The 243,793-nt window shown below is 41.3% G+C and overlaps 10 protein-coding genes and 1 long non-coding RNA gene across 14 annotated transcripts; 3 read left to right on the top strand and 8 right to left on the bottom strand.

Moving 5' to 3' along the window:
- Positions 1 to 5,353: 5,353 nt before the first annotated feature.
- Positions 5,354 to 37,826, bottom strand: CDC5L (cell division cycle 5 like). Its single transcript, XM_085218367.1, has 16 exons — positions 37,649 to 37,826; positions 34,698 to 34,801; positions 33,813 to 33,974; positions 32,960 to 33,087; positions 32,049 to 32,148; positions 31,573 to 31,791; positions 30,004 to 30,148; positions 28,870 to 29,058; positions 27,214 to 27,362; positions 24,571 to 24,733; positions 23,042 to 23,206; positions 21,734 to 21,814; positions 21,177 to 21,422; positions 18,568 to 18,765; positions 7,007 to 7,219; positions 5,354 to 5,833 (listed from the first exon to the last, which is right to left on the bottom strand). The coding sequence occupies exons 1-16, from the start codon at positions 37,691 to 37,693 to the stop codon at positions 5,729 to 5,731; spliced, it is 2,412 nt and encodes an 803-aa protein (XP_085074493.1). The 5' UTR covers positions 37,694 to 37,826; the 3' UTR covers positions 5,354 to 5,728.
- Positions 37,827 to 38,258: 432 nt separating this feature from the next.
- LOC104910044 (uncharacterized) lies at positions 38,259 to 44,597 on the bottom strand. The gene is made up of 3 exons (XM_010708158.4): positions 44,450 to 44,597; positions 43,672 to 44,256; positions 38,259 to 42,798 (listed from the first exon to the last, which is right to left on the bottom strand). The coding sequence occupies exons 1-3, from the start codon at positions 44,493 to 44,495 to the stop codon at positions 40,226 to 40,228; spliced, it is 3,204 nt and encodes a 1,067-aa protein (XP_010706460.2). The 5' UTR covers positions 44,496 to 44,597; the 3' UTR covers positions 38,259 to 40,225.
- Positions 44,598 to 60,383: 15,786 nt separating this feature from the next.
- On the top strand, positions 60,384 to 67,352 carry LOC100549202 (opsin-5-like). Its single transcript, XM_031552655.2, has 4 exons — positions 60,384 to 60,718; positions 62,581 to 62,874; positions 63,409 to 63,740; positions 64,564 to 67,352. Exons 1-4 carry the CDS (start codon positions 60,643 to 60,645, stop codon positions 64,909 to 64,911), a joined length of 1,050 nt encoding a protein of 349 aa, XP_031408515.1. The 5' UTR covers positions 60,384 to 60,642; the 3' UTR covers positions 64,912 to 67,352.
- Positions 67,353 to 67,598: 246 nt separating this feature from the next.
- Positions 67,599 to 87,125, bottom strand: MMUT (methylmalonyl-CoA mutase). Of its 2 annotated transcripts, none has more exons than XM_003204648.5 (13): positions 87,030 to 87,125; positions 84,705 to 85,116; positions 82,782 to 83,149; positions 81,916 to 82,073; positions 81,022 to 81,193; positions 79,955 to 80,203; positions 77,994 to 78,105; positions 76,845 to 76,960; positions 76,336 to 76,451; positions 72,125 to 72,256; positions 69,868 to 70,015; positions 69,613 to 69,780; positions 67,599 to 68,367 (listed from the first exon to the last, which is right to left on the bottom strand). In XM_003204648.5, the coding sequence occupies exons 2-13, from the start codon at positions 85,081 to 85,083 to the stop codon at positions 68,239 to 68,241; spliced, it is 2,247 nt and encodes a 748-aa protein (XP_003204696.1). In that variant the 5' UTR covers positions 85,084 to 85,116; positions 87,030 to 87,125; the 3' UTR covers positions 67,599 to 68,238. The 2 variants fall into 2 exon arrangements, with proteins under 2 accessions (XP_003204696.1, XP_085074490.1); XM_085218364.1 differs by having other exon boundaries at positions 86,926 to 87,078.
- On the top strand, positions 87,099 to 94,442 carry CENPQ (centromere protein Q). Of its 2 annotated transcripts, none has more exons than XM_085218366.1 (9): positions 87,099 to 87,254; positions 87,732 to 87,887; positions 90,057 to 90,117; positions 90,480 to 90,594; positions 91,533 to 91,601; positions 91,983 to 92,112; positions 92,765 to 92,884; positions 93,120 to 93,197; positions 93,614 to 94,442. In XM_085218366.1, the coding sequence occupies exons 2-9, from the start codon at positions 87,735 to 87,737 to the stop codon at positions 93,740 to 93,742; spliced, it is 855 nt and encodes a 284-aa protein (XP_085074492.1). In that variant the 5' UTR covers positions 87,099 to 87,254; positions 87,732 to 87,734; the 3' UTR covers positions 93,743 to 94,442. The 2 variants fall into 2 exon arrangements, with proteins under 2 accessions (XP_085074492.1, XP_019468969.2); XM_019613424.3 differs by having other exon boundaries at positions 87,107 to 87,266.
- A 4,642-nt stretch (positions 94,443 to 99,084) lies between these two features.
- On the bottom strand, positions 99,085 to 107,147 carry LOC100548433 (cytochrome P450 2K6-like). Its single transcript, XM_003204644.5, has 9 exons — positions 106,791 to 107,147; positions 105,505 to 105,667; positions 105,025 to 105,174; positions 104,470 to 104,630; positions 103,306 to 103,479; positions 102,571 to 102,712; positions 101,567 to 101,751; positions 101,218 to 101,359; positions 99,085 to 99,510 (listed from the first exon to the last, which is right to left on the bottom strand). The coding sequence occupies exons 1-9, from the start codon at positions 106,974 to 106,976 to the stop codon at positions 99,323 to 99,325; spliced, it is 1,491 nt and encodes a 496-aa protein (XP_003204692.2). The 5' UTR covers positions 106,977 to 107,147; the 3' UTR covers positions 99,085 to 99,322.
- Positions 107,148 to 110,636: 3,489 nt separating this feature from the next.
- Positions 110,637 to 116,756, bottom strand: LOC100548279 (cytochrome P450 2K1-like). The gene is made up of 9 exons (XM_003204643.5): positions 116,413 to 116,756; positions 115,330 to 115,492; positions 115,016 to 115,165; positions 113,928 to 114,088; positions 113,098 to 113,271; positions 112,541 to 112,682; positions 112,195 to 112,379; positions 111,765 to 111,906; positions 110,637 to 111,468 (listed from the first exon to the last, which is right to left on the bottom strand). Exons 1-9 carry the CDS (start codon positions 116,590 to 116,592, stop codon positions 111,281 to 111,283), a joined length of 1,485 nt encoding a protein of 494 aa, XP_003204691.1. The 5' UTR covers positions 116,593 to 116,756; the 3' UTR covers positions 110,637 to 111,280.
- A 1,605-nt stretch (positions 116,757 to 118,361) lies between these two features.
- On the bottom strand, positions 118,362 to 134,581 carry RHAG (Rh associated glycoprotein). Its single transcript, XM_010708159.4, has 10 exons — positions 134,387 to 134,581; positions 129,750 to 129,936; positions 128,699 to 128,849; positions 128,400 to 128,547; positions 127,687 to 127,850; positions 127,033 to 127,170; positions 126,447 to 126,568; positions 125,406 to 125,491; positions 124,506 to 124,579; positions 118,362 to 120,112 (listed from the first exon to the last, which is right to left on the bottom strand). The coding sequence occupies exons 1-10, from the start codon at positions 134,490 to 134,492 to the stop codon at positions 120,035 to 120,037; spliced, it is 1,254 nt and encodes a 417-aa protein (XP_010706461.2). The 5' UTR covers positions 134,493 to 134,581; the 3' UTR covers positions 118,362 to 120,034.
- On the top strand, positions 118,864 to 141,790 carry LOC109366350 (uncharacterized). Of its 2 annotated transcripts, none has more exons than XR_002112659.2 (3): positions 118,864 to 118,974; positions 120,095 to 120,183; positions 141,352 to 141,790. It is a non-coding gene; the product is annotated as an uncharacterized LOC109366350 (long non-coding RNA). The 2 variants fall into 2 exon arrangements; XR_002112658.3 differs by lacking the exon at positions 141,352 to 141,790 and adding an exon at positions 120,483 to 120,717.
- A 7,676-nt stretch (positions 141,791 to 149,466) lies between these two features.
- LOC104910045 (serotriflin-like) lies at positions 149,467 to 156,962 on the bottom strand. The gene is made up of 7 exons (XM_085218451.1): positions 156,903 to 156,962; positions 153,641 to 153,865; positions 152,769 to 152,859; positions 152,128 to 152,273; positions 151,414 to 151,508; positions 150,643 to 150,731; positions 149,467 to 149,874 (listed from the first exon to the last, which is right to left on the bottom strand). Exons 1-7 carry the CDS (start codon positions 156,960 to 156,962, stop codon positions 149,747 to 149,749), a joined length of 834 nt encoding a protein of 277 aa, XP_085074577.1. The 3' UTR covers positions 149,467 to 149,746.
- A 33,298-nt stretch (positions 156,963 to 190,260) lies between these two features.
- Positions 190,261 to 201,114, bottom strand: LOC100548588 (cysteine-rich venom protein-like). Its single transcript, XM_010708162.4, has 8 exons — positions 200,979 to 201,114; positions 198,156 to 198,217; positions 195,908 to 196,027; positions 195,356 to 195,443; positions 193,426 to 193,571; positions 192,867 to 192,961; positions 191,961 to 192,049; positions 190,261 to 190,532 (listed from the first exon to the last, which is right to left on the bottom strand). Exons 2-8 carry the CDS (start codon positions 198,213 to 198,215, stop codon positions 190,405 to 190,407), a joined length of 726 nt encoding a protein of 241 aa, XP_010706464.1. The 5' UTR covers positions 198,216 to 198,217; positions 200,979 to 201,114; the 3' UTR covers positions 190,261 to 190,404.
- Between the last annotated feature and the right edge of the window lie 42,679 nt (positions 201,115 to 243,793).

The following is a 243,793-nucleotide window of genomic DNA, read 5'->3' as shown; positions in this document are numbered from 1 at the left end:
CAGATCAATTAACGCAGTCAGTCAACTTGTGCTTTAAGATCCAGCTACAGTGCTGGTCCCGCCCAAGCCCTAAGATAATTCATGAACACGAATAGATAAGAGAGAGACAGCTTTGAAATCAGTGCTTTACACGAGGGCTAGAGATGATCAAGATCAGTGCAACAATTAGTTAAAAAAAAACCCATAAGCTGAATGACTGCGCGGTGCCTTTCTGTCTGAGGTTCAGCCGGTGGATTCAGTCCCTTCAGTCAGAATTAGCCCTGGAAAAGCTTTTGTTGGCTGTGGAGTAGAGATGTAAGCCTAGCTGGATGGTTCAGCTTCACTCTGCCTCTGTGACTATTTGTCAGAAGAGGATCTTTTTCTTCTCCCGACAGAAAGGCTTATCCAGTGCAGATGGGAGGAGAGCGGAGGAAATCTCAGCATCACTGAAGCCAAATCTTCCCTTGACCTCACAGGGTCAAGATCTCACCTGAAGTGCACAACGTGCCTTAAAATGCTGCTGGAATGGTAATTACACAAAATGGACCCTGTGTTTCTTTTGAGGAGGATGGAAGGGAAGGAGAGAAATAGGAGAGGAAGAAGAGAGGAGTGCGCTGTGCTCTCTGGTTTGATGCTCAGGCATTGACCTGCAGCGCGTATTTGGCAAGGGATCTGATGTACAAGCTGCACAAATAAGAAAACAGTCTGTGTCTCCTCACGTCACAATTCATAAATGCTGTCAGTGTACATCAGTGATCTTAAAAGAAGTACTTCCATCTCCTTTGAGGAGGCCAAACGCATCGGGACCACCGTTGTAACATGGAAACCTGAAAGTGACCCGATGAGGCAGACCTGTCTAATCCAATATGCAAAAAATGTTTGATCTGGGAGATTTTTCTAACCTTGAAACTAAGGCATCTCATAATAAATTGCAGAGAAGACCAAGAAAACACATACCCCATTCCCTATCACCTGGGGAATAATCGAGAGCAGAGGGCCAGAGGAGATTCAGGTTGACTTTAGGTGGGGCACTATCCCTAGAGGTGTTCCAGAACCATGTAATGTGGTACTGAGAGACATGGTTTAGTGGGGAAATATTGGTGGTATGTGGACGTTTGGACTGGATGATCTTGAAGGTCTTTTCCAACTTTGGTGATTCTATGATTCAGTGCTTCAACACTGAGGCCCCTCTTTTTACTCCCTGCTACTCTCCATTGCTTCAAAGTCATGAAGTGCCTTATTCAACATGGGCCACATTGAGACCAGATACAATTTTTAACGTGATCAGACAATTGTATGCACTTCAGGGGAGCTACAGCGATGGGTTGGCTTACATCCACTTTAAGCACATGCTTTATGTCTTTTCCTGAGTCAGGGGCTGCTCTTGCTCCCATGGGAGTCAATGGGAGCACAAGACTTCCAGACAAGCAGAACCACGTCTTCCGTTGTTGGTAAGCAAAAAGACAAGCTGCAGCCCCAGAAAGGCAGCAAACACAAGTCTGGAACCAGTTATCGGGACACTTTGCTTTCAGATGAGTATCTGGCGATTTTTCAAAGTGCATTTCGCTGAACTAAGAGAGTGGGGGAAATGCTATTTAATACTTTGCTTTTAAAACCTGCTTGGGAGACAGGTGTTGCTTTGAATCCGCACTGTGGAAGACAACTGTACGTCGGATTCCTGAGATGGATGCGAGGCAGATGAAGTCCAGACCACAGTAATGTCATGTTCCCCAGCAGTATCGCTGTCCTGGGACACCAAAGGCAAGCCAAAGTTCACACACGGCTTGAAGGCACCACTAGCTAGTTTGCAGCCAAAGCAAAAAGATCCATCATGGGTTTTGACACCTTCTCTTTAGAAATCTGTGTTCAGGCCATGTTTGCAAAAAGCACCCCGTCTCCAGTATTTACCATCAGAGGCTCAGATACATTCATGTGCTAGAAGTGCCTAATTGTGGCTAAGTGCCTTGTATCAGCTTCTGGTCTCGGGGCACTGCAGACCCCACTTCAGTCTCTTTAGCCACACAACCGAGCGGCACAGCCTCTGGAAGAGGCAATTCTGCCCCATTTTCACAGCTGTTCGCACTTTCAACCTCAAAAGCTAGCCCAGCTTCTGGCTCTACAACAGATCGGACATCCAACTTGGAGCAATACAGTTTAAGGGCTGCTCCAATACTTGCAAACGAGGGCACAAAAGCAGAAGCAGCAACAGGCGAAGAGAAGATGCTGTTTGGTGGCACACAAACCCTCTGCTCCATGTAAGTGGGGAATTAATGCATCCGACCATTACCGGCTGCAGTGATTCATTACAAGGTTGATGCGGTGCTCGGTTCATTGGATGTTGGCCACGTTTTGGGAGCTGGCTCCAGCTCTGTGGGATTTCTCACAGAGAACCTCCTGCATGTTAGAAGCCTCCCCCTTTCTCCCAGCACATCTTTGGTTGTTATCAGGCATGCTAATTTATGCTGTCCTATTATCTTCCCCAGGTACCGGAGTCCGATTTCATTGGAAGCCCATCACAGTCTTATCAACCCCACCAACTTCAGAAGAGCTCCAGCTGCAGGACTGATCCAACATATAAACGCCAGGTCCTGTTCCAGGAAGGGAAGGAAATCATTGGCTGAAATTCCTTACAGACTTGCAGATATATCTCAGCATGCCGAATGGACACGGAAGGATTTCACAGGGAGAACATGGAATAATTCTCAAAATTAGACATACAACCACCACTCCGTCAGGTTCGCTGCAGTAGAGCAGTAACTGGTTTGTGCTGTTCCTGGTTATGTTTGCTATTGTTCTAGCTAGCTTCCAAAGCTTCAAATCAAAGCTTGTTTTTGAGGTGCGTTGGTTACTCTTCTGTCCATCAAACACCTGTGTGCAATAGAGGAATACTTTGGGATAGAAAATGGGCCTAAGCCCAAGACCTTATTGTTCTCCACAACTCCCCAAAAGGAGGTGGTGGTGAGGTGGGGGTTGGCCTCTTCACCCACATTACTAGTGATAGGGCAAGAGGGAATGGCCTGCAGTTGTGCCAAGAGAGCTTGGATTTTAGGAGTAATTTCTTTTCTGAAAGAGAGGTCAGTTGCTGGAATGGACTGCCCAGGGAGTGGTGAAGTCATTGTCCCTGGAGATGTTCAAGGAACATTTACATGCTGTACTGAGGGACACGGTTTTGTGGGGAAATATTGGTGGTAAGAGGATGGCTGGACTGGATTACCTCGAGGTCTTTTACAACCTTGGTGATTCTATGATTGCCTGCTGTTGGGACCATCAGTGCCTGCCAGCACCCAGCTTTGGTAGAACAAAATCTCCTAAGTGTTCCAATTTCAGCTGTCACACCAGCAATCCTTGACCTCAGATGTCTCCTGCTCCTGCTTGCACACCTCTATGGATCCAACGTGCACATGCACAAAACATCCCATGTGAATTCTGGCACTTCTTTCAGCAGAGCTCAGCAACGGCAGCAAAGCAGTGCCAGGCACTCAGGCCTAACTGCCTCAGACATCATCCCAAGCATCTGCCTGCATTATCTTCCCATAGCATTGGAATACTTCTGGAAAAACAGGCAGATGTAGTGCCATAGTCACACTTCAGCTTGAAATCACCTCCGCACCCCACCCTTCTCAATTTACCGTTAAGAACTATCTGCTAAGGCAGAATACCAAAATACCTCCCTAGTTCTGAAGCTGTCAAAAATATTAAAAAACATCAGAGGCTCTGTTGCAGCCTTAAAAAGAAAGAAATAATTGTAGCTGTGGTATTGGTAAACCTACAAGGGTTTTCTCTTAATACTTCTAGCTACCACACAACCACGAGATCTGTCATGATATGCATTTTTCCTTTTGGGTATAACCCATACAAGCTATCCCATATGCTAAAAGATTGATGTTTAATACCTTTTTCCAGATGTTGTCTGGGTTAGCTACATATTTAACACATATGCAGTCTATAATTGCATTAATATTTCAGACCCATGTCCAGGTGAGCAAGGCTGCCTCCATCACCTGCGCCCATCGGTGACCAACAGAGATCTGACAGGTTGCCTCTCAAACCTTCCTGACTGCTGGCTGATTGCTCTGGAGAGCATTTAAGCAGCTACACATCCCCAATCCTGCTGATATGTGCAGCTTGATATTTAACTGCTGAATTCAGTGCTGTTAATATACAGTTTTACCTTTTTTTCCTCCATGCATTTCCACCAACAATTGCTCCAAACACCCAACCTGTAAGAGCTGAATGGAAGATCAATCACTGAAGAGGTGGTGAACACCTCCAAAAAACAAACAAACAAAAAAAACGGAACAACCAGAACATGAAAGTAATCCTCTCATAAGATGACTGGCAAATGCTAACATTAAAAGCATTGAGAATAGCTGATAAAATTATTTAAATACTGACATCTAACTTCATAGATCTAACTTAAGGCATGTTCTCACTAAGCAGTACTTGGAAAAATTCTGGATTTGGAAAGACTGTCGCCACAAATAGAAAGATGCATTCACTCTTTTCAACAATCCCATCCTTACTATTCAGAAGAAAAAGCAGTAAGAAAATGAAACCCTGTTCTGAGATGTGGTCAGGAATCCATTGGGTTACTCCAACCCAAGCCAGGGCTGCTCTGGGCAACACAGCACACCAACTCACCCCCTCTCCAGAAGGAACACCAAGTACCACCATGGATCTCAGAAGAACTGTGGGCTCAGCACGTAGCTCCATAAAGCCCTGCATGATGATGTGCAAGGCTGAAGGTGAGCTATGGCACAGTATGAACACACCCATGCATTTAGTCACCAGAGCTGCTCAAGTTCTCACCACTGTACCTTTCACCAGCTCACGTTAACTCACACAACGTGCCTAAGGGTTGCTTGAAGATGAAGGCTGATCGTGGCTTGAAACAAAGGCCAGTTCTAAAAGCTGGACAGAATAAATAACTGATGGTGATCAGAGAGACAAGCAACAGGATGAAGTTAAACTGACTCGCATCACGAGCACTGAATGTTCTAACATTCTAACATAAAGGGGAATGTTTAGCTATATGCAGGAGAGAATCACAGAATGGCTTAGGCTGGAAGGGACCTTAAAGATTATCAAGCTCCAAACCCCCAGCTCAGGCTGCCCAAGGCCCATTCATGGCCCTGGGCACTTCCAGGGATGGGGCACCATAGCTCTGGGCAGCAGTGCCAGAACCTTACCACCCCGAAAACACTGTTTTATATAGACCAGAATAACCTTGCATGAGTCCTACCTGTTATAAGACAGTTTTTTTTGAGGGGAACGAAAAAAGTGGGGAAGAATGATAATTAATGATAATTTAATCTGTATCGTGACAGAGATCTGGGTTGGGGTGGATTTTGTTTTAGTCAAAAGACAAACATAATTATTTTTGACATTCCAGGTTTATTCAAAAGACATTACTCTGCAGGCATCTACCTTACAGATCTTAAGACTGATAAAACACCAGGAATAATGTGATGATCCTAGTAAATGAAGACATGGCTAAAATCATGATGTTCTTCTTTTAATGAAGTGTTGGAGATTTCAATCTTCTTTTTTTTTTTTTTTTTTTTTTTTTTAAATCCTTGACAAAGCCATTCATACCTACAGCATCAGAAATAGTCCAGTAATGGAAAAAAAGTGGATGAGATACAAACAGCAGACTATGCTTGCTTTCTGCAACTGATGGCAAAAGCTGCTGGAGAAGTATCTGCATACTTGAAAAACATTACATCAGTGATGAAAGGAATTTTGTGCTTTAATACTTTGACTGAAAAGTCTCTTTATCCAACATGAAATCAGCAAATCTCTGCTGGAGCTCCTTTTCTCTCTCCTGCTGTCGCTGCACATCTTCCTTCAGACACTGAAAGGAAAACAATCAATCAGTCACATGTCTGCAGATCTTTAGCAAAGGTTAGATTTCAGTTCCTTCTGAGGAAGCTGAGATACAAGAATACAAAATTACTTTAAAAACTACAGCACTTAACATTCTGGTCATCTTATTTCAGCATCCTGTTTTTGACAGCATCTGATATGAAATGCTTCAAAAAGGGAGGTTTCACATTAGGAACTTCCCTGTAAAAAACAGTTATCTACTATTCTCCTCTTCCATGAGTTTTTCAGAAACCTTTTTAGCCAACCTTCTTCAGTACTGCCTGCAGTACCTTCCTGCAGTAATGCCTTCCACATACCCTGTTCTGCTAATGCTGCAGTGGGTGAATGAGAGCTACTGCTGGTTCTGAAACTGCCAGCTACTAGCTCATTTTATATCCTTTCACTCTTGTATTTCTCTTTGAAGCTCCTCTTTCCTCCTCAAAGTCATACTGATTATTAGAACCAGCAAGGCAGGCTGGTATTACACAGGGGCAATGGTCAAGATCACAAATGACAGAGAGCCAGCAACAGGACTCAAGGCATAGAGCCTGAACACCGAGGACAGCTCAAAACTGAAACGGCACTACAGCTACTTAGCTTCTGAAACTGTGGCCATGTTAAAATTCAGTTCCAAAATGATGTTATGATATCAGTTTATAGAAGTCCATTTATCTGCAAATCCGACAACAACACAGTTTAAGAGAAGAATACAATCAAGGTTTAAAAAAAAAAAAAAAAAAGAATTTCACTATAAATTCGGGTTCACTGACTTTTAAGGTAATAGAAAGCTTTACACAACTTGCAGATCTACTCTTAAGTTCTAGCAGTAATTAAAAACAAAACAAGCCGAATTAAGACAGACACAGAACCTCTGCCGACATGCATAGCAGAAGATTAATAAAATAAACCACACGAGGAAATAAAATAAAAGCAAAGTTAAAGAACACGCTAGTAGATTGGTACCAGCTTGTAATATGTCACAGAATCTTTGATAGTGAAATGTGCAGCAGAGGAGCCTGGTAATAGGCAAAAGTATAATTTAAGAAGACCATTAAAAACTTGGTACAAACTCAGGCTGTGAACTTCAGAGTTTGCTCTGTAAAAACATCCTTCCCACAAAATGTCTGTGTTTGATCTAAGGCATCACATTGAGGAAACTCACCTCCAGTCTCCGTGGAATAGCAGCATCTTCATGTTTCTTCAGTTCCTCAAAAGTACGCAGCTCCAGGTGTGCCTGCTCTATTTGGTCCCACAAATCATTCAGCTGTTTGATGAGGCCCATTGCTCGAGACTGATAACCACCAAGCAAAATCTTCAGCTTCTTTTCCATCTTGGCAGCCCTCTTTGCTTCAGTTGTCATATGGCCTCTGTTTATCTGTCAGAATGAAATCAGGAATTGTTTTAATTATCCAGAAGTTTAAAAAAAAAAAAAAAAAAAGTCAAAATCTGCTGCACAGCATGGAGTTGGAGTTCTTTGATTTCTATTAACACATCATCCACTGCACATTTTACAACAATCTAGAAGAGATTTCCAGATTAAGATCTGTGCAGTGCAAGTAGGCTTTGAAGGAGTGATTACACGTTAGGAGTATAGCTTTACAGATAGGAATTGTTGCTGTTGTGAAATAGGCAGTCAAGAGATGTATATGACAGCTTGCTATGCCACCCCTCAGTCGCACAGATGTTCTGTGCCTCAGCAAAGGAAAATGGATGAAGAAATGTGGGGTTTTTTTTTTAGATTATATTCTTTATCTACACAAACAGCCACATGTTTCAATTTGTGAGCGTGTGGGTATGAGACTGCAAAGAGGTGAAGTTGGCTTTGGCTTAAAATAAAGTGACCTCACCTATCTATCAGATCTTCCATTCAGATTTACTGCAGCACTATAGTGTTGCAGTATTATTCCCTTCTATGCCATATTATAAGCTTGCTAACTCCTCAGTGGCCTCTCAAGTAACACTGCTTTTTACACAGGGTTTTTCCCTCATGGATCTCAGAGTGAGAACGTAAGATTATCTTCAGCTAGCAGACACTAAGATAGCACAATGAATCAGCTGCCTCAGGTGAGTGGCAAAAGCCAGAAGCAAAACCCCACAGTTTACAGGCCAATACCATACACAACAGATGTGACAACGTGATGAGATTAAAATGCAGTATCAAAACCAGAAAGCAATTGGTATCATGAAAGTGAAACTCCCCTTCCTGTACTGTCTGCTAACTGCAAGCTGGTGCATCCTGATTCAAAAGTCTTGGTTTCTCTAGAGGAGTTCAAGGTCCCTAAAGCCACAACCCAGTGATAATTCTGAGATTCTGCCACCTGGGATACAATGCAAAAATAAACAAGCATAATCACGTTAACATGTTATAAATGTTTCATTCTACATGGTACAAAAAAAGAAGCCTTTGTGTATTTTTCTGTGTGTACTCAGTTGGGCAAAACCAAAAGGGAGGCAAAGCATGAAATGGCCATCAGCAGTTTCTAAGTCTGGTAGAGAGCACCAAAGAAATTTTTAACAGATCTGCAAGTAACACAGGAATATAAAACCAAACAAAGTTTGGGAGAAGTGCAGCATTTCACACCTCTAAGCACAGGCATAGGGTTACTTGGCTACTTTCTTCCATGCTATCTCATTTAAGGAGAAAAAAAAAAAAAAAAAAAAAGCATGCTTCATAAAAATCAAATTAGGAGGAAGTTTTTCCCCCAGAGGGTGGTGAGGCAGTGGAACAGGTTGCCCAAGGAGGCTGTGGATGCCCCATCCCTGCAGGCATTCAAGGCCAGGCTGGATGTGGCTCTGGGCAGCCTGGGCTGCTGGTTGGCGACCTGCACACAGCAGGGGGTTGGGACTGGGTGAGCGCTGTGGGCCATTTCAAACCAGGCCATGCAACAAAACCTTGTGTAAAGGACTAACTCAACAAGAGGATTTTAGCCTCTCAAACTGTCATCAATTATATGAATTTCACCAACCTGTCCACAGCCCCACATTACTGAAGCACTTACAAAGGAGCCTGGGGATGGGGTAAGTCTTCATCCAGCTGCATGTTTCTTTCAAATGTCCTACTCCTTAACAATTTATTCAATTCTTTAAAACAGTTTTAATACGTGCTGTAGAGATATTAAAAAAAAAAAAAAAGTGAATGGTAATGGGAGAAAACTGTTAATGGGAGAGAGAAGGAGAAATGTGACCTTCTGAGCTGCCTAGCTTGCTCCTGGGGAGACAGATGCAGACTGCTACACTTTTCAGATTTTTGTTTGCAATGCAGTCTTACCGTATGCCCAAGGTGCTTTAAATATACAGAAAGGCGCCTCTTTTTCAATATTTACATAAATCTAGAGAAAATTAAATAAATAGATTAGGGATTTGTGAGGATACTCTCTGATGGAAAAGTATGAAAGCTGTAAATGTCTTCACTGGTAAATAATATGCTATTACAGCAACAACAAATACAGCTGTGTGGTAAATGAACTATTTGTCAATTACTGCTTCTTGGATGAGAAATGTGTGCTGAGAACTCCTGACATTTAGAGATCGTGGAATAGATGGATGCACAGGCAAACAGGATTTTATTTATAACAGAGGTCTAATGTAACACAGACCAACTGTCCCGTGTTGTTTCACAGCATTACAGATGATAGTGTGTGCTCAGAGTGACATGAAACTCCAATCAGAATGCCATTATCACAGAATGGCCTGGGTTGCAAAGGCCCACAGCGCTCATCCAGTCCCAACTCCTGCTGTGTGCAGGTCGCCAACCAGCAGCCCAGGCTGCCCAGAGCCACATCCAGCCTGGCCTTGAATGCCTGCAGGAATGGGGCATCCACAGCCTCCTTGGCAACCTGTTCCACTGCCTCACCACCCTCTGGGGGAAAATGCCATTATTCTCAAACAGGTAAAGAAAGACCATGGAGAAAACAACTTCTTTTTCTTTCTCCATTAAAAAAAACAAATACTAGTTCAAATCTAATGCTTGTTAAAATAGCAGACCTCAACCTACTTAAGAATTCTGAAGTTTTCAGGCACTGACTTAACATGGACTTAACATATCCAAGCTTATACTGGAGATAGATTCTTGCTTTTACCTACTGCAGCTCCTATTGCTGTTCAGCCCTCGTTATTCTGCTCAGCTCCTTGTCTATCTCAGACTATGACAGGCCTCACTGCTGCATTAAAAAAAAAAAAATCAAGTTTTTTAAACCAGAAATAACAGCCCTTTCTTCCTTCCCTGCTTATAGAGAGCAATACGAACACTCACCACCTCTCCTTCCCTCTCCCATCTACAAGATTTTAGGACCTACTACCAGAAGGTCAAAAGGAGGTCTCTGCTTTTGTAACAAATGCTATTTATGAAAAATTGCTGACTGCTGCATTAATGCCAATAACTGCATATAATTTTAGTTCAAGCTTCGTAAAATTTTAAGGCTCAGATACCAAGCAAAGAATTCCGAGCAGTTATGAAGAGGTGTGTTTAAACAGTAGTCTACATTATTTGCTTAAAGCTAAGAAATGGATTTCAGTAAAATCTGACAACCATTTCCCCCATGAGCCTAGCAGAAAATGTAAAGACACTGCAAAGATTTCTCCACTTACTTATTTATTTTGTACTGCTTCTTGGCCAGCTTCAGTTCCGTTGTCTATTGTGCCAGTTTCAGCAAAATGGGAATAGCACACACAGACATGGGTAAAACAATCCACCAGCTCAGGGGAAGTGCTGGGACTTACCCATCCCAAACCTCTCATGTAAGTGCCTTCCTCCATGCCTACCTACCTAGAGAATGGTGACCAGTTTCTGACACTGGACTACATAGGAGAGCACTCAGAACAACAGCAGTAATCATAGGCTTCTAAGAGCATCATCTAGAGAAGAGAGATTGACTGAAAAGCAATGTTTTTTCATCTAACAGGAAGAATTTCACACCATCCCAGGGCCAACGATGACTAAACACCAGTGAAGCCTTTATGCTCATTTAGGTGATCTGCCTGAACAAGCTTGCTGGTACCCTGAGAGCATGCTTTTATACAAGAACTCATTAACTGCCCTATGTCAAAACACTCTCATTTAATGACCATTTATCAAGATGATTTACTACTGCTATCAGCAGGCTGTTGTCTCTACCCACAGACAAAACCAATAACCCATGAGTAATGCCCATGTGAACTACGTTGTCAGAAATTATGCCTTGTCTTCAAGCACAGTACCATTAGTTGGTAAGCCCATGGAGTAAGATAGCATAGGGTAGATATAAAGAACAAGCAGAAACACAGCTACAAGAGCACAGCTTAAAAAGGAAATCAGGTAATGTCTTCTTACTAAGCTTTTCTGAAACCTTTCACCTCTGCCTAGAAGAAGAAATTGCAGTAAGATGACAGCCAGCAACTAGCTCAGGCTAACAGCTTTGATTATCTGTAAGCACCGAGTGGTTGCTGCTGTGTAGTAAGATAACACAACAAGCACAGCATTATTAACCTCAAGAAGGATCACTGCAAACTTCTCAGGCTGGTCCCTAACAGTCCTGTGAGTTAGTAGACCAAATTTCCCCAAACAACACGTAGGAAACCAATTGTTACAGATACAGGAAAGATTTCCCCATACTATGAGCAACTGGCAATAAAACTGCAACACACTTTAGAGAACTCTTTTTTTTCCTGTCCATTTCAGGTGTGTTAGCACAACCTGAACTGAAGAGGTGAAGTAAGCAAATGGAAAAAGGCTTTCTTCTACACAAAACCCAGCCCCCACGAAACATCATGACCTGAGAAGAATGGAAAGTCCAGGCTGGATGTGGCTCTGGGCAGCCTGGGCTGCTGGTTGGCGACCTGCACACAGCAGGGGGTTGGGACTGGATGAGCGCTGTGGGCCTTTGCAACTCAGGCCATTCTAAAATTCTAAGTTGACAGTATACTGAGTCCTTGGTTTCCCCCACCAATTACACTTACGGCCAGCAGCTCACCATATACCCAACTGCCATGAGCAGGAAGGAGAAAAGCAGACGGAGTTTTACTCAAATCCAGCTGTGCCCTGGGACTTCAGTGCTTACAGTAATGGTGTTGCTCAGGCACTCAGCCTTGGGTAACAGTCCTGTCCTTTTGTTCTTAAACATTTTTTCAGAGAGCAATGCAAATAGTTGATTTTATAGCAATTTTTTCATTATTAGCTTCTTACTTCTTGTGATCTTGCCTAAATATCTTCAATTTGATTTCAGATTGGACTGATATATTTTTGTTTCAGTATTGTCAACTTAGAATCACAGAACTGCCTGGGTTGCAAAGGCCCACAGCGCTCATCCAGTCCCAACCCCCTGCTGTGTGCAGGTCGCCAACCAGCAGCCCAGGCTGCCCAGAACCACATCCAGCCTGGCCTTGAATGCCTGCAGGGATGGGGCATCCACAGCCTCCTTGGGCAACCTGTTCCAGTGCCTCACCACCCTCTGGGGAAAAACTTCCTCCTCACATCCAACCTAAACCTCCCCTGGCTCACTTTAAAACCATTCCCCTTGTCCTATCACCACCCACCCCATAAACAGCCGTTCCTACTTCTGTTTATACAGTCCCTTACCTAAAGGATTTACCTATTTTTTATTTCAGACTTGTAAAAAGCAAAGATGCAAAGCTCCATGGAACAAGTAGTGAACTGAAAAGATTACTTTCCAGGTATTACAAGCACACTTAAGATTTAGCAGTTTTAGGAAGTGATTTTCAGACACAGGTCTGCAAGCGCCTCGCAAACAACTTTACAGAATTCCATAAAGCAGACATTAAATCCTGTTCCAGAGACAGAGGAACTGAAGGAGACATTAAGACCTAGTTTTGTTTCACTTATCTGAGATCCTCTAGGTGCCTCTGTAATCAAAAGAGAAAAGTAGAAGCCTCAAGAGGGAAATACAACTCCTAAGCAGGCAGAGTTGCTCTCAGGAGGTGCCTTGTCTCTCCACCAAAAACAAGGGATGCCTAAGGCAAGTGCAGTTTTGTTTTAGTTAGGAGGCTACAATGAAGTGTATTGAAGCTGAACTCATGGGACTTGCTTAAAAATAGGTAGTGAATACACACACGCTAGAGAGAAAATGTATTTCTGGCTAAATCAGTTATCTTCTCAGGCAGGGTGTTGTTTTTTTTACTCCAGACAGAAGTTTTCCTTGGCTACAGAAGAACTTTTATTTATTGCATCACAAGTTACGGACAGCAGCCTCATTACTGATCTCACAAATAATCCCAAATCCTGCAAGCGAAGATGTGATGCATCACATGCTAAGCTGACCTAAGAGCCAGCTGCTACAGAAAGGGGTCTGGTTCTTCATCTAAAAATAATTTATCTGCTGCCAGATCAAGGAACAAAATCAGATTAATGTGGAGTTGCAGGAACATTACTACAAGGTGAGAAATCATTACAGGGAGCTCCTGGAGACAATGCAGAGATGCTGCTGCTTTTCAGCATGAGCAGAAGCATGAGAGCATCCTATCTACAACACAGATTGCCATTCTGGTAAGGAATTAAAAGTGGTTTTAGTTAACAGTGTTTTCACACAGAGGTAAAGACAATTCTTAGTGGATCTGCTATCCATTTGTGTTAACCAAGAAAAAGAAGTGTAAACCCTACAAAACTGCAATGCTGCATGGACTTGTAATCTGATGTAATCAAGTGTAACGAGGACATTACTACCATGATGTTAATAAAAATACCTGAAAGCAGCAAAGCCAACATTATGAACTCTTCAAATAGAAAGTAACACCGGCAAACACATCTCATGTTCTGAATTACAAAGGGAAGCAATTAGCTTCAATAGATGCCTCTACTATTTCCTTTCTCTTGATAAGGTTCCTGGTTTAACACATAACCCAGGGTAGGAATAGTTTGCTTTGTAAGCGTGCTGCTTGGAAGAGAAGCAAATGCCAGGTGTTGCAGAGAACTGATATAGTGACTCAATGCCACTGTGCTTGAGAAAACTCCCATTTGGCAAGGACTAACCCTCCAGGATAGCCACCCTGGAACAAATACACCACAGTTGTGGAAGTAAATGCAAAGATCAGGAAATTCCACCTAGATTCAAGCAAAAACTAACTGTACCATTGACTCACAGTGAAACCAGGGGGATTAACCTGCATGGATACAAAACACTGTGACTCCAAAGTGTCCAAGTCGTACCCTCCTCACATTTACAGTGTCTAAAATACTCAAAGGAGACACAAAAAGAATTAGTAATATGTGGAAATATGTTCCAATATTCCAAGCTATATCTATCATTGTATTGTGCATTACTACAGATGATGCCTGGGCAAGATATCCAAGCAAACAGAAGCTCTCCAAAGTTGCTCTGCTTTGCTTCCTCAAATCCATCAGTAACAGCACTGATTTGTGTCCACATACACAAAGCTGCCACCACTAAATCACACAGGTAGCCAAACGAAACCAATTGGAGAAAAGACACCACTTGTCCACACCATCAATCCAGCCAGCAACCACTAAGCCATAAAGGCAGTGCTGGAAATGGCTGTCATTTTCCCACAGGGTGTTAGCAGTCCCACAGGGAAGCAGCACACAGTGACTGCACAACGTGCAGCTGGCTCCAGCACCTACCAGTGAGCAGTCATGGCTTTTTCCTACTCATCTCAGTGCAACAGGAAAGGGAAAAGGCAGCTTCAAGAGCTGACCAGTATCAGTTGTTGTTGCTGGCAGATCCTATTTCAGTTTATGGGCTCTCATAAGAAGACAGAGCACGAGCAAATACCTTGGGGTACTGAAAGCAGAACTGATAACCTTACTTTTCATTACATTTTTCTGATACTTCCCATTAAAATAATTACTTCAACCGATACTGCTTTCAGTTTTTCCTTGGAAAAACCTTAAGATGAAGGCAGGTTTTATCATTTCTGAGAAACAAGAAAAAAAAAAGCTGTGTTGATTTTTTTTTTTTTTTTTTTTTTTTTTTTAAATTTCCATCCTACACTCACTTGTTCATTGAACTACTACGCTTTCAATCTATTATTAACTAAAACAGGCCAGCTGGTAATCTATACTTTGAGAACTATACATCTATGTATCTCTCTTACGAGCTTTCTACATAGGTCAGGCAACAGAGCTGCACTGAACCACAGTCTGCATACACCTGTGGATTATATTTAACTCTGCAAAGTCCACCTGCACTCAACAAACACCAGTGAAAGGCAACCCAGTCCTATCCCTGCATCCCTGCACCTGCAGCCAGCCTAATTAGGGTGTGGTGAAGGCATGAACAAGCTTGCTCTCACTTCAGTTTCAGTGCACCAAGCAATTATATCCTTGTCTAGCAGAGCTCAAAGCTCCTGGCTGATCTGAAGATGTTAGCAAGACGTGGAGCTCGATGATCACAGCAACTGCTTTTGTTACCTGTCTCTTTCATGGAGTCCCACACGATGCTGATAAGCAAATGAAAGCTTGCTTCTTGACACAGCCTTCAGTCTGTGCAATACTAGCTAGCTGACCAGAGAACAACACACACTGACAGAATGAACAAATGCAGCAGGAGCTGAATAGATGATTTTTTTTGATCTCACCCTGCTTCGCTAGCCTTAATAGCGCTGGCAACCATTTATTCAAATACTGGGAGGATATAAACAGAGATGAACAGCATCAAGAAGCCCACACAGAAGTAACCAATGCAGACCTCAGAAATAATCTGCAGCATAAAGGCAGAGGGCCACACACTGAACAATGATGAGGAAACAAAATATTCAATAGCTACTCATTAAGCAAATACCATCCATCCTAAATGAGTCCGTGGAAAAAAAACTAGGCTGTAATCACAAAATTAAAGACTGTCTCATAATGTACATGCGTAGGGAAATCAAAGCTGCCAGAGTAAGGCTGCTTCTGCATTCCCTAACTTTGACTGTTTGACTTTGCAGCTTTAATAATCTACAGTAGTTTTGGGCATAGAATATCTGAATTTCCAAAGTATTTGTACACAGATTTGTTACAGCCCCCTGATTGCTAGTGGGATGCCAGCACAGCCCCCCCTGCCATGCAAGCTGGGTGCTGCTGTGCTTGCAAAGCTGTCAGGAAAATACAGCAAGAGGAGAGCACAGCAGGCAGCAGCATTACGTGGGACGGTTGTGCTCTCTGCTGGGCAAGCAGCAGCATGACAGGCACTCAGCACTAAGGCCAAGCTGCTCAAATACCCAGCTCCATGGAGATGAGACCCGCTTAGAGCCCAAACGGTGGGCCAACACTTGGGGAGTCTACACGTAGACTAAATCCTTGATCAACAGACATTACAAAACACACTCATTCTGCATTTCACGTGAATCAGGTGGAGATCACTCTCTCAGATGTAGTTTCCATGGTAGGAGGTGTTTGCAGCTGTTTACTTGTAGATACACTGATGTTAAATACAGGAAAACTTAAGAAAATGAACTTTCATTTTATCGTTGAAAAAAAAAAAATAGTCTCATGTTTGCATAATTTAAAGAATCTTTTAGGTTAAAATTGTATTCTGGAAATACTGCAAGTCTGAACACACGTGCAAAGAAGCCATTTAAAAACTAGCTTAACTTTTATCATAGAATCCTATCGTAGAGTGATTGAGTTGGAAGGGACCTCAAGGATCATGAAGCTCCAACCCCCCTTGCCATGCAGGGCCACCAACCTCCACATTTCACAGCAGCCCAGGCTGCCCAGGGCCCCATCCAACCTGGCCTTGATCACCTCCAGGGATGGACGGGGATCCACAGCCTCTCTGGGCAGCTGTTCCAGCACCTCACCACTCTCACAGCAAACAACTTCCCCACCTAAAGCTCCCTTCCTTTAACTTCAAACCATTTCCCCTTGTCCTGCTATTACCTACCCTTTCAAAGAATTGAGTTTTACCATGAAAGCTATCTATTTTTGCATTTCATAGAATCCTAGAATGCCCTGGGTTGCAAAGGCTCATAGTGCTCATCCAGTTCCAACCCCCTGCTATGTGCACCAACCAGCAGCCCAGGCTGCCCAGAGCCACATCCAGCCTGGCCTTGAATGCCTGCAGGGATGGGGCATCCACAGCCTCCTTGGGCATTTCGTATAGTTTGCGTAGGGGGCAAAGCAAATCACTGTCAAAAGGACCAAACCACTCTTTTCTAATGATCACAACATATCTCTGATTATTTCTTCCCCACACACACCCCTAACTGATAAAGCATGAGAAAGTGAGGGAGTCTGACAATTGCTGCTGGAACAAAAAACCATCCAGTATCAGAAAACACACAGCACAAGACTGCACAAAGTCAGGGCACACATGAAATCAACACACTGCTTCAAGTGTAAGTTGTCTGTAAGCTTTTCTTTTTCTCACACAGATCAGAATTCTGATATGATTAGATAGCAGAGTGAGAGTGTGACAGAGTAACCCTTGCAGCTGACTTTTTAAAACTGCTCTGTGAACCAGCCAACTGCACTCACACTGCATTTTACCTACAAGCAACATAATGACAGAGGCTGACAGAGCTCAGAACAGAGGATCTGAACAGGGCTGGAATGAAGATAAGAAAGTCAGATTGGCAAATGATCACAAGAAGCAGTCCATGGAGCAATTCAAACAAAGAGCAGCAATTCAGGAAAGGTAGAATTTGGCTCAATTCTAGGACATTTCATCAAATCTTAATGCTCATGACTGCTGTGTTTTGAATAAGTAAGTGTAAGCAAGTTGTCACTGGAGAATGCTGCAGTGTACAACTCAGAAAGCAGAAGAGTGGTCTCATTTCAACTCTTGGTCCCCTGGTCCCAGTACACTCCCATGGTACTAAAACTACATGCAGACACACTGGTGAGATGCTGCTATCTGACCTGTCAATTTGTACAAGCAGAAAATACTTGTTAAGGAAATGCACAACACCAAACTCAAAATTTGAGTTTAAAATACAAATATAGAAGCCTAGTTCTTTCTGATAAAAGGGAATAGAATCACAACTACTATTCTCCTTTTGGGGCATCACTGGAACCGGCTGAACCTTCATCTATGTAACAGGCAATGGGAAAATATTTGACAAAGATTTGTCAAGTCAATCAGAAAACAAATCTTGAGTTGAAATGATGAGAGAGGTTTTAGGACAGAGAAAGAGTTGTAAAGCATCTTTCCCTGAAATACCCCATACTGTCCACTACCAGAGACAAAGCACAAAACCAGAGACCTGGCATCCGATCTGCTAATTGCAGAGACTCAGTAAACTGCAAAGATGCCACCCTGAAATAACGAAGAGCAGAGCCTGACTTGCTCTCCAGTTGAGAATAAAATGGGTGACATCACAAAATCACAGGGAATGGAAGGGACCTCTGGAGATCACAAGTCCAACCTCCCTCTAAAGCAGTTCCTCACAGCAGGTTGCACAGGAAGCATTCAGGCAGGGTTTTGACTGTCACCAGAGACTCCACAGAATCACAGAATGGCCCGGGTTGGAAGGAACCTCAAGGATCACGAGTCTGCAACACCCTCCCCACAGGCAGGGCCACCAGCCTTCCCATTTCGTACTAGACAGGCTCTTCCCTTGTTCAGAGAACACCGTGCCAGGGAATACTGCAGAAATACTTTTAAAGAAAAGGACAGAAGGCAATGGAAACGCCTTAAAAACATCTCTGTAGTCACAAAGGGAATTCCCAACAACTGTTTTAAAGGAGTGCCATTGACAGACCTGAACGATGTGCAAATAAATAACATATAATGAGAATTAAACTAGAAAAGCAGGTGCAGAAGTGTGCAAACAGAAGAAAGTGACACTGACCTCAAGCCTCTTTTCAAGTGACTCTATCCTGTCCTTTTTGCTGGCCAAGTTAGCTCTTGTGTAGCGACTCTGTCCAGGCAGATACAACACTTGGCTGTAACATTCTTCCCAAACCTGGTTATAAGCTTCACTTGAGAGCTCTCCATGCCCCATTCCTTGCTTCACCACTTCCATTTCTTGTGCCAGTAGATCCTGTGCCTGTTGGAAATGATGAGAAATAAACTAATTATAAAACACAGGATACAAGAAAATTCCTTGGTGTTTTCAGTCCTTCAGTGTGCAATCCACAGGAGCAGTTTCTCTTTTCATACCAAAAGCTCACCACCAGGTTAAGCTAACTATGAAATCTAACACAGATGCGTGTATTACAAATGAAACCCAGGCTAGAAGGCTGCTCACAGCTCAACTATCCCTCATAATTTGGTCAAACCTGACATTGTTTTGCTGTAGCTAATGAAAGCTGTGCCACAATCAGATATTTCATCTTGCTGTAGAAAAACGTAGATAAAAGCAGAGACCCTGAGGGGTGGGAGAACTTCACAAGACAGAAGCAGCTGTTCTATGACACAAAAATCACTTTTCATTTCCTTTTGCTTGTCCCTCTTCAGACAGTATAGAAAATCAACACTAAGCATCGACAAAGAAAAGACTAACAAGCAGCATTCTGTTTGCTGAGAGTTACTAATGAGATACGAGCTTCCTCCTGACAGCAGCTCAGTTTACCAAGTACAATACAATCAACTGAAAAGATTCCTTTGCTCTCATAACTCCTACTTGTGACAAAGAATCTAACTATGTATGCACCCAACTCCTCTTGGTTTTATTTGTAATTAAAACTTAAACATCTCCGCTGATCTAGATTTCATAGAATCACAGAATGGCCAGGGTTGGAAGGGACCTCAAGCATCACGAAGCTCCAACTTCCCCAGCACAGGCAGGGCCACCAACCTCTACATTTCATAGCAGCCCAGGCTGCCCAGGGCCCCATCCAACCTGGCCTTGAACACCTCCAGGGATGGAGCATCACTGACAGTACCTCCATCTTTTTAACAGGATTTACCACAGCATCATTAATGCCTGTAGCACCAGCAGATCTCACAGGAAACAGACCTGTATTTTATAACTGCTAATTGCCCAGGAAGTACGTAATACCAGTAATGCAAGAGTAGATGATCCCAGGGATACTGGGAAAAGGAAAAATAATCACTTGTTCTGGATGGTCTGGTCAGATAAGACAGTACTACTCCAGCCACACCTGACAAAACTAAATCTTAGAAAAGTTTGCTTTGAATTATTTTACACTGTGACTACTTAGCTGGGAGAGCTAACAGTCCTACAGCTCCCAACACTGCTTGGCACCATGGCTAATCCTTCCCAAAAGAACATTACACATCAGGAAAAGGAAGGAGCATTTTATGAAGAGATTTTAATAGAAATATATTCTATAAACAACTGAGGGAAAATCTAAACAATCAATCCCCAGGTAAGAGCTCAGAAATAGGAAAATACTTGGTCTCAATTTGATTTTAGACAAAGGGGGGGGTGCCACACTAAATATTATGTAGTGGATGGGAACAGGGGTGCACAGGACTTCTGCCCATCAGGTAGGAGAAAAAAATTCTAGGGATTCTGAGGTTCCCAGACAAAAATTTCTTGACTACGCAACAGTCTCTAAGGGAAGTGATAGAAAACTAAATTCTTCTTGCATTCAAAACAAACCAGAGAAAGCACTCAGAGAGTGTTCCCAGTGAAACAATCTGACATTGGCAGGACAGTGAGATTCTTGATTTAGCTGTATTTTCCACTTTTAATTTCTCCTGCTAAGAAATTTTCGAGTGTAAGTTTTCATTTAACAGCAATTTGGAAGTACACACTGTTCAGTGTTTCTCATTTTAGGCTTGATTCATTAGTCAGATACAGTCAAGGAGATGGCTTTAAAAATCTGCTCATTTATCCATAAACTCACTTTAAAGTAATGAGATTTAGGTGCAGATATAACAGCTATTGTCAGAATGCAAGTCGCAGATAGCAGGAATCAGCATAAAACAGATGATTTGGTGGCATGTGATTTTACCTTTATTTTTATCATCACCCCTCTAAGCATTTGGTAAAAGGTTACTGGCTTAAGTATACATGTGAAGTTCTCTGAAAGATCTAACCATAGCACTGTGTGGCTAAACTGCCACTTGGCAGCAAATGCAACATCTGTAGCTGCTTCCATAAAAGAGCCAAACTGGAACCCCTGGCTCAGGATAATTTAGCTTGGAATTACAATGCAAAAGACAACAGAACACACAGACAGCCTCCTTGTTTCACCCAGTGGCAGCCTGCTCTGCTTATTCAGCACTCTAAGCAGGTATGCTTTTAAGATCAGTTGCCACAGCTCAGCAGGCTCTACTCCAGGACAGTATTGTTGGATCAAGCTTGAGAAGCATAACTGGGTAACTCTACTGCTCCATGTGGTAAGCAGGCTATCAGTGTCATATTTAGTCTGTACTTACAGATCACCCCACTCACCACAGGCTTGACTCCACCCTTCACTACAAGATTACAGGACTGTGACATAAAATGACCACAGGTCAGTGGTAATTAGGCTGTGCAATTCTCACCTTCTTGAGATCCTCTTTGGAGAACTTCTCATAAGGGTTTTGTTCCAAGTAAGCCATATGTTCTGCATTGTTGGTTCCAAATCCTGGGCCCTTCCCCTTCTTACCAGTAGGCTGTTCTCCAAATGGGTGGTGTAAAAGATCAAAATGAAGCATTGTAATCATCTCTTTCTTTATTAGCTCTTCACTTCTCTGCAAATCTGTTAGAGGTGGCTCTACATTCACGGGTCTCAATACTGTTTCATTAACCTGCATAAAAATAAACAGGTTCACAAACATTGCATGTTACATTCTATCTGAACAAGATTTTTTTTTCATCAGGTAAATCAAATAGAATTGGTGACAAAAACCCTTGCTGTATGACACAGAGCAACCAGAATCCAGTCATATTTTCAGCTGTGCATATGAAAAACCTCCTGATATTTTCACTGTGAAAAGCTGAGTTCAGCATACTAAAGAAAGGATTTTATTATTTCACTATGTACTAAAATGCATTTCCTCCTTCAACAATTAAAACCTTCTTTTTTTTTCCCTTAAAAATGAATGTTATTTTCACTTACTTCTGAGGGTCTTGGTAGATTTTTCTGAACAGCTTTGTGCATTCTCTTCAGTTCCTTGGCTCTCTCTGCATCTCGGAGAGCCTACACAGACATGCTAAAGGTTACTTCAGCTACTGCAATAAAATCAGATGCTTCTTACAAATATATGTGATAGAAACACCAATTGATTACTGCAGCAAAGATTCCATAAAGAACAAAGACCTCATGTTATGAACCCAAAGCCAAGCAAGAGCTCACACTGTGTGATGACATCATAATTAATATCCACTAATGTTAATGAGTAAGAAACTAAGAGGAAAGCAATCCTAACATGCCTTTTCAAGCCATCACATTTTCCTTCATCCCAAAAAGAGTTCTTTACCAATTTCTCAACATTAAGTTTTAATTCTACTGTAACTTTCCAGACAGGAAATCACAGAATCGTAGAATCCTTAGAGTTGGAAGGGACTTTTAAAGGTCTTCCAGTCCAAATGCCCTGCACTGCACAGGGACACCACAGCTACATCAGCTTGCCCAGGGCCTGATCCAGCCTTGCCCTGAAAGTCTCCAGGGATGAGGCATCCACCACATCTCTGGGCAACCTGTATCAATGCCTCACCACCCACACTGCAAAAGACTTCTTCCTCATTTCCAATCTAAATCTACCCTCTTTAAGCTTGAAATCTGCCATTAAGAGAGAGATTTTTAAGTCTGTAGCCAACACTCTCTGTCCCCCTCTCTGACATACACAGTATTTTTCCCTACGTTCCACTTTCTACATATAAAGGCTACACATAAAATGAAAATACTGGCTACAACAACAAGGATCTATTCACAATTTCTCTGTCTGGATAATCCTGTGGTAATCTCCTATAAGCTGTGACCCATTCACTGCACAGTTATCTCTGTACGTTCTACCAGCCTGCCTGAATTCGAATGTACCTCTTAGGACTTCCAAAGAATAACTTTTAACCTTGAGTATAACCTGACACTGAAAAAGCACTGTAATCACATGGTTAATTTTATGCATGTACCTCTGCTGAAAAATGTTTTTAATGATACGTTTTACCTTGAGGGAACAAAAAAAAGACTATCATAAAAGAAAAGGAGCACTACATAGCATTAACTGGTTAGGAAAACGATTCAGGGTGAAAACTGACTATGCCTGCATACGTGTGTTCACTCTGATGGCAGGGTAGAAAGCAAGCACATTTTACTCTCTTATTCTACATGTATGACTTCCACTAAACGTGTATGAAACTATGAGAAACATAAAAGAACCACGCTGTATTTTAAAGAAAAGGCACTCTCTGCATTACATATACCTACCTGCTTGCGGGCTTCTATATCAGCAGTATCTTCTACAAAGGCTTCATCTACTTCAGGTTCCTCAAGCTCTTTTTCTGCATTTTCAGGTAGAACGATCTCAAAGTCATTCTTTGGAGCAGGAAGGGCCATCAGCCCCAAACGAAGGTGTTCACGAGACTCTCTCTCCTGTTGGAACAGTGGTAAGATATGTTTCTGAATTCAGGCATTGATGAAGAGTATGGTAGAATTCCATTCATCTGCATCAAAGGACATTAACAACACACAAGTACTATACAAAGCTAATAAAACCTGAATTTTTGAGGTCTGACAAAAAGAGGCGTGTTACCAAACCAGGCTAGCCTACAAAACACTACCCAGAATGTATCCACATAAAAGCTCTCTGATGCTAAAAGCAACATAGAGGTTTCTTAAAGACAGCTTAACAGTATCTCCAAACAACCTGAAATACATTGAAGTAAAATAACAGCATGGAATCTTCACCTTCCAGCAGTGTCAGAACAAGTGTACAGATTCACAAAAATGCCTTTTAAGAAACTGAAAATAATGTGAAAATGCATTCCCACTGATGCATTTGTAAGCCTAACTTTCTTTTTTCCATTGCTGTTGATCCCAGCTTTGTGGATTGTTATACTGAAAGAAAATGGTAACAAACACCACCAGATCTGGAGGTTCATTGAGAACCCGAAGTCCCAGCATTCCTTCTAACAGTGAAAGGCTTTACTTCAAACAGGCTAAAACAGAACCAAAATACATACAGGGATATCAAATAAGCCTTGTTCTTCAAGCTATGATGAAACTCTGAGGTCTAGAAGTTATTTTAATGAGATGAACATACCAAATACTTGAGATGGATATTCTAAGCTACCCCAAAAAGAACAATCATCAATAGCTCTTGTGGGAGACATCCAAAGTTATGGTTAAGGCTGCACAATCAGCCACATGAAAAGAGTTCCCAAGGTGCCACCTGTTAATTAAAAGCTCTTTTTATACCAAGACTAATTGGCAGGGCACCTCTGGCAAAATCTGCAGGAATGGAAACATCTGTTGCCCAAGGCAAGAGTCTGGATGGCATTCAGATCACTGGACATCTCCAACCAAGTGCTACTAATGGCAAAAACTCTTCTAACTCAACGCTGTTAATGGGATAGATTAAAAGGTCCCGTAGGTGAGCTGGCAAGTGAGGATGATGAAGGAATTGAGGGCTGAGCATAACTGCAAGAAAACTGAATGTTTCTTTAAGGTACATTTCCTGCTCAGCTTCAAAGATTCAAGTAGTACTGAAACTTAACTACGTCTTCTTTGATGAATAATTCTGGAGTGCTTTCACAAGGTGCAAGTAAAGCTGTTTTAATCAGAAAAAAATCTGCTTTTTTAATGAATTATTGATGTTATGACAGTGCAAAGATTTGAGTTTACCAGGTGATGACCACAGGCAAGCAACAGAAATAACAGTTTATGTAAAATGAAGTCCTGTTTAGAAGACAGAAAATTAAAAACCTCTTAACAGAGCATTTAACTTCAATTCTTACCATCTGTTTTGCATAAGATGGGTCACTGTAATCTGCCATTCCCTCTTCTGGGTTGATGTTCAATTTATCACGCAGTGGAGTTCTACCAGGAGTTGTACCAGCCACAGGTTTAGGAGTCAGCCCTCCACGAGGAGTTAAGCCTTCCTGTCCTTGGGAAGGTGTTCTGGAGGAAGTGCAAATACAATTTTGTTTTGTTTTCCCCAAAGAACACAACTTTCCAATGTCTGAGCAGCACAAAAAGTTACACAACACAACTAATCAGTTCAATCTAGTTCTCTGTGTCTATGTCCACAAGGCAGTGAAAACTTAAGATGCAATTAGAAGAAAAATCTATTAAGGTGTAACCGAAGACCCGTTAAGCTGAAATCCAAACACATCATTGCATTAAGAGAAGTTCCAGGAACTACATCAACCCCCTATTGCAGCCACTGGGAAGAGATTATTCCTGTGGCTATCCTGTTTTAATTAGGATTTAAATGCTACCTCTCATTTCCCTGCCACCTGGGGCAAGTCATTCACTCTGAGCTCCTCTAGTGTAACAGCTGTCCCATCTTATAACATAACAAATTACTCTGAAAGTGCTGCTTCCCTTTCACTGCTAATTCAAGGATAACTGTATCACATTAATTACTTTTAAGCATACAAGGTTAGGAAAAATGAATTATGTCTTAAATTCCATGGGCCTTACTTGCTTCTCTTCTAGATTATTCCAATAACCTCCTACCTGAAAAATTACAGGATATACAGACATGGCCTTGGATAGTCACAAGTTTTCTTTGCCTACTTAGGATGAAATTTCACGTGGTGATGATAACAGTTTAAAAACAAAAATAAAATGTGATAAGGAGCTGTTAAAGAAGCAGAAAAAAACAATCTTCATGTTTTCAAATGGTGATAGGAGGATGGTTGGACTAGATGATCTTGTACGTCCTTTCCAACCTCGTGATTCACAATTCTATGAAATGAACGTTTCATATTATATATATATATATATACTTACTTGATTATGCTAGCAAAAAAAGCTTTATGCTAACTTTCCAGAAGAAACTATTTCTAGGTAAGTGGATTCTTTTTTAGCTGTCTCAGTTCCATCCACATTATAAGATTCAATGTTATAACATAATTCTTAGAACTAGGACCTGACAAAGTAAAATCTGATGGAGTGCACAACCTCTCAAGGTATTGGATTTTTACACTAACACTGAACTTTTATCAATAAGCCAAGCTGACACAAAGCTGTCATATTTACACGGGTAAACCTGAACTTCAGAAGCTGAAAAAACAAAGCAATACCCTCATACCTCAGAAAATGCAAATATTTTTAATATACAATGACCCCATACCTCAGAAAACACAAATATTTCTAATATACAATGACCCCATACCTCAGAAAATACAAATATTTCTAATACACAGTGACCCAAAAGAACATCCAGATCACCCCAGGACATTTCTAGTCATTCTACACCTCACTGACTCCAATAGATCATTCGTGTAAATTCATCAGAAGTACAGGGCTTTTGCATACAGCTTTTAACAAAACAAAACTGCTTTTGAAAAGCTGCCATAAAGGTCCCTTTTACTTCATTCTCTACTTCTACTGGCACGATACAAGTCAAAATAGAACTTAGGTTGAAAAATTTGACAGACAAAATGTACCAAGCATATTATTTTTTAGCTCTATGGTATTTGGCTCTTGTGGGATATATATTTATTCAGGACCCACTCTCAGAGTTAAACCAACAAGCCCACACTATTTAGATTGGCAATATAAGGAATATTTAATTTTGGATTTATATGGCTTATAAAATATTTACCCCAGCTTTTCAAAAATTCCAAATGGATTTGGCTAAGGGACCTCCCACCTTCAGCTCGGAACTAATACTTTGGAAAAGCTAGAATCCACATGTGGAATGACATGCCACCTTACTACTAATGCTCTGGTACTGCTCCAGTACAATTTATATTGCTGTAGAGTACAGAAGACCTCATCCTGAACCAAACCCGACTGAGTCTGGAGCAGCTCTCCTATGAAGAAAGGTTGAGGGAACTGGGCTTGTTCAGCTCGGAGAAGAGAAGGCTGCAGGGAGACCTCAGTGTGGCCTTCCAGTACTTGAAGGGAGCGGATAAACAGGAGGGGAACGGCTGTTTGTGAGGGTGGGTGGTGATAGGACAAGGGGAATGGTCTTAAACTGAGCCAGGGGAGGTTTAGGTTGGAACTGAGGAGGAAGTTTTTCCCCCAGAGGGTGGTGAGGCAGTGGAACAGGTTGCCCAAGGAGGCTGTGGATGCCCCATCCCTGCAGGCATTCAAGGCCAGGCTGGATGTGGCTCTGGGCAGCCTGGGCTGCTGGTTGGCGACCTGCACACAGCAGGGGGTTGGGACTGGATGAGCGCTGTGGGCCTTTGCAACCCAGGCCATTCTAGGATTCTGTGAGTTGCACACAGTAGAAATACCGATGAAGATAACATGACCGAGTTTGCAAAAAACAGAAAATGAAAAAGTTGTTCAATATATGCTTGAAACAAAAGAGAACTGAAATTTGTTTCGAAGTGCTGATCTGTTTCTTCACACAGACACCCGCTTCCCCACCCCATCAGATATGCGCTCAGCCAAGCACCCACTGGAAGAAGACTTTGCTTTACCTGAATGGTGTGGAAAGCACAGTATTTGGAGTCTGAACAACCTGCCTCTGCGGGGTTACACCTGAGAAGTCACTTTCATGCAGGGGGGTGTTAAGACCTCCTTTCAACGGTGTATCCACATTTGTGAGAGCCATAAGATTTTGTGCTTCCTGTAAACCACACAACACAGTATCTTACTGAGACTTTCAGGGTCACACTCTGCTATGCATGTTTAACAGATTCACTAGCAGTATGAATAACTGAAGTTATTTGAATATCAAATCAAGCTGTATAAAATGTTTAGCACTTCTATTACACCAGTATACTGGATATTAACAAACCATAATGTTCTGCAGAAAGGGATTTTAATTTTGGTTTGTTAGACTCCATAAATTTAAAAGATTCTCTAGTTATCTTAAAGATCCTGAAGATTCCACAAGAAATAACACACTGATACCCTGAAAATTCACATCAGTGAAGGCCTAATTGCACTTCCAAACTGCACTTCAAAGATAAGATATTTTTCCCCACCACTTCTAACTTTGCCTGTCACCATAAAGAGTGAAGGCACACCAAAAATAAGCTGAGGTAATAAAACTACTGCATGTAGCAGAAAATAGTTCACAGAATATTGCTAATCCATCTACTGAGTTTTGCAGTTGCATGATACTGCAACATAAGTCACGTCAGAGCTGTTCACCTGAAGGTGAACGAGGTCATTCCTAAAAGCATTGGCAGAGAGACTTAGAAGGTCACGTTCTGTATTGATGAGAACTCTTCTTTTTCTCCTACCATGAAACAATAACTGTTGAAGTACTGCCTGTTATCAGCACGTGTTTTTACTTTTTCAAGCTAACTGCAATTGTTTAATGGATCCAATTCCCCACATGCAACAAAACACTACCTGGTGCTTCTCACACATTCAGGCAATCAGTGTAATACAAATGTAATCTGCAGGTTGCAAAACCATGTTTTTGACAATCCTAATCTTAAATGTTTTTAAGCAAATAAAGTGCTAGGAAAATATTCTTGAATTGTTTCAATTAATTCTGGTTAACTCAAGGGAAAAAAAAAGTGAATACCAAAACTAAGTTGTAAAAAACATAAAGGAAATGGTTTAAAGGATGTGAACATCATGTCTATTTTTGATACTTGCTTACACAGAGAGAAATTACACAAGACACCAGGAAAATGGTTAATGGTTAACAGCTGTTTACGAGAGTGGATGGTGATAGGACAAGGGGGAATGGTTTTAAAGTGAGCCAGGGGAGGTTTAGGTTGGATGTGAGGAGGAAGTTTTTCATGCAGAGGGTGGTGAGGCAGTGGAACAGGTTGCCCAAGGAGGCTGTGGATGCCCCATCCCTGCAGGCATTCAAGGCCAGGCTGGATGTGGCTCTGGGCAGCCTGGGCTGCTGGTTGGCGACCTGCACACAGCAGGGGGTTGGGACTGGATGAGCGCTGTGGGCCTTTGCAACCCAGCTCATTCTGTGATTAGTGCTAAACATGGTAACAGCTGATCAGACAGGGGAAGATCTGCATCCATCCCTTTCATTGCATCCTGCAGAGTTTGTACCAGCTCAAACCCCATTAACACACATCTAAGGGATGCTTTGATGCTACTTTCCCTTTTTTTCAGCTGACCACTGCAAAAGTGTAACCCATGCATTTAAACTGTACCTGCAGGATCCTGTCTTGTGCTGCCGGAGTTTTGGGAGTCCTCAGAGCTATGCTGTTATTGGTCACACTATATTCAGACAGAAGAGTGCTGGAGGCTGAGTTTGTAATTCCAGATTCCTCAGCAGTCTGGCGTGCAATTTCACTTGCCTGGCCTACTTTAACAACTTCTTCAAGTTCTATATCAGATATCTTTAAAAGGAAAACAACAAAACAAAGCATTATCTTTAGAAAAACAAAATCCATATTGCATGGCAGGAGGTATTCCCCATTTGTTTTAATAGCACCCTCACACCATTACTTCCTTCCCAGATACGCATTGCATTAGTGCCACATGCATGCTGAAACCAGTTAAGAAAACAACATGTTTCTAAAATACCACTGTCACAAGGTACATCCCATCCCCCTGATGCAGAAGGCTCAAACACACAAGAATGAAATGTGTCTCCTTCAGATATTTCCCACCAACTCTACTGTCTTCCAGTAAAAAGAATATCTTAAGGCATAATAAGATAGATATGACTACAAGACTAATTTGACAAAACAGAAATTGTTGATTGGTTTAGCCTTTTAAGTGGTTTATTGAGCAATGTACTGTGTCCAGGTCTGGGGCCCCCAGTAAAAAAAGGCAGGGAGCTGTTGGAGAGGGTCCAGAGGAGAACCACAAAGATGATCAGGGGACTGGAGCACCTCCCCAGTGAAGACAGGCTGAAGGATCCGGGCTTGTTCAGCCAGGAGAAGAGAAGCTGCGGGGTGACCTCATTGCAGCCTGCAGTACCTAAAGGGAGCCTACAGACAGGAGGGGAATCAACTCTTGGAAAGGGGAGATAACAGCAGGACAAGGGGAAATAGTTTGAAGTTGAAGAAGGGAAGATTGAGGTTGGATGTCAGGGGGAAGTTGTTTGCTGTGAGAGTGGTGAGGTGCTGGAACAGCTGCCCAGAGAGGCTGTGGATGCCCCGTCCATCCCTGGAGGTGTTCAAGGCCAGGTTGGATGGGGCCCTGGGCAGCCTGGGCTGCTGTGAGATGTGGAGGTTGGTGGCCCTGCATGTGGTGGGGGGGGGTTGGAGCTTCATCATCCTTGAGGTCCCTTCCAACCCAAACCATTCTGTGATTCTATGATTCAATGCACTGTTTACCTGAGGTGCTGGAAGCACTAGTTTACTTCTTTTTTTTGTAAACTCTGACACCCCGCTGGTCTGCAGAATAGCTGAAGGCAAGTCTGATTCTTTTTTCCGTTTCATGTGTTGTTTGTCCTTTTTGCGCTCTCTTCCCTCCCTTTCGCTGTTATTACAGACAAAAGAAACATTTTAGAGCAGCTACAAAATAACACCAAAAACAACAAAGTTCTACTCTAACAAAATAGGCTGAAATGAAGCATGAGTCAGGAGGAATTAAATGATTTGTGTAGAAGTGATTAGATATGGTCTACAGAGCCTGCAGCAGAACCTCCAAGAAAGCAGCATAATGCTTCTACATTACAAAATTAGGCAGCAGGTGGGTGGTTGTTTCAGCTATCATCACCAAAGCAAGACAAAATGTCAGTGCAAGAGCCAAGATAGCTATAAAGTGGATGACAACAGTCCCTGTTCCTCCAGCAGCAGCTGAAGGAAGAACATTTCCTGTGGGACATGGGAACTATGTTTCCTTTAGTGCTTAATGAATACGGTATTTTTTTCCAAACATCAATAGATTCAGGCTGTGAAAGTGTAATTCAGTAATCCGTGGCAGTTGGAACTTCCTAACAGATCCACTGAACTAAGAACCATCCTGAAAGGGTTAATTACATCACAAGCTAAGAAGCCAAACTGTATGTAGTACTGAACCTATTCTCTCAGCACAAAGCTCTTGGTAAAAGTGACAAGGAATGTAATTGAACAATTAGATATGTGTCATATGGCTTCTGCTGAAGATGGGCATTTAATCACTCATTTGAGTGTTTTGGGGCTTGTGTTGGGAAGGCAGGGGAAGAAATGAAGATTTCAAGGAAATTCTACTTAAGATTATTACATCAAAATACTCAGATTGCATCAAAAGTAATACTGCAACAAACAGAAGTTAGTCCTGGGAGCAGTACTAATGTTTGGACTATGAGAAAGGACTCCAAATATTATGACACAGAATAAAAAGCACTTTAACAGACTCAAGGATTTCCATTTAAAGAGCACTGATGTGTGTAAAACTTCGATTTTTCCAGGCAAAAAGGTCAATCAGATATTTTAGAAAGGCAGAAGCAACTTGCACTATGTCTGTCCCGTGGAAAATACACCACCTACCCATGCAGTATTTCAGACACTTCCTGAAACTAACAAATTTAATTATTTATCGTTATTATTATTAAATTATTGCTTATATTTACTATTATTTAATTATATTATTATGACTTCTATTTATATGTTTATATATACACACGTGTCGATTACATCTGTATTCATATGCCTTTACTCATATATATAAGCAGATAAATGCTGTTTAAGTACTTGTTAATACATTTATTTTTTTATTTTGTTTGCATCTGATAAATATATATGCTTATATATACTAAATATTATGGTTGACAAATTATTTTTAAATACAAAAAAATACATATATACAAGCATATACACATATAGAGAAAAATAAACACACAAATGTATATACACGTGGTTTTTGTTTAACAGTTTGTTTTCCAACACACTGTTCCCTCCCAAAGCACAACACATACTTACGATCTTAATTCTCCATCCAGGTCCTGCTGACGTAGCTTTCTGAAATCTGCATCCAGAATCTGGTAGTTTTCCTCTGATGTATCATAAAAACCAGGTGCAGGCTTCTTTTCAAATGGGATTTCTGCATTGTAATCCACACCCCTTTTCTTTTTCCTTTTTTTCTGTATCTCAATCCCAGCAGCTCGAAGTTCTCGTCTTTTCTGGAGGGCAGCAAGCCGTCTAAACAGACAGTAATATTGTGTGATTTGTAGTGCCCATCTATAGGTGGCTCCTGGATCCAAAGATCTGGGACTTTTTAATCAATTGCTGCTATAAAAGGGCTGCATATATTTAGACAACAGGAATTAACTTGTCATAAGTAACTATCAAAATGTCCAGTTCTGCAAAGACTTAAGCCTGTGCCTGAATTTATACATTCCATATGCTCCAGAGTCCATGAAAGGAGTCCCAGTATCTAAAACTAAGCATATGCTTACCTAGCTTCTTCCAGCTGCTTCTCTCTTGCTTTTCTTTTAGCCTTTTTTCCTTGTGTATTAGCCAGACGAGCTCTAGCTTCAGAGAGCATTTCAAGTTCATCTGCAATAGCACAGATTAATAGCTATTAATTCTGCTCTTAAACACAGCAGTAATGAGAAAAAAAGTGCCATTAAGATTAGCAATCTTTAAGAGCTGAATGAATCAATGTTGTCACATGATTTCTGATCACTAAACTTTACTTTTCTCCAAGCTGCTCCAATATATTTTCTGAACATTCAGATGAAACAAAGTTTTCAAGTAAAAATGCCTACAGCTAAAAAGAAACTAATGCAGAAAATCAAAATATAGTTAGAAAGATGCAAATTGAACGCACCAATGAAATGAAGTAACTTCAATTGCAGCTAGATTCAGCAGCACTGTGTTGGTTAACTTGTTATGTTTGCATTCAGATCCAAGAGCACCACAGTATTGAACCTGTTCACCATTGGTGCATTCATGGAATTTTACCAATGTGCAGTTCTTAGTTCCTAACACTGTAAAGTGCCAGGAAAAAAAAGTTGTGTTGTGTTTTGCTTCAGTGGGGATGTAACAAGGATGTAAGGAAAAAGATGAATATACAGAAGGAAAAATGTCCCCCAACAGAGCATTTGTCAAAGTAAAAAAGTGCCAGTCAAGGTGACTAAAAGAAATGAGAAAGAAACCTACAAAGGAAGAGAAAATGAAACAAGTTTAACCAATTGGCCAGGCACATAATTCAGATAAAACCAAAAAGAAAGAGAAAAAATTGATTCCTCTGAAGGAATTAAAAATAAGACAAAAAAAACCACTTCCAGAGTACAGAATTTCTGTAAAAAGGAAAAGCAAAGAAACCAGACAGCTGTCAAAAACAGTAAGCAAATTCCTATCTTACCTTCATCCATATCAATAGGATCTGGCCTGGCTGGTTTGGTTTCTGGATTTGGATCAATTTCTCCAGGTTTAAGTTTCCGAGGATCATCAGCAGTTTCCTCCTCGTTGTCTCTCTGAGCAGCTTTGTCCCTAAAAATACATTGCATGCATGTTACAATGGGCTCTGTACTTCTGCAGGTGCATAACAGCCCTTTCTCAAACCTCCCCACAGACGGATCAAACCAGTAAGCCTGTATCATATATTACACTTATCATATAATTCATAATTGCAGAAAAGATTTGTGAACATGGTAAATTCAGATATTAAATTAGATGAGAAGAAAAAAACCATCATATTGTAATACAAGAATGAATATTATATAAAATATAACACTGACGAAGCTGACAGCAGAGAACTCAACCATCAGAATTAAAAAAGCTCACAAGGGAAAACAATTTTTCCTTCTCTTCTCACGGTCCAAAGAAACCCTCTGTAGCACACAGAAGTGATGGCAACACATTCAGCCATTACAACAGCCTGGGTTTTCTGCTGTTTGTTTTCCTCCTCTCTCTCACATACTCACTCATGCTTATCAGAAGGACAAACAACCACGTAAACCTGAAACTGAAGCTCAGAAAGTGTGTCAGCCTTGACAATACTCTACTCAAGCCCCTTCTCCTGAATTCCATGTGCTTCTTCTTTCATGTTAAGCACATCAACAATAAAGAAATGGTCCTTAGAGACTTGCTAGTGAAAGGACTCAGTTTACTACCAACCACCATTCTTTAGCATAAATGGAGAAGAGAATGATGCATCAATACAACAAATTGTGCAGATTTTCCTGTTGTGCATCTCTAGTAAAGCAGTAACTCACAGAAGAAACTCATAGTGCTCCAAACACTGTGCAGCTGTTCTCCCAATAATGGGGGCGATGGTTCTCCACTGGGTTGGCATTAGCTTGGCCAGGTGCAACAGCTTCTCTTCTTCTTCTCGTGACCACTCTGTCTTTTTGATGCTTGGGTCTAACCATTCGTACCTGTTGGGAAGTGAAAAACCATTAAGTGGGACAGTCCTCAAGTTATCCATCGATTTGTCTTGAACTCATTCACTGTAGTGTTTCCTCAAATCATCACAATGAGATTTCATAGAATCATAGAATGGCCTGGGTTTGAAAACCCTGCTATGTGCAGGGTCACCAACCAGCAGCCCAGGCTGCCCAGAGCCACATCCAGCCTGGCCTTGAATGCCTGCAGGGATGGGGCATCCACAGCCTCCTTGGGCAACCTGTTCCACTGCCTCACCACCCTCTGGGGGAAAAACTTCCTCCTCACATCCAACCTAAACCTCCCCCGTCTCAGTTTAAAACCATTCCCCTTGTCCTATCACCACCCACCCTCACAAACAGCCGTTCCCCCTCCTGTTTATCCGCTCCCTTCAAGCACTGAAGGCCACACTGAGGTCTCCCTGCAGCCTTCTCTCCTCCAAGCTGAACAAGCCCAGTTCCCTCAACCTTTCATCACAGGAGAGCTGCTCCAGCCCTCTGATCATCTTACTGCCCTCCTCTGGACCTGCTCCAAGAGCTCCACATCTTCCTTGTGTTATTACTTTCAATCAATAGGAACGTGTATTACTCACAATAAAAGTAATCAAACAATCTCCAAACTATTGTTTCTCTGCAGACATAAATTCATCTCCAGTTACTCCTAAATTGCCACTAATTATGAATCCAATTTTCCCAGTTGTGGAGTTCCTCACTTACCATCTGGCTTTGCACTGCTTTGCTGATTTCCGATGCAGTAAGGAAGCAATACGAGACCACTGGTTTTTGCCATATTTCATCACAGCTGCTTTCAGAATTTCATCCTTAGAACAAAAAGAATGAATGTTGTTATGAAGAATGACAACTGGCAAAATGGCAAGTTTGAGCTCAAGAAGACAAAGCAACGGGTTTCAGCTAATGGGCTGCCCAATTGGAACAGCATAGCATCACTCCTTCTTCTACACATTTTACTTCCCAGATACATGAGGATTTGCATTCCAGAGACCACTAAAATCAATAACAAGACAAGGGATGAAAAAGATGAGGGATGGTTACCGTGGTCTGCTTTACAAGTCTTCTGGAATGATTGATTTCAGTGCTCTCTTATGCAGTTTTTAAAGGCTCTGTACATCTTCCTTGAGTAACAGAGGTGAAGAGGTAGAGAGGTGTTTGGTAGTTTGGTAATGATAAAATAAAAATACATGCCTCTGGGAGGCTTCTTTTAAATAATACCATAATGTTACCTTTTTTTGGCATGGGTTAATTTAATTGCATATGGTGTTACAAAAACAAGGAACTTTGTCTACCTTGAAGTATATCACCTCAGGGAAAAAAAACAGAATAGGAGCCAGGCTGCCGACATGCAACAAATTGTGCACTGAGATCAGATTAAAAGCTACATATCTTATTAACTGTCTTTCAATCCGCCCATCAGCCCCTCTCTCCTTTTCCCTCAAATAAGCAGGTTCACAATTTCTGATAACCTCACGGGTCAGAAAGTGATACTTTAAATGCACCAAAGCTATTTGCACAGCCTTCTACATCACAGATGTTCCTCTTCTAAATCCTAACAAGCACTTGTAGTTGTGCTCAGAATCTGTTCAGCTGCACGGTGCAGATGCTACTCATCAGGGACAGATCCTCTGTCTAGCACAAACAGCTCTCAGAGCACAGTAGCACACAGCAGCTTTAAATCCAGACTATGATGAGCTCTGGTTTGAGCTCCTGCAGGAAACAATTCATATTATTTCTATTTAAAGAACAGCATTCCCAAACATCTCTAAATCCTTGGTTCCTGAATTTTCCCTTGTGTTATATGGCAGTGCAAAAGCCATACTGATTACAATAGTGGTGGGTTTTTTTGCAAATAACCAGCCATCTTTCTAAGGACATGACATCACCCTGTTCCACTTGGAGCATTTTTAATGCTGCACATATAACCACAATGTTAATTAAATACTACTAAAAATGTTATTTCATCTCTGGAGTGAAACAAAGTTCTATTTGACCTACTGCTGTTTCTTTTAACAATTCTAGATGACCACAAAAAGAGAGTAAAGCACCCTCTGCTGACCTCCAATTTAGAAACAATTAACAAGCTGCCATACACCTCAAGTGCTTAAAAGCACATCAAGTACATAATAGATTTATTTTCCACTGATTCTTCTCATTGCTTTCTGGAACCACATACGTATTTGATGTTTGCAGTATACTGTTGCAGAATTCTGGATTCTACAGTGTCAAGTACCTCCTTTTCCTATGAACATCTAATAACAAATTTTCACATCCATGAAATGTGCTATTGCTCTCTTTCTCACAACCATCTGCAGTTCTGAAAGCATGGCAAAAATGAGAGCAAGGGAGTTGTGTTTTGTTTGTTTTATTTTTCTGAAAGACATAGATTCTTATGAAAAACTGTGGGCTGCAGGTGATGAGCTCATAGCCATCTTCATTATTTTACAGAATCAACATGATTAAAGTTGGAAAAGATCTCAAAGATCATGAGGAGGAAGTTTTTCCCCCAGAGGGTGGTGAGGCAGTGGAACAGGTTGCCCAAGGAGGCTGTGGATGCCCCATCCCTGCAGGCATTCAAGGCCAGGCTGGATGTGGCTCTGGGCAGCCTGGGCTGCTGGTTGGCGACCTGCACACAGCAGGGGGTTGGGACTGGGTGAGTGCTGTGGGCCTTTGCAACCCAGGCCATTCTATGAGTCTATGACCATCTAATACAACAATCAACCCCAGTCAATCCACCTCTACCATACCGAGTAACTACGTCCCCAGTGCCACATAGAATCATATCACCTATCATATCACATCTATACATTTTTGAAAACTTCCAAAGAGAGTGACCCCACCACCTCCTGGGCAGCCCGTTCCAATGCCTCACCACTCTTTCAGAGAAGAAATTTTTCTTAATATCAAGCCTGAACTTCCTCTGGCACTACTTAAGGCTATTACCCCGATCCTCTCACTGTCTCCTGAAAGAAGAGGCCAGGCCTCACCTTGCTACACTGCCTTTCAAACAGCTGTAGAGAGTAACAAGGTCACAGAACCTTAGAATGGTCTGGGTTGAAAAGGACCACAATTCTCATCCAGTTCCAACCCCCTGCTATGTGCAGGGTTGCCAACCAGCAGACCAGGATGCCCAGAGCCACATCCAGCCAGGTTTTTGAATGTCTCCCCTGAGGCCTCATTTACACACCAGTAAGGGCTTTCAGGTCACAATCCCACCCCCTCCAACCACCTCCAGGGTGCAACAACTCTGCCTATGCACTATTAGGCCCGCTCCAGCCTGAGATGGACATCTGCAGATGCAATACAGCCCATACATGTCCCCCAGCTGCTGCTGAGGAGAAGGGTCTGGAGAACAAGATACATGAGGAGTGGCTGAGGCAACCGGCTCCGTTCCATAGCAGAGGAGGAGCTGAAGGGAGGCCTCGTAGCGGCTGCAGCTCCTTACAGGGAGCAGCGCTGAGCTCTGCTGACAGCGACAGTTAGGCCAGGTATGCAAGCAGGAAGCTGTGCCTCGAGCTGCCTACTGCGCATGCGCACCACCACCCCTCTGCCCACGCCTGCGCACCGCTGCCCAGCAGCCAGCCCCCCCCCCAACCCCCATACACACCACACACACACCAACCGCCGGGACCCCAACCGAGCGAACCGAGTCCTACCTCGGTGTTCCGCCACACACCGCCTTTAATCATAATCCGCGGCATCTTGGCGGCGAAGGGGATCGATTTCCTGCGGAGAAAAAGCGGCGATGGGAAAGGAACGCCGCTCGCTACGGCGGGGCCGGCCCACCCTCGCGCAAGCGCCGCTGGCACTGTGCGCAGGCGCAGAGCCGTGAGGGCGCGAGGGGGTGGGAGCGTGGTGCGTGCGCGTGCGCACTGCGCTGTGGAGGAGGTTCGGCGCTCTGCGCATGCGCCGCAGCCTCCTGAGGAGAGGCGCCTGAGGAGGCGGGTTGATCATTGCCCCGTCAGCAATTTATCCTATTTATGTGTCTTCAGTGCTGACTGCTGGCTCCTTAGGCTCAAACGCGCCCCTGTAGCACCCTAGCTTCCTGGGAATCACAGCTCGAGATTGGGCGGTATTGAGATCAAACTCCTGCTTGTTGCGGTATGCGATTGCCCATCGCATCCCACAGTTGTGTTTGCAGCAAAATAATAAACACTTTGATTCATCGTGTGATTTTGGACAGGCTCTGCTTTCTGTTAAAATGCTGCAACCACGAGAATACAGCCATTTCAGCTGTTCCCCCCTAAAACAAACGCACACACAAAACAAAGCAGACTATGTTTTTATTTTAAAAATGAGCACACTTTCGCCTCCAAATGTCTCTGAGGTGGAAGATACAGAATCATTTCTGCCCCAAGAATTACCTCAAATGTTACTTATTAGCAGCAACCATCTGCAATAATGATGTTTGACAATCTTAAGTTTCACCTGCAAATATCTTCTTGCTCCACCTGCAACTAAACAAAACTGCTCTGTACAAACTCTAAAAATTTGGATCCTTCATGTATGTACAACATACTTATAAAATGTTATTTTCTCCCAGATTTAGCTTTGCTAGCCTTACACATATGTGGGCTTCCAATTCCTGTTTCTTCTTCACATGTGTTCTTGCGATGCTTTCTTCACCTGACCAGAACCAAGGTAAAAAAAAACCTCCAAATCTGCACAACAGTGTTCCTGCTTCCCAGGAACGCCTCCATTTATCCCTAATAGGATATTGTTTCTCACAACTGTGTCAGCTGGTTGGCTCAGTCATTTTAAGATCTTCATTGTTCTCTCATTTCCAAAGAGTGCTCTCCAGCTTATAGTCAGAACATCAATCCATGCGATTCCATCCAACTCTGAAAAATTGTTTTCCTGCACTACCAGAAAGTTACTGCAAAATATTATCTGTGCTTATAAAGAAAATCTTAAGTTTGAGAACAATAATAAAAGCAATGGCAATTTCATGTTTAAATTCTCTAAATTAAGCTATAGGCTTATTCTGCTGTTTCATGGGATGAACTGTAACGTTAGGAAAAATGACCACCACTCCTTTGCAGCTTTCTTTTCTCACACAAGAGGGTAATAGTGCTTTCATAAATACCACTGAACATACGTTCGCTGCTGTCCAGTTTCAAGCACAACATCACTGTAAAACATGCAAATATTTGAAGTTTGAATCTTTATCATGCGATACAACTGTGGTTTGCCACAAGTGATCCCTTAGATGTATTCTAGATGCACAGCAAACCTTTTTAACAATCTAAGTTTTACTGTTAAAAGACTGGACCAGACAATCTTACAGGTCTTATCCAACCTTAAGGATTCTATGATAGCTTTTTCAATTTAAATTGTCAGCAAATACTTATATCAGCAGAAAGGATCTTCAAACAGAATGACAGTGTATTTTAAGAAACAGAGAGTACAGTAATTACTAGCCTGAGAAAAGACAAGGCGTTTCATACTAGAGTAACATTAGACATCTCCACGAAGTTTGTGAAGATTAACTTAAGGATTTTCAGTATCATAAAATATTTCATTATGGGAAACACTACTATTCCTGTGAAACTACTCAAAGAATTATCAGGAGCAACTACAGACACAATGAACTACCTAAAAAACATTTTACATTTATACATATACAGAAAATACTTTTGCAGCACACTTAACCAGTGATGACATTACTATTTTGTGAGACACAAACTTGTTCTCTTGTTAATTATTACAGGAGAACCTGACAGCAAGGAACACAACTTAGAGCAGATGGGTGTAAGCTTCAAATCATACTAACAATTCTTGACTGAAAAATGATTACTATACAATGCAGTGTGAACTTTTATCCCTCCTTTTAAACATTCCTGCAGTTAGACTTGTTTTTAAACATGAAAGTAAGTGGCATATAACCGTTTATGCTGATGAACATAGGCCAATTCATGATTCTGACCTTACAGAATAGCTTTTCAGCTACGCAGGTATGAAGAGGTGCTTCCAATGTCTTGAGCTCAGCTTTCACTAGAAATAAGTTCACAGCAAAACTGGAGCAAAGCAGAATTCTGAATTTCACTCTTGACCACAACACTGGCTTTGTCCACAAACAGCCACATTTCTAAGTACAGCAAGGAAATGTACAGAAATAAATAAATCTGGGACATGCAAAGCTCTCTAGAACTGAGCATTAGCTTGCAAATCCCAAGCTTACACTCTAAAATTATATTGCTACTTATGATTTTCTAAAAGCTTCTTAGTGGACATCACATTACACTTGCTGCACTTTTGTTCTTTTTCTTTTTATGCGTTTTTACATGCTTTTGGAAAGCACATTTATCTACTGCAGAAAAATCACACTTTCTGCAGTGAAACTTTACATGAGTCAGCAAGTGCCGCTTCAGGTGGCTGGACGTGCGGAAAGCAACACCACACTGCCCACACTTGAATGGCTTCTCCCCTGTGTGAATCCTCAGGTGCTGCTTGAAGTTTCCATTGTGAACTGTGATATAGCCACACTCTTCACACGTGTATGTTTTGACAGGCAGTGGCTTTTGTTCACAGAGAGAGCCAGTAGATGAGCTTTCGTTCGCGGCATGTGAAGCCAGATGCTGTTTTAAGGACAGCCATTTGTTTGTTGAATAGTCACACTTCCTGCACTTGAGATGCTCCGTATTGCAATGCAGGACTTGGTGCCGTTTCAAGTGACTGGAGGTACGAAACTCCTTTTGGCAAACACTGCAGCTGTAAGGTCTCTCACCTGTGTGAGTCCTTATGTGTAGTTTGAGGTTGCTTAAAATGTAAGTAGAGTACTCACACTCTGCACACTGATAGAATCGTGGCTCACTCTGTGCTAGCAAATCATCTTTGTCCCTCTTGGTATCTGTCTGTTCTCCATACATTTCTGAAGCAAACATTGAACAGACTCCACTGAAACTCTGTGAGGAGCCAAAATCCCTTTCTGGACACGTGCCTACCTGCATTTCACGATGCAACCCAAGATTCTCCAGATGGCTATCTGCATAGAAGTAATGGCTGAATTCATATTGATCATTTACATGAAGCAGCTTGTGTCTCTGCAAACGGTTTGAAGTTTTAAAAGTCTTATTGCATTCCTGACACACAAACTGTCCTTTATCAGTATGTATCTTAAGGTGCTGCTTAAAGTTGCTATGAATAGCAGTAGCATAATCACAGTGTTTACACTTGTACAGTTTGAACACAGACAAACTGGAAGGCCACATATCCTTGGACTTATAATATGCAGCACTGCTTTTAGTGCCTTCAGTTTGCAAATGAGAAGTCTCAGGACTGAAGAGAGAGTCTTCTTTGTAAACTACAGTGTTCACTTTGTATGAATCCTGAACTTCTGATCTACTCCCAAAAATAGGTGAAATATTCCTTAAGTGGCTGTTTTTGGTAAATGCCCTTCCGGGGCACATTTTCTTACTGTCCTGCACATCACCTGCCTGCACAAAGTCCATTTCAGAAGCTAGACACACTCCCCCAGTGAGACTATCATCTTCATTAGAAAGAGGTACAGGAACACAGCCCTTGGAATCACTTTCAATTTTGCATCCTTTGCTTTTAAGATATTCATTGCTCTGATTCATATAACCATTAGCACTCACCTTGAGCTGTTCATGGCATTTCTTATGAAAATTGAGATGACCTCTAGTATAAAAAAGTACGTTACATTCATCACACGTGTAATTCTTTGAAGGTCTCCGAGTTCTCTTTCTTCCACTTCCAAAGTTGACTTGGCATGTTTCTTCACTCACATGTAATCTTTTGTGTCTCTTTAACCCACGGATGCTTGTAAATGCTGATTGGCAGAACTCACAAGAATATGGTTTCGGCCTCGTGTGCATGTAGCTATGCCTAACCATGCTGGCAAAATACAGTGAAAAAAAGGTGCAGAACCTGCACTTGTATAGCTTATACCCAGCATGCCAGTACATGTGATTTAACATGTAAGATAAGGTAGGGCAAGAGTAATCACACTGAGGACACTGGTAAGGTGGTCTCTCTTTATGTGCCTTCATGTGATGAATAAAAATCCTAGGATTTGATGAATCAAAAAAGCAAAGTTTGCAGGAAAAAATAACTGGAACGCCCAGAGATGTAAAATCTCTTTCAATTTTGATGAAGTATTTCTCATATTTACTTTCTTTTTTCTTTCTTTCCGACTTTCTTTCTTCAGTTCTTTGCCTAACTCTTCTGGCACTCATTTTATTTTTCCTTTCCTTTTGCAACTTATTCATCTTATGAAGCTTAAGGTGGTTCTTCAGGTTGACAGAAAAGAAGAAGGTTTTTTTGCAAAAGCTGCATTTATGTATTTTTTTATTTTTATGAGCCGAATAAATGTGTCTCTTCAGAAGCGCAGAGCTTTTATATGCAGAACTACAAAATTTGCAATTTAAATTGATTTTATCATGCTTATTTGTAGAACGAGATGCTTTAGGAAGAGGTTTGATGCTCATGCTATTACTTAGCCATGCTAAATCTTCTTGCTGGCCTTGAATTTCATTTGGGCTTTCACGAGGAGAAATGATACGTTGCTGCCGACATCTTTTCTTAAAAACAGGTGTTAATGACTTAAAAATATGCTCTTCAGGAGTAGCTGATACTGCAGAAATAGAAGCGTTTATCTCCAGTTTCCCTACATCTTGCAATTCTTCTGAAGTAGAACATCTATGAATAAACTGATCGAAATCCAGTTCCGGTTCTTCTTTCAAACCATGCTGCAAAACATAACTCATAGTTTCATCTTCAGATTTGCTTCCCTTATTTGTTTCGCTGTTAGCTTCATTATTTCCGCTCTTCAAAGAATCAGCATCTACGGAGATAAAAGAAGATTTTTTTTTTTTTTTTTGCATGACATTTCCTAGAACAACCAAAATTCATAATTAATTGGTAGTAATAATGTAAAATAGCCTAATACACTCTTCCTTGCTCTTTATTCCCCTAAGAAAATGTTGTCTAACCTCCACTTCTTTTCTAACATCTCTCTCCACACTTCTCCTTCAATAACATTTACTGTTGTTTCAAGAAAAGTCCTACAATGAGCCTCCGTCTTTTCACTGTGCTTTTTCACTCAAAGCTCTGAATTTAACAGAACAACACCATGTTTTCACGGAACAGGTTTACGCCAGAATTCCTGTCAAAGCATTGAAGTGTGCTACAGAGCCACTCTTAAGGAGACATTCTGCTATCTGCTTTGTCTAAAGGGTAAGTACTCTTCCCTGTGCAAAAAAAAAAAAAAAAAAAAAAAAAAACAAAAAAAAACACCCATCTGTTCCCCAAGTTTTTGTTTTCAAATCTTCTCCCCTCTTTCAAAAACTGCAGAAAAACGAAGTGGTACCAATTCCTTTTGGTTTCAATGATTACCATATCAGTCTGGTAAGCATTATGCATACTCCAAAAAATATTTGCTTGAATGCCTGGAGGCATTCAAGACCAGGCTGGATGTGGCTCTAGGCAGCCTGGGCTGCTGGTTGGTGACCCTACACATAGCAGGGGGTTGGAATTAGATGAGTGTTGTGCTCCTTTTCAACCCGGGCCATTCTGTGATTCAGCTGCACACGAATTAAATCTATGTTGGAATGCTTAATCTATCATAAACTATTTTGCATTCTTCCTACACATTTTCCTACCTATTTCAAACTTGAAATTTACTTCAACTCTTGGACAACTCTTATTAACAAGTTACCTTCCACTTCAAGGGCTGTCCTCATCTCCTCGTGTACTTGTGGTTGCTTCTCTTGGCTTTCATCAGCAAGTTCTTCATCTCTGCATGCTTCTGGCAACACCAGCTGTCCACAGGTGTCAGTGGTCTCATCTTTACCCTCACTGTCAGCAGCAGAGAGGAGAGGAATCTTTGGAACGGCATCATTATCACTACACGCTTTCCTGCCATTCTCCTCACTCATCTCTGCCAGCTCTGTTTGACATGGCGACGTCAGCAAAGCAGCGCTGTGACTCTGTGCATCCTTGCTTATCCCACAGCTTATAGATAACTCTGAATTGTTATACGTGCTCTCAGGGATCCATTCTTCAAAGCACTCCACACTGCCGTTCTGGTTTATGGTCCCATTGTGTTCCTCCCAAATATTTAAACCTTTGCTACCACCTGATGACCTCACGCAGCCTTCAGACACGCAGCAGCTCCCAGCAGCCTCCTGCTGCTCCTCCCTCAGCTCTGGAAGCATCGCCAACCGCTCCTGAGCCTGGAGGAACTCCTCATCGCTCAGCACAAACACAGTGACCGGGAGAAGGATTTCGAAGAGCTCCGACTCTGAAGGCAGAAAAGAACGCCGCGTTAACGTTACTCCCCAAACACTCTTAGTAACCCAATCCCTTGAAACGAAAGAAGACGTAACGCAGCCCCCAAGCACGGCCGCCCCTTCCCCCCCAACCCGCAACGGCGCCCACAGAACGGCCGCCGCAGCGCGACTCGAGCCCTGCCGGCTCCTCAGCGGAGCACCTACCGTTAACCTTCTCCTCCAGCTTCGCCTGCTCCACCGACACCGCCATCCTCGGCCCGAACGCGACTAACCCCGCAACGTCAGCCAGAAACCTCCTCCGCACCGCCAGCGCGCCTGCGCGCTGGAACAACTTTCGGGGTGAAAGGTCACGGCTGCCGCCTTCTGATTGGACGGAGCGGGGGGAGTTGGGATCCCGACGTTGCGCTGCGCCCCTGTGAGGCGCTGAGCCCGGCTGGGTGTTCGCCCAACCACAGGGCGGCGGTTGGAGCCCCGTGTTCAGGCGTCGCGGCCATCTTTTTGTTTTCATCAATAAGCCTACCCGTCCCGCGAGACTGGGTCTAAAAGCTTCTTAATAATAATAATAATATAGTAACAATAAGCATACTAGTCCCTGGAAGGGTGTAAAAGCTTTGTAAAATCTCATCTCGTCCTTAGCAAGGCATCGAGCAGGGATTTAGCGATGGGATGAGGGGGATGGTTTTGAATTGGAGAGGGGCAGGTTGAGACTTGTTCTGTGCTGTGAGATGCTGCAGCAGCATGCCCTGTGAGGCTGCGGATGCCCCATGCCTCAAGGCATTCAAGGCCAGGCTGGATGGGGCTGTGAGCAACCTGGTCTAGAGGGAGGTGTCCCAGCCTATAGCAGGGGATTGGAACTGGGTCATCTTCAAGGTCCTTTCCAACACAAACCACTCTTATTCTATGATTGAAGTTAGCTGCGTCCCAGCCCAAACCAGTGCAGGTGTTGGCAGCTGTTGCACAGAGTGACAGGAGATTTTCTTCCTGCTTTGTTTGTCTGTTGGGAGAAAAAGCAGCAAGGGGAAGTAAATTGAGCTAAAAAGTAGATTAGTGATGCCACTAGGATGACCAGAGGGCTGGAGCGCCTCTCCTATGAGGAAAGGTGAGGGAACTGGGCTTGTTTGGCTTGGAGAAGAGAAGGCTGCGGGGAGACCTCATAGTGGCCTTCCAATATTTGAAGGGAGTGTATAAGTAGGAAGGGGTACAACTGTTTATGAGAGTGGAAAGAGATAGGACAAGGGGGACTGGTTTTAAACTGAGACAGGGGAGATTTAGATTGGATATGAGGAGGAAGTTTTTCCCGCAGAGGGTGGTGAGGCACTGGAACAGGTTGCCCAAGGAGGCTGTGGATGCCCCATCCCTGCAGGCATTCAAGGCCAGGCTGGATGTGGCTCTGGGCAGCCTGGGCTGCTGGTTGGCGACCTGCACACAGCAGGGAGTTGGGACTGGATGAGCATTTTCAACCCAGGCCATTCTTTGATTCTATGATTCTATATTTGCTCTGAAGAGATTGCTGTCAGTTGTTCTGATGAGCCTTCAGGCACTGCCAATCAACTCTCAGTCCCTTATAATAAGGTAATTAAGTAACAAATTTCTTATGTAAGGAGAGAAGAGTGTAACACGAAGGTTCCTCATGCCAAAACCATCTGAACATCCACGAGAGGGCTCTATGGCCCTCTCTGTGGGGCCATATGCTCTGTGGCTGTGCTCATGCTCAGATAAACGCTCTCTGCAGTGAGAGAATCAGAAATACATGAGAGCTTGCAAACAGCCCTGTCCCTGTTCAGCTAGTTCAGAGCATCGCTTGTGGAAAAGAAGGCAGATAAGATCTGGTTTTTAGATAGAAATGTAGGAAGCATACTTCACATCAGTTGTAATGATCACTGCAAGTAATATCCCACACATTTGTTGTTCCCTTACAAAGGTTTCTTTCAAAATATACAAAACCCAGATTTGAAAGAGAGAAATGCAGGAAATCCATTGTAACCACTCTGTCTTTTTGATGCTTGGATCTAATCATTTGTACCTGTTGAATAGTGAGAAACCATTGAGAGGCACAGTTCCAAGTTATCCTTTGATTTGTCTTGAACTAATTCACTGCAGTGTTTCCTCATATCATCGCAATGAGATTTCATAGAATCATGGAACCATAGTATGGCCTGGGTTGAAAAGGAGCACAATGCTCATCTAGTTTCAACCCCCTGCTGTGTGCAGGGTCACCAACCAGCAGACCTGGCTGCCCAGAGCCACATCCAGCCTGGCCTTGAATGCCTCCAGGGATGGGGCATCCATAACCTCCAAAACTATGCTACATATGGTTTATTTATGGAAAAGATTGTTTACGGACATTAGAATTGAAAACTGACCTGAAGATATGGTAATCAGAGCTTGATTTTTAAGCCACCTCACCCAAAAGGGAAAATGTTTTTGCTTTTGACTGGGTATTAATTGTTCAGCTGGTTCTTGACATGTTTTTTTGCATGTTGCAACAAAAGCTCTTCCAAACAGTTCCAGGGCACAGCTCAGGAGTCACTTCGCTCTGGAATTGTTCTCAGTGGGCACTTTATACTTAGTCACCTCTTTTTTCAAGGTGAAAAAAGTGAGTTTAAGTGGTATAAACTAAATCCATTCCATTGTTACATTACTGCATGGCCAAAGCAGGCTCCCAGATCTGTTTTATTGGTAACAACAACCTACCCTTCCCATAGGTTTATTCATAGAGTCATAGAATCACAGAGGTTGGAGAAGACCTCCAAGGTCATCCAGTCCAACCGTCCACCTACCACCAATATGCTTATCCAGTAACTCTGTTAGTAAATTAAACAGTACCGGGGCTTTTTTGCTCACTGGAAGCCTTTCAGCATGATCTGAGTGGTCGTGTCCATATTGTGAAATTCTCTTACCTTCCAAAATGGAGTGACCAGTCCTCAGCTGTCCATCCATCCATCCTTCTCTGCCAGGACACGCCGTCAGATTTAACTGTACCAGACACCAGCCCAGGCAGCAGAACTCAGTCTATCTATCATGTAAATAGTCAGCAAGGTGCTGGCCGGGCTTGGATCCAGGCAAAGTAAAAAACTCCTAAGCAATACCCTGACACATTTTGAAAGATGGCATCCACCAGGAGTGATTTCCTAGTACAGAGAGTAGAACGGGGAAACAAAAAATGATCAGAGAAGAGTCAATTCCTTAGTAAATCAGATGAATTATTTCAACCGTCAGTGAAGTTATCCAGAATCACAATTGCTATAGCATAAATTAAAACTAGGCCAGCCAGAACAGCATCCACCTTCTTTTCTCTTCTTTTGCCCATGCTTAGAATAATGTATTAATTACCTCCCCTATCTACCCTTCTATAAGTCTTTGTATAAACCTCGGGCTTATGGATAAAAAAGAAATATTCACCCTTAGTGTGTGATACAGCTGACCTTTACATGGCTGCATTAAAAGATAGCCAAACATACCTCCATAATTTCCTGAGAAGCTTCTATCTGCAAACTTAGCCCACTTGTCATTAAAAGCCAAAGCTTTCTGAGTTTGCAGTCTATTCTTTCTTCTTGTTTTTCTTCTGGCTTAGGTTATACTTATAATAATGGCAAAGTGCAGGAAGGAATTTTTATGTGATTCATAAATGCTCTCCCTCTGGATGCTGCAGAGCACTGTGTATGTCTTCAAGCAAACCTGGAATGGAAGGACAAAATATCACTTTGCTTTGTGTAAGTGACAGTTACACAGCATGTCAGAAGTTACTGAGTCTTTCACCAACTGGTGCGGGCTTCTTAATTGAGTAGAGTGATTACTGGAGTGACCTATCAGTCAAAAGACATTATGTTTGCAAAGGATACGTTGTAATTAAGCACAGATCAGAAGCCAGAAGCAAGCACTGCTTTAACAAATGCATTTCATGTAGTGCTGAACTGAAGGAGCTTTTCAAGGGAAGGTGCTAAGAAGAAACTTCTTTGGCCCTGAATTATCCCAAGGCACCACCTTGTGTCGCATCCCCAGAGACCATGGCAGAATGCCATAGGAAGACACTTTATTCTTCCCCTGGCATACAAAAGCAACACTTGTTTTTGTTTGTTTTTTTTTTTTTCCACGGGGTCATTTGCTGTGCCTGCATTTTAGCACGTCTTCCAGCAGCAGCACAGTTCACGCTGACACGCTTCTCCTGCAGTCACTGTTGTTCAGTCAGAAACAAAACAAAATGCCCTTCCATTAGGCAGGATTCTCATCAGAGAGATGTTACAAAGGAGAGATCTCATTTCAGAAACGGAGAAATGAAAGCACCAATGACTTTCCTACCTAAACAGAGAAACTGGAATACAGTCCTAAGCTCAGTGGGAATACAAATGGGAGTTAATGTTGTGTACTGACACAGATGATCCCACAGCCCATGCTATCTCCTTCCACCAGTTCTCTTACCTGATACTGCAGTACTGCTCTTCAGAACCCATGCCATTTTATAGTGCAAAAGAGCAAAATTCTGCTCACTGCCTCTCATTAAAATAGAAATGACTCTTTCAAAGTTTATGTATAGTTTTTAGGCAACATTCTGAGAGAAAAATTCATTTTCAGCCTACCTAAAAATCGAAACTGGGCTCACTTTTCAGCTGCCTGCCTTCATGCCTTAGCTGTAGTTCTTTAGAGAATTGCTGAGCACAAAAGTCTTGTTCCTACCCCAGAAAGAGCTGCATTTCTCTGATGGATGGTACAAGTCTGCACATCTCAGAGGAGTCTGTTCAGTTCACAAAGTGCTTTGAGATTTACACTATTATTGAAATGGCCATTGTTATTCTTGTTTTTATTAGCTGCTGACCATCAAGAGGATTTTGAAGACAAGTACCAAGTAAGAAGCTGGATTCCTGAGCAGAACTTTACATGAGGAGTCCATTATGTGTTTTGGGTAATTTTTTAGAATCTTTATGTTAATGTGTCTGGATTCATCCAAGAAACTTCTGATGGAATGGAATCAGATTGATACAACAAAGACTGGCACTTGTGGGACCAGTTTATAGCATTCACAGAATCACAGAATGGTTGGTACTGGAAGAGACCTCTGGAGACCATCTTATCCAATCTCCTGGTTAAGTTAAAGATAATGTGTGCTTCATCTTTGCAGGGATAACTTGAGTTTACTTGAGCCTGAAACTGAGCATTTCTGTTTCATGGCAAATGCAAAGTTTCACACTATATTTTTATTCTCAATATGAAAAAGTCTCCACGTGAATAAAAACCTTCCTATCCACATAGAAAAGTGTTGCTTTTAAAATATGTGTCTACAATGTATGTGTTCACATAGATGAGAAAATTCACTACAAAATGAAAATGTTATTTTTCTTCTTTTTATCTTTGTATTAATTCACTATCTTCTGACATAACACTTCTGCTGGCCCAGGATGTTGTTTATCTTACCACAGAGAGATGATACCCTGTCAAGATATGCTCCAGGCAAGGATAATCAATGGAATGGATAGTTTCCAATATTGTGGGTGAAATTCAGCTGCAGTTTCAGGGTATCTTCTTTAAATAGTGCCTACATGGGAGCTGCTCATTAAATTGCTGTTCTGGAGAGGGATTTTCTGCACCTAACAGAGCCTAAGGTGTAGTCCAAGTTACATCAAGTAGGCGCTTAGACTTAGCTGATTGTTTCCCACTTTCTACTGACTAGTTCTCCAGTAACTACAGTGGGAACCCAGACTATTTGTGTATATTTAGGTTTGAAGTAGATACCAAATTTCACTCTGTACTATTTGCCAGTGGGATGAGAACCTTCTGAGAGCAAAATAGTGGCAAGAACTTAAAGCCTCTTGGCCATTTAATATTATTATCTTTTGAGTATACCTGAGGCCATTTTAGGCTCATCATCCAGAACCTGAAACCCTGAGCAAGGTACATCGAATATTTTGTCAATGAGGAAACCTGACATACTTTTTTAAACCATTACAGAAAGCAAAGCCATGTAGTTCATTCAAGGCAACCCAGAATTGACTGAGATTAATTAAGGATGAAAACTACGTGGGCCTGTCTCCACTAAGATCTTATTTTGACTTAGCCATCTGATTTAGAGATGAAAACACATTTTTGAAGCTTGTCAATGAAGATGTTTGGAGTGAAATTCTTCAGACCACATGCGAGTGTCTAAATCTGAGAAAATTATCCCAGGCTCCCTTTATTGTCAATTGGAAGAAAAAGACATTTAGATTGTGAGTCATCTGACCTATTTTAGATGTCCATTTTGGAGTGATGAGTTGCAGATGAAATGCTGATTCTCTTCATTAAGTACCAAATGAGCAGAGGGGCAATTAGCTTAGATATAGATATCTAATGGGATGAGATGTACTCCTCCCACCCCCATTTCAGAGTACAATGAGGTTTTGCTTTGCCCTATCAGCAGCAAATAGCTTTATCACCCAACAAACCCGATAGCTACCCGGACCTGATGAACTCTGGTCCAAGACTAATCTGCATGGAGATTAGAACAGCCACTGGAACTGGAGATCCATCTCCTCTTGGGAATGATTCACAGCTTCCTGATGTCATTGGGAATCTTTCCATTCGCTTCAGTGGGCTTTGTAAACCTAAACTTTTGTTTAGGCATACATTAATTGAGTTTAAGATAACACCATTCTTCTGTTTTTTATTATTAGTGTTTTGCCACTCTCAAAGCAGAGCTGGCAAAGCAAAGTGAGTTACAGGCTAATACAGGGGCTCAGTCAACCATAAAGGCTGGGTAAATGTAGCCTGTTTATATATGTTAGCAAGATAATCCCTTCCTTTAGTGCACAGGTTCTGTCTTCTCTTATTTGGTGGATCTAGTTCACAGTCTTCATTATCATAGCCATCAGTATTTAATCCCTTTGTCCATCTAATCTGAAGCTACCACTGGTCTGTGGTTTACAAAGAGCAGCTTCCCCATCCAATCTGAGTGTTATCCACTTCGTCAGAGACCTAACAGACTGTTCAGTTGCCTCCTCAGAGAGGAGTAAATTAGGATGCCTAATTTAAACTGATTAGCTGGGATCTCTTATTATGATCTGTAAAGGTCAGGTCACCTCCAGCTGAATGGAGGTGGGATAATGTTTCATGGATGGTGCCTGACCGTGTTTTACTGGGTCTGTCTGCGATGGAGTCATAGAATCACAGAATCCCAGAACGGCCTGGGTTGCAAAGGCCCACAGCGCTCACCCAGTCCCAACCCCCTGCTGTGTGCAGGTCGCCAACCAGCAGCCCAGGCTGCCCAGAGCCACATCCAGCCTGGCCTTGAATGCCTGCAGGGATGGGGCATCCACAGCCTCTTGGGCAACCTGTTCCAGTGCCTCACCACCCTCTGGATGAAAAACTTCCTCCTCACATCCAACCTAAACCTCCCCTGGCTCAGTTTGAAACCATTCCCCCTTGTCCTATCACCACCCACCCTTGTAAACAGAATCAACATCCTCCACTTTACCCCCCATCTCATTTTGTTTCCCCACCTTGTCTACGTGTTCTTCTCTGCCAGACAGGCAGAGGTATTGCTTAGATAAAGAACTGATAAGAAGACCCATATTTTTGAACTGAGCCTGAAACATCATTAACCAATAATAAGTAACATAAAAGAAAATTGTAGATTTTGGGGCAAGTGAAAACTGTGGAGAGCAAATGTGAGGGTTTAAGTATTAGTTTTATTTTTGTGGCACTGTGGGTTCTTTTGCAATACTTTTACTCACCCCACTGCTCCAATCTTCCTTTTCAGTTTCTGGGAACAATTGCTCCATTGTGCTTGGAGAATGCCTGAGAGAACATGCTGTTGCCCACTGGCAGAGCCTTACAGGTACGCACCATTTTCTGTGGCAACAAAACAGCAACTTTTGTTCCTCTTGTTGTTCAGGTCACTGCAGTGACTTTCTCACTCATATTGGGATCATTCAAGTACGGATGACATCATTAGTCCTGATCATGTTTCTACAGGAAGAAATGGGTCATTGAACACCTTTGGGAAAATGATGACAAGGTCACACGGCTAAAATATTTGTCATTTGAAATAGCTAGCAGGACTCAGTGCTGCTGTGTGTCCTGAGGAGTTTCAGATTCTAGAAGAAGGGGAAACAAAGAGAATATACTCCAGTTTAAAAGCTTAACTCAATATATGAGATGCTTACATTCCAGTCTGTTTTTTGCTGTAGCTTTTTTCTTTTGCATAGAATAAGTATCTTAGGACAGGATCTAGTTCCAACATGGTTTGAATAAGACAAGCATTTGTACCTAAAGGGAGCCTATTAACAGGAGGGGAGTCAGCTCTTGGAAAGGGGAGATAACAGCAGGACAAGGGGAATGGTTGGAAGTTGAAGGAGGGCACATTTAGGTTGGATGTCAGAGGGAAGTTGTTTGCTGTGAGAGTGGTGAGGTGCTGGAACAGCTGCCCAGAGAGGCTGTGGATGCCCCGTCCATCCCTGGAGGTGTTCAAGGCCAGGTTGGATGGGGCCCTGGGCAGCCTGGGCTGCTGTGAGATGTGGAGGTTGGTGGCCCTGCATGGCACAGGGGGGTTGGAGCTTCTTGATCCTTGAGGTCCCTTCCAACCCAAACCATTCTGTGACTCACTGTCATATCAGCACTCGCAAACAGCATCTGACCTTATTCAGATTAGATGCATTCTCCATCCAGAGCTCCTCTCTTTCAGCACTGAGTCTAGTCAAGGTCTGGGAGATGAGTTTGGACACAATCTAAAACTTTTAAGTGGTTATGTTTAGCTGAAATAAATTCTGCTTCTAATGTTAAGGTTATCAAATCCAATTAAGGACACATGATGGACAGAGATTATAATGTGTTTAACAGGAGGCCAATAAATAAACCTTGTTTCTAATGTTAGGGTTACAAGTACGTGTGATAGACAGATGGTTATTTAAATATATTCCATTACAGGCAAAACCAAATTAATATTATCCTGTCAACTGCGCACACTAAAGTAACCACAAGTCAGGATCACAGAAACAGTAAGTAAAGAAAGTATCTTAATCATGGCTCGTTACTTACCTCGTGGATTGTGTGTTACAATTTTGAGGTCAGGGTTTTTTAAATAAATGATGGCCTAGAATTTTCCCTTTTGAAAGAATACAGAAATTCTCTCCTATTAAGGGAACAGGGTCTACAAACAAACAAACAAACAAACAAGTTTGCAATGCAGACTGAATAGAAAATGCTTCTGGGGAGGGATGTTCTGTGTATGTGCTAGTGATTTGATGGGTATAGACAAGAGGAAAGCTTTGTTGACATCCATAGCCTAATTTGGGGGCATGAGGCACGGAAGAATTTAATCAGTTGCCAAACAGCCAAGAGGAAGGCTGTGGCAAGGCAAGGAACTGAACCCAGTGCTCCCCAGGGCCCTCACCACAGGGCTGGTTTGGTTCCTTTTCCCAGGCTAGGTTCATCTCTGATTTTTCAGTGTAATTGAGTGCAGAAAGTACTCACAGTTGCTGCTGTTGTTTTTAAGCGTGGTCTACTACAGAATAATCTGAACCAGCCTCTTAAGAGTGAGGTAATATTTTTTCCAGCATACAGAACACGATTTAAAAAGCAGAGAAATATGGATCATGCCCATCTAGAAGTGCAACAGCAATGCCTAGCTTTGCTGAGACCTTTTCTTTCCTTTCTTGTTTTTCACTACAAAGTGGTCCTTGAAACATAATCAGATGGGCAACTCTATCAGCAAAGCACAACTGAGCTGTGGCTTCTTTCCCCACAGAAATACAGTCTGAAGGCTGAAAAAGAGACCTGAAGATGAGTTTGTAAATTTGATAAAGAGACCCAAAGAAACAGAGGGTGTTGAGGTGAAGCTTTGGGTGCTGTCCCTTGAACTCTCGCAGCCAAGCAATGTCAAGAGCTGGGGAAGTTGCCTTAGCAGTGGGATGCATCAACAAGCAACTGTGCTGCCCTTAACAGGGTCATTTTGAACGACCCTCTTGGTGCCACCACAGCTTGTTGTAGAGGTTTTGTCTTCCCCATTCCACCTAATCAGAATTTGTTATCATCGTTTCTCTCTGTTGTGTCTTTGTTTCTCAATCTTTCTGTCCTCTTTCTCTGTTAAACACGTTTCAGACTGAACAAGGATCCCATTCTTTTCCACTCGAGAGAAGCATCTCCACGATTTTCCACCTACAGTTTTCACTACAGCTTTTATGGGATTCAGTCTCAGCTATTTTCCTCTCTAAATAATAACTAGTAATCCCAGCACTTCTGAATTCCCAGTGTGGGTCCACTTAGAAATTACTAACAATAAAATTAGCCAAATCCTAATATGAAAGAAAATTGGCCTCCTCCTTAAAGCTATTGTTGTTGCATTACAATGGTGCTGAGAGGCACAAGCCAGTAGTGGCACTGCATTGCTTCCACACCCTGAGCAGAAATGGTAGGAGGTCAGTGAGACCTTGACTAATGCACAGTCCCAGGGGATAAATCAGAAGCAGAGAGAAGGAAATAACTTGATGACTGCCACACCATAGGCAATGGCAGGGTGGCAATAGCATGGCTGGTGCAGGACCTTCAAATTCATCTGTAGTGCCATGTAGTTGAGTTCCTGAGTGCACCCTCGAACCCCAGGTACACAACCATATGTCACATCCCAGTATCACAACCCTGGGCTTCTGTATTCCTGTCTTTGTAAAGAAAGAAGCAGATGACATAGAGGCAAGTACACCTTGGATCTTCAGTCCTGCTGACAGCATTTGTAAAAATTTGGGGGTAAGACTGTTTGTGAAGGTGGATAGTGATAGGGCAAGAGGGAATGGTTTTAAAGTGAGACAAGGGGAGGTTTAAGTTGGATCTGAGGAGGGAGTTTTTCATGCAGAGGGTGGTGAGGCAATGGAACAGGTTGCCCAAGGAGGCTGTGGATGCCCCATCCCTGCAGGCATTCAAGGCCAGGCTGGATGTGGCTCTGGGCAGCCTGGGCTGCTGGTTGGCGACCTGCACACAGCAGGGGGTTGGGACTGGATGAGCGCTGTGGGCCTTTGCAACCCAGGCCGTCTGGGATTCTGTGATTCTGTGATTCTGTGATTCTGTGATTCTATGATTCTATGAACCAGGCAGTGCCCAGAGGCAGCACAGGCTCAACATTAGCTTGCACTATTTGGGTAAATTTTATCAGTGTGCACTTTAGCTCATTTCCTGCAAGTAATCAGAATTACTTTGATCTCTCGTTTCTCAGTCTGGCAACCTTTCCTTTGACTGCCTTTATATAAATACAGCTAGCTCCCCTCAAAACAAATCCCTCTTTTCTCTCCTTCAGTGCAGAACACACTGCAAGAGCAGAATGCAATAAATGGACTCTACAAGGGGAAGCACTGGGCGGATTTTGTTGTCCTCATACCTATGTTGATAAGAGTCCTCTAGTGTTTGCCCTTCCATGTGATGCTCTGCCAGAAATCTCCATTTGTGGACATCAGCACCAGAGCCTGTTCTGTCCTGTGTCAGTTCTCCAGATGCTGTTCCTGCTATCAAAAATAGGGAAGAAAGAAAAGAAGGACTAGTTTCAGCTGTTCTTTTGGAGGGATGTGTGGTTCAGAACTTCCCCACAGAGCGGAGAGAAATTAATTCTGTCATTAAAAGGAAGAAAGAATGCACCAGGATTGTGCTTGACCATATGGTAAGGAGGCAAAGACTGGAATATTCCTGTCTTCAGGTCTTCTCAGAAGTCTGTTCTGAAAAATGTATAATTTCTTTCCAGGGTCTGATGGCACAAAGCAACTGTGAATGAATGAAGAACGGGACCAAAATGCAAAGGAAAATTGATGGAACCACCTCAGAGGAGCTTACTGCTGAAAACTATTCTCAATGAATTGTTGAAAGATTTCTAAGGCTGAAAGCTGGAGTCCCCTCATGATTATTTGTGCAATACCCAGCATAAGAGGACATGAACAAGGATTTGAAACTCTGAAAATTAGAGGGTTAGGGCTGTTCACACCACTATTAAACTGAGGTCTGAAGATACCCAGCATATTAAATCCAAGCAGGTTTGCATTACATCAAATTCCACGCTACAGGCAGTGCTATTCAGGCTTCTCTTTTCCTGACAGAAGTTTTCATTTTATGTTAGCACCTTTGGTGCCATTTCCTGCCCACTTGCAGTGTATTAGTGTCTGTCTTATCACACCTTGCACAGAAACAACTACAATATGCTTCACGCTGGCATGTTGAATTAACCTTTTCATCTCTCATTACCATCTTTCCCTTCTCACCTCCTGTGGTGTTTCTGCCTTGCCTTGTTTTTACAGTGCCTCTGAAATTAGTGCCTTTCACTTCAGATCTGGGAATTGTTCGAACTTCATTCTTATATCTGTCTAATTTAAAGTCTACTTTCTTAAATTGAGGGGAAGTTTCACTGAATAATTCTGAAATGTGAGCCTCCAGAATTGGGCCTGTCAAGACGGTAATGTTTGACTGTGCTTCAGCTGTAAACAGATAATTCAGATTGATGTGAAGTGCAGAAAGATAATACACTGTGTACAACTTGCTATTGTTGAACGACACATGAATAATGCTCTGGGTTTGGGATCAGTCAACTCTTCTGTTTTTAATCATTGATTTTCTTTCACCCATTTCATAACTGAATTGTTGATGTAGTCCTATCCCATGTGTTGCAAGGCTCAGGGTTTCACAATAAATGAAATGCCATCTAAACCAGCATGAAATATCCACACAGTGTAATCTAAGGTGCCCACAGAAGTTGGAAGAGGATGCAGCCAGTGGGGCCTCTGGGGAGCAATTAATTCTCAGCAAAAAGTTCTAATTCTGCCTCTGGTTTCTTTTTGCTTGCCTGTAGAAAATTCATAGTATGTTTCAGCAGTGAGGATGGATCATGCAATGAGTGGGAAAGCAGAAGGTCTGGCTTGGTTCAGGGATCCCTAAGCTGAGCCCTCCCCTTTGTTTTCACCAGGAAGGGCCAGAAAGGAAGGCTAGGTGAGCTGACCCTGTAATACAGGCAAAGAAACACTCCCAAGAATTTTCTTTATCAGAATTATAAGCAGCATTTGAGCACTGACCATCCTTTAAATCAAACAGTAACGTCCCGTCTGATGGCTGTACCTGGAGATTCCACCATTTCTCAGTTAAATGCTTCACCCAGGATGAGAGCAGAACCCGTACACAACCAAGGTCGCAATCTGTCCGCGTTCCCAGAATTAAAATTCATGTTGTCTTTGAAACTGGTGTTCTTACTGCTTATTGGGAATGATCCTGGGCCTGTTTGAGCTGCCTTGTTCCTTGGAATGGCTTTGGGCCTTGCAAGCTCATCCAGCCTAAAACCTAAAACTGTGAATTTAACAAGATGAACAGACAAATCCCAGCACCTCCATAGTGGTCTGGCATTGTTTAATTTACAGATGTTACAATTTTGTGTGCGCTACACTGAGTTAATTGGCAGAATGCTCACACCGCAAGGCACGTTTCTCAGACATCATATCTGTCTCTTTTTAGCTTCTTTGATAAAAGAACTTCATTTTATATCACTGTGTATACTTCCTTAGCCTTAGTCTTAACCAATACTTTCTTATACTCCAGGCTCAAGAAGCACTGCAGCAAACAGCCACATTCAGCTGCTAACCTGTCGCTGTCAGGCACTGGAATGGCTGCACAGGGAGGTGGTGGAGTCGCCGTCCCTGGCAGTGCTCAAGAGGCGTCTGGATGAGGAGCTGCGAGATCTGGTTTAGTGCTTGTGGTAGCGGTGGTGATGGGAGGGCGGTTGGTCTAGATGGTCTTTCAGGTCATTTCCAACCTTGTGATTCTGTGATTCTAAGGTTCTGCGTTTGATGGAGAACACCAGCACTGAGCCCCTAATAGATAGGTGCTTGATGTCTTGAGTTAGTGTCATTAATTATAAAACCCTATGAAACTTTGAATGAGACCACAGGAAAAGTTGCCTAGAGAGGAGTTCCACACAGATAGGAACCCAAGTTCCTCCCGTGTTTTCCTTACCTCTACCCATACGTTTTGCCTTTCCATCTTTACTGCAGCTCAGTTTCAACAGGAAGCTCACAACCTTTATGTCTTCTCTGTTGAGATCTTTCAGGCCAGCAATTTCTATCACTGCATTTGTTTCATGAGCTCTGGAGAAAAGCTGGTGGACTGTCCCATCTCCTTGCACTTATGTATGCCATGAATGCTTCCATTGTGCTTCTGCTGACTATGGACCAAGATGGGATGTGTTGGGGGATTTTTCAGAAGCACTTGAGCTGGCTCCATAAAAGCCAGCCCTAGTGGAGAAGTGGTTTATCATGGAAGAGTGGTGGAGGATGGGAACTGTTGGGCTGCAGCATTTGATGGAAAAACATTCCCTCTCCTCTCTCCTCCACTACATCTCACCTACGTCTATGTCCTGGCACCAGAACTGTTGAGGTAAAACATTGCTATGGGTCAACAAAACTACCTAAATCTTAGTAGTGCTCAGTTCCCTTTAAAAATAAGATTTCCTTCTGTTGCAGTGGAATTAGTGCTGAATTTTGTACCTAAATTCTCTGGTCAGCGCTGGGGAGACATTCAGTAATTCTGTTCACTGTCAAAATACAGTCAAAGGTTTTGGAGGAGGCCTCCGTTCAGAACCATACCAGAGATTCAGATAAGGTTTGTTTCCTCTCCCTTCAAATTTGCAGTTTAGATGCAGAGCAATCCAGCTTCAAACGGAGAGGAAGGCACCTCTGGTAGATGAAACACTCTTGTATTTGAGTCTCTAAATCTAGAGGTGGGAATTGCTTTCTCCATTGAATCGTAGAATCCTAGAATGGCCTGGGTTGCAAAGGCCCACAGCGCTCATCCAGTCCCAACCCCCTGCTGTGTGCAGGTCGCCAACCAGCAGCCCAGGCTGCCCAGAGCCACATCCAGCCTGGCCTTGAATGCCTGCAGGGATGGGGCATCCACAGCCTCCTTGGCAACCTGTTCCAGTGCCTCACCACCCTCTGCATGAAAAACTTCCTCCTCAGATCCAACCTAAACCTCCCCTGTCTCAGTTGAGAGGGCAATGGCTCAGCATTGAGGACTCAGAAGGCTGTGAAAGCTACAAAGTCCCGTATTGGATGTGTTGGATGCACCTGCTTGCTGAATTAAAGTCCCCAAAGTTTTCAGGGCAGGGATCCCTTGTGTGTGAATTCCAGACAGCTTTGGAAGGGGACGAGGACGGAGACATGCAGCAAACCCGTGCAACAGCATTTCCATGCATGGCCAGTTTTGCTTTCTGGTGAAACTTGGGACTTTTGGAGTCCCTGAGATTCCCAAGGATTTTGGAAGTTTCAGGTTGCTTGGGGATCTTATGGTTCCCTGTGTCTGGACAGAGTGAAATAGGCCAAGCAGAGCATGATGCTAATGCAGCTTAGCACATCCGTGAACTGGAATTAAATAATTGAGAATAGATCAGTTCTTTACTGCAGTGGCTGTGTGCTGCCCAGGTTGAAAGTCATGTTAATGACATTGCAACCACAGGTCTGTATACTGAGCACACCAAAATCCAGGCCTGCATTGTGCACTGATAGACACGCCTTATTTGGAGCCTGGAGCAAAACTCAGCAGCGTTTATACGGTGAGATCATTACAATAACTTTGGGCTCAGGTATTATAAGAAGAACGTAGATTTGGATGGGAGGTTTTGCTCTGGCTGCTTCCCCACTAACAACAGAAGAGTGTCACTGGGATGATGCAGCGCTCAGTTCTGCTGTTCTGCAGCTGTGCTTACTGCACAGAGCATCCTGCAGGTTTGCCCACCACAGTACCACAGAATGGCCAGGGTTGGAAGGGACCTCAAGGACCATGAATCTCCAATCCCCCCCCCCCCCGCAGGCAGGGCCACCAACCTCCACGTTTCATAGCAGAGCAGCCCTGTAAGCACTCTGCACGTCCTGCCTTTAGTGGTGCAGCTATGAGCCTTCAGAACCCTGCAGCAAACAGCTTTCCTCTCATAATTCCAGAGGCCCCCATCCCAGCCTCATGTTTCCCCTACACATCTGGTAAAGCAAAACCCCTCATCTGCCTTTCCCTGCGCTATCCTTCAGCCTGGATTTATTTCCCACGGCTGCTGATGGATGAATGACAATTGTTTTTGCTCAGCAATTGCACTTGGACGGGATGTGCATTGTGAAGCTGCTTGACAAGCCAAGCGGTGGGAGAGGAGGGGTGGGAGGGGAGATGTCTGCCAGGCGGGCGGGCGTGCAGTGCCAGTGGCTGCACTGAGCTTTCGCTGTGTCCACGGGGGGTGAGCCTTCCTCTCACCCCAGCCTTCTCCTCTGCCACACAAGAGAAGGAGAGAGCAGAAAGCAGAGGGTCCCCCGGCCCCGGCAGCACCCAGCTGCCTGGCCCACATCTGCAGCAGGCGAGCCACGAGGAAGAGCCCCTTTGTCACCACGGCCACTTCACTTTTAATTTAAAACCTTCACCTGCTTCCACAAGGGATGATGGAAGAGCAGTACATTTCCAAACTGCACCCAGTAGTGGACTATGGAGCTGGGGTCTTTCTTCTGATCGTAGGTGAGTTCTGCTTGCACAGCCTGTTTGCTCGAAGCTTGAGCAGAACGGGGCTGCCCCATCCTTTGCTTTCGTGACTAGCCAGCGCAGGTTTGCCTCTGTGGCATCACAAGTATTGAAAGTAAGCTGTCTGCCCCTTGCTGTGGGATCCCAACCCTGCACACTGCGGGAGGGGGCAGCCTGTCCTGCAGGGCTGAGAGGGGAGGGCAGCGTGGTGTGACCCTGGGAGGGTTTCCTTGTGGGTGAAGAGCAGCTGAGTTGCACGGACCAGGTGGTTTGTTTGTGTACAGCTGTTTATTTGCAGAGGAGCTGGACTGGGTTAGGCACGCAGTACCAGAAAGATCAGCATGTATTTTTGTGTGTCAAAAGGAAGGATTTTGGCAGCAGCACTGACATTAGGATTCCATATCTCATACCTCTCCTTGCACTGCTCTGCACCTGTCCCCTCAGTAGTGCTGACAGCAGAGAGTAGAATTCTTCATGAGAAAAATCAGTGTCTGCACAACAGTGAAAGAGTGAAACAGAATCCAAGCCGAGATGTCAGCTGCTTTCTCATGGAGAAGCAAATACAGAGCTCAAGTAATGGGATGGGGTAGCAATAAGGGAACTCCTTTGGCTCCTGCTTGCTGCTGTTGTGATATTGCTCTTGTGCCACTCTGCTATCATCTCACAGTGCTCCTATAGGGATCTATAGGCATCACTTCCAGCACTGTATCAGAGTCCTCTGTGCAGCTCAGGAACATCCCACGTACTGAGCAGTGAGCTACCAGAGCCTGACATGGCATTGTATTGTATTGTATTGAGCTTCACCAACACACGTCCTGTTGAAATCTTTCCTTTGATGTCTGTGCCCATGTGTGCATTTATGCCAGTGCATGTAGTTCAGTTTTGTTGCATGCCCCCTGATTTGTTTGCCTGTGAGCACTTGATGAATGTGTTGTATGTGAGCAAATGCGACCTTCCTGTTTCCGCTGCTGTGAGAGAACATGACAGAATCTTTTCATCATAGGATCATAGAATGGTTTTGGTTGGAAGGGACATTTAAGATGACCCAGTTCCAACCCCCTGCTATAGGCAGGGACACCTCCCTCTAGACCAGGTTGCTCACAGCCTCATCCAGCCTGGCCTTGAGTGCTTCCAGGGATGGGGCATCCACAGCCTCACTGGGCAACCTGTTCCAGTGTCTCACCACCCTCACTTTTCCTGTATCCTTCTTTCACTTCTGATTTCAGAGGACACCTTCTCAGGAAAGCCTTTGATCAAAACATTGCTCTGGTGCAGTGTTCACTTGTAAGAGAAGAGAAAATGAGTTGTTTAGCTGCGTGTACTTTTGACACTGTTGTCAAAAGCCCTATGGCATCACTTAATAATTATGTCCAACAGGTCCTTTTGCAAAGCAGGCTCTGCTCTCCAGTTTGTCTCTGGCAAAACAATTTCTTCTCATAGGAAGTAAGCAGGGGTATTACCAGAGAACAATGGAGGTGGATAGGTCCATTCTACTTGATGTTATGTTTTGCAAAGTACTCTAAGGGAACAGGTGTGGGCTACTTACATGAGATTGGATCCAGGGGTGAATAAGTGGAATGTAGTGCATGGAACAAGGAGAGGAGTAATGTGGATGTCTGGTGATGGGAAAGGGCAAGGTATAGCCTGCTATTCATATGACAGAATTTCTCCTCTTTGCTCTAGCAAGTCCTTAGCAGAACCACGGCCTGACTGACATCTGTCTTCTTCTACCCTTCAGCCCCAGTCTAACAACAGACATTTATCACATCCTTTGTGTAGTTGCATCTCATAGGCATGCTAAGCATTATTATATTATATTATAATAGGCATTATTGTCTGTGCTGGTTCCTCTCTTTCAGCCATCCTGACGATCCTTGGAAATTCTGCTGTCCTTGCTACAGCAGTGAAACGCTCTTCCCTCCTGAAGTCACCGGAGCTGCTTACAGTCAACCTGGCAGTAGCAGATATTGGGATGGCAATCAGCATGTACCCGCTGGCCATTGCATCTGCTTGGAACCACGCTTGGCTGGGAGGAGATGCGTCCTGCGTATACTATGCCCTGATGGGTTTCCTTTTTGGTGTCTGCAGCATGATGACGCTGTGTGCCATGGCTGTGATTCGATTCCTTGTTACCAATTCATCCAAATCTAACAGTAAGTCATTGCGTCTCTGGGAGCCTCATAATGATGCATTTGGGCCATTATGTTCAGGGAGGGGCTCTGCTGAACATGGAGTGCAGTATCAGATCAGTAACTGTCTCAACTTTAACTGCAATACCAAACCTCTACCATTCCTACCATCCCTCAACTAAAGGGATGTGGCTGAATTCCTTACTAAGCAGTGAGGCTTTTCACTTCTCAGTAATATCGATGAAACAACTTAGCTACTGGGAATGGAGATCCCAAATATTTGTTGCACCAGACTGTCTTATCTTTTCATTTCTCTGCAAGCAGAGGTTCTGAAACTTGAGTTGTGTGCTGGTGTTCCTGGTCTGGGATTACTTGATCCTGTATAGCAGCATGACTTAGCAAGCTTTAGGCTGGCACTGAGGGCTGCACTCATGGCTCACCCAACCCATGGATACCCCCAGCATATTTGCAGCCACCATCCTTATGCTGAAGAACTTGTTGCAAAAACTGTGTGGCTGAGGTGAGATCCACATAGATTTGCTGTCCTCTTTCTTGCAGGTAACAAAATCTCTAAGAATACTGTTCACATCCTGATTACTTTCATCTGGCTCTACTCCTTGCTCTGGGCCATTCTGCCCTTGGTTGGCTGGGGCTACTACGGCCCCGAGCCATTTGGCATCTCTTGTACAATAGCCTGGAGCAAGTTCCACAGCTCCTCCAATGGCTTTTCATTCATCCTGAGCATGTTCCTCCTGTGCACAGTCCTGCCTGCTCTGACCATCGTCGCCTGTTACTTGGGAATTGCGTGGAAGGTTCATAAAGCATACCAAGAAATCCAGAATATCAACAGAATTCCTCACGCAGCTAAACTGGAGAAGAAGCTGACGTTGGTGAGTTATCCCACTGAGGGGAAGGGTCTGCAGTAGCCAGGAGCTTGCAGGGAACTGCTCCTGCTCACGTGTGGTCTGCTCATGACCCTTTGTTGCGTTTGTCTAGCATTGGTGAAAGATGGAGATGTGGTTATGTCCCACCCATACTCTGACCCCATCAGGGGACTCCTGGAAACTGTCATTTCAGGAGGGTGGTCAGGATTATATGCCACAGGTACCGTGCAAGCTGTTTGTAGTCAGATACACCTGTGATTTTTTTTTGGACATAGAGATTTCCAGTTATGCTGGAGTAACTGACGAATCCATTCACAAGGTAGTTGGAGTGGAAGTCCTGTCTTGCCTAAGCGTTTTAAATGGACTGAGTGGCTGTTCTAGGTGAGAGCTATAGGGACGGCCCCTGTAGAAACAGGTGCTTTTTAAAGATAACGTTATTTTTCATGTAAGCACGATGCCACATTTCCTGCAGAAGAGCTTAGGCTCAAGCTTTCTGGAGGCACTCCTTTGATAAGCCGTGCTTTCTGGCTGGGCTGTTTCTCCCACAGCGTATTACAGTCAGAGTCGGGGGGGGGGATGAGAACAGGATAATCACAGAATCACAGAATTGTAGGGGTTGGAAGGGACCTCCAGAGACCAGCGAGTCCAATCCCCAACAGTCTCTTCATAGGAATCACAGTGTGCGTGTGCTAGGTGGGAGCAGCAATGTGTGCACTGCCCAGGATCACTTATTGCACAAGTAACAAGCTCACTGCTTCATGTATTTCACCCGAGCCCATGCCCACGTGCCCTGTGCAGGCAGAGGACTGAAGCCATGTCTCCCTTTCAGATGGCTGTGCTCATCTCAGTTGGTTTCCTGAGCGCGTGGACGCCGTACGCAGCAGCCAGCTTCTGGTCCATATTTAACTCCAGCGATTCCCTGCAGCCCATCGTCACGCTGCTGCCGTGTCTGTTTGCCAAGTCTTCAACCGCCTACAACCCTTTTATTTACTACATCTTCAGCAAAACTTTCCGTCATGAAATCAAACAGCTGCAGTGCTGCTGGGCTTGGCGAGTTCGTTTCTTCAGTACTGATAACTCTGCAGACAATTCTGTCTCGATGATGTGGAGTGGGAGAGATAACGCGCGTCTCTCCTCCAATGCAAAGGTGGAGAGCCAGGGAGCTGCAATGCACTGACATGCAGCAATGCCTGCAGAACAAACGTCAAGATTCTGACTCACTCGCGGATCCAAATAAGCAGGAATGCAGCATGCAGAGTTGTCACTGAATATCTTCTATCGAGTACTAAGTTGTAAGTACATATTTTTCAAACTGCTCCCAGTTACTGTTTTTAAAATGCACAACAACAACAACGCTATTTTTTTCAAGAATTTCCACCTTAGAGGAAATAGATTTATGTACTAAACAAGATCATCATCACCTTTGGTCGCACGAACATTCAGGGGAACAGCTCTAGTTAATTTTTTTATTTTTTTTTCCTGCTTGTAACTTTTTAATGCAACCTATCTGGGGACCCTTGGCTCTGTCAGTAACAGCCATCAGAGCAAAGAGCAGCCTGAACACAAAGCACTACCAGATAAGTACATCTGAGAAAGCAACTTTCCTGAATCACAGAATGGTTTGGGTTGGAAGGGACCTTGAAGCCCACCCAGTTCCAACTCCTTGCCATGGGCAGGGATACATCCCACAGACCAGGCTGCCCAAAGCCCCATCCAGCCTGGCTTTAGAGACAGAAAAACATAGAGGCAGCAAGAAATACCCATTGCCAGGAAAAGGTGATGAAGTGGTTGTTCTCTACATATCTGAAAGAGATCAACAAACTACACCCTTAGATGTGCTGCTCCTCAAATCACAAAGCATAGAAAGGAGTCAAGCAGCCTTGATCTGAAGAGGTTAGGTGGGAATGCAGCAGCCTTCTGTATATTTCAGACAGCAGGATGAGATCTGAAGGACCCTCTTGGCAAAGGGAATTGTGCTCTTAGGTTGTTGCTGGCTGATATCTCTTCTAACATGAACATTTGTTTCCTGGAGGAGATATGCTACGGCTGGGAACGGCATGCCAAAAGATGTTGCCAGGATTACTTGCCTGGCAGAGAGTAATCCTGCAGGTGCACTGAGATGCTGAGTTCCTCACTGGCTGGAGGGATCACCAGCAAAGACATTTCTGTATATTTGCAGAGCACCTGTCTGATTTGGCACAGTTGGCAGCCATTTACTACTACCAATGGGGCTGACAGCTCCATGTTAGCCTGTTAGCGAGCAGCTTTTTATAGCTGTGCTGTTCCAGCAGCAGAGAACATAGGGGAAAAGCATGTTCCATCTTAGCTTGCCATCCCATAAGAAATCCCTAATTAAGCAGGGAACTGATCCCTAGCTTGAAGAAAAGTCAGTTCACCTGAATATTTTCTCTCCTTAAAGGGCCTAATGCAAATAGTGCATGCTGGTAGAGAGAACCATTCCTTCCCTAGACTCATGATTTTATTTTTCAATCTTAATACAACAAGAGAGAATTGATATACGTTAGCAAGTCCTAATCTAGAGCTTTAAAGAGCCCTCCTTCAAGCATTGAAGGATTCCACTTGAAGTTTGTGGGAATTTAATTTACTGAACTCAAAAGGAACAAGATTTTGAAGATAATTAGAGTTTTAAAAAGCAAGGAATCTATACTGCAAACGTAGGTAGATGGCTGCTATTAGCAGTGAGCAGAGAAACCCTAAATAGGAAGAAAAGAATAAAAATAGCGTCATTATAACAAAGGATTTTTTTTCAGTTCCTTCTAGAGGGGAGGCAAAAATGGTGAGAGTTGAGGATCAATTTACCTAAGGAAAGCCTAGCTGTTAAATAAACAGCTACAGCAAGAACAATACTGGACAAGGGTACAGCATTAAGTGAGAATGATCACTGAAATGAACTTCACAAGTGGTGTCCGTCAGGGGTCAGTCTTGGGACCAGCGCTCTTCAACATCTTCATCAATGACAGACAATGTCATTAGTGCACCCTCAGCAAGTTTGCAGATGACACCAAGCTGAGACACTGGAGGGAAGGGAAGCCATCCAGAGGGACCTGGACAGGCTGGAGAAATTGCCCATATGAACCTAATGTGGTTCAGTAAGGCCAAGTGCAGGGTGCTGCAATTGGGTTGAGGCAATCCCAGGTGTTTACAGACTCGGATAAGAACCTTCTGAGAGCAGCCCTGCAGAGGACTGGGGGTCCTGGTGGACGAGGAGCTGGACATGAGCCAGCAGTGTGAGCTTGCAGCCCGGAAGGCCAACTGTGTTCTGGGCTCCATCAAAAGAGGGGTGGCCAGCAGGGACAGGGAGGTGATTGTCCCCCTCTACTCGGCTCTTGTGAGGCCCCATCTGCAGCACTGCGTCCAGGCCTGGGGCCCCCAGCACAGGAAGGACGTGGAGCTCCTGGAGCGGGTCCAGAGGAGGGCAATAATGAGATGGTCAGAGGGCTGGAGCAGCTCTCCTGTGAGGAAAGGTTGAGGGAACTGGGCTTGTTCAGCTCGGAGAAGAGAAGGCTGCAGGGAGACCTCATTGTGGCCTTCCAGTACTTGGAGGGAGCGGATAAACAGGAGGGGGAACGGCTGTTTGTGAGGGTGGGTGGTGATAGGACAAGGGGAATGGTTTTAAACTGAGCCAGGGGAGGTTTAGGTTGGATGTGAGGAGGAAGTTTTTCATGCAGAGGGTGGTGAGGCAGTGGAACAGGTTGCCCAAGGAGGCTGTGGATGCCCCATCCCTGCAGGCATTCAAGGCCAGGCTGGATGTGGCTCTGGGCAGCCTGGGCTGCTGGTTGGCGACCTGCACACAGCAGGGGGTTGGAATGAGACAATCATTGTGATCCTTTTCAACCCAGGCAATTCTTTGATTCTATGATTTATTTGAGAAAAAGTGAAGTATAGGAGCAATGATGTAGGCAAAAGGTGCACAGCTGCTCCTATATTGGTTACTGCCAGACACAACATTACTATCTTATTAAACAAACCATGAGCTTAGAAAAACTATGTTTTATCTACTTTCTTCTTTCTAAAGTGAACTGAGTCTGATTAACATTAACATCAAAGTGCTGCTTAAGTCAATCACATCTCTGCTGAACTTTAGTGATTTTGCCTGAAGACTCCAATGCCTGCCAAATACACAATTCCAAAATTCAAATGGTTATCTGTATGCAAAAGAGGTCAACCAGAGCTTGCACTGATATTTTATTTATCAGTATATCTAAAAAAGGAAAAAAAAAAACACAAAAACAACAGCAAACCCACCTACTGAATTCCCTTGATTCCTTGCATTAATAGTTACAGAGAGAAAATTTTCTTCTGGGTAAACACATAAATAATCCTCAAACAGAACAAGCAGAGAATTTACAACTTTCTTAGAAAGCACAAAGCACCAGGTCGTGGGGCACTGGAACCAAAGAAATGTGGCTGGCCGTCCTTCGCTGATGATTACATTCCAAAAGTGATTGATATAAGGCTGGTTGAGTAGTGTTGGATTTCAGCATTACATGGACTGCTGCCTCCTCTCCAGGCATTTCTCAATATCATCCAATACTTGCACAGCTGCTTTAGGAATACGAGTCCCTGGGCCAAACACATTGGTAACGCCAGCTTTATGTAGGAAATCATAATCCTGTCCAGAAAGAAATGTGAGATCTTTAATTAACAGTGCAACAGAAAATTGACCACTAACTCTACGTGCTGGCCCTCAGAAAATCTGCATCAACTCCCTGAGAGGCAACAGAGCATCAAGGGAAGTGGCAAAAAAAAAAAAACAGTAACTGGAGAAATAAAGAAATACCAAAAAGCATCTACAAGAAAGGTCTTATTTGTTTATCATCAGACTAATATAACATAAGTCAAATGAATGCGACCCTGAATAACCTAACCTAAATTTGATCTACCTTCCAATTTTGAAAATGCTGCTTTGAACAAGGGCTTGGAATAGGTGACTGGCTGCTAATGGTCCCTGCAATCTAAGTAACTCTGATGCTACAGTCAGCCTGAAATTCTGAAGTGACCAGAGAAGCAGTTGTCTGGTCTCTCTTACTTCTACGTGGGAATAGTCTACATGTCTTTCAGCTACAGGCTAGTAGTATATCCTACTGGACAGAACACAGTCTGTCTCTTAGACAAATCTTAGGAAAGTTGTTCATTTTAAAAGTCTGTCCTTCCTGAACTACGTACCTGACTGGTTAGAGAAGGAAAATGTCAGGGAAAAGGGAATTAAAATAAATTTGTATGCAAAATCGATCTGAATCTAGATTCTCTCTAGAATCTGTCTCTCTCTAAACAGAAGACTAACCTAGCCTGTTACAGCCAGGCAAATTCTGGATGAGCTAAAGAAAATTTTAGGAAAAAGACACAGATCTGACTGTGAGGGAATCCAGCAAGCTTAGGAGAAATAGTTAATGAGAGGGACTAAGTCTGATGACAGAGAACATGAGGAGCAGCTAACTAAAGAATGAGATGTGCACCCTACAGCTGCACTGATGAGCCATATCTCTTAGTCTCTGTGCCTCTTCAGAACCATTACTGAAAGTAATAAGTTCCCTTCAGATGGGAGCTAGCCTTTACCAGGATTATGCAAGGTACTGGTAATTGAAACTAACAGAACATGAAAACCACTTCCCCGAGGCTAGTCTCCTCACAGCAGAACTTAATATTCCATCCAACAAACAACGTAAGTTAAACCAGGACATGATGTACAGAAAGTTCTATCAACAAGACGTGACAGCACCCTGTGACCTTCCTGCAGATCTGTGCTGAACCTGGTGATGGCACCCGGCAGCCTTCAGTGCTTTATGTCACCTCTGACATTCAGATTATCTAAGAAATAGCTAAAACTAGCAAAGGTGGAGATGATACTGATGCATACCTGGGGTGGGATGACACCTCCACATATGACAAGAATGTCTGGGCGGCCAAGGGCATCGAGTTCTTTGATGAGTTCAGGCACAAGAGTTTTATGACCTGCTGCTAGCGTGCTCACACCAACACAGTGTACATCTGCATCAACAGCCTGCTGGGCCACTTCGCGAGGAGTCTGTATGGAAAGAGGATCACACACAACTAACAGCCCCAGCCTGGCTGCTGAAAGACATGGGATTGAACACTGCTGAGTCACTCATACCTGGAAGAGGGGACCTATGTCCACGTCAAAGCCAATGTCTGCAAATCCTGTAGCAATAACTTTAGCTCCTCTGTCGTGGCCATCTTGGCCCATCTTTGCAACCAGTATACGGGGCCTGCGCCCCTCGCGATCCATGAACTTGGTAACTCTGATTGAAAACATGAATGATATCACTCTTAGTCACTGAGATTCACCAGAAGCATTTCCACAAATTTAAAATAAAAGCACTAGCTGCAGCTGCAGCATAATTTCTGTACATCAAATAAAAAGATCTTCCAAGTCACCATTTGCTTATGTAGCTGGCACAGTTATTGTTTTATGATTACTAATCCATTTCTTGTATTTACTATTCAGAACAATAAAATATTCTTTTTTGAAGAAAACCACTACTTTTCTGCTTTGCATTGGCAAAAATACTGCTTTCTATGAGGATTGAATGAGCTGAATAACCACCAACTTAAACACAATTCTTAGATTTTAAGAATAATTATGAACATTGAGTTCAAAAAGTTGAAGCATGGCACAAGAAATGCTGTGCAGTAGCACATCACTGTGCAGGAGCACAGAAAAGGATTACTACATCTTCCATTCTGTGCGCTCAGTCCAGTGCCTCCCTTCTGTTTAGTGACAGTTCAGATGTCTGTTGAATTACAAGTGACTGTGTAACCACAACCTCCGAGGTTAACCTGTCACCTTACCTCTCATTATCCATATACTGCCAGTATCTATCCTGCAGCAGGAAGCAAAGACAACTGTTTCTCAGAAACATTGCTAAAAAGACTTTTTAATATTGCTTATCCTGTTCTCAGTGCTCTTTTAAATGATGGAGCTGTATGGACTTGGTGCATCTTGAAACCAAATGCTGACTTGACTGTGTTAGTCACTGTAGGAATCCACTGGTTTAGTTTGGGGAAAAGAATGACTCAAGACAAAGCATTTATCAGCACAGAATTAAACAGCATCACTAGATTGTGCTAGGAGAAGAAAATGCATCATGTAAGAGCAATAAATAAAACACTTGCACAGTTGAGAAGTGAATTATATCACAGAAGCTGAGAGAAGAAGATTAACCAATCTTCTACTTGAGGATCTAGAGGAGTTGGGCCTGCCTTCTCTGTTCCTAAGGACTGCTAAGAATATCAACCAAGTAGTATCTGCATTAATTTGTAAAGTCTTACAATTCTTCTCTGTATTGTTTTCTATTCCATATTCTTATTTTCTTATTACCCACAAGCTCAATCCCAACAGAAACAGTTTTTTGGTGCTCCAAGACTACCTAAGGCAGTACAACCCAAGGCTTGAGTTAAGAGAGGGGCAGGTGTGAAATTTCACTTTTGAAGGCCTGTGCAAAAGTGATTTGCAGCAAAGTTACTTTCAATACCACGTACACTAGCTGGTTCACACAAACTGTGACATAATGGCAGATACAAAAAAGAAACTGCTCCTTGATTCTCAAGGAATAGGTTCAGCTTCATGTAAAGGCTTAATTATAAATACTTAAATTCAAAAGAAACATTTGAAATAAGAGAAGACTGTGTAATCTGCCAGCACAATGACCTTTCAACCAGGCTAAACATCACCACTGTGAAGCCATCCATAAATTCCCTTTCAAGAGATCCCATAACTCTTTAGGGTATAAGACCCAAGAGAGCAGGGATGCATCAGCCCATATTACATCCCTGCCCACTGTAACAATTCAGTCTCTTCAGTCAGGAGAACAGCAGCAAAGGCAGAAGCTGCCAAAAGGCACAAATACTCACTGCTTTCACACATATTGCCATCTTCTGATGTTTTCTCCCTAGTGACATGACAAAGTAACAACCATAGACAGGAAATTTCAGGTTGATATCCAGGCAGATTTTAGCCTTATAATTTTAGGAACAGTAAAGAAAGAAGTCGCAGGGACAATTTTTGGGCAGCTCAAAACCAGGTTTTACAAATAGGAATAATTGGAAATATTTGTAGAGATTACTATCACACAGTCTTCAGGCAAAGCAAACCAGTGTATGGGGATTTAACCCTAAGACTACCACATCTGCTTCAACAAAATCCTCAAACCAGAAAACCATCTCAGTGCTAGTTCAATTTACTGTTGATTTTTGTCCTATCTCAGTTATTTTTTCTTATCCTGCTTACTGGCTTACAGGTATGGGAGTGCCCATGCAGGTGGTTTGTTATGGGGTGTGCTTTTTTAAGGCACAGTAGCACGTAAACCTAATGTCAGCCTGTGTTTGGCTTCCTGCAAAGCCCTCCTCACCTGTTGATAGCATGAAGGATTTCATCGCTCTCCCCAAACTCCTGTCGATAAGCTCCGCTCACCATTCGGTCACTGGCTTTATGCTCCCCAAACACTTTCTTCATTGCATCTGTTATTTCTCCAACGGTGCACCTAAGATACAGAAACAAAGTATTAATGCTATCAGGAGGCTTACATGGACACAGAATACAGAATTAACTGGCGGCAGCCCAACTATTTGCCTTGCTGCAGGAGCAAAATCAATTACACTCGCTTCCCTTGTGGCCCTGCAACTCTGGATGTCTGACTTGCATCTCGCTGGAACATGCAAGAATATTTTTAAGAAAATACTGTTCTGCTGATGTGAGAAGTGACTTTACATATGACAAGGCATCTGGGACTGTTACATGGCAAAATACTGCAGGAAATTAAATCAGGTTTTCTCAACTGGGAATTTTTTAATGCTCAGCTTGCAGGATTCTGCATTTGGACTCATATACTAAGAGTCAAAATATATATTAAGAAAATAAAAAAGAAAAAGAACACACACAAAAGCAGACTGCAACCTAACTCGTTTACTGGAATTTGTTTCTCTTGACCTTGCTGTTTATATTTTAGTACTTCTTATCTGCTTCTAGCATAGCAATTTTATTGACTGAGAAGCAGAAGAAGCTGGGAAAATCCATTTCCATGCAAGTGACAAGCTTTGTTTGCTATTTGAGACACCGTGCGTGCTAGAAATAATACACATTTTACTGCTATAGCACAATTGCCAGAAGCAAACCAGGCTGTGCTGCCTTCTCATACAAACAAATGAAACAACAGCTTCTGTTACGAAGCATTTAAAATCTTGAGCTTAATGGATTCCACTCTTCTGTGTAAAATCTCACATGCAGAACTGTCCCAGAAGGACAACGCTGTGTTCTCATAACAATTGAGCCTATAACCAAATACTGAGGAAAGAAGTCTACTCAGAAGGGAAAAAACAGCTCGTCTGTGGAGGAAGAGCAGTTCAGTTAGCAGCTGCATCACAACAAACTTCTTACTTGTGGTATGAAATGAAGTGGGAGCTGGCACCATATGCCAGCATGCCACCGAGCTCCTGATGGAACATATCATCAGTAATAATCAGTCAGTAAAAATATGTCATCTTTCAATAGGAAAATACTAAAATATTTGTACAAAGGAATGATTACAACTCGCTGTACACTTTGTCAGAGTGAAAGGAAGAAAAACAGTACTCTTATAGAACCCTTTGAAAGTGTGCTTGCAGATAGAGAGACCTCATCTGTTTGATTACTGCTAAGCATTTTTCAAACCTCTCGAATTCATATACGTTCGTATTACATTCACCTATAAGCTACTCTTAGGTGAAATGAGGTACTCTAAAGGTTTTAATACAAATCAAAGGACATTTGGTGCAAGTTCTTGTCCACATACTTTTACAAGAGGACGACCAAATGAATTGCAGTCAGGTTTCCTTTTGCTGTTTGCATTTCAAATAGGTTCTGTGTGATGCCTACCTTACACAGTCTGCCACACAGCCAATAGAACAGATGGATTTTTGCTGTATTAACTGGATCCTCTGTACATCTCAGAGAGGTATTTTACTTCCTGTGTCTATTGCTGCTCTGTCACTGGCTCATGTGCAGCATACTCAGCAAACATAACAGTAGTTATAATCCAAAGCTACATTAAGGCAGAAATAGCAAAAATTGTATCTTGAGCATGTAAGCAAGATCTCTAATGCATATGCCTGAAGGTGGTCTCTTATGCTGAGGTATCTCTCTTCAGGTTCCCCACTTTGTCTCGAAGATAGCAGCAAGCTGGACATGCAGTTTTTTACTCATGCTACAGACAAAGGCTTCATCTTTTTGTCATTTCCCCTCCCCCTTTACCTTCTGGAGTTATATTTTGAAAGTTCTCAGCTCTTACCCATTTTCTTCTTCAGCATAAGAAGGAGTCAAGTCTGGACTCCAGAAGATTATACACAAAAAAAGCAGCCAATGCCAAGTAATAGATGATTTATATTAGCTATAAGTTTATGGATGAACTGGACTTAGACTGGCACTCTCTTTGAATTTATTTTATTAGTAATGCAATAGAGAGCATTAGTCACAAAGCAACCTGTCCATGACTGCATCAGAACCCGCCGACATCTCTGTGTAAATCTTCATTTCACAGCACCTGTGGGATCTCAGAAAGCTTAGCAAGTACTACCTGTCTTACACTGGTTTGTGTTTTTCAGAATATCTACATAATCTTATTAATGTTACTGTTGTCTGCTATTAATTAAAAAAAAATAGAAAAAACAGACTGGATAAGCATTAAGTTAAGAGACTTCCTCAAGGCTGAACAGCAAGTCTGCAGCAGACTGATAAATAGGATCTGGAAATAGTGACTCCCTCTCAGAGTGCCAGACATCACAGACTGCAGCTTAACATAGATACAGATCCTCCATACACACTGGCAACTTCCTCCTGTGAAAACTCCCTAAATGCTTACTGTTGCAGAACATACTACTTTCTCTAGAAAATAACAAATCTTTTTCCTTCTCTTGTTTTGCAAAAGCAACGTGTAAATATAAGTATAGCTTATTCAGCTTTAAACCGAAGAGCAGTGCGTGCAAGCACACTTGTGCTCTGCTCTTCTGTTCCTTCCATGCACAAAAAGAAATGAAAGTTTCAAGAGATAAAGAAACAGACTGCCCTGAGTGTGCTCTCTTGAAAATCTCTTTGCATGTTGCCCTGTATAGAAGAACTCCTTGTTCACAAAACACATTATGCTCTTTTCTTTATAGAACCACAGAATGGTTTAGGTTGGAAGGGAGCTTTAAGATCACCAAGTTCCAACCACTCTGCTATAGGCAGAGACACCTCTCTCTAGTCCAGGTTGCTCAAAACTCCACGATCAGATGCCATAATAAAGTCATTCTGTGGTCACATCCCATACTTAGTCTACATGGCTTCAAGGCAGAGAGAAATTTTGTTTCACATTTGCAGCTTATAAAGTATTAATGCTTTTACAGATAATAAAAACAAGGTCACTAAGGAAAGAAACTAGTGGGTAATTTGTCAATTTTGGTACAGAAGACATGAATTCCTGGTAAATCCAACATTATCCTCCAGTGACCTCCACAATTCAAAGTCAGGTATAGGCAGACATGCTGCTGGATCAGAGCAGCATCATGCTGCATCAGTGCCACGACAAGCTGTGCATGGGAAAGCTTGTACAGAAATATATTCAAAGAGTGGCTGTTAGTGTTCAAAAAAAGAGAATGAAGAAATTTGAGAACAAGCAAGAGGGCATTCCAAATATGAGTGATTTTGGCTTGTTCATTTCTGAGGCATTTAGTTAGTTAAGGAACAGACAGGTATGTTGTATTCTACAGACTGATGTTTACTTTGAAGCAGGAAATAGTCTTAAAAGCACCTTAAGTGAAAAGAAAACAAACCAAAACACCCATCTTCCACTGGGCTCTAAAAGAAGCCTCACTGCTTCAAGAGGACCTTTTACACTGTTGTCTGCCTAAGGAAACATTCTCCTTCAATGATAAAAACATTTTCACACCAAGCTCTGGTGCAGGAAAAGATGAAGCAACAGTGCTAGGATTGTGCACATCCCTTTTCACATCTCAGACACTTTTCAAGCTCCCTGACCCATGAAATGGCAGGGTGGCAGAAAAAGGTAGTTATAGCTCAAAACTGCTAAGATTCTGAGCCTGAAACAACACAACTCCTGTGTACAACATTATTTCAGATGATATACTTTGTATTCCCATTGTTCCTCAGTAGAAATTCAACCATAGCTTTAAGAGACTGTAAAATGCAACAGTCTTACAATATCATATGCACAAGTCCTTGTTTACTTCCATCTCAAAAATAAAATCCAAAAGACCTTGAGACCAACCTCACTGACACCATACCCAAAAATAGTTGAAAGATGAATCACAGAATGATAGAATGGCCTGGGTTGGAAGGGACCTCAAGGATCATGAAGCTCCAACCCCCCACCACAGGCAGGGCCACCAACCTCCACATCTCACAGCAGCCCAGGCTGCCCAGGGCCCCATCCAACCTGGCCTTGAACACCTCCAGGGATGGACGGGGCATCCACAGCCTCTCTGGGCAGCTGTTCCAGCACCTCCCCACTCTCACAGCAAACAACTTCCCCCTGAAAATGAACAACCAGTTTTTAAATAGCAGCTGGATTTTCACCCTTATCCCTAATACCTTGAACGTGCTGCTTCCACTGCAAGAGCCAGGATATTGCCTTCACCTGTGGCTGCACACTGTGTTAGAGCATCAAGGCATCGCTGAGCTGCTGCGGGGTCTCTGCTAGCCTTCACCTGAAGTGCAAAAGAAAAAATATTCAGCCTGAGTAAGAAACGTGACGTGCTTTGAGTGCAAAACATGGCACAGCTATTTTCTGTCTCTGTTTCAGAAAATGTAAAGTTCTCAGTTTTGAAATTCATATCCTCATGAGACTATCTGAAAGGCAATGATTAATACCAAATGAACAACATTCAAACAAAAATGGCTTTGTTACTACTTTGTTTCCTAGGGGGTTTCCATCACTCTACTGAAACAAATGAACAGAAATCCAACTTCTCCACTAACAACTAGAGTGGATCCTAAGAGATTTAAGGGTCATGCTTTTGGGAAGCCACATTTTCTGTAATGTTTACTTAAGTTCTATCTGCAATTGTAACAGCCTTCATTTTTAAGAAGGTATTTCCCACCTTATTAATCTTCTCAATCTGCTTGTTACGGACTGAAGAATTATCAATAGCCAGAACTTCAACTGTCTCCTCTTTTTCTAGCTGATATTTGTTTACTCCAACAATTACTTCAGAACCTATTTCCAGTGGAAACACAAAAAATTTAGGATATGTGTGCAAACTAGTGTGAAAAGACACAATGTTTATATGACAAGAACATTTTAAGTAATAGAATACAGTGCTTTGCTTTATAACATTTCAAATACTTTAAGAAATATAGGAAGGATTTAAGTCTATTTCTATACTTATGAGATGATTATATGCATGAACATTCAACACAGTTAACACTGGGCAGAAAACAATTTGAAATAGAATATTTATCTTTCAGACTCATTTAGTAGTGAGTCACTAAGACACGTTTGCTATTTTCTTTTTGAGTTTACATAACTGATTCTTAAAGAACTCAACAAAAGGGCTTGTCCTCTACACTGCTTTGCATTTACTTTTTTGATTTTAGCAGACAAATAAGCGAAGTTCCCACTTAAGCCTGCTTTGTGTGTATTAGAATTATCATGTTCAAAACCTGCATTTCAGTTTTCAGCTGGCATGGATTTAGCAAGCATTTTATCTGCAGTGCTTCATAACGTTACTCCTCTTTTCAAAGCAGGATGAAGTAATCCATCTTGGGAGAGGAAACAGAATTGTATTGATTGTTCTTGACTGGTCAAGAGCCTGCTTCAAATTCACACTCAAAAAAGGTTCATGAACTTCTTTCCTGTTCAAGTTATCCCTGCAGACCAGAAAAACTGAATAGAGGTAATAAACATATATATACACACTCACACACATTTATTACACATATACATGTGTATAAATGTACATATTTGCACATACACACCTCCACAAACACACACTGTCTGTGATTATGTATCCATACATAAATAAAGAACTGCATCATCTCCTAATATGAAATGACTGCATTTTTCTGGTCTTCAGGACAAATCAACACCTCCCAAGGAAACTGAGCCACTTGGGCAGATGCATTCAACACTGCCATCTGCTGGCTGTCACAGTTTTACACTCAGGAGCAGCAGTTTAAATGTGCTACCTCAAAAAGAAAGCAGGAGAAAAAAAAAAAAAGTTCCCTTCTTTTGCCTTCTTGCTCCCTACCAGAGTCAATCCTGGCTTGCCTTCGGGCTGCACACTCTTCAATACGAAGTTTGGGAATTCCCTCAGCAACAGCTTTGGCCATTCCACCCATTTCTTCAATCTCCTCAATGAGCTGCGAAATGCAGAAGATTGAGAAAAAGAGGATTAGTAAGGTTCACAAAACAAGCTTTGCAGTTGCACAACCATCCAAATTCTAACTACATCCAAATATACAGTCCTGTTCTCCTACCTCTCTGTGTCTCTGACCATGGATTTTGGTATGTGTTACAAGAGATCTCAAAGGAGATCATTTTTATGGCCAAAACTCCATGAATTCAGTAACAGTGCAAGGCATGTTCAACCACAAATAGTTGTTGTCTCCCCTTCGTGAAGGACTAAAATTTGAGACGTTGATTCTGCACTGATTTTTGCCTGTCAGTTTAATGAACTAAAAAAAGCCAGGGCTATTTGTCAGATCCTGAAGACAAGTTCTATGTCATGGTCCAACTCTCACACAAAAGCCCATTCAACTCCAAAACACTGTGTTCAAACTACCTACAGAGAGTGGTCATCAGACCATGCTTGGCACTGTATGGAAGCATCTTGGTTAACACAGTCCTAAAAGACACCTGTCAGTGCATCCTACTGCACAGAGCAATCTGCATAGTGCCAGCATAGTGTTTGATCCTGTATTAGTTCATTAATTGATGTTGGGATTTTGCACTTTTGCTTAAAGGCAGAATTTACCTGTAGGCTAAACACAGAATGGCTTGGGTTGGGAGGAACCTTAAAGCCCATCTAGTCCAAACCCCTCTGCTGTAGACACCCACCAGATCAGGCTGCCCAGAGTCCCACCCAACCTGGCCTTGAATGCTGCCAGGGATGGGGCACCCACACTTTCCTGGGCAACCTCTGCTACTGCCTCATTGCCTTCTGAGTAAAAAATTACCTCCTAACATCTCATCTAAATCTCCCCTCTTTTAGTTTAAACCCATTCCACCTTGTCCTGTCACTATCTGCCCATGTAATAAGCTGGTCACCCTCCTGCTTATAAGCTCCCTACAAGTACTGGAAGGCTGCAATGAGGTTTCTCCCAGTCTTCACCAGGCTGAACACACCAAGCTTTGCCAACTTTTCTTCATAGGAGAGGTGCTCCAGCCCTCTAAGCATCTCTGTGGCCCTTCTCTGGATCCAATCCAACAGCTCCACATATAGGTGGATGGTTTTATTCAGGACTGCCACCAGTCAGGCTACTCTTGGGCTGCACCTCTGACGTGCAACTAATAATTGGCAAATGAAATATATTATTTGAAATAAAAAAAAAATAATCTGAATCAATAGAACAACAACAAAAAAAATTCTGCATCGGCCAAACAATTTTCTGCCTCCTTACCTGGCTATAAAACTTGCCTTCCAGTAACCTCTAGTTTCTAAATATGAAGCAGAGTAACACATGCACGAGTAGACATGAATCAAAGAATATTGTGAGTTCTAAAAAGATCAAGTCCAACTCCTGGCTCCACATAGGAGCATCCAAAAAAATCAGCCCACGTCTGAGAGTGTTGTCCAAACACTTCTGGAACTCCAGCAGGCTTGGTTCCATGACCACTGCCCTGGAGATCCTGTTCTGCATGTACCTAAGTAGGATGGTTTGATCATTTCTTCTTCAGACTCCTCATTTTTTTTTTTCTTTAACCTTACACAGAAAACACAGATTCTCTAAAATTAGGAGTCTTTAGAGGGCAAAATATTTTCATTATCTGTCCTACAATGAAATATTTCCTTTCTGAAGGTAGTCTGCTGAAATGCTGAATGCATCTCTCTAAACACTTTACTTTTGTAAAGTTCATCTAGAAAAAAAAAACATTGATGCTTAAGGGTTAAATAATTCCTTCCTAAGAAATTAGGTATGAAATAGTCATCTCTCAAAAATTCTATAGCTGCAATTTTCCTACAAACCATAAAGGAGAATGCAAACCAACCTTCAAAGCAGCCTCATAGACATCATTGGTGAGGCACTCCATCAGATAAGATCCCCCCCAGGGGTCTGCCACTTTTGGAATCCCTGACTCCTCCTGTATTATGATCTGTGTATTGCGAGCAATGCGAGCACTCTTCACTGTAGGCAAACCCAAAGCTTCATCAAATGAATTTGTATGCAAAGACTGGGTGCCTCCAAACACTGCAGCCATTGCTTCAATTGTAGTGCGAATAACATTGTTAAAGGGATCCTGGAAAGAAAAGGAAAGCTCTAAAGGTCAAAGCTTCTGCCACAGGGCTGAGGTATATTGATTTCACATACATTGCTGCACATAAATGAATGCAAGATTCCCAGTAGAAGAACTGTAATCATATCAAAAGCTGAAAAAATGGGAGACATCCAATGAAATTGATATATCGCTCAACAGTATTTCAGGCAAAGAGATTAATCAATAAAGCAAGCCAGAATTATTGATGTACAATTAAATTGGTCACAATAATAAAGCAAAGCTCAATTTGAGTTTTGTTACAATTGTAATTACAAAATATTGAGTTGTGTTACAAGTAATTAATTCAAAGTAGAGATGGTGGAAGAGGTGGGATCCCTCCACCCCAGAATCCCAAAGTCTTAGAACACATTTGGAGAACAGTTCAAGAGTCAAGATCCATTTTGGTGCCACATGTGCTCAGTAATTTCACTAATAATAGTATTACACAAAGGTAGGAGGCACTGTTGAAATTTGCTTGTAGCAAATTCATGGATACATCAATGGATGCAACAGATAATCTGGAGTATTACATACAAAAAGAAAGTCAATCCTACAAAATGCAAATTTAGCATTTAGGTTAAGATTTTTCTCTGCTTTCTTCAGACATTTCAATAGCTGCATTGTATGCAGAAACCTTCAGAGTAAAAGAATTATTATCATGATCCTCAGAGAGGGGTAACTGGGTACCCTGTGTCCTAAGACAGTGAAGAATCACTCAGTGCAGGTGCCTGTAACAGCCCTCTTTAAGAGATACACCATGAGAACATATTTTAATTAGGAAATAGAGTACAATTCCTAACCTGCTCAGTGAGTGACCAGCCTGAAGTCTGACAGTGAGCTCTCAGCAGCAGAGATTTGGGATCCTTGGGCTTGAACATTTTCTCTATCAAGTGAGCCCATAGCTTCCTCCCTGCTCGAAGCTTAGCTATTTCCATATAGAAGTTCATGCCAATTCCCCAGAAGAAGGAGAGTCTGTAATAAGAGGATAGGATAAAACGTTAAACCAATCTAAAAACTCCATTTCAGTAAAGACCTCCTATTAATTTAGTTTTACAGATTTACATGAGGTGATAGGAATATTTCTGGACGCTGCTGCCATTTGCTACAGAAGACACACATCTATGCCAATAAGCAGTCTTAACTTTGAAACAAGGCAACTGCAGGCAAACTGCCAGTGGTTATGGCTTCTGGAACTGCTAAGATGTGCTCTGGGTCTGATGTGGGGGAGCCCTGAGGGAAGAAGAGCTCCAGCACATCAGTAATGCAGACACTGACACTGCAATGTTGGGAAAAGATGCTGGACACGATGTACTGCGTGGCTATTGCTCACAAACTACTTATGAGCAGAAGTCATTCTGCAGTCCTAAAGCTACAACTCCATTAGAACCTCTTTCAACAACTGCTGAGAGACCCTCTTGCTGATTCAGAAATCAACTATTACAACAAGCCTGGGCAATGCTTGGGCTTGTAAATTAGTTTTATTCAGTCTGTTAAAACAGATGTAGTCTAAGTGGCTGCTGGACCAGCTAAGTATTCTTTTTGGTTTGTTTTTTTTTGTTACAAAGTTTCAAAGGTAGGGAAATATATTTGCAGTAAGAGCCTTGCAAATATTACTTGTACATGTAGAAATCCTGAAAAAGATTAAAATTAAACTCTAGGGACTTTACCCAAAATGAGTTTTGTATTTAGCTCACCTTGGTGCAAATTCATCAATGGTAAGGCCAGCTTTCAGTCCAGTTCTGCAGTATTCCAAGCCATCTGCTATAGTATAAGCTAATTCCAGAATGGCATCAGCTCCTGCCTCTTGCATATGGTATCCACTGATTGAGATGGAATTAAATTTTGGCATATACTGCAAAAATAAAAAAGTGCATTACAGCAGAAGGGAGGAGAAAACCTGAGTGTTGTGCTAACAGCACTCACAAATAACCCACTATTTGTAGATTGCAAACACAACATGCTAGCTGTTCTTTTCAGCTGTTTATTTCGCATACGTTCCCATGCTTTTACTACTTCTCACTATTTGTTGTGCTTAATTTATTATTTCTCATCATCACTCTCTTCCTCAAAGTGTCCCAACTCTCCTATGAAAACACAACTCAGCAAACAACTGGAAGAACTGAACTTCCAAGCATAAATCCAGAGTTTCACCCTTTTCTTTATCTGCTTTCTATGCTTTATTTCACTACACAAGGCCTTTAGATTTTCTACCTCCTTGCTCCTGCTAATAAGCTGGATAAATTAATAAGCTGAATAACGCTTATTAACTACGTGGCTTCTCCCTCTGCACAACAAAAAGCCTCTCTACTCCTTGTATCCAAGCTTCCTGCTATCTTTTCAGGCTTGTCTGAATTTGATTAGGCTTAATCCTAAAATTTATAAATGTTTGCAAACGATTTGAGACCTTAACTTGTCTTGATTTCTCTTCCCATCTTCTTCCACAACTGCATCTTTGTTCACTATGACAGGTCTTTCTGTTCTCTGCTTTGTTCTGCAAAGTCCCCTTATAAATAGTTAACCAGGTATAAAAATGAAGTAAATACACTTAAACACTGAATACCTTTGAGGTGTACTGGAAGATGTCAGCAATAATCCGCATTGATGGTTCTGGAGGGAAAATGTAAGTGTTTCGGACCATGAACTCCTTCAGTATGTCGTTCTGGATTGTCCCTGTCAGCTTGGCCTGAGGCACTCCCTGTTCTTCCCCAGTTACAATGAATGTTGCCAGCACAGGGATGACTGCTCCATTCATTGTCATAGAAACTGACATTTTCTCTAAAGGAATTCCATCAAAAAGGATTTTGGTGTCTTCTACCGTATCGATGGCAACTCCAGCCATTCCAACATCCCCTCGAACTCGTGGATTATCTGAATCATAGCCACGATGGGTGGCTAAATCGAAAGCAACAGACAATCCCTGTTGGCCAGCTAAGTGCAGAAAAGAAAGGAAAAAAAAAAAAGAAAAGAAAAAAAAAGATTCAGAAGTGTTAAACAGCTGCATTAGAACTGGATCTCAATTCTTTGAAAGGGTAGGTAACAGCAGGACAAGGGGAAATGGTTCTAAGTAGAAGGAGGGGAAATTTAGGTTGGATGTGAGGGGGAAGTTGTTTGCTGTGAGAGTGGTGAGGTGCTGGAACAGCTGCCCAGAGAGGCTGTGGATCCCCGTCCATCCCTGGAGGTGTTCAAGGCCAGGTTGGATGGGGCCCTGGGCAGCCTGGGCTGCTGTGAAATGTGGAGGTTGGTGGCCCTGCATGGCACAGGGGGGTTGGAGCTTCGTCATCCTTGAGGTCCCTTTCAACCCCAGCCATTCTATCATTCTGTGATTGATCTAATTTTATTCAGTTTATTTTCCACCACTCAGGTTTGTGCAGTAAACCCCTTTTTTGCTGCTTCCTGCTCAGATTTCTCTGAAGTCATCTAATACATGGTAATTTTCAACTTGAAAAGTTTAGTTAACCAAAAAATATTTAGTCTTTCCATTTCAGCCACATAATCAGCTCACTATGCTTAATGCATTACTGAGCCACAAATTATAAATGTGTATACACAGGTAGTATCAGGGTTTGCAAACAGAAATACTGCTTAGCTGGAAACATGAAAAGATATGAATCCAGCCCATTGCCATGGCTCAAATGACATATGCAGTGAGAGAAAATTGTCCATGCAGAGCAGGGAACCAGACAGTTAGAGCTCTTTGTTGCTCAGATGTGGAAGCAGTACCTGAAACTCTACAAATCCCAGACATCCATCAGCACTGCTGCTCCTGAAGAAACTACACTTCATTCCTTTGCCAATCAGCTTCTTTATCATCAGCAGAACTCTTAGCTGTCAGATATCAGCCTCTATTGCTCATCTAAAAACTAGGTGTTAGCCCTGAAGCACAGTGACAACTTTCAACTGTAAGAGAGAGTAGACTCAGAGACTTTTACAAGTGAAAATACCTAATACTGCTGCAAAACAAAACCCTGTGCAGAAATACTGGGGAAGCTGCTCTCAAGTAATGAAAACACCCATCTTTTATGAAGCTGGCCTTACTAGTACAACATGAATGACACAACACATATGTATTTATGTGAGTTTAAAACTGACAATATCAGATGGGAACCCAAAATGCCAGAATGAACTGATTTCAGAAACCTAACTGACCAAACTCAGATTTTTTTTGTCTCTACAAGCTACTACACGCTCACAAAATAAGAGTGAACGTTCCATGAACTCTCTACTCTTTGGACCCTGGGATGCTGCCAAATTTTGTCAGCATCAAGTCAGAGAAGCAACAGATAGCATTTAACGTGTTCATCTTCCCATCTCAATAGTAAAATGAAATAAAGAGAGTTTCAGAAATGATTCAGTACCATTGGGAAGAACCCGTCAGAAATTAAAACTCACAAGACTTCATAATCACATTTGCCATACAATTCTTCATGTGAATGCTTCCCATTGTTTAGCTTGGTGATGTCTTCTCCCAGCACAACTACCTTACCTTTAATGTTGTCCTTGTAGAACTTGTTGCTCTCCTCCACAGTGCTGAAGCCAGCATATTGGCGGATGGTCCACGGCCTGTATGTGTACATGGTTGGGTAGGGTCCTCGAGTGAAAGGTTTCACCCCTGGCAGCTCCTCAGGAAGCTCTTTTGTGTCCCTTTTGGAGTACAAGGGCTTGATGTCGATCCCCTCTGGGGTATGCCAAATTAAATCCTTTGGATTCTTGCCTTTCAGCTGCTTTTCAGCAAGGGCAGCCCATTCAGGGTGCAGTGGCTGACGGTGCAGTGAACGCCATGTGAGCCTGCAGGCTGGTAGCTGTGTTGGGCAGAAGCAACGGCAGGACTGCAGGCACAGAAGAACATCCTTGGCTCTTAGCATGTTTGATCCAATGAGTGGCCAGTATGGTGTGAGCTGAAGGGATTAAAACCACATATTTTACGTTATCATATAAATCTGACATGGGAGAATTTGTGCATGACAGTTCAAGCAATTTGCTAAAGCCAAAACAATTACTCAGGAATAAACAAAAGTGTATTATTCACTTGCTCATTTGACAGACATCCTCTTCTCTTCCCATTCAATCAGACAGTGCAAAGAAGAGTTAAGGACAAATCCTACATTTTCTTCTAGCAAGGGAAGACATTCCTGCAACTCATCTACAGCCACACATGAAACATATAGCTTATTTTGGCCCCTAGACAACACCATCATTAACCAGCCAGTGAAAGTCATAGCATCACAGAATCATGAAGGTTGGAAAAGACTCTATGATTATCGAGTCCAACCCATCACCACCACGCCCATTAAACCATGTCCCTATCTGACACATCTACATGGTACCTGAACACCTCAAGGGACAGTAACTCCACCACTTCCCTGTGCAGCCTCTTTCAATGTATTACCACTCTTCTGGAGAATAAATGTTTCCTAATATCCAACCTGAACCTCCCCTAGTGTAACTTGAGGCCACTAGCTCTTGTTCTATAGCTGTTACCTGGGAGCAGAGGCTGACACCCAGCTCAGCACAACCTCCCTTCAGCAAGTTGTAGAAAGCAATAAAGTCTCCCTTGAATCTCCCCTTCTCCAGACTGAACAATCCCAGCTCCCTCAGCCATTCCCGGTAACACCTACGCTCCAGATCCCTAACAGATCTGTTGCCCTTCTTTGAACACACTCCAGGGCCTCCATGTCTTTCTTGCAATGTGTGGCCCAAAACTGAACACAGTACTAAAGGTGCAGCCCCACCACAGGGGAGAATGAGATCTGAATCACAGAACCTCCCAAGTTGGAAGGGACCTCAAGGATCATGAAGTTCCAACCTCCTGCTGCATGCAGGGCCACTAACCTCCACATTTAATCCCAGTCCAGGCTGCCCAGGGCCCCATCCAACCTGGCCTTGAACACCTCTAGGGGTGGACGGGGCATCCACAGCCTCTCCGTGCAGCCTGTTCCAACAGCTCACCATTCAACACGAACCTCCTCATACCCAACACGAACCTCCTGTGTCTCTCCAGGTGGCCAGCAGGGAAAGGGAGGTGATTGTCCCCCTCTACTCTGCTCTTATGAGGCCCCATCTGGAATATTGCATCCAAGTGTGGAGTCTCGAGTACAGAAAAGACAGAGAGCTGTTGGAGAGGGTCCAGAGGAGCCACAAAGATGATCAGGGGACTGGAGCACCTCCCCTATGAAGACAGGCTGAGGGAGCTGGGCTTGTTCAGCCTGGAGAAGAGAAGCTGTGGGGTGACCTCAGTGCAGCATTTCAATACCTAAAGGGAGCCTACAAACAGGAGGGGAATCAACTCTTTGAAAGGGTAGATAACAGCAGGACAAGGGGAAATGGTTTGAAGTTAAAGGAAGGGAGCTTTAGGTTGGATGTGAGGGGGAAGTTGTTTGCTGTGAGAGTGGTGAGGTGCTGGAACAGCTGCCCAGAGAGGCTGTGGATGCCCCGTCCATCCCTGGAGGTGTTCAAGGCCAGGTTGGATGGGGCCCTGGGCAGCCTGGGCTGCTCTGAAATGTGGAGGTTGGTGGCCCTGCCTGTGGTGGGGGGTTGGAGCTTCATCATCCTTGAGGTCCCTTCCAACCCAACCGTTTTGTGATTCTGTGAAACTCCATTTCCTCACACACACCTACCCAGGCAGCAGACACCACAAAGCCCCGTTTGGTCCCACAGCCCGCCCTACACACACCCCCTCAGCGGCCAATAGGAGCGAGGACGCCGACTTGAGGCCTCCCTGAAGGCTCCCAGCCCTGTTCGGCGGGGAATGAGAGAACTGGAAGGATCGGGACAGCCCCCAAAACCACCCCGGTCCCCGCAGCCCCGCTACCTGCTGTCAGCCCCCTCACGGTACCCGCGCCTCTCGCAGCACTGCGCATGCGCGTCGAGAGGCAGTGCGCATGCGCGCATTCCCACCCTGTGCCCGCCCTTCTACGCGGAGGGCGGTGGCTGCTAATGTGCATGCGCTGGGTTGCGCGCGGGATACGGTTTGCTAACGGCTCTGCGGGCTGACGCGAATCGGTGGCGGTGGGAACGTTGAGCAGGCGGCGGGGTGGTGAGTCTTCGGGTAGGGTGAGGCGCTGGAGGGATTGGTGGATATTTGTGCTGTATTATCCGGCACGGGCTCGGGAAAGTGGGAGGGGGGTTTTGCAGTTAAAACCTACAGTTCCCAGCATGCTTTGCGCTCGGCGGGTGTATACAGTTGCTGCCCCGGGCTCCGGTGCATGCTGGGAGTTGTAGTCTGCGTGCTGGCTCAGAGGTGGCCATTCTCTCCTGTCTGGGAGTGGGAGGGCTGGTCTGGGCTGGTCTCCTTTCAGAGACAGAACGGGGGGCAGCGGGTGGTGGCTGGAGCAGAGGAAGCTCCATGTGGGCGTGAGGGAAAACCTCCTTACTATGAGGGTGACAGAGCACTGGAACACGCTGTGCCTCTTGGTTTTTACAGCCCTGTGCTCGTTGATGCATGGTTTGGGCTGTATGAAATTGAGTCGGTGGGTTTTTTGTGTTGTTTTTTCCTGTTCCGTGTGGCTTGCAGATCATGAAACGCCGCCGAGCATCTTCTGGTAAAAGGGGAGTGACTGCTGATGGGGGAACAGCAAAAAGACCCACTAAGTCACACAACCTGCAAGGACCTACCAGCCAGAAAAAGGGAACAGAGGGCAAAGGGAATAAACATCATCAGAAAAGAAAGGTAAATCATTATTTTTGGGTAAAGCAAGCTAGAAAAATAACCAAAGAAAGAAAGAGGGAGTTTTGCCTGCTTTTCTGGTGTCATTAATGATGAATCCTTCATTAAAGTTACTCCTCTTGAGAAAATGTCCTTACAGACATTGACCAAGGCCATGGGGTCCAACCTTTTGGCTGGACAACTAGGAATTGTCTTTGGCCACATATAAAATACGTAGGTTGCTCACAAAGCAATGTCTCATTTTTATTTCCATGGAAAGTATAATAGATAAAGTGAGCACAGTGCCACCATTTGATAGAGCAAATTCTTAGCTACAGAATGCTGTTTTTGAACATAACCACCACTATTAGCTATGCATTTTCACCAGTCATGAACAAGAGCCTTCATGCTACCCTCCTGAAATTCTGCACCAGAGGAGGTGACTTTCATTCTCTCCACAGCTGATATGCACCACCAACCCCCCACTATGCTCACATCCACTGGTTGGTCTCCATAAATCACAGAATCACAGAATGGCTTGGGTTGGAAGGGACCTCAAGGATCATGAAGCTCCAACCCCCCACCACAGGCAGGGCCACCAACCTCCACATTTCACAGCAGCCCAGGCTGCCCAGGGCCCCATCCAACCTGGCCTTGAACACCTCCAGGGATGGACGGGGCATCCACAGCCTCTCTGGGCAGCCTGTTCCGACACCTCACTGCTCTCATAGCAAACAACGTCCCCTTGACATCCAACTGAAATCTCCTCTCCGTCAATTTCAAACCATTTCCCCTTGTCCTGCTGTTATCACCCTTTCAAAGAGTTGATTCCCCTCCTGTTTGTAGGCTCCCTTTAGGTATTGAAATACTGCACTGAGGTCACCCCGCAGCCTTCTCTTCTCCAGGCTGAACAAGCCCAGCTCCCTCAGCCTGTCTTCATAGTGGAGGTTCTCCAGCCCTCTGATCATCTTTGTGGCTCTCCTCTGGACCTCTCCAACAGCTCTCTGTCTTTCTTGTTTTGTGGACTCCAGACCTGGACACAGTACTGCAGATAAATGTTCAGCAAGTGTTGATGAATATCTGTGGTGGCCATTTTTTCTGCATGGAGGAATTCAGCGACACACCTTTGCTTCATTTCCACTTCCATGTCAGATGCCATTCTGTCAGATTGTCTGTAATGTCTGTATGTGATGGGATATTGATAGTAAGGTTCAACCTCTACTGGCATCCCAGCAACATCTGCCTCTGATATCATGGGCCAACATAATAAAACAGGAGGCATTACTTTCAGAGCAACCCTTCTATGTACTGTAGTTGATGTGTATAAGCAACAATTTTTTTTATTTTCTTTTTTTTTTTTATATATATATTTTTATTCAAGCCTAGAACGAGAGAGAGCAACAAAATCGTAAAACCAAAGGGATGAATGCCCTGTTTTTGTGACATTAACACATCAGGCAGGTTTGATGGCAATGGCTGCCATTCCTAGTGAGCTCTCAAGATGTTTGTCACAGGTTTTCAGTGAAATTTTATTTTTCCTGTGCTTCATCCTTGAGAACAGTTGTTCACAAATGTATGTACTGCCAAAAAGTGTTGACATGAATAAGGCATGAGTGTGGGAACACCTCTTCCTGGAAAGACAGGGCTTAAAAAAAGTCTAACAAAGAGACATAATCTGATTTTTGAGTTGAATGTCTGATTGCAATCCCGTACAACCCATTTGAAAATCTGCAAATAATATATCAGTGTTAACTAAAGTGTAGTTGCAAATACCAAAAAATTGAACATCTCAATTGAAATCTTTTTCATCAATCTTGAAACCTGTTCTCAAATTCCTGTATCAGAATGGAAAGCACAGCCACATATCTTTCTCTGTTCACAGGAATGAGTTTAGCCAATGTATGAAAATGCAGAAAATAATTTGCCATCACTTGAGTTAGCGCAGCCCTAATTAGCCAAAAATATTGTGTATTTCATGAGCCATCCTTCAAACAGGAGCAACTGAGAAGAATGAGTTGCTTTCCTTAATCTGCCTGAGATGAATTAAAGTGTTATGGTTCAGAAAGCCTTTTTTTTTTAGTCAGGCACTGATGTGCTTTCACATTTGACAGCAGGTTTCTGGTAGTAAATAAGTGATTGCACAGAAAAGGATGTTTCAAAATCACAGCGTTTGTGATAAATATTTCTTTTCAGCACGTCACTCAGGCAGTCAGAAGGAAAGATGAGGAACATGAGGATTCTTCTTCCTCTCCAGGTCAGATTGTGTTCTTTTCTTATTTTTTGTCTCATATAAGTAACTGCCCTGTTGAAGTCATAGATGTTTACGGTATGTCATTGAAATAAGTTGGAGGGTTTTGTTTCTGAACAGTAACTGAATATTTGCAGTACAGTCTTAGTGTAGGAAGGAACCTGTTTCTATTTTGTGCTTGTTAAAGAACTTGTCACTTGCAACAAGTAAGCACCACATAACGTGGATGGATTTGATGTAACGTTTTTGAGAGATGGAAAAATGTGAACCATTACATCTTTGTCTGCGAGGTGAGTGAGCTGAGTCGTGAGGCTGTTGACCAAGATCGGGCAAACCATTTCTCTTCCTTTCTACCTTTGTGTTATCAGGAGAAAAAGGTCATTCAAAAAAGGTGAAGTTATCCAGTGCTAAGCTAGGATCATGGCAACCGCTCTCAGAGAGCAGCAGGAAGTTTCTGGAAAGTGTGATGGACTCAGGAATACTGTAAGTGCTGAATATCCTGGTGATTCTTTTCTGCTTCACAAGGAATAGACTGAGAATCATAATACTTCCTAGGTCAGGAAAGCTTTGGAGCTCTTCTGGATGATGTAGTTGGCAAGATGCATTTTACCTGGTATAGAATCATTTAGTTTTGAAAAGACCCATTATGGTCAAGGCCAAACATCGCCTATTTCTACCATGTCAACCACTAAGCCATATCCCTAAACACCCCATCCACATCTATTTAAGGGATCCAGGGCTGGATGCTCAACCACCTCCCTGGGCAGCATGTTCCAATGTCTAGCTGCCTTCTCCATGAAAAAATTTTTCCTAGTACCCAATCTAAACCTCCCATGATGCAACTTGAGTCTGTTTCCTTATATTTTATCATTTCTTACCTGAGAAAAGAGACCAACAACCACTTTGCTCCAACCTCCTTCCAGAAGGTTGAAGAAAGCAATGAGGTCTCCCTTCAGCCTTCTCTTTTCCAAACTGAACAACTCTTTTTCCCTCAGCCTCTCTTCATATATCTTCATCATATTCCTCACTCCTTCACCTGTCTCATTGCTATTCTCTGCACATGCTCAATCAAGGCAACTCAGTATTTTCCTTGCAGAAAGGGGTCCAAAACTATACACGGTACTTGAGATATGGTCTCATCTGTGCTGAATACAGAGGGACAGTCCCTAGTACTGTTGGACACTGTTTCTGATGAGAACTGGGACACCATTGGTCTTTTTGGCCACTGGGCTCACTGCTCACATTCATGTGGCTATTGACCAAAACCCTCCTCATGTCCTTTTCTGCCAGAAGATGTATGATGTAATACTTTGCCTGAAGCTGGGAATTTTCATCTAGAGAAGTTCTGACTGTTTTCACTTGTCTTGAAGTGTTCTTCATGTTTTCAGGCTTTCTGATAAAATTTTTGCCTTTCTTTCCAGATCTATTTTGTGCCAACAAAGTAAGGGAAAAGAAGATGTTCAGAAACACCTCAATTTGCTGAAAGAAAGGTAAGAAATTATAATTTTGGGTCTGGTCATCTGGTTTACTACTGTACATGCAGTAAAATGGCAGGCAAGAAGATCTACTCCATGACTTTCCCTGGTCCTGAGATCAAATTGACAGGCCTGTAGTTCTCCACATCCTCTTTTGTGCCCTTCTTGTAGACAAGCATCATATTTGCTAACCCACAATTAATGAATTTTAGAATTCCACTTTGGAAAATAATTTAAGACAGCTTTTCTTCCCATCTTGATCCTTTTACTTCACTGGCAGCAATTGTGCTAAACCATTTTATTTCTCCCTAGGGAAGTTATTAGTTAGTTTTCTTTTTATTTTGCAAAAAAAACCTCCTAACAAGTCTCTTTTTTTTCTTCTTTTTATAAATGAAGGGTGCTGAGAGTCTTCAAGGCTTTAAAGGTACCCTCAGGGAAGCTGAGCAACCTGAACAATGTCCTGAGGTTTCAAGTGGCACAGAAACAAATGCTTGAGATGAATGAAACAGCTTTGGTACAATTGCAGGTACGAAATGTGCAGAGGGGAAGGAAATAAGTTTGAAGCTCTTGCTAATCATAGAACGGCCTGGGTTGAAAAGGCCCACAGCGCTCATCCAGTTCCATCCCCTGCTGTGTGCAGGTCGCCAACCAGCAGCCCAGGCTGCCCAGAGCCACATCCAGCCTGGCCTTGAATGCCTGCAGGGATGGGGCATCCACAGCCTCCTTGGGCAACCTGTTCCACTGCCTCACCACCCTCTGGGGGAAAAACTTCCTCAGATCCAACCTAAACCTCCCCTGGCTCAGTTTAAAACCATTCCCCCTTGTCCTATCACTTTTCTTTATTATTAGAGGGGCTGCTGGCAATGCCTGTGCTGCTGTGAAGATGCAGTCTGCTGTTTCTCATTGTCACCCACCTTTGCTATAGAGTATCTTTTAGTTTGTGGGGCTTTTTCGGTTTCTTGACTGATGCTTTGGAGAAGAGACAGGAAACCCTCAGTGACTTGCAAAGTACTAGTGAAGATATTAAAGAATCTTTAAGTTCTATCGCTGTTCTGTTTTTTTTGTTTCTTTTTTTTCCTGTTCTTCAGGACAACGTGTGCAGGGATTTTTCTTAAATACAGAAGTCTTACCATCTCTAAAGTTGATGTTGTTCTGTTTTTGTTTGTATTTCATCTTAGGAAGAAATAAATGAAGCTGAGAAATCAGCAGAACACACAGAAGAAACTATACTGAGACTGCAGCATGACATCCAGGTGCTCAAGAGCCAGTTAGAGGAAGAGGAAAGAAAGGCCAGGAAGGTACTGACAGTAGGTCTTGCTGCATTACAGGAGAAACTGTTTTAAGAGCTAGCAGAGCCAAGCTGTTTTGCAGAGAACATTGTATAAGGAAGGCCTTTAGGGATGTACCTTTTCAGTTTTTCAACTTCAGTTGCAAAATTAAAAAAAACCAACTTATGTAATGACAGTTTATTTTCCTACTTGTGTGTCTGCTATTTGTTTGTACTTATTTGTTTTATTTATTTTTCCCTTCTAGCTGTTCCGGGAAGGTGACACTAAAGAACTTCACCTTCCAGAACTTCCCAAGTGCAGTTTACAGGCACCCACTTTGCAGGTGAGCATGGAGTATATTATCAGAGGCAATTTGATTAAGAGATGGAAGGCAACAGAAAGTTTGTTTATCACTTAACCAGTGCTAGAAAGGCCAATCTGGCAGAAAGATTTTTCTTTTTCTTTCTTTTTGTTCAGAACATATAACCGTGTTTTAAAAACAGAACAAAGTCCTTGAAAAAATGCCACTTAAAGGAGTATCTGCCATGTGTTTGGAACCCTATGGTTCCAGGGAGCTTGTAATCATTTCTGAAGCATATCTATGGATGGAAGGAAGTCTATCTCATTCTGTGCCTTTGAATCTCTATTATTTTTAGCTGTATCTAAATACAGCTAGACTGCATGAAAGTTTGATGGAGTGAAATTCCTTTTGGACTCAACGTAATCAGTTTTTTATTGCCTATTATTCTTTCTTTTCAGGAAGAAATTTTGATGGTAGAAAATCAGAAGGGTCTTTTAGAGGATATGAACACCATTCAGCAGTCAGCTGATATGAAGAATATGTTGACCTTCATGGAAAAGATCTATGAGAAGGTGGACTTTGTTTGAGAAACTTAAACATTTGGAGTCTTCTCTGAAACAAGATTTATGCCAGTGTGCTCTGTGGTACAGTGGAACACTGGTCATGGAAATGGCACTTTGTTCTTAATGGCTTTACTATTGTGCTGCTGAATATAATACAAGCTGTAGATTTGTATCTGCATTTTATTTTCTTGGACCTATTATGGCTTCTTCTAATGTTGAAATCTGTTGTCCCAGGAGAAGGGAGGGAGGAAGGTGGCACCTGTGTATCCTTAAGTAATTTCATACAGTAAAGTTACCTGTTGTATTTGGACTTTTTGTATTTTATCTGTAAATTGTTGAAAGCAGTGCTTCTTAAACTAACACTTATTTTGGGATTAAGTCCATCTTTGAACCTGAAATGAAGTACAAATATGCTTATCTCATAACTCAGTTGCAAGTCTCCTTATCAACTTTTTATTTAAAAGTAACTTAAAGAAGTCTCCTTGGCAGGAGATTAAAATTCCTGTTGAATTGGTAAAAATATGAATTTATATTTACATTTTCATATTCAGCACTTCTAAAAATACACTTGTATGTTGTTTATGCTCATGACTGGAGAAAGTGGGTAAGAAAACTATAGAGCAAATTTCTAAATTGCAAGTTGTGCTCGCCTCATTTCATTCACTGCCAGTTATTTTCCAGCTTTATAGAAAGAAAATGAAGTCAAACATCCATTTTTACATGTCCTTTCATCTCCTGTGTTTTTTTCAGGGTAGAGTTTCTATCATAAATGGTTGAGTTATTAAATAGTGCTTTCTCTAGCCAAACTGTCAGCTGGAACATAGTGCTCTTTACATTGACTTACCGCACAGATGCTTGTTCTGTTGCTTACAAGCTACTGATAGCCTTAATAAAACGTGAGATAATCATCTCATAATTTCTTCTCCTATGTTTAGGAGAAGGAAAACCAGGTTATAAATGTTTCTAAATACTTTGGATAACTCTGCTGAGGGTGTCACTTACTGACATAATTGTACATGGTTTATAAGATGCTGCAAATTTTAATGAGGGAAGTCTCTCCTTCATTTCCCTGATGCAGGAGAGGGGTCTCACAATAATAATAAAACTTGTAGAAGCTTTGCAGATCTATCCTTTCTGTCCTGTTTCCTGCTTTGGTTGCAGAATATCCCAAGTTGCTTCTGTAGCATCTGGAAGTAACTGAAACTTCAGTTTCACAAATATTAGCTTAGGTGGATGAGCTACAAGCCTCAGAATTGTTGAGATACAGCAAGAATATAAATCTGTATTCCATATCAGCTCTACCTTGTGCTCAAATGAAGCATCCTTCTGCATGCTCTGGCTAATAATATTTTAATGTTACTTCTACTGACTCTGCTTTATGGTGTAAGTTACCAAGTCCTGGTCAAAATGTCAATACATGTTAGTATTATTAAGGTCAACTGAGCACTGAACAAAAACTCAGGGCATAGGAGGAGGTGTCACCTGAGCTTATGGTTGGGACTGCATAGCTTAATTATTCTCTCTAACTTCGAATTTGTTATTACAATTTAGAACTATGAGAGAACAACTAAGTGTTCGGGTGGTCTGTCAGTGCAATGTCTATTTCTAATCTGAAAATACTTCCAGATGCAGAGTTACAAGAGCTGTCCTTACATAAATGTAGCTATAAACTCAAATACGAGTGTTGCCCTTCCATATAGTTATGTGTGTGCTGACACAGTGCTATGTGATGTAGAGCGTGGTGAGAAAATGCAAGTGGGAGCTTTAAAAAAAGGCAACTGTGATTGGAGAATGGAGTATTCTATTTCTTTTAATTTCTACGTTTGCTGAATGAGTACATGGAGCGGGGAGAACTTGGTCATAAGATGACAGAGGGGCCAGGATTGGAAGGGACCTCAAGGATGATGAAGCTCCAACCCCCCTGTGCCATGCAGGGCCACCAACCTCCACATTTCACAGCAGCCCAGGCTGCCCAGGGCCCCATCCAACCTGGCCTTGAACACCTCCAGGGATGGACGGGGATCCACAGCCTCTCTGGGCAGCTGTTCCAGCACCTCACCGCTCTCATAGCAAACAACTTCCCCCTGACATCCAACCTCAATCTTCCCTCCCTCAACTACAAACCATATCCCCTTGTCCTGCAGTTATCAACCCTTTCAAAGTGTTGATTCCCATTTGGTCAAATGAATGCTGAAAGATATTTTCTTAACTAAACACCAAGGTGTTGAGCAGTCTGAGCTTCAGCAATTTGCTTTGTTAACATACCTCCTCTCTGACTGGGGGGCAGGTTGCCTCTGTGTGTTGCTCAGTGCCACTGTTTTTCCATCCCTCAGTCTGCTGGCGACAGCTGTGTGAGTTGATTAGTGGTGGCAATTGGGATATACCAGCCTTCCCATCTGCCGTGAGCAGGTTTCTGGTAGTATATGCTTTTGTTTGGGAAAAATTCTCTTTGCAGTATCAATTCCATAAACTTTTTGTTTTGCTTTGTCAACAGATGAGTCAGGAAAAGCAAAAAGCATGCAGAGGTATCCTTCTCTTACTCTTGGTGAGGGGAAAATTCCCCTATGCGCTTCATGGTAATGGCTCAGCAAGCAGCAATGTTCTTTGCAACAGCAAAAGGCCAAAGGGTCCTGATGTGTCTGGGTGGCAGCCCTGAGCCATGAGTACTGCTCAGCTCCCACTCTGCCTGCTGGGGAGAGCAAAGTGTGAAGTGGGATTGAGCAGGGTTTACATTTGCTCTATTTCCACTTCCTGTTACCATTACCAGGAGGTGGGAGGCCTCTGCCAGCCGGGATTTGCAGGCAGTGTTTATGCAATATTTGAGTGAGAAAGCGCACTGCAAAAGCAGCAGATATTTGCCAGGGTTGTGTGCTGTGTTCACCAAGGTTTTATAGCTACAGAAAAATCAGGAATGATCTTGGATTTCTGGACTAAAGTCAACTTGGATTAAGATTTTTCCTGAGCAGTAATGTTGTGTCCCAAGTAAACAACTTAATTTCTTCTCTATCTGTGGTAGACATGTAGGATGCATCTATATTAATGAAACAAATGTACAGGGATGTAGTGTTGCAAGTCTTCCATCATTGCAGAGGATCAGTAGCTGCATTATAAATCCAAATGTCGTGTGGTGGAAGAAGATTTTGTGTTTCTTCTCAAGGTGAGATTTTTTTCAGACAGCTGTACCCAAAGTGTCCAATAGGTGAAGTACTGTCATAATTACAACCGTGTGCCCAGCAGGCATTGACTTATGTTATGTGAAAGTGCGCTCTCAGGAAAAAACAGTGTAATTGGATAATCTCCTAGTCCTTCAAGCACTGAGATCATGCTTTCAGTTATCTCATTACGCCTTCAGAATCTTCATTTGTAAGATAATTGCGGTATGGATAGGCTGGATAGCAGGGCTGAGGCTAACGGGATGAAGGTCAACAAGACCAAGGGCCAGGTTCTGAACTTTGGTCACGTCAAGCCTAGGCAACTCTACAGGTTTGGGGCAGAGTAGCTGGAAGAGTGTGGAAGAAACTGACCTGGGTTGTTAATTAATACTCAGCTGAATGTGAGCCAGCAGTGTGCCCGGGTTGCCAGAAAGGCCAAATGTCATCCTGGCTTGTATCAGAAATAGTGCAACCAGCAGGAGCAGGAGGTAATTGTCCTTCTGTACTCAGTCTGGTGAGGATGCACCTCAAGTGCTGTGTTCAGTTTTTAGCCCTTCACTAGAAGAAAACATGGAGGCCCTGGACCGTGTTCAGAGAAGGGCAACAAAGCTGCGAGGAATCTGAGAATAAGTCTTATGAGGAGTCACTGAGAACTACAGAGAAGTCATCTGAGCAGCCAGGGATTAGGTTAGGAAAGCTACAACCCAGGCAGAATTAAATTTAGCCAGGGTCATAAAGGCAAACAAGTAGTGGTGCCAACCTCATGAAGTTTCACAGGGCTAAGTGCAAGGTCCTGCATCAGGGCAATCCCAAGCACAGATTGAGGTTGGGCGGAGAATGGCTTGAGAGTAGCCTTGAGGAGAAGGATTTGGGGGTGTCAGTTGATGCAAGATTTCACATGAGCTAGCAATGTGCACTCACAGCCCGGAAGGCCAAACATGCCCTTGGTTGCATCAAAAGACCAGTAGATTGAGGGCAGTGATTCTGCCCCTCTGCTCTGTCCTTGTGAGACCCCACCTGGAGTACTGCATCCCCAACACAAGGAAGACATGGAGTTGTTGGAATGGCTGCGAAGATGATCAGAGGGCTGGAGCACCTCCCCTACGAGGACAGGCTGAGGGGGCTGGGGGCTCTTCAGCCTGGAGAAGAGAAGGCTCTGAGGAGACCATATAGTGGCCTTCCAGTATTTGAAGAGGGCCTACAGGAAAGCCGTGGAGGGACTTCTAATAGAGGTAGGTAGTAATAGAATGAGGGGAAATAGTTTTGAACTGAAAGAGGGTAAATTTAGACTAGATACTAGGAAGAAATTCTTTACTATGAGGGTGGTGAGACATTGGAACAGGTTGCCCATTAAGGCTGTGGATGCTCCCAGGCTGGAAGCACTCAAGGCCAGGCTGGATGGGGCTGTGAGCAACCTGGTCTAGAGGGAGGTGTCCCAGCCTATAGCAGGGCATTGGAACTGGGTAACCTTAAAGGTCCCTTCCAACTCAAACCGTTCTATGATTGTTTAATCTGTAGAAGAGGAGGCTTGGGGCAGATCTTACCACAATCCCTAGAACTCTGAAAGGAGGTTGTGGCAACGTGGGGTTTGGCCTCTGTTTCCATACAATTAATGGTAGGATGAGAAGGAATAGGTTCAAGTTGCACCAGGGGAGATTCAGGTTTGACGTTAGGAAAAATCCTCAGAAGAGTGGTCTGGTGCTGGAATGGTCTGCCCAGGTTGGTGGTGGGGTCACTGTCCCTGGAGGTGTTCGAGAAACGTTTAGATGTTGTACTAAGAGACATGGTTTAGCAGGGAAATAGTGGTATGTGGATGGTTGGACTGGATGATCTTGGAGGTCTTTTCTGACACTGATGGTTCTGTGATTTCTTGTTCCATTGGATTTCTTATATTACAGAGGTGTGTTTTATTTAAAGGCGAATATGTGGTAGAAAGGCAAACATCTAATTTGCTTGGTGTACTCTGAGGAAACAAGATAGCATCTTTCATTTTCTAAAGCTGTTCTCACGACTTTTGATACCTGTTCTATTGTCAAATCCTTTTTTGAACTTTGCCTTCTGTGGAACCTGCCCGGTATTTTCATGCACGTCAGTTAATGTTTACAATTCAGAGGCAGAAGAAGAAATAAAGTTTCTCTATTATTTAGCCCAGATTAGGTAATCAATTAGGTTGATCCATGAGTCATCAATATTTCTGGTCCACAAGAAGTCCCCTTTCACAGTAAATGGATTTTTTTTTTATTGTTTAGTTGTTTGTGGTAGTAAAGCTAATGGGAGGACAGTTTGACTAGATGACCTTGTAGATGCTTTCAAGCTTGTGATTCTAAATAAAAAATAAAATAAAAACATTTTGATTTAGGTGCACTGAAGACCTTCATTATGATGCAGTGTGGCGAATATTTTTCACCAAAGGAAACCATGAAAAAGCATCGAACTGATGCTGATTTGAGCCCTAAGAGCGTGCTACAGCACAGATTTTGTAGGGTTTGGGGACAACGTTAAATGAAATAGCAGGGCTGAGGTCCAGGTCTGAGGAGGAAACTCCAGGAGGAGGCTGGAAGGTGAACCTCTGCAGGAGGCTGGTGAAGAAGAGGAAGAGCTCCATTTTGGCAAGAGTCTCACCGGCACAGATCCTCCGTCCTGCAATGAAATGCAGAATGTGTGGGAACAGAATCAGCTGGAGCTGCTTCTTCAGTGGTTGGAAGATATGAAACATCTCTCAGCACCTTTTATTCTGAGGAAGTACAGTGATTTGAAATGCCATGTCCCAAATACGAACAAAGGACAAAGCAAGACTCAGAAGTACATGAGAGCATGAGAGAGATACTCGGTTATTTGGTCTTAATTATAATTATAGTAATTATAAAGTCACTTAGTGATTATTTTCTTTTCCTAAAGTGGGTTGGTTGCATGCTTGTATTTGGGGACACATGGAAATACAATCTAAATTTCTTAACTCCAGTTTTCAACAAAATATGTATTCTTTTCCAGTAGGGATTTATTTTTGGTTCCTGAGCCAACTGTGACTGGTTTTGTCCAGACTTTGGCAAGCTTAGCCTAATCACAGGCAATTTTTTACGTTACATTTTGACAGAAAAGACCTCAGAAAACTCACAAATGTTGGCTATGCCAGGACAGAGCTGTGAGAGGGTGGAGATAGTCTATGGAACACTTAACATAAGCCTCCTTTTAGAACTGTTGTGAGTGTAATTTTTTCTCAATCCTGGTCAAATTCAGCAGCTTCTAAACTTCTTAATAATAGTTCAAGTCCAGAATTAACAACGGTGTGAACTAAGATTTGATTTTAACTCCCCTGTTTGACAAAGAAGAAAATGAGACACTGTGGCATGGTTGTGCTATGAGCCAAGCCTTCCAGGGAATGCCCAGATCTCACATTTCCTGGATGTGATTTCAGTCGGGATGTTTAGACTCGAATCTGATAAGGAAGGTTAGTGAATTGGGAATATCAGACATTCTTTTACCAAAAAAAAAAAGGACTTTACCTTATATTGGATGTTAAGTATGATGAGAAAAAGCATATTCAAATATCACACAAAATATATACAAGACCTATAAAAAGTGCAGAGTATTGTGGAAATGTTAGCCAGAAATTGATTATAGGAACTTAACTGAACAATGACAGAGCCTGAAGAACAGGAGAAATGTCAGGAAAGGAGCATCACTGTGAGAGTAGGAATATCCTGTGCTTTGGAAAAGGATGCAGGTATGTAAGATGAGGTGATCGTCACTCTCTGTAGGAGACTCAATGGCAGCCTCTTTACATCCTTTGTTGTTAAAAGGAACTTAGTTATTAACATAATGTAACCCTTGTTTGTTGTCACAGGTTAAGAAGGCCTGATCAGTTGGGACTAATGAGGACTCTTGAGAAGGGACATTAAAAAGTTAAACTTGGTGCCCCAGGAAAAAATACAGAATCCACATTTCCTTCATGCTTTGTATATATAGGATGTATATGGCCACCAGAAGTGCAGCTGTGTATGGGAAGAGCTAGAGCCAAAGATTCACATGTTGTAGAGCAGAATGTGTTAGTAATGCAGAAACGTGTTATCTAAACATTCACGAAATTTGCTGAAAACCTCCTTCACATTTAAGAAGGCACTACCAGTTCTGTTTTGTAATGATTAAATACTGAGAAACTAATAACCAGAGGCTGAAAGAATTAGCAGACGTTTGTGAGCACTACCTATTATCAGAAATATATCCTGAGAAAGTTGTGAAATATAAGTTGGGCAATGGTCCCATGGAAAAGGCTGTATAGGGGCAAAGAACCACTGGTATGAGCAGGCTAAGATTGGTACAACGGCATTAAATAAAATGAGAAGGTACCTGCTGAAAATGGCATGAAAGCATCTTTCTTCACTAATTTTCCCTTGGAATCAAGAAAGTGCTCAGGATAGAACATGTCTGGTTTCTCCCACTGGGATTTGTCTCGCAGGACGGAGGTCAGCAAAGGGATGATGTAGGTTCCCTGCAAAATGAGACAGTGGAAGTATTCTGTGGCCAAATATTTCAGTGGAGGTAATGGCGATAAGATTTTACCATAAAGAAATCAGCCTGGACAAGGAAATTATTCTGACTGCCATTGTGTGGCTTCATAAAAGCATTCATGTACGTCACATTAACCGAGGTTGAGATCGGAGAAACGCTAAAAGAAGCAATCCCATACGCATCTCACCTTGGGAATGAAATAGTCTTTGAGAGTGACATCTTCAGCAGTCTCATGAGGCAAATCCAATGGCAGGATATTAGCAAACCGCTGAACTTCATGGATAACAGCATCTGTATACGGCATTTGAGTTCGATGCTCAATGCGAGGGGGGTTTGACCCAATCACTTGCTCTATTTCTTCTTGGACCTTTCCTGAGGAGAGAAACCAATGCAAGAAAGAGATAATGATTCATCCCTCAGACATACTGGATTGCACTGATGCAAAACTATGGAAGATCTTGAGTGAAAGCCATACACTGTGCCAAAATCTTTTAATAATGGGAGGTGAACAGAACTGCAGTGTCTGATAATTTCTTTGCCAATAAGAATAATTGAAGAAGACTCTTCAGTAGTTCATATTTTCCTTGTCAACTAAATATATGTGTAAAAGTGCGTATAAGTTCTGTTTTCCTATATATCCTTGCATTAAAATATTAATAATGGAACTAGTAAAATTACTTCTTTTTTAATTTCATATTCTCTGCTGGGTTCTGTTTTGTTTTCTGGAAGGTGGGAGGCAGCAGTTTCAGATCAGTTTGGCAGAGGTAGCAAAATGTCCCTCTCTGCAGATGTTGGGCAAAGAGCAGTTCCCTGGATCCTTGCAGGCATTTAAAGTGCAAGACTCTTCCACTGGTTATCCACGGGGTATTTCTGAAGGAAATCTGGAACAACTTCATCGCCCAATACAGGATAGCTCTGTGTGGTTTTCTTCTCTTTTTTCTTTTTTTTCTTTTTTTCCAATTATTGAGGTTTTACTGAGAAAAGAACTTGGCCCATATGAAAATTGTCAGTAATCTACAATGTAGACTGGCTAATGTGTCCTTTACTGGGTCTGAACCACAGGGTGTAGTCATACCTAGATAATAACTAACTGAAAATTTTGTCTTTTTTTAACAGATTCATTAACCATCATAGGTTCTGTTCAGTTCTTAATGTGCTGAATTCCAGAGCATCTGTCATAAAGCCACTTACTCTGAATTTCAGGATACTTTAGCATCAGCAGAAAGCTCCAGTTTAGTGTGGTGGAAATGGTCTCAACACCAGCAGTGAACAAGTTGCTCACCAAGCTTAGCAGGTTACCATTATGGAAATACCCATTGGTAGTGGATTTCTCCTGAAAGAAGTGAATGAGGTAGAAGGGTGAAAACTTAAAGCTTTCCATGGAAAATGGGATACAGACAGCTAAATACTCTATTTAATATAAAGGACAAAGAGCTTTGGGCTTATACCCAGGTAGCAGTGTTGACAAAGGTTTCATTTTGTGTAACCTCTGCCCATAAATGAGGCCAGCTTGAAAGAGAGTTGGTTTATCTATGTACAAGGTAACTAAGGTGCATCACAGCCATCAAATAAGGATCCCAGTAGAGCCCAGGGAGCTCTTTTGCTCTGTAATGCATTATGTTTTTGGAAGAGTCAGAAGGACTAGAACAGAGCATATGGAAAGGTGTAGCCTTGGTAAATGTACCCAACTAGAGTGGAGAAAAGCTAAAGAAAAAAATTTTTGCTGATTAAAAGGGGTCAGATCTGCAACAGAATAAAATATTCATTCATTCAGAATGAAATACCCATTCATACCCATTTATTCTTCAACCGTGTTTGATTGAAGATAAATTGCCAAAGAAAGCAAGCTATGGTTATTAGCACTCAAAGGAAATTGTGAAGGACTTCACAAAAGCATGAAAGTTTGAAGAAAAAAGATTCAGTTACCTCCTGCTGTTTAACAAGGAAAGCATCAATGAAACTTCTTTGATCATTCTTGTCCAGAGTTTTGAGATTTTCTAAAAAAGTAACTTTTACATAAGCATGGAATTCGTCTCTGTTTTTGAGAAGAGTCTTGTTGGCCCTCAGGAGGAATCCAAGGAATGGGAAGATGTTATACATCTACAAGAGTGAAAGATGCTAACATTTAGCTGCTGAAAGTCTAAATACATTTTACGGGAACAAATGAATAATATCATGACCCCTTTTCAGATACAAAGAACGGAGACTTCACATTAATATTTTGTTGTTTAGAAGATGACAGGACAAATTCATGGTAGAAAATCCCCCAACGACTAATAAATACAGTAAAAATTCAAGGAGTACTACAATTATTTCCCATGCATCTCAATCTGCGTCACCATACAAACACATACAGAGCATAATTACAAAATGAAAGGAAGAAACTGGTGTAAAAAACTGTATCTTGCCACTGTTGCAATGGTATAAACGGTGGTATGTTAACCCTTTCCCTCTGGAGAATGGAAGTTGAGTTGTGCAGACGTGTATGGTGATATCTATACCGCTGATTGCAAATGGTTTATCGCTCATTGAGCCATTTCCACATGCAAGTAGCATGGAAAAATATGTTCTGTATCAAGGCTTCTTATACAGGTAGACCATATCCTCCATAGCTTCTCCCTTTCCCATGTTCTGAGAGTGTACTGTATGGGCAGCTCACTGTATGTGTGTGAGCCATATTTTGGGGGACAGTTACCTCATAGAAAATTAAACTCACTATTGTATATTCCTTTATAATTTTACATTTTATTTTATTTTATTTTACTTTATTTTATTTCTCCCATCCACTTCATGTCAATACTCTGCAAACAGGAAATATCACAAAGGAAAAAGGAAGGAAGAAGGGAGAAGGCAATCTGATCTTTTCAGTCCGGATTTAACACTCATCTAACTACAATCTAAATTGTTATGACACTGAGGGTTTGGTTGTTGGCTTCATGATGACCTGATCGCCTCGTAAGCTTTGTTTTGTCCCCAAATGACTGTAAACTCTTTATCTCTCAGTATCTCAGTCTTTTTTGTTTAATACCCTCAATGGACCACCAGTTTGATTTCACTATAGAATAGCAACATAAAAATGTTTAACATTACCGTAACCAAAGGTTTCCCTGCAAGCCTCATGCTTTCATTGGTCAGATGTTGAAGTCTTATAAATCTGGAGTCTTTGTAGTCAAATCGTTTTCCAAGTAATATTGAAACAATAATGTTAGCAACTGCTGCGTTGATTATTTTACTAGCATCAAAGGGTTTTCCTACACAGTGTACAAAAGAACACATTGCATTGTGGGAAGAGACCATGTAAGTTCAACACTAATTATTACTATTTATTTATTTTTATTATTAGTGATTAGCGTTTATTGTCAGATAACAATACCAAATCAACAAAAAAGCCAGAGGAGCCAAATTAATCAAAATGATTTAGCTCAAAGTAAACAGCTGAAGAACTTGAGAAGGTTATGGTCAAGCCACAGGTGCCTGGGCTGGATGGGGCTGTGAGCAACCTGGTCTGGTGGGAGGCGTCTCATCCTACAGCAGGGAGGTTGGAACTAGATGAGCTTAAAGGTCCCTTCCAACCGAAAACATTCTATGATTCTACGATAATTTGAACAAAACCATAGAGATCTGATGAATGTCTCATCTACCCACCTTCTTGTGACCCGATGTTGTCTATCAGGTAGCCATACTCCTCCACAATGCGGTCCTCTATGGCTCTTTTTCCCATCCCAAAGTCCCGTAAGGTTGTGAGAGTAAATCTTCGCATCACTTTCCAGTTTTCACCGTGAGCAAAAACAATCCCTGACACAAAGAGGAGATTCCAAGGCAGTGGCAGATTTAGAGTAAGTAGTTTGCAGACAAATGACGTAAACAGCAATAGCAATAAGTTTGGAAACAGGTTAAATTCTGTCTGACTGAGGTAATAAATGTTTCCCTGAATTTGTTCAGACTTCAAGAAAAGAAAGAAAAACAAAATTTGGTTCAATATTTGAATAAATCCACTGAAGTCAATGAGGTTACGAATCCCTATTTCCAGAGCCTTATATTTTCTCTCATTCTAAGTGGTGTGACATCCTCTGCTTTTTAAGTAGGAAACAGTTTTTTGATTAGGAAAAAAGAAAGCCAACTTACCATTTCCTCTGGTTAGATCTTCAAAGATTGGGATTTTAGGTCTCTCTGCAAACGCATCTGCCTGGTTTATGAGAGCTTCCTTCACTGTCTCATACCCAGAGATCACTACTATTTTCCTTTGCCCCATCTGAACGCTGAAGACAGGACCATATTCTTTTGATAGCTGACAGAAGAAGATAATAGTGACTTACAACTTTTGCAGCCCATAGACAAATTCACCATTTTTTCAGTGCTGCTTGTTGACCTGCCTTGTCCATAAGTTACAAAAATGTTTTCCTAAGCAGTTTTGCCTAAGCTGGTACCTTTTAACTTGGTTTATTTTTGCTTAACACAATGTTCTTGGTTCTCCTGACAATATGAGGTGGTCTGCATGACTGAACTTCCTTTCTAGAGTGTTTGTACAGGGAATCTGAAGGTAAGCATTTAGCACTGGCAGTCAAAGCCATCAGCAGCCAATAAGCAAGTGCCAACACCTATACAAAATAGCAGCAGTGACATGCATCTGAATTAAGGGCAGTGCCCTGCGTGGGGGTATTGTCATGCCAGACTCTTGTAGCTGCAGCAGAATTTGATCTTTACAGAGGCTGTTCCTCACTAACAGCCTTCTGCCATTTGCAATGTTGGCGCTGAGGGTGAACATATTGTTTCCAGTTGTGTTTAAGCACAGAATATGTGTGAATTCTAAGCCTTGAGCTCTTCGAAGCAACTAAGCTCAAGCTGGGGGATCAGCCTTCTCTGATAGAATAGACACAGCAATTACAGCAAAGATATCGTGGTTCTGTTGACCTGAAAGGAGATGGAGCCTGCTTTTGCCAAACCAGTTAGGTTGCATGGGATATTTGCAAATTATTTTCCAAAACTGCATCTGAGTGTTCTTTCAACCTGTGGTGGTTGTGACATTCATGCAGACATGTAGGTACAAATATTTCACTTAAAATCATCACTAAGGAGATACTGCAATTGCAGTATCTGACAGAAATAAACCCTAGGAGGACATGACCAGGCTCATAGAAATCTTCTGACTGAAAGCCAGGTAGGCCCGGCAATAAAGTAAGACTTTCAATCTCTAGAAGGAAAGCAGAAGATTTGTTACTTTAGTTTGTTTAGATCTTTTCTGTGAGATAACATATCAAGTGAGGTAAGGGAAATTCTCTGACATCTTTGACTATGCAATTATGTGTGATTATGGGAAGAGTAGGATCATAGAATATCCTGAGGAATAGAATGGAATATCCTGGAAGTGATACACAGGGATCATTGAGTCCAGCATAAAAGATAATAGCTACCTGTAGATAAGTCCTGTAGGGTCTCTTCAAATCAAACAAATGAAGATTTCCAATGATGGGTAAGGCCCTTGGTCCTGGGGGAAAGTTCTTTCTCTGGTGGTTACTCCAGACACCTCCAATTTTCATAACGATCAAAAAAGTCAGGATGAACACTAAAGCCATGGTCGTGCAGTTGCTCCAGTCCATCTCTATTCAGCTGAGTGTTAGCCACAAAAGAGACAAGAGAAAATGCAAACTCTGGTTTTCTGTCTTCTTGGGAAAAAAAAAAAAAGGAAAAAATAAAATAAAATAAAATAAACACTAGTCCATAAACCTCTATTCCAGTTAAGGGTATTGCACTTGGTGACTAGTTTGTTCTCTTTCCCTTTGCCTGTTAATAAGTTACCAGTATGGTACAGACTCAGTTAAATATTTACCAAGCCTGTGTAATCGGGTGACCATCCATCGTTGTCCAGTAATGATAGTCCAGATGTCACGAATCTGGTGTTTGATATAAAAGTCATGAATTCTGCATGTCATTCAGCTTACTGATAGTTAGATTTTCACCCTTAGTACAAGCACAGCATTGTTACCCTAAGTGCTGAAATCAGAATGCCAACACCCAAGTATTTAATGCACAGAGATATTTTTGCTAAGTGCTTAGGCACTTAGTAACTTTGCTCTCATTGGATTGAATTTCAAATCACACAGTCATGGAATCATTGACAGTGACAGGGACCTCTGGAGGTCATCTGATCCAATCCCCTTCCTCATGCAGGAACACCTGGAACTACTTGCCCAGTATGATCTACAGAAGGCTCTTGAAGGCTCTCCAAAGAGGAGAGTCCACCAGCTTTTTGGGCAACCTGTGTGGTTAACAACATTTTATTGACGTGTATTGTTTATATATGATATAGAGCTTTGTCTTTGAGTTAGGCAATTAAACATCTACATTACCAGTGTGGAATAAGCAGACTCTTTAAATCTTAATTAACATAACTCTAGTATAGACCTGAATGATTCAAATGAGCTGAACTCTAGAGCTATCATTTTGTTGAGTGTAAGGGAGCCTCGCAAGGCAACTTCAGATATTCTTGCTTCTAAGCCCCATTGTCTGTGTCTTCATACATAAATCAATAACGATAGGAGCCAGAGCTTCTAAGCCATAACTTTGATGGTCAGATCATTCAAACAAGAAGCACTAAGCTCGATGATTCTATGATGCACTAAAGTGCTCTAAATCTCACTTAGCAATAAATTCTAGTTGGTAGAAAAGCAGCGCTGTTGAGCTAGGAATGCAAATACTATGTTTAAAGTACAACAAGAAGAGAGTGAGAACTCTCAGGACAAGAGGACAAAGGGAAATGGTTTTAAACTGAAAGATAGTAGATTTAGACTAGATATTAGGAAGAAATTCTTTACTGTGGGGGTAGTGAGACACTGGAATATGTTGTCCAGTGAAGCTGTGGATGCTCCCTTACTGGAAGCCCTCAAGGCCAGGCTGGATGGGGTCAGTGCTCAGTTACCTGGACAGTGATGTTTGGATCATTGAATCATGTAATCATGTAATTCTGTCTGGAAAGAACTTTGAGATCATTAAATTGAACCGTCAACCCATTACCATCGTGCCCACTAAGTCAGTGACACATTCACTCTTTTCTTGAACACCTCCAAGGATGGTGACTTCACCACCTCCCTGGGCAGCCCATTCCAATGCATTACCACTTTTTTGGAGAATACATTTTTCCAACCTGAAGTCCCCTGATGCAACAACTTGAGGCCGTGACCTCTTGTCCTATTGCTGTTACCTGGGAGAAGAGGCTGATCCCCACTTCAGAACAACCTCTTTTTGGGGAGTTGGAGAGAGCAATGACGTCTCCCCTGAGTCTCCTCTTCTTGAGGCTAAACAATCCAAGCTCCCTCAGCTGCTCCTCATAAGACTTGTGCTCCAGACCCCACAGCAGTTTCGTTGCCCTTCTCTGGACACGCTCCAGAGCCTCAATGTCGTTCCTGTAGTGAGGGTCCCTAAAGTGAACACAGCACTCAAGGTGCGGCCTCACCAGTGCTGAGTACGGGGGATGATCACCTTCTTGCTCTTACTGGCTGCACTATTTCTGATACAAGCAGGATGTCATTGGCCTTCTTGGCCACCTAACCACACTTCTCGCTCACGTTCAGCCAAACATCAACCTGTACCCCCAGATCCATTTCTTCCACTCAGTCATCCAGCCACTCTGCCCCAGTCCTGCAGCGTTGCCTGGGGTTGATGTGACCAAAGTTCTGGACCTGGAACTTTGTCTACTTGAACTTTATACAATTGAACTCAGCCCATCGATATGGTTTATCCAGGACCTTCTGAAATGCCTTCTTACCCCCAGGCAGGTCAACGCTTCCTCCTAACTTGGTGTCATTTGCAAGCTTATTGAGGGTGCACTCATGACCAGCTCTCAGCTGGATTTAACTCCAGGCACCACCACTCTCTGCACTCAGCACTCCAGGCAGTTCTTTACCCAGCAAAGAGTATAGTGTCAAAGCCATGAGCAACCACCTTCACCAGGAGAATGCTGTGGGAGACAGTGTCAAAGGCTTTACTAAAGTGTAGGTATGCTACGTCCACAATATTTTCACAGGGTACCTCTGCTGTTACAGTTCATACTCATTGCCTTTTGTCCTGGCATTGGACACCATCAAGCAGAGCCTGACTCCATCCTCTCTGTGATCTCCCTTCTAGTATCTATGGACACTAATAAGACTCTCTCCAGTATGCCCATGTCTCCCTGGTACTGGGGGTCCCAGAAATTGACACATCACACAGGCTATGACCTCACCAGCGATGGGAAGAGGAGCAAGTTTACCTCCTTTGACCTGTTGGTGATACCCTACCTAATGCAGCCTAGGATACAGTTAGCCTTGTTTGCTAGCCCTTCTTTCACTCAGAGGGTGGTGAGGCACTGGAACAGGTTGCCCAAGGAGGCTGTGGATGCCCCATCCCTGCAGGCATTCAAGGCCAGGCTGGATGTGGCTCTGGGCAGCCTGGGCTGCTGGTTGGCGACCTGCACATAGTAGGGGGTTGGAACTGGATGAGCATTGTGGGCCTTTGCAACCCAGGCCTTTTATGATTCTATGATGTGATTCTATAACAGCACTTTGCTGGTTCATGGGGAGCTTGGTGTCCATCAGGACCCCCAGGACCTTTTCTGTCAAGCTGCTTTTCAGCTGGATGATCCCCAGCATAGAGGGAGCGATTCATGGTCTTATTCTTCCCCTGGTGCAGGACTTTGCCCTTTTCCTTGTTGACCTTCTTGAGGTACTTGTCAGCTTATTTCTCCAGCCATTTGATATCCCTCTGGATGACAGCCAGATCCTCTGGTGTATCAGTCACTCCTCTTAATTTTGTGCCATCAGCAATTTTTCTGAGGTTACATTCTGCCCTTTCATCTATATCATGAATGAAGTCGTTCAAGAAGCCTGGGCACAGCATTGATCCTCTACGTCTTACTGGCCCCAAACCAGACTTGGCACCACTGCCCACCACCCTCTAGGGCTGTTTGTTCAGCCATTTGAAACGTACCTCACTATCTCCCCATCCAGCCCATTCTTTATCACTTCACTACGGACATCTTATGGCAAATGGTGTTAAAAGCTTTGCTTAAGTCCAAGAAGACTGGCTAGTTCTCAAATGTCATTTTGACTGAAGAGCTACAGCAGAGCTCTTTAATAAACAAGTTGGAAGGGCCCAAATTGTGCCATGGAAGCACTGGTTTGCCCACTTCCTACTGGAAGTACTGCCCTGATTTGTTCTCAACACGGAGCTTCCATTTCAGGTGCAAAACTGTTCAGTTTTGAAGAGAACAACATTAGTGACAGTCTGATTTGAAATGGAGAATTTATTGTTTTCCTCTTTTTTCTAATCTTTATTAATATATGTATTATTCCATAGAAAATTAAAATAATTTCAATTTCTAGATGGCGTGCAATCCTCTATGAGTCCTCTGTGTGACTGCACTGAAGTTCTGCATTAGCGAACATCTTACACTTCTCTCACGTTGAACTGTTCAGTTATGTTTCTATGTGTGTCTTTGCATACACTCAGGGCAATGGTATGGGGACAAAATGTGTAATGGGTCATTTTCACTGGGCAGCTTGAGTGCAGCTGTGCTGGAGGAGGAAGGTGAGAGTCCTTGTGTGTGTACGTGAGATCTGTGCAACATCCTGTCAGCTCTGGCCACAAGTCTGGCCCCAGACTCTTTTCTTGAGGGGAACATGCAGTGGTTTAGGGGTTGTCTCATCCATCCTCACAGGGACTATCAATTTGCTCATTCAATGAGTGGCAGAAGGTCAGGAGTGCCTCCTTTCAGAATGGTGGGTGATGCACCTCTTGCTATGAGTCAAGGTGTGCTTGGAAATCACCTACTAGATTCAGAAGTACCAGACTTCCCTGGTAGGAATAGAGGTGAACTAAGATATTTCATCCGAGTGTCCCAAGAAAAGAAGGCAGCTGGTAAAAATCCCTAGGAACGTGACACTGCACAGACCTCATGAGTTACTGGGGCAACGACAAACCTAGTGGTGGCAGAGAGATCCAGATCTGAGGGGGAAACTCCAGGAGGTGGCTGGAAGGTGAACCTCTGCAGAAGGCTGGTGAAGAAGAGGAAGAGCTCCATTTTGGCAAGAGTCTCACCGGCACAGATCCTCCGCCCTGCAATGAAATGCAGAATGGACTGTAAGAGTCAATGGGAGCTGTTTTTTTGCTTGTTTGTTTGTTTGTTTGTTTGTTTGTTTGTTTTTTCAGTTGTGAGGGGCTTTATGCTGTGTGGGAGTGAATTCAGAGTTTGAGTCCATGGGTAAAGCTGGGCTATTCAAGTTAGCAGATGTAGGTGGAAAGAAAAGGAGAGGTAACATCTGGGAAAAGTCTGGAATATGAGCTTCAGTGAGAAACAAGGAATCCCAGATGTACAATTCCCCTCAGAGCCCAAAGAGCAGAATAGAACATACCTGCTGAAAAAGGCATGAAAGCATCCTTCTTTACAAACTGCCCCTCCGAGTTGAGGAAATGCTCGGGGTAGAAGGAGCACGGTTTCTCCCACTGGGTTTTGTCTTGCAGGACAGAATTGAGCAAGGGGATGACATAGGTTCCCTGCAAACCAAGGTAGAGCAGTTATTGTGCTAAAAGTGGTGTTGTTGGGAGCGGTGGTGAACTCTGGAGCTGAAGAAATATAACATATTAACATATTAATGTATTAACGTATTAACGTATTAACATATTAACATATTAACATATTAACATATTAACAGGGTAGCTGCTGCTGAAGTAGCTGTGAGCACCTCAGAGTGAGTGAGCATCCCTGGATGCAAGACAGACTGGAAAGGAAGAGGTGTCATTCCAGAAAGAGAGGGAAGGAAAGAAGTGCTGCTGGTGTCTTACCTTGGGAATGAAATAGCCTTTGATAGTGACATCCATGGTAGTCTCATGAGGCAAGTTCAATGGCAGGATATTAGCAAACCTCTGAATTTCATGTACAACAGCATCTGTGTATGGCATTTTAGTTCGATGCTCGGTTCTTGGGGGGTTTGATCCGATCACTTGATCTATCTCTTCCTGGACTTTTTCTGAAAAGAGCACATGGATCATACACGCATTGTTCAAATCTCTCTTTCCCCTGCTAGGAATAATGGGATAAGGAGAACTCGCTTTTTATTCAGCTCTGCTTAGGTTCAGGGCAAGGTGACCTGATGAGAAGAAAGCCACTGAATGCCTAGTTTCCACTTACTCTGAATTTCAGGATATTTCATCATGAGCAGAAGGCCCCAGCGCAAAGTGGTGGCCGTCGTATCCATGCCAGCTGTAAACAGATTTCTCACGACCTCAGTTAAGTTTACATCATCGAAAAATTTATTGGCCTTTCCATTCTCCTGGAAAAATGAAACAATAATGTTATCAGCTGGTTAAATATTCAAGAAGTAATGTTTTCATTTTGGAAAACAGGGAAAGAAATTTATAGACAAATGTCAGGGAGGGATTAAAAGTGTAAAGGAGGAGGGAAGATTTGAGGGAATGCCTTCAGAATAAGCTGAGTCTTGAAATACTGAGTGCTTGGAGTGACTCTGCTGCCCAGAGGAACACACAGTCAAGTCAGCAAGGTTAATTTTAGTGTTAACAAGAATATTCCGAAGTATAGGGAGCAGTCACTGGGTTAACCCAAGTGATGAAGTCAAGCTCTGTACCCCCTGGGCCATGGAGCAGAGCATATCAAAGAATGAATGCATCCAGTGAAAAAACTTGAAAGAAAAGCAAGGTAATATGAGGAGGCTGCTGGCATTCAATTACCTCTTGCTGTCTGACAAGAAAAGCATCAATGAAGCTCCTTTGGTCATTTTTGTCCAGGACTTTGAGATACTTTGTGAAAGTATCCTTGATAAAATTGTTGACTTCTTTTAAATTCTCAAGAAAATGGTTTTTGTCCTTCAGGAAGAGTCCAAGGATGGGGAACATATTGTACAGCTGTAAGATGCACAGATGCAGAGGAAGAAAAAGCAGCTACTAAGTAGATGTACCACTATTCAACAGTGTATATCAACAAAAACCCATACAGAAAATATTATATAGCAATATTACCTTGACACAAAACACTCTTTACCTACTTCCTTCCCTGCCCAAGTAAGTAAAACTGATAAAATTTATTCTCACTAATATATAAATCACACTAGCTGATGGCCTAGAAATCCCATGTTTATGCGTATGTCTTGGACCAAATTTCCTACCTCTCCACTCTTAGATTTCTCATCCCTCCCTTTCCAACTTGGTTGGAGTTGGGTGTCTCAAGAGATGTTTACAATTTAAGAGACAGTTGCAGACAATTCCACAGTTTTGACACTGTTCTTTGTATGGGAGATAGGAAATAAAGGGCAACTTCTATCACCTGGGGACACTTTCCTTTTTTTTTGTGTAGCATGTTCTTCAATTCTTCTTCATGAAGTGAAGCTACACTGCCCAGACTAAGAGAAACCCATATGTAGTACCAATGGTCTGTTTCCTGCCACTTCAGGATGCATTTGTCATGTACAGATAGATGAATGTCAGTGACTGGGAGTAGATGCACTGTTATCACTCTGTGTTGTGCATGATTTTGAAGAGAATCATTCAAACATATCAGTTACCGACACTGATGGACTTCCAAAAAGCTGCATATTTTCATTCATCAGTGACACAAGTCTTTTGAATGTGGGGTCTTCATAGTCAAACCGCTTTCCAAGCAATATAGATACAATGACATTAGCAATAGCAGAATTCATCAGCTGAGTCATCTCAAGGGGCTTCCCTAGCAAAGGAAAAGATGATGCAAACAACACAGTCAGTGGTTATTGTAATCAATTAAAATATAACAATAGCGTGTAGAGCCTCATTGAAGTCTGGGAAATGATAGGTACAGAGTTGGCTTATAAGAAAGATGGAGGGAGATTTTTTAAAAGGAAATGTAGTGATAGGACAAGAAGTAGTGTTTTAAAATGAAAACAGGGTAGTGGATATGAAGAAGGGATTCTTCACAATGAGGATGATGAGGCAATGGAACAGGATGCCTGGAGAAGTTGTGGGTGCCCCATCTCTGGAGGAACTCAAGGCCAGGCTGGATGGGGGTTCTGAGCAACTTGATCTAGTGGAATGTTTCCCTGCATTTCCAAGGGAATTTGGACTAGATTGTCTTTAGAGGTTCCTTCCAACCCAAGCCACTCTATCATTCTGTGATTCCATTCTAAGTCCTACTGTTGGTAGCTAACCTAGTGACAAGTAATCCTGGATGATGCTGGAGAAATGTATAAATGAATCTTCTGTCTCCTACTGGAAGTTATTTTCCAGACATATGCCTCTATGGGCAATCAATTTTTCAGTCTTGATATGCACGACCTTGCAATCGCCTTCTACTATTCTCCTCAGTCAAAGTTTGTCATTTATGGAGGTGCTGTACATGGCATAATATGTCCTTTTCCTCAACTGTACTGTTTTGTATTAAGCTCTGTGTTTGACTTCCAGTACTTCAATAAAAGCTTTTCATTTACACACCAGGCAATTGCCAGGTAGAGACACAAGGAGACAGATACAACTCATGTGTACTCATCACAGCACTGACACTGGAGAATGATGTATTTCTGACAGAGGTCTGTATCTCTTCTTCCTTCATCCTTGGTATTCCTGAAAAGACTTTCTGAGAAAAGTCAGGTACATGCTACCAAATTAAGAATCTCCCTACCTTTCTGTGACTCAATTATGTCTGCCAGGTATCCATACTCTTCTACAACATGATCTTCTATGGCCTTCTTTCCCATCCCAAAGTCTCGTAATGTTGTAAGAGTAAATCTTCGCATCACTTTCCAGTTTTCTCCACGAGCAAATACAATTCCTGAAATGGAAAATTAAAACACATACATAACAATTTAAGCAAAGATTCTTCATGTATTCTGTGATGGTTTCACGCTGATGGACTGCTGAGGTTCATCATGCTTCTCTTTCACCTGCGCCTCTTGAAATGGACAGGGGTAGAAAATATGAGAACAGACCACTCACCTTTTCCTTTTCCTGTTTTTTCTATGATTGGTATTTTAGGTCTCCCAGCAAATGCATCTGCATGATTCACCAAAGCTTCCTTCACTGTGTCATATCCTGACAGCACCACCACTTTCCTCAGTCCCAGCTGAACTGTGAAGACTGGGCCATACGTTTCAGACAGCTAGTAGAAGGAAAAGAAAGAGGAAGAGGATGATGTTTGGCAAAGTGGAAGATACTTTGTTTTTCAGTAGGCTCAACACTTCTATTCCCACATGGCACTGGCTTTGCATTTGCTGTCCAAAATGTTGAGAATTTATGATGCAAGTATTGGAGCTGCATGAATTAAAAGAATCACAATAGGATCTGTAATCCTTAATTGGGAATTTGAATAACAGGTTTTCAGTGGGCCTAATTGTGTTCACTACATTGATTCTATCATTCATTGGAAATGCATAGCTAACCAAAATGAGATTGATTTCCAAGCTGGTAATACGTCAGTGCACAGGAGCGGCCAGAAACCCTTAGGTTTGCTGTTCATGGCTTTGAGGAATAGTTCAGCGAGGGTTGCCCAAAATCCTAAAAAATCTGACTGCTATATACTATTATCCCAAAAGTCCTGAGTTTCCTGCTACCAGGTATGAAAGAATAAGCAGTGAGGTTTTTTTCTAGTTTGCTCTGGGAAACCGGAAAGCTTTCTCTATCAAGAAAGAAGATCAAGAATTTGTTTGGTGCCAGTTTCCTGATGACTGAGTCCAGCAAACAGCTTTCAAAAAGCTCCGGTCTCCTTCCTAGTTGTTTCATCAGTCCCTGGTGACGTTTCTTTAAAAATGAGAGATCCTGGACCCCTCTCTTCTTGTTACCCTTGCCTGAAGAGTGCTAACATTTCCCCCGTTCCGCAGAATTAGGTCAGTTCTCTCGATAACGTAGTTGGAAGCCAATTCCTCTGCATTACCCAATATCATATAGTAGGAAGAGAAGTCACTGCAAAGAGTAATACTGTTGTGTTTGCAATTTCCATGCCTTGAGATCTTTGTATCCCTTTCAAGAGGTCAGTGACTGTCTTAGAGTGAGAGCTCTAAGCAAAGGAACAACAGAAGTTACCTGTAGCATTGTCTGGCCAAGTTTCTTTAGGTCCATCATGTGCAGATTTCCAATGACGGGTAAAGGCTGCGGTCCTGGGGGAAATTTCACTTGGCTCCTCCAGAAATGTTGTGTTTTCAAAATCAGCAGGAGAATTAGGATTAACAGTAAGCCCACAGGAACAAGGCTGGCCCAATCCATTGCCTTTCAGCAAAAGCTTAACTGAAGAGATGATAATTCAAGCAAGCTCCTACCTGAAGCTGTTTCAAGCAAAAATAGCACTTCTGCACCAAAAGGTGTAGAAGTTGAGGGATGAGTTTCAGTTCTCAGAAACGTTAGAAGTGACAACTCTCCTGCAATTTTACCCTCATAAAATACCTACTGGGCAGTACCAAAATGCACTAATTTTATGCTCTCCTGGTTACTGTTTAATGAGTTATCTGTCAGTTAGTGTTTTACATTGGTAGAGATGTCTGGGGGCATAACTGTAGCAAGGGCAACTCAAATTCTGCCTTGAACTTTGAGACTGAAACCAGTAGATCATACTGGAGACACTGGAAACTAGAGAAGTGTGTCTGCCAAAGAGATGCAAGGGTCATTCTTTTCATTTAAATGCTCCGTTCTTAGGCATTGCTGTCTCATCATATTCTTTAAAACTTTCCTCAGGCAACTTAACCCAAGGATCTCTACTTCTTATCATCATAAAATTACATTTACAACTTTTAATACTTCCACTAGTTCTAGTTCTCACTCCTATTTTCCCTCTTTGTCTCCAGTCTCATTCCACTTCCTTCATCCCTCTTCTTACCTATTTCTGTCCTTCCTCAGGTAGGTTAGACACCTAAATCCTTCTTGTCACTGCTGAGGTCAGTGAGCTCAGTTCTTGGAGGCCTTTACTCTGACACTATCTGATCTGCCTTTGTCCAGTTTGATGTCGATAGCCAAGGAAGAGATAAGACTGCAAAGTGAGAGACAAAACCTTGAGGTCCTAGAATAGACAGAAATCCCTTAGTCTCAACATCCAGTTTTGGTGTGTGTTCTGTAGCTCAGTGAATGGTGCATCCACGGCAGTAAAGCAAAGGTACCTGGGTTTCTAAGCTCAAGAGAGCCACAGCAAACTTTCTTTTAGAGGTAGGAGGAGGAAGAAGTTCCTACTTCAGCTGTGTTACTTACTTTTGTCATGCAACAGTTTCAAGAAGAATGACAGAAAGAAGAGCTTGTAGGATTATCTCTGGGTTGAAAGCCATGCTGGGGGATATGGATACTGAAGAAAGATGGCTGAAGCACAGTCAGTGGCTCACTGTCCTGATGTAGATCAGTGACACGTGGTGTCCTTCAGGGTTCAGTACTGGGACTGATGCTCCTCAATACCTTCATCAGTGACATCAACAGTGAGATAGAGTGCACTTTCAGCAGTTTGTGGATGATACCAAGCTGTGTGGTGCAGCCAACACACATATGGGATGGGATGGGATGCCATCCAGATAGGCTGAGCAGTGGGCCCAAGTGAACCTCATGAGGTTCAACTCTACCAAGTGCAAGGACTACACCTGGGTCCCATCAACCTCCATTAGCAGTACAAGCTTTGGGATGAATAGAGAGTACAGCCCTGCTGAAAATGACCTGGGGGCATTGGCAGTTGGCAGCAGGACATGAGCCAGTGATGTGCCCTTATAGCCCAAAAAGCCAACCGTATCCTGGGCTGCCTCAAAACAAGCATGGCCAGCAGGGCAAGAGAGCTGACCTGCAGTGAAACACTTGTACATGTTGCCCAGTGTTGTGGTGCATTCCCTATACCTGGAGACACCCAAGGTCAGGCTGCATGGGACTCTGAGCAATAGAGCTGTGAGTGTCCTTGTTTGCTGCAGGGGAGTGGGACAAGATGGCCTTTCAGGGTCCCTTCCCATTCCAATGATGCTGTGATTAAATAAACCTGGCTGGGAGCATGGAAGAGGATCTAGAGCAAGCCTGCTCTTTCACTGTTTGGCCCTGAGTCTGCTGCTACCATTTGGGTCACTGGAGTAAAGGCCAGGTCATTTTGTTTTCTTGGATGATGCCCCAGAAAATGTCTAAAGCTTATGTCCAACTGCGTGCTAAATGGTGTGTTTCTTCTGTACCTCTGCGAAGCAGGTAAAAAGGCACTGTGATCCTCATTCCATCCACACACAGATAAGATTTAATTATTAACAAGAGATAATACTGACTCTTAGGTTATGAAAAGAAATGGTGATTCTGAGATTTTTACTTACAGACGGTCAAGGGTTAGATCTGTGCAGAATTTCAGAACACGTACAGCATTTCCCTGCATACACAAGACTTGCCAGGCTATTGGAAGGATGCTGTGGGACTGGATTTGTCTCCAGAAATGCACTGGGAGAAGGAAATAAACCCCCACACTCCACTGTCCTTGCCTGCTCAGCCCTGCTGGTTCCTTCCATTAGGTCTCTGGCTTCTGCAGTGCCAGCAGGTGGTGAGTGAGCTGAGTAGTGTGGGTTTATTACAGATAAGGGTGGCGGCCTATGAATAGCTTTTCCTGCAGGATACATCCCCCCACTCATAACGGTGACATCAAGTTCAACACAGGTGACCTTTATTGACATTGTTGATGTTATGCTTTGCTTCTTCCATGCTAATTAAAGTTTGTTGGTTCTTTTTCCATCATCTTGATGTTTTCAGGGTTTAGGGGAACACATCCTAAATAGTTATCACCTCACTGCATCAAAATACGTATTTAATAAAATTATAAGCCATCTTACACAGTTTCCTAGGCTAACCTACGCTTCTAGGGCTCTTTTTTGTCAAAAAGAAACAAGGACTTTCCAGAAAACAGCTGGGTTAGGTGGGATAAATTTCCATAGAAGGGCCCATCTCTCTGTTCTAGTTTTTGAGGGAGCCTGAAGAGGTAATTCCTCATTTGACAACAGAGCTCAGGAAAGAGCAGGTGAGTGCCCGGTTTGCTACAGAAAGATTGAGAGAACTGGACAGCAAAAGCACAGAGTTTATTTTTTTTTCCATTTGTTTCAATGAGCAAAACATAACTCCTGAGGGGACCATTCTGGGGGATTTCCTCACAGTAAATAGTTATTATTCACTGAGGCATTTATTTGCAGTCAGCTCTCAGTGCAATTAACTCATGGTTACATGTGAATAAATGAGCTCCTGAATCCTCGGATAGGAATTTAGCTGTACCTTGTATCTTTATAAAGTTTTCTGAGGAAAAAATACTTGAGCAGAATAGGAATAATCCTCTGTGCTATTTTGTATTACAGTCTTCCCCTTCAATCTGATAACTAAGCCCTTGTCAGCATGGATTCATCGGGGGAAAGTCCTGACTTGGAAATTTCATTTCCTTCTATGATAAGCTCACCTGCATGGTTGATGGAGGGAAGGTTGGAGACAGAATCTTTATAGATTTTAGCGATCTTCATTCCAACAGAACAAACATGTTGGGAAGATCAAATTGGTTCTCCTGAGCCTGACATAATGACAATTTATGCTAAAATCAAACTTAAAAAAAAATATTACAGAAATATAACTACCTACAGCTTTTTCTGGAAGATATTTGTGGTTAGAAAAATTTTGGAGTGTTGGTTTTTAGCACTGGAAACAGAAAAGAGAATCATAAGGACATATATATGTTTTTCTACATGACAGCTTCAAATCTGCTGTGCTCATCATAGTTGTTGGAATTAATTTCGTACAGCTTCTCCTCTTCTGGAACCTGTCATGGAAATGAAAGAACAGTTCATTTGATGAGATAAAGATATCAGGAGACTGAAGCATACTGAGAAGGTAATTCTGTTTGCACATATTATGTGTCTATTTATTAATTGTGAGGAATTTACTGACACTAAAGGACCTTCAAGCGAGCAGACTAATTACTATTACCAATCAGCACAGGCTGTGAGTTAGTTCTTCATACTTGATTTTAAAATTTCATTCTCCTGTCAGTTTGTATCACTTTTATACGACAGGGCTATTCAGATTATTCAGAACTTGCTGAAAACCAGTGCTTATTGCTTTTCCAATGTCAAATAGCTTGCAGAACTGCCACTAACATTTTTTTTTTCTTTTTTTTCCTCTTTCCTGAGAGTCATACAGCTGATCATAGAATCACAGAGTCACAGGATAAAGAATCATAGAATGGCTTGGGTTGGAACAGACCTCAAAAATCATCCAGTTCCAGCCCTCTGCTATGGGCATAGTTGCCACCACTAAATCAGGCACCATCTCAGACTGCCCAGGGCCCCATCTAGCTGGCCTTGAGCACCTCCAGGGATGGGGCACCAATGATGTTTTGATTCACAACTTCCCATTGTACCACAAGCATTCTATAAGACAAATTGTTTGGTTTGTACTGGAGTTTAATTCATTAAAAGATTAATATAATCTCCTTGTCAGTTAACAACATTTTATTTACGTGTATTGTATATAAGATATAGAGCTTTATCTTTGAGGTAGGCAATTAAATATCCATGGTTACCAGAGTGGAATAAGCAGACTCCTTAATTTTAATTAGCATAATTCTAATATAGATCCGGAATGATTCAAATCAGTTGCACTCTAGAGCTATCATTTTGTTGAGCGTAAGGGAGCCTCGCAAGGCAACTTCAGATATTCTTGCTTCTAAGCCCCATTGTCTGTGTCTTCATACATAAATCAATAACGATAGGAGCCAGAGCTTCTAAGCCATAACTTTGATGGTCAGATCATTCAAACAAGAAGCACTAAGCTCGATGATTCTATGATGCACTAAAGTGCTCTAAATCTCACTTAGCAATAAATTCCAGTTCATGATAGAAAAGCAGCGCTGTTGAGCTAGGAATGCAAATACTATGTTTAAAGTACAACAAGAAGAGAGTGAGAACTCTCAGGACAAGAGGACAAAGGGAAATGGTTTTAAACTGAAAGATGGTAGATTTAGACTAGGTACTAGGAAGAAATTCTTTACTGTGGGGGTAGTGAGACACTGGAACATATTGCCCAGTGAAGCTGTGGATGCCCCCTCACTGGAAGCCCTCAAGGCCAGGCTGGATGGCGCTGTGAGCAACCTGGACTAGAGGGAGGTGTCCCTGCATATAGCAGAGAGTTGGAACTGGGTCATCTTTAAGGTTCATTCCATCCCAAACCATTACATGATTCTATGATTCTATGGATATAAAAACAATAGAATCACAGAACCATAGAATCTCTAAGGTTGGAAAATACCCACAGGATCACCCAGACCAACCATCCACCCATCACCAATAGTTCTCACTAAACCATTTCCCACAACACAGCGTCCAAACGTTCCTTGAACACTTCCAAGGTTGGTGACTCCACACCTCCCTGTGCAGCCCATTCCAGTACCTGACGACTCTTTCAGAGAAGCAGTATTTCCTAATGTCCAGCCTGAATCTCCCCTGGTGCAGCTTGGAGCCATTCCCTCTAGTTCTATCACTGTTACACGAGAGAAGAGGCCGACCTCCAGCTCACCCCAACCTCCCTTCAGGTAGTTATAGAGGGCAGTGAGGTCTCCCTTGAGCCTCCTCTTCTCCAGACTTCTTCAGCCACTCCTCATAAGCCCTGTGCTGCAGACCCCCCACAGCTTTGTCACCCTCCTTTGAACACATTCCAGGGCCTCAATGTCTTTCTTGCAGCGAGGGGCCCAAAACTGAACACAGTACTTGAGGTAGGGCCTCACCAGACAAGTGGGGGACAATCACTACCCTGTTCCTGCTGGCAACACCGTTCCTGATGCAAGCCAAGATCCCATTGGCCTTCTTGGCCACCTGGGCACACTGCTGGCTCATGTTTTGCTGGCATCAATCAATACTCCCAGGTCCATTTCCTCTACGCAGTCTTCCAGCCACTCATTCCCAAGCCTGTAGCATTGCCTGGTGTTGTTGTGGCCAAAGTGCAGGACTCGGCACTTGGTCTTGTGGAACCTCATCCCATGGGCTTCAGCCCCACTATCCAGCCTGTCCAGATCCCTCTGTAGGGCCTCGCTACCCCCAGGCAGATTGACACTTCCAGCCAACTTGGTGTCATCGGCAAACTTACTGAGGGTGCACTCAGTGCCCTCATCCAGGTCATCAGTAAAGATACTGATGAGGACAGGCCCCAGCACCGACCCCTGGCGAACACCATTCATGACCAGTCACCAGCTGGATGTAAATCCATTCACTACTTTCTGGGCCAGGCCTTCCAGCCAGTTCCTTACTTGTCCACGCCACTGGCTGCCAGCTTCTGCAGGAGAAGATGTGGGAGACAGTGTCAAAGCCTTGCTGAAGTCTAGGTAGACTACATCAACAGCCTTTTCCTCATGCACTAGACGGGTCACTAGATCATAGAAGGCGATCGGGTTGGTCAAGCAGGTTGCCCTTCGTGAACCCATGCTGGCTGGGCCTGATCCCCCGGTTGCCCTGCACATACCGCATGATCTCCCTCAAGACAATCTGCTCCATAACTTTCCCTGGCACTGATGTCAGGCTAACAGGCCTGTAGTTCCCCAGATCCTCCTTATGGCCCTTCTTGTAGATGGGAGTCACATTGGCAAGTCTCCAGTCTTTTGGGAGTCAGTCAACAAGGAGTGCTGATAGATGATGGAAATTGGCTCAGCTGTCACCTCCACCAGTTCCCTCAGCTCCCTCAGGTGAATCTCATCCAGCCCCATGGACTTGTGGCAGTCCAGCTGGACTAGTAGGTCTCTCACTGTGTCCTCCTGAACTGTGGGGGGTTTTGTCTGCTCCCCAGCAGAGACTACCAGGTCAGAGAGTGGAGGATCCCTGAGGATAACTGGTGTGACCTTTAAAGACAGATGTAAAGAAGGCATTCAGAACCTCTGCCTTTTCCCTTATCCTCACTGGTCACATTCCTAGCCTCATCCAGTAAAGAATGGAGATTCCTTTGTGGAAGGGAGGGATGCCATTCAGAGGGACCTCAACAGACTTGAAAGGTGGGCCCGGGTGAATCTAATGCAGTTGAACACAGAAAACTGAAAGGTTTTGCACTTGGGCCGGAGGAATCCCGGGCATTTATACAGACTGGAAGGAGCAGTCCTTGAGAGCAGCCCTGCAGAGAAGGACCTGGGGATCATGACGGATGAAAAACTGAACATGAGCCAGCAGTGTGCTCTTGCAGCTCAAAAAGCAAATGGTATCCTGGGCTCCATCAGCAGAGGGGTGGCCAGCAGGGACAGGGAGGTGATTGTCCCTCTCTACTCTGCTCTTATGAGGCCCCATCTGCAGCACTGTGTCCAGGTCTGGGGTCCCCAGTACAAAAAAGACAGGGAGCTGTTGGAGAGGGTCCAGAGGAGAGCCACGAAAAGATCAGGGGACTGGAGCACCTCTACTATGAAGACAGGCTGAGGGAGTTGGGCTTGTTCAGCCTGGAGAAAAGAAGGGTGTGGGGTGACCTCATTGCAGCCTTCAGTACCTAAAGGGAGCCTACAAACAGGAGGGGAGTCAGCTCTTGGAAAGGGGAGATAACAGCAGGACAAGGGGAAATGGTTGGAAGTTGAGGGAGGGCACATTTAGGTTGGATGTCAGAGGGAAGTTGTTTGCTGTGAGAGTGGTGAGGTGCTGGAACAGCTGCCCAGAGAGGCTGTGGATGCCCCGTCCATCCCTGGAGGTGTTCAAGGCCAGGTTGGATGGGGCCCTGGGCAGCCTGGGCTGCTGTGAAATGTGGAGGTTGGTGGCCCTGCCTGTGGCGGGGGGCTTGGAGCTTCTTGATCCTTGAGGTCCCTTCCAACCCAGGCCATTCTATGATTCTGTGAGATTCTTCTTGGTCCTCCTCTTACTACTACTGATATATTTGTAAAAGAGTTTCTTGTTCCTTTTTACTCCAGCGACCAGGTTGAGTTCAAGCTGGGTTTTTGCCTTTCCAATTTTCTCTCTGCAGATATAAAAAACTCCACTGAGGCCTCAATGTCTTGGCTCTATTTCTGCTTTTCATTCAAAGCATGACTATGTGGCCGGTCAAAAATAAATCCAGTAGGCTGTCGTGATAAATTCACAGCCTAAGACTGGGAAACGTGTTTGAAAGTTGACTGATGTGCGAAGCTCCGTGTGTTGTATCTCTTCTAACATGTTGAAAATATACTTCCTTTGTTTTATCAGTGGTTTGTATCTTACCTCCCAATAAGCAGAGTCATCAAAGCAGTTCTGGTCAGATACTTGTCCCCAGATGGGCAGCTTTAGAATAGCACCTGCAGACAAAAAGACCTCAGAAGTTGAAAAAAATTATGTCCAAAAATACATTCTTCAGATATGTCCTGGAATAGAATTATAAACTCAAGGTTAGAAAAGATCTCCAAGGTCATCCAGTCCAATTATCCACCTGCCACCAACATTTCCTCACTAAATCATATCCTTTAGTACAACTCTGGGACTAAGGCACCACTATCTAGTGATGGAGGAAATATGTTATAGTGATTTAGTTAACAATATTAAATTAAAAGAAATCACTAAAATATCTCAGCCCGCTCTTCTCCATATACAAAGCAGAAGAGATGGGAAGTATGGTTGAGATCCCAATGGATATGGGCCAGGCATGGCTCTCCTGTAAATCCTGTTTTGTATCTACCAGTCCACTAAGGATGTCTCAGACACCCTAGTGTAGAATGAGACATCTATATAAGAGTAACAGAATGACATGAAAACATGGGACACCTAATGGGTCATGAGCTAATCTCAAACTAGTTTCTGTTCAGCATTTTAAGTTTCTGAATCTAGAGCAGAACTTCAACTGGAGCAACAATTGTGGTTTTTATATACAAACCAGTACCTTTGAAGGTAAGATTCAGTAAGATGTCTAGCTGCTGTTTGAAGACTGGTTGAGAAACTGCCTTTTTCATATTCAAGGTTCTGCTAGCGTGCTATCATGACTTACTCATTTCTGTCTTTCCACTTTCTAGTTTTCTTGTGAAATTATTGATAGATTGAAATTCTCCATGAGCACATCTCTAACATCCTATATATTTCAACTGCTGTGTGCAGTTGTGAACTGCGTGTGCAAACTGTATGTGAACTGACCTGTCAATGCTCCACCAACCAGTGCAATTCCAATTGTGCTGCCCAAGGCAGCAGCCTGTTTGCCAGCAGTAAGTTCGACACCTTTCCTGAAACAGACAGAAAAACAAGTCAACACTAAAACCTATGAAAGTACAGAGTGAGGTTTGGTTTCACAACTTTATGTTTGCTCTCTGATGGACAGAATGACTTGTTGGAAAATAACCTTTCATTGCCATGGCTACTGCAGAAGCCATATGGGACTGCCTGTATTTTGGTTTTGTTTTGGATTATAGTTTAAAACAAGTTGTTTGAAAAGGTTACTAACATGTTCTCAGTCTTCATAAAATGTTCTCCGTTATCAAAAAGATTACGATTCCATCTTCTTGTGGTCTTCTTAAGAGAATGGAAATGGCCCATTTTGTTGATTGGTGGTTTTTTTGTAAGTCTTACTGTTGCCTGAGGTGTGATTGTAGAAGCAGGAGAATGACTTTTCTACTTCTGAAGGGTGATTTTATTTATTTTTTTGAAAACTGTTTACATTTTTATCTGATCTTTAAATGTGGAATAAGCTTTGCATATAAACCATGTTAACGGCAGGATACCAAGAACAGACCCATTTAAAATAGAATCATAGAATTATAGAATCATAGAATCATAGAATTGTTCAGGTTGGAAAAGACCTTAATGATCATCAAGTCCAACCACAACCCAACCATACTACCCTAACAACCGTCTGCTAAATAACATCCCTGAGTACCACATCCAAACAGTTTTTAAACACATCCAGGGATCGTGGCTCAACCACCTCCCTGGGCAGCCTATTCCAGTGCTCCAGTGTTTCAGAACACTGATCTGAAATCCAATCAAAGGTGAATTTCAAAGAATCACAGAACTGCAGGAGTTGGAAGGGACTTCTGGGAGTTGTCTAGTTCAACCCCTGTGAAAGCAGTTTCCTACAGTAGGTTTTCCGAAAATAAATCATAATTAGATCCAAGGAGAGTGAAAAATTAAAATAGACCTTCAGTAAAGGAAACTTCTTTCTCCTTTCTGAATATTACTTACTTAGTTTCAGATTGTACTGCAGTTACTATGATGCCAGCAATGCCTCCCAGTATTCCGGGTAAGCCATGTAAATTGTGGACTCCACACGTGTCTTGAATTTTCAGCTTGGATGCCAAAACAGGCTGAAATGAGGGGAAATATAAAGTTCATGGTGAGTTTAGTCTCCACTCTGTCAAGAACAATACGGAAAAGAAAGTAACAGAGAAGACCGAGAAATGATTTGACACTTTTCAGATATACAAAGCGTAGCCTTGGAATCAATTATTTTCCCTTTCACTGTGAAATTATACAAGGAGAGAAAATCAGGTGAGTACCTCTAATGCCACAGATGTCCAAGTTACCATCATAAATATAGCACTACAGAACACAGAATGTCAGCTATGTTCCCAGGGTTTTCAGCCACTGAAGTTATCTCATAAGAATATATTTTAATCACATGCATTTCAAAATAATAATTTGAAAATAATAGAGAACTTACTCCCTGTAGTTTATCAGTCAATTTCTTTCTATTAAAGAAAGCAAGCTCCAGTGAAGTTGGTGAAGCAGTATATGTAGGTGAGAGCAGAGGTAGGTCCTGGATACTTACAGTCAGGAAGCGGAACCCAAGGACAGAGATGATCCCAGCGATGTTCCCAATACCCATAGCAACAAAAGGGTGTATTGTCAGGTCAGCACAGGTACCCACTGCTACTCCTCCTGCCAGAGTGGCATTTTGAATGAGAACCTGCACAGTGTGCAAGCTGTTAGACATGGAACGGAGGTTTGTTTTGGGGCTGAATGACTTGTAAGGGATTTTTACGATGAAAATCAATCAGGAATTTAAAACGGAGTTCCCTGTTATGAGTTGAGGGTGCTGGTTCAAAGCAGTTCTAAGCCAGTTGACCTCTTTTGGGTATTGCAAAAGAAAAACTCAGGCAAGATCATCTTTTGAATAAGACCCAAATGTCCTTTTTAATGAACCAATGTCAGCAGGTTCTGCAGACGAGAGAGTGGAACCCTCTTGATAGTACCTAAGAGCTTCAGATGCAGTGATCCCATTGGGGAACCAAATTACATACATAAAGCAGGGTGAGTTGACTCAATATGTGCAATATGACATTGCAGCTTTCTGAAGCATAACAGCCCTAGTTGTGTCTGCAGTGTAGGGGTTCCAGCTAGCTCATGGACACTGGGAACCAATCTAATCATCTGTATTATAGGGGATTTCTTGATTTAGCAGAGGTAGTGGTAGGACTCTTACCATACTGAATTTGCCTCTTTCATCCAGCAGGCTGGAGAGGGCAAATGTTGTAACAGCACATGCTGCCAGGGCGTAGTAAGTGTTGATAATTATTTTAATCCTTTCATTTTCCTCTGCAATTGCAGAGTTAAAGCTGGGCCAAAAAAGCCAAAGGAACAGAGTACCTGGATGGGCAAAAGTCAAAACAAAATGAAAACGATTTGGTCAGAAGAGGTGTTTCACTGTGAAAGACCCAATACAACAGCACTAAGTCCAAGAAATGAGGAAGATGGTCAATGAAAACGTAAAATAACTAAAAATGCTGGAAGAAATAGCAGCCAATGCAGAAGCTTTTGACTCTGGCAGTTGGGATTTTGATGCATTCTGACAAATCTTACTGTAAGACTTTAACATATTGCAACACCTTGCCATGCCCCACACACCATTAGAGCTCACTATCACTGTGAAAATGCCAGAGCAGGATGCATTAGTGAGGGAATTCACATGTAAATCTTTGGTCATTTATTGATAGAACTGATAGCTTTCAATTATAAATTGATCTATGAATAGATCTCGTGGGCAGATGGATGAAAACCCAATTCAACACCCATGTGGTTTCTAACATTCAGTAGTGGGGAAGCATAATAATAGGTGATCATAAAAATGTATGGATGAAAGAGGGGTAGAAGACTCTTCATCTCTCAGTATTACTTTGCTGTGCTTCTTTTACTTACCAATCATGGCAAATATGTCTGAGTGATAGGTAGATTCCTCATTTTTATGCTTGTTTTTCAAGCCAGGACGATACAAGATGAACGTTACAGCCAAACCAAAATAGGCTCCAAAGGCATGGATGGTCATTGAGGCTCCAATATCTGTAGCCTGTATCAGGGACCCGAAATAGTAGCTCAGCATTTACACAACAAAGAAATGAGGATTTGATTTCCTGCATGACTGGAAACATTACACACTGAAAACGTGTTACAACAGGAAATTGTGAGAACAGGAAACAATTATTTGTAAATAGTTGTACCTTAAATATTTCCGTAACTAGATATTCATTTCCTGCAAAGACTGTGATCTCCAGAAACGTCAGGAGAAGCATTTGAGCAGGGTTGGTTTTCCCCAGGACTGCTCCAAATGAAATCAAAGCAGTTGCTGTGCTGAAGTCTGCATTTATCATGCTGAAGATGAGAAAACAAATGCAAGCAAACCAACAAGAAATGAGAGAGAAAATCAGCTTAATGGGAGCTGAAATAAAGATGTTTTCAAACTTGTTATGTCATTAAATGACAGAGCAGTAAATCTTCGAACAAAAAGTCACAAAGAATCTTCTTTTGTGGATAAAAATGACATCAGAATTTCCTAGTTGGGTTGTGTGGGCATCTTATAGAAGGCTGAGGAGAAAACGTGCAGAAATTGCCTCCTGCTCAGCTGTCTGAGATTGCAGTCAAAATTTGGAAGAGGTGTGTGTTGAAGATGTCTATCCCTATCCATTTGGGATGAGGTTTCTTTCAAAATCTTCTGCAAGTTTTCTTAGATAGCAGAACTGCATACATGGGAAACACTCAGAGACCCTGCTAGAAGCAAGATGGATCAATGGAGGAGAGATTAAAAGCACCTAGAGGCATTACTTGTGAAGTCCCTTCTTCTGAGGTTTGCTCCAAACCCCGTGTTTGCACAAATTATTCCTTCCTAAGCAGGAGAAAACCTCATGTGTGGATTGACAGACTGCTCAAGCCTTTCCTTTGTGACCCCCCTGTGCCATGGAAGAACACATCCCTCTGTGACTGCTGGGTGCAGGAGGGAGCTGCACTACTGCTGAAAATTCTCCTGTTTGCACAGCTCCAGAGATTCAAAGCAGTCTCTCTACACGGCTTATGTTCCACACGTAACTTGTCAGCTCAGATTTCATCCTGTATTCCCTTGACCCAGTGCAGCAGGTGCTGCCATTTGGGTGAAAGATAGAAAGATTGATAGCATTGTTCCATCAGAAGTTTGGAAAACTAATCTCACAGATTTTGTATTTTTATTCTGATATTTTAAGGGATAGAAGTTTCATTTCTGGAAAATTTCATACGTACCTTTTGATCTTAACAAAAATTTTCTCTCCTTCACCCCTGTGCAAAAATCCTTGCATTAGAGTGCCCCATTGAAGACCAAAGGCAGCAATGAGCATGTTGATACCAAGACTGGTGAATCCATATTTCTTCAGAAAGGTCATCAGGAAACCAAATCCAATAAATATCATCACATGGACGTCCTTAAAGTCTGAAAGAAGAAAATGTCTGAGTAGACAGCAACTCAGCCTATTAGCTGAGTTTTTGGAAAAAATTGGTTGTTTTTATAATTTATCATTATGCAAGGAACACTAGATCTCTATGTGAATAACATTAATACACCCATAGCTTTCATCTGGACCTGAAGATATGTGGAATAACACAGCTTCACGTCCTTGCATTAAATTTTTCTTTCCTTTGAAATAAAGGTTGTTACATCCATCATGTTCTGGCCAACTCCAAAAATGTGCAAGAAGTTGTTTTGAGAGTCTACTAGTTGGCATTGGGCAAAAGTATGCTTGTGATTCTTATCAAAGTGCTGTAAAACAGATTGAGTTCTTCAACTGCCTACTTTGAATTTAACAGTTTATATATGGCCTTAAATGTCTTAATGTTGCTAAGTAGCATAAACTTAGCCCTACTTCAAATATGATTCTTCTTTCAAACAGCAATATGGTTGTTGATCCATCTACTCCTTCTTTGAACTTTTTTTAAAAAAAATTTTAGAATTTTTAATAATTTTAATATAAACTAAATTTATCACCATAGAATCATAGAATGGCCTGGGTTGAAAAGAACCACAGTGCTCACCCAGTCCCAACCCCCTGCTGTGTGCAGGTAGCCAACCAGCAGCCCAGGCTGCCCAGAGCCACATCCAGCCTGGCCTTGAATGCCTGCAGGGATGGGGCATCCACAGCCTCCTTGGGCAACCTGTTCCACTGCCTCATCACAACGTGGATATTTTATATTTCAAAAAAGGTTAGTTAGTCTGAAGAATTTTATGCAGTTTAATGAACACTACATCCACAAGATTTGAACCCAGTAATTGTTTTGTCTATTTTTTTTTTTCTGTTAGTAAGAAGCTCAGCAGAGAAAAGCTCATTCTTTCCATTTTTATTTTGCTGATTCTTACATGTAAACACACAGAGACTTGAGACGTTGACCTGATTATTTCAATATTTGATTGAAGTTATATTCCACATTTAGGTGCTTTTGACATTCCTATTGTTTTGCTATATGTGTTTCTAGCTGGAGAGCCAAGGTCAGCCAGCGCCCTGCAGCCCCCACATCTGCTGCCATCTCACTCTTATTTAGCCAAAAGAGGGCCTAGAACTATAATAAGTTCCTGGAGAGTCTTAATAAACTCTGTTATATTTGTATTCCAGTCCTGAAATGCAAGCATGCCAGTAGTAACATTCTTTACAGTGTCTACACACATCTATCATTATTGTAGAAATGTGGTGGTTCTCAAACACCCCCAACCCTTCAGCTTCTTTTTTAGGCCAAACATTTTCAAATTTATTTCCTGACTTCAATAATCTGAAATTATTTTTGAGACTCCTGCAGTCCTTTGGGAACTCCCCATTTTCCTTCTTATTACTGTTTCCAGAACTACTTTTCAAACTCTCGTGTTGTACCTACTACTTGTTTTAAGGGATATAGAAACAGCTCTTCTGTTTGGGTTTCCACGCTTTTGATACTCTTGAATATCTTGTACTGCAGTGTTCAGTGAAAGTTAATATCTGCCATCGAGCTCAACGGATTTCCTTGCTTCAAAGTGCCTTGCAATGAATGGAAAATATATGGCAAGGGGCAATACAAACAATGCTAATACAATCTTCCTGATCTTACCAGCAGCATTTTTTTTAGTTTCCTTTTGAGTGCAGGGATGCAAACACAGCTTAACTTGCCTGTATCCCTATGCCAGAGAAAATTGGTAGGGAATGTTTAGGAAAAGAACCTTGTTAAAGTAAATCTTCTGAGTGGTGCTTCTCTGTATGAACCTCTGTAAAACTTCTTTCTTCTGTTTTTGAAATAATTTTCTATGAGGAACCATTAAAGTCTGTAGGATAGGATGAGGGGAAATGGCTTCTAATTTAGAGTAGATTTAGATTGGATATAAGGAAAAAGTCTTTCACTGAAAGTGGTGAAGAATTGGCACAGGGTGCCTAGAGATGTGCTATTCATCTTATTCATGTATTTAACATCTCATTCAACCTTACCTAGATTAGGAGACGTCTAAGTAACCTGACATTACACGTGAGCAAAAGAACAGGTTTCAAAATCACCTTGATGGAGGAACTTAATTTTTCCTGTACCCTTCTACAGGGTTTCTTTGTGCTCAGCTCTCACTTGAAGTGTACTATAAGGAACCTTATCCCAGTCCCAAATTTCACATGGAATTGATTTCACAAGCTGAGTGAAGACTTCCAACTGATCTAGTTCATTCCTTGTGCTCAAGCTACCTTTTGCACCTTCTGCTAAAGAACAGTAGGTCTAGAATGATTTGAAAAGAAGAAAGCAAAGGACTTTGAAATAATCCATTTCAGTAACTAGTTGTGTTTAACAGAATGTGGTACTTCTATTCTGTGAGGCAGGAAGAGTAATACTGGGAAAAATACTCCAGCAGATCCTGAACAAAGAAACTGCACGCGATTCTGCCAAGGCTGCCAAAGACCAACACACCAATTTCCCTGGAAGGTCTATGCATGATAGTGAGTCTTCATGCAAATATACTTAAACAGCTACGTGTATACTTAAACTGCAGCTTTGTTCTGCTGAAAGCAGTTGCCTTACAAACTTGAAGGGAAGGGTACAGACTATTTTTAGAAAGATGAATCATGGGTCTATGGCAATACATTGAATGCTAGTACTGAAGAAATTCCATAGGAGTACCTGTGAAATTATCTCAAACCCTTGTCTTCCCATTTTAGTGGCATAAAAGCAAAAGATGTCCATCCAAGTAACTCTGCTTGTAATAACTTCCTCCAGAAACAGAATGAAAAGCTTTTTTTGGAGAACAAATTCAGCTAAGCCCCCCTTATCTTAGTGCAAAACTGCAATTGTCTTCAGTGATTATTTTCATCATTCTAATGGATGAGTCCAAAACCACCAAAAATCTTGGATTTATGGTGCTGAGATATTTAAGGCATACAAATCAGGCCCTGCCCTGCAATTTTGAGGGGCAAGATGTAACTGGAAGATGTAACTAAACCTGTGAGCTACAGGTGAAGTTATCATCTCAGGGCTCCTTGGGGTAACATGGAAGGAGGTCTGAACCCATCAGTCTGGGAACTCAGGGAAAGTCTTGACTCAGGATATGTTCCAATTCACCTACACAACTGCCATTAACTGCCTGCCAGGTGCTTCTGCAAACTGGCCGTGTGCACTTTGCAGATAGGGATGTTTGAGAAGAAGAGGGTCTACAAGTGAAAATACAGGTGTTAGGACATTCTTCTTCTTTCCTTCCAGTTGTTTACCAAGGATTAGATTTACATACTCCTAGGTCAGCATCATAAAGTCCAACATCAAGGTGGTGGTGTTTTCTTCGTTTATGTCTATGTTAGTAAACTGAACAGCCCAGAGCTGTCCTCTGGCCAAAGGGCACATGGCATGGCTTGACTTGTGTCTAGACGTGCTCTTCCCTCCCAAAGCACCTTTCCCACCTGTGTTGCCTACCACGAACAACCTCTGCTTTTTACTATGCCTAGGAGGAGGTCAAAGTACTGCTCTACCTGAGCCAGAACCTTGCTAGTGGTTCTGCAGTGTGAACAACTTGGTACAGCATACAGATTACAGCACAGTCATACACTGCCTGTGCAGGAAGGCAGACAGAGGGGAGACAAGGCAAACTTTCTGTCATGTTTAAAGAATGAAAGAAGTTAGGCAATCCCTAATTTAATAGTTTGCATTTTAGATAGCACAGACATCTCCCTCCGGAAGACCCGAAGTTCAGCAAAAAGGTATCACAGAAGCGTAAATGGCCACTCAAGGCTGTTTAACTGCTACAATAAGCACAAGGATCTCAGGCACCTTTCTTCATTTTACTTGGCAAGGGGAACACCAAGAAAGTATAGGACAAATTAGTACCAGAACTGGCAGGTATGACATTCAGGAGAAAGCAATTTTCTGTTTTCTTGTAGGGACACTGCACCTTAATCTGAATCTGAAGGATGTACGACCTAGAAAACATCCTTCTGGCTTACTAAATTTTACCAGGATTCCCCAAACACTATTGTTCTGTGGCTATATTTGTTGTCGTTGTGTTGTTTTGGAGGACAGCCAGAGAAGAGTTAGGTGGAGAGGCATCTTAGGAAATGGCTGTATTATTAGTGCTGCAGTGTAGCGCTACTATATAGTTGCACAGCAATATAACATTACATATGTATATAGCAACATGTCACAGTGCCACAGTACAATTGTCTGAGATATTAAATTACTGTGCTGTAGCCTGGCTCAGGGTGGGCCAGAGATCATTTCCAGGATGTTCACAACCTGAATTCATCTTTGAAGTCTACTGATTTCACCCCTCAGAATATTCTTTGACCCAAGCTCTGCTTTTCTTTTCAAGCTATGTTTGTTGATCCCCTAAGTTATTCAGAAGTCTTGGTTAGGATTAGTTGAAAGCAATTCTAACTTCTGAGAATCTCAGCAGTACTTACACAGATACGAGTTGATGTTCTCAGTGTCATACTCCACAAATAGCCCAAACAAAACGATGAAGACCGCTTCGAGAAGAAGAGCGATGATCGAGAACTTGAACCTCATGTTGGTGTCAAGGGCTGAAGGCACTGCGGGAGAGCTAGAGGCTGCAAGGACCTGATAAAGGATGCTTGCCTTCAGCTGAGTTGCCTAGTTCTGTGGGTCTGGGTGATACAGCCAAAAAAAAAAAAACAGAGAGACAGGCAAACCAACCGTCACACCCACTATGGGAGGGAAACAGTATGGGCCAATATTGCCACCTCTATTTCCCAGGCTACTTCTGTGTATGAAATACTGGTTTAAATATTTCTCAGTTTGCAATACAAAGCAACTCCTTTAGCCACAGATACGTTTGGTGTATTCTTATTTTTAACTAAGAAGGTAGCCAAGAAGAAAATCTTACGTAGTCTGATTTGTTGCATGTGTTGCAGAACAGAGCTACAGTCAGTTGTGTTTCCTGTAGTCCATCTACTTCTCCAGGCTGTAGCTTTCATCTGAACAGTTCAAACATTTCTCATGAATGATCTCCTATTTCTTGATAAGAGGATAAGTTGGGAAAAGAGAAAACTGTGTTTCTATTTCATGGTAATGAAGTGTACTTGGTGAGGACACGAGTTCTCATTGTGATCTGCTGTTCTAAAATAAAACAATTCTGTTTCTCCAAAAGAAAGGAAAAAAGAATCTTCCTAGCTCTTATAACGTAAAGCTGTGTTTTTTCAACTTAAATTATTGCTTTTTGAATTTTCTTTGGCACAGACAATTAGAAATAATTCAGACACCAGATTTCTTAAATGGTTTTAAAAAGCTCAGCTTATCAACTTTCTCATGAATAAAGGAGCTAATTAAATTTCATTAAGATTATGAGAGCGTGGTCACTTATCCTTGAGATTCACACTGATTGTCAAACTTCGTATTGAACCTTAAATGTTTTGTGTTTGGGGGGTAAAATGTTTTATTGATGTGATACTGACTACTGGCTCTGCTCATTCCATATTTAGGCCAAAATTGTATGGAAAGAGACTTTGTTTCGGGAAAATATCTCCCAGAATAGAGATTAATTGACATACTTTGCAGCCTTCAGCTCATCAAACCATGTGATTGACCCCAGGTAGGCTTTAGGAATGGTGCCCTGCTCATTCTACTACCTGGACTACATTTTCTTGACAGAGCTGTAATAATCTTAACATAAAATTCCAGGCACTATTCAGCTTTCTAAGTAAAAGGCCACTATCTGGACAAAATTTAAGATTATCTCAGGCCTTTCTTCTTTAAGATGAGCCTGAAGCTTTGGGAATAAAGAAGAATGTAGCATTCTATCATGGAATCAAACTTCTGTGTGGCAAAGCTGCAGTGAGCACATGCACATTTTTCCTTTGTAGTGACTGTATATCATTTGAACAGCTCAAAGAAAGGAAGCAGAGCTTTGTTAAAGAGATACTGATCGCTCTTGCTGTGCCACAGGATAAGACAGCCAGCATTGCATGACTGTAAGGAGCTCTGAGCACCTTCATTTGCACAGAAAGTAATTAAACAAGAACAAAATCATGAATAAAGAGTTGTTTTTGTTTTTTTTTTTTTAAACCACGATTCAACTATGAATATCTCTTATTTTTCACTGCATTGTGTTCTTCCAACTGAATATATATGTGTGCAATCCTTCTGTTAATTTCTTTCAGGGATGCAGAGTGCAGAGTCTCCTAGTTGAAATATTGTTTGGAAAAGTACCTTTTAATAAGTGTTAAACATTTTATGTGGATCAAATTCATTTAAGCAGGATTTTCTGAGATTTTTGCTCTATATCTACAATTTAATGTAGGTACATAAACACACACGCTATAAATACCATAAAACATGCCAAAATTAATCTAGTTTCACTGCCTTAGTGGTTAATAGGAAATTATGTGCATCTCAAGAAGATGGTAAACCTCGTCACTTTTTATCAGCTGTCTTAGGAAATGATGCATAATGCTTTATAGGTATACATTTCTCTTCACTATTTACAATGAGAGACTGCATCAAGTAGTTCAGGCTTAGGCATCGAACTCCTAGAAACTTGACTCAGGATGGATAAGCCTGGGCTTTTCAGGTAAGAATTACAAGGACTTGAAAAATATATCACCAAGGCTGGATGATCTTTTAGGTCTTTTCCAACCTTGGTGATTCTATGATTCTATGATTCTATATTCTTGTTTGCTCAATTGTAGTCCACTGCAACCTGTGCAGTGGATGGAACAGGGATCTGTTATTTGAGAGTACAAACAAAAGCTGTGCTCTAGCACATATGTGTCAGATGTAGCAGTGTACCTGGAATATAAAATACGCAAGAATTTATTTTGCAAACTTTATGTTGACATCTTTGTAGGATGTATATAGCTTTCCCCATGATCTTCTTCCTTTGCTTTTGGCTATGTGTGAAAAGAAAGGGAAATTCAATGGCTTTCTCAGTGAGGTGAGCTGATGTCCAGCCAACACATATATATGGCACTCACAAGTCAATCACATATGATTAGGGACACTGAAGATAGTACATTCCAATAGTCACATACTCCAATATCTGTGTTTCATTGATTGTGTTCAGTAAATGGATCCTTACATCAGCACTTTATCTTTAGGAGGAAGCAGTGCTGATGACAGTGCTGATGGCTGTCTCTGTCATTCCCATCTTTGTCTTTGGTTGTCTTATTTCTGATATAGCCCTGACAGTTGATGGCAAACAGCCACCTACAAAAGCTCATTTCAAAGTCCAGAAGTCATTACATAACCATCTCACTGCTGCAGAGTGTAATCAAATTGTACATGTCCTGGACAAGATAGTCTTCAGCATCTAAAAAATTCCCTTGTGTCCCCCTATTAGCTTCAGCTCAATCACGACTGATTAAATAGAATGGAAGAATTGAGGGTGCTCTTTGATGAGCATTATGGCACATTTGGATCTATCAACTAACTGGTGTGTGTATTGTACCATGTATTCTTAAAATAGATTTTACATCCTACTTTTATGCCCTATGTAAAGATATGGTATTGGTAAGATATCACAGCCTTTATATAAATATGTGAAAAGTCTTCCAAACAATTCAAAACAAGAGATGAGGAGTAGTCTGAGTGATATCATTATGTAAAGAATGAGAAATACTCCAAAAGAATACCCTCAGACATCATCAACAGCGACATTCATCTGAACAGATATAAACCACAGATTTCTGTGTCTGATCTAACCAATAGTGCTTCTCTTTCAGAAATACAGAGAAGAGAGATAGGAACTTCCAAGAGCAATTGATTTCACCTTAAAAGAAAATATTTCAGACAGGCTAAGTAGACAATTTGGGCCCTTTTGATCATGTTTGATGGATAATTTAGGCATTACTCAGATTTGGCATGTCTCCTAGAAGGGATCCAACATAGTCTGCTGAACAGCCCGGCATCATTTACGACCCTGAATTCATCCCATTGAAGTCTGAACTACAAATATTCCTCTTCTGATTGTAAGAATTTACAGACTGTGTCTTGAGAGCATGCCAGCCTTCAAACTAGTTGAACTTTTTGAGAATATTAACATTTATCCCATATCTGTGGTGTCACAATAGAGTTACTTCATGAAACATTAACTTCTGCAATGTTTTGAATCAGCACAGTGGAACAGAATAGAACATCCTGAGTTGGAAGGGACCCAAATAGGATCACTGAGTCCTGCACTTGACACGTTCCATCTCAAGCTGAAAGCTCACCTCCATAAGTGAGCTTTGTCCACGAAGTTTAAGAAGCTTCATTCACTTCAAAGGGGAAAGTGACATTGAAGGTTTTTTTCCTGATTTCTTAGGTAATAACAGTATCTTTGCCTTCACCGGATCCATATCACTGTCATTGATTTTTTACATTCTGCTTTTACTACAAAAGCACTATGAAGAAGGACTAAAATAATAAGCAGAAGCTCTTGGTTGAGGAGTATCCTAATGCTACAGGAAAGGCATTTACAAGAGATAAAGGTGTTCCTGCTCCCTTAAAAAAGGGCCAGTTTGAGCTCCTTATAGCTTTATTATTATTTTTCACAAGGAGCAATGAGAAACAGAATAAAACTTTAAGTTTGAGATACTTTGTTGACTGAATTTAGATTGTGGATGCCCCATCCCTGCAGGCATTCAAGGCCAGGCTGGATGTGGCTCTGGGCAGCCTGGGCTGCTGGTTGGCGACCTGCACACAGCAGGGGGTTGGGATGGATGAGCGCTGTGGGTCTTTGCAACCCAGGCCAGTCTGGGATTCTATGATTCTATGATTCGATGATGTTTATAAAAAGTGTTCATGAGAAATCACACCTCTAATAGTCAGAGAGTCAAGGAAGTTATGGATTCTTCTGAATTCCCTTTTATCTGACAATCACACTGTGTGCAAAACAGTCTTCAGAACAGCCTCTGGCAAACCCTTCAATGTTTCTCAATCAGTTGAGAGTTGAGGTAGAACGTAAGTGGACTTTCAGCTCTGGGGAAAAGTCCTGATCAGCTTTGAAACTACACAATTTCTGTAATGCTGGTTTCCTTCATCATATTCACCCTTTCATGAAAGTAATACAAATTTTGTCAATCAGTTCCTTTCTTCACTGACAAATGTCTCAGCAAAGACAGCCTTTTCTAGACATGTGCAAGATGCTTTTCTGTGTTTATGCACAAATGTGGTGCATTGCTTTAACTGTTGATAAGATCAGCCTAGGTCCATCGGTTTGTACGTGAGTGTTTTCCTGTGAGGAATAATAGCAAATAAAACTGCTATTGAAAGTTAATGAGTCTACAGATGTATGAATTCAGCTAATTTAGCTTCAACAGTACATGCATTCGTCTGTTTGCCTTCATTACAATCTCTGTCTTGTGGCTGAAGAAATTTGGATTCCCATCCAGGTTTTTTACCTGTTTTCTGTGTTTTAAAGTTTTAAGGCTTCTATTCCACCATCGGGTCTGATTTGCATTTTGATGTTTGCTGAAAACAATATCAACTCATTTCACCTTTACAAATGCTCCTTTCTATTTACATTTGGTCCTTTATAGTTACAGTTCCTCTCAATACAGTGCTGTTCTACTCCTGCAAAGGTCCATACGTCCCAATTTGCTGTACAGAAAGGCTATATCACTGGGTGATGGCTTACAAGCAAATTTACGTGCTTTCTGTTTCAAGAAAAGGGTCTTTCCCACCTCTGCCCCTTCATTCTGCCCTCCCACTGAGAAGGTTAAGTACTTCTTTCTCCACTAAATCTTTACAGCACACAAATGGTAAAACAATCTCAAGTGAACTCCATAATGCAAAGCACACAGCAGTAATAGCAATGCATGCATGTTTCCAATGCAGGTAGAACAATCTGTAGATAAAAAATTCCTACAAGAAACTCACATACTGCTTACTTTTTTCCTGTGGACAACTAACTTCTCCTTCAGCTGCCTGAATATTAGGCAAATAGACTTCTTTGTTTGCAGCTTGAATGCTGACCAAATGCAAGGCATGATTTGTGACATACGTAATTAATTTATATGTCTGTTTTTTAGTTTCCAGGAAGTGGGCACTAAATCACTGAATATCCAGAAGTAGTCCTGTGCTATTGAACTGACAAGATGAATTTATTATTTCCTTTCAATGGGCCAAGCAATATTTCAGTGAACAGCAGCAGCCTAGCTTACTATTTAAAATAAAACATCTCATCTGGGCCAAGCAGGCACTGGAGGTACTCCAGTGAACTGAGAACACATTGCATATGGGTACAGCAGAAAACAATTGCAGTGGAAAAGTCCAGTCTCTGAAGTGTTCACACCAGTGTGTGGAAGAGACAAGGTTTTCATCCCACAGCTCATTAGATGCCACAGTCTTGCAGATCTTACTTACCAACTTTACAGATGCATCTGAAATAAATGCTTACCAGCACTAAATAAGTCTTACCAGGATGGATACTGGTTTGTTCAACAGATCTGCTTAGCTAGATCTGCAAGCACTGTTCATCACAATGAGTCTAGAGGAATAAACCCAGGAGGCAGGGCTAAACGTGGAACTGATACGGTGTGGCCTGAAGTGAACTGTGGCTCCCATGGGCAATTTTCTGTGTTTTTATCTGGATGATCTCCCTTTTCCTCATACTTCCCTTCCATGCCTTCACATTTTACCGGTTGCTCTCATTTTACTTTTCCATCCTCATTCTTCACCCATTTATTTTTCTTCTCTTGTCTTCTCTCCCCTTTTCTCATTTCTTTTTATGAGCTGATTTTCTTAGGAACACCCAGCACAACGGCTGCCTCCATGGCAAGATATTTATTGCGATTGCATTTTCTACCTCTTCCATCACCCAGCAGCTGCCTGTTTAGGAACACAGGGAGCTTTTAGTTCATTGAGGTGTCTTCCTGAGACGGTGGGGAGCTTATCAAAATATCCCCTCCAAAAATGTTTTGACTTCTATTTGTTAAGTTAAACTGTATATCCTTCATTCAGCTGGGAGACTGCTGCATATCTTTCCAGTTCTAATGCTTAGGAACAGATTTCTGCCCTAATTTTAATCATACAGTGTACATAACTATTTCTGGTGACAAAAACACCTGCTGACTCTACCAGTGCTTGCATTTTCTATGCCTTTCTGATATTTGTAGATAGCAATCATATTCCCTTTCAGTTTTTGCTTTTCTAATTAGGTTGGCTCCTTGATTTTCTCTGATATATTGCAGACTGTCTGTTTTCCTGAATATTTTATCTCTTCTTACAGTCTCAATTTCAGTTTAGTTAATGGAAAGTAATTAAAATTGTAACTAGGATTTCAAATCAATTCTCACCAGTATCTTGTGAGATAGAATTTGATCTTCTGTTTTCTGGAAATGCACGGAGAGTCCTAAGGTAACATTTCATTACATCACTTGGAGGGTTAGCAGTCATCTCACAGTTAATATTTCCAAGTTTTCCACTACAGAGTCTCTTCAAGCTGACAGCCTCAACAGTATCACAGAATCACAGAATCACGGGATGGCCTGGGTTGGAAGAGACCTCAAGGGTCACGAAGCTCTGTGGCAGAGGGAGGCATAGAAAATCACAGAAAATTGAGGATATGTCGAGCATCTACTGACTCCTTAATGGCTTGGAGTTTCTCCAGTATTCGTCATCCTGAAATTTCTGGACTATTCTCTCTTCTCTTTATTGACCACAAAAAAAAACTCCAGATTCAGTTGGTTAGAACATCCAATAATCTGAGGTTCAGGCCCTGGTTTATTCCAGGATCCTTCCCAAAGAAGACTCAAGAAGTTGGCACAAGGACTCCTGCTAGTTATTCTCCAGCTCCAGCGCCTTAATTGTAAATCTATCCTCAACTTACTGAGAGGAGAATGATAAGAGATGTCACAGCATCGATTTGTGTCTAGAGGTCTTCATTAGGATACCTGGTCAGGTCACTCTTGTGTTTTCTATGCCAACTACTATTCTTAAAATAGTAAGACTTATTCACTGAGAATGACAGTGAGAAGTTTGTGTGTATGTTTTATGAATAAAACATGTTCCATCTTTTTTATCAACAAAACATATAGTTCAGACCCACACATTTTATTGTCTCCAGTGGGCTTTGAAAAAATCTTTTCAGGCACTACTACTATGAGAACATCCTGAAGATATCCACACCATCCTATGCCTGTTATTTATAGCTAAATGCAAATATGTAATGAAATTAAAGAGATATCTTAATCAAGGTCTGCTTTAATTTCTCTTGGGAATGGGGATAGTTGAACAAGCAATGCACTAAACAGCACAAGTTCTGCCTGCAAACAAATCTCTCTCCATATAGCTGCCTGAGAAATAAAAAAGATTGAAGGACTCTGTTTCCTCCCCTGGGTAAGTAAAGTAGTAAATAAAATTCATTAACCTGTAGCAATAATTCTCCAGACAGTCACCAAGCCACAGAATTGCAGGAAAAGCCATCAGATAACCACACTGCTGAACAATGGTGTCTGCTTCAGACAGAAAAGAAAAAAAAGCCCCCAAAACAGCTGGGAGGAGACTCAGATCTGAATCTGATCTGGAAAGATCTACCAGTAAAATGCTTCCAGATTTACCAAACTTCCAGACATGGGGTGTTTCCCTCATTTCCTGCCATTATGTCAAATACCTAAATTTTGCCCTCTACCAATAAGAAGAAATCTGTACATTACCTTTCCAGAAGAATTGAGCTTATGCATACTGGCTGCTCCCAGATCCTTAGTACCTTATCAGATGAAGTTGACTTGCTCTGTCATACACTTTTGCCACAATCAGCTAGTAGTCTGTTACACTTATTGAGTGCATTTATGGCTACAGTCTTGTGTCATCAGACTCCTGTTGCCTTACTGGTCAAAATGGTGAAATAGATCTTGAGTTAGAGCTGGTGTACCCGTAGGTAAGAAGTCTACTCACACAGCAGAGGAGAAACTTGCCAAATCCCTCCTAGCTGGATATGTAACTCTTAGGGGCAAAAGAGTTCATTTGATAACATAGTTTTCCAAGATTGAAAAAGAATCTCTGAAGGATGCATTTTGCAATGTGCTGCTCTGCAGTAGAACTTCTGCCAGCAGAGAAATGCTGGAAGGTGACAATCCTTTATACCTCTGAGTTGACAAAAATACTCTCATAAATCATTCCTAATGTTTGAACAGGTGTACTCTTCACTGGGTAAAAAACTGACTGGAAGGCCTGGCCCAGAAAGTGGTGAATGGAGTTACATCCAGCTGGTGACCAGGTATGAATGATGTTCCCCAGGCGTCAGTGTCGGGGCTTGTCCTGTTTAATAGCTTTACTGATGACCTAGATGAAAAACTGAGTGCACCCTTCATAAGCTTGCAGATGGCAGCAAGTTGCCTGGAAGTGTCAATCTGCCTGGGGGTAGGAAGGCCCTACAGAGGGATCTGGAGAGGCTGATTGCTGAGCTGGATGAAGTTCAACAAGACAAAGTGCTGAGTCCTGCTCTTTGGCCACAGCAACCCTAGACAGGCAGGCTACAGGCTTGGGGAGAGTGGCTTTAAAGCTGCGTGATGGAAAAAGATCCAGGGGTGTTGGTTGACACTTGGCTGAACATGAGCCAGCAGGGTGCCCAGGTGGCCAAAAAGGCCAATGGCATCCTGGCTTGTATCAGAAAATGGAGCCTACACAGATTCTGACATTTTGTGCATTGGATTGCTCATCACTAAATGCAGGGAATAGTTAACAGAGCAATTTCGTTAATATATGCAAGACAATCTTCACATCCATTTAGCTTCTGAAAATTGCTTTTTCTGGAAGACTTCCCCTTGATGTCAAAGCACCTTCATTAGTCATAGGAAGTGATGGCTGCACTGCACTGACCCAAAGCATCCCGCTGAGCCCAGTGACCATCACTCCTACCTCCTTGTGCCCTGCGTCCCCTTGACCTGTGATATAATTCTACTGGAAGTGTGGCTACCGAGTGCAATATTCTAATCACCAGACCTTAGTGCTTCTCAGGCTCTTACTGTGCATTAATTAATGTTTTTCACCCCTGGCTGTGTCAGTTTATCTCTGTGTTGCAGTCAGTGAGATAGAAGCAGAGAGGTTAAAAGTCTTGCCTGCAGTCAGAAGGGCTGTCTGATACCTTTTTAATGAGGAAGTCCCATCTCCTGAATTTCACAGTTTAACTGTGACCCTTATACTTGGAGGAACCCGTCCTTGGCAGCCTGGTTGAGAAGAGCCAGGAGCAGCCCAGGGGTGGGAACCATCCTGATCCTGTCTTGGCTCTGGTGGCTTTGTGCTGCAAGGGCTTGAGGTTGTCATTGCCATTTTCTGTCCTGGATATTCTGACCAAATGGATTCCTAGTGGCTTGCCAAGGGAGTATGTATGTATGCACATGTGTGTGTGTCCTGATAGAGACTTAACCTGAATGTTGAGGTGAAGGCCCAAGTTGGGATAGAAACTCAGAGGAAATAATAAGTAGATCTGCTTGGAGTACGCAGTCAACAGGGGAAATTGTACATCCCTGGGAAATATATCCATACATCTTGTGTTCAAGAGGTGTCTGGAGTGTTCAAGTAGCATCGGATGAGGTGCTATGAGATATGGTTTAGTAGCGTAGTGGGTAGTAATGGTGATAGGAGGATGATTGGACTAGATGATTGATCTTGTAGGTCCTTTCCAACCTTGTGATTCTGTGATTCTTCGATTCTATGATTCTATGATCACTGTATGTGAATATACAATAGCACATTTTAGAATTCTGCCCTGTGTTGGCAACAGGTGAATGAACCTACAGAGGGCAGGTGGATATTATATCTTTGCATAGTTTTTTGAGCAAATTCTCCTTTTTTAGCCCTTTGCAGCTCTATTTGTAGTCCGTAAGATTCCCTGTATTCATTTACAGATTATCATCAGGTTACCTGATGATTTATTCCCATCAAGTGACCCATCTTGCAACACCAGAAACGTGTTTTTGATGGGACTGAAGGAATGATGCTGCTCTGGGGCATGTAGAGAGTTACCAAGCTGGAGTGGTGCACATTTTACCTGTGAGTGTCTAGCTAAAAGTTAATCATCCAGTGGAAACGTGTAATTTATGCTCTTTCTGGACAGTGGAAAGACAGTCTCTGGGATCTGTTTTTACCCAGTGATGTCAGTGAATTTGTGGATAGCATTTTGAGAAGAAAAACCCCCCAGACTTTCCAAACCTTGTTTTCCATTCAGTAGAAGGTCTTACCTTTAACTGCTCAAATCTGCTGCTATTATAGGTTTGATACATTAAGGGCATAAATGAGGTAAAGTTCATGGGATGGTTATTCTCTCTATCTGACTGATAAATAGAGAAAAATATTGAAAACTTAGGCTCTGGGCTCTCAGCAAGACTTTGGACACTGGAAGTGAAAGATCTTTCATTTTCCTTAGCTCTAAAGTTGATTCTCAGAGAAGGTAGATAACATGATGGCTGCAGGTGACTTATTTTAAATATCAAAAGTGTTCTTTCTTTACAAGCCATGAGACCATTAAATGTTCCTTCTTAGTTTTTGTTCAAAACTGTGCTTAATGTCTTTGCCACATAAGTGAGCTACTTAGGAGCTCTTACCCCATTCTCCACAGATAAGACTTTTGTATCATAGTAGCTGCTCTTATCATCTTTCAGCATATGTTCTTCTTGTGAGGATGTTTGGAGCTGAACAGAAACAGTAAGAAGCTCTTAGTGTTATTAGTTTCTCTGCTGAACTACATCTCAAAAGTATCAGAGTCCTGACTTCAGTAGATACTGAGAAACCTATGCTAGTACCAGAAAGGAAAAAACATTCACAACATTACTATAAAAATAAGTTTGTGAATATAGTCTGAGAAGGGAGAAAAGCAGGATTTGACTACAGCTCAGTTGTCATATTGTTTTTATTTCACTGAGAATCAGTCATAGAATCATAGACTCACCTGTCTATGGGAAACTGATTATTCACTATTTAGAAACATCTCAGCCTTCCTAGGGACATGAACAGCTAAGTGCCAGCCAGGGTCCCACACTCTCCTTGCAGCCTTGAGAAACAGGATAATCCAGGTAGCATTCCATCTCACCTGCTATTTTCCTCTCCCATGTCAGTAGGGAACCAAAATCTTTTGAAACTACCTATGAGAAGAAGGATAATGTCCATATGTCATTAGTAGCTCTGTAGGCTGCATGATGTCCATATGCCATTCAGCCCTGTAGGCTGTATGATGCCCCAGCTCAGCACTTTGTGGTGCAGGTGAGCTCTGCTGCCTTGCTCCAATGACACAGTTGGGTATTCAGAGCACAAAAACTCTCTTTGGGGAGAGAGCTCTCACAGAATTCTCTCATCATTAAATGATTGTTGAGTTAGAGGGAGAGGGATGGAAGAAATGATCAAGGCTGCTGGAACTAGCACTGATATATTGGAAATCCTTAATTTGCCTTAATTTGATAGAACAAATGGCTTTAACAGGAAAGTCATTTGGCCAACAGAGATACGATGAAACAGTGAAGGGGAATTAACCACTACCAAACTGATTTAATATGAAGTGATTATTTATTCATCAAGAGTTAATAATAAATGTTGTACAGATTATTGTTAAGAACAATTGGAGCAGGCTCAGAACTTCTGTTTCTAGTAAAAGCAGATCTTCCTACAGGTAGCAATGTGAAAACCTGATCGAGGTGAATGTCTGAGCATAGTTCACCCTCTTGTGTTCTGAACCAGAATTGCAGTCCTATCGAATGAATGATTTTTGCTGGTCTAAAATGGCGAGGGGATGTGGTAAGAGACGTCAGTCGTGCTCCGGGCTGGCGTATGTGACTCAGTACGTGAGGACACTGCAGTGCATCCTGCACAGAGCTGGGATGTTTTGTTTGCTCTGCAGAGGCTTGAGATTGTGTCAGGAGGAAAGTCATAGGGAAGGAGCCTCTTTCTTCAGAGAAGTGCTGTTTGCAGCTGTTTGCACATCTTATAATTTCTGTCAAAGTTTATATAAACTCTGTGTCTACCTTTTCATGAAAGTTAGAAAAATAATTCTGTGGGGGGGGGGGGAAATGTATTGGATATGAGGACAAACTCACTTTTCGTTTCATATTCATGTCGCTGGTGTAATTTAACCCAAGTGCTCAAAGGTTAAGAGGCAAAGCAGGAAAATAAACCTGAAAAATCACAGAATCATGGAATCACTCAGGTAGGAAAAGACCTTAAAGATTACCAAGTCCAACCACCACCTAAACATCCTACCCCAACTCTAACAACCCTCTGCTAAATCATGGCCCTGAGCACCACATCCAAATGGCTTTTAAACACATCCAGGGATGGTGACTCAGCCACCTCCCTGAGCAGCCCATTGCAGTGCTTAACAACCCTTTCTGTAAAGAAGTTGTTCCTGATACCCAACCTAAACTTATCCTGGCAAAACTTGAGGCCATTTCCCCTCATCCTGTCACCATGAGAAGAGACCAACCCCACTCTCGCTGTAAGCACCTTTCAGGTACTGGCAGAGAGCCATAAGGTCTCCCCTCAGCCTCCTTTTCCCCATACTGAACAGCTCCAGTTCCTTCAGTCTCTACTTGTAGGCCATATTCTCCAAGCCTTTCCCCAGCCTTGTTGCCCATCTTTGGACCTGCTCCAGCATCTCCATCTCCTTTCTGTATTGAGGTGCCAAAAACTGACCAAAGTGCTTGAGGTGAGGCCTGAGTACAGGGCAATATGACTTCCTTAGTCCTGCTCAGCACACCATTCCTGATCCAAGCCAGGATGCCATTGGCCTTCTTGGCCACCTGGGCACACTGCTGGCTCATCTTCAGCCAACTGTCCATCAGTACACCAAAGTCCCTTTCCATCAGGCAGCTTTCCAGCCAAAAAAAATGGATGAAGAGAAGGCAGTTCATTTGGCTATCATGAAAACAACCCATGAACAGGCTGTCCAGGGAGCTGTGGGTTCCCAGCCCAAGGCCGGGCTGGATGGGACGCTGGGATCCACTAGTTGGCAAGCCTGCCCATGGGACTGGAAGACCTTTGAGGTCCCTTCCACCTGAATCATTCTATGATTCTATGCCCTCTTTGAACTGCAGGAACGTCAGCAAGATCTGAGAGAGTCACATTGTTTTGATTCAGTGGTGTCAAATGCTCAGCAACTCTGCACACACAGAAACAAAAGACTAAAGACCTAACAGGTAGTAATACCATCCGCATCTTACGCAAGTAAATGCAAGATTAGAAGCAATACAAGAATGATCATGGCCCTAAGACCAAGTATAGCAGATCCAGCTAAACTCCCCCTTAGATGATACTTGATGGTCTGCGTGCAAATACAGGAAGGAGAAGACACATCCAAGGCCGTTAGCTGAATTTATTGGAAGAAGTCCTACAAGTGTGCTTTGATAGAAATTAGTGCTGTTACCTGGGCAGTTCTGGAGAAAATGCATTTGTCACTTCAATGTACAGATCATAGAATTATAAAATCACTGAGGTTGAGAAAGACCTCTAAGATTACCTAGTCCAACTGCCCACCTACCACCAATATTACCCACTGAACCATGTCCCTGTGTACTACATCTACCCTTTCCTTAAATACCTTCAAGGATGGTGCCTCCACACCTCCCTGGACAGTCTATTCTGATGTCTGACCACTTTTTCTGAGAAGAAATTTTTCCTAATATCTAGCCTGAACCCACCCTGGCTTAGCTTTAGGCCATCACCTCTCATCCTTTTAGTTACATGGGAGCTGATGCTGAGCCCACCTTGTCACAACTTCCTTTCAGGGAGTTGTAGAGTGCAATGAGGTCTGCCCTGAGCCTCCTCTTCTCCAACCTGAATAACGCCAGTTCCCTCAGCTGCTCGCCATAACACTTGTGCTCCAGACCCATCACAACTTCATTTCCCTTCTCTGCACGCTTCAGGGCCTCAATTTCTTTCCTGTAGTGAGGGGCCCAACACTGAGTGCAGAACTCAGTGTTTATGCTCACCAGTATAGGAGATGATCACAGCAGGTCCCTGCTCCTGCTGGCTGTGCTATTTCTGATACAATCCAGGATGCCTTTGGCCTTTTTGGCCACCTGGGTACACTGTTGGCTCATGTTCAGCCAAGTGGTGACCAACACCCCCACGTCCATCTCCTTCATTCAACTTTCCAGCCACTCTGTCCCAAGCCTTTATAACTGCTTGGGATTGTTGTGACCAAATACAGCACCTGGCACTTTGTCTTCTTGTATTTCAACCCATCAGCCTAAGCTCATAGATCCAACCTGTCCAGATCCCTTCGTAGGGCCTTCCAACCCTAGATGTGATTCTGTGTATCAGAAGATTTGTGTTTAGGTCACAATCAGTGTATGCCTCTTATCTTTTCTGTACAAAACAGTGCATGACTTTTGGCTCTGCTTTTCTTTTCCGGTTTCATCCTCACTTGCATGAAATATCACAGATCCTCGAAGTATCCATGAGAAATTCTCCAAACGAAAAAATTATAAACAACTTTTCTTGTTTGTGAATATACATTTATTTAGCCAGGAATATATTCCATTTATAATTGAAGAAAAGGTAACAGAAGAAAGTTAAGTGGAATTTAACATGTGTTTTCATGTTTTAAAAGTGCGTTTCCCATTAAAAGGATATGAATCAGTGGAACTTCCACCAAAAAAAAAACCAAAAACCACATTAATAGCTTAATCATGATTTTTATAAAGCCTAACATAACATCAGAGTCTATCTGAGCCACCAGATTAATTTGGAACTGAAACAATTATGTGATTTCATAAACAAGTTACATTCAGGTCAATCTGAGCTGAAACGCTGAGCATGAATGTTTTTTTCTTTCCAGTTCTACTCTTTCTTCGTACATAAGTTCCAAAGCAACTGCAATGACGTCCTCCAGGCATTTATACAATCTGAGTGGTGCACTTACAGGTAGCAGGACACTTTGTTTTCACCACTGAATGTTTACAGCCAAACAAGGTTTTCATATTTCTGCAGTTTGGAAATGCATCTCGATGTCTGCAAGGATTGGCTGAAATAGAACAGATAGAGAAAGGCCATGAAATGTATTAATTGAAAAACAGTGCTACAGTGATACTTCTGCATTTTACAAAGTGCTTTTTTTTTTTTTTTTCTTTTCTTTTTTCTTTTGCATTTGTTTTCTTGTCTATGCAGTCTTTGTACATTTGTTGGGGAATTATTGGCAGGCGGTTGGACTAGATGATCTTGGAGCTCTTTTCTGACCTTGGTATTCTACAGTTCCATGCTCAACTGTTAAAATTGCTTGAGTATACAAGCATATAAGAATACTTAGTAAGAATTGAATATACAAGAATAAAATTGCTTATAGAAGGGGAAGCAGACAGAAAACAGTTGAGTTGCTCCAGATGGGATTCTACAACAACCAGAGGCAGGTGGAGATCTTTATGTCCATAGGGACACACGTGAAAACTGACAATCCAGACATGCCCTTGGGTACAGATGCACATCGTGACACTGTGACCAAAGCTTCCCTGCAGAGGGCAGCAGAAGACCGTCAATCCAATCGTGCACATCTTGGCAGCAACGAATACCGTGGGTGAGGGGGTTGGAAGGGTCCCCTGGAGATCATCTGCTCCCAGACCCTGCTCACACCCTGTCAGTAGTTACTTAACCACTATTATGTTAGAGGAGGTAAATTAAGGGGCGGTTCTGTGACATCTTTCCTGCCAAAGGTTGCATGAAGGTAATAAAAGGTTAGGTATGGAGAGACATACTATAAAACAATGTTTGTTTTAAGGAGGAAAGTACGTGCACTTACTGCAAAGCCCTCTCTCACAGTGGCCGGGACAGTCTGCACATCTGGGTCCTTTCTTGTAAGGTGCAGCCACTTGCATGATGTTATTCCCTCTGAAATGATAAAGAAACGAACACCACGAGATCAAAGTGCAGCTCTGAGCCACTGACAGTTTACTTTTTTTATCACAGTGAAAGACAACAACAAGTTTTTGGGTAAAATGATAATCATAAATAGTCATGTTTGAGTTTGGGCTATTCGTAGAATACCAGATCTTTGTTTTTAAACAGCAGGCATTTAGGGAAAGAGAACTAATTGGCTTTTTGCCTTTGTACAGCATTACCAGTTTAAAAAATCTTACGTGCTTTCTTGTTCTGCTTTTCTAATGGCTTTCCAGCACATAAGGAAATTATCTTGGCAGCAACCTTCTGACAGGTGTTAGAGATTTGCTCTTTTCTTCTGTGAATATTTGTTTGCTGTTGGCTTTCACTTGTGTCTGACTATCTTCTTTGTGTTCAGAGTTACAGGATGACTTCTGCTTAATGCCTGACCCTTACACAGACTTTTCTTTCTTCATTCGTATGCTAATATTTCCCAACTCCCAGTTTCAACATGGATTACACTAAACATTTATATTCAACTTGATGTTAAAGCAGCAGTTCACATTGGCGTTTTCAAAATTCCAAGTGGCCAAAACAAACTGGAGGCATCTGATCCTACAAATGCTCAACGGACTGCAGGACTTTCTAAAACCATGTCTAGAACATCTCAAGAGAACCAAAAAGCAATACGTACGGAGGACAGTAGTGGCAAACATAGAAGTAGTTGTACTGGTTCCTTGGGCAGTAGGCAACTGCACACCCAACCTGGTAGCTGTTGTACCACACTAGCTGTAGAACAAAAAACAGCGAAGTCATGTCAGAAATTGTATTTCAAATGTATTTCACACTGTATTTCAAATCAGAAGATAGATTTATTCAGTTATTTATTCATTTCCACTCTCTGTTTGTTATGTTTGCAAGTTAGCTGTCAGGAGGAATAAATAGGAAAATGAATTAGTGATGTCTTCTGGTTTCCAAATGTTTTGGACACAATTTTGGCAGAATAATAGAAATTTCAACTTGAATGGTTTCATCATAGCTCTTTTCCTTTGACATTTCATTGTCCATATGTATATATTTTAATGTCTTTCCATTATTTACAAATCAAAAATATTGCATCATTATCATTTCTTTATTTATTTGTGTTGCTGCGTTATCATTAATGTTTTCTACAGGTTGCCTCTCTTCTGGGCAGCTCTCTTAGATATTGGTTCCATTGTCTCAGATGTAAATGAGAAAATATGTTAATTTTTTTCAGTCGTCTTTGGATGAGAGCATAAAAGAAAACAGTTTGATGGCACTGATTTTATTTTATTTTTCTTTTCCTGATAATAAACACCCCTCAGCAACCCTAATTGTACACGTGTGATTCTAGTGTATCACTGCAGTTCACTTTATTTCCCCATACCTGAGCGTAGTTCTTGACACTGGCGCTCTTCGTAGTTGCTCCAAAACCGTACTTGAAATTGGCAGCCTGACTGTGCCAGACTTTGATTGCATCAGCCCATGTTTTTGGTTGAGATGACAGCAAGATATTCTCACCGCAGGTGACACCTGAAGTAGAAGTATGTCTGTTTTATTACACAGGAGTGAAGAAAGTTGTAGGGTGGGAGGCATGACAGAGGGAATGGCGATTTTTTATGGCGTTAGCACTCCTGGAGGATAGTGCACTTGATCCTGGCAAGGCATGTTATTCTGATATCAGTGACCTTTCAGTCACAGATGGCTATTTGACTACAAAATGTGACACAAAAATATGTGTACTTAGTCAGACTTCTCTATCCTACTGACTTGTCTCCAGCAGGAACTGAGAGAGGATAGTTAAAGAAAGCTACAAGAACAGGCTCAGTTCGTAGCTTGCCCTCTCTCTTGGGCTCCAACAGTTTGTCTTTTGGGTCTTTCTCTGACAAAGATGACATTTTTGTGTTTAAAAATTCTCAAAAGATAAAAAGCAGATTAACATTTATCCTTATTTCTAGTTCACATGCAGATATGCTTTCTGCAAATCATCATTAACCCGTAAGTTTAGTCCCCATGTTCTTCACATACCATCAATAACTCTGTGCTGCACTGGGCTGATTTGCATTTCACATGTATTTGCCCATTTCAGAGCATTTTTGGCAGCTTTCTCGTTCCACATCTGAAAGACACAAAGGAAGGAACATTCAGGTCACAGAAAATTTGTGCAGTCCTTGAAGGAGAAGAAAAAAAGTTGTGTCTGAGTTGCTGGTGATTGTGGTTAGCAAACACAAGGCAAGAATCTGTGACTCACTGTGCTAGCCAGGTTAATACAGGTTTGACAGCAATAAATCGATGCGGTTGGGGCAAACCTGTGTTCATACCGTCTCCAAACAAATGACCCTAAGCATATGGACTTTTGCCAGGTTACTTGAGTTTTGTTAACTGCACAAATCACAGAATCGTTACAGTTGGAAAAGGCCTCTATCCAACCATTAACGCACTCCCACCATGTCCACTAACCATGTCAGTAAGTGCCACGTGCACCCTTTTCTTGAATCCCTCCAGGGACAGTGACTCTACCACTGCCCTGGGCAGCCTTTGCCAATGCAATACCACTCTTTCTGAAAAGAAATTTTTCCTAATATCCAACCTGAACCTCCCCTGGCACAATTGAAGGCCATTACTTCTTATCCTTATCAAATCAAGACTTGCTGGCTAAGAGAGAGTTTTCAGATAGCACCTGAGACCTTTGCAGTGATTTTACAAGTGCTTACAGCATCTTAGTTTGCAAACTTAGAGCATGAATTCAGTAGAAAGAAAGGGATATAATTTTGATTTTTTTCATCTCAATTCCAGAGTAACTTGCCTGTCCTCTCTATTCACTGAGTGTGGAGTGTTTAGAAGGATACAACATTCTGCTAATAATCTTGAAAGCAGCTTATTAGCTATCCTTCACTTACCATCTTCAGCATGTTCCTAGCTGTTGGAACTACAGATCTTCGTATTTCATTGTGTTGCTCAAGGATCATCTGCTTGTTTTTGAGATTCACAAGATCTTGTTGAAACAGTTTTTTGTTTTTTATCTGATAACCATTGTATTTCTGTGGGTTTTGGTAACGGGGTTTCCCTTGTTGGAATCCAATGTTAAAAGGGAAGTGCAGGTCCAGTTGGTTGCGGTGAAACACCTGGAAAAAAATAACAATGATGATTCTAATTCTCTGTTTTTTTATAAGCAAGACTGATTGAGAACTTGGAAATTCTCAGCTTTCTTTTATTGATTCTTCTATTCTTACATGTGCTTTTTTTTTTCCTCTCCTCTCCGTTTAAACTGCACTTTTCGTAAGAAGACATGATCCTAAATGAATATTGTAGATAGTAATTCTAACTTCAGATGTCTCCACATCAAATGTGGAGAAAGCTTGGCTCTGGAACCAAATGTCATGACTTACTTTAGCCTCTTGTATGCACTAAAAAAGTCCATGGCTCCTATCACTTTCAAGCTTTGGAAGTATGTGAAGCTGCATCAGATTTTAGGGCATTTTGCAGACCATCTTCTGAAATACTTAAGATCATCTGAAATGCCCCGAGAGCCTCGGACTTTCTTCCAAAACATACTGCTCTCTGTAAAGCCTGTAGTGCATCTTTTGAATGTCTCAGATACCCCGGAAAGTGCCAAACCAGTATTTCCACTGGAAGAGACCTACAACAATCGTCTAGTCCAACTTCAGGGTTAACCAAAAGTTGAAGGATAATATTGAGGATATTATTCAAATGCCTCTGGAACACTGACATAGGGCATGGGGCATCAACCACCTCATTAGGAGTCCTTACTCCAGGACTCCTAACCCTTACAGTAAAGAAACTGCTTCTAATGAAAGATGTGATCATCTTTCTTGGAAGACCTATTTCCTTTTTTTTTTTCCCCTTATCAAATGGATCTTGATAAATAGCTCATATCCGAATGTCTACTTAGTGGATATCTACACCTTAAAATATTAATCCTGTCGGAGAAATGATGACTGTATTTCTGACACTGAGATTAATTATTTTAGAGTATTATCAGTTCATCTGTTTTGTTTGGAATAAGTATTTTTAGAATTATTCTTGCAAAAAGAAAAATATTTAGATAGGCAGATGAAAAATTTTAATTCAAAAACCTCAGGAAAACAAGAATTCATCATTGTGGAAACAAAGAGCTTTATATGTGATAATATGTGCTAGCAATAATTTCAACTCTGTATTGTAAACTTCTAGAGATCACTCAACTGCATCAGCTATCTACACAATGTGATTAGATATAACTATTTTGCTTAGACTCACAGAATCATAGAATCACAAGGTTGGAAATGACCTCCAAGATCACTTAGTCCAACCGCCCTCCCATCACCACCGCTACCACAAGCACTGAACCATATCTCGCAGCTCCTCATCCAGATGCCTCTTGAGCACTGCCAGAGATGGCGACTCCACCACCTCCCTGTGCAGCCATTCCAGTGCCTGACCACTCTCTGAGAGAAAAAATTCTTCCTCATGTCTAACCTAAACCTCTTCTGCTACGACTTGCGGCCATTTCCTTGGGTCCTGCTTGTTGCCTGGGAGAAGAGGCCAAACCCCTCCTCATCACAACCTCCCCTCATGAAGTTGTAGAGTGCAATGAGGTCTCCCCTGAGCCTCCTCTTCTCCACACTGAATAATCCCAGCTCCCTCAGCCGCTCCTCATAAGACTTGTGCTCCAGACCCCTCACCAGTTTCGTTGCCCTTCTCTGGACACATTCCGGGGCCTCAATGTCTTTCCTGTAGTGAGGGGCCCAAAACTGAACACAGTACTTGAGGTGTGGCCTCACCAGAGCTGAGTACAAGGGGATGATCACCTCCCTGCTCCTGCTGGCCACATCATTTCTAATGCAGGCCAGGATGCTGTTGATCCTCTTGGCCACCCGGGCACACTGTCGACTCGTGTTCAGCTGAGCATCAACCAGCACCCCCAGGTCCCTTTTCTCTTCACAGTCATCCAGCCACTCATCCCCAAGCCTATAACACTGCATGGGCTTGTTGTGGCCGAAGTGCAGGACCTGGCACTAGGCCTTGTTGAACCTCATCCCATTCACCTCAGCCCAGCGACCCAGCTTGTCTAGATCCTTCTGAAGGGCCTCCCTACACTCAGGCAGATCAACACCACCTCCCAACTTGGTGACATTTGCAAACTTAATGAGGATACACTCAATCCCCTCATCTAGGTCATCAGTAAAGATATTAAACAAGATGGGCCCAGTACTGGCCCCTGGGCGACATCACTTGTAAGGGGTCACCAGGTGGACTTAACTCCATTAACCACTACCCATTGGGCATGGCCCTCTAGCCAGTTCCTTACCCAAAGAAGGGTAGACCTGTCCAGGCCAGGGCAGCCAGCTTCCCCAGGAGAATACTGTGAGAGACCATGTCAAAGGCTTTGCTGAAGTCTAGGTAGACTACATCAACAGCCTTTCCCTCATCTATCAGTCTGGTCACACAGTCATAGAAGACCAAGCATGACCTGCCTTTCATGAACCCGTGCTGGCTGGACTTGATCTTCTGGGTGCTACATATGTGCCATGTGGTCTCACCCAAGATGATTTGCTCCATAACTTTCCCTGGTACCGAGATCAGGCTGACAGGCCTGTAGTTTCCCAGATCCTCCTTATGGCCCTTCTTGTAGATGGGAGTCACATCAGCAAGCCTCCAATTCTCTGGGACCTCTCCAGACAACCAGGAGCACTGGTAGATGGCTGAGAGCGGCTCCCTCAGCACCCTAGGATGGAGCCCATCTGGTCCCATGGAATTGTGACAGTCCAGATTAGGCAGTCTATAACAGATCCCCACCAAGATGTCACCCCTGCAGGCCTTCCCCTGATCCTTATCCATAGGCACTCAACTTTATCATTCCCAACCCCAAGCTCTTCATCATCAAAACACTATTTAATATAAAGAGCCACACCACCACCCTTCCTTCCTTGTTTATCCCTTCTGAAGAGCTTGTAGCCATTCATCACAGCACTCCAGTCATGGGAGTGATCCCACCACATTTCAGTAATAGCAGCTAGGTCTGGGCTAGTCTGCCGACTTTAGCTGGCTTCAAAAAGCCCCCCAAAGAGCTTTTTGTTAGCCTTTTTTTTGCTTTAGATCCTTTCCCCAGTGCAGGCTTACCCTTCCTCGAGCTGGTCTGTTCAATAGGACAGGTCCTACCTGTCCATCAGTTTGGTGTATCAAAGCAGCCAGGCAAATGATTGCAGTGAGAGGACCCATTTCTATGGAGGAAAAGCAGGCAAAGAAACAACAAAAATCTGTTAATCTGTTGCACAAAGTTTTGTGGTGTTCTGTGGAATGTAAGCAGGATGAGAAAGCACTTCAATATGAAGCACGGCACATAAAAGATTATTTTAGTCATTACAAAATACAGTTGCATATACTGAGTCTGCACAAATGAGTATATGATGATGCATGGACACCACTGTCTCTTACAGAGAGAAGGCTCTGCCTTGTACTGAGACAGAGACCACCAGTACCAGAAAGCTGTGAGTTTCTTTTAAGAGAGAGATCAAACTCCTCTTGATTTCTTTACTCAATATATCCCAAATCTGTATTATTTCTTTATTCTTTGCCTCATTATATATAAAAAATAAAATTCATTAATGCGTACAGCAGGGTCATGGCAGTGTTCTGCCTAAGAAAGCATCGTCCATACTGAAAGGTGTTATTTTGGAGTGGAGCTTTGTTTCAGTGCATAAAGAGGTGCTTCTGTTTCTTTTCTGTTCCCTGTTTCTTTGTCAAGTCTGCAACATAATCATGCAATAAAATGGAAGTGTTCATTCCCATCTGAACAAAGGCATTAATAAAATATTCAGATAATGCACTTGGTTATTAGTTGAAAATACTCTTTATAGAAGGAAATAGCACAGTATGTAAATAGTCTAAAGATCGGTCATATTCATGGAATATTTATTCTACATGTCAGAAGGAAAGCAAATATTAAATATTTTTTTCCTATAGATGATGGAGAATAAATTATCTCTTTCTAAAGACTAAAGATGTGGCAAAATCCTGAATGAGAGTGACTTTGAGCTTAACAAGTTGTCCTAAAACAGACCGAAGCAAAGAAGGAAAAGAGAAGCAATGGAATTGGTTTAACATTATAAAACTTAGAGCAGGTCTCAGAAGAAATCCACAGTGTGAGCATTACAGGTCATTGGTAGAGATATAGCAAATCCTAGATGCCAAGGAAACCGTTGGGACAGCTGTTAAAACCATGAATATAAGGTGACAATATAAAAAATCCACCATTCAATCTGTGCTAGGTGATAGCTATAATAATGTGTTGATGCTAGGTGAGCTGAAAAAGTGAAGAAAGGCTGCAGAGGGCTTTTAGTTCTGGTAAGAACTGAAAGATGTGTCCATATTTCAAAGAATTAATTGCAGGTTAATGGGTCCTGGAAAAACATTTAGTTCTTCTTTCAGTTAGTGGAATAAGTAATTCTAGTTCCTAGAATGACGACTTGGAAGAGATGGCATTTACAATGTTATTAATATCCTGTTTATTGTTTAATATCTGAAACTGTCCGAATTTATGATGGGGTTTTCCTCTCATTTATGCTGGGTGTATGTTATTGAAGGCAGTGGATTTACTTGCTATTTAGTCCTCCATGTGTGAGTCTGATCTACATATGCAATGTCAGAAATTTCTTTTTATTATAGGAATAATAACGAAGAATAATGACAGCTGTACAGCAAGTACGTTAGTTTTCCTCCCAGATGCTTTTAGACATGGCACATCAAATTTCATCTTCAAGAGCAGCATTTAGGTCTCTAATGAGGCACAAACAGATCCATTTTTAATCCTCATTTGCAGTTCAATCTCTAAGCAAAATTCAGCCCTGGACAGTGAGTCTGGGAAGGACTGACTGGAATACTGGAATACATGAAGTCTTTCTTTGTGTTGAGACCACTTCAAGTTCACATTTTATGACTATTCCACATCAGTTTAAAGCATAGGAAAGACATTCCACTGGGACTGGACAGCACTCAATCACAGCACATAAATGTACCTTGTGATTTTTACATCTATCCAAGAGATCTTACTGCTTATTCACAGGAAATGTATGAACAAACATAAGGTGTGGGTCACTATATCAGAAAATGGCAATCAAGCCACTGTTAGAACAAGATAACCTTTTTTGAATTTTGCTTGGCTATACAGAGCTTCATTCTACCTATGGGGAAACAAAGCCAAAAAAGAAAAGGGACAGCACAATTACCTTTTCATGTGACATCACAGGGATAAGAGGTCTGAGTTCAGACCAATAGCTGCACACACTGTATTTTTTGCTGCGTGTCTCCACTCCCAAATGGATAACAACAAAAATGGCACCCCAGCAGTGCCATGCAGATATGAGTTTGAATCCAATGGGCTTCATAGTTACATTATGGTGGCCCTGTGACTAGGCTAAGAAACCTTATGAGTTTGATTCAGCCTATGAAAATACCCAGAGAACATGGTCTAGTAACTGAACATTCCTGATGGTAGATAGGTTGCAGAGAGATTGATCATGTATTTCAGTTCTGTACTCTGTCACAGGATACAAATCAGTAACACAACCTATCACACTACAGACTTCATGTCATTCAGGTATTTGTGTTCTCAGGCTTGCATAAGATAAAAGTCAGTTGCATGAAGTAGAGACAGGGCTCTCACTCATGTTAACAAAGAGTAAATTCTAAACTGGAGGGATATTTTTGTCTGCTGAGCTGTTGTCTGACTCTTTCTCAGTTACACATAGAAAGAAGATCTTTCTGTGACTCCAACAACAGGAAACACAAAACACGTCTAGCTTCAGAATTAAAGTAGATTAAAATACTGCTGCACTTCTTCAATTGTCAGATGTCAACCAAATCATAGAATCCTAGAATGGCCTGGGTTGAAAAGAACCACAGTGCTCATCCAGTCCCAACCCCCTGCTGTGTGCAGGTCACCAACCAGCAGCCCAGGCTGCCCAGAGCCACATCCAGCCTGGCCTTGAATGCCTGCAGGGATGGGGCATCCACAGCCTCCTTGGGCAACCTGTTCCACTGCCTCACCACCCTCTGGGGGAAAAACTTCCTCCTCATGTCCAACCTAAACCTCCCCTGTCTCGGGTTAAGACCATTCCCTCTTGTCCTATCACTATCCACTCTCATAAACATTCCTTGGAATAAATTTATTTGGCATTATTTTCAAAGTCAGAAGATGACCATTCCTAGATACAGTTACCCTCCTGTGTCAATAGTATTCAATCAAGGAAATCACTTCCGTGTTTATGAAAAGACAGATCACAGCATCTTGCTTTTAGGTACCTCTGTTTGAAACCTCTCTTCATTTAATGCAGCTTTGATCAAAATTAAGTTTGATCAAATTGTAAATAAATACAAATGTATTTTGTAACAGAATTTTCATTCTGCATTCAGAGGACACAATCAGCTTACTGAGTACTAGAAAATATAAAATATATTTTAAAATGGCATATACCTGAAAGTTTGGACAAGTACTAGACATCTCTAAATGGCAACATTTTGAAGGCACACCAAAGAATCACAGAATTGAAGGGACTCAAGAGATCATTGAGTCCAACCCCTCTGCTAAAGCAGTTCCCTACATTAGATTGCACAGGTCAGTGTCCAGAAGAGTCTCAAGTATCTCCATAGAAGGAGACTCCATCACCTCTCTGGGCAGCCGTGCCGGTGCTCTGCCATTCTGACAATCAAGAAGTTCTGCCTTGAAGAAATATCAGATGTACTGGTATTTCCCCATACTCCAGAGAAATACATTTTAAATAACAGTAATTAAATAGAAATGTATTTCTTGTTACTGACCACAATTCAGTGCAAAATGGGTTGATTTATTTGAAGAGTACCATTTGAACTAAAAGATGGTGATTTAGACTTCAGAGATTTCTCACCCAGACAAGTGGAAGCTGTGCTTTCTAAGCAGAAAATATAATACATTTTTTTGAAATTCTGCCTCTGTGATAAATACAAAGAGATATTTTCTTTTAATTACCAGGTCTGGTAAAACTTAGATATTAACTACACTAGCCTTCGTAACACAATGCCCAACTAATGCTGACCACATAACTGTGAATAACATTTCTAATACTGAAATTGAATTCTTTGTACATTACCTTTTTCTGGAGATACTTCTGTTGCTTGGGAAGAGTGGTGGAAGTTAGAGGCTCTCCTCACGCTAGGGCTGTATATATATACCCATTCCCTTTCTTTGTCAATATTTATTGCAGATAAATGACATCACCTTTGGGGCTGTGCATTTTAGAAGAAATAATTTTTCTTAAGGAAAGGCAACTGCAAATAAACCAATCCAACTGCGTTGTTCTTCTTTTTGTCTTTTTATTTTTATTTTTCTCATCTCCAGGGCAGGAAAAGAGAAGATAAAGGGCCTGTTCTTTTGCAACACAAAAACACCTGTAGACTGATAAACAGGCTGATGTGTTCACCAAACCAAAGCTCAACTTTAGAGATGCTGCTTTGCAATTCTCTGTTCTGATTCTGGCAAAAGGATGCCATAAATATTTTGAGGTAGAGACATAAGTCACATAAGACAATCACTTAGTGGCTATGCACAGAAAGATCAACACACTGGGAAAAGGTGCTATTTTCTTTAAGTAGCTTCTGAACTTTAGTTTAATATATAAAATATATATCGATTTAGTTCACCAAGGCCAATGGGCTGTGGCACAGGGAATTACTTATAGGCACCATAAAGACTGTGATTCCACGTACTGCTGGAGAGTAACCTACTTGCAAAATGGGTACAGGTGTGTACCTCTTCCCCCTTGCTTTGAAGAGATATTTGAATGCATGGCTTGTGCTTGATTTTCTTTTTCCTTCAGGGTAGCATTACTTAAATCACCCTTCATATCATCTTTTTTTCCACTGTCCTTAAAGTATTATCATTATGTCAACTTTGACAGCTCCTCAATGCTCATCTCTGCTCTGTTTAAATGCAACTTGCCTTGCTTCCTTCTGTGGTGCCTGTTGGCTTTTAGAAGTCATAAAGCATCTCCTCATTCTGCACACGTAGTTCCCTTCCTCATCCTTGCCTTTACTTCTGTGCCTCCTCACTGAGCAACATTCTGGTTGATGCTCAGCTGAGTTTACTGTTCATAGTACAACTGAATTTTGTTTCCTTATATCCTATTTTCTACAGAATTTCTGAAGTTGTTGATATTGCCAGCATTTTAATATTGGATTATAGCTCCTTTGCAACACAGCTGCTTTTCTTCTTTTTTTGTATAATGGGTAGAACTATGGGAAGTCATTAGCTCTCCTACATCCTTCAGTGTTCTCATAGAAGGGCAAGGGTGTTTTATCTCTGTGAAAGCTTTTCTTGTGATAACTTTGATGAGACTACAGTTATTACTGTAAGAAGCCCAGTAAAATACTTACTGCAATTATTAAGATTGCATCTCTCTATTGACTGTAAGGAGAGGCAGAATCTAGCAGTTCCACCTACTCAGTGTCTTGGGAGATTGTTTTGCCTTTTTCCCTTCTACCATATAGAAAATATTTATCTAAGTCTCACTGGAAGATTTAAAGTGAAAACACACATTTCCCTCTGAATCACTCCATCCAGTACACCCAGTAATTTTCATTAAATTGCTACAGTCACCTGAGCTTTATTTGTGTTGTTAAAATTAAATAATATTTTGCAAGTATTCCTTTAAAATGTACCACACCTGTTTAAATAATCAAATTCATTTATCTTATAAAGAATATCTGTCAGATATGTTACAAATCGTGGTCAATGGGTAAAAGAATTGGGAAGAAAACAGAGATTAATAAAACTGACATCCGGGTCAAAGGTACTGAGAGCAAGTCAGCACACCAGCTCCCTCTTACTTAAGTGGACTATCAGAAAGGGTGGAGTAATTTAATTTAAAAAAAAAAAAAAAAAAAAAGAAGAAGAAAATAAGAAAGGATTGATTTCAGAGTTTTCCACAAATATACAGGTGTACTCTTCACTGGGTAAGGAGCTGGCTGGAAGGCCGGGCCCAGAGGGTGGTGGTGAATGGAGTTACATGCAGTTGGCAACTGGTCATGAGTGATGTTCCACAGGCGTGAGAACTGGGGCCTGTCCTGCTTAATATCTTTATTGATGATCTGGATGAGGAAATTGAGTGCACACTCAGCAAGTTTACAGATGCCATCAAGCTGGCAGGAAGGTGTTGATCTTCCTGGGGGTAGAAATGCCCTACAGAGGGATCTGGACAGGCTGCATCAGTGGGTTGAGGCCAGTGGGAAAACAGAGAAGACAGTGTTCAAGAAGTGTACAGGTGTTGGGCCCTGAACTTTGGTCACACACAAAAGTGACCAAAGTGGCTCAGAGGAGGCCTTATCACTCTCTACAGCTCCCTGAAAGGAGGTTGTGGTGAGGTGGGGGTCGGCCTCTGCTCCTACATAACAGTGATAGGATGACAAGGGACGGCCTCAAGTTGTGCCAGGGGAGGGTCAGGTTGGATATTAGGAGGAATTTCTTCTCCAAAGGAATGCTAATGCATTGGCACAGGCTGTGCAGGGAGGTGGTGGAGTCATTGTCCCTGGACATGTTTGTGAAACAGGTAGATGTGGCACAGAGAGACATGGTTAGAGGGCATGGTGGGGATGGGTTGATGGTTGGACTAGATGGTCTTAGAGGTCTTTACAACTTTATTGATTCCATGATTCTATGTATATATTTTAAAAGTAGATAAATCTATGGAAAAATCTATGGAAAGTTAGTTTAAAATATAAACAAATTCATCTGGAGAGATTTGACTGTGGAAATTCTTCCAACCTTTAAGTAAATATGAACTATGAGAATCTGATCTGAGGTCAAGGGAAGGCAAAAATTCCAGTTTCTCCATTTTTTCAGTTCCCCTGAATTTAATGGCAGCAGAATCTTTGAAGGCCGTTGGATTACAGATTTGGAGATGCTGAGCATGGACAACTTGCATATTGAAAATTCTGACACCAGCACAATTCTAATACTGTTGCAACAATCTGGAGGAGCTGTGTATTCAGCATGCATTGAGAGCAGGTGCAACAACTCTACCCTTCCCATAGGAACACATGCTGTTATGCCTGCACTCAGCCTCAGGAGAGCAAAGACATTCTCCATGGCTTTTCTCTACCATTGTCAGTCCAAGCAGATGTACCAGTTAGATCAATGCCCACTACGGTACAACTGCTGTCTTTCATGGCTGAAATGTGCTTTCCCTTTACTAATGAAACATTTCAGGCACTATTGACCATAGGTGATTTTTCAGGTCCACTGCCAGAGGCAGACTCGTAGCATGACTTCTCATCACAGCTCACCTTCAGCTTACGTAGCTAATGACTTCAGCTGTAGATATCTTTGTCTGAAACAGGCTATACAAACAACAAACATTTCACATGAATGCATTTTTTGTTTCTACAGGCATTTGCTTGGAAAAGGTGTTTCTTTAACATGTCAGTACTGACGGTAATATGGGGCCTTTTGCCATGAATTCTTCAAAAATGTTCCAGCCTTAATCATAGAATCACAGAATGGCTTGAGTTGGAAGAAAGCTCAAAGATCATCTAGTTCCAACCTCCCTCCCATGGGTAGCCTTGCCAACCATTAGATCAAACTGCCCAGGAAACCATAAAACCTGGTCTTGAATATCTCCAGGGATGGGGTGCCCACCCTTTTCTGGGCAGCCTGTTCCAGTGCCTCACCACCATCTGAGTGAAGAATTTTTTCTAACATTTAACCTAAACTTCCGCTCTTTCAGTTTAAATCCATTCCCCCTTGTCCTATCACTACCCACCTGTTTAAAAAGTTGATCCTCCATTCTACTCATAAGCATTTTGATCTTCTCCTATACTTGACGCAGGAGTATAACAGAGATGCATTGCATAGCAGGAGGATTGGTCTTTGCATAACATTGTCCAATTGACAAAAACTGATTAACTTATGAAGACTGAAAAGCATGTTAAAATGTAGAAGAAAACAGGGAAATCTGATTCACAAATAGTGAGTCCTGCATGGTCTATTCCATTGGACTGGTCACAGTAAGCACATGGGAAATGTTCAGAGCAATGAAAAAGTTCATTAAAGATGCCCCATCTGAAGTGACATTACACCATGATGAAGAGTCATTTGAAAATGCTATTGCTGATTAATGACAATATTAATTGTAATAATGATTGAATTAACTACATCTGGCTATGGCCAAACTTGTTTGCGCAGCAGCTTTTCACCTTGTTTGTAACAGCAGAGAGGTTTTAACACCGTAAAGAGGGATGGTGCTTGATAAAGGCTGGATTGGACTCATGTTACCATGGGATGCATTACACACCCTGTCACTCAAGTGAGAAGGCTTTCTGCACACCTTGCTGAAACGGGGCCATTCCACAGTCTGACGAGCAGAAATCATAGGCATAGATGGAAAAGAGGGAAGAGGGAGTATTTAACTGCATGAAAAAGGCCCTGATAAAAAGAAAAAAAAAGCACTGTAATGGAAGCTATAGAGTTCTGGTTTCTATATCCTGTAATACCTTTGCCTTTTACAGAGATAGAAAATGTACACACAGTCCAGGAAGCAGAGTCTGGAACATTGACTTTTTGAATGCTATAATGAACTGTAGAAGAATAATTAGTAAAGAAATTGCTTCTTGGCTGAAACCAATACGTTTCTTTTACAAGTTTCTGATATTGGTAATTACCCACTTATTCACGCTAATGTCGAAGATATCTAAATACATATGCTTACGTTAGTGCTTTTCTGTAGTCAAGGTGGGGAAAAGCAAACACAGACATTTCTTAATAAGTTAATGAGTAGATTCTTTTGAAAGAAGTCATAGAAAATAATTGTGTCTAACTAAAAGAGGGCAAATATAATGTGGGAGTCTGCATCTGAGCTAGTTAACCCATCAGAGTGAAGGACCTCTTCTAGGTTCAGGCAGACCTAAATCTAAATGCAGTAGAATGGAACGTCCATGAAGATGTCCAAGGCACATTGCAGTGCTACACAGGACACAAGAAAGACCAGTTCCATTCCAAAGGGCATTTAGAGGCTTGGCAGGGTACTCAGAGGCACCACAACATTTTCTGGACTCCCAACTGGATTAAATGCCTCGTATGAATTTTAAGGGTTTCCTGGGAGAGCCTTATCTCATACTAAGATATGTAATTTTTGGCAAGCTTATTACATATCAGACTGTGGTCTTCATTAACCTGGATTCAGATGAAATTGCAGGTGAAAGGCAGATGAGATCAGTACCACTCAAAGTACTCATTTTCAATTGTGGGGACCACAGTTACTTTTATTTTTTGGCATATAATACCACCACTACAACCAAACGTGCCAATATTAGCCTTTAATAACCAGAACTCAGCTTACCAAAATCTGTACTGTAGTTGTCTTCATCTATACTCAATTCTCTTTGTCACTGGAGGAAAGCAGTCAGTGCTAAGATGTGCATTGCTTTGAATGCCTCACCTTAAAGCAGGACACAGAATTCAAGAATTAAAAACATATTTTATTTAACTAACAATTAAGGATATTTGGAGCAATTAGTTTGCATTACTGATATTTCAGTCTTGGAGAAGTGAATCTCATCTTGTACTCTTCTGCAATGGAGTGTAAAGAACTGGAGCTGTTTGTTACCTATGGAGAAGTTTAATTTGGATCAAACATCCCAAAATGAATCTGTACAGAGAAAAAGTCACATGAAAACCTGCCTTCAGCAGCCAGAAGATCTTTTAGAAGCACTATAAACAAATATTCATAGCTTCTGTTTTTGGATGACTGATGTCTCATGAACTGTGTATCCGCAAGTTCAACTTGACCAGAAAAATCATCTTCAGAGATTTGGGCCTGATGGCTTTGCTTCACCTACCATTCCAAAATCAAGTGCATTTATTGACTAGGGACAGTTTAAGGTGTCATCTTTGTCCCATATTCTGACTTTTGCAGTGTTTTATTGGTTTAAAAGCTGAAATGAACAACTTTCCATTTATTTTCCCACACTGGGACTCTACCCCTTCATCCAGGTTGCTGATGAAGGTCTTGAACAAGACCGAAATTCCTAAGTTTACCTATGAATGTGTTGTTGGAGGCAACTTCAAACACTGTGCTGAAGTCTAGGTACACAGCACCCACCGTTCTCCCTCCCCATCTACCCAATCTGTTTTATGACATGGAAGACAGCCAGCTCTTTGTCTCTCACAAGATATCTGCCCTGCCAGATGTACTATAGTCACCAAGTCATGTAACATAGTGTGAGACACTTCTATGTGGGCATCTTCAGCACTTCCAACAGTCAATGGGAAGAGGGAGAAGAGGGAAGAGACAGAGTGTGCAAGCCAACACCAATCCCTGTGACGTGAGAAATCAGGGCATTCATCCAGGAGGGATACGTGCTTCAGCATATTCAAGCAGAGCAGGGATCCATCCAAGTTTCCTACACAGTGGGTGAAGTAATTTATTTGCACAGGGAAGGAGATGGAAATCTAACTGTGCTGTGCACTTATCTGCATCTCTTCCTCTAAATATGTGGAAGTAAGCACATTAGTCCCAGGTCACTGGGGTGATTCAGTGTGAATTACACTTTTTTTCTAATTTATTAGAGGAAATGGGAAAGAAGAGGTTATCAATAGTTATCAATAATTAAATTCTACCACCATGTCTCTCTTTCAGCTGCAGGAAAAAAGCACCAAAATGTAGCAATTATTTTAAGCATCTTTCCAAGAAGAAAAAAAGAAGTCTTTTCCAATGTCTAGGCCTTAATTTTAAAACTGTCTGTCATAATCAGACTCTTCAGTAAATAGAAAGGCTGCTCCAAAAGTATTGCCTCCTATTTTATTTATGTTGGCCCACAACATCAGAGGCAGATGTTGGTGGGATGGCAGTAGAGGTTGAACCTTCCCACCAGTATCCCCTTCCATGTTGTTGCCTTGTGACAGATGGCAGCTGAGGAGCAGTCTGACAGAATGGCATCTGATGTGGAAATGGAAGAAAAAGGGTAGAACTGAATTCCACAACAAGGGGTGAATGAATGGTGCACAACAGCAGTGATAACAGCACTGGGTGCAGACTGCAATGAGTGCAGCATGCAGGCTGTTGTTCACAGCTGGTGACAATGCACAGCTAATGGTGGTGACTACCTTGAAAAATAATGTTTTGTAGCTGAGAATTTGCTCTATCCCATAGTGTTACTGTGCTCTTTGTGTCTGTTGTACTTTTCATGGAAATTAATAGGCAGCATTACTTTTGAAGTGACCTGTTTATTTCTGTGCTTCATTTAGGTTTTACAGAGTTCGGCACTGCTTTTAGCAGGTTGAGACACTGCATGATTACAGATCCTAAAGTCCTTTTTCAATAATGCTTCACATTCAGATTTCTCTTTGAGAATACTTTATTACAGCACATGCCTAGGCAGCTGTGGTGAGAGAGCTTTAAAAAATATTCACTGCAGCCTATGGGCCATCCAGCACTCTGTCTTGGATTATTATTATTATTACATTGCAGGTTGCAATTTTTTTTCTGATCATGTATTCATCTTGGTCTAGTTCCTTCTTCCTCATAAAAGGAGAATAAATAAATCCCTCTGTTCTCGTTGCTCAGTCTGTTTGCTTCTATTTTTCTTCTGAAATTTATCAATTCCACAAGCAACTTGAGTAGCTGGGGAAGGTCTCCATACCATGTGTGGCCAAACGTACCCTCACTAAAGGTCCCACTGCTGGAGGGGTTGTTGCTTAAAATGGAGAAATGAAGTTACTAGCATTATCACAGATGTAAATTTCCAGTAGAAAATAACTGCAGGCTTCAAGTACCTGAAGGAAATAAGTCACCTTGTTTACTGCGTTCATACAGTATTTTAAGATATCAAGCAAATTGCTTCGCCCAATGTAAGGTTAAGCTTGCACATCTCTCTTCTAAAAATTTGCACTAGGAATTTCCACAAAGTGCAGTATAGGTTTTACATTCTGAGTCATTTCTGTACTAATATTTACAGAGCAATATATGATAAACCTCTTTGGAATGTCAATATGCCAACTTAGGACTTGTAATAGCGAAAAGAATGAAATAACTAACTTATAGGTCTTATTAATAAGATGGTGGTTAATGCACCCCAGAATAAAACTTTTTTTTTTTTTTTTTTTTTTTTATCATTAATCCATTCTAAAACTTTAGGTTGTTTCCTACCATACTGTGTTCTGGCTTGTTATCATCCAGTTTGCATTTATCATAGAATCATAAAATCATAGAATCATAGAATCATAGAATCACAGAATCATAGAATGGCCTGGGTTGAAAAGGACCACAGTGCTCATCCAGTTCCAACCCCCTGCTATGTTCAGGGTCACCAACCAGCAGCCCAGGCTGCCCAGAGCCACATCCAGCCTGACCTTGAATGCCTCCATAGAGAGGATGTTTGTGTCCTTTGTTATTCTTTTGCTTCATCTTCTATCATCCCAGACAGCATTTCCAATTTATTATGCTCTTTTTAAATTCCAATCCTATCCTCTACACAATGTGGAACATAAACCAGCTTGGTGCCAGTGAAATTTTTAATAATTGGACTTCCTATTCAACTGTGCAAGTAAACAATGAAAACAGTGATTGCCTCCTGCAACAGGGGAGCCCTCGGGGCCCCTACCTGATATGAATTCTTCACATCAGTGTGAGATGCGAATTGAAACATTCCAAGTTTCAGCCAAGTGTGTCTTCTCTTCACAGACATTTTATCCAAACTGCATTTTCTTTCTTCATATGTGACAACATATAGGACAATGTCAGAAGTCTTATGAAAGATGAAGTGTGTCTTGTCCATTGCTTTCAGTTTACTCATCAATTATCCATTAGCTGACAGCTGGTACACTCCTCTTGGACTGGAAACATGAGATGTACCTGCTGCAAACTAATTAAGATGTTTATTGATTAGTGAAGATACCTTGAGGTAATAAGCAAAGCAACAAGTAATCAAAATCAGTAATCCAATTAACCAATAAAATCTACTACAATTAACCAGTCATCAAGCTACTAATATTAATTGACTGTTATATAACTATGCAAGTGATTATTCACAGCTGTGGAACTGTTAATTATGGATCTAATGAATCAGTTGGAGCAACTGTTAAATTACCGTTCTTTTGATACTGAGATGCAAGGACAAGGGGGAATGGTTTTAAACTGAGATAGGAGAGGTTTAGGTTGGACATGAGGAGGAAGTTTTTCCCCCAGAGGGTGGTGAGGCACTGGAACAGGTTGCCCAAGGAGGCTGTGGATGCCCCATCCCTGCAGGCATTCAAGGCCAGGCTGGATGTGGCTCTGGGCAGCCTGGGCTGCTGGTTGGCGACCTGCACACAGCAGGGGGTTGGGACTGGATGAGCACTGTGGTTCTTTTCAACCCAGGCCATTCTAGGATTCTATGATTCTATGCAATGCTATTCCCACTGCACTAAGTCTTCCAGGTGTTGGTCTTGCAGAATGCAGTGAGCTGCCTATAGGGGTTCTCTGCTGTGCTTGTGGACTCAGGTCCACTGCTTGGTGTTACCCAGGTCTGTAGATGTCTATTCTCTTACTGCTGTAAATTTACCGACAACTTTCTTTGATTTTCTTTTTATTTTCCATTTTTCTAAGTTTGGGACAATCTTTCTGTTCTTTTGGAACTATTTTTTTTTTTTTTCTTCCCTCAGGCTACTCTCAAAAAATACTTCTTCCCTAACTACAAGTTTTCATCAACTCCAGTTTTTTACTGTTCTCTTTCTGACATAATTCTGGTCCTAAATGTTTTTCCTGATAAGGTAGGTATGAGTGCCATTCCAACTCCTAACACCTCTAGATTTGTCCAGTTCTTACTGGTTGCACTTTACCATATACAGTCACTGGACGTAATTATTTTGCTTTAGCATTGTTTCTTCTGCATAACTCAAGTTGAACACAAGCAGCATTTTATCTCATGTGTGGGTAGGCTGCATACCAAGGCAGCAGGGTAACTGGTTTTTCACTCTTCTACTCTGTGCTCTTGTGGTTCCCTTTTAAGGACTTAGCTACTGTGAGGCCTCACCATCTGACAAGCCCTCTTGATGTCTGGCTGGAACTTTAACATGTAGAATGTGTTTTGTTCTCAAGAAAGCTTTTATAGCCTTATATACTATCCCTCCCAAAAATTTGATCCAGGATTTTTCCTTATATTGAAACAGAATGACATAGTCCAAAGTGATGATGATTCAAATGCTCCTTCTTTTCCCTTTTTAGGTTAAAGTTCTATATTCATTCTTCCCAAAAGTCTAAATCACCTTTGCAGTGGGGTGATTATCTCCATGAAGTTGGTCATTCATGGTTCAAAGATTGCTTGATTAGTACTGTGAGTATTGGTGGTGATTTTCTTCACATTTAAGTACCCCTATGCCATCTCACTGCAATCTTTAATCCTGCATTTGTCCCAACTTCTGTTGAAAGAAAGACAGTCTACATGGAAATTTACTGCATTTCTCCTAGGTCATTGGTAAAGATGTTGAGGGATCCCGTGATGGATGCCTGGAGGACACCACTTGTCTCTGGCCTCCACCTGGACATAGAACCACAACACCATGGCTGCAACCATCCAAACAATTCCTTATCCACTGAGTGGTGCACCCTTCAAACCTGTATCTTTACAATTTAGAAATAACAATGTTATGTGGGACTGCATCTAAGGCCTTGCAGCAGTCCAGGCAGATCATATCAGTTCCCTTCCTTTGTCTACTGATGAAGTCACCCACCTTATAAGGCCACCATATTGGTGAAGCTTGGTTCAGCCATGCTGGTCTCCTGCCTACTTCACTTTATTTCTTATACTAGGGGATGGAAAGCTCTTGGGCTTTCAGGAGGGAGTATGTTTGTCTTGCTTGTCCTTTGCTTTTCAAAAAGCAAATGCTTTGGATCAGTGAAGTACCACTCCCATGGGCCTAGAAAGTGTTTACCAGGAAACATTCTGTTTGTCAAAGCAATTTTTCTTTTACATTCTCTATTGTACAACTAGAGCACTTGTTTCATAAGAACACTTGTAGTGCCAAAAATTAAATTGCAAACTCTCTTCAGCTTATCAAATAAACAGTTAATGTATATTTACCTTAAAATCACGTCACCATCTGAAAGCCTAATTTTAAGAGTAAACTATGGCCGCTTTTCTCAAATTCTCTTCCAAAATCTTTCTTTATCTTTTAACCCTTACTTCTGTCAAAGGTGAAAACTGTTCAAGCAGGAGATACATAACTTTAAATCATCAAATAATTATTTATTGCTTGGTATGGCTTTTATTGCATGCAGTGGAGGCTAGGATTCAGCAAGCTTTTGGACTACCAGTAGTCCTATGACCCTGCAGAGTGTGCTGGTGCAGCAGGTATGGGGGAGATGAGCTGGTATATGGGGCTCCTTGGAGTGAATCCTCAGTGGTATGAGATGTCAATTTCCACCACTTCTGTGAACACTAATGGCTCTTATGACTCACCAAAAAGGTTCAGTGATTCCCAGCTAGTTTTTGGACTGCCTTTTTTTTTCTTTCCAGTTTATTTCTATGATTCATTTCCATGTGGGTGTTTTTCTTCTTGAATACTTATACAGAGCTCCTTCCTTGATAGAGCACCCTGCCCAAAAGTGTAACCAGCTGTGCCAGCGGTGGTGGACTCCCCTAGAAAGACTTAGTGAACTGCTTTCACTCTAAGCAGAGATTCTGCATGGATCATTCATGGTACCATGGGTGGAATGTAACCTCCAGATAACAGAGTGAAAGCCAGACTTCACTTCTCAGCCTGGAGCAGAGGCCATCTAATGCAGTGCTGAGTGTTTCCATTGCAAAGCAGATTCAGGTGCTAATTTTCCCAAGAGCATAGTATTATGTTGCCCTCTAATGGAGAGCAGCCATACCTTGAAGAGCAGAATTGCTGAGATGCTCTCTGAACACACAGCCCTGTCCCCTGAGCCCATAAGGATGACCATTCTGGGGATAAGCCAAGTAGGTGTCATTACAGAAGTAACCCCACTTCTTAGCAAGCCCAACCATAGAATCACCAAGGCTGGAAAAGACTTCCAAGATCATCCAGCCCAACTGTCCACTTACCATCAATATTTCCCCTAAACCACGTCCCTCAGCACAACATCTAAATGTTTCTTGAACACCTCCAGGGATGGTGACTCCACCACCTCCATGGGCAGCACATTTCAGATCCTGACTGCTCTTTTGGAGAAGAAACTTTTGGCAATATCCAACCTAAAGTGCCCTGCATCATATTTTTTCCTTATTTATGATTCTTTTCATTTTTCCCTTAAGGTCGATAAAAAAATGGTGAGGAATGAAGAGTAGTTTATACTTCACTTTCAAAATACTTGCTTAGATCAAGACTAGAACTGGAAGGAAATTTTCAAAGTCCAAATGCAAAATGCACCAACCTAAAGTATTTGCCTGAGATGGTTTTGTGTACATTGAATTTATCCTCTGAGGAAGTGGCTTTGGGAACCAGTTGAATATAACAACCTGCTTCACCTGCCCAGAGGTTGATTCTGCCTGACACTAAGAAACAATGGAACAACTTTAAACACATTACCATGTATTAAACAACATGGCACCAGGCATCCATTCATTACAGGTAATCAACTGTATGATCTTTTCTATGTCACTCTTTATCCACACAATCTTAGATAAATATGAGGATATGGTATTTAAGATTGTAACTGCAGAGGTGAAATTTAAAAAAAAACCTTGTGGGAGATGTGAGAATGGAAATCTCTGCCTGAAGTGAGGCTCAGTGCCAGAAGAAAAAGTGCTATCACAATGTATTTGTGGTTTGTTTTTTTTTTTTTAATAACTGATAGAAGATTGCTTTCATTTATGGAAGTTGAGTGAATATCACTAGTATTACACTGTGTTTGCTGATAATACACAGTTATCTTATTCTATACAAACAGCAACTGATTTATAGCTGGGTTGTAATCATCATGAAAACCATTGACTCATTTCTTCTGAATTTTCTTATCTGTTATTTTGGGTTATAGTATTCCCCTTAAACTGAACTTGCACTGAATGTATACTACCTGCAGTTTGTTGCTTATACTCATCTACTATTTATAATACCACCATACCAATTATTTGATAAAACACATAGATTCACTTCAAGAGAAAGGTTTCTTTCTTCCTGTCCTGCTCCTCCCATCTGAAAGGCTTGCACTGTCCTGACCATAGGGAAAACTCTGTTTTGAAGCAGTTTTAAACTGGAAAAGGGTAGATTTAGATTAGATGTTAGGAAGAAAATCTTTACTGTGAGAGTGGTGAGACACTGGAACAGGTTGCCCAGTGAAGCTGTGGATGCTTCCTCCATGGAAGTACTCAAGATTTGGTTGGATGGGGCTGCGAGCAACATGGCATAGTAGGGACTGTAGGAGTGGATTAGAAATGGAATATCTTAACGGTCCCTTCCAACCCAAACCGTTCTAGGATTCTATGATTCTGTGATTCTGTGATTCAGAGCCCTGAAGGTAAAAACAAACCTTTTCTTTTCTCTCCAAGCAGAGCACATATACATGAGCCTAATATCTTTTGAAGCCAGAAACTCTTGAAATCAGTCATTGTGCTTTTGCACGGAGAGGAAAGTGCTAGAGATTATCACAAGCACAACCCTCTTTTCTTGAACTTGACAGATAGGAAACAAGTTCCTGGTTCACTCTACATTGTTCTGTACTTTTCTAAACTCTGCTCGTGGCCATATCTCTCCCTCTGGGTGCAGAGAGCTCCATTGCAGAAGAAGTTGTTTACAATAAGGATGGTGAGGCACTGACACAGGTTGCCCAGAGAGGTGGTGATGCCCCATCCCTGCAGATAACCAAGGCTGGAAAGGACTCTGAGCACCTGATCAAGTCGTAGGTTTATTGCAGGGGAGCAGGTACAGATGGCTTCTCAGAGTCTTTTCCAATTCAATTGATTTTCTCATTGTCTGATTCTGCGATTTCATGTTTGGATAGGATATTCAAAGGGAGGTGCTATTTCTTTTACCGAGTTGAAGCCATTCTGGATACAGTAGCAGTGTATTTATTAACTATTTTGTGCTCTATGATATCACACATTGGAATATTTTGCTCTTCTATGGTAATGATGACTAAGACGGAGGGAAGGACCATCAAGATGCGTATCTCCTTGGCATGTCTAACCCAGACTTTTGACTACAGGTTTGGCAGCACAAATAGTTGATAGGATTGGGTCCCAATCCAGACAAATATTTAATTATACATGTAATTTTAAGGCCAGGTGGCTTTATGTTCAAGCCAAGGAATTCAGCGCCTTGGAGAACCAAACTTTGCACATGCTCTGTTAGCGTTAAATGTATGATTCTGATAGAAAGGTCAGAACAGAAAGATGAGAAAGTTGAGGTGGCAGAGGGATTTTCTGTTCTTATATCACTCTTGTTGAATGTGAGGAATTCATAGACCATCTCTCATCCCCAAACTGCCAGTAGCTGATATTCTTCTACCGGTGAGGTCTGAAAGTTGAGTGTGATTATATACAGACATACTTATACAGTGGAAAGGTACAGGAAAGACGTCCCTGACTGCAAGAATCATTTCTGTGGTGTGTTGGCAAGAAAGGGTGCTCTTCTGACAGTGCCTAACTCTCCCATACCTACAGAGAAAGTTTTGCTATCTAACACAGGGTTCCACTTCCTACAGTTCCCTCTAAATCCAGGGCATACCCTCCATATTCAGAGCAAAGGCTGTTACTCTGGGTTCCTGCTAAATCAGTTTAAATCCCAAATATACCAAGACAAAGTCTATCCCATTCTATCTTTTATTAAAGAAGGAAAATAGTGAAATCTAAACCAAGTTTTTATTTAAGAATAAAATAACCTCTGACCAGATGCACTTTTTAGTAAACTCTCTTCTTTCCACATAAAAATAACTACTGATGTTACTGAGAAGTGGTCTGAGCCCTAGGATTTCTTTTGGTTTATCAGCAAACTGCATCTTTTTGGAGCTGAGTAATGTGGTAATACTTAGTGACACAGACATTTCAACTTCTGATGTTCAGTTTTCCACCAGAGGGCACTCCTCTATTTTTAATGAAGGCAACTTTCTGAACAACACAGGCAGGTTTGCAGAGTTTGGTATGAATTGTATGATTCTAGCTGCAATGCAGCAAGCAGAAAAATGCAGGAAGAGCTGCACCTCATTGCACACCCGTCACTGCAACACATTATCTGCTACAACCCAGCTGGTTGTGCACAGTAAGCCTCCAGCATGGCACATGTGTTGAATTTGGGGAGGTAAAATAAATAGTCAATAGGATCATGCACCATGGATGTGGCTGGGATATGACAGAGCTTAGTCTGGCATTGGAGGGATCTGCATCTTTGTGAGCATGGAGAAAGGAAAGGAAGCCACGTTTCCATCAGGACTGCCTACTGGTTCTGTCTTAGTGTATGGAAAGACATGTTTTTATGAAAATTGTATCATCTGGGAAGTTGATGCAGTTTGGATTCAGCTTGGGTGCTTGAGAACTAATAGCAACATAAAACGAGAAGCAAGCAGCTGCACTGAAACTTGTAGGCAATGGAGAACCTGTTCGTTTAGCTGGACTTCATCCCTGTAAGGAAGTTTTAGCACTTACAGGCCTCTTTCTTTGACTCTTTTAAACGTTTTTAGAAAGATAGTATTGTATTTAAGGTAATGTACTTGGATGCACACAATCTAGGTATTTTGGTTTTTGATAGCCAAAGAGAACGCATAGTTTTTAGGGCTTCTACGTAGGGGTGCAGAAGGAATTTGTCAATGGCTTCAGGCTCAGGGAGGGTAGATTTAGGTTGGATATGAGGAAGAAGTCTTTTACAGAGGAAATATGTTGGCAAGAAGCAAAGGTTTATTTTATTTAAAATCTGTGCATACAAAACAAACAATTCCTGACAGGTGCTATCAAGAAGTTAATTCCTTAGGTTTAATTAAATATAATTTCATTCTATAGTTACTAAAATAGTTGGCAAAGGTAGTTTAAGAAGGAAATAAACCAAAATGTATACAAGCAGAGTCAGCAGAAATTGAAAGTATGACACAACAGCTGGCTTATGTGCTCTGCAGGTGACCCACCATATTTTCTCTCCTCTGGTTACTGTTAGGGGGTGTCTGAGGCTGGATGGTCAGCAAAGATAAATGACTACTGCCTTGATGTTGTTACGTGGATCAAGCCAGTGTTCTTGCTCTCTGTAGCATAACAGAGGTGGAGACAAGGTGAAAGGATCAAGATTTAGAGCCACATCTGGAAAAAAAAGGTCTAAAACTAAGAATAGATACAGTATTCACTCTTCACACTTTAAATGTAATCAGTTATTGAGCTGTAGTGCGTGGGAGTTCTCTGAAACATGAGAGGAATGTGACAGGCAGCAACAGATGTGTAAGGAAGAGGCAGTTGGACTCCCTATATCTGTAGGGCTTTTTAGGCATGATTCAACTGCTTTGTTTCATCTATGAATAGCAGCACAAAATTACACCTCTCCACTCATCCTTCAACTTCTTAGCTAACTCATAGTCCTGGTACGGACACATCACCCATTCCTGCCCTAGACCTCAATGCAGTCAAGTTGCAGATGTTGTTTCTCAGTTGCAAAGTCACACAACATCTGTCCGTGTGAATGAGCAACACTACACGTACCAATTTCGTGGAATCTCCAGGCATGCTGTGCAACAGCTATTTTGTCTTTGAGACATATATGTTGCATCCCTAGCATTGACTTTACGCACTTGTACACCTACTAAGCTGACTCACATAAGACACCTGCCAGGAGCAATGGCATGGAACATTTGCTCTACTCCAGTTGTCTTTCACATGAGAGATGTAATAACTTGTATGACAAAGAACTAAATTGTTCAAAATGAAGACTCCTAGTAACTGGTTTTAGCTGTATAAAATTAGTCCTCTGACCTGGTTGTCTGGTGAACTGATGCATATTCAGTGCATAATTCATTTGACCTGTTCTCAACAGGTTGCCCAAGGAGGCTGTGGATGCCCCATCCCTGGAGGCATTCAAGGCCAGGCTGGATGTGGCTCTGGGCAGCCTGGGCTGCTGGTTGGCGACCTGCACACAGCAGGGGGTTGGGACTGGATGAGCGCTGTGGGCCTTTGCAACCCAGGCCATTCTGTGATTCTATGATGATACAACAGGTAGAGAAATTATATTCTGGATGTCTTCTCTTGCTCTTCATTGAAAAAAGACAGAATTTAAGTGATACTGCTTAAACTAAATCTTATTTTGGTAAGTCAAAGAGAAGCAAATCCCATCTATAACGCCTCCACTTTTAAATTCCAGTACCAAATTGTACTGTGTTGTATTGCTCCTAGGGATTAACTGTTGGATTCTTCCTCTATTTGTGTTCAAAATGAATTTTCAGTATGAATTACAATCCTCTAATTCTCAGCTATCAGAAATGATTTCTGAGGCAGAAGATTATTTGGGAAGTTATATCATTTATATATAGCTTGGAGGCAATGTAAATAGACTTAAATCTTCAGTATGGGAATTACTGTTATTCAGTAGTGACCATCCGGGCATGATTAATACCTGTTGATTAAAGACAAATAAGTATATAGGTGGGCTATCTTTAGAGCAAGTCAATTAAGAGCTCTTCTGAAGAATAAGCTGTTGTCCACGAGTTATGAACAGTTTGTCCAGAAAACCTCAAACACGCTTAATTATCATGCACTGAAAATTTGTCGTCTAATCCGAAATTCACTGACCATTTCCAGATCACCAACTTCTCCTAGCTGTGTTCCATGCGATTTACATGAGATATACTTCATACTGCTCCAAGCAATTAAGACTGAACATGAATCTTCAAGGTGGCTTAAGCTGGACGTATGCCTGGACGACAGTCATACATATGCAACTGCGACTCGTTGTGTTAGCTTACATGCTTAGTGGTGTATGCAGGGTGAGGGTAACAATCCAAACTTGTGCACTACAGGGTTGTGCTTAGTTTTGTAGCCACATGAACTGGTGTTCAAATTATCTTTTGGATTTCAGAATCACTCTCTGGATCATTTCCAGATAGACTATTCTATGGTTCATCATACTGTGGTCTTTGTATACCTGGGTCATGTGTGTTCTACAGAGCCTGTTTGTTCTCTGGGGAATTTCAGAACAGGGATTTGAAAATTGATGAAGCAAGTTAGTGATTTGCCTTCTTACTGAGAAATGGATGAGCAGTAACCAGAATTAATAGGAATCTCTAGAGTCTAGCACTCTTGTCCCTCGTCCAAAGAAAGTCCAGGTTTTTCAAAATATGAGAAAGATTTTTTTTCATTGTCTGAAAGTGGGCTTATAACTATAGCTAAGGTAAGGGGCAAGTTACCCATGCAGGTAGCCTTAAGGATTTATTATAAGATCTCATGGAATAAGGCTTGGCTTGCAGATTAAAATACGTAAATATAAATGTCTATATGTGGGTATGATCTGAGTATCTAAGCTCCTAACCTAACCACTGAAGATTTCATCAATGCTGTCAGTAAAGACTCCTGAGCTTGTAGGTGTGCAGAATAAATAGAGCCAGGTGTGAATCCAATTGCTCCCTCAGAAACATCTAGTGCTGATTTGCATGGATTAGAGTGCTCTGCTGGCCTTGTGTTTTCCTGTATATCCTATACAGCACCCATCAGTCCCATGTATAAATCTTTGTCAACCCAGATTTTCACATAATAACGTCTTGTTTGAGAAACAGTATTGAATTGTTCTCCAAACTTAGTTATTGCTTTTCTTCTTCTCAGCAAAAGACCCTCAGTATGACTGAACTGTCTGCAGATGCTTAAAGTAATTCAAGACAGATCCCACTCCCCATATTGATGTTCCTGATGTTTTAATGTGTGAGCTCGTTTGCTGTGGTTGATGTAGATGTTGTGTTGTGCCTTTTGGCTTACAAGGTATCTTCAGTGCCCAGCATGTGCCCAGTCTTGCTTTGTGTTAACTGGTAATGGCCTGGATGGCAATGCTACGGCTCACTGGGTGGTGTGTTAACATAAATGGCTTTATTATTTGTTTTTGGTTCCTTAAATGCAGCAAAAAGGTAGCCCATCTATTGTGTAGCACCTCCTGGCAGGATAAGTGTCCTACTAACACCCTCTGACAACAAGACAGGTCCAATCCTACAGTTTGCTACGTGAACAAAAGCAGCTGGGGCTCCAGAGAGATGCTTTATGCAGAAGATGAGATCAGGCTCAGACACCGAGCTGCTTGGGGCAATGCATTATTAAATGCTATCTACTGATATGCTACTTTTGTAGGAGCCGATTAATGACATCCTACTTTATTATTCTCTATCTTTTATCTTCACCTTGTTTCACAGATGTAACTGGCAGTACACGGCAATAACCAAAGAGCCATGGCACTCATTAGGTTGTGGCTGCTCCTTACAAGCGCCATCAGGCATGCAATTCTGATTCACAGTTTCATTAACGATGCTGGTTAACATGTGTGTTGCTGTTCCAGCAGCACAGACAGCACGGTCTTGTCAGTCTTGAAGCATCTTCCACTCATCATTTTCTTTGACACAGTCCCATTGCTTAAGGCCCTGTTTTGTATTAGCTTCATGGTTATGATTAGAGGAGAGGGGTGATCTTCTCTAACAGAAAACTAACGAAGAAAATAAAAGAAATAGTTTTCTGTTGGGAATTACATTATCTTCTGTGCTATTAGCAGGCGTTAATCACAGAGTCATAGAAGCGTTTGAGTTGGAAGGGACCCCTAAAGGCCATCTGGTCCCACCCCCTGCAATGCAGAGCTCCATCAGGTGCTCAGACATGGGGATGCTTTCACTGAAGACAGTTAAGATCACCTTAGTTGCTGTCTCTAGAAACCAGATGTGAATTTAATGGGGAGGAATAAGAAGGGGTGGATAAGAAAGATGCAGCTCGTTATTAGTCCTGACCAGTACTGTGGTCATGAGAAGAGTCTACTGTATAATTGCATATCTGTACGGTCCCCATGAGGCTGTGCCTGATCCTGGGGGCAGCCCAGAGCTCTTGCACAGGCTACAAAAGTTATTTAGATCAGTGGTAAACAGCAGAACAGCTTTATGGAGGCTGATGGTATTGCTTGAGTTGTAAACCGGATAAAATACTTTCCAAAATCACCCCAAAACTCAGAAAAATTAGAGCTGCGTGGACTTCAATCATTAAAATAATAGCAGCAGGGATGCAATTTGAAGATAGCTTCTGCTATGTTATCAGTACTAATTTCATTACAAATCCAAAGCATAGCATTGTCTGAGCTACTATGAGGGAAATTAACCCTACCCAAGCCACAACAGGACAGGCCAGTGTAAACTGGGCAAGGGTGCAAATCTCTGCATAAATCTCACAATACCTCCCAGAGTCAGTCAGCCTCCTAGGAAGGAGCTAATTAAAACCTGTGTTTCATGCATTTTTTCTGGACATAAGCCTTTCTACATTTTTTTCTCATATATCAAATATGGAGCTGGGAAATGAAACTTTAAAAGTTCATGTCTGCCTGATTTCAGCAACTGAGAATGAGGGATTACACTTTTGTTGCTCTTTCACTTACACATTTATGCTTTTTAATATATTTCTAGGAGGCACTTAGCTTCTTCTGCTGTTCTTCAGGCACCATCTGTTGGCTGAGAAGGAGCTGCAGCTTTTGGTTTGCTTCTAACCCATGCAGTTCTTCTGAAATTTTCAAAGACCAGAAAGACCAAAAGAGAGTAGAGAGAAAAAAATCTCTTGAGTGTACTCCTTTTCCAAAAGTCATGTTGTGTAGCAAAACCTATAGGTCTGTAAAATACGACTTAAGAATTTTTATCTTGGAAGGAAAATGTATACCAACTGGAAGGAGCGGTCCTTGAGAGCAGCCCTGTGGAGAAGGACCTGGGGATCATGATGGATGAAAAGCATAACATGAGCCAGCAGTGTGCTCTTGCAGCTTGGAAAACAAATGGTATCCTGGGCTCCATCAGAAGAGGGGTGGCCAGCAGGGACAGGGAGGTGATTGTCCCTCTCTACTCTGCTCTTGTGAGACCCCATCTGCAGCACTGTGTCCAGGTCTGGAGCCCACAGTACAGGAAAGACAGGGAGCTGTTGGATAGGATCCAGAGGAGGGACACAAAGATGATCAAGGGGCTGCAGCACCTCCCCTGCGAAGACAGGCTGAGGGAGTTGGGCTTGTTCAGCCTGGAGAAGAGAAGCTGCGGGGTGACCTCAGTGCAGCCTGCAGGACCTAAAGGGAGCCTACAGACAGGAGGGGAGTCAGCTCTTGGAAAGGGGAGATAACAGCAGGACAAGGGGAATGGTTTGAAATTGAGGGAGGGCAGATTTCAGTTGGATGTGAGGGGGAAGTTGTTTGCTGTGAGAGTGGTGAGGTGCTGGAACAGCTGCCCAGAGAGGCTGTGGATCCCCGTCCATCCCTGGAGGTGTTCAAGGCCAGGTTGGATGGGGCCCTGGGCAGCCTGGGCTGCTGTGAAATGTGAAGGTTGGTGGCCCTGCCTGTGGTGGGGGGTTGGAGCTTCATGATCCTTGAGATTCCTTCCAACCCTGGCCATTCTGTGATTCTGTGAAATGCAGAGGCCCTAATCAGTGATAATAATGGTTGCCTGTCAGAACATATTATGGTTGACAATTAAAGGTCTTCACAACAAGCCATAGATATTGCAAAGCCAAAAGGATGCATGCAATAAAAGAAGCACAAAAAAGCCTAGTTACAAGAACTCAGTCATCCCAGTATGCACCAGAGTTTGCAACACCTAGATATCCACTGCTGTTCCTCCAATGTCCAATCTTTATCCATTTGTCGAGTAAAAAAAATAGTATAATATTCTTTTTCATTATATAGTAAAATATAGTATAAAATCTTTTTCATTATTTGTTTTGTTACCTTGTGTTTTCTACAGGGTAAGGACATGTACGTGAGCGATTACTGCAGAATACTCAATGTTCCAAGGCTGTTGCAATAGGTTTCCCCCTTATTTGCTCAGCTCTTTATTCATAGTGAGAAGTATTTGCATTCGTGCAGATTAGGTGTCATGAGAAACGGCTCTAGGAAAAAAAAAGCCTGAATGGAGAATGAGATTCTGTAATGTTTTCATCCATCTACCAGAACTGATATATCTAAACATTTCCATTTAAGTCTTTAAAGGATATTTGCTTTCCGTCAGATTACTTTAAACTTCCCTTTAAAGAGTCTCAGTGGTACTTCACTCTCTGTTCGTGTCATGATTTGCTATAGATCATGAAACTGATTTTTAGAATATGAGCCATATTGAATATGATGCTCTGATCCTTATGGAGTTGGTGTACTGAACCTCACACCAACTGAAGGGACAGTGGGAGGAGAGGAGGCTCCGAGGAGAGCTCACAGCAGCCTCCCAGTACCAAAAGGGGCCTAGAGGAAAGATGGGACACTTTTTCAGGACGTGCAGTAATAGGATGAGGGGTAACAGATTTAAACTAAAAGTAAGAAGATGTAAATTAGATATTAGATGTTACTCAGAGGTTGGATGTGAGCACAGTGAGAGTTTCAGCAGTGGTGACAGCAACAATGGGCCATCTCAGCTGGTACAGGCTTTTATGAGTGCTGTATGCAAGATCTTCCTTATTGCTGGTGAAAACCCACAGCTAATGGTGGTGGCTCTGTTGAAAAATAGTGTTTTGTATCTGAGAAATTGCTCTATCAAGTAGTGTTATTATGCTCTTTATATCTGTTGTAGCTTCCACGTAATTAAAAGGATGCATTACTTTCAGAGTGACCTATGTGAGTACAAAATACAGTGCTAATTATCTTGGAAATTTAGCAATGCAGCTAACTGAGGCAGAGCTCAATGGGGATAAGTGCCTAATTTGCATACCCTTACATGAAATCTTTGACTACATTATATTTAATAATAACATTTAACCAAAGAATAAAATTTTCTCTCTGAACTGAAACAGACTTCATGTGGAAACAAAATTCCCTTGTGTAGGTTTGAAGTTGTTAGCAAGAGCCCCCCGAATGAAGTGTGGCACATAGGTGGATGGAACTGGAGGAACACAAGCAGTCTAGGAAAACACAGTGAATTATTGCAATGTGACTCCATATGAGTGGGCCATTTCTATAGCTTCACTTACTTGTTTTCCTGTAGTGCTGAAGACTATGGGATTAAACATGCACCTTGTAAAGCTAAGAGCAGAGATGCCCTAGCCCAGGGGGAAGGCCAGCGTGTCCTTGTGCTGCCATGCTTTCTGCTTTCTCTGTGCTGGACCTCAGGTACTAACATCACTCGTGGTCCTTCCCTATGGGAAGAGTTTAATCCCTGTTTATGTCCATGGGAACAGCAGTGTTACATTTCCAGCCAACTTAGCTGTTTTGCATGGCTTCCTCTTTCTTAAGGTGGGAGGGAGGTAGTATGTGAAAGATCAGGAGGAGGTTGTCTGATGCATGGTAAAAGATGCTGAGTGAATTTTACTAACCAAGGACTGAGTGACAAAGGCTGTGAAGCTGGGATTCCTCTGAGAAGGGAATCAAAGCAGAATAAACCACTGCACTGCAAAATGGGATTGCAAAAGACCGCAATTAAGGTTAAGGTTCAGCTTCCTCTGATTTCCAAAGGGCTCTGAATGAGTAGAAATCCCAGATTACATCTGAAATCCCACCCATGAGCTCTGCATGAGTTCATACCATAGTTTAGCCATCCCTCTTCCACAAACCTCATTACTGTCTCTTTGCAGCCTTAGTTGTCCCAAAAATACTCGATGTTGAGTCTTACGGTGAATTGTGCTGAGGACCTGACTGTGATGCTGTGCTCCCCAAACCCAACCTGACCTTTATTTCCCATACCCCTGCTCCAGCAATAACCACCAGTGGTGATCATGTTGGCTGTATTTGGATCATAGTGGATTTTGGGGAAACATGACAACACATTAGCCAAAAGCTTATTTATAGTTATGTGCCCACTTTGCCACAGCACCAGTCAATGTCCAACTCAAACCAGTTTTGGATGAAAGCTCAACTCATGCCAAATTTACAAGCCACAGAATTCTGTAGTTGATATGCAAATACGACTATGGATCAGTCCTCTAACCCCATAAATAGTGAGTAGCCCCAAGAGCCCTTTGAGCTCTCCTGTATGACAGCAGGCTGCACAACAGGATCTCCCCTCAAATATGGATGTCTCTTGAGATTACATTTTCTTCAGAGATTCCTTATGTCTTGAGTGTAAGAGGTTCCTTGCTGCTACAGAACCTCCATGAGTGACTAAAGCTTGCTGAACTTAGGAAGCTTTGCTAAGATTATACCTTAAATTAATTGTACATATACAATACTTTGGATTTAAACCATTGACCAAGTCTGGGACTAGGAGTGGACTGGGCAGAACCTAGGCTTCTCACCTCTCTGTTTGAATGGGTGTACTCTCTGCACCTGGAGACTCAACAAGAGTTTCGTGGACTAATGTGTTTAACTCTGTACAGTAAAGAGTCAAGAGTAGCTTGCCATCTGGAATCTTGTTAAGTCGCTGCCTTGTTTATGACTAAGCTGTGTTACATCACTATTTTATATCAATAAATATACTGCTGGTTGAAGGGTATGAGCATAATGAGTGTAATCACGATGCTGACCCAACTTAAAAATTTGTTGATAAGGTATTTTTTACTGCAGACAAGCTCCTGAATTCTTAACTTCTCTAAACAGCTGATACAACAGAAATAGTAAAACTTAAGGAAAAAAATGACAGATTTTTTTTTTTTTATAGGCTGCAGCTACTAAACAACAAACTTAGTATATGATAGGCAGAATGATAAATGCATTGACATCAATGGGCAGCCCCTGCCACTTGTATCTGAAAGAAGTATGAGGCTTGAGAGATTTATCCTTATCATATTACAGCCAGTAGTGGTTTCTGGAGAGGCTGAGAAACATTTAAGGATCCTCACAAAAGGCCCTGGGAGCAGCATATATTTAGGACATTTCAGTAGCTCTCTGCCATGCCTTCAGAAGTCTGTAATTCTTGCCTCCGTCAAAACACAGAAGGTGTGGGAAGATTAAAACAAATCAGACCTTGATTCCTCTTAAATTGATCCAGGCCACTCCTTGCTTGGTCTTTGTTTGCAATTTGCATCTAATTTGGAGAAAATCACCTCTCCTAAGGCAGTGGGTAAGGAGCCTGGGAGCCACAGAGAGGGCTGTGGGTGCCAGGGCAGGATCTCAGGGAGCAATACACCACATTCTGCAGCTCTTCTGGGGCCAGCTGAGGTCACAGGAGATCTCTGATAGGAGCCTGAGTACACACCCATTGCTTTCTTTTATGGCTGTAAAATGATAAAATGCTAATTTACAGATGCGTGAAACTACCATTAGGTTGTTTCTGTTTTCTTTAAAGTTTTTTTTTTTTTATTGCATCTTCAGCATGCTGATGCCTCAGAGCAGATGGACACACAAGCACAGTCAGGAAATCTGCCTGAAAATGGCAAAGAAAGAGTTGGAGAAGCATTCATTATTAAGTTGTTTGGCGTTCATCGAAAAGCTTATCTCTGGCTAATTGTTACACAATTAAAAGGAAATTAATGAAGATTATCTCCTCATAGGTGTAAAAGGCGCCTGTCTACTCAGATAATTAAGCTTTTAAGTACAACAGTCCCAATTTTTTTTAGGACACTGAAATTCTACTGTAATTTTTTACGACATCTTTACTGTTGCAGAGCAGAACAAAAATCGGGCCAGTGCAGAACATGACTGTGGACAGTCTGGCACTAGATATAACACGGGATGTAGGAGATGATGACTCAGCCTCGGAGGAAATCTGTTTGATAAAATCAATTTTACGTATGGTGGGGTAAAAGGCAGACAAACACTACAGAGGGACAAATCAGAGAAGCATTGGGATGGGAATTGGCAATGGTACTGGGAAGTATTGGCAATGGGATGGGAAAAAAAAAAAAAAGAGGAATTTATTAGTCTTGTGTAAACTGATCATTCCAACTAATTTTTCTTGGTTTACAGAAGCACGTGAAAGAAATTTAAGCCAAATGTATGTATTCCTACCAAACGGCAGGCAAAAATGCATGAGAAATCAAAATATTTGCCTAATGTAGCGACCAAAATCAGAAGTTTGAGAATTAAAAATACAACTTCAGTATGGTATTATATTCCCAATCTTTGTAAACTCACTATAGCTTCCCTTTCTAATTAGCTAAACCAACTAGGTTTAACTGAGGATCAGAAGTTTTATCTACCATGCAATTTCAGCTACTTGTGAATGCACTTCAGAAAGTCAAGCTGTCCTTCCATTTAATGCATTAGATTTTCTTCAAGATCGTATTTGAATGCTGTGGTACGTGCCCTATTTTTGCCAATACATTCATGTATGCTTGCTTAGTATGATGTTGGTAGTCACTGTAGAGCCTACATGTCTTGGTTAATAACACGTTTAGTGTGAAAAAGAGGAGAAAGTTGATATATTTAGAATAGTGTGCAGGATGTTGAATTTCATTTGCATAATTTTGAAACATTAATGTTTGTGAATGGTATTATTCAATGACAATGTTCTTCTTGCATTGGGCATGTTTTTGCTTTTGTGATATATGCCAAACAGTGCTTTGCTGAAAGCTATCGGGCAAATTAAAAACATAGAACTCCCTCATCATACCTCAAGAAAGCATGGAAAGAAATGCCTTGAAGGGATTACACTGTCAGAACTCTCTTTTTAATGTTTTAGAATTTATGGGATTTGCTATTTTGCTGTACCTACAATATAAGATATAAGGTCCTTATATCAAGCCCACAGAACTGTAAATTTTCTAACTCTTCTAGAACCTCTGCAGTTTGTTCCTTGGAAATAACTAGATGGAAATAACTAAAAAGGTGCAGGGAAAATGAAGTATAAATTAAAATGTATTCACATAAAAATAGCCTTGTAAACAGGAAGTGTGGGATTAGGCTTATCATGTTGCTTAAAACACCTGACACATTTTGAAAGATGTAACTGATCTTACCAGTCCGCGGAGTGCACTGTAGATGTATTACGGACAGTATCATCCTACCTCCTGCTGCTTTATGGAAACTTAACTCCTTGTTGAAGGCATTACTTAAAAATAGGTGATCCTTCTTGCAGATAAATTGTTCAGGTGAATACACATTTTCTTTCATCTTTTTCACAGAGGACCGTTGCTATTTTAATGTATGCACAATACAGTTTCCTTGAATTTGGGAAAGAAACATTTCATTGTGCAGCCTGGGGAGATCCTAGGTGAGGGACAACCCTCAGTTCCATGAAGGATTTTTCAATCCCACCCCACTTTAAATGATTTTGACATTTCTGCATCCACACCCAACTTACAATTCTCAGAAGGCTACCCATGTTCTAAGGATATCCAGTAATAGCATACTGAATGATGCTTATTCAAAATGTGAATTTTCAGAATGGCCCATCCAGAGGAGTGCCGCATAAATAACCAAAAGGATGGAACATCTCCCTACGAGGACAGGCTGAGAGAGCTGGGGCTGCTCAGCCTGGAGAAGAGAAGGCTCCAAGATGACTCACGTGCTTATGATAAATGGGAATGTGTGCCATCAGCTCTGGACATGGCTGTTGTCAGTCTGTGAAGACACCCAGCTGCTCAGGTCTCGCTCTCAGCTTCTCATACAGGAGCATGATGGATGTGCACATTGAACAGCATGTGCTGTGTCTTACCTTCATCTTCTACCTGGCTCATGAAGGCCTTTGTGGATTTGACATCAGGAAAGCATCCACTAGCTTGAGTTCCTTCCTGAAGAAGAAGCTTTGATTGTTTTGGCATGATCAGCCTGGGACAAAGCCATGCTGGTATTTTACACTCTACTGATTACAAATTGGCTGGTAAAAGATTTACTTCACTATCTTCTTGAATATCTAAAGTATGTTTATCAACCTTTTGTTCCCTGCTTCACCACATGTGGAATTTGTGAGGGCTGATTTTTGCCTTACTGCCCTACTTTTGTTTCCTACTGTGAGCAACTGAGAAATCGTATATTGTTCTATGGATCACGATGGAAGGAAGTAGATTTCTACACACATTAGAGTGTAAATTGCCTTTTGTTGGAGTGGGGTGTAGCTGGTCTACCCATTTCCATGATTGCTACCCTGGATAAGCTAATGCATTGTCAGCATTCTTATGTGGATCTGTGCTAACAATTTGAGAGTGCAGGTAGTCATGTACAGTGCTCACACACATATCCCAGCATGGCTTAATTTCCTGGTAGAGGGATGCCCAGATAGGAAGAAGGGCAGAAGTGATGGAGATGAATGAGAAAAAAACAACGCACACACAAAAAAAGGCTGAACAACAAAACAATGAGCCCTTTGAATTGTGAAACCAGGCTTTTAAGTGTAAGCTCACCTTTCAGTGCTAGTAGGAATGCCACTGAAATTAATGAGTCAGAAATGGATACTGAAATTGGCACTGCAGCACGTGAGTCAGGAATGTATGCTGAAATTATTATTCTGAAGTCTTTGGGAATTGAAATCTCAATTATGAAAGCAGCCTCCTTACTAAGAGAGCACTGGAAGGAGAAACCACTGTAGGGTAAAACTAAAATAACATGTTGTCCTCTTGCTGGCTGCGCAGCAGAACATTTGCTTCTCAGAGGTAACAGAAGTGAGTACTGCATGTTATTTGTGCTGATGACTGTTCTCTCTGAAAGAGATTCTGAAGGAAAGCTGTTTGCCTGACTGCTGTTTTTACTGAGGAAATCTCCCTCCTCACCCGATCTGTTTCTGCTGATGTTGCTAAAGAATCAGACTCCTCAAAACGACATGTTGCTCAAGTCAGAAAGTTGGTGGAAGTGATGTTTTTCATGATAATAAGAAAGAATAAGAAGTAAAATGAATCGATGAGGAAGGAATGAACGCTGATAACTGAAATGCTAAAAGCAGTCATTCAAAAAAAAAAAAAAATTGGAACCATAACTACGTTTTCAAAAGCAAAATTTCCAACCACAAAATCCATTCTCCTTGGAAATTTATTTTTTTTTTGTGAATTAAATCATTTTCTCAGGCTATTTTTTTTTTTTTTTTTAGAAGAGAGCAGATTTAGTTTGCATTTATGCTAAGTGTAATCATACCATAAGGAGGATCATTTATTTAGATGAATGACACTTTTTTTTTTTTTTTTAACAAATATATGCAACTCAGTATTTTCAGTTGAATGTAGGTCAGCAAAAGCACAGATTATAACACAGAACCATAGTGCTAGTGGAAATCCTCTGCTCTCCTAATTTTTATTTTTATTTTTGAGAATTACATTTTTTTCAGGTAATCCCATTTATCTTCTTGTCCAATTAACAGTACCAGAGTTTACAAAGTTTGTCAGGTTAAGTTTAGTTACATTACTACACCAAGAACATATGAAACATATGGAACTTTCTGGAACAGACATTTAATTAGTTAGACATTTAACTCCTTAGACAACAGTTTGGGAAAAGAAAGGTGTGAGAAGCTGATTGCTGTGTATGTCCAATACCCAAATGCCAAATTTCACTTAACACCTCCACTACACTTCCACAGCATATGTGAATAAAATGCAAGCGTGACCTTCAGATCTTCTTGATGAGTATCACTGGACAGAGTTCAGTCTTTCTGCATACATGGGAAAGGTAGGATAGACTCTGTTTTTGTGAAAGAAATTACTTAAGGAGATGGATGTCTGCGAAGGGAAGAGTTGATCATTTTATTTCATTTTGGCATCTGCAGGATGCAAGGCAGTTTTTCTTGATAAAGCTATGGTCACATCCATAATTCTTTGCCATTTCAGGACAGTTGTAGTAAACATCGTGAAACTTGCAAGGATTGGCTGAAAATGCATTCATATACAAAATTAATCATAAATTGGAAATGAGAAACTAGAATACTTCCTTTCAGAATACTTCTTTTCATTGGCATATTTTTACCCTTCAGTTCTTCCTCTTTGCTGCTAGTTATCCCACAACGGAATCCCAAATTTTTGACCAGTATATTTATAGTATTCCTAACTGCTTCCTAGAAAGTTTGTCACTGAATTTTCAAAGCGTTTTGGAACTTTACTGTGGAATCGTAGAATCCTTTGAGCAGGAAGGGACCTGTGATGGCCATCTAGTCCATCTCCCCTGCAGTGCACAGGATCACCACAGCTAGATCAGGTAGCCCAGGGCCTGATGCAGCCTCACCTTGAAAGTCTCCAGGGTCAGGGCATCAACCACAACACTAGGTAGCCTGTTCCAGTGCCTCACCACCCTCACTTTAAAAGACTTTTTTCTTATATCCAACCAAAATCTATCCTCTTTTAGCTTGAAACCATTTCCCCTTGTTCTATCACAACAGACTCTGCTGTAGAGCCCGTCTCCTTCCTTCTTGCTTTGTACTACAGCTCATGATGAGAATTAGGTCTATTACACAACAGAAGCTAGGCTAAGTTGTCTTATATTAACGACTCAGACCATCTGCTTTTGTTTTCTGATGCAGTTCTTAAAACTCAAACTTGCTACCTGCTGATATCTCTTCAAGCATGTTGCTACCGCTACCTGATCTACCACCACTGTTTTAAAGGGGAGGAAACAAAAAGAACCCCCCTCCTTCTCTTGTTTCATTGATTCAAAGATAAGAACATTTTCCTTTGGCTATGGAAAAACATAGGTAGACAACAGCAGGAAATGTGGAGCTCAGATTTCTGTGCTACCATTGGTATAAATGTATCTCTGACCTCATTGCAGTCAATGAATCCTCATTCACTGGGACTTATACATGAGAGTTTCCGTACGGAGACCCAGGCACTGTCATCTTTAATGGAGGTACGTGGATTGTATGAATATCTTCATCTATTCTTGTGAGTCTGAGAAACTGGGTGTCTCTGCATCCCATAACACTAAGTAATGTCTTGCATTAGTCCACCCCTTTCACAGCCTCCTTTTTTGGTTTCACAGCACAGGTTGTTCCACTTTGGCAAAGCACCTGACACGGTGAATCATAGAATGTTTGGTTTGGGTTTGAAGGGACCTATAAGATCACCTAATTCCACTCCACTGCTATAGACAGGGACACCTCCCTCTAGAAGTTTGGGACTACAGTTGTTCTTCCATAAAACAACTGATAGATAATAATTATACAGCAATCTACACAGCATGACAGTCATAACCTCTCTTTTGGGCTGCTATTTGATCATATCACTTTAAAACTTCCCATTGGGATAAACTAACATATTTTTTACAATTTTACCTTGGCCACAATTAAAGCACTTGAAACTTACTGCATAATCCGTTGTCACAAGAATCAGGGCAGTCACCACAGGGTTGTCCTTCTTTGTAGGGTGTTTCAATTGAACCCATTATATTCCCTCTGAAACATAAACATTACCGATATAAACGATAAACTCACTATAACATATGTTAAAACATTATGTGAGATTAACTTATAATTATATAGATAAATACGTATTTTAATGTATGATCAGTCAGTTGGAACTATAGATCAAACAATTTTTGTATATTAAAACATGAATGTGAAAATAATTTTTTGGCAAAGTTTATGAAATCTTACTCTGTTTTAAAGCCCCACTGGTGTTCTTGGTGTCATTTATAGAATATAGACTTATATGCCTAAGTGAACTAAGATTTCAAGTAGAATGAGGAAATTATTTCTTTGTGATTTATTATCGTAAGAATTAGGGATTAGGGGCAAATTAAATTCAATCAGAAAATTGTTCTCTGCATTACATGTTTTATGTTTTCATAGAATCACAGAATGGCCTGGGTTGCAAAGGCCCACAGCGCTCACCCAGTCCCAACCCCCTGCTGTATGCAGATCGCCAACCAGCAGCCCAGGCTGCCCAGAGCCACATCCAGCCTGGCCTTGAATGCCTGCAGGGATGGGGCATCCACAGCCTCCTTGGGCAACCTGTTCCACTGCCTCACCACCCTCTGGGGGAAAAACTTCCTCCTCAGATCCAACCTAAACTTCCCCCTGTCTCAGTTTAAATCATTCCCCTTGTCCTATCACTATCCAACTATACGAGCTATATTTTTGTGCATATTCTTAATGCACTCCTTAGACCTGTTCCTCAGCTGTGAGTGTTGCACTGTGTTGCAGATTTCACCATCTCCTGAGTTATTTTGATGATGTAATAAGAAGTTCCAGTAGCAGAATCAATACGTACGCAGGGCAGTAATGGCACACATAAAAGTACTTGAATGTCCTTTCAGGACAATAGGCGACTGCACATCCAACTTTGTAAGAATTGTACCAAACTACCTGCAGATATAAGAAGAAAAGCAATGAGAGAATGAAAAACAAATACATTTGAAAATCATTAAATTAAATTATGCATTAAAGAAACAGTTGCAACTAAGTTATTTATTAAAATTTATTAAATATTAGTCCCATCTTTCTGGAAAAGCATGTTTTCCTGCTCTCATCCTTGAATCAAAGTTCATCTGGAATAATGATATTAATTTATCACACAATGTTTGTACAACTTCTAAATGAAATTGTCTTAATAAAGTAAATTTTCATTTAAGTAAGAGCGTTAAGGAAGATAATTGAACCGAAGTATAAGATTTTGTATTCTGTTACTGTAGAAATTTTCATGTTCTTTTATTGGCATAACTCTCATGTCTCTAATGTACTTACTGCTTTTGGAGATAATGAGAGCATAAATGTTTCTTGGCTGACAGGAATATTTACTTTAGAATGGAATACAAAGAAGCTGCTTCTACCTGAGTGTAATGGCCAATCACAGCATTTGCTGTTGTTGCTCCAGCTCCGTATTTGAAATCTTTCTCCTCATTGTACCAAGCCTGAATGGAATCTGACCATGAAGAAGGGGCAGTTGACATGTAGAGATTTTCGCCACATGGTTCACCTGAAAAGAGAAAAGTACTGAGAAACGCAGAAAACACAGATCTGTAAGAGCCAGTCTAAGTTGCTGTAATTTTCCTGGCATCTCTCATTCCCATTGAGATGGCAGGAATTTTTTTCTGGTTCCACGACACCAACTTTAATCAGTGCTGATGCTGTCACTTGACCAGTTTGCAGCATGGCCAACCTGTTTGGCTGGTAGTTCAGTTGGTGACAGACTTCTGTGTATCTATAGATACACCTGTACACATGTACCACAGATTGATGACTGTCATTTTGATATTTGGAAGGTGGATGGCAACCTGAGTCATGATTCAAGTCACAGCCCCATAAAACTAAGACAATCCCAATAATTCAAAACTTATTTCAGGCACACAGAAAGTTGTTGACAGCATCAAGTGATTTCACCTATTGTTTTTCAAATCTGGTGCCCTGATCAACTTTCCTGCATGTGCACTGGCTCTCATCTGAGGTTCACCTCAGTGAGAACCAATAGATTCTATTTTTTTTTTTAGGATAAAGCATGGGAACTGCATGCCAGTCCACACTGTATAGAGTATATAGACAGAAATCAGCAGCAAACATCTCACTGGGTGCTAATCATAGCTATTGCTAGCATTGTACAGTTGTAACACCAATATCCAGGGAATGAAGTACTTAGATAAGCATCCCAAATATTTATAAGTAAAAGTATGTTGTCAGAGAATTTAAAAGTTATGGGTCTTGTATCATTCAGCAGCACCACTGTCGGGTTTTGGACCTTCACCATTTGCTCCTTGCATCTCTCATAGTTACATCCAGACCACAGCAGTAAAAAAGATCAACATTTTCTTATTTTTGTGAATATTTTGAGTATATTTTCTCACTACTTTTTTTCATCCATTGAAGAAAACTGATACAATCAAGATGGGAATGGCACTGAATTTTTCTCACTTACTGGACAGATTTACATCCAGAAATTTCCTTTGCCAATAAAAACACACTATATACAGTGATATCTCAAATACTTAGTCAAGTAATTTTAAAGATAAATTACAACAAAATCAAAGCTGAAAACTCATAAATAGTTCAGTGCTTTCAATCATCTGAAATGGTTGGTACAGAAAATAGTATTTGGGGAATGGAATTAGTGAGAAAAATAAGAGCAATAATTTTGCACACATTTCCTTTTTTTCCAGAAGTAGGGAATTTCACATAAATTTGAAAATTGAATGAATTAGTGATAACAGATCATATAATTTCTTTTAACACAATCCTCCTTATGAGCAAGATCCCTTGCTTCAAAGTTTGTTTTTGGAGCTAATCATCTGGAAAACAAACTAACAGCTTCAATCAGATTAAATCTATATTATACACAAAAACTAGGACAAATGAGACATATCTTAATAGAATTTCCTTCTTATATTTACTTATATTTAAAATACAGGAGAATACATTGATCAGTTCTGGCTTAGATCTTTAGTTAGCAGATGTTTGAAGTTAGGAAAGTGAATCTCATCCTTACTTCATTAAATTATATAAAAAAATAAGTTATATAAAATTACATAAAATAATAATATCAGTGTACAATTACATGAATATATAAATATTCAAGCTATTAAAAAATTATAAAGTGCATTTAGCAAAGCATAGAGTCTCATCGCTGAAGGTATGAATCCACAGCTCTGAAAATACATACATGGAATATTTTGACTTCATTTTTACATCAGCTGGTTCGGCTCATCTCATGCCCCAAACCTGCTCACTTTAATGACAAAAGTGACATTACTCAGATGGCATTCAACTTACCGATTTCCCTCTGGTTTGGAGGGCTGTGACTTAAAGAACATCGATTTGCCCAGTTCTGAGCATTAGCTGCAGCCTGAGGACTCCATTCCTACAGGAAAGTAGAAACAATGAGAGAAGAGACTGTTAATCATTCAGACATTAATCATGTACTGAGCCCTCATGGATGAACCAAACTGTACACAACCCCTTCTTGATGAGGGATTTTTGATCAAAATTACTGTGAACTCAGGAAATGCCTAGAAACTGTGAAGATCGTCTAGGAGTATATCAGAAAGGAATGAATAATGTTGTGGCTCCTTTTTTTCCTTTTATTTTTCCTAAAAAAAATATAAAAAAATAAAGACAGTTTGTTCTTAATGCACAGCAACATTTTCCAGAATTATTTTTCCATCTGCACAACTTTATATTCCTGCAGTAGTGGCTGTGCCAGGTCCTTAGGAGGAGTTTGAAGGGTGTACATGTGGTAAATAAAGCCAACTGAACCATCACACTGTTCTGATCTCTCAGAGGATCTACTGCTCATTGCAGATAGATTTACAGCACACAGCTTACCATTCTCAACATGTTACTGGCAGGTGGGCTGACTCTTCTCCTGAGGGCATTGTGTTTGTCAACAATCAACTTCTGTTGATCAGTTCTGTTGGTTGACAGAGCAAGGGAAGCTTCAGGTATCTAAATTGAAAGACAAAGTTATTTATTTATTTATTTATAATGTGAATGTCACTAATGCTGAATACCGTCCGGGAAATATTGAAGTACCAAAAGAGTGATGTCAGTGAAGGAGATGATCCTTGTAATGGTGTAGGTAATGTGACATGTTTTGTCTCCTGCTTAGCAGTAACAGAAAATACTCCTGGAAGCTATCTGCCTGCCCTCCATGGACGGTTGGAATATCCTGGAAGACTTCTTGTGCTGCTGAACTCTTAAATTTTTCATAAAATCATAGAATGGCCTGGGTTGCAAAGGCCCACAGTGCTCACCCAGTCCCAACCCCCTGCTGTGTGCAGGTCGCCAACCAGCAGCCCAGGCTGCCCAGAGCCACATCCAGCCTGGCCTTGAATGCCTGCAGGGATGGAGCATCCACAACTTCCACAGGCAAATTTAGGCATCAAAATCAAACCTAATTCATCAATATTCTAATTTCCGTTATGATATTTTGGAGAAACCAGATCTGAAAACCAGGAAAATGCATGAATACGACTATGAGGTGTTCTTCCTCTTCAGCGTTTTAATTGAGCCTATTGGTGTTTTGTTCTGCTGAAAGAACTTGTTGTTTGACTACAAGATCACTACTCCCCTCTATCTGGAGACCTCACTGCACCACAAATAGTTTGTCATTATTTTCCATGTCAGATATTTTCTCTCACTCCTGTTGTAATTGGTGGCATTTTTAAAACTTCCTAATGCCTTTTCTGATTAAGAAAGAACTCTATAAAGAACTCAATTTCCTCATTATAGTCATTCTCAGTAGTCTTCTGAGGGCATCATGGAGAGAAGAAATTTAAAAGTCTCATCGTATTTTCAGACTATTGCTCTCTATTATGTCCTATCATGTATTTGCTTTTACTGCTATTTCTGTCATATTGCACTCCGTCTCAGCTCTGATTAACTTGGTGAGATGATTAGAAAACAGTGCCAATATATAAGGATGCAACTCCACAATGCATTTATTAATGATGACATTTTTAGCAGTATAAAAGCAGTGCTAAAAATCTTAAGATCTTATTTTATGTATATATTTTCATAGATTAGATGAAAATCAGATTGAATATAATTTTTCTATTTCTTAATAGTTCTTCCAGACACAGCACAGAGCTGCTGGAGTTCAAGAGGTGTATGGACAACACTTTCAGTCTATAGCATGGGCTTGGAACTAGATAACCTTAAAGGTCCCTTCCAACCTAAACCATTCTATGATTCCATAATTCTATGATATATGGTCTGACTTTTAGGTGGTCCTCTGTGGTGGCAGGCGATGGACTTGGTGACATTTACAGCTCTCTGTCAGCTAGGGATGTTCTATGATTCTATGACTTAAAATACATATTCTATTTTTAATTATATGTCATTAAACGCCATTCAGCCACAGTAATTTTGATTATTCCTTTGTGTGATCTCAGTGGGAGTGATTGTGAGTCATGCACACCACTTGCACTCCTTGTCTACTCAGATAAGCTTTAGTGCTTTTGTAGCTTCAGAGAAGAAAGATTTGTAGAAGAAGAGTAGTAGTTTTAGTCAAGATGCTATAGAAGAAAAAAACGTAGTCAAGCCTTTAGGCATCAGTATATTGGAAACAAAAATAACAACTTCAGACCAAATCTGTGTTGAGAAGAACCACAAGGAGGATGCTGAGCTGTTAGTTTGTTTAGCTGCTGGGGGGAAATCAGTGGTACCTGTTGAGAGGATGAGGCTGTGAGTAAAGGTAGAGGAACATAGCTGAGGTCCTGTGGGATGAGAAAGGTAGATCATTAGGGAGCTGTTGTCTTTAAAAGGTGAAGATTTGATGGGAAGAGTGTTGGATTTGTGGAAAGTGAATGGGAGATACTGGAACATGCCGTTCCCACTAGTCCAACTCTGAGGTAAACTGAGCCTATAGATGGTCTCCTGTGACAGTGTGCAGGCAGTCTGCTGCTTGGAACATCTGTCAGATTTCAAGGATAAATGCTTTCCACATCCCAGATATCTTAGCAGATTTTTTTCTGAATACAATCATTGTGTGTAGGAAGAAACCCACATTCAGTCATACCAAGAGTCCCTCAGACCCCATCCCAATTTCCTCTATAGAAAGTGCAGCTCCTACCTCTCCAGTAGATGGACACAGCACAGCTGCAAGACACAGGAGTACTGCTAGAAGAATCATCTCTGAAAAAAGAAGAACATTTTTTCCCCTTTGTGATAATTCCCCTTTCACTATTCTGAATACGTAAGATCTCTCCCTTGTGCATTCTCTTTTCTTTAAGCAGCAAGGCAATCATTTCTCTGTTTCCTCCTTTCCCCCTCCTATTTTTAGCAGTGACTAAATAAAATTTATTGCAATGTTGCATTTCAAAATTTCTCTGAGTCATCTTCTTTGTGTCTCATTCTTCCTGGCCTGATCCTGGTTGAATAATTTCACCTGAATTCAGGGTATTCATGCTTCCTTCCTGTAGCAAGAGTTCTGCACATTGAATTGTGGAACACAAGGATGGAAGCTTCTTTTTAGCTTGCTTCTTTGCTTATGTTAACCTGAAACTTTGCCTTCTCCTTCTTGCCTGCTTAAACTGGATTGCATTGCTTGAAAGGGGCATTGAACACTCATCCATGTGCAGATCTCTACATTCAGGGCTGGAGTCAAAGCCCTTCTGAAATGACTAGTGCCTCAAAGACTCGTGCATGAGCTGGGACAGAACTGTCTTCCCGAGGAAGAGTTGTTCAGAAAGCTTTTATTCTTTAAAATTATTTATTAATATATAAATTTTTTAATCTATGGACAGTGTGGGCTCACAACAGAAATGGGAACCTTCTCCAGTAATGAAGCAATCACTTCGGATTGACCAAGAATACTTACTTGGAAAGTTGAAGCCTTCATACCGTCCCATTACAGTAATCCAAAGTATAATTAAGGTTACTTAAAATTTTTGTCTTCTGATTGCAATCAAAACTAAGTAATTGCTACATTTAGTCTGTTCCTGCTTAGCTACCTTGGGCAAAGCAACTGACTAGAGAGGAATCTGTTTATTTTGGCAGTTTTCCAACCCCTAACTACAAGGGAATTTAAGGACATGTTGTTGCAGAGATGTCTCACGAGCTTAACTTCTTGGTCTTGAGGACTGCTGGTCTTAATTTATCCCTACAGAAAGGCCAGTTGATATTTTTATACTCAGTCAAACCTCTGAGGCAGCCACTCTGTATGAAATGCAAGGTGCTCCTGCTCATGGAGAGCACGTGGGTAAGAAAACACTGCTCTTTTCCAAATAGCATGACAATAGCAAATAGCTGTGATTTGTTCACCTTGCACTGAAGGAGAAAAATCTAGCTATCTGAGCAAGAACCAGACTGGGAAATATTCTGAAAATTCACTGCTTCAATCACTGATTTCCTATTTTCTGTAGTGGTTTACGACACTGTTTAATTTCACATAACCGTGAAGTGTATTACCATATTCTTGTATCACTTATTTCTCTGAACCCTAATAAAACTTTGCGATATATCTGACCTATGTGTTGAACAACAGCAAGATTATGGTCCCAGTATGATTCTTTTCATTTCATTCCTAACTAAAATTAAGTAGAGATGGGATTTTTTCATGTACTTAAGTTACAAGCAAAAATACATTTTTTAGTTTAAAAAGTGCTGATAAGCAGATAGAAAACAACCTTTCTGCTCTTATGACATACAAATACAAATTCTTTGTTCCATTAAAAGATAACCACTAATTTAAATTGTGAGCCTATTTTGCAAACAAATTGAAGAAGCTAGTTTAAATGCATAGCCAAAGTATTCATTCACTGTAGTATTTTCAATGAATTTAATTGCAATTAAATATAATTGTTAATTTAAAACATGATACAATTTAATAAATGCAATTGGAATGCTTTTTAAGAACCAGTGGATGTATTGCTCCAAGATACGAGCATACTTTTGGCAATCCCACTGATTTCAACCAAATGCTTACAGTTTGAGAGATGTAAATTTAATTGCTCTGCATTAATTTCTAGGCACTGGTCCTAAAATCAGTCTCTCCACCCCCCTCCCCTGCTCCCCTCAGTCAAACATAAATCAGGACATGTGCCAAGTCTTACTGACTTCCCTGAAACTCCATCTGTGTGCAGAGAGCTGACACTGAAAGAAACTGGTGTGGATATGTTTTTCCCATCACTTCTCTTAGTGCTCACTTCTAATATATATAATCTATATGTATACAATTTCCTAAACAATTCATATAGCTGAATTTCTATTACAAAATAATGAAAAATAATAAATGCCCATTCATTGTTATTATTGTTAGGAAAGACCTGAAATGGATTAATGTGAGTTGTCATTTCAGTTGGAGGGCATTGCTGCACAAGACCTTACTGGTGACTGGTCAATGGATGTGAGGTAATGGCTTAAAGCTGAAGTGTGGGGAGTTCAGATTGGCTTTAGTAAAATGTACTTCAATCAGAGGGTGCTAGAAAAAAGGCCCTGGGATGGTGATCACAGCCCTAAAGCCACTGATGTCCATTAAGAATTTAAACATCACTCTGAGAGATACAAAATAAGAATTAGCTTGCCCAGCGTGAAGACAGGAGTTGGGTTTGTGATTGCTGCAGGTCCCCTGCAAAACAGGATATTCTGTGATTATATGACTGTCTGACACTTTGTACAGGAGTGGTAATTCGTACAAAGGGGTATTTTCCCCACTCTAAAAATAAGCAATGATTGCTCCATCTACTGTGTTTATTCATCCATTTTGTCTCCTTTGTTTTTCATTTTGCATTAGAGCACTGACTACCGAATCCTCACTTTTCACCAAATAAAATTCTTTTTCAGTAGCTGTCCTAAACTGTTGAAGAGATCAGAAGCTTTCTGATGATTGTATTGCTTGCAGTGTAATGTATTGTTAGAATTGCAGTAATTTAAGCAAACAAATTATAAATCTTACCTTTCGCTTCCAGGAAGATTGGAAGTCTCGTCTGTCCTTCTGCAGGTGGTTGTGGAAGTGGCTGGAGCTCTTCACTGGAGCATGATTTATAGCTGTTCTGTTTCCTGATAGGACCAGGTGACTCAGTGTCACAGGTATTAAAAATTCAAATGGTGACCAGATGGAACGGCGCACTTATCATGTGCACATTCTTCCAAGAAGGAGTTTGGCTGTTTGTATTTTATTTCCTCCTACTTCTTGTGCTGGATGAGATGAAATACTCAGAAATGAGTTTTGCGTGCACTGCTCCTTGCATGTGAAATTTGAAGTCAATAGGAACGCCAGATACAAAAGACTGCTGCTAATAATTGAAACCTCCAGTTGTAGTAATGCTTGATCTTAATCTCTGGTAATGCAAATAAATTCAGCTGGCTGCTGAGATGTCTTCAGATTGACGTTGTTGTTACCAAGTAGAAATCTTGCCCCATTGATTTTTCCATGGGTGTAAAGATATCGTGGGCCAAGTTCCTGTTCATGCTATGGCTTCTTTATATCAATCCCATAGGCGTAAAAGTCAAAGAGAGAAGGATACTTCTGTAAATTATACTTTCACCCAGTGTTGGATAAAGATTAACAGATTATTCCGTACACTAATACTAAAGCACACATTGTAGTCTGATTCGACATTTCCTTGTACATAAGGTAAGATGAGAACAGATAAAAATACCACTGGATCAGAAGAGTATTTGTGTGCACATTGACTGTTTTTATCCTCAATCCCTGTGAAGAGATTACTGGTCACTGCACCTGCCATTGCAGGTAGTTATATAAAATGTTGCTATTCTTCTCTTTAAATTCATGTTTTCCACTTAATCAGAAAACTTCTACACCAGTCACTTGTGAAGTATGCCTTAAAAAACTCCTTTGCTTTACATTACATGGGATCACAGTATATTTTTGAGACCAGAAAATAGGTAGTGCTGTGATTTGATGCCTAGCAATTACAGAGGAAGGAACATGCTGTCAACAAGTTCGTGGTTGACAACAAATTGGAGGGAGCAGTCACTATGATGGACAATAAGGTTGTCATTCAGAGGGACCTCAACAAACCAGAGAAGTGATCTCACAGAGATTATTTGAAAGTAAACAACTGGGAGGGGCCAATTTTCTAAGGACCAACACTAACAAAAAGCTACTGAGGGTTTCTCATGAGTGACAAGTTGCATATGAGTCAATAGTATGCACTTGTGACACTGAGGGTTAAGCACGTTCTGTGCAGCCTTGGCTGCTACACAGCAAGAGTCTTGAGAACATTGATTAAACCCAACTTTTGAGCACTTATGGATCCAGGTTTGGATTTAGGTATGAGAAAGACATTGGCAAATGGAAGTCTAGAAATAGGCCATTATATTGGCAAAGATAGGTCCAGTCTCTTTTATGGCATGGGCAATAAGTAAAGATCTCTGACTTGACATAAAGAAAAATGCATTTTAATGTAGGGCTTGTTAAGCTTTGAAGCAGATTGCCTAGAGATATGGTAGATTTTGTAGACCTGGAGATATTCAGAACTTGGATGAAGTGTTGATTAAACTAATCTAACCTTCAAGTTAATGATGTTTTCAATACGAGTGTAGAATAGCAATTCAGGGGTTCTGTACAACCAAAAAAATATTCTAGGATTGTGTAATTTCATCTTATTTATACTGGAAGGGTGCCAGTATAAACTTGTTTTAGTTGTTAGCAAGCATGATCATTTAATTAATTATAGTGGAAACTCCTAATTATTTTATAACAAAACAAATGTTACTAACACAATCATTTGAAAAGAATAAGAATGGGATGGGATGGGATGGGATGGGATGGGATGGGATGGGATGGGATGGAAGAGTTCAAAAGGACCTTCAGCAATCTTTTAGTCCATCTGCCTGTCCACTTCAGGATTAATTCTGTGATTCTGTGATTCTGTGGTTAACTAAAAGTTAAAAAACTGCTTTTGAAGGCATTATCAAATGTGTCTTGGACACTGACATGCATGGAGCATCAATCACCTCTGTAGGAAACCTGCCTATAAATGGTTCAGATCAGCTTCCTAACCTATTGCAACATTTCTCTGAATAGAAATTCTACCATGACGCTTCATATACTCCTATACCTTATTAGCTTGACAATCAAAAACATGCATGCATAATTATAGGCTTAGAAATTATCTCTCTTGTTCTATAGTTCAATCTCATATAGAGACGTTGATTTATAATTTATTTTCATAAAAGAATTCTAATTTCTATTTCCATTCCTTGCATTTCCAAACCTTAGATCTCATCTGTTTTCAGCTGATTTTTTCTTTCTCAGAACACTTGGTTCTTGGTGGAGGCCTTCTCATCTCCAGACTCAACAGTTCCAGATCTTTCATCCTTTCATCATGCGAGAAACACTCAAGACCCTTAAAAATCGTTGTGGGCCTTCACTGAATGTGTTCCAATATATCCACATCTTCTTGTACTGGTCAGCTCAGAACTGGACTCAGCACTCAGTACTGAGCAGAGGGGAAAGATCACCTCTCTTGACCAGCTGGCAGCTCTCAGCTTACTGCAGCCCAGGATTCTGTTGGCCAACTTTGCCACAAGGGCATATTGTTAGCTCACATTCAGCTTGTTGTCCACCAAGGCCTCCTGGTCTTTCATCTTTGCTTTCCTGTCACACGATCCCCAGTAGGTACTCATGTATGAGGTTATATTTCCACTTGGCATTTTCCTTTGTTTAAATCCATGAGGTTCCTGTTGGTTAATTTCTCCAGCCTTTTGATGTCCTTCTGACTGAGAGCACAACCAGGTATAGCATGAGCCACTCCTCTCAAATTTATACCATGTGCAAATCTGGATTAATTCCCATCACCCAGATTAATGAGGATATTTTACAGTGTTAACCATAGTTTTGGCCCTTGGGATGAATCCACTGGCTTTTCTTTGTGAGCTCTCCCTGGTTTATTTTTTCAGGATGGTCCATATTCCCCTACTCTCATACATACATCCCCCCATACTCTCATTCGTACGAAGGGGTATTTTCCCCACTCTAAAAATAAGCAATGATTGCTCCATCTACTGTGTTTATTCATCCATTTTTTCTCCTTTGTTTTTCATTTTGCATTAGAGCACTGACTACCGAATCCTCACTTTTCACCTGGCTCAGAGAGCGTGGGGAAAAAAAAGAGTAGGATAAGGATTGCACCTGTATTACTGCAGTTCCTGCAGTGACCTTTATAGCCTTATCTCATGGAGCATGGAATGCAGGATGACAATAATTCATATCTTTCTATAAGCTCCTCGTATTCACTATGAATGGAAAACTTTAGGTCTACCAGACTCTCAACTGACTGCCTCATTCTGCTAGAACTAACAAAGTGATCTCAACAAGTCTTTTTTCCCAATCTTTTTTTTTCTTAACTTCTTAGTTAAACTATTGGACTTTCATTATTGTACTAGATAATGTTGCCAATAGCGTTTTAATTTTAGTGCTTCAGTCTGTAACGTTCTTCTATCGTATTGCTTCGTTGTGCTGATTTGTTTTTGGTATTTATGTTATGTGCAGTTCACAAAACTGAAATGCCTTGTTATCCCTAATCAGAAAATTCAATATTAGGTTTACTGTTACAAAAAGATCCTAGGAAAGAGATGTGAATTCTTGAATGTTTAATAAAAGTTGATCTACTAACCTCTTGCCACATTCCCCTGAAAATATCCTTTTTTTTTATTATTATTTTATGCCTGGCTGGATTTTTTCATTAAATTTGGGGAAATTATCTTCTCTGATGTCATTGAAACTAGTCAGGCGCAACTCTCTTGGTGGCATAGAGAAAAATGGACACATCCAAGATGTAAATCATTTCATCCTGTGTTACTTAGCCAAAATAGATTATACCCACAAAAACATAAAAATGCCTGTTGTACCTCATTTCCTCTAAATAAAGCCTAGAGCAACTAACTCAGCTGTAGACTTCTATATTGAAAATGCCTAAAGGTCGATGAAATTAATCACATCCACTGAAAAAGCAAACTGCTTATGTACTTAGAAAACATGATTATCTAAACCTCACTTCTCTAGTAAATCACATGAAGTCTTTGGCACTTAAAAAGGGCCTGCATGATTGTCACCTCTAATATAAATACAATTTTTTAGACTACTTAAAGCTTCCATGTCAAATTCATCTTATCAGTTAAAGGCTACTTATTTCTTTTATTTTGTATTTAAATATGGAGAGCCCCTCTCTGTCTCATGACATTTCTCCTTTGGACTTCAACTTCCTCAGCCTCTAGTGCTGACTTTCACCCTACTGTTGGTAAATTATCATCGTCTTCTGTTTTGTTGCAGGAAAGTCACCAGTAAACATTTGTAGAACTATCCCTGGATCTTCTATGCAATTTCTTTGTTCTGATGACTACAATATATTTCATTGCAGTAAGGTAGCTCTAGTCTACAGATATTATCTTACAGATAGGTCTTTATTATCTCCATTTATTTGTCTGCGTCCCTTTTTTGTCTTGTCTGATTGCTATATACTCCCTCTAGGAAGAAGATCATTCATTTGTTCTCATTTTCACAGAATCTTCTAAAATGCTTTCTCAGTTGAGAACAGAATCCCAGAAGTGGTCACGCTGTGAACTAAAAGCACCAATAAACTACATAAAGAATCACACTTCATATTCCTCTCATCTGCTTTATGAAGAGAGGATGAGAAAACTGGGACTGTGCTGCCTGGAGAGGAGACTATTAATGTCTATAAATACCTAATGAGAGGGTGCAAAGAGGATGAAGCTGTTCTCCATTGTGATGCACAGGAGAGACAATGGGAACCAGAGCCAGAGCCAGAACCAGAGACAATGGGCACGAACTGGAGCCCAGAAAGCTCTCTCTGACCATCAGGAAGCATTTCTGTGATGTGTGGGTGACAGAGCCTTGGCTTGGGAGCCAAAGATGTTGGGGTTTCCTCTTTGGAGATCTTCAAAAGCTTCCTGGCCGTGACACTGGGCTCCCTGCTTTGGTGGCTCTGCTGGAGCAAGGGTTGGACTAGATGGACCAGATGTCCCTTCCAGCTTCTGCCATGCTGTGATTCTGTGTCTTTAGGTGCCCAGGTGATGCATATCTAGCACAGAAGATGTGCCTGGAGTACCTCAATAGTCAACATAAAATCTGTTCCCTTTTGCTATATTAGATACCTATCTTACCTAACTTAAGTTCCAGAAGTATAGTTCTGTTCCTGTTGGCTACAGAGGGAGCCTGGCCTGGTCTAGATGAAGTATTGCAGAATTTCTTAGTAATTTAGTAATTTCTTAGTAATTTTCCTGAAGCAATGTTTTGTGGCAAATCTGTGAACTGGATCTCTATTTCCTGTGCTTACACATTTCTGTCTGCACAATATATAATAGGAGGTTGCAACTGATGAAGTCTTCAGCTCTTAATTCAGAGTGTCTGCAGGCTGGGTTGGCATTTTGGAGCACTGCATGCACAAGATATGTGGACCTCATACTTGTTGGGATAAACTGAGAGCAGTTACAATGAATGTAGAATCCAGGGAAAGATATGTATCTGTATCATGTCCCCAATATTATTGCAACTTTCTCTTCTGTGGAGAATTGCATTTTCCCAAATGAGTATTTTTTTTTTTTCACTGGGACAGTGGGCATAAATATTGAAAGAGAGTGTAGTCACCAAATGTGGACTGAAGTTATCATCTTAGGACATGAAGGTCACATATTTCAGCTATATCACAGGGATGGCAATTTGGCTGGAGGACACAGGGGAGACACCACGGCTCTGAGAGGATATTGAAGGAATAAACACAAAAACCTCTAAACCCCACTCTGACACCAGAATATAACTGTGTGTAGAAGACAGTCTCCAAGTGTCTGGCTGTTCCTGGTATTGTGCCACTTCATGGCTCCAGAAAGAATTAGCTGAGGACTCAGTGAAGGGAAAAAAAATCATTGTTACCATAGATCAGGATTAATCTCATCTAAGTTTATGAATAGTAATATAGAATAATATAGAATGGTTTATGTTGGAAGGAACGTTTAAGATCATTTAGTTCCAACCCTCCTGTATAGACAGGGACACCTTCCACTAGACCAGATTGCTCAAAGTCTTCTTTTAGGTTTATCAACCTAAAAATTAGTTTTAATCTTTAAAGATGTATGTGATTTCACTTTTCTTCTACTTAGAGAACAAACTTGGCTGACCTAGAATCCTAGAAAGAATCATAGAATCATTCACTGCTTCCTAAGAGGTGACAGAATCTCTCTTGCTGATGAGGAGAAGAGAATAAATGTTTTCTTTCTTTTCTTGCAAGCAGAGTGTGAGGGCAGTGTGGTAGCTAGCTGTCAGTGTGAAAGTACCACAGTCCTTTCCCCCCTCAAAAGAAGAGGAGAAAATATGATAGAAGAAGACTCATGGGTTGAGGTAAGGACAGAATGATCACTCGCCATTACTGTCACCAGCAAAACAGATTAATTACAGGGATATGAATGTAGTTATTACCTATTGCTAATAACAGAGTGGAATGACGAGACCTAAAAGCACACGAAAACCACCATTCCCACTCTCCACCTTCTACCTTCTCCAGCTAATTGATGCAGAGGGACAGGTAACTGGGGTACAGGGAATGGGATCAGTCTATAATGCTTTGACTGTGCTGCTCCTCCATTGTCACTCTGCCTCTGCTCCACGTAGGCTCCTACGGATGCTGTTCTTCCCCAGTATTGATCCCATGTGGCTTCCCACAGGCTGCAACTCTCCAAGGACTGTCCCAGTAAGTCAACTGCTGGACTCTTCTCAGAGAAACTGCCTCTGCATCCCCCCAGCTACCAAAACCTTGCCTTATAAGGTGAATATGCAAGGATGAAGAACTCACAATCTCTCCGGACAATTTGTTCCAGTTCTTCACCATTCTCATAGAAAAGGATTTCTTCCAATCCTGAATTATGAATGGGTAGAGTTGTCTCTTTTTTTTTTTTTCCCCAACACAAAATGAGAGCCCAAATGCCCATCTGGAGTTTCATGCCTATTACGCAAATGGAGCAGTCAATAAATGTATTTCTTTTAAAGGCCAAAGAGAGTTCCTGGCAGCTTTCCCAGCGGTATATTAGACACAATCAGTCACATTCATTTCTAAAATGATCTCAATTATTTGAGGATATCATTTTTTTATTACCCTGAACAAAAGTGTGCTCTTTTCCATGTATCATCTGCATTTATCTCAGGGAGGTAATTCAGATCATATGCCTGATATGCATTTTGCATCCATGATTGAGCTTACAAAGTATATTAATACTCCTGGAAGAAACATGACACCTTAGCTTTTGTTTCTTCCTCACTTCCCCAGGCCTAAGTTTTAACAGTAAACTGTTGGCAGTACAGTGCCATTAAGCACAAACTTTGGTAAACAGCAGCCTGAAGGCTCCACGTGGTATCTCTAGGAACAGCCGAGTTGCAAAATCAATCACCAAGACACAGTGATTCCAATCTGGAGAAGATACTGGTTCTTTTATGTGTCAATAAGTCTTTCTTTGTCCTTCGTCATCCCTAATTTCTGTATGGAGAAAACAGGCTCTTCTATATCTCTTCATAGAATACCAAAGTCAATAACTCTAAGCAAGCGTAACTTAGAAGAAAGTTAAACAGCTCTTTTATTTGGTAACTTCAGAGCTCTGCCATAACGAATGCATTTGGCAGCAGTACAGTTATTTAGGAAGATTATATTTCTATTAGACATTTACTGAGAAAAACGTAACTTAAAATTAAATTTCCAGGTTATAAAAAGAAGTTAAGGGATGGAAACATCTGGTATATCTACTTTGGAATTGGAAATGATGACGGAAAATGAGCATTCTTTGGATTTTTATGTTTTGAAAATATTTCTCACTCTTCACTGAACATTAGATCCTTCAAGGAAGTTACGTGCCCAAAGAATTGTTCCAAACTCCAGTATCTTCCATGAATACTGCATGTCTGGACCAGTGGAACTCTCATTTCCTTCCCCTCCCACCAATTACAGGCCTTTTGTATTCACTCAAAGCAACTTGATTGGAACTGTCAGTCATTATTTCACTGGCTGTGGTGGTAAACATATTTTCTCATTAAGGGATCTGAGACAAGAGTATCTCACAGTCAAAGTCATTCAAACCTGAATCCAAACATCCTACGTGTTCTTTATTATGTTCTTCATGAGTGTATTAAAGAAAGAGATGGGTCCAGGAGACAACAGATCCTGTGTGGACCTTTTTGATATCTCTGTCAGGCTACACCTCCTTGCTATTGGCAATGCAGTTATACTCCATGGCCTTTTATAGCAAAGAACCCCAAATCTTTTTTGCCTATGTCTCACAAATATGCTCTGTCTTAATACTATGTACAGGCAAAGTTCAAGAGCATACTTAAAGTAGTCATAGACTTTATAATTTCTATGAGTAGTGTTCTTCAAGTTTTATTGAGAAGTCTCAAAATCCTTGGGAATAATTTATTTTCCTCTTGTGGGTTAAAAATACAATACCATCAAGTACCTGGGCATGATTTCAAATGGCTTCTAGAGTTGTACTCTCTCTCATCACACTAAATCCCATGCATAATAGAGGTAATAAAAGCTCTACCTTTTTTTTTTTTTTTTTTCCTAGGTATTCGGGGATAAAGGGCATGCACAATGCAAACCTGAAGAAGTGCCGTGGCAAAACTAAGTCATGTGATGACAGGCTAAAAGAGAAGTAGACACGATGTTACTGAATTGTGCATTGCATTTCCTTTTAAGAAGTGTTTGCAGTATGCACAGCATTACAACTGTGATCAACTCTTATACTGATGTTATATAGTTACACCCTCTTTGAATTAAAACCACTCTTATTAGGACAGATGCTGAACAGTTCTGAAGGAAATATAAAGACCATTAAGACTGCATGCACCAAGTCATTTATGTACGAGAAATTGAATTCATCTAAGCATGCATAGACACATCCATATCTGTGGAGGACTCCTCTTATTTATAGAATTTGAAAATTAATATGTATCTTTAGGATATGCTTAATTACACCCTGAAGCTGACACCTGACTGAAAACATACTGTGTCCTAAAAGTGCCTATATCTCTTACAATAATTGGATGTCCATACTGAAGTCTCATTCACTACCTATTTTTTAACTTATATTTTTATTCAACTGATTAATAAAAAATAGTAACAGCCTTGCTGTCATGATAAAAGAAATTCAACAGGTGAAGGAAGGGAATAACATATTCAAATTTGGTGCACTCCGATGGAGTAGTCTTCCCTATTATTTAATCTCTTTACACAGAATTTCTATAGCTTCTGTCTGGCTTATGTGCAGTTTGCTCTTGTTTCTAATTCTGGGAGAAGTCACGATTGTGCAAACAATCTGAGAAAAAGCAGAATCCAACTGGAGTCAGGACAAGGGGAGAGAATTCCTAATGCCAGTGTGTGGAAATGAAACCAAATTCTTTGGCATTAGATGAAGGATGAATTTGTGCAGTTTAAAAGAGATGTTTTTGGTTCTCATTGGTAAGGATGGGAGGGGATCTGAAAAAAAAGTGAAAATGTTCAGTATTGTCAGCAGGACAGGATTTTAGAAATTTCAGTGGTAAAATTATTTCCAGACGTATTTGGTAAGCACCCGTGGATATTTCCACCCAAATCATTTCAGAAAAAGGGAAGCAAAGTTAATTACATAAAATTACAGAAGGAAACAGGAGGACACAATTGCTTGCCAAATGCAGAAAGTTTGTGGTTCAGTCACAACTGGAACTTAATTTCTATATCATAAAGCCAGTTTTTCCCTTTCTCTTCTCTTGGCAACAACAAGAAGAAAAAAGATTTTAAAAAAATAAAAATTAACAGAATAAGAAGAGATATCTGCATAGTCCAGATTTTATTCATATGCTCTACATCCACCAGTGGTGGTCTGAGAATCCTCTTCAGAAATACAAAGATGAGCAAGCCTGGATTACATGACTGAAGAATCAAATTTCTCTGTTCATGGAGATATTGGCATTGCCTGGCGTGAGAGCTATCTGTCTTGGATTGTACTCTGTACCACACAGATGTAACTACATTATTCTGTGACTCAGATGATTCTTGTAGTTCTGTGCTGTGTGATGATGACTTTCAAAGCTGGATCTACACATAGGAAGTTAGAAGTGCAGACACAGAGGAAAGGATTTTATTGCAAAACATGAACATCTGCAGCGTATCTGAGATACGTGCATGGTGCTGACAGACGTTACAGGTCATTTGTGAGAGGCTTTCCTTCTGGAATGTCAGGTGAAGTGTAGGCGGGACATCCTGTAATACTTAAAATAGCCCTAAATGTCTAGACATAAATTAATGGATCCTATTGTTTCAGACACACTGAGTTATCTTGCTTTATTTCAGCTGGGCTTCAAAACTCTTGGAATTCCTAGATGTTGTCTATCATATCTACATGGCTTCAAAATTACATTAAATACCAAAGTTTAGGTAGCAGAATATAGTCCACTGTCTTATTCAGTCCCTCTCCCATATATGTTGAATTTACTTACCTCAACTTCAGTGTCTGGCACTATCTTGAGATGCTGTAAGATAGACTGCCTTAAATTCAGTTATTGGTTCACAAATTTTGAGCTTTTTTACATCTGGCAGCCCTGAATGACTCTCTCAGATATGTCAGGTCAACCTACTCGCCAAGTATAATTAAACTCACGGAAAGAAATGGAGAGTCACTTGATAAACATTAAGCATTTAGTCCAATTGACACGATAGAACTCAAGACATACTCAATAAAGATAAAAAGTCAGTCACTTTTATCCAATTTATCTTTGAAATCTGTTTTTTCAATCTTAGAAAAAGATGAATGACTTGTTTGTATACCTCCAGGTTAAGCCTAATCTTGAGGTTAAGCCTGCAGTAGGATTCAAGTTCACAGACATAATTACACTTAACCTAAATGTCCTGACTCTTGTGTTTATTGGCAGTAGAATTCAGTTGGCCATCATGTAACCTAGTTTATCTAGAACAGTCCTCAGAATCATAAGAAAACCAAAGTTTTCCTTGTAATTTGTGTGCCACAATTAGAGCTTCTTAGAACCCACAAAACTTATCGAGAACTGATCTTTGACAAGCTGAGTTGCTTCCATCAATTTCCTTGTATGCTGCATTGTGTTGGCAGGCAGAAGATAACAGCTTTCTGTCATGGTTCAAGACTCAAAGAGGATATTTCACCTGGAGAATCAACATGCTGGATAAACAGTGTGACTTCACAGCAAAGTGTCTTAGACTAACATGGTAAAGTTGCAACATACCAGTAACATGATGTTAGCCATGCCAAAGCTATGAAAATGCATTGCCAGGTGCCACATAAAGGCTTGAATGAGGAGTATTACCATGGGATGATTTACAATTCATGTTCAGCAAGTCAGACTGGGTCATTCATCGTCTTCTTATCTACAGAACTCTTGAGACCATCCAAAGGAGGGCTATGAAGATGGGGAAGCATCTAGAAACAAGATTTATGAGGAGTGGCCAAGGCTCCTTTGTTCTGTTGGGCCTGGAGAAGAGGAATTTGATGTGAGCCCTCATGGCAGCTGTAGGGGAGCAAAGGGGCAGCACTGAGCAATGCTCTCTGGTGACAACAGGACCCAAGGGAATGGCATGGAGCAGTGTCAGGGGAGGGTTAGTGGTAGGTTCTGCCCCAGAGGGAGGTGGGCATGGCACAGCTCCCAGGGCAGAGGGCACAGCCTGAGCTGCCAGAGCTCAGGGAGAGCTGGGACACCACTGTGAGACAGGGTTTGTTTTTTGGGGGGTGATGTGTGGAGCCAGGGGTTGGACTAGGGAATCCATATGGGTCCTTTCCAACTTTGGATGTTCTATGATTCTGTGATCTAGCCTCTTCCTTTATAGCTGTCTTGGCAGTAGCATTAAAGGAAAAATCTTCTGAAGTGGAGATCTCCTCTGGTAAATACTTCCAGAGATGAATTCTGGGTACAGAACAGAGATACTGCTAACATTTCAGCTAGAGGTTAAGCAATATCCCTTTGAGTTGAGAACTTATGCAGTTGATTTTAATGAAGCCATTAACTATGCCTTTGTCTGCCAGAGCTCAGGCTAATATAGGAGCACTCTCCTTTTTCCCCTGCTTGGATCTGAGCAGCAGCCAGGGATGGCTGTTTCTCTGTGTGTGCATCGTGTGTGTGTGTGTGTATCTGTGATACCAATGCCATATTTGAAGTCTTTCACCTCATGCTTGTGTGACAGCTGACCAAGTACCAAGAGTGTCTGTCACAGACAGATTTTCGCTGCAGTTTGCAGCTAACATAACAGAGGGAGAGGGGAGGGGAAAGATGGTTCACAAAATGTATGAGGAAATGTGTTGGGAAGATGCAGGGATCTCTGTGCAGACAGAGTGTCTTTTGTATCTCGGGCAAAATGACTCCTTGGCTCCAAGCCACAGCCAAGCAAATAGCAGAGCAGACTCATTATGTCCTAGTGCTGCTACCAGGGTGTACATCTGGGAATTAAATGGTAGACAAAGGTGGGTTCTCTCTGTTATTTCTTGTAATCCTAAGAAGATGCCATTGTCTCACTGCTCAATAGCTCTTTTATATATTCCACAGATCTGCAAAGCCCAAGTTCACCTTCATCAAAGGAAGTTAAATTGTATTAAAAAGGTTTCCTTTTATTAGTTCTCACTCAGTTGCTGAAAGAACCAGGGCCTACTATTGATCAGGATTGTAGAAAGCAGGTGGCATTCTCTTTTTTTTACATAACTTTATTTATATTTGAATGGTGAGATTACTTTTTTAAAAGTTTTCATGTATGATGCCTATTATAAACTAATCCTATGTATGTTCTATAGTGATTAAAGAGAAAAAGATGTCCATGCAGAAGGATTCATCCCAGCTGGGTATCTTAGGAGAGGATGCCTTGCATTCTAGAAAAAGAGGCTGTACGTTGTTTTAAGGTTCAGTTTGGAAGAAATGGCTCTGCTAAGAAGTAGCTTATCGTATCAATATGACAGATCTACCTAAGATTTGATACATCAGGGGAGCATGTTTGGTGCTACACCATCTCCAGATGGGTAATTTTTTGGATATCCAGCCAAATCCCAGGAATTATTCACTTCCACAGCACCTGGAATTCTTGCAAACATCTCAAAGGACACTGCTGGGAATCCAAATGGAGCCTGAAAAGAAGAGTCTGGAGAAAGCACTGATAATTTAGTTTATAGACTTATAAGCTGTAAGACTGGATGACTGCACTGAAATTATTCATTGGGGATGGCCTCTGACCCATGCTAACTCTTGAACCATGCCTGGATATTGTTTAAATGAGAGTTAGACTGGTAGATATTGTACCACCTGTTAAAAGGCATTGACAAACTGTTCCCAGTGCCTAACCTTGGCACTATTTACTGTGTAGACATATTTTAAGTCTTCCTAAGCTCTAAAAGTAATCCTTTTGAGTTAATGAAATAATAGTGCCTGAAAAGGTCAGCATTGTCCATGGATTACAGAGTTACAGAGGTCCAGAATAGGTGAGGCTAGAAGGGACCTCTGGAGGTCATTGGGTGTAACCTCTTCAAGCAGGGACACCTACAAAAGGGTGCCAGGTCAACATCCACGTGACTTTTGAATATCTCCAAGGAAGATCAGTGATGTCTATAATTGTAAAACAGAGTGCTGAGTGCATCAGCAATCTACTGGGCTATTCATTTTGGCTATATCTGTTTGATTTCCACTGGCTGCAATGGAAACCTAGGTACCTAACCCAATAATAGATGCTTCTATATGCATGCTTGAAGACAAGGAGGTTGAATGTCACTTTTTAGTGCCTTCAACACGATTTTAAAAGTTGGCAAGATTGATGTGCTTAGACATGTAAAGAGTTTTCCAAATGATTCTTTTTCTTCTGCAACTTACTTTTAAAGAATAAAAGTTTTAACAGAATATTGGAATGTTTGCTAATATGAAAATCTTCAAGGACGATAATGAAAGACCCCAAACAAAAGAAGCAGCAACTTCCAAAACCCAAAGATAATGCAGTTCTTTTAAAATCACTGTTTTTTCACACCTAGTGGTACTCATCCTGCAACAGTGAAGGCTGCTGTTGATTGTAATACACACAAAGTAATATCCCTCTCTTATTTTACTATAAATCAGTACTAATTGGGGGGCCATATGTTGACATAAGTACCTAATCTGGACAACTGTAATGGTCTATAACTTACATTATATATAGACCGTCTGCATCTATTGTAGAGGTCCTTCTTAAATTGAACGTATTTCTTCCCTAGTCTGCTGAATCTAGCAGGTCTGTTCATAGAATCATAGTTGAATTGGAAGGGAGCTTTAAAGATCATCTAGTCCACCTTCCAAACATGCTGTTCATAGAATCATAGCATCATAAAATCATGGAATGGCCTGGGTTGAAAAGTACTTCAAAGATCATCAAGTCCAACCACAACCTAACTATATTAACCAACTCTAAACAGCCCACCACTAAATCATGTCCCTAAGCAAATGACCCTGACCTAGGCAGATGTCTTTTACTATCCTTCTCATTTACTTGTGTAGTTATACATATTATATACATTCATTTTGCCAAGAGGCAGCTTTTGTTTAGAAAACTGCACTCTGTTCTATCAGGATGAATGCTATCCAAGCAGATAGTACACATGAAGCCCTCTATGTAAATAAGCATATGCCTGTGCATGTGCATATTTATAAACACATATATAAATATATATTTGATGATTGATGTTTATCTTACATTATAATCTTGATTAGGATACATTAGAATAGTATGTATAGTGTATATAAAATCCCCACTGAAGCAGTTGACAAATACTTGACTTTCTTTTTAAGATACTGAAGACAAAGTTATGAAGCAAAACCAGAAGGCTTCCAGCTATTTGAGCTTTAATTTATATAAAACATAGCTTACCAAAAAGAAACAAGCCAAGACTCAGAAGACTTATAAAAATAGTCAGAGTATGACCCTAAGCATCTGGGTTCATGATCGTCATGTTCTCATTAGTATAAAACATTAAGATACTCACACAGAACATTAATGTGTAACTAGAACACCGGGTACTGACTGAAGGCTGTTGCTGATTCATCCTGCAAATGGTGCAACCAGAAGAATGACACAGATGTTTGCGTAATATGTCTGATTTAAATGTCAAATATAAGAGCAAATATTCAGGCACGGAATGAAGAACGCCTGGTCTGGTGGTTGGTGACCCTGTACATAGCAGGGGGTTGAAACTAGATGATCATTGTGTTCCTTTTCAACCCAGGCCATACTATGATTCTGTGATTATATGTTATACACCTACATGCATGTAAGCAGGTGTGCATGAGTTTTCACCTCAAATCTCTTAGCACTGTTTTTGTGTCTCAGCTGTATTTTGCTTGTTGCTGCATGCATTAAAAGAAAGATATTTGAAAATTGGAGTAAATTCAGTAGAAGGCTAAAAAGATGACTGGGAACTGGAACGCATGACATAAGTAGAGACGCTGCATTTCTTCAGCCTGGAGAAGAGGAGGCCACTGAGGAGGATCTAATTACTATTTCAGCAGTGGATGTAGAAAAAACAGATCCAGACTCTTCTCAGACGTGTACAGCAAAAACATGTAAGGGAATTATTGGCATGGGTTGTAAAGGTTGTAAATCAAGGTGGGATAATGAGGTGAGGCCAAGATAAAGCCACTTTTTACAGTTCTTACACTGTGAGGATATGCAAGCAAAGCAAGAACTTATCAGCATTAACACTGGAGAATCATGGAATCATAGAATCACCAAGGTTGTAAAAAATCTCCAAGATCATCCAGTTCAACCCACCATCCATATTTCCCCATTAAAACATGTCCCTCAGTACCAAGTCTCCATGTTTCATTAATAACTCCAGGGACAGTGGCTTCACCACCTCCCTGGACAGCCCATTCCAGCGCCTAAAGAAGAAATCACTTTCACACAGCAATGAGAGAAGCAAAGATATCAGAAATATATTAGCCATGTTTACTGAGGAAACCACTACCATGAGGATTATAGAGATTTCAGGGACTCATACAGAGGATTTAGGTCCTCCTGATGGTTTGTCTCCCCATTTTTCTGCCTTGCTTACTGCTAGTCTGCAGTTGGATGGGGCCCTGGGCAGCCTGGTGTAGTATTAGATATGGAGGTTGGTGTCCCTGTATGTGACAGTTGGGTTGGAGCTTGATGATCCTTGAGGAAATATTAGAAATTCTCTGGGAATTGCATTGGTGATGCATTCAAGGCCAGGCTGGATGTTGCTCTGGGCAGCCTGGCCTGGTGGTTGTCGACCCTGCAAATAGCAGGGGGTTGGAACTAGGTGAGCACTGTGGGCCTTTTCAACCCATTCATGACTCTATGATGAAAAAAAACCTGCAAAAACAGTATTTTTCTTGAGTTTTCTCAAACTGTACTAAGTCAAGGAACAACAAGATAACAAGATTTTGAAGATGCAGCTATTTCAACCGGAAACTTAGTTGGCAAGCAAGGACACTCAAGGATAGCAATATTCTTAGCTAATAGTTAGCAAGATAATTGAAAATGAAGGGTAGCTGGAAGAGAGATAAATTATAGATAAATTATAATACAAACCTACAATGGTTATAGACTACGGTAGGCAGAATATAATATTATTATTTTTAATATAGAATATACGTATTTTGAAAATGTGATCATATAGCAGATATCTTTTATTCCACCATAAGGATTATTTTTTTCCCATGTCAGTCAAATAATTATTTTGAAAATTAAGTATATAGGAAATAAGATAATGTTTTTAAGCATATGAATGATTACAAGAATATCCCTGTTTGTACTGTGACCAAGTATCATCAATCATTTCAAAATCTGGCTTTAAGGAAATGGATCACTCTGTAGTTAGCATTAGGCATGTCATTTAAGACTCAAAGGCTGTGTCTTTCCTGAAACCCAGGGTGCATTTGTAACCCTGAGATTGTTTTCCTTTGTTTAGTTTGGGTTACACTCATGGTTTTGACATGGAAGAGCATATCTTAGTGTAGGATGAGTTCCCTCAGAAACATGTAGGTTTGCACAACTGACTGTCCTTCCCTGAAGCCTGTGTTGATACACCTTAACTCTACCAATCCCCACAGTAGGCTACGTTAAAATTTGTCTAAGCTTTCCACCTTTTATGGTTGTTTACCATAACAATTGTTGTTGTTGTTGTTTTTCATATGACTTATTTCTGCAATTTTGATGAATATTTTCCTGTTCTAATTTTATTTTGGCTGGCTACATAGAGATGCTTAATATATTGCCTGATTATGTGGATCATATCAGCATATTCACGCAGAGACAGGTAAGTATACCCAACAGAGATGCCTTAGGTATTCCCATTAATCACTCTCTATCATCAATGGAAAGAAAAAGGTATTTCTCTAGTGTGATTTGTCCTATCTAATATCCAAGCTGTTCTTTGATAACTCCTATACCTCTGCAGTGACCTTGACGAGACTACACAGACTGTTCACCTACCTGCAGTCCAGTAGGATGTGTGTTTCACATTCATTCTAGGTGTTCTATCTCTGGTAGTGGTTCAGGGCAGTTAAGTCATCACCTTCTGGAGGAATGGCATCCTGACCCCAATCTGTCTTGATAATGCTCTCATGAATGAGGGAACTGAGGGGGTGTCATTGGACACACAAGCTCTTGTTTGCCTTTGTGGATGGTTCATGGAAAAGCGCAGTGTCAGAGAACACGTGTTGAAGAAGAAAAGCAAGAAATGGCTGTGGTATCCATGTCTTTTCTCCCTGCTTTTTAAAAGGATATTTTTCCTGACTTTTGATTTAAACAGAGTCATATTCACAGATTCTTCTGCACTGACCCAGAACTTCACCAGAGCACACAAGTGAATGAATGGCTGCACTCTTTTTATCATCAGCTCTTTGAGACCAGTGAGGATAGTTACAGAACAATGGCACCAACAGTGGATATAAAAGGAGTTGCTCCTTCTGCAGCTTCCAGGATTAGGACAATAGGATTCATTTGCATATGTTTGGTAGGCTGACAAAGAGACTCTCACGCCTCATCTGGTAAACGTCATTCTCCCTTTACAGACAACAGATTAAAACAGTTGTTTAAGGAGAGCCAATTCATTAACTTAATAGGTGACTTAATAGGTGAGATTTACGTACTGTTCTTCATTACCTTCAGCTTTAGCTGCAGTCAGAACTCTCAGGTGAGGACACCAGCCCTGTGGACACAGGTCCAAGTCCATAGATAGGCATCTAGAGCCATTTGAGATGCCATCAGGCATCCAAGGCACCCATAGTATTGCCAAAGACGGGAGATCTAATCTTCTGGAGCAGCAGCTGGATTAGGACAACTCTTAGTGGTTAAAACAACTTTATGTGCATATACTTAATCCTATCCCAGGTCTCCTTCGGTAACCACATCAACTCTGTCGCTTTGCTCAGAAGCAAACACTACCTCTCTGTGCCTTATGTACAGAAGATTGACAAGAAACTCTCATCAATTAGAGAATGCTTGAAAAAGAAAACCCTATCTTTTGTGCTGTCTTACAGAATTAGGGTTATGAAATAAAGTGTAACTGTCTGAGTTTTAGCACTGTTTGCAGCTTCCTCATTTCATTTCACACATTAAGGAAGGAAGGGATAAGGTGAACAAAGAATTCAAAGGATAAAATAAACTACTGAAGGGGGATTATCTACTTTGGTGGCTTTCCATAAAACTGAATACACAAACTGAGATTTTTAGTAGTATTTAGTGAGAACTGTGTGTCTAAACTCCTAGAACTCCTTGAATTTCTCAGCTCAGTGAGATCAAGTGGTCCACCTCTCTGCAGATCAAGTTCTTAAAACTGCTTACGCCTCTCATGGACACCATATTCCTCCGACTCTGAAAGCTGGGCGCATAATCAGATTAGTCCCTGGAGAATTAGATCTTTAAATATATGTATCTAATCTTTCTTTCAAAGAAAACTTGTTCTCATTTGTTTGGTATATCAAATGTCTCGTGAGATACACCGATAAACTCTTACCTTTAGCTGTTTGAACAGTTGGTTAATAAATACTGAGCTAAAGCCATGTGCCACTGTTACTTGTTAAGCCGGTTGTTGATTTCAGTTCAGCACAACTTGGAGAGCTGCTTGCTGAATAAAGAAAACTTCCATACTTGCACAAATTTCCAGCATCACTGGCTAATTAAGGCTTTGTCTACACTGGCAGCTGGGGACTTTAGGCAATCTTGTGCCCATATGCACTAACCATTTACATTGTAAATCTTTTGGCTAGGTCTTAAGTGACAATCTTGCCTGATGCTGAAAAAAATGTTGGCATGAGGCTGATCTGACCCCTTAATGCCATGTGCTTTGAAATTATCTGGGCACACAATCTGCAAGCTCTAGAAGTCAATCAGCTGCAATCCCACAATTCACTGGTTTTAACTTCCTGCAGCTCCTTCAAATCCTGTATATTTTCTTTCTGCTACTCGTGAGTACAGAGAATCTCAGAATAAGCCAAACGATTCAGAATGAATTAGTAAAAGAGTGCAATTTTATATGGCTAAAGGGAGCCTGTGATTCATTTTAACCCTCAGGCGAGTAATATGATGCATCAGATCCATGCTTTACCATCTTTTGAGGGGCAGAGATGTGAAGTTCATTGCAGACAATTCGGAGTTTCTTATAAATATCAGCTGAGAGATCCTTTGTGCAACATCATGAAGACCATGGTTTGAGATATTAATGACAGACACGTCATATTTAGCAAGATAAACTAAAATTCAGTGTGGACATGGTATACTTCTTTTATGCACAGATTTTTTGAGTCTTTCTTCCTGACGAGTTCTTGCTTTCATGGCAGAAGTACTTAAGAGTACATCGAGCCTTTGTCCTATTCACATATTCTGTACATTCTGAAGCAAAATTAATATTAATAGCACACAAAGTACAAGGAATGCTACATTTTTTCTGATAGCTCAAAAAGCAACCTGTTTTTGTTGATTCCGAAACAGGGCATTTGTTTTGCCACTCCTGTCATGTTGTTCAAGGGGTAACAATCATTTCAGACCTTATTTCCTATTTTTGTTCTCCGGTTATTATTTTTTTCTCCATATTTTCTGCATTGCTCATTATCGTCAGTACATTTTGGTCTTCTGATTTATAACATCCACCTTCTTGGTCTCTTTCACCTCTACAACTTGTTACATAGATATAGAATCAGAGAATCGCTCAGGTTGGAAAAGACCTTAAAGAGCATCGAGTCCAAGCACAATATGTAGAACCAAACTGCCCAAATCCTGCCTAAATTAGAACTAGAACTTAGATTTTTGCTTAGTCTTGCTTTTACAAGGTAGAAACAAAGGTTACTGGAAAAAAATCTGTGTAAATCTTACTGCCTGTGAAATGCTTATTTGTTATTGGATGAAGGACAAAAAAAGTGTTGGTAACAAAGCTCTAAATCTTTCCCCACTGGAATATTTCCCTCTGTACTCAGCTCTGGTGAGGGCACACCTTGAGTGCTGTATTCAGTGTTGGGCCCCTCAGTACAAGAAAAGCAATGAGGCCTTGGAGCATGTCCAGAGAAGGGCAATGAAGAAGCTGTGAGGGGTCTGGAGCACAAGTCTCATGCAAAGTGGATGAGGGAACTGGAATTATTTAGTTTGAAGGAGATCAGGGGAGAACATATTGCCCTCTTCAGCTCCCTGAAGGGTGTTTGTGGTGAGATGGGGGTCAGCCTCTTCTCCCATGTGAGTAGCGATAGGATGAGAGGAAATGGACTCAAGTCGTGCCAGGTTGGATATTAGGAAAAATTTCTTCCCCAAAAGAGTGGTCAGAGACTGGAATGGCCTGTGGTGGAGTCGTCATCCCTGGAGGTGTTCAAGAAACACTTAGCGTACTAAAGATCATGGTTTAGTGAGGAAATATTGGTAGTAGGTGAATGGTTGGATTGGATGATCTTGGAGATCTTTTCCAACTTTGGTGATTCTATGATTCTACAACTGCCTTAGGTTGAATTCTGTCTCCTCTGCTTCAGATACCCTGAATCTTACATTCTTTCACTTCCTTCAAGAGAGGAATTGAAAATCCTGCTTAGCCATGATAAATAACACCCTATGAGACGATTTGCAGTCTTTCTAATGAAGATACGACCTCGGAATCTCATCTCTGATTTCCTGTCATAACTTGGCAATGAAGCACACTGGTCTCCAAGTGGTGCAATACAGTTTACCTCTACTCCCTTTGCTCACATTAATGGAGGTAGATATTTACATTAAGAGAATGACATTTACCTGAAGTGAACATAGGATAATCATATTGAATCATCCCCCAGTGCAGAGGTTTCCTTCTGCCAAAGAATTGCTTTATAATATCATACAATAAAAATGATCAGTCACATAATTTCATTTACATGACTTGATGATCTGGAAATGTAGTTTTTGTAGTACCTGGTGACAAGGATGAAATGTAAAGATGATTCAGTCAAAACTGTTGCAACATTTTCTTGCATCTAGACACAACGAATTTGAGTTTGAAAGGTTTCTGGTGTTAAAACATTTGAGAACCACTGCTCCGGAAACATAAGCAACGTCTTTAACACATGTATTATGTTCAGCATGTTGCTAACTGTTGGAATTATTTACCACAGTAGGTCAATGTGTTTGCCAGTGACCTCATCCTGTGACTCATGCAAGTCAGAACAGTAGGCAGCATAAAAACTGCATCAGAATCCTAAAATGCAATTGCAGATTTAAGGAAAACTGTTTACTTAAATAAATATTTATTGGTAATTTCAGAATATTATTTATAATATTAGTTTAGGAGAGATGGATCTTTTCCAGGAATACCAAGAATTTTCCAGAGCCATGAGAAATGCTTCTGGTGGCTTTCTCAAAGGGTTTAAAAAAAAGAATGGCAACTGTCCAGATGAATATAATTGGTAGACTCATCTCTGGAAAACAAAAACAAAACCAAAACAAAAACACAATTATGAATTCCCTGAATCATCTGGAGTGTTTCCATCTTGCAAAAGACATAATTGAAGGATCAAAGGGTGTGACTTTAATGAATGACTAAAATGTATGCAAATATAGGAAGAGATCATCTTAATCTTGACAGTAAATGTTGACTGTGTATGATAATTCTAAAATACTCCAGTCAAAGCTATCACCTGACTTACCAGAGTTGAACACAAATCTGAATTTTTCTGGATTTCACTCCTATAAGTTAAAAAACAATGCACGGTTCTGTTTGAGAAGTGTTTTGGCCCAACTCCACATGAATCCTACATTATGGAATGCTTTTGTGACAGTTTCCATCATCTCCGGATTCTGAAGCTTTTCAGGTAATAGGTACCTGCCTCTGTAGTTTTTGTATGTATAGTATGTAGGTAAGCATATGATCTCATGCCTAGCAGTGCACTGCAATGCCTATTGCATAAACTGTTAGCATATGCCATGTCTGGATTTCAAGCTGATCAGTTGGCTCTCTAGACAATTCCAGGGTATAATTCAGGAGTCACTTTGGAAGAAGAAGCATCTTCAACACGTAGTATGGGATCCAGACATACAGTCTGGAGTGTGAAAGTGTAGTTGGGCCCAATAAATTGTCACCAAGGTTAGGAGACAGGCCTGGCAACTTTTAAAACATATATCAAAATCATAAAATCATTGAATACTTGGAATTGGAAGGGACATTTAAACATCATCAACTCCCCTGCAATGAACAGGGACATCCACAGCTAGTTCAGGTTATCCAGGGCTTGTTCCAGCCTCACCTCTAAAGGCAAAAATATATCTATGTAGTCTCAGTTTTAGTATTTAAGGACTATTTGCTGTAGCCAGTATAGGTACAGTAAGTTGCTTCACCTCATAGAACAGTAAAATTTGGGAAAGGAAACTCAACTAGATGTTTCCTGTTGGCTTCACTGGAAATAAAGTAATCAGTGGTAACCCACGGTTTTGGACATTCTACACAAAAACATCCCTGCTTCCTCTTCACTGCAATGTATCATCGTGGCAGCTCACCTGTAGGCAGAGTACACTGAAGGCTTGGCAATCATTTCTCATGGAACTTAGATCCTGCTACCATCTTTTTTCTTTCAGAGGCATTCAAGCTCTGCATTTCACATTGACATTACTTGCTGGAAGATTAATTTCCTGCTGACTTCATGTCCCTAAAAATATTGTATCTTTTTCCTCACTAACATCTTCCTTCAATCCACAACTATCATAGAATCATAGAATCACCAAGGTTAGAAAAGACCTACAAGATCATCCAGTTCAATCATCATTGCTGGAGGAGGATATATAAGAGATAATTAGCTGTTTTCAGGCTTTGTGAATAGATACTGATGGGTTTATAAACCATTAGTTGAATACTACTACTGCAAAATAACACTTATTATAAACTCTAGATGATCCCTGCCAGTTACTTAGGCACTGCTAGTCTTTCAAAATCAGATATACACCTCTTATCAACATTCACAATCAGCTCAGCCTAGTTTGATGCAGAATAGCTCCCAGCAACTCCCAAGGGAGTGTCATATTCAAATAAACCTAATGTTTAATGTATATTTTAATGGACAAATAGAAATGGATAAAAAGTAGCTTTACCTTTATCTTTTATAGGATTAAATATCAATAAAGTTTTAAGTTGTCCTTGACAAACAAATTCTACATAGAGTGCTCACATGAAGTTTGCAGAGCAAACAGCAGTAATTTGGTTCTTGATGTTGGGGCCTTTCTGTGCTAGTCCTTCTCCCAACATTATGACAGATCTGTAGAGCTCTGGCCCACGTGAAAGTATAGGAAAACAATTTTAGTTCTAAATGTGTCTCTGCCAACCGGGGAACACAGCAGCTATTTTTATTTTCTCTGTAATACTGTGTGCTTGTTGTGTGCTTGCTGTGAGATGAGCAGGGTTTGGCCATGTTGACTGCTGACCAGCTGAGGACACTCTGTATGGTTGTTCCCAGCTTTGGTAGCATTCTCCAGAGTTAGATCTCAACAGTGCTTTCAGGCAACATGTTATATACTGGGTCTGTGAAATATTTCATGCAGATTTGCAAATGACAGTGGACATAAGTTCAGATAGTCATGGACCGTCTGGAGAGCAGGTTAGAAAAGAAGAGCTAAGAAAAGGAGTAAGCTGAGAACGACTGGCCTGAAAATGAGCAGAAATAGGAATCTATTAGGTTTTCTGAATGAAAAAGCATCTGATGGTGGATGGTTGGACTAGATGATCTTGTAGGTCTTTTCCAGCCTTGGTGATTCTATGATTCTATGATGGTTGTGGATTGAAGGAAGATGTTAGTGAGGAAAAAATACAATAGTTTTAGGGACATGAAGTCAGCAGGAAAAAATTTAGGAGCTATATGTGACTGTTCCAGATAAAACAGACAGAGGACATGCTCTCTGCAAGGAAGATAATGATGGCAAAATCTCAGAGTCCTTTATAAGTAAGAACACGTATTTTTTAATGAAAAGGCAGTCTTTGTTCTTTTTCTTTTATGATTAGCATTTATTTAAGTGTACATATTAAGGGCTTTGTGAACTATTTGTGTTGATTTTAATATAAAAAAAAAAAAAAAGGCAACACATTGAGCATCTTGCCAAGTAAGAATCGCATGGCAGAAGTTCTAATCTAAACAATATGAAAAAGTCTGTTTACAGGCCAGTATGATATCAGGTCAGGTATGATATCAGGACCCTGAAAAGGTAGAGCTTCACATGATGCTTTTTCACTGATTTTACTTTTGGTGCAGATCAGTAAGGTGTGAATACAAAGTTACTGACAATAGACTCCATGATCAAATATTTTGGAAACAGTAGAAGTAATTCAGAGACCTAACGGTGGGGATGGGTTGATGCATGGGCTGGATGATGTTAGAGGTCTTTTCCAGCCTTAATAATTCTATGATTCTATGTGCACTTAGTGTAAACAAGGTCAGCTTGTTGCATTTGTTGAATTATCAAGACTCAGCATTTATGTTTTGTGTTTTAATTGCATGGTATACTGTTTTAATCTTGAATTTTAAGAAGAGGAATCAATAAAGCAAATGTTTGCATTCATGAAGAACTGCTATTTAATATTCAGAGTTCAACTATAAAGGTTTACAACATAAAGCTCATATACTATATGCATTTAAAACATTAAAAGATGGTATTCTACTTTCCTCTTCAGCTAAGAGATAGCACACAATGCGTAATAAGGTATAATAACCAAAGCACATGGTTAAATTGCCTATATTTTAAAAGGAAAAGTACCTAAAGAAAGTCTCTGCTTGCTTCAATTAGTTCCCTAGAAGGAAGTGGGAAAAAATCTAGTTTAGTTGCTCAGTTGCAGTTATAAAAATATTTTTCCACTTGATCATTATAGTTTTTAAATGAAAAGTGACTAAAGTGCCGCAGACTTTAAGTGGCATTCAAGTAATCAGATCTAATGGTATTGAAGAAGTCTATTTTTTCTTAAGACAAATTCATCATCCATAGAGTTTACAATCAGCATAAGCTTAATAGAAATCTCTTTTCATGGAGAGTGGGTCACTCAAAAAATTGAAAAAAAAAGTGATTAATAATCTCATATTTGATTTTCTTCCCAATGGACAGGAAGGTGAAACAAGAACTGCACTGTCTCACCCTTTGCCATTTGAAATGAATCTGCAGACTAATGAATGGGTCCTTCCTCCTTCAGAAGGACGAAACAGTGGATCTTCTAGTTCTTCAGACTATTCTCTTATAAAATTCTGCTACAAAATACATGGACTTGTCTTTCCCAGTGTGGTACATATTACTCTACACTTTATTCCGTGGTCAATATACATGATTTCCCATTGTTTAACTACCTCCTTTCTTAGAGGTAATAGATGACAAGTATTTATCAGTCACATCATCTCTGACAATATTTCAGAAAACTACTGACTGCTCCCTGTATTAAAATATTACTGCAGTGATTCATTGTGGATTTCCTGTAGCTGGCAATGAATTATGATTATACAATATGTGACCTTTTCAAGGCTTATAAATTTTACAGGTGCTTTTACAGAAGCCAGTTTCAACACCGTGTCAAAATATTTACTTTCTTATGATGGATTTGGACTTATATTAAGCTAGAGGTTCCTGCCTCATTCATCCAAAGTAATTGAAGGCATAACTGAAAGCAATTTCTACCCACTGGCTGCATGAAGGAGCATTTGTTGAATTTGCCTTTACTCTGTAAAAAATTATCAGATTCATTATTGGCAGTATCACACTGAGCTTCATTAACCAACAGTTCTGGAATCCTGCACAGCTGCCTGATCAGAATGTGTTTAATTATAACGTCAACCTACTGTGCTAATTATTATAAATGCATTATAACAGTAAACATGAAACGTATTAATTGCAGCTTTATTGCTGAATAAAGCAATGGCTGGGCTAGCCTCTTCTTGTTTGTGTTTGGCATGGAGATTGTGTGGTTGAAAAGGTGAACACTATTAATGACTGATGGTAGTTTTTTGTCACCACTGTACTATCTCTGAAAACTGAGATGTGAAATGTTGCGTTGGGTGATGTGTTACCACAACTTTATATTTCAACAGTCTCACAGCTAGACAATAGCTAGATATGTGAATATTGGAAATACTGAAGCTGTGAATGGCAAATTAACACATCTATACATAAAGGATTACATGCAGATGTTCTCTAGGCTTCCAAATTGCATCGCAACCAATGGAGCTCAGTCAGTACAAGGAAATCCACAGCTGTCCAGCGGCCCAAATGTCTGCATAACTGAAAGGCTATCATCAGCTTTCTCTTAGTAGATGTACAGATTTCCATTTCAGTTTTCTATCTAGTCAATAATTGTTACATAGTTTTAGAAATTTAAGACCCATGAACAATTTGGTGTCAGTAAGCAAAGTAATGGTAGGGAATGATTCTGAGCTCTGGTACTTGACGTGTTGGCATGAGCCTTGGTCTGCTGTTGGCATGAACTCTTCTGAAGAGTTCCTGGGCGTGATCTGAGAACTAACATGGATCAAAGACCATTCCCAAATCACATTTAGTTGTGACTGCCTGGTTTTGGAAGTTCAAAAATGTAATAGTATGTCATAGCTTGACATCATGCTTGTACCCATGGGCACAGCGTTAAGTACGGCTGTAACCAGTGAAATCCCTCATTTCTATTAAGATCAGTAGATTGGAAAGGGAGTTCAAGTGCTGTTAAGGGCAATAGTGACCATCAGAGACAGATATACAGATGCAAATTGAGTAAATGTCAATGATTGCAAGGAAACTAGGCTAAAAATACACTAGTTGAAGTAAGCATGATTCAGTTTTACTGACCTGAAAACATAATAGGAAAATATGAGATGCAAACTCACTCTGTCTATTAGATTACTGTTTAACGGTGAGTTGCCATGGGCTTTTTTTGAAGGTAAAACTAGAGACATTTCATGGATACTCTTTCCTTGTTCTATCACAGCTACAGATGGCAAGGGCAGGCCAACAGACCCCTCATTATTGGAAGACTGTTTAATCTGACTTTCTTTAGGAATGCCTAGAAATTCTGCTCCTCCTACACTGCAAATATTACACTGTTTTCCATGGGTGTGGTTGAGTTTGTCAAGGGATCCTCATAAAATGGAGGTGAATAGCTTTAAAACCATCACCTGAAAATCTGGTTTCTCCATTGAAACTTTAGTTTCTTAGTGCAATCTGGCTCTGAAAATAAATGTTTTTCTATGAATCTATTTAGCCTTAAAAACTGTTCCTTTTTTTCCCTTTAAACCTTCCATTCACTGTTGTGCCAGCTGCTCCCCTTCCATTCCCACATGTAAGAAGTCTCACAGAAGTTCCTTGGTAGATTTTCCAAAGCGGAATCAAAAGAAACACATAGAAATTGTTAAGTCTGACAAGAGTTGGACTCAGTGATCCCCATGGGTCCTTGCAACTCAGGATATTCTGTGATTCTATGATATATTCAGACTCAAAATGTCTCAGTATGTCCATACTCAAACTTGTCGATTCCCATTTTGACAGGTTTTTAAAAGTGTGATTGAAAAATAAAACATAGCCTGAAACTGAATTTTTCACTGCATTAAGAAAATTCAGAAACAGGTTTTGACTGCAACCTATTTTGACAGTTTTCTTAATGACCTTTAATGGGATTTATATATGAGATAGATTGATGGGTTTTTATGGGACATTTGGTTTAATAAGAAGAAAAAAAAAGCAAATCAAAAAGGAGATATTAATATTAATTCAAGTTTACCTTTACCTTTTAATTAGAAGCAAAAGGGCAGCTTAGAAAGAATGTTTCCTTTGGAACAAAAATTCAACATCGTTTTTTTTGTTGTTGCTTATTTGACTATTGACTTAATAAGTACAAAGGATGATTTTGTTTTACTTTTAAGAGAGGGGAAATGCTTCACACTGGAAATTGGCTCCAAGAAAAAAAAGAATCCAGAAGACATAAATACATAAATTACTTTTTATTTATTTAAGAAGAAATAGATGAAAAAAACCAAATAAGCATAAAATTCTTACATTCGGAGAATCATCATCATAGAATCAGAGAATCATAGAATCATGGACTCACAGAATCACAGAACGGCCTGGGTTGCAAAGGCCCACAGCGCTCATCCAGTCCCAACCCCCTGCTGTGTGCAGGTCGCCAACCAGCAGCCCAGGCTGCCCAGAGCCACATCCAGCCTGGCCTTGAATGCCTGCAGGGATGGGGCATCCACAGCCTCCTTGGGCAACCTGTTCCACTGCCTCACCACCCTCTGGGGAAAAACTTCCTCCTCACATCCAACCTTACCCACCCCCCTTCCCCCCCAGTTTAAAACCATTCCCTTTTGTTCTATCACCATCCACTCTCATAAACAGCTGTTAAATTATCAGTGTTCCTCATCCACTCACTGATCAGTCATACAGCTGATGATAAAACAGAACAGGATAAACTAAATAAATGCATACAGATTCTCAATGTTTTTATGTTTTTAAAGGTAATGAACGATTAGTGATTAAGAAAATCGCCTTCCTAATTTCTTTATCCTTTGACTTTAAAATATACTAAAACAAAATTTCCAGTACCAGAAAGTAATATCTGCTGTTAGTCATCAGCTGTAGTAGAAAATATTATACATCAGCTGGAGTAGATAAAATGCTATACAACTGATTTAAAGATAATTAAAGCAAAACAAGCCATGTAAGTATACCCTGAATTTGCAGATTCTAATTCTGCAATACCGTCAGCATTCCCTAGAGTAATTTCCTTTACACAAAAGGAAATTGTCCATTATGCAAAATTATCATAAATATAGGATTTAAGATGTTAGACATTTTTATACGAGAGCCAAAAGAAAACATCTTCAGCAAAAACCATGAGATTAATGCCAAAGAAATTAACCAAAATTTTTGTCAAATGACCTGATCAAAACTATCTCATGTTTTTGGAAAGCTTATAGGAATTGAGAAGCTTTGATCAATATCATAAATGGGTCTTAGACCTTTGGTAGCTTAAATAATTACCTCTTCTTAACTTCTGAACATGGCAGTGTATTTGCAGAGGTCAAGTAGTCATTGTAGCTGGCTGCTAGATGAATAGAGATTATTGTACAATGTCTATTCTGCTATGACTCTAGTCTCCTTAATAATAAATCCATCTTCTCTAACTGATAAAGTGCAAAACTGAGTATATTAAGTCTTTGGATGAAATACAAGTAAATGATAGTGTATTATATTTCTAATTAAAGTAATTACAGTAGAAGAAAATCTGATTCTTTCACAGACATCAAGGAGTAGTAGAATCTTGATGGTCAATTATTAGTTTGCAAATTAAGAATCAATTTTAAAGAATCAACTTAGAATTATGCTTATAAAACAGACATGTTTTTTTAATTATCTCCTTTCACAATAACACTCACAGAAAATCTATCAAGAAAAACAAACTGTTAAGATATTTTTGTAATATCCATCAGAAAAAATCATTTTCCTTCTCAAAATATTAACTAAATCTGATAAAAAGACAATCAGTGAAAAGTTAGTCTAATTTATTTTGCTTGCAAAACATACCATGTGGTCCTAATTTATAGTGTAAGATCCATGTTTTTTTGGACACCACTTTTTCTAATCTTTTCTCTGAAGAATGGCAATAATTCTCACAAACTCATTCATTAGGAAAAAAATTCCTCTTGGAAAGAGTGGTGATGCACTGGCAAAGACTGCCCAGGGAGGTGGTGGAATTACCATCCGTGGAGGTGTTCAAGAAACAGCTAGATGTGGTACTCAGGGATGTGTTTTAGTGGAGAAATATTGGTGGTAAGTAGATGACTGGACTGGATAATCTTGGAGGTCTTTTCCAAACTTGGTGATTCTATGATTCTGTGATTCTAGCCTATGATTTTTCTAATAAAACATACCTTAGACACCAAATTTGCATCTAAATGGCATAGTTAAGTCCCAATCTAGCTTTATTTATTTACTTTTATTTACTTATTGAGATATCAGTGATTGAGATATATCAGTGATGACATGTCGTTTCAATGATGATTCCTCTTTGTACAGACACAAAAATGCACTAATCTGTGTCAACGACCTGTTTCCATTTTTTAACTTGCTTTTGCAGCTTGAAAGGCCAGTGGTATCCTGGGCTCCATCAGAAGAAGGATGGCCATCAGGGACAGGGAGGTGATTGTCCCTCTTTGCTCTGCTCTTGTGAGGCCCCATCTGCAGTACTGTGTCCGGAACTGGGCCCCCCATCCACTGGCTGTGAATGCTCTGTTCCTGGAGGTGTTCAAGGCCAGGTTGGATGAGGCCCTGGGCAATCTGATATAGCTCCAGACCTGGAGGTTGGTAGCCCTGCCTGTTGCAGGGGACTTGGAACTTGATGATCCTAGGAGCCCCTTCCAATCCAAGCCATTCTATGATTCTATGATATCGATTTTTAAGTGTATCTTTATCTTAATGCAAGCAAAGAAGTCAATCCATGGGATATAAGTCTCAGTTTCCCTGTGATGAGTTTCACCATAAGCTGCTGGTTTCGAAAATGACGTGTGAAGATTAAAGAGATTTAGCTTGTTGCAAGAATATCCTCATAACTCACATCAGGTATCAACGAAACCTTTAGTAAGGCCTAAGCCTGTGACACCATGCCCCTCTTCCTTAAGGTGTTTGCAAGGAGCTCCTCACAATTTCTTTGAGTTTTCCTCCTTGTTGCATCACTATTTTGTTTCAAAACCCGCCGTTCATAATCTCTTTGAAGAGGACGTTTCTTCACACTGCTTGGGCCATAATCCTTCACTGATGTCCTTGAATGCTGTCATCACGTAATCCTGACAGTCATTACTTACACAGGAACAAGACTACCTATGGAGTTTCAAGTACGTGAAACTGAAAAATCTGTAGAGAAAGAGGCTTAGAATTAGACTCCGAACATTTTCAAAACTTTGGCCCAAAGTCCTGGTGAGGAGTAGGCATTAGGATAGCCAATATTGAAATATTCAGTTGCTGGTTAGTGTAATTATCAGTAATACGGAAGTGATTCAGAGAAAAAAATAATTAAAGACTAGCCTATACATGCTTACTGATGACTGAAAATCATTGGAAAAATCAAGATGTTGGATAACTATATACTTTATTATTTTGTATTTGGCTAAGCATGCCAATTTTGCTGCCTGTTCTTGAGTGGATGTCTTAAAAATAAAACAGAATTCTAAACACAAGAAAGGGGCAAAGCTTAGCATTCTGGTTTCCTGTGCTTGTTGCTAGTTTTGCAACTCAATTTATATAAACTTGCTGACAGTTTTAGTTTTTCTAGTGTTCAGAAAATGTGATTGTGGGTTGGCCTCAATATCACTAGAAAATAAACATTTATTGGGGTGTAACTGAGTTTTATTCTTCGTATTCTTCGTCCAGCTGCAGAAAATACTCTTAAAAGATTGAAAGTAAAGGTTTCTTGCTAAACAGAAATGGGAAATATAGCTTGATGCTGAGATTTTGGATCTCCTAAATCTGCATAGCAGCAAAGCTTCACTGTTACATGTCCTTAGACCAGCTGCATTTTCTTCCAAACTCAGATCAAAATGAACAAAGAGTCCTCACACTATGTTCTGGGTTTTGTTACAATCAGCAGTGTCAGACAGCTGTAGAAATGGTTCGAAGGTAATTCCTTTACAGCTCAATACCTAATTAGAAGGATGGAAAGACAAGACTTGAAGCAGTATTGGTCTCTGCCACGTAGGCTATATCCTGCACCCCACTGTGCATGCACATATACCAATACAGATGTTCATGAGCACTTGCATTCACTTGAAATAGTATGTTTGCAACTGTTCGTAATTTCTGTAAGTCTGTCACAGCATCTTAAATCTTTTCCTATGCCTTGTAGCAGGGCTGATTTGAGATATCTTAGGCAAGATTCAATTTCTGTGTCTGTGGCAGAAGAACTGTGAAAGCATTATGGAGACAGATGTGATGACGAGTAGCAAAAAGTATCAGTGGGTTTCTGGAGGATGAAGAGGTGGTTTTGATGGAAGCTCCAGGGATGTGAAGGGGGGCTTCAGGAGGAGACCAATCAGTGAAGTTTTGAAGAGTTGTGAATAATTTCTGGAAGTCACTCTAGGGAGAAAACTTTTCCCTCTTTCTTCATTAACCTTCATTAACCTCCTTTTGACTGCCAATCAGACTGTGTGGCTGTGTTGTGGGTATAGCATCCTCTTCCACTGCCACCCAGAAAGCAATTCCTATCTCACATATTTCCTTATGACCATAACAGACTTCCTGGGACTCTTGGACTGCTATCTCACCAGTGAAAAGTAGGAGGAGATCAGCTTATTCCAGCCCCAGGTTAATGGGATGGGATCCAGGAACTGCACTGAGACTGGGTCAGCCCTGCGGAGCTGTGTTTGAAGCATGTGAAAGACAACAGCTTTGCCAAAAGTGGCTCTCCCTCCTCCCACGCTACCATCACCACCACAAAACAGACTTCTTGCTGCGGCAAGAGCATTGAGGTCCCTCATGCCAAGCTATGACTGGATGGCTTGGCTATCCAGGATGGATGTGGCTCTGGGCAGCCTGGTCTGCTGGTTGGCGACCCTGCATATAGCAGGGGGGTTAAAACTAGATGATTTTTGAGGTCCTTTTCAACCCAGGCCATCCTATGATCTATGATTCTATGTAGGGGGAGGGAGGTTGGCAGTTCCAATGGTTTAGATTACTGAAAATAACTAGTCTCTGTAGCCCCTAGTATACAAAAGTTCGGACAACTATTCTGTTGTTCTTCTAGACAAATCTTTTATCTAGGTAAATGCCACCTCTCAAGTATTCTATTAGAATCAAATGTCAAAGCCACAGAAATGTTTCTTCAGCCACTTGCTTTACTGCAATGCAACAGAAAAAGAAGGAGGCATTTGGCTTAGAATTCACACTAGATTTTGTTTGCTTGTTTGTTTTCTGTAATCTCTTCCTTGAAACAATGCGGGAGGCTAAGAACTTGCTTGGATCTGATGAACCTGAAAATCTATTTCTGTTTGGCTGTTATTCACCAGTATTTGTTCAATTGCATAATAAGAGAAAAGGACTTTGTGAAGTTGCACTACATTCAAGGTCACTGTCTGTAATTGACAGCAAACATTGCTCCAGGCTCCTGGTCTGACCTGCTGTACTACAGAATGAGCTAAGCCCTGTAACTATCCTTTCAGGTAAGTCTTGCCAACAGTAAAAATCTGGGCAAAGAATGTTAGAGAGAATTTTTCAATTGTACCTCAAGGTGTAAGATGTGGAAAATCCAGAACAAGTGAAAACAAGACGCAAGGAAGGCCAGAAGGTCACCCCTGTAGCTTGACCGGTGCATTTGTGTTGCTAGAGGAATCTGAAATCAAAGTTGCCAACAAAAGAAGACAACATTTTGAACTATTCCATATTTGATTATTTCAGATGGAGGAAGCTGAGCTCCTGGGCCCAGGAATTCACATATCAGAACATTCACATGTCCAGTTTTATGTTACGCAATGAAACAGAGCAGAACCATCTGACATTGAGAGCTAAAGCTGCGGAAGCAGAATTGAAAAGTGCTGTTTAAATAACACAAACAAAGGCAGAAGATCCAGCATGGACCATCTTATTCATTATTGTGCATTTCGTACTAAAGATTTCCATTTCTTTTTTGAATCAAGTTCATAGAATCATAGAATCTTTAGAGTTGGAAGGGACCCTTAAAGGCCATCTGTCCCACTCTCTGCAATGAGCAGGAACACCCACAGCTCCATCAGTGCTCACAGCCCATCCAGCCTGACCTTGAAGGTCTCCAGGGATGGGGCATCAACCACATCTCTGGACAGCCCATTCCAGTGCCTCGCTACCCTTGCTGTAACAGACCTTCCTTCATATCCAACCTAAATCTACACTCTTTTAGTTTGAAACCACTTCCTCTTGTCTTAATAATGCTCAAGGAATTTTGGGTTAAGTGCAATTGTGAATAATAAAACAACGTATATCACGTGTACACACGTATGCACGTGTTGTCTTATGCCATACCATTGTGCTTAATCCTCCATTCTCTAAGTCACGCTGTAAAAATAAATTGGCAGAAAATGAAATATATGCTGGAAAGTAGGAAGTTCCTCCTGACTGACATGGGCTTGTGATGCCAGGACTTGTTCTATATTCATCTTACAAAACCCTGATTATATTTCTCTCACACTGGCAAGACAATAACTAAGCTTCAACTGCTTTTGGCATTTACTAAATTTTTGTCATACCTCCCTAATATGCCTTAAGGGTACTTGTTGATACCAAGAAATGAAACAAAGCTTATGCTTTCGGTTGCCAAATCACTTCAGCCAGCTGGAAACAGTAAACTGGAGCCAGAAAATGTTATTACTGTTGTTTGAATTTGGAATATACAAGAGTGGCTTTGTCTTCACAGTGTAAATGTTTCTTCTTATCATGGAAAAGCCTAACATAAGAAAAGACTTATCTCATTAAGGCGGACTGCGTTGCAGCTCTAAGAAGTTGGCTGGAATACGATGCAAGTTCCATAACCCAGTGAAGGTAAATAAATGGGCCATGTTCCTTTACGAGAAGTTACTAAAAGACCTCATCAGCTGAGGAAAGAATAACAGTGAGTAATGAAAGCAGTCAAATCGCAGTAGAACAGCGCATGTGTATTCAACAGAGAAGGGTGATTAGATATGGGACTGAATTATGAGACTTGTAATAATCCGATGTGTTTAAATCAAGGCTGGATATCATTCTGGAAGATCCATTTTGATGGAACTTGAGGGGTTTTAGTACAATACATTCATTTGCTTCTGTACAGGTTGTTATTGGTGCATTGTGCAAAAGTTCATGTCCCCTGCCTATAGCAGGGAACTAGATGGTCTTAAAGGTCCCTTCCAACCCAAACCATTCTGTGATTCTATGAATCCAAATTAGGGGTATTTTCTGCATGAAATATGACAGATTTTAATGTACTCTTTCAAGCACCAACATCATCAATGTCATCGTTGTTTTTTTAGCCCCCAAGATCAGAAATGACAAAGTCTTCAAAAGACAGTCACTGCACTGGACAAGGTTTGTGTGGTAGTGGGAGCTACCTGGATTGTGAGCACTGGTATAGTCCTCCCAGGGAGGTGGTTGAATCACCATCCCTGAATGTGTTTAACAACCCTTTGGATGTGGTGCTCAGGGACATGATTCAGTGGTGGATTGTTAGAGTTAGGGTAGTATGGTTAGGTTGTGGTTGGGCTTGATGATCTTTAAGGTCTTTTCCAACCTGAGAAATTCTATGATACTATGATTTAAGAGATGTAGCCTGGGACTTCACACACAGCCTGTTGTGTACGATGAGGCTTTCTTATCCCTGTGGTCAGTGCCACCCCACACTCTTCCCCTTGTTCTGTACAGGATACCCCCATCAGATGACATAGATGATTCATAGAATCATAGAATGGCCTGGGTTGCAAAGGTCCACAGTGCTCATCCAGTTCCAACCCCCTGCTATGTTCAGGGTCACCAACCAGCAGCCCAGGCTGCCCAGAGCCACATCCAGCCTGGCCTTGAATGCTTGCAGGGATGGGGCATCCACAACCTCCAGCAATCCTTGCTTCAGTATCTGCTTCAGCTCCTTCATAGGCAACAGCAGCAAAATAATTCTCCAAAGGCAGCAAGGACCAGTCTTCTGCTAAAGGCAGCAGAGCAGTGATTTTTGAGAGATGCCTCAGTTTGCTCAGACATGAACAGGAGAACTCCTGTGCTCTCTCTGTGGGAAATGCCAACCTTCTGATTTAAACTTTACGATTTTATCCTCTGTTCAGCCCAGAGAGACTGAAAAGAAGTACCAGCTGGCTAGAACAATGCCGAAGAGAAAAGATGGGAGCTGTACAGAAATGAGGGTTGTATTTTTGCATACCCCACCTCATAGCGAGTGAGAGCAGACCTGGAGCTTTTCATTCCTACACGTGCAGCTGAAGAGATGTCTGTGGACGTGCGGGGTGGGTGGTTGGAGAGGAGTGCTGGACCACATAGCTGTGTGCCTTGCAGGGCAGCTCTCCCAGCCTGCCCAGACGCCCGCATCCCACCGGCTGCCATCCGAGCCAGCAGCCAGATGGTCGGAGAGTCTGGAAACGGGGGGACCGACGCTTCCCAGGCAATCTGCATACGTGCAGCCTTTCTGAGAGCTGATGCGGAGCTGAGAGTCCTCCAGTTTGTGCAACCCTGATGGAGCCTGGCCAGTGCCACCACTAAAAGGCATTGCTGCTACAGACCAGATTGTCCCTCGCTGTCAGCAGCTGTCAGGGTACTTATCCAGGGAGGGCATTTTGCTTCGGGATGGCAAGCGTATCAATTTTGCTGAAAGAAGGCAGATTTATTTATTAATGTATTTAATTTAGTATATTATATTATATTATATTATATTCTTTCATATCTGTCTTTCTGACTCTCTTTTCTGACGAGGGATAAGTTTGCTCTTTTGCAAAAATCCCTCTTCCAACCTGAGCAATTCTATGATCCTATGATCCTAAACTCTGCTGTTACCGTTTCACAAATACTCCGCTCCTGAGAACGCTGATTTTTCCAGAGATGAAAAGCACCATCTTGTGGCGTCAGGGGGACTTTACAGGTATCGAGGGAAATTCTGGCTCTTTCCAGTTCGTGAAGTCACAGAGTCTGGAGGTGTCAGGTCCTCACTTTGGTGTTTGTCTCTACAACTCTTCACCAAAGATGTCTCTGGCCAGGTTGGAATGAGGTCCTGGCAACCTGATCTAGTGGCTGCCAACCCTGATAGTTGGGGTCCTTTCCAACCCAAGCCATTCTACGATTGTGTGTTTTGTGTATGAAAGACAAGCTTGCAGACTGCAGAGAGCAAACCTTGCTTCATCACAGCTTCTGCATCTCATCTGTATTTTGGGCATAGCTTTAAGCTTTGGTCTGCACCTTTCACCCAGCTGGCAGCCTAGACGACCAGACAAATTGGTATATTTTACTGGAAACTCATTTTCTAAAAGCATACATTCTTCAGTCTGGAATTCTCTCTGCACAACTCCATAGGATGTCCCACTCTCTAAGATATAATGAGGGCCTAAAACACTAAAAGCTGGATGGATGGGGATGGGGATGGGGATGTGGATGGGGATGTGGAAGATAACCCCTTGGTTACAAACTAATAAGTTGGATGTGTGACATCTAAAGATTTAACATGAGCCTGCATATTACAGCTGATGCATTGCAAGAAATCCAAGGAAGCCCAACCACAGCACTTAAATCATGTATACAGACTGAGGAGACCATGCAATCAGTGACTGGAACTGATGTTTTGCTTTAAATATATTTAATTAACCCTTTCAGAATAGTCATATTGGCAATATAGAGGAACACAGTGCTCTGTTAGCATCCAGTGAATGGAAGGGAGGAGGACAGGAACCACAGCCCAGGCACTGAACATTTGATTTTATGTTGGTTGCTTTGTCATGATTGAAGGCATTTGTGTTAAAATTTCTCTTTCCCTACAAGAAAGGACCCTCATTCACATAACCATCCTGCTTCCTTGCCCTCACCCCTTTCCCTACATATTGTCATACATTTTTCTATGCATTTTCCTTACCATCTCCTATCAGTAACCTAACTTCTAGCCAATAGGAAACACCTATGGCCAGCTTCAAAAGTGGAGTTCTCTAATAAACTTGAAATTGGGATCGTTAATAAACTTACAAATTCTCATGAGACATTTCTTCACCTTCTGTCCTCTGATGTAACTTCAAGCACTGATGTTGTGTGGGATAAAGTATAATTCCAGATTTGCCTTCATCATTATCAGCCTCAATAGAGATTCAGGGATTTTAGCATCTAAGCTGATAACACAGAACAATTGGGAGTTAGCCTGATTTCTATGGCATGGATTTGATTTGTTCAGAACCTTGTGGTCCCACTGATTCACAGCACTTCTGAAGGGAAAATTGTTTCTTTTATGTATCCTAAGTCCAGTCACCAAACTAAGAGCAATTGGTAACACCTGTAATGTTCCTTCCAGCCTCAATAACCTGTGAACTTTGATTCCTGGTGATTGACTGCACCAGCAGCAGATGATGCCTTCATACAGATACTACCGTAACAAAATCAGTAGCAACAAGTGAAAAATATTCAGGATATAACCAGCCTTTACATTTTATGTGAAGCACAGGGAAAAGATATCTTGCTTTCTTTCTGAATACAAAAGAAATACTAAGACTTGTTCATTTCCAAATCATAGCTGTGCATGTATGATATTTTGTTTTATTTGTCCCAGTCGACAGCAAAGCCTTCAGTTTTCCTCCTGTAATACTCCATATCTGGCAGATAAGCTTTTGTTCAGTTAGAATAGATTTTAAGCTAAGCAATACTCTAAAACTCATGACAAAACCCCTTTAGAGTATACTGATTTTCACACATTCCGATGATATAAGGCTGGCTAAACGGCTTCTTTTAAGTTTCCTGTAACTCTCATGGAGTGAAAAAGCATCTCTGGGAGAATAAACAACAACACGAGTAACTATAATTAATGATTGTGGTCTCTGAGCTCAGCTGGAAGTGTGAACTGGGGGCTCACACTGAGCAGAAATGTGTGCGAAGCAGCAGCTCCTGCCTTCTGCTGAGTTACAGAATTTGCTTGAGCCAAGGAATAAAAGGAGCACGAAGGCGTACGGGTGGGGTGATTATAGAAGAGGAGGGGAACGGACACAAGGAAGCATTTTGGGGGCAGAAGTGGAAAGATAGTCAAAGTCAGGGAAGTCACCAGCGTTCCTGATATAAGATACGTAGGTTGCTCCAAGAATAATATTGCTAATTTATTTCCATGGAAACTGCAGCACATACAAAGAGCACAATAACACTCTTCGATAGAGCAAATTCTCAGCTCCAAAACACTCTTTTTCAGTGCAGTCACTACCACGAGCACTTTCACATGCAGTGAACAAGAGCCTGCGTGCTGCATCAGTAAACATCTGCACCAGTGGAGATGACTACTGTTGTTTTCACCACTGCTGAAACACACCATCCACCCCTCACTGTGCTCACATCCACTGGTTGGTCTCCATAAACGTTCAGTAAGCACTGATAAATGCCAGTGGGTGAATTTTTTTTCTGTATGAAGGAATTCAGTTCCACACCTTTGCTCCATCTGCACTTCTGTGTCAGATGCCATTCTGTCAGTCTGCCCCTCTGCTGCCGTCTGCCATACAGCAACAACATGGAATGGAATATTGGTGGGAAAGTTCAGCAGCTCTACTGCTGCCCCAGCAACACCCACCTCTGACACTGTGGGCCAAAAGGAAGCATCAGTTTCATGTTTTCTTGTCTTTTTTTTTTTTCTGGAAAAGGTTGACCACTTTTGGACTAAACAATCTTCAGCTGTGCAGGAAAGTAGAGCCCAAGCCTACTGATATAATACATTATGGAAGAAAACAACCTGTTCTAATCCGTGTTTCTATTTAAGCTGGTGAAATTTATAGCAGTTAAGCACATCCTTAATTGGAAAAAGCATGTACATACTTAGAAGCAAACATAAATTAAAGATTTTCCTATTTTTTTTCTCTGAATCCAAGTTTTTGTTGTTTTATTGATACTGTTAGAACATCAGATATATGTACAGACATTCAAAGCAAAGATTAACCCAGCAGAGAGAACAGGGAGAAAGAAAATCAAAAAATAAAATGAAGATCATCAGCTCATGCCAATTTTGCTGATGTGATTTTCTTGTCTCCTTAAATAAAGTGAGATACATCATTTTTCTTATCTACAGATAAGGCATCTTTGCCTTATTATTATTTTTTTTCCTTCTATTTTCACATTTCTTTGAAACTTGTAGAAGTGCTGATACAGAGCAATCTGATTCCTTACACCTCTGAAAGCACAAGCTGTGCTGAAAAGACAGGTTAGTGTTGCTTTGTCAAAAGTTCACATCTCATGCATGGGAGAAAATACAGATATAAGATAAAATGAAATGGCTTGAGAGACCCTGAACCTAACCTGCTCTTTTGGGGCGTACAAACAGTAGAACAGATTCTTCTCTTAAGGCATTTCTCCAAATGACACACCATCTTTAGGGGAGTTAAAACCAAAGGAACCACAGATTCATAGAACAGCTTGGGTTGGAAGGGACCTTAAAGGGCTGGGGAAATACTGGAAGACAGGAAGAACAGATACTAGAGCGTTCCAATCCCAGGCCACAGATGAATGTCAGAAGAGGAATGTCTTTTCTATGAGGAATGTCACTTTCAAAACTGTGTGGATGCTCTCTGAGGGTTAAGTTATAGAGAGAAAAAAAGAGACACGCAGACTGCCTACTCAGGCATACTGGATATATAAAAGATCTTTTGCCTTCTCAAGGAACAAAATTCAGAATTACAAGAGAGAAAAGAGTCTTTCACCGTTGCTCCCATTATCACTGCCCAGTACCATGAATACTTTTATGTCACACCATAAAGTTGTCACTGAAATCATAGAAGTCTTCTCTACCTAGAAGTCTTCCAATTTGGTCAGGAGCTGTGTCTAACCTGGTGAAGATCATGCACAACCTATATAGTATTTCTTTATCTAAAAATCATAAAGAAGAGATCACAGGTTCCCTTAAGTTTTGCTGTCTTAGGAAATATGTTGGGAAGAGTGATTTGATCCCTAGACATGTCATCTCTTTCCATTGACTACAGAGGGATTCCACATGTTTAGCAGTCTGGGAAAACTCACTGCACTACACTGTATAGTATATTAATAAAGCAAGCTCAACAGGACTGTGGCACAGTGCAGCTGAGGGTTAGCAATGGCCAGGGACCTTTTCCAACAGATGGTTTGCATGCAGCCACCACTCTGAGAGCAAGAAAGTATCATCATATACACATTGCTGGCTACCCATGGGCATTAGAGACAAAGAATGGGACCAGGCCTGGTCTAGTTTAAGATTACAGTTACAACATCAGTGTCTAATTCTTCTTTGGAATGAAGGGTATGTGGATGCAACAATGTTGAGCTTTACAATTGGATTAAATGGCTGGGGATCTTCTTCCTCTAAAGGATTGCTTGAAAGCCTGTGTTCTTACAGATAGATTTACTTATTGGTCAACTGTGCATTTTATGTGTGGCTTCATTGAGAAAAAAAACCAGCAAATACTTTATCATAAGAACACACAACATAAGATGCCAACTCTTGGATGATTTAGGCTCTTCTACAGCTGTCGGGTTCTATCTGCAACAACCTAGGTGCTAAATTCCCACTGAGTAGTTGATACCTGTACACTGTGGGGAAGGAATCTTGTCAGAAAAGCCCACTTTTAAGAAGGAACCACCACAGAAGTTGAGTGCAATTTTATTGGGAAGGAGCTATCTGACTTGGCTTCATTACAGATTCACACATTCAATCACACCAACATCACTTTTCAAATACCATCTCTTACAAATGGATGTTGTTAACTTTTCCCGACAGTAAAGGCACAGCATGTGATTTTCATCCATCAGAGGAAGCTTAATAAATCAACCAGTACATTACAGCTTCACGCCAAGTTAGCACCTTCATCATGGAATGAAATTAGCAAAGCAAATACACTGGCTAATTGTGAAATATGCTAATTACCATCTCAACCCGTGAAATAAGGCATGAGTGATGTGTGACGAGCTTTGTACAGAGTCGTGAACACTTGGAAATGCGACACTTAAATAAAGTCTAAAACTGCTTATGCAGAGAGAAAGGAGAACAGACAGGGCTGGGGAACAGGGATGGTGGAAAAATATTTTCATAAGAAGTTGGAAACCTTTTCACTTCTGCTACTCTCATGGGATAAAAGGCTGGGAGTAGGGAAGCGCTCTGGTAGCAGCCAACCAACTATTTTTTATCTATTTCACACCAATCTAAATCTATTCGGGGTCATTACAGAAGTTTGGGATGAATTCACACGTTGGCACTGTTTGATTTGCAGTCAACAGAGCTGTGGTTTTCCTTCAGTAGAGAATTTGTCTTTTTCTTAGATTAATTCAGACTCTTCTGCTCACAAACTAGGCACTGACAGTTGGTCTTTGTAAATGTCTTCATTACTGAGAATGATTAGATGATGTATGGGCACATATCCCAGCCTAGGGTTTTCTCTTCCATTCAACTCAATTATTATGTACCCTTACATATTTCTGTTTTCACAAAAATTTCCTACTTACAATTACTGTATCAATCTTCTAAATTACATAGCATTTTCTCTATTTAAACTCTCCCCTACACCTCCTAAAAACAAACAGAAAGCCATCATTTTGCATCCTGGGGAAAGAAGGCTCTGGGAAATGGATAAAGAATTGCTAT

The sequence above is a fragment of the Meleagris gallopavo genome, chromosome 2, assembly GCF_905368555.1.
Source record: "Meleagris gallopavo chromosome 2, MGAL_WU_HG_1.1, whole genome shotgun sequence".
Lineage (NCBI taxonomy): Eukaryota > Metazoa > Chordata > Aves > Galliformes > Phasianidae > Meleagris > Meleagris gallopavo.
This window is presented reverse-complemented; position numbering and strand designations above follow the sequence as displayed.

Excerpts from the sequence above, each read along its gene's own strand:
- CDC5L (XM_085218367.1), bottom strand. The coding sequence starts at position 37,693 with ATGCCGCGGATTATGATTAAAGGCGGTGTGTGGCGGAACACCGAG. Across the intron at positions 34,802-37,648 it reads GTGTGTGGCGGAACACCGAG|GATGAAATTCTGAAAGCAGC; the intron begins GTAGGACTCGGT and ends TTTTGTTCTAAG. Across the intron at positions 24,734-27,213 it reads GTGCTTTCCACACCATTCAG|AACACCTTCCCAAGGACAGG; the intron begins GTAAAGCAAAGT and ends CACTTCCTCCAG.
- LOC104910044 (XM_010708158.4), bottom strand. The coding sequence starts at position 44,495 with ATGGCGGTGTCGGTGGAGCAGGCGAAGCTGGAGGAGAAGGTTAACG. Across the intron at positions 44,257-44,449 it reads GCTGGAGGAGAAGGTTAACG|AGTCGGAGCTCTTCGAAATC; the intron begins GTAGGTGCTCCG and ends TTCTGCCTTCAG. Across the intron at positions 42,799-43,671 it reads GACAGCCCTTGAAGTGGAAG|ATGCTGATTCTTTGAAGAGC; the intron begins GTAACTTGTTAA and ends TTATCTCCGTAG.
- LOC100549202 (XM_031552655.2), top strand. The coding sequence starts at position 60,643 with ATGATGGAAGAGCAGTACATTTCCAAACTGCACCCAGTAGTGGACTAT. Across the intron at positions 60,719-62,580 it reads GGTCTTTCTTCTGATCGTAG|CCATCCTGACGATCCTTGGA; the intron begins GTGAGTTCTGCT and ends CCTCTCTTTCAG. Across the intron at positions 62,875-63,408 it reads CAATTCATCCAAATCTAACA|GTAACAAAATCTCTAAGAAT; the intron begins GTAAGTCATTGC and ends TCTTTCTTGCAG.
- MMUT (XM_085218364.1), bottom strand. The coding sequence starts at position 87,078 with ATGCGCAGTGCTGCGAGAGGCGCGGGTACCGTGAGGGGGCTGACAGCA. Across the intron at positions 76,452-76,844 it reads AGATTGAGAAGATTAATAAG|GTGAAGGCTAGCAGAGACCC; the intron begins GTGGGAAATACC and ends TTTGCACTTCAG. Across the intron at positions 72,257-76,335 it reads GTGGAAGCAGCACGTTCAAG|GTGCACCGTTGGAGAAATAA; the intron begins GTATTAGGGATA and ends TCTGTATCTTAG.
- CENPQ (XM_085218366.1), top strand. The coding sequence starts at position 87,735 with ATGAAACGCCGCCGAGCATCTTCTGGTAAAAGGGGAGTGACTGCTGAT. Across the intron at positions 91,602-91,982 it reads CTCAATTTGCTGAAAGAAAG|GGTGCTGAGAGTCTTCAAGG; the intron begins GTAAGAAATTAT and ends TTATAAATGAAG. Across the intron at positions 92,885-93,119 it reads AGGAAAGAAAGGCCAGGAAG|CTGTTCCGGGAAGGTGACAC; the intron begins GTACTGACAGTA and ends TTTCCCTTCTAG.
- LOC100548433 (XM_003204644.5), bottom strand. The coding sequence starts at position 106,976 with ATGGACTGGAGCAACTGCACGACCATGGCTTTAGTGTTCATCCTGACT. Across the intron at positions 105,668-106,790 it reads CCTACAGGACTTATCTACAG|CTATCAAAAGAATATGGTCC; the intron begins GTAGCTATTATC and ends TTCTTCTGTCAG. Across the intron at positions 102,713-103,305 it reads TCCTTGTTAAACAGCAGGAG|GAGAAATCCACTACCAATGG; the intron begins GTAACTGAATCT and ends CACTTCTTTCAG.
- LOC100548279 (XM_003204643.5), bottom strand. The coding sequence starts at position 116,592 with ATGGATTGGGCCAGCCTTGTTCCTGTGGGCTTACTGTTAATCCTAATT. Across the intron at positions 112,683-113,097 it reads TTCTTGTCAGACAGCAAGAG|GAGAATGGAAAGGCCAATAA; the intron begins GTAATTGAATGC and ends TCATTTTTCCAG. Across the intron at positions 111,907-112,194 it reads AAGGCTATTTCATTCCCAAG|GGAACCTATGTCATCCCCTT; the intron begins GTAAGACACCAG and ends CTTGGTTTGCAG.
- RHAG (XM_010708159.4), bottom strand. The coding sequence starts at position 134,492 with ATGAGGTTCAAGTTCTCGATCATCGCTCTTCTTCTCGAAGCGGTCTTC. Across the intron at positions 128,850-129,749 it reads ATTTTTGTTAAGATCAAAAG|CATGATAAATGCAGACTTCA; the intron begins GTACGTATGAAA and ends TCTCATCTTCAG. Across the intron at positions 120,113-124,505 it reads ATGACTCTGCTTATTGGGAG|GTTCCAGAAGAGGAGAAGCT; the intron begins GTAAGATACAAA and ends TTTCCATGACAG.
- LOC104910045 (XM_085218451.1), bottom strand. The coding sequence starts at position 156,962 with ATGGGTCCTCTCACTGCAATCATTTGCCTGGCTGCTTTGATACACCAA. Across the intron at positions 152,860-153,640 it reads CTAGGAACATGCTGAAGATG|ATGTGGAACGAGAAAGCTGC; the intron begins GTAAGTGAAGGA and ends TGTGTCTTTCAG. Across the intron at positions 149,875-150,642 it reads CTGTGAGAGAGGGCTTTGCA|CCAATCCTTGCAGACATCGA; the intron begins GTAAGTGCACGT and ends GTTCTATTTCAG.
- LOC100548588 (XM_010708162.4), bottom strand. The coding sequence starts at position 198,215 with ATGATTCTTCTAGCAGTACTCCTGTGTCTTGCAGCTGTGCTGTGTCCA. Across the intron at positions 195,444-195,907 it reads CCAGTAACATGTTGAGAATG|GAATGGAGTCCTCAGGCTGC; the intron begins GTAAGCTGTGTG and ends ACTTTCCTGTAG. Across the intron at positions 192,962-193,425 it reads TGATTGGCCATTACACTCAG|GTAGTTTGGTACAATTCTTA; the intron begins GTAGAAGCAGCT and ends TTATATCTGCAG.